Consider the following 234,829-nt stretch of genomic DNA (forward strand, 5'->3'; position numbering starts at 1 on the left):
AAATTAGTCATTTTCAGTTCACTGATGTGTTTGAAAAATCTTCAAGCATGAACTATGGCATCAGATCTGACTTCCTGTTTCTAAAAACTCTGATCTGTGGTGAATGCAGACAAACACGCCTGAGTAAATTTGGGTTGAGGTATGTGGTGTGATTTCCAGCACAGTTTACGGACTCACAAGTTCTTGTAGACGAATCAAAGTCCACGTTTTAATGAACACACAACTCCTCATTTCCAGTAACATACATATTCAGTCAGAGTTGATCTCCTCTGTATCAATAAAGTAGCTCTATTTTTAATTTCCAATTCAGACAACACAACCCCAGAATTAAATTACACAGACAGTGAATTTAAAAATAAGTATAGTACAGAAAAGTAAGAATATCTGTTTAGAATATCTTTTTAATTAACACGTTTGTGTTTTATAGCGTCATCGTCCTCCATTAACGTGTGTGCTGTCATTCTGTCACGGTCTGGCTCTGATCTGTATGTTATCATTGAGAAAATGACATCCAGAAGAGCGTGTCTCTGTGCTACTTCCTCTGTGTGACCTCTTTCGTGATATAGAAACCAAGTTCAGTCAGGGAAGGAAAGGAGAGTCTGTGTCTCCGTCTGCCTCTGATTGCAAGCAGACATCTGTGTGTTGCCTGAAGATCAGAATCACAGGGAAGTTTAATATCTCTGCGTTTAATATTTATGTGCTGCCTGTCATGTAGCATTTTCTAAATCTTCGGACTGATAGTCTTAAATCTTACCATCACATTTTCAAGCTTTCTTCAGACACAGTCAATGTAATAATACATCATTCAGTAGTACAAAATAATCATTGATGTGGCACACGGCTATCCAAAAGAAGAGGATAATTCTCTCGTACCAAATAAAGGAAGGAAAGCAGATTTGTCTGTGATTTTAAACATGAGGGCAAGTATTGCAAAAATGTCACACTTCTGTCTCCCTCTTTTGTCAAGTCTCTTCTCATTTCTGCTCTCCCATTAGATCTGTGTTGTTGCTAGACTGAGGTGGTGGTAAAGTGCAGCCTTTAGCCGGTGGGGAGTGTCCTATCCGGCATGGGCTCGGCCCACCGCCACCTTCGCTGTCTGTATTGGAGGATGAGTGTGGAGGGGGCGGGGCCAGACGAGGCAGAGGGGCAGAGGAGGGAGGGATACGTGTGCAGGACGTTGTGCGGAGACTCTGGATTCGTCGGCACTCCTGACAAATGCGCACGTGAGTGCAGCCCCGCGGCAGAGGCACTGTCACTGCGGGGGGACCCAGGGCCACTGTGGGGGTGCTGTTGGCACCTAATGGGTCCTCCAGGAGTCGCTGGGGGCCGGGGCCCATGTCTGAGGGGCCTCCTCCTGGACCTGAACTTCCTGTCAGGGGTCCGGTACCGCTGTAGAGCTTTCCATTGCTAAGGCGCATCTCTCTGACAAGGCGCAGGGGCCGCGGGGCCCCTAAAGTGATACGGGTGGGGTGTCGAAGGGCCAGAGAGCTGGACAGGGGACGGCGGCGGCGAAGACGAGAACTTTTCTTGCAGGAAACTGCATTACGGAACTCCGTCAACATCTCCTGACACACAGACACCTGAACATTTACAAAAATATATTAAACACTTGAACGAAGGAAGATTAGAATATATTACAGATGTGTATATATATATATATATATATCACAGCTATACACAAACACATATATCACCATTAATATAATTAAGATATATAAAAATCTTAAAGAGGACACATGCAAATCTGAAAAAAAAAATAATAATTACAACATAGCTCTGAAAAACAGGATGTTTCTGCTCGTACCCCAAAAAATGTATAATATGTGGTTATTTTGATCTGATGCTTCACAGAAATATTCTGAGGACACCTGAGACTTAAATTACATGTTGTAAAAAACAGGCATAATAGGTTCCCTTTAAATATAATTTATAATTCCAAACAATTGCATTATTTATCACAGAAGTACATATTACAGATATATACATAAGTAGACATGCACACCATAACACAACCACTGAACTGGACTTGACTACGACACACACTAAGGCGAGGAGTCGGCGGGATGCTTTGTAACCTACTGTAGTGTGACTGTGATATGGGCGGTCGCAGGAGAGAGGTCGTACCTCATCTGTTTCAGCTGATCGGCGTGTGGACCACACAAACTCCATCACAGCCACAAACACAGCAATAATCAGGCCACAGATTAACACCACAAATATACCGCCAATGTTCTCCATCCCAAGACCTGCAACAATGAATTAAACACTTTTAAACAATATGTATCAATGAGGATCTTTCATCAAAGACATAGAATGTAATAAATATACTTTCTCACAGTGGGCATGAAGGGGAAATGTCATAATTGCTAAATGACAGACTTCTCTCAGGTTAAGCATGCCAGACTTTTCCAGTCATATAGTCCACCTAAACCCATGCCCTTTCTTACAAATGATTCAAGCTCACATTCAGATCTGCCTCCATACATTCAACAACTGATAGTTAGAACCAAGTCCCCAATCTACAATGGCTGTGTGAAATCCCTGCTGCGTTTTGGAACACAGTAGTTGGTTTCTAGCTGGTTATGAGTTGGTATGTGCTGATAGATTGTTTCTTGTCATCTTGGATCAGAAACAAACCAACTACCTGCTGGTTTTTGGAACCACCAGCTGTTTTTTGGAACACTGTAGCTGGTTGACCAACTAACATGTTCCTTACAGCTACCGGTTCCGACTGGGTTTTTCCACAGGGATGAGAATGTGAGGAGAATATTGTGTTGAAGTGCAGGAGAGGTTCATGCCTTTGGCACGGTGGTCTTCCTCTTTGGGACACTGCCCTCCCTCCCACCATCTTCTCTTCAGGATCTCCAACCTGTTATTCTCCTGCAACTGCAGAACTGCCAGACTTATCTCATCTCTGAAAGGAGAACCTTTGAGACAGAAATATGCAGCTGTAAGTGTCTGGTGGTTAAACATGAGGAAGTGTCAGTAAGTTGTGAACCGTGAGTCTTGGCACGCTCACTTCTGTAAAAAACAAGCCTGTCTGATGATAGTCAAATGATTTCACAATTACTTGTTTTAATGGTGATTTTCAAAATTTATATATGGACATGTATGTATTGAAAGTGAAAGTGATTTTTTTCATTTTGAAGGGTTATTATGGTTTAAAAACCTTGTGATTCACATTGCTGCCACATTGTTTGTGAGGCTTCAATTTTAAGTGTGTTAATGTGCCTGATTTTTACAAAATAAAATGATGTCCATCTCTCTCACCGAGAGGCATGCCGATTCCATAACCCTTGGTGTCCAGCAGGCCTCCGATCTGCGTGAGGTTGCAGTTGAGGCTGCGGTGGTACTCATTCATGGTGCTCTCAAGAAGGAAGGCGTATTTAGAGTTCAAGACTCGGGCAATGCCCTCCTCTGTGCTCTTCACAAAGACACTGGGCTGCTTAGAATACATGTAGTTCCACATCCGCTGATACGTCTGATAACGAGAGTTCTGAAAGAGGGAAGAAGAGGATGTATTATCCGTGCATACATCATAAATAAACATTTAAACAGCTATTTGACATGCAGCATAACAAATAGAAAAGAAACAGTGACATGCAAACAGATGGTAAAATCATTTGATCAAACAAAACAATGAGAAGAAAATACATAGTCTGTAAGCCAAGAGTACTCTACAAGAAAGAAAATAAACAAGAGATTCAAAACCCATCCAAATGCATATGCAAATAAATGCCTGCTGGCACTTTCCATGAATATGGTACAAAATTAGGCATTTTTAACAGATGTGCAGTGAAAGAAGGTGCTTAAAGCATTAGACCGTTTTTTGTTATGACACTTCTTAGATAAGTTCTATAAACATAAACACTAAAAATTATAATTCAGTTTATTGTACTTAAGATATATATGCACACACACACACACACACAATTGACATATCATCTGGACCCTTTCTACAGTGTGATTATAAAAATAAATTATTTTCTAATTTTCACAAATATTTTATGAATGCCTACATGAAGTTTGTCTTTTATGCAAGTAATTGTACTTTAATCTACAAACCGGGTTCCAAAAAAGTTGGGACACTGTACAAATTGTGAATAAAAACAGAATGTAATGATCTGGAAGTTTCAAATTTTAATATTTTATTCAGAATACAACATAGATGACTTATCAAATGTTTAAACTGAGAAAATGTATAATTTTAAAGGAAAAATAAGTTGATTAAAAATTTCATGGCATCAACACATCTCAAAAAAGTTGGGACAAGGCCATGTTTACCACTGTGTGGCATCCCCTCTTCTTTTTATAACAGCTTGCAAACGTCTGGGGACTGAGGAGACAAGTTGCTCAAGTTTAGGAATAGGAATGATGTCCAATTCTTGTCTAATGCAGGCTTCTAGCACCTGCTTCAACTGTCTTAGGTCTTCTTTGTCGCATCTTCCTCTTGATGATGTGCCAAATGTTTTCTATGGGTGAAAGATCTGGTTTCAGTACCTGGATCCTTCTTCTACGCAGCCATGATGTTGTAATTGATGCAGTATGTGGTCTGGCATTGTCATGTCATCCCTGAAAGAGACGACGTCTGGATGGGAGCATATGTTGTTCTAGAACTTGGAGATATCTTTCAGCATTGACGGAGCCTTTCCAGATGTGTAAGCTGCCCATGTCACACACACTCATGCAACCCCATACCATCAGAGATGCAGGCTTCTAAACTGAGAGCTAATAACAACTTGGGTTGTCCTTGTCCTCTTTAGTCCGGATGACATGGCGTCCCAGTTTCCCGAAAATAACTTCAAATTTAGATTCGTCTGACCACAGAACAGTTTTCTACTTTGCCACAGTCCATTTTAAATGAGCCTTGGCCCAGAGAATTTTTTTGACCTATAGAGTTTTAGCCAGCAACAGCAAATGGCACGGTGTATTGTGTTCACCGACAATGTTTTCTTGAAGTATTCCTGAGCCCATGTTGTGATTTCCATTACAGTATCATTCCTGTATGAGATGCAGTGACGTCTAAGGGCCCGAAGATCACGGGCATCCATGGTTTTCCAGCCTTGACCCTTACGCAGAGATTGTTTCAGATTCTCTGAATCTTTGGATGATATTATGCACTGTAGATGATGATAAATTCTAACTCTTTGCAATTTTTCTCTGAGAAACTCCTTTCTGATATTGCTCCACTATTTTTCGCCGCAGCATTGGAGGAATTGGTGATCCTCTGCCCATCTTGACTTCTAAGAGACACTGCCACTCTGAGAGGCTCTTTTTATACTCAGTCATGTTGCTGATTGACCTAATAAGTTGCAAATTTGTCCTCCAGCTGTTCCTTATATGTAAGCACCTTACTGTATACTTTTCCGGCCTCCTACTGCTACCTGTCCCAACTTTTTTGGAATGTGTAGCTCTCATGAAATCCAAAATGAGCCAATATTTGGCATGACATTTCAAAATGTCTCACTTTCAACATTTGATATGTCATCTATATTCTATTGTGAATAAAATTTAAGTTTATGAGATTTGTAAATTATTCCATTCCTTTTTTACTCACAATTTGTACAGTGTCTTTGTACAATTTGTAGAGTGTAAACCTTTTTGGAATTGGGTTTGTATAACTATAAACTAGCATTTGGTCTTAAATTGATAATGACTTAATTTAGGCAAAAATTGCATGCTTAGAGTCCAATGCATTTTTATTGTTTTCTAACTTTATAATTTTTGTAAAAAAAAAACTAGGGCTGTCAAATGATTAAAATTTTTAATCAAATTAATCAGAATTTTTAGTGGATTAATCAGGATTAATCACTATTTGCATTTACACCTGAATCCGATCCATTTTTTTTTTTCTGAAATGTCTACCAAAAGATAAATAACAGGACACAGATACATAATTTTCATGTATTGATTCATCAGTACACAAGTTCTTTTTTTCTGAATTTCAAAAGTTTAACATTTACTTAGATCAAATTTACCTGAGCACTATATCAAACCATGCCATTTAACTACAGATAGTGTAAGAGTTTTAGGTGAACCAGTGGTTAAATATAGCCCCATATCTATGAAATTTTGCATAGAGAAACTCGAAAGAATTAACTCAGAAACACAAACATGCGCCACCATCACATAAGCAGCACTCTGGGCACTCGTTTTTGGGAGGTGTTCATTTGCTCTGCCACAATACTTTAGGATCGATATTTTCACGTTCTGAAGGCTTCAAGTGCCAGTAAAACCAAGTAAAAATGCATATGCTTTCCCAAACAGCTGTAATTATAGCTGCAATGCATGTAGTTGTTCTGCACATGCGCAGTGTGAAACACAGGATGCTATAACAGGAAAAAGCTCCAGCGTATCAACTACCAAAGTCGTCTCTGTTTATCGAGCTTGACATGAATGTATTTGAGAGTAACTGGGGTAAAACCTTAAGCTTCTTCGGTGTTTTCGTCGCGGCGCTCGCCGCTGTTTTTTACTATCTTGAGAATTCAGAGATCGACGAGACTTTCCTGACCTGAATAATTTGTCACACTGCGCATGCGTGAAATGCATTAAAAAATTTGACGTAATTAACAACAAACAACTAATTAACGTTGTTAACTCGCTATTTTTGACAGCCCTAAAAAAAACTAAACATTTTTTTTAATCAATTACTGTACATGAATAAAGATCGACATGAAATTAAAATTCACCAAATCTATGTTTTACATGGTGGTCACTGATTCTGTTGTGTGTGATTTATCTATATTCATTAATTTGACCTTGTGATTTAATTAGATTTAATGTCATAAAAATGCTTTTACTTGTTCTTCAGGTGAAGTGACTGTCTCTGGTCATTTAGGCTGCTTAAACTCTGCCCTTATTCTTTCAGTCAATTGCAAGCTCAGATCTGTGAGCATCCAATCAACAATCAATGGATAGACCAAGTGTCTGTTTCACTTGCATATACATAACAATATAAATAAATAAAAATGTTGCTACTTCTGTTCCATCACATTTGCAAACATGTGGTTAGTGTTGGTAACAGATTTGAGGCTGCTTAACATTTTCTGAAGTGCAGAGTATTTATGAAAAGTTCTTACTATTGCTCTCAAAACTAACAGCTGCCGACTCACTAACCCTTCCAGACAGATGCTTCATAAGTGAACATTGACATGTGCAAGCCAGCACGTGGTTACTTTTGTGTGAGCTTATTTGCATAAACTTAATATCGTATGATTTGTACCATAAAAAAGGTCATGGTGCTTCCTCCATGAATGGTGCCGTACTGGATATTGGTTTGATCAGCCAGGTCATCGGGTGATTCGATTGGCACTTCCATTCTCTGCACTGTGAGAAACGCAGCCAGATTTGCTGTGTATGAGGAGATTATTATGAGAGTGAATGCCCACCTAAAAGAGAGAGACAGAGAGAGTGAGGACATAAACGATGGAGGCAGAGAGCAAAGAGCCTATAGCTGTGCTCTGTAATGTGTCTATTGACTCTGTTAAAATGACCATCAACACATATTGAGCCCCACTCACCAGACCCCACTGACACAGCGTGTGGAGAGGGCCCGGGGCATGATCTCTGACCCCTGCTGCATGAAGCCCCCCACAGGAAACCACAGGCTGTTTCCTAGTGTGTACTGATTTTCCAGTAGGTCTTTGCGCTCACGCAGACACGGGTGAGGGTTATACCATTCATACGGACTCAACCTGACACAAACACACACACACAGATTTAGAAAAAACCTTGCATTAAATATTTATTTACTCGCTATACCAAGCAAACAATAAATCATTACATTTTGCTTGATTAATGTTTAAAAAAATAAATGATTAAGAAAACTAAACATAACTGATCATTTCATTTACATCTCTGAAATAAAGTATTAATATCTTTTACAGGTTTACTGCACAGATAAATAATTATTTTACAGAGCAAAACAACCAAACGCATTGATTAAGACAATGATTTTTAGTCGTGTTTGAGTATATGTGTATGTGCCGGTGTGTACCTAGCAGAGAGAAAAAGCACACAGCTAACAGCGAGGTAAGCCAGCAGCATGAAGAGCCAAACAGCCGGTGAGAAAGGATCCAGGAAGGAGAAATAACCTGGCTTCCTGCCCTGAGAGAGATGGTGGAAGAGAAAGAGAAGTAAATGAATGCAGCTGAAGGAAGGAAGGTGGTAGAAATAAAAGCCAAAAGGAATTAGGTGCATGATGAATATTCAATCTGATAATTACATTAATGTAGCAATAGGAAATGCATTACATATAATACATATTGAGGCTTTTTTAGACAAACTTTCTGCATTTTACCTATCTATCTATCTATCTATCTATCTATCTATCTATCTATCTATCTATCTATCTATCTATCTATCTATCTATCTATCTATCTATCTATCTATCTATCTACACTGGCTGTTATTCAGGACAGGACAAGCACAGAATATCACACTATTATCAGGGTATTTGCACCAATGTCAGTCATCTCATCCTCTGATTGTTCAACTGTATGTTTTAATCTTGCATGTTTTACTTCAGCCACAAGAGGGCGCTACTGATCAAAACGGCAGACCAGTCACCAAAGAAAGATGGATTTAAGGACTCTTCCATGGAAAGCAGATATTGCAGTTTAGTGTTAAGGTATAGGTATTATTACACTAACCGCTTTTCGGTTTCAGAAAGAGTGGGTCATGTTTTGCTTATAAAACATAGTTAATTACTTTATTAGCCAATTCGTTATTCAAATTGATCATAGTTAATAACATCAATATTTGATGAGAAAACCACAGAAATGAAGATATTTTTTAAAGACATTGTTGTAAAGGAATGAAGCTTTGCATAGGCTTTACAAAAAGCATATTCAAAGATATAGTTCACCCAAAACTTAAAATTGTGTTGTATTGATTATTTTTGTTAAAACAACTGATGTCACATGGACTACTTTAATATGTACTCACTATGTTTCTGGTAGTTCTGCTTTCATCAAAAATATTAAAATCTTGGTTCTGAAGATGAGAGAAGTTCATATGTTTTGGAACGATACAAGGTTGAGTAATGACAGAATCTTAATTTATGTGTGAGCTATCCCTTTAAACCGCATTATATTGTATTTATTGTATGACTGAACACAAGCCTATCGGTCAACAGTAATACTTTTTTTTTATCAAGTTTGTCCATCTGAAGTAAACTTAGGGGTCATTAGGGGACATGTTTTTGTATTCTGTCTGCGTTGTTGATCTATGTAAACATCCAGACTGATGCTGTTGTGTTGATTCTGTGTGTCTGACTTACTATATGGACTCGGTAGAGAATACTGATGCCCAGCGTCATAAAAGGCTTTGAGAAGTCAATGACCTTCTCTCTCTCAGATGTGATGGTAAAAGCTGCAACAGCCAAATCAGCTTTCTTCTCCAGAGAATGAAGGAGAACGAAGGAGAAAGAAAGAAAGAAAACAAAACATTAAAGTAGAAGAACATGAATTCTTGTAAAAGTCATCTAGAAACGAGACACAGAGCTGAACTTAACGCAGCTGTGTGCTTTCCAAAATGAATTCAGCAGAGGATGTGTTGATGAGTATGAGCACATACCCTGTTGATCAGCTCTCCCACCATTCCCGTCCATGAGCCGTTGGGTTCAGGTGCTCCGTACAGCCCATCGTCCACCAGTTTGATACGGTAGGTGAACTTGAGGATATCAGCCAGCTCTCTCAACATGTCCACACAAAAACCCTCATACTGCTCATTCCCCTCAAACTCCTGGTAGTTCACCTTTCTCATCATGTACGGGTTCTCCTGCACACACACACACACACGTGGGTCATTCATGTTGTAGTTTCAGGTCCCTATCACAGTTGTCTTACTATATTAGATAAAATATTAGATTACATTTTTAAAAGCTTATAAGTTAAGAAAGGAGCCGTGAGTTTCTTTTCCAGTATTTTAATGAGTAAAATGAAAGGAAAGCGACATATTTTCTAATTGGAACACCACAGTAAAAACATAAGCACATTTTTAGCAAGGGATTTGATTCACAATTTTGATTCATTTCTTTGAATTCCTTATTTGCTTAAAAATAATTATGTGTATTCCATCATGATAGACATTTTGTTAACTGTGCGTCCATTATGTAAGTTGACTTTTATTTTTTTAAGTGGAAATTATAGAGCTCAAATGATTCTGCATAACAGGTATTTCCAATGTAGATGTGGTAAATATATTGTGTGGCTATATGAGCCTGCTGTAGTGCAGTTGGTCCTCACCAGTATAGTGGTGATGATAAGGCTCTTGTTAGCCACAGTCTCAGACACGTTGATATCCAGACTGGTGGAGTTCATCAGCAGAGTGTTATTAGAGAACCAGATCCCAATCTAACACAGACAAGGATGACAAATGGAACAATCAAGATGTTGGCACTATTCAAAGTGTGCGTGTGTGTGTGTGTGTGTGTGTGTGTGTGTGTGTGTGTGTGTGCGTGAACCTACTTAACAAATCTGTACCCGGAAGAGAGTCAAATCTGACAAAACATTGTATTAGTGATATCCTTTTTTTTAAATGCTAAAGTTTTCCCTTAGGGTTAGGATTAAGTTATATTATTTAAATTAACATATATAGAAGCATTAGACGTCTTTTGATATTCCCATTTAGATAGCTAAGTAAATGTGTATTTGTTTGTGTGTCTTTAACCTCTTTGTGGCCTCCCCTGTGCTTCTCCAGGATGTGGAGGGTGTAATTGGTCCTCTGGCCTTTACTGTTGAACTCAACTCGACCTGTCAAACCATCATACTCCACCTGATCAAAACAAGGCAACACAGAGAGAAAGAGAATAGAAACAGTTATGTTCCCTTAAATAACACAGTGGATGCTCTCTAATGCAGATAACAATGCTGGATGACTTTCAAGTGATTGAATATGTATATTTACACACACACACACACACACACACACAGACTGACCATACGCAGGTAGTTCATGAGGCTGGTCCCGTGTTGCCAGATCTGAGGGGAGGTGCAGCTGAGAGGTTTAATGCCAATCTCCTGACTCCGGTTGAGTTCCTGCACTGCACTCACCACCACATGGACCGCATCAAACAGCAGCGCCGACGACAGCTGGACACACACATACACAGTTTAGTGTGTGTGATACATCAACAGGCTTCTGTATTGTGTTTGTGTGCATCTCACCGCTGGTCCGGGGTATGGGTTAATGTCACAGCCCTCTCTCCAGGACAGGTTAAGGCTCCTGATAAACTCCAGGTAAAATGGGTGGGTGGTGTTAAACATCGAGAAGCCCACAATGTTTGACTGCTCATCCACTATATCATCCAACCACAGCAGCGGGAAGTCCTGCACACACACAGGAATGACATTACACAGCAGAAAACAGAGAACATCAGTCTGTGTAAGAAATATATATTTTTTAAGAATATACAGCTCAAAACAGCATAGTGACTAGTCCTGTGAAACAGTGGTTTTTCAGGAGTTAAGTATGGATTGTGTGTAGACTGAATTGATGTTGAATGGTGCACGCGAGTAATGTGCAGAAGACGAGCGATGTGTTAAATCGGACTAGTTACTAAAGGTGTGTGTGAAAGCATGCAAGGTTTGAGTAACATGTAACTTGTTAGGGTAGACTAGTGATCAGATGGTTTTATAATAGGTAAGTCTGGTGTAAACTGGTTAGCCTAGGGTAAAGTGAAAGTAACACTTTAGATTAGGTTAAAGTAATGCATGAAATGTTTGAGTAGCATGTAACCTGTTATGGTAGACTAAATAATTAAAATAATACTAGTAATAATAATAGACTAGTGTTTCTGTAGCTCAATTGGTAGAGCATTGCGATATCAAGGTTGGGGGTTCGATTCCCCGGGAACACATGATTGGTAAAAATTGATAGCCTGAATTCACTGTAAGTCGCTTTCGATAAAAGCATCTGCTAAATGCATACATTTAATTTTAATTTAATTTAATAATGTGGTTCAATAGTGGGTCATACTTTAGGTCTGTGTAAAGTGGTTAGATTAATGATTATTCGAAGTTTCAGTTCAGTGTCCATAAATGGTTTAAGTATGTTACTTTAGGTAGACTGACCACAGTAGTGTTGATTACAGTAACTATAGTGTTTCATTTGTTTGTGTAAGGTTGGAGTAACGAGTTAAAACAGACTGTATTGTCTCTTAGTTGGTAATGTTTGAGTTAACTTGACTGATCAAATGGTTAACGTATAAGGATTTCAGTATTGTGTACATTATGTGGTAACATGTTAGGATAGAGTAGTGACTGGAGGTATCAGTAGTATATGCAATGTAATGAGTACGTTTAAAATATGGATTAGTAATACTGTATGTGAATAACTGGTTATATTTGTCCGTTTCAAACATTAAGTTTGAGTAATAAGTTAAATTAGAGACTAGAGTATGTGGGATGAAAGTGAGATGTTAGGTTAGACTAGAAGAGTGTAAGTTCTGTAATGTGTTACACTAGACCAGTCACTACATGTTTCAGCAATGCATGCAAGGTTTGAGTAACATGTAACTTGTAAGGTTAAACTAGTAATAATAATATGGTTTGATAGTGGTGTGAGTAAGGTTGACGTAATAAATTAGATTAGGCCATACAGTTCATGAACAAGTAAGGTTTGAGTAAACGGGTAAGATGAAATGTTTAAATGAATGCTTCAACCAGTTGGGATGGACTTGTGACTAGAGGTATCAGTGGTATGTGTGGTTTAAGGGATGAGTTTGTTAAAGTAGGGACTAAATTATGAATAGTCTGTTATATTTACTAGAGGTTTCAGTAGTGTGCATCATGGCACATTAAGCCAACAGTCGGTTGTCGTTATGCGTCTGTCGGCCTCGTTTGTGCAGTCTGTTCTAAACAGTTGGCAGTTGACCCATTTCACCAGAAATCACGTGATGTATTATGGGCACAGACTCCGATTTTTTAGCTTCAGAATGATTCCATTCAGTCAGAAGAGATCAAACATATTTGATATTTTGAGCTGATTTCAGAACACATTGTTTACATCTGTCATGCATCTCCTAGCAACAAGGCACATGTTTCTGCTTAAGCTTGTTCCGTTCGGAATGATTTGAAAGTCTGGTAGTGTTTTTTCAGCAAGTGTGCTTTAAACACAGTGGGCCCTATCTTGCACCCAGCGCAATTGACTTTGTACACCGACGCATGTGTCATTCCTATTTTGCACCTGCGCAAAGCGCGCTTTTCCCTCCACAGAAGCACGTCGCTAAACTAGTGAATGAACTTGCGCTCCCTGGGCGGTTCAGCGCAAAAAAGGAGGCGTGTTCTGGCGCAAACAATCCCTGGTGCTATTTTGCTGTTCCATTAAACAATTGCGCCACTGACCAGAAAAAACCTAGTCTAAAGTCAGTGGCGCGTTGCGCGTTGTTCATTATGCTATTTTAAGGGCGCATGCTTGACCATAATCTATAGCGTGCACAACGCGCATACACTTTGCTCATGTAATCTACACAGATGCAACAGTTATTTTTGCAAATCATAAATTGTTACACAAAAAAAATATTAACACATGAGATGACGGAAATCATTGTGGTGTGCCACGAAGATGTGAAAAAATAGAAATAAATCTAAATTATTCAGGCTAATCGTAGTAATTAAGGATCAGACCTGTTGGCCAAATAGTGGCAAGACATATGTGTATATAATGACATCTGACAAATTGTGGCTATTTCCTCCCACGCCTGTTTAACCGACGCTATTTTGGGTGGGTTTCTCCCATCCCCATACAACACAACTTCTCTGTCTTTCACTGCTCTTACAAGAACATCAGTCTCCTCGGCTGTGAACCGCTCCTGGCATGCGCCTGGTAAATACGCCATAATAATAGCAATCTATAATGGAGCTTGCGCACCTGCTTTTAAAGGGAATGTTGGATGAAGTTCTGATTGGTTTATTTCACGTTACGCCCAAACCACACCTATGAATAATGAAGCTACTTCAGACCAACCCACTTTAGATTTGCGCCGGGCGCAAGAGCCATTTATCCCGACGGGAAAATAGCAACAGCGCCGAGACCCGCCCACAAACTTACTTGCGCTTCGCGCTTTGACACTTGCGTTTCAGATCGTTAAAATAGGGCCCAGTATGTTAGACTAATAACCAGAGGTTTTAATAGTGTGCCTTGTGTTTGTGGGTTGTACAGTAGTATGTATTTAATGCAGTTCAAACTATGAATGGGTTTGGCTTGAGAAGTGTTAGTGGGTTTGTGTAATAAAGATGAATTGTTAATACAGAAGATGGGGCTCCAGGCATGAATATATCTGCAGGAAAATAGGCCAAGAGCTCCTCCTCTATCTTACCATAGTTGTGAGGATGTACTTGTAAAACGCTGATGTCATTCCCAACTCTGACGCCTAAAAAAGCAAGGCAAGAGGAACGAGACAATGAACACATTTCAGTGTGTGTGAACAAGAGCTGCATGGAAAAGCAGAACATTGTATAATACAGTCCTTCAACAGCATTATGATATTTAAAGCATCTATACATTAAAATGCAGATATATTGAACAAAGCTGAATTACAAGGTGACGAGAGAACGAGAGATTGAAGTGGGCGAGGAAAGGAGAATGAATGAATGTGAAATGAGCCAAAGCAACAGCATTTAGATAATGTGACTGTATGCTTACCTTTTTCAGTATAAGGTAAGATATAGATGCATTAGCATCAATAATTATTGTAGCTATTTTGTCATCACGAATCTCCTTCAGTAAAGGCGTAGGGTCAAGGTTGTCATCCAGCATCCTGATTGACAGTGTCTCTCGAGAGATCAGAAACCGCCTTATCAGCTCCTCCAGTCTCAGCAGACCTGTGGGGAACAAAGCGAGCTGTTGGCTGAAAGCATATAGACACTTAAACACCCGAATGGGATTGAAAGGGGCCAAACCAGGTTTGGTGAGGTGTACCTGAGATGGTTTGTGTCTGAGTTGTTTATGAACAGCATGCATCTGTCCGTTTGCAATGCTGCTGTGAAGAAATTGAGTCAGTGGCAACACAAAGCCCAGTGAAAATGTAAATAAGTAGCTGCGCTCTCAAGGGAGCCTGCATGCACAGAAAGAGCCAGTAAAGCCAGTGCCAAACTTTAATTAGCTAGAGGGAGGAGAGAAATCAATGCTCTCCACACTCTCATTCTCGCTCTCAATACCTTCCCCTTTTCTGTCTTTCTTGCACTGATTTCTCTCTGATTTTTAGCCTCTCTGTTCACTTCATTCCACTAAATTTGTCTCTTTCTCGATATTTCACTTTCTTATTCCCACAGCTGTGTTACAGTGTGAACTCAGATCTTCTGTTTCCCACCAGAGACCAGCGCTGTGACACACTGAAACAAACATTATCAGACCCAGACCAGCCTTGTGCTTAATGACTCATGTGTGACAGTGACTAGAGCTCTGTTCCAAAACCTAGTGAGCAGCCAGCATTGTAGGACATCATAGGCACGTTCCAGACACAAAACCAATTTCAAAAGCTAGGCATTTTATTTATGAGATGCCTAAAGTCTAGCGGCATGAAGGTAATCCCAGAAAGCTCTCCACCAAATTTAATTATTTATATTTGCTCCAAGAGGAAAATAAAAATTCACAACAGTCCTTTCATAATATGAAATGAACGAAGAAGAAAGATGATTGCATTGGTCAGAAGAGAGGTCACTCCTTCACCCATTAGAAATGCGACTTGCAACAGTGTTAACTAGTTTTCTGCCATTTTATAGACAAGGTAATATATCAATAAGTATACTGTTACAAAGGTCTAATGATAATTAAAAAAAAATATATAGATTAAATGGTAACTCTTTACTTAAAGCCTTTATGTATGATGCATTATAAAAGTAGTTTTTTAGGGTCAAAAATAATAAAAGACGTCTGCTATCCTGTCCCAAACATATCTTGGTGAAGGCACAGGGGTGTTGATATCGATCAAGGCCTGTAGGACAACATGTGTAGACATCTTGTAAATGTCTTCTTATTGTCACACCTTTTGCACAGTGCTTGAAGATGTAATCTTCTGATTGGTCAGTTTGAACATCTCACATTTAGTTACATGGTCAATGGAGGGATAAAAGAAGATCGTGGCTGTTGCTCTTTTTCTCTTTGCTACCTCTTTTCTGGATCTCTCTTATCTGGGCTCTGTCCTCTCTCCCTCTTTTTCTCCCTCTCTTCACCTCCCCCTCACTCTTTCACTCTCAGGTAATATATTAAATGCATGTTGGGAACAATTAAACTAAATGTTTTACCATCCTTCATCTATTTTTTTACCAATTCAAGTGTAACCATAACAAAATATTGTTATTAAACCATTCAAGTGATAAATTATGCTAGTCTTGATTCAATATTAACCTTAAAGTGCTACCTATTGCAATATAATATAGTCACTTAATAGCAACGCTCTCCCACATATTAAGGTATTCTAACTGAGCTTATTTCCGTCGTTGGTATAAGTGGCAGTGGGTGGTAATAGACTAGAAATGTACAGTTTTATACCATCGTGCTGACACGTTTCTTTAGTCCTTTCAGCAATCCTACAGCCTGAACCACTGTAGGGAAACCGCTCTTACAGTTTTAATGTATAAATTATGCCTTGTAGTGCACCTTATAATGCATTGTACAATCTCGTGAATGATTGTAACCACAGTTCATACATTATAACACTTATCATTTTATGGTTACACTATGCATTTTAAATTCTGTTATTATCATTTACAAGATATAATTTAATACAATGCACATTATGAATCATTATAATACATTATACCCTTTAAAATATAATATTTAAAATAGTTATCAATAAAAACTTGATAAAAGTTGGACAATACAGGTAAATGTGACCGCACAGCAATATGCTAATGTCAAACGCTACAGAAATCAATTGTGTGGCACACTACTTGAGTCGCTGCTGATAATTCTCCAATTCAGTCACTCACTGCTTTTGGTAACTCTTTACTATAGGGACCAATTCTCACTGTTAACTTGTTTCTTAATAGCATGCCTATTATTAAGATATTGGCTGTTTATTAGTACTTATAAAGCACATATTCTCCATGACCATATTCTACATCCCTAGTTCTACCCAGTGTCTATACCTATTACAACTACCTTACTAAATATTAATAAGCAGCAAATTAGTAGTTTATTGAGGCAAAAGTTGTGAATGGATTGCTTTTCTGTTGTTTTTCCACGTTAACATGCTAGATGGTCACGCTAACGTGTGACCATGTGCTCGTGGCTTGCACCTTGCACATTGTTTTAAAATTGTCTTTAGGGTAGTTCAACTTTTTTTTTAAATGCACGTCCATTTTTTTATTTTTTTGCTTCACTGCCCTCCATCTCATGTTTTTAAATGCAAGGACGCAGTCTGTATGAATCACTTCTTTGTATTCATGCAAAATATAGACACAGAGGCAGCTGGTTTCGTTTTGGAAAATATGTCTGCAGACTGCAGTAGATAAAAATCATGGTTCGATTCTGTTTAAAAGATAAGCTTTGTACAAAAAAATGACTTAGAATGTGTTTACGCAGTTGTTTAGATGTTCCTTTCAGTCTGACAGACAAGAGGTCACCAGAAAAAAAAGAAAAAAACAGTTGAAGCTTACACAAAGTGTGTGGCATCAGATGACAGTTCCATAAATGAAAGGCAATGATGTTTACCCCAGAATCACGGCACACAACACACATGAAAACATCCGTGTCCAAACAGGCTTGTGAAATCGCTTTCTCTCTGTTTAACGAGAAGCTGTAGTGCAGCGGCGAACTTCTCTCCGTCTCTTGCCACCATTTTAAATGAGCTTGATGAGTGGCAAGTTGCACCTACTCTGCTGCCATAGCAACCATAGTGCAGCCAACTGGGTCAGAGCTGAGCGTTATGTAGCGATGCCCTCTCTAACACACATGAGCGTCCAAAAGCACAAACACACACACAGCCACACATGCACACACACTGCATACGTGCTGGTGTCTCACACATTAACACGCGCAGCATGGGGGAGATTTATTCTCAGATTACGTGAACGTTATGTTGTCCAGTGACATGCTGTGTAATTGCTCAGCAGTATGTTTTATTGGCACAGCTACCTATTACAACAAAGTAATTGTTAGTGCTTGCAGTAAGAAAGCACTGCAGTGTCATTGTCAGAGTCTGTTCTCCAGAACTTCTGTAATTTCATCTCTCTCTCATCAGCCTTGAATACATATTGTAATGTGAGTGTTTGCTGAGAGAAGATGATTGATTGGGCGGATGGAGTTGAGGAAAAATTACTTTAAACGTTTTTTAGGAAGAGTGGAATTATTGTTGCATCTTTAGAAAGATGCACCTTCTTCTGAAGACTTCAACACTAACTAATAATGATAAGTTTGCTGTCTAAAAAAATGTGTGTTGCCCTCCGTGTGGAATCATTTTACATATTCAAGCTTGAAGGAAGACCAGACCAGCTGATGAGCAGAGCAGAGGTCTGGGACTCACATTCGGCCTTAGCGCAGACCAGACTAGCTGATGGGTAGCTGAAGGAGCGTAGGATGGCTCCGACGGCAAGGCTCAGATCCTCATTGCTAGGATACAGAGTCACAGATGCAAAGCGCAGGTAAGGAAGCCGTGGAGTCTCCTCCGGACCGATTTTCACATGCGGAATCTGATGGAGAGCGGTTTGAAGAACAAAAGGAAACAGATTATGGTAAGGGAATGTACACAAAATGAGTAAATGTGGAATATTTAAATGAACCTCACCTCCTTTTCCCCGCAGATGTGACTGACTATGGAGCCAGAGGCAGGGCTGGAGGCGGGGCCAATCACTGAGACCACGCCCTTCGGTAGAATCTGGCACACTACGACAAAGCAAGTAGAGAATTGAGAATTCCTCATATCCACTGTGTTTGGCTTTATGAGTCACTGTATGCTGTACTGCTTTACTTTAAAGTTTTTTTGTGTTGAGGGATGTGTGTGTGTGTGTGTGTGCACATTTTTAATGTATGACTCACTTGTATCTGTAGTCTCATACTGAGAGTCTTTCTGGAGGTCAAATATGTCGACTTCCACGCGAGCGCGAGCCGGGCCCTCCATCACACTGTTGATGTTCTCGCGTGCTAACGCTAAAGCTAACCGCTCCCCACGCCCACAGACAGAGCTGTCATCCAAAATTGCCGCTAACGGAGGAGAGAATGAGAATGAGAGAGTGGCAGAAGGAGAAATACAGTTACATGTAAAATAAATGTAATATATAAAATGGTTAGTTCCAGTCCTTGATTCTGATTGGTCAGCAGCTTTAGTCATGATAAAGCACAGGTATGACTGCTTTAACCAACGGTTCACTGCGCAACACCTTTAGCAACATAAACAATCAATAATATAGTGTCAAATCTGTTCCATGTATTATGTATTTATATAAACCCTCAAGTCAAGTGAACAATGGTTTCAAATTTTTTATAAGTGAAGAGGAATTACGTGAATTTATGGCTTTTCTAAATTCTAGGTTTAATAATATTTTTATTTTCAGTTAAAATAAAAAGATCCATTCATTTTTAGTTCTATCAATATCTAAAATTAATAAAGTCATATCCACTTTCCTTTAAGCCAAATATATAGACTAAAACGTATAGGAAACGAAAACAATCACAAACAATCTTTAATTTAATTACATTCTCGCTTATACAAAGAATAGTTGTCAAATCAAATCTAATGAGAATAAACCCTGGTTTATTTCCACTTATCACTTATTAAAAGAGCTTTGCGAATGCCCTCCATTATTCACTTATTAAAGATCACAAAACTTGGTGAATATGTGAGTTACAGATCAGATGTTGTCTGAGACGACAGAAGCATACATACAAGGTTGTTTTCCATGTCGATATTGTGCATCATGTTCTTCAGTGTTGCAATGTATTTGTGTCTTTCCACAAAAAATAAATAAATTGTATCACAATAAATCTCACATAACATTCTACTAAAATTTGTATTTATTTACTTCAGTGCTCTTGTCCATTTAAGTATGTTGTAAAGACATCAAGGTCACTAAGAATAAGAGTAAGTGAACAGAAATCAGCTATTCAAAGACATGTTTTACCGATTGTAACCATGATAAAAAAAAAACAACTTAAATGTATAGGCACTTAAGATGTGAAAGTTTCTCGCCTTGGTAAAGATATTGACAAAAAACTTTTTTACAAAGAAAGGCAACCTGGATGTTTTATTTAAAGACAATGTCACCTACAGGTTTGAAATATGATTTTGACCTTTCATGTTTATATATATATATATATATATATATATATATATATATATATATATATATATATATATATATATATATATATATATATATATATATAAAATTATACAATAATTATGAATAGCTTTTTTTGCATGATTTATTAATGTTCCCATTTTTTGGTGTTTAAGTGGAGTCAGTGGATTGATTAATTATAATCACCTGATATATGTCATCTGTTATATAATTGCTCAGATAAAGAACTGTCACTCTGACAAAGGCAGATAACCAAAACATTTGTCTGTTTTATCTCCAGCCTTGATTCTAATAAAAGACTTAATGACTGCAGACCAAACTTTATAATGCTTGTCAACCACATGACAAAAGTTCATTTGTGTGCAACTTACCCATCCGTACGGATGACAGAATTGGTGTCTGGCTCAGGGAAGAAGGCGGCATGGTAACCAAGGTGACTAACAGGAAGCGGAAGTAAATCGACAGCAGGAGCGCTGGCAGTTCCGGCATCTTCTACTGCTCCTCATGGAGATGCCTTCTGCTGCCTATAGCACCCCCTAGATGAACACAGAAACGAGATGAACTTTGTTATACATGAGCACTTACAGATTTCCATCAGTTTCAGTCTAGACTACAAAAACATCTATTGTACATTTCCACCAAAGATCCAGTTCAATGCACACACATTGACCTTTTGTGACAACTTGCCCCGGTTGTAGACAAAACAATTCATCTAGCAACAAAAATATAAAAGGTAAAATAAAATATCAACCATTGTTTTGGGCATGATTTGTTTCGACCTGACATTTATTAAACATTTCCTTGTCCTGAGAACAAAGTTCAACCTTTGCCTGAATATGTATATGCCAGGGTGGTGTTATTGTGTTCAGATGATTAACAACAGACATTTCAAAATGATAATGAAACTGACATTTTACTTTGAAAAATTCACAAATGACATTTATTTAAGGTGGTTTTAAACTAGATACAAGATACTAGAACTAAGATACAAAACTACTGCTAGGCTTACAATAATATTTTTAACAGAACTTCTGACTCCAACACCTAATAAGTCAAAAACCTGTGACAACTTGACAACATATACACTAATGTTCAAAAGTTCTCAATGTTGAAAACAGTGCTTATAAATATTTTTAGATATCAGGCAGAATTTAGAAATGTGATTCTCGGCTGAATATAAAGATCAAAAGAACAACATTTATTTGAAACAAATCTTTTGTTACAAATATCTTGGAAATACTGTCACTTTGTAACCATGCATTCAGTTAAATGCATTCTTGCTGAATAAAAGTATTTATTTACAAAAACACAGTACTTTAAAGTTTGGTGAAAAACACACACCGCTCTATAAGTTTTACTGTAACATTACGCACAGTTTGGTGTTATAATGGAGCAGACAGTGAATTAGGGTCAACATTTATTTGACCACAGGTAAGAAGTGGTGGATGTACTTCTCCTCCGTTTCATTGTTCATTTCTTTCTTTCTTTCTCCCAGTCACTTTGGATGTGTCAGCATGGCACAAAAAAGTGAGAAAAAGAGGAAATGAAAAGACCCAGCATTGTTCATTTCTTTCTTTCTTTCTTTCTTTCTTTCTTTCTTTCTTTCTTTCTTTCTTTCTTTCTTTCTTTCTTTCTTTCTTTCTTTCTTTGGATGTGTCAGCAGGGCACAAAAAGTGAGAAAAAGAGGAAATGAAAAGACCCAGCGTGTGTTTATACAGAACTGAGGAAGCCATTATTGTTCCACTGTAATTATTGCAGACAAATACTAATGACCAGTGTCGCAAATACACATCTAAAGTTCACACCCGCTGTTTTGCACATTCACATGACTGAATGAAGTGATATTTGGCAGCCGGCAAGTAAACTCTAAAATCTCAATTATTTAGGAGAGAGGGTGGGAGAGCAAAAAATATTTTAAAATAGAGGAGATCAGAAATGTGGAGAGGGGGACTAGAGTAAAAAGCAGGGTAACAAAAGGAGAACAAAGAATGAGAGAAAGAAAAAAGAGAATGAAACAGAGTGAAAAGAAGACATTGAGAGAGAATATGCTTGAAGAGGAAGCCCTCATGGAAAGGGAGGGGTAGACAGCAGCCGCTTCATTTGTTTCTTCTTCATCTTTGTAAGTAAGAAGTGAATCTGACAGTTATAATAATAGCAGAGTGATTCATTCTCCTTAATTGATTTGGATTGTGAAATTAGAGTGCTGGATGCAAGCATTGCCAGTTGATACAGACACATTAAGATGTCACCAGGCTTCTGTGAGATGAAGAGGAAGCATCGAGGAAGCTTTTTCCTTTCTTATCTTCGCCTTTTCCACATGTGGAAAGATTCCAGAGCGGAGGCAGGAAAAGACACCCATCATGTGTCCCTCCTGGCACTCAATGGGCCGAGAGCACAAGAGCTTAATAAAACCATCAAAAGCCCTCTTCATCAGGGGTCTGAAATCATCAGCGAATGCAAACACACACTGGCATGCTGAGGGGCAATTCACCGAGAGTGAATTGCACTCAACGACGGCACTCTTTATTTGCACACGCTATCTGCGTGATTCGCTAAAGTAAATACAAAAATCTGTTCAAGCCACAAATGCTCATGCAGGCTTCTTGTGGGTCAGTTCACATTGCTCAGATGTGGAGGATGCAGCAAATTACTGCAATCTGTCACACTTTACTGGAACTGTAAAACTGTTAAGTATACGTTCTTTTCAAACATATGAACCTATGTTTGATCAATTTAGCCTTGTCAAATCATCATGACTTGACTAAAATAAAATCTACAGATATAAAACAGTTCAAGCACGTTTAAAAATGTATCCTAGATAAATGTGCGCTATATTCAATAGTTTGTGCAAAGAGTGCAAGCTAAAGTAAGTAAGGTAAGAGTAATGCATAATTTGTTACTATAAAGGGACTACTTTTATTTGTGTGTGTCACAGTCATGAACTTCTGTTCCTTTGTTTCCAAGTTCCTTGTTTTGTTAATTGACTAATCCCCACCTGTTTCCATTCCCCTGATTACTTTCCTTGTGTTTAAAAACCCTGTTTGTTTAGTTCCTCCTGGACCGCTATTAACATAATGTTTGATGTTATGTTCTAATGTTGGAAGATTTGTGTTGGATTAGCCCTTATTCTCCCGTGATCATTAAAAGAACTCGTTATATATATCTTCTTCCTCGTGCATTTACTTTACACACCCAACGCGTGTTACAGAATAACAGACCGAAAAAGTGAGTTTAGCGGCGTTTTTCTTCGCTTTTTTGTTTTGCTTTCCCCCCTCCTGGGATGGATTTACCAGCTGTCCAGCTCCTATGCCTGGAGCAGTTAGACTGTTCGCTGGAGGACCACACCAGGGACTTTATCGATCTTGCGTGCCTTACTGACTTCCCAGACCACTCGCTCTGTACTTTTTATTACACCGGCCTGAGCAACTAAGCCGATCGTCGCCATGGAGCCTGCGTGTGAGCTGGCAACATCGTCCGCTCCCAAGGAGTTTTGGTGGAGATCGGGGGCTTGGAGGGAAGCCCCGCCCACTCTCCCATCACTGAGGGTGAGCTGCATCTGGTTTCTGAATGTTATTTTTAGGAACTTATAACATCTTCCAGATGGATTTAATTGATTGGTTCAGTGAGGTATTACCCAAGTCCCCTGTGTCTCTGCTGGTTCCTCCCAGCCATGAATCTCCCGTGTCTCCGCTGGTTCCACCCAGCCCAAGTCCATTTGTGTTCCCTCCCAGCCTCCCTCTCCCACCTCCTCTCAAAACAGCCAGTTCCTTAACCCCATCTCCGCTGGTGCCAGTCAGTCCCGCAGCTCACCCTCAGTCAGCGCCATCTAGGCATGATGATTTGCCGTTAGACTTCCAGTCTGCAGCTCTGCCTTGGTGTGAGGATTCCCTGTCTCCACCTCCAACTTCCAAGCCCTGGACTCCACCTCTGTCCTTCAACCCATCGGCTCCGCCTTGGCACCTAGCTTCCTCGTCTCCACTGTGGCCCGTCATCCCACCTGCTCCACCGGGCTCTCTCGTCCCTCTGGCTCCACCTTGGTCAGTCGTCGACCATCCACCGCCTTGGGACTCCACTCCTATGGCTTCGCCTCATCACTCCATCCCTCCGGCTCTGTCAGGCTCCTCCTTCCCTCAGGCTCCACCTCCATCCATTGAAGCTACGACTCTGCAGCAGGCTTCCAGAGCCCCATCTCCACCTCGGTCGCCGGTGCCTTCAGTTCTGCTTTGGACCTCTGAACAGGAGCACTTCACAAAAATGAACCGAAACCCAGTGAGTACAAATATATCTATAGAAAGTTTTAAATTACTACTTAATGAAATAAAACATATCAACAACGAAAACTTTCATTATAATCATATTCTGTAAAGATGCACTTCTCTCTAAAGGGTCTACTGAAGAGGTGGCAAGTCAGGATTGGCAACTTCACCTTTGCGACACCAACTCAGAAAACACTATTTATTAGTAAATAATTCAAATATCTCCTTCCTATTTCCCCCTGACTCATTTATGGTAGTTACTTTTGCTGATGCTTTGCTGCAAGCTTAAGCCTATTGCATGCATTTAAACGCAGAACTCTTCAGCTGCGCTGATGGCACGAACACGCTAACTGCTGCAGTAGCACGCTTTTGTGTTGTTTCCATCAGTGCAGCAATTCTTTCACCACTAATTGATGGATGCCTAAAATATAAAAATAAAGAGAAGCCTTAAATATGCCCAAGGCCCGGCTTGCGCCCGCGTCTGTCCTATGACATGAAAATTAGCCCAAAGCCCGGCCAGGGGGCATAAAAAAGTAAAAAACTTTTAAAACTTTTTTGTCATTCTAACAACAAACATCTTTACTCATTCCTATACTCAGAGTCTTATACTGTCTATCAGCTATGACTATTTTATTCTTTTAAAAGATAAAATGGGTGGAAAAACAGGGTGGATAAGCTAAATACACATAGAAACAGTGAATCCTTGTGGTGCTGAAGACACAGAGGAACATACACAGCATGGTGATATGGAGTGAGACAGAGGAGACCGTTGACAAAGGAATTATTGAATAAAGTCTTTTTTTTTTTCTTCTCTTACAAAAAGTGTTCCTGTCGCTTCATATAACCCAGATTGCAAGTCTGATAGCAGATTCATACCTACTGTGACAGGTGAAGTTCACAGCATCCTATCCACAGCCTCCCCCACAACATGTTTGACATGTTTTGTGATGGTCAAAGATAGCCAGCACTGTAATTTAGCGCAAAAACCAACGCAACCATAATGTTTGCAACAGTTTGTTTCAGCATGGTAATACATCAAAAGGGATAAAAACTATTATCCGTGTATATATTTCTAAACCTATTACTATAGCTTGTTGTCAGACTGCTACAATTAATTGATATTTAGAAAAAAATGGCAATATGTTGAGAATAATTTAGAAAAAAAGTCCTTTGTAGAACAACTGAAAAACATTCTAATTCAATCACTCAGGCATGTCATTAAAAATTAATGTCATCCAATAAATTGATCTTTTAGAAGGGAATGCAAAGGTGCTTAAAACAACTCACAGCTGAATAGTACTTGTAATTGACTGACACACATGAGTTAAGAGCACATTCACTTAAATCAAATGTTTAATCTGTTTATCATATAAAGTGATTATCTTTTTACAAGGCTTGGATTAAACCCCTTGATTCATATGGATTCGTTTTACGATGCCTTTATGACTTTTTTGGATCTTTTAAGTTTTGGTTCCCCGTCATTTCAACAGAAGGGACAGAAACTTATTTTGGGGCATGTCAATGACACACATGAAATCACAACTGAGGAGTTTTCAAATCTCTTTCAAATTGTGTTTTAGAAGACTGGAAAACCTAAGTAAACTTGGGAGATTGGCACTGAGGTATCATTCTGAGGCAGGATGTTTTTACCGCAAAGTAACTTTGGACCCACTTTATATTAAGTGGCCTTAACTACTATGAACTTACATTTGAATTAATAATTTAGTACAATGTACTTATTGTGTAAATACATGTTTTTACAATGTACTTACATTTTAAAAAAAACTACATGTAATTACATCTGTATATAATTTCTGTAATTATATTTATAATTACACTGTTGACCCATACTTTACACCTTAACCGACCCTTAAACTTACCCATACCTCCAACCCTCTCCCTAACCTTACCCCTATCCCACCTTAATAGCAGCAAAAGTGTTTTACAATACAATATGAACACAATAAGTACATTGTACTTATTATTTTATGTAAGTACATAGTAGTTAAGGCCACCTAATATAAAGTGGGACCGTAACTTTTTATACGTGTAATTATCAGAAACATTCACATTTACACCCATTTAATGTAAATATGGTGCAGTACAATTTAAGCAAATTTAGAGCTTGGTTAAACTACACTGGCAGATGGTTAGGAAACAAGATGTGATGCTTTGCACTGAAATCCCACATTCAGACTTCCTGAGTCTTCTCTCAATGGGCAAATCAGTCAGAAACAGCTTGTCTCCCTAATTCTCTCCATCTCTTCTTCTGTCAGTTGATTCAGTGTACTTCTGCTCTCCTCTGACAATCTTTCAGCGCTTTGAGCCTCTTACTTTGTCCTTAACCCACCCTGTAACATACACACCCATGCCCTCTCTCACTTATACAAAGAGAAAATCCACCAGCTTGACAGTCAATCCTTCCTTTTTCTTGCCTCCTTCTGATCTTACATGTCTCTTTGCTTTTCCACCAACCTCTCTCACAGATTCACACACACTTCCATGCTTTTGAAACGGGGGGATGTTTCCACCTAGCTGTCCTCTTTGACAACATGGGTCACTGATGCTGTTCACACGTAACACACAAACACCAGTCCATGTGTGTTTTGACAGATCTGCTCTTTGACATTGACAAGGCCTGCCCTGAGGTGCAACACAAACATCTGTGTCAAATCCAGATTCGTCACAAACACACGTGCACACACAGATGAACAAGTGATCGGCACAGGATGCTGACTTACCTCACAGCAGAAAGCAATTCGCTCTCTGCCCACTCACAGATAAACACCATGCAATTAAGAACCTAACAGTCCTGATCGCGCCAGTAACAGACCAGTGTTTTGGCAGGATCTGAAAGATGCAGGTGTGGTCTGTCGCTGCTGAATATTTGATGGTGTTTTAACACTTTTGGGCTGGTACATTGTAGATACGTGATAAGATATGAAGATGAAAGGCTTATACCGATGTGAAATCTTGTTCTTTGTGTCAGATGAATGATTTAACCAACCCTGCTGTGCCAACAGATTTAAATGAGAGCATTTCAGATGTACGGCTCTTTAGCATTCCCTTTGGCAGAGTAAACAAACATGATGATTCCTCATGCATGACGTCTGCAGATGCTCTCGGGAGCCAGGGCATTTTCAGGCTCCTGAGTTTACATGGGTGTGCAAGGTGCGGACTGCTGTAAACGTGTAAAGCATAGCATAACGATAAAGGACTCGGACGCAAACACAACTGTGCTTCCATGCCTGCAGATTACAAAACTATGGTAGAAAATCTGGTGATGAATATGCACACTTCATTACAAAACAAACACATACTGTAGAATTTAAAGAGCACATTTCCATTTTTGTAGGTAAAAAAAATAATACTTTTTTTTTGTCTAAATTACTGTGGCATAAATCATCCATTCACATGTCTAAATGTGGTCACACTTCATTAGCTTCAAACTGAAAGTGCTGTCATCAGCTACCCACTCTTGTCATTGGAAACTTCTAACTTTCAAACTTTTTCTCATGGAATATAATGATGTGTTTGTGCAACATTCAGACGTAAACAGTGAATGTTTTTTTTTTTTTAATTCAGTTTAAATTTGAATGGTGGTATAGTAAAAAAAAAACAAAAAAAAAACAGATACAGAACTGAAATTCTAATTTAAATTTAAGGAAGTGAACTGAAATTCTAAAATTAACTAAAATTCTAAAAAAAAAATAGGTTGTATACTGGTTAAGTGGATGATTTTAATTCTCTTGCACTCAAGTCAACTCTAAAGGATGGTGTTGTCTTAAAATTTAAAGAACTTTAAAAAGTCTTGAAATCGGAAGTTACAGGCCTTATGAACAAACAAAAACTAACAGAGATTTTATTTTTATTTTTTGGATGGAAGAACACCAGAATGTCACTAATTGTTGAATTAATCTGAACTGTAAATTTCACTTCCTTTAATTCCAATTCAACTTCACTTGGGATGTGGACAATTTCAGTTCCAATTTCTATATTAAAAAAAATGAACCAATTCTTGAATTCTTAATTTTGCTGAGCCACTGACTGTCAAGCGCAGTTGGATTTTTGTATGTTTAAGAAATACTGTTAAGGCTGGATTATAACTTGACTAATTTCTTTGGTTTTGTATTTTCTTGCCTAGGGCACCAAGAGAGCCAGAACTGCCACTGGTGCCACCTCAAATAGATATCAAAAATAGGTGCATGATGTGCCTGTCAGTATGTTAGAGCAGTAACTGTCAGTGTGTTTCAACGGATTACACTCAACCTTTACAATCACCAGTAATATTAATTCATATGAACTCTTTATTAGACATTAGGCTTTAGAGAAAAGGCCACTTATTGCTTGTTGAAGATGAAGTTAAGTCGCAGCTCAACCAACGGTTTCTATGATACATTGTGACATTCATTCTGTCTCTCCTGCTCTCTCTATCACACACACGCTCACACACATATTGACACCAACATTAAATGAGTCAGATGACATTTGCTCTATCTGTCCCTTTCTCTCCGAGCCAGATTATGCTGCCGTGGCAACAGGGTGAGATGGGAAGAAAGAGAGAGAGAATGCATCTGATATTTCAGGAAGTTAATGTTGGTTTTTCATCTTCTCCTTGTCTCTTACCTTTGAAGTTCATCAGTATGGAAATGGAACACAGTGAATTTTGATCTTTTCACTTGGCATAAAACCCAATATGATTACAGGGTTCTTTCCCATTGAGATTATTGTTTGTGCTCCTGACTCGCATTGATATATGATGTTGCCATCTTATTCCATATTGCTCTTCCGGATGTCTCTTAGGAGGCTATGAATTCAATAATGCAGTGAATGTGTACAAGTGTAAAATAAGACAGATGCTGCTTATACTGTGCATAAAAGAAGATGCAATTTACAGTGTCATTCACAAAACATTTGTACGTAGTATATTATTAACATATTCTAATATTATTCACTAATCACCAGTAATCCAGTTAACCAGCCACAAAATTTGACAAAATAGCACTGCAGCTTGTCTATTTAAATTAAATCATTCTTTCAGACCAAACATGGTGCCTTTGCGTAAATTAGGCTTATGATACATTGCGCCCACAAATTGTCTGCTGCAATTAACGCCACGCTATTACTGCCCGAGTGATGTTTGTGTACATTTTTCATTGATCACAGAAGCAGTTATTCATGAAATGATGATCAAATGATGCAGATGAGTATTATAACCTGGCATATATCCAAATATTGCCTTACAAATTGTAATCAGCACCGATTTTGTGGGCGTTTATGCAGTTACCCGATTTGCATAGTTCTTCTAGCGAATCATGCACTTAAACAATGCAGAGTGAATAACACCCCCCTCTCCCAAGAGAAAGTTAAAAATACTTTCATTTTATCATTCAGGCCTTCATAAGCGTTCTCTGGTGAAGTAATTGATTTGAGTACCAACAGATACAATGTGCATGGACAAATTCCTCTAAATAACTTTTGACCTGTGAGAACTTGAATCTCTCTGTGCTGTACTCACAGACTGAGAAGCGCGGGAAACCCTGCGGGGGTCTCGTCTCAATTAGTCAACACCAAGCTCATCACCTCGTGCGCGCAGAGTTTTAAAACAACTTCACTGCTAAAACTGCTGTTTCAGATGGAATCGGGCCTGTAGCGTTCTTGCTAATTTCTTAGTATGCACGGAGTATTCTTAGAGGTTCAGGGGCAGACGCGTGGGACACCTGTAAGCAAACATAGAATCTCATTAAATAAGTGAAAGCTTGTTGAAATCCAGTTATCGAGCTCACTGAGGTCTAATTAAGCTTAACTAAACCAGCTGAATTCCAGGTAGAATTGAAGACGACTTATTAAAGCCTGGATAGAGTTCCACAGATAGCTCTCAAGATATTTACAGCTAAAATGTTTATCAGGCCACCAGCGATGTGTCATTATGGTAATGGTCCATATGCTAAGAGGAAAAACCAAATAAGCGAAAAGACTTGGTATTTATGGAAGCACAAACATTTAATGCGAGATTAGCATGGCCTCGTTTCATAGCTCAGTGAGTCGGGACTAAGGTTTTGAACACATGCATAATGCATGTGTGTATGTGTGGGTGGGTGTGTTGCCTTCCAAAAAAAAGTGTCCACCATTCATAACAGATCAAAGGATGATCGCAGAAACTATTATACATATTTCACAATTTTATCTTCATAGTGTTCAAATGCCACAGCGAGACCCCTGGAATTTTTTTCTTATAATTTTACAAAAATGTAAATGCTTTTTTTTATATACTGATTTTATTTATTTATTTATTTTTTGAGGTTTACAAATAATATTTTTTGGATGTCAGGAACATTATTTTTTAGGGGTTTTATGACCATTTTCACTTTCTATTTGGCCCTAAAAATGAAAAACTCCATGTTTTACGACTGTGGCTTTAAGGAACACCCCCTTCACCTGAGAAACGTGTAACAGCACTGAGTGGTGCTGTGCTCCAGTCCTCACACACTGGCTTGCAGGTTTGCTGTTGTCAAATATAGTTTCTGACTGCCCCATCCATCAATAACAGCCTCTGTGAAAAGCTGTATAACATTGTTAAGTGAACCTTTCACTGTCTAAAATCTACCTGAAATGTGCCAAGCAAAATGTTAAGATCAAACTGAAATGGTCAGGGATCATCCAAGCTGCTCATTTCTAAAGTCTGGTTCCTTTAGAAGGATCTGCAGAGTAGTAGGTGCTACACACAGACAGAACAGATGCTTTTGGAAACCTTTCTCTCATTTTACTCTCATATTGTTAGTCTTCTTATTCCACTTTAATATCATCATGACTAGACACAGAAGACTAATGGCAAATAAAAATGAGGGAATACATGATCATTTTAATTAAAAATGTAAATGTAAACAAGTTGATGACTCCAAAATGGATGGATTAATATAGATATAACAAAGTTTTAAATGTAGTAAAATATAACTAAAAATAAATTATTATATTGACAAATAAATGAACCTATTTAAAACTACTAACTAAAACATTTTAAAATGTAGTTTTATAAAAAATAATAATAAAGTTAAAATAGTATTAAGTTACTACACTGATCATTTATTCCTTAATTTTTTTTAGCACTCTTAATCATCCATATGGGCATTTGTTTAAAAAAAATATTAAATATGTTACAGATGTAAAAAAAAAATGCTTTTAAATATATAAATAAATAACATTCATGGACTGGACTGGAGAGGACATTTCGAGCTCCTAAGCTTACAGTATGATTTCAAAGTGCATCCATCTGTTTTATCTCAGAATATCCAGGGAAATCTGATGACCCCTTTAAAAAGCCCCTGGATATAAAGCTCTGTAGACAGGATCAGATGCAAGACCCTTTTAATCAAACACATACGGTGGCATAAAGGTGATTTATCGTTGACCCCTCTCCTCCCATTCATCGCGTTTAATCACACAGCCTTACAGCCAAGTATACAATCAATACTCATCACCTGACAGCGTATACACACACAATGCAGAGGATTACATACAACCAGAGGAAAATGAGAGCTCACAAAGCTTCGGGAGAGACAGAAAAGAGTAAGCAGGAGGACAAAATGGGTGCTGTGCCACTGGTTAACTGAGTAATTAAGAGACAGGCGGGAATCAGAGAGTGTAAATCACATCCAGGAGGGAGAATGCGAATGAAAGCGGATAGAGATGAACGTGTGTTAGAAAGAGCGAAGAGCGAGTTAGTGTGGAGAGATAGAGAGAGCAGGAGGGTGGAAGAGTGGGTGGAGATGGAGGAGTCTATATATAACTGCAGGGTTATGGAATAAAAGTGAGAGATTATACTGTTGTGTTTGATTACTTAACTCGGACAGCCATGGTAACCAACTAAACTGCACATGAAAAGCACTTTAAATGAGCGCACACATACATGAAACTGTTCCCAACGTGCTAACCAACACACAAGAGGGCTCTTCCGAAGCCTGAGCCAACGTAACACTATAAAAGGAGTAAGAGCAGCATCGTGCAAACATCTCTTTGTTTGCCACGCGTCCAAACCGGCAACAAAAATAACACAGACCTCATAGTGCAGAAAAATCTATCAGCCTTTATCCATCTCAAAAAGCCAAGAACGAACCTTCTTTTTCCCAGCAGACCATTTCAACTCTCGCTCTCCCTCACCGGAGAATATTTATATAAGTATATACAGCCGATTCAACTTACAGGAAGTGTGTGTGTGTGGCGCACTCTAGATGTGTTACGGTGTGTGATTGTGTGTTTACTCATCCTGTGTAAATCAGCTGGAAGCGAATAAAAGCAGGGTAGTGATGCTCTGTGGGAACAGCAGGGAAGGGTCACAGAAAGGATCTGATGCTTCTTTGTTTGTTAGTCTCTGGTGAGAGACGATAAACAATAAACAACCAGAGTCTGAGCGAGCTCCACGCTTCAGGCCCCAGCTGAGGACCACTATCCTGAGCCGCCCGCAGACCCAGGTAGAAGATACTGAGAAGAAAGACGAGAATAAAATACATCCAAATGCAGGTAGTGAATGCTTCCAGGAAACATTATTGAGAGACTGAACGAGGCAATAAAATCTGAAGAACATCGAGTTGGCTCTGTTTCTGTGTTTATACCTCCATCCTACGGGAACTCAAACCCACAGACTCAAGAATGCCAATATAACATTAAAACAAATAGAATATGTACAGTGTATACAGCAGCGCTGTTGACTTAAAAGGATATTTCACCATAAAATGAAAGTTCGTTCATAATTTACTCACCATGAGTAACTATATGACTTATTTATTTGAGAAATATTGAATTCAGTCAAAGTCAGTGTTGATTTGTTGCCCGTGTTCTTTAACAGATGGAGTTATACAAAAGACAAAAAGTCATACAGGTTTAGAACAACATGAGGGTGAGAAAATGATGACAGAATATCCATTTTTTTCCAATCACTTAAAGCGTTTCACTCATCCTCGAAGCATCCTAGGTGTATATGACTTTCTTCTTTCAGACGAATCATATCAGAGTTATATAAAAAATTGTCCTGGCTATTCCAAGGTCAATCATTGCAGTCAGTGGGTGTTTCTGTTCAACTGTCCAAAAGTCGTCAAATAAAGTTTACACATCCATAACAAGACTTGCCCCTCAAGGCTGCGGAGGATGAATAAAGGCCTCCTGTAGCGAATGGGTAAATTTCCATATTTCAAATGTAATAAACAGTTTTCTCTCACTTCCGTTATCTGTCATATGCATAAATTAGTCAGGGATCACTCATTTTCCCACTGACATGGTTGATGGCAGTCTGTATATTTATATTTACTTTATAAGAGTGTAAGCTACTCGCTGCCAGCCATTTTTCAGCGAAAAATGTTAAATTGTGACATCACATTTCTTTCACTGACATGTTTAAGTCAGCACGTCAGCATTAAAATGAAAAAGCCCAAACTAAAACCTTTCTGGTTTTAGGTTTGAAAATGTTGAACATTCATATGAAAGAAAGAAAGAAAGAAAGAAAGAAAGAAAGAAAGAAAGAAAGAAAGAAAGAAAAATATATTAACATTGTATTTTTAAATGTATATTAATGCTTGTATTTCTATCATGACAACTCTCTGAAGATTTTAGGTAATGTATATGACAATGTTAATGTATTTGGTCTTGGCGGAACAGATCTGCTACGCTGCTGCTGCTGAATTGCTGCTACTGTTGGTTATTGCAGTAGTTGTAGATTAATGCTCCTGCTTCTGCAAGCAACTACAGGAACTTGCCACTGCCAATGCATACAGCGATTCGGTGCTGTGCGTATTTAAGACATACTGCTGCTGTACAAATAGCATGTAAAATAACATGTAGCAGATCTATACAGGTGGAGCTGCGGAGGTGGAGGGTTTCAGAGGGACTCTGAGAGCAAGCTGCAAAATGATCAAGTGAATGTGAGCTAGCCATTTAAATGTAAAGCAGCAAGCTCATTGGCTGTTTATGCATCATGAACCAGTCAGTCATTTAACGTTGTGAATATCATCAGTTACATTAACAATCAGCCTGTGCCATCTAGGGTTCATGAAAGAACTAGGCATTTTAATTTAATACTCATTTTTATTTTAAAATATAAAAGCATTATCACACTTCATTCATTATTTTGTTATTTTTTAAATAACCTAATTATATAAAGCACAATTATATTATTTTTACTATTATTAATTTTAGTTTTTAGAGTTATATTTAATGGGTCACACTGTGTGCAGTGTGAGCACCAAACCAAATCTCTTGGTGCTCTCATTAGAAACCAACCGAAAAACTTATGTGCACCCTTGCTTATTATGCTTTTTTGATTTTCCTTCAGTGTGTAAAAACTGTAGCTGTTTGTGCATGTAAATGATCTGCGAAGTTACAAAACACAAAGTACATGCCAAAGCGAGTTAATCTTTCAAGCAGAACACACTCTCTCTCCAAAAGAAACTTGTTTGTAGTTCTTCCATTTTTCTGTAACTTAGCAATGTCACCATGTTACACATTTGCATAATTCCCGCCTGCTGGCTGCTTTGGCCTGCCCTCAAAGAACAGTTGGGTAAGTGATTTCTCTATGTTGAAGAGACCCAGTCCCAATGGGACACACTCTAAGCCAGTGGTTCCCATTCCTGGTTCTGGAGAATCCCCAACACTGCACGCTTTTGGTGTCTCTCTCATCTAACACCAGGGCCGTCGCTATTGGGGTGAAAGGTGGTGACGATTATAGGATCCCACGACTGAGGAGGGGGGCCCCAGCGATCTCTCTTCCTCTTGATGAGGCCAGCCTAAAAGACGATCAGGACAGTTGAAAGGTCACTGCTGCGTATCACCACAAAAGCTTATCATTTTCACATGTTTTTAAGCCTTACCACTCGCCAATTTAAACATTTAAAGAGTTCAAAGTATTCAAACACAAGATGCGGAAAAGCTCAACTGAGTAGCTGGTTAATCGCGAGCTGTGTTTGGTTCCTGCACAGAGAGCCACATCTCATGTGTATTATATATTGGATGCATTCATTGTCTCTTAATATGACCGCACCTAATTTAGCTACTAGCTGATTTAATGTTAATCCAAGAAAATGAAAGAAAGTCACACACTGCTCTTGACTGAATTACTTTGTAATTTTAACAAGAATTAATGCACAGTCAACCCAACAATTATTTAGACACCAGATATAATTTTTATATTATCTTGTACTAGTAGGCGCAGGACATTATAATTCATTTATACAAGTGAGTATAGCAAAATAAAGCGAACTGTGATGTATTATACCCCAAAATGCATCATGCAGAGCACTACTAGTGAAATTGCTAAAAAAAAAAAAAAAATTACATTTCTTCAGACACTTTGACCTCACCATGTTTTGCTTACATTTTTCATTAAGCATTGATTGGTAATTGGTCAAAAAAATATTAATAGTTGTGTAAATATTTTAATACTAACAGCTGTCTGAAGTTTTGGTTGATTGTAATCCATTCCATTCTATCAAAGTTGTCTGACATTATCAAGATGAATTTGTTCTGACAGTTCAACTCTGAGTTCTTGTCATATTTTATTACCATTTTCTAAACTATAGCAAATAAACTGTGATAATGTGAGAAATGTTGAAGGTGTCTGAATATATTTTGGTTTGATTATATATTTCATTTTTATATTGAAGGCTATGCAGTGCTATTTTACATTTAATTATTTGGTGTCTGTACCTGGACACCTACAAAATTGAAAAAACTTGTGTAAATAGCACAAATAAATAAACAGAATAAACATACAAAAACAAACGATTTCAAACAGTGCCCACTGGTACAACCTGCACCAGGCCCTGCAAACCCCATCACTGTAAAAAATTGTGCCGTTAAATAACAGTAATTTACTGGCAGCAGGGGTGCCAGTAAAGTACTGTTAATTTACAGCTTTCAACCATTACTTTACCAATTACATTTTTTTACAGTATTTTACCGTAAATTCTACCATGGAAATTAACTCCTCTCCCACTGCTTCAAACAGTTCGAGTTTAAAAACTAGCATTCCTACGATGTTATTACTATGAACTTCTTTCATTTGAGTCCACTGAGAAGGAATATTTCTTAATATAAAACTGCAAACACTTAATGTGTAATAGTAAAGTAACTAAATGCATGACTTTTACTCAAATCACTGCAGCTCACACGTATGTGCTGAAATACTTAACACAGAGACCACCACTTCATCAGGAGAATCCAAATTTACTGTCTTTATATAAAGCAGCAAATGATAAGAATTTGTGGCTCATCATTGACTGAAGCACAGGCTCTACTCTCCAGCACAATGTATAAAAATATTTATCCTGTAAATGTATTCAAGCAGACCCCAAAAATACAATTAAGAACTTGTAAATTAGATTAATGTTGTCACTTTAAATACATTTTATTTTTACATAAAGGTTTGCACATTCCATCTAATCAATAAAATAATGAATGGGTTAATTAATTCTGGGCAGTTTGATAATATTTGGAACCATTACCATGTACAAAAGCTTCTTTTAAACATGCGTGTGTCAAGCCTATTTGAACATGTGACGGTTTGCACAACTATTCTCATTAAATCCTGTGCAGTGTGCACAAAATGTGAACAGTTCAATACAAGAAAAATATATACACTTTATTTCAGAGTGTTTACTGAACCACATAAGTACATTCTTAAAAATAAATCGTTTTTAGCAAGGGGGTGCTGACAGATTTGTGTATCATCTGCAGAGTTTCTCCTCATCACTGTCACCTAAAGCTGCTCTCTGGGGGCTGTAGGGCAATATATCTGTAAAAATACTTCGGAATAATATTTCTTGTGAATAGTGCCATTCTAATACTCTTCCATCTACCATCTATCTTCAAAACAGTCATATAGTCCACATTCTTAATGAGAAGGTCCTCTGCAGAATATAAAATCTTTCAAAAAAAAAAAAAAAAAGTAAAGAAGAGTGTACTTTGAATACCGCACCACATGACAAGTACCAATGAACATTTTAAGGCAATAAACATACTTATCAAGGACTGACCAACTGCGTTCATGTACCCCACCACCATCACTTACTGCTGAACTCTGCATTCAGAGGGCAGTCACATGGATGATGACAATCAGCAGATGGCATCAAAACTACAGTACAGCATGTAGCTGCATTGTTGGGGTGCAGTTTGACTTAGGGTACGGCTTTAAACTTAAGCTTGAGCTATTATATCAAACAGCAGCCATATCAACCAAGGCTCATTAGAAAAACAAGCTTGAGGCAACAATTTTCAAAAAAGGTATTACGTTGCTTCTTACACATTTCGGTACACTTACAAAATCAAAGGTCTAACGAAAGGCACTAAAAGCACATTTAGCCAAAACAGATTCATGTGATCCTGGCGTATTTTGCTACAATGTTCGTTGCACGTATAGTGGCAGTTCAGAAAGAAAACATCCAGTTTAATCATGACAACTCTCTGAAGATATTAGCATGGTGATGGATATGACAATGTTGGACTTGGCAGAGCATATCTGCTATGCTGCTGCAGTTGGTTATTGCTGTAGTTATCGATTATTGCTGCTGTATGAGTATTTTAGAGATACTGCTGCTGCACAAATAGCCTATAATACAACCTGAAGCTGATCTATACAGGTGGAGCTGGGGAAGGTGGAGGGTTTCAGAGAAACTCTGAAAAGCGTGCTGCAGGAATCTCTAGTAAATGCTAGCCAGCTATATAAATGCAAAACGGTAAGCTCATTGGCTGCACATGCAACATGAACCAATCAGCTTGTGCCAAGTCTTTTAACTTTCTGAATATCATCAGTTAAGTTATCAACCCATCAGCCTGAGCGATCTAGAGTTTCATGACTAAACTATATACTGAGTGCTGCTAAAAGGCTAATGCTCTATCATGTAAATAAAAAAAAATATTGTACCCCAATACACTAAACTCTACCCTAAAACTAACTGATAGCATTAACAAAAACGAAAGTGAGATAAAAAAAAAAAATTGCTGAGGAAACCACACCATTTTAGCTTCTATAAGACTTTGAGGTATTTATCAGGATTCTGCGTCACAATGGCAGTGCTGTATCAGGTGAGCTACCAAGCAAGTTTAGTAAAAGAAATAAGTAAACAAATCATGCACATGTTAAAAGTGCCATAATATTGTGCAAGGAACAGATTTATTAGTTAATAATCTGCCTCTTTAATCATGATTAATTGTTAATTGATAAATTCTTAGGGCCACTAGTGATCATTTTAGCTATAAGGTACTGTATGTTGTTTGAGTTTTGCCTGAAATTTTGATGAGGCACAATCTTCCAATGCCGTTTTACAGTATGTAGGTAATGGACATCTTAATAAGACTCTAACATGAAATTATTAACTGTTAAACTCTCTCCACCAGCTCAGTGGCTTTCTGTTCTTGATCTACATCACTTTCATTTAAAGAAAAACCACATCTCTAAATTACACCATTTATCTCTGACCAAATGAGTTCACTCATGATGATAAAACGTCACATGACCAAGAGTAATGAAGCCTGCAGGTGAAGTGGCCATTTTAATTTCAGGGAAGGAGAGAGAGGGGCGAAGCAATGATGTGCCAGATTAGACTCATTATGAGGAGGAATGTGTTGATGGGCTGCAGAAATGAAGGAATGGAGGGATGAGGATGCAAGAGCCTTAAAAAATTTTGTATGCATTTGGGAGATGCATTCAGTCTATGTTTTACACAATTTGTAAAGTTTTTAGAAGTGTACTTTTTTTTTTATTCATGTTGCTTTCGCATGGCTTTGAAAAACCATTTCAAATGAATGTCATGTTTAACCAATAATTATTCCATATTTTCTTTTTATACTTTGAGAGCACACACACATCATAATCACTATTTTCAAAACCCTTTTCTATTTAATATTTTCCATTAAATATTTTTATGTAAAATATTTTTCCATTTTTTTGACTATTTTTCTAACAAATAATAAAAAAAAATATGACAAACTTTTTAATAAGTATTACTTTTCAAGAATTTATTTCTTTTGGCATATCAGGAAATAAAAAAATATTAATAACTGTATTCAAGTTGTATGTAATATGAAATGCATAAAAAAAGATAATAATAAAAAAAAAAAAAAATGTCACATCACTGACTCTGTCTACTTTTTATATTTAAATAATTTTTGTAGTACTAGTCATAACAATTAACAGACAAAAATTACTGCTAGTTTGTCCGTTGGAATATCTGGATGGCAATTGCAATTGAAAATTAATTTCGAAAACTTCATTCTAAACAACATTTTCTATCCATGATTAATTCACTGTGTACTTTCACATCAGCGCTATTGTTCATGAGCTTATTGGACTGTTTCAGAGCCGGTGGCTATTCAATGGGCATAAATATCCAGTGACTAGATTGCAAACGGATGGGCTGTTTTTCCTCTCAGATCTGCTGTTAACAAGAAGGTTTTCTCACAATGTGGACCAAGTTAGCAATCCATCCTATTATATTCATTTAAATCTGACATGGACCCAAAGTATACTGAATCATAATAGGGATGGATGGAGGCAGCAATGAGTAAATTGAGATAATGAGAGCCAAAGAGACGTCTAGAGTGAAGGCCTTCCTTTTTGTCTTTTAGGCATATGGCTGAAGGGACACTAATGGTTGATCAAATCCAAATACGCCAGATAAAAAAGATCTGTCCTACTTTTTCGCTAATGGATGAAAGAGAAAGAAAGAAAGAAAGAGGGAGATGTCCTGACTCATGCCATGTATGGTAAAGGACTCACTGTATAACTGATGTCCAGCAGAATGTTTCCCTTACAATAAAGCCTCTCTCAACACGAAACTGCTAAAAGCTCTCCAAATCAATCCTACTTGCAGATACTGAGGTGTTATTATTGAAGCGTGTTCGTGTTAAAGTGTGTATATTCACAGAAATGTACATGAACTTGTTGGACTTATCTGATTTCATCTGCATAAATTGGATTTACAATTTGAAACTGAAAGTAACATCAGTCTACAGTACTTGAATGAATTACACAACCAATGATAGGTTTTCATGTCTTCATTGAATACACACATGTAAACCATCACGCTAAGATGTGGCCTTAAACAAAGACATCAAACTAGCCATCAGCAAAAAAAAAAAAAAAAAACATTTCTGTTCAGACTATTTCAATAAATGGTGTAAATGTTTCTGCTCAGTGCATCAGACCCATATTATTCTGTTAAGATCATTCTGGTGTTGATTTACTCCTGTGCTTGTCCTGATACATCACCTTCTGCAGAACTTCCACTTGTGGAATTCCTGCTCGGGAATTCCAAACATTGCAGCTGAGAGAGTGTTGTGCTTCTTACTTACTGTAGCATTTTCATTTTCTCCAAAAAAAACCCCAAACAAACAAAAAAAACTTTGGTTTTATCCATCCCCAGAAACATTAGTAATAGCAATGTTTTATTTTTGGCCAGTGGTGGCTTCCTTTGTGAAGTCTTCCAGTGAAAACCACTCTTTTCTTAGTGCTGAACACATTATAGACACGCCAACAGAGAAGTTCAGGGTTCTTCTTATCACCATTGAGCTTCCTGCACTGTACTCTTGCAGTCATCTTCACAGGGCTCCCACTCCTAGAGAGAGCAGCAACAGTGCTTAACTTTATTTATAGACATCTTATCTTACTGTGGAGTGGCAAAAAATGTGTTTTTATAGGACAGGGAAGTTCTGATCAATCTTGTATAAATTGGACTTTTCACTTCAGTTATAGATTCACAACTTCTGCAGCCTTCATTGGGAAGAATTCAATAAAGACCAAAAATATTTGTTATTCGTTTAAAGGAGCAACTCTAAAAGGTTTCACACAAGAAAATCAATTGGGTTTTCCTGAAGAGTCATCTGAATTGTGCCAAAATGAGCCAATATTTGGCATTTCAAAATGTCTCACTTTCAACATTTGATATGTTATCTATATTCTATTGTGAATAAAAATAAGTTCATGAGATTTGTAAATTATTCCATTCCTTTTTTTACTCACAATTTGTACAGTGACTTTTTTTGGAATCGGGTTTGTATATATACATATACAAACTATTGACATCACAAAACCCAGAAAACAACGCTGTAGTCCAACCGAGCCGTTCGTGGTAGCACTTGAAAAGGGATAAAGAAATGTTTTTAAATCTCCCTTTGAAATGTGGACTTGAGATTTGTAACTTTATAGATCTTTTTTTATTCCCAAACACACACTACACACTGACTAAAATTATAAAAGTGAAAAAGCATAATAGGACCCCTTTAAAATGAAAATGATTTTCAGAATAATATTTTTATCGCTATATTTATAGTTATCATCCTTTGTGTGAAGGCCTTAACTCTAGCTAAATAACTACTGAATGTTCCTTTAGGCAGACTGTATTTGTTTATAGCTGTGACTTACCTGTAAATCAGATCAAATTTCATGCTCAATTTATGCAGAAATTCCGGTAAATCCAACGGGTATTTTTTCCCCCAACTGTATATATCCTGTCATATGATTCATCTGCGCATCCCTGACACAACAGCATTACTGCCTCCCAGCATGAGTTTCTCGTTTTAAAGAATGCTTCATTAATCATGAAAAAAAAAATGGTATTACTACGCCTTCAGACATAGTCTAAAGCACGAATGTGCGATCCTTTTTTATCACTTGCTATGAAATCTGTGTAATTTCCGGTATAAACTAGGTAAAATATGACAGAAAAAGAATAAACGGATGTAGGGAAAGCAGATAAATGGATTTCACTCAGCCCCTAGAAGTGATAACATGTAACAAGGTACACTACAGCTTCTTCATGTGGAAAGAAAGAAAGGGATGGAGAGCGACGAACAGATAACGGAGTCGAGGGGGTCAGAACCATAAGAGCAGAAATAAAACTGCAGTGGGTGCGATCCAGCCCGAGGTGGGGGAACGAGAGAGCGGGAGAGCTGGAGAAAAGCGTATAGGCACGCGCTTGGTTTGAGAAATGCATGCTGACAGAGGAAGAGAGTGCCAGAGAGCCACATGAAAGGCTGGAGTCACCTCTCTGTTTGAATAAGGTATGCTGACACTCCATCAAACCCTCCGACAGAAGTGACAGCGGACTGGAGAGGAACAGAACAAAGAGCAGCATGTATGGATGTGCCTTTATGTGCGTGGGTTTGTAAGAAGAAGCTACAAGCAAGTTTCTGTCCTGTCGCCTTCCATCTTACTACCAACCCTCCTTTTCACATCCTGAAGTGATTATACAGCACTTCCCATTTAATTAATTCTCCAAGAGTACGTGTGGTTACAGTTATGATGGTGGTAAACTAAGTGAAAAAAATAATAAATTACGCAGGTATCTGGCAGCTACCAATTTAACACTTGTACACCATGTGTGTGTGTGTACCAGAGGATTTGCTTAAGTACTGTGTAACTAAATGTTCCAGTAGTGTAGGTTTTTGAATATGTATAATCTCTGAGTCCTCAGAGATAGCTCCGAGTTGTCTACGATTTTTAAAACGCTCATTCATAAACTGCTCAAATATTTACACTGCGGTCCTCTACTTTGGCTGAAGCAAGCAGAAGAAGTGTGAAAAATAGCCTGGAAAGGATTGAAGTTAACATTGTGTGAGTCGGAGGTTAGCGTGTTCTCGAGCTGTGAAAGACGTAATCACATAACAGTTACTCACAACTTTAAAGCCTCCTCCTACAGAGACATCTCACTGCGGCTGCTTCGCTATGAACACCAGAGTTTAACGTAGCTAATACTTCACTTTGAAATGGGCCAGCGGACCAGTGGAGAGTACAAATGCTCTGTGAAATACAGAAATCAGGGTCATGTTTTTAAATATATGACTAAATGAACCAAATGAGATCTGTTTGGTGGGCGAGAGACATCAGGGACTATACGAGTAGCCTATGTGTGTAAGAATGACTGAGAGAAATAGGACAGTTAAGATTAACAATTAACATCAAGGGTTTTTTTTTCAACCGTTCAAACCTTTAGGGTTAGTAAGATTTTGTATTGTTTTTGGAGGAAGTAAAAGCTGCATTTATTTGATAAAAATTACACTTATATTATAAATATTTGTTATTTTACCATTAAAAATAACTATTTAAGTTTGTTTTAAAAGGATTTTTTTTGTCATGGTACAGAAGCTATTACTTCTTGATCCTTCAGAAATCATTCTAATATGCTGATTTGGAGCTCAATATAATTACAATCAATGTTGAAAATGGTTGTCCTGCTCAATAGTTTTTTTTTTTCCAAGATTCTCTGATGAATAGAAAGTTTGAACTAACATTTATGACCCTGGACCACAAAACCAGTTATAAGGGTCTTTTTTATGTATTGAGATTTATACATAACCCGAAAGCTGAATAAATAATCTTTCCATTTGATGTATGATTTATTATAATAGGACAATATTTGGCCAATATCTAACTATTTGAAAATCTGGAATCTGAGGGTGCAAAAAAATCACCTTTAAAGTTGTCCAAATTAAGTTCTTAGCAATGCATATTACTAATAAAAAATTACATTTTTATACATTTATGATAGGAAACTTTCCAAATATCTTCATGGAATATGATCTTTACTTAATATATTAATATTTTTTGGCATAAAAGAAAAATCAAAAATTTTGACCCATACAATGTATTGTTGGATAATGCTACAAATATAAATGTCCTTTGCTGAATAAAATCATTAATTTCATTATTATATATATAAAAAAAAAAGTCTTACTGACCCCAAATAAATAGTGATAAAAAGTAATATATATAAAAGCAGCGTATTTAAGCCTGAGAATTGTGGCATTTAAAAATACAGAAATAAACGTAAAAATGAGACTAGCAGAACTCTTTATTAAATATTTAATCATATGAGTAGACCTAATAATACTCTTTACTGATTAAACTTCAGTCACAACGCTAACAAAAATAAATATATAAATGAATAAACATTTTACCAGTATTGCGTGGTTTTTATGCATTTATACAGTACCTGGTAAAATTAAAGATACAAATCATCTGTTTATTACTTCAGGGTTTGTGTGATGCAGCAAGGCTTATAATACATATAAAATCTTGAATTGGACTTCATTTGGGGTCCAAATCTTCAACAATCATTTCTAAACGTGGCCTTTCATTCATTTTCAGCTCAATTTTAATGAAGCGCTAATCTAAATCAGCTCTTTTCTAGGAGACAGGAACCCGGAAGTGTTGCCACCATCAGTCGTTTTATCAATAAGAGGGAAAGTGTTGTAAAATATTGTTAGTGTGAAGAATAAAATATGAGCGAGAGCGTATGTGGCTTTATGTCGCTCTGTTAGATCTATCTGTGAATCTGAGTGGGCATAGCCTCTGGTATGGCTGTCTTCAGTGAGCTAATTATACAGCAACCTAAATATTTAATGCTCATCAGTCTTTAATTAGCTACAATAACACGTGCAATCAGCGCAAAATAACAGTGATGACTGAGATTCAGGCTGGCACCTGCCATGCAACGTGCCACCCAGAGAGCCCATCAACCACAGCAAAGCAGAGAGAGACAGACCCCCAACCATAGTACAAAGATAGAGAGACAGCATTGTATATTTTACTCTTCCCTCACTTTTCCTCATTTATGTACATTGTTACTGCTGTTGACTGTTTTATCTGTATGCAGCTCAGCTCTAAACACTTTGGCAATGCAAATGTACAAATATTTGTCGTGCCAATAAGTACCTCAAAACTGAATACTGAGAAAACCTCAGCTGAAACACGAGAGAAAGAGAGATAGATTTGTTCATGTTAGGGGGTAGTAGAAGCTCATTAAAAAGAAGAGATCAGTCTCAGTATAGCAGGAGCGAGACGGAGAGCTAGAGAGAGAGAGAGAGAGAGAGAGAGAGTCTTTGCAGGCTATGTAAGTTGTTCTTTTTGTTGGCCGTTGTGCATTGAATAATTTTTTCCTCATTGTTAACGTGTAAATTCCTGTGTCACTGCTGTTGCTGCAGGCCTTCAGTTTTGCTCACCGTTAGAGGACAAGAGAACAAGCCTCATACACACACACACACACAGACACACACACACAGAGATTCAACACTCCTCTCTCTTTCTCACACACACACAAACAAAATGGCAGAGTCAGAGAAGGACACAAGGAACAAGACCGCTGCAACACACTAACACAGTTTTAAAAACATATACACATTTGTTTTCCTGTCATGGTGGGCAACAGTGTCGTGCCCCTTTCTTTTTTCTTTTCTTTTTTTGGTGAGGGGGTCCTGGCTTACTTGGCATCCTAGGCAAGATAAAACATGACTAAAGAAAAGGAAAACACCAAAGTTAGTATTCATATGTTATTCCTCTCGCATCGAGGCATTAATCAAAATCAAAGCTTGAGTATTCACAAAGCAGACATGACATTGATCAACTGTGATAGTAAAGACATTTATAATGTTACAACAGGTTTCCATTTCCAATAAATGCTGTACTTTTTAAATATTCCATCAACAATAAAAAAAAATTATCACGATTTCCACAAAAATATTAAGCAGTAATAATCAACATATTAGGATGATTTCTGAAGGATCGTGTGACATTGAAGGCTGTAAATTCAGCTTTTCCATCACAGGAAAACATTTTAATACATATATAAAAGAAAAGTTATTTTAAATCATAAACTGGCAAACAAGACTTCTTTCAAAAAAATAAATAATAAATAAAGTATAATACAATGCAACACAATAATATTTAAAATACAATTATACTGACCATAACATTTTAATTTTATTTTTTTTTAAATAATAGAATAGAATATAATAGAATATAGTCAAGAGAGTCGAGATATAATATAATATAATACAAATTATTTTAAATATTAAGTCAGACCAAATATAAAATTTTATTTCTACTACAGTGCTTTTGAGAGAGAGCGAAAAAAAAACACAAGTTTTCAATTTTAATTTAATTTGAATATATATATTTTTTACAAAATTATTATTATAATTATTATTATTATTATTATTATTTTACCCTTAACAACATTGAAAATCCACCTGTCTGATATTCCCTCAAACATCTGAGGGGACATGTGCGTATTTGAATTGAGGTTTCTGCTAGACTCCCCAGTGATTTCTACAGTTCCTGAGCTAATATTTCTGAACTCTACTACCAAGCAATACCTCACACAATATTTGTACATTTTCTTTCAGACATTATTTATACTTTATAAAGCTGGTTTCCTCCTGGACACAGTTGGCTGCTCCCCACAATGCAGGTGATTTCCGGTTTTACTATCCTTGTGGGGCATGTGGTCCCACACACACTGACACACACACAGACACTCGAAATCACTCCACCATTCACATTTCTTTGTGTCCCTTTAAACAGCTCATTCATACCCAGGTTTCATCATGCTGCTATCACAGTGCTCTCTACAGTCTCTTTTTAAATCACAATTCCTTTTGTTAAATATTTTACTCCAACTGCTCAGCGCTCTTTCACCCCCATCATCTCCCACTGTCCTCTGCTGAACCCAGGTGAAGGACAGACCAATCAGCAGAGGAGGGCACACCGAATCAAGGGGTTCTGTTTTCCCTTCATCTTGATTTACTGCCTCTCTCTCTGTTACACCACAGTTTGGAGCCATGGGGCAACAACAACCTCCTCAATCTCAATAAATAGGGTCAGGAAAGAGAGAACGATGGGCCCCGTGAGAGAGAGACCGAAATTTGTAAGAAATGTTGTGCAGCAAAAAAAATATTTATTAAGCCTGAGAACATCAAGGGACAAAACAGCATGATACAAAGAGAAAGGATGAGTGGAGCTGGAAATGAGTAAAGGGAAAGTAAAACAGACAGCGAGGACCAGTGTCGCTCCATGGCTGTTGTTACGTATGTGCTGGTGAGGCGTGATGAAGTAATTTACAGGGTTACACTTCACCAAACATGCAAATGGATGTTGAAAAGAGCGAAGGAGAAAAGGGAGGAAAGCGGCAGGTGGGGAAAGGAATAACAAAAGAATGAAAACTGTGGCTTTATTTTACAAAAGCATAAAAAGCTACAGTGTTAATGTGAGCAAAGAATTTATGCTGTAAACTGAAAAAGTCAAATTCACTGAACTTTAAAAGGAAGAAATTGAATTGTAAATATAATGTGAGTTATACATAATCTATAGTTCCAGCTGTTAGCTCTGAAGTTACATAAAAAAAAGGTCTACAAACACATGCATTATAAACATGGCAGAACCTGATCAGAATTGACCAGGTGTGAAATGTTCCTGGACCAACATTGTGATTAGCCAATCAGATTTGAAGACCCAGTTTATAGTTTTTGTGAAGTTTAGGATTAGAATCAGTGTTTGGTGCTTGTAGATCAGTGACATTAATCTATCACTTCCTCTGATTTCAGGGATCACTCATGGTTAAGGTTAGGTTTAGGTGTAGGTCATTTTTGTACAAAATATGTTGAGAAACACATCGAGCTCATTAAAATCAGGACCTGCAGGAAACATGACTAATTTAAACTGTAAAAGACTTCAAAAATTCTAGAGTTATACAGAAAACATTTACAGAATAAATGTAACATCTTTGGAAGTTAAAAAGATATCTTATAATTTACAGTGAAAACTATAAACCAACATTTCAAGAAATGCCTGAGTGACATTGTCATGGTATTTTGTTCAAATATTTGTGTTTCTTAGTTTTTGTTATCATTTATGTAAAGTTATGCTACAACTTATGTCATCAAATTAACATCAATTGCATTTGTTCATGTGTGCTACCTTGAAGGCATTTAGTATTTGTTTGTATGACACTGTGCATCTTTTACATACTAGTATTTAACTTCATTTGTGGAAAGGCTACTATTGATAAGTGATCATCAATTCTACATCAATTCAATTCTTTTTTTATTATACAACGATAACCACCAAATGCAAGTGGTGATGAGAAAGTCATATGATGAACCAAAGCCCATCACAAGCAGCTTTTAAATATTAACAGAAGGTGCACAGTGTCATTCACACAAGCACTAAACACCATCATGGTGAGACTCATTAAACTGAAATACGCAATAAACATTAACTTAACAACATTATATGTAACATACAACCCTAATAAACATAACAAATAAGAAAAAAATAAGAAGAAACCGTTATTTCAAAGAAAAACATTCTGAATTCTGGGAACGTCAGTTTACAGTTTTTCCCGGTTTTACAGTTTTACCGGTAATTTTACAAGAAATTACCGTTAACAGTTTTTTTTTCTTCTTAATTTCTTAGTGTACACAGTAAATGGTGACAATAATTATGTGTTGAACTCCACAAGAATGAACTCCAGAAATCACAAAACAAGTTATCAAATGTGACGACAAAATGTGTGGATGCAAAATGCATGACAGCCAAACAGTACAAAACATTTAGATTTCCCTTAAAACATTCATATTCATGCTTAAACTGAATTAGTTTGTTTAGTTTTCCCTCCTGAATTCAATGTTTTCAGCAGCGAGAAGAGAAAACAGATATGTGTGAGTGTGTGCAGGGATGTTTGAAAAGTGACGGAAAGGAAGACAGATAAAGATAACAATGGTATCTGAGACATGTGATGAGGGGAGATGAATGCGAGGAGAGCGAAAGAGTGCTGGAGGGGAAGAAACAGTAGAGCTGGAGATTTAAATTAGAGCATGTAGAGGTAGTGAGGGAAGAGTTTATAATCAGTGCTTATATTACAGATAGATCTGCATCTTCATAAAGACACACACAAGAAAATCTACAGTGTTTTGGAGTTACTAAATAGTGTCAATACAAAAAAAATATATAGTTTTTTCATTAGTTTAGGCTGTAATTAAAAATACTGCAGTTTTTCCAGTGCAAAGCTACTAACAATTAGCAAAGTAGTATAGCAAAATGCTACCACACTTCAAACTTGTTCTTAGAATTCATGTAAATAGATCGATAAATCTTCATATTCAAGCCAAGATATGACTTTTATTCATTTAAGACTCATCCGTTTTATTTACACATTCAATTCGATGTAGTTACATTTCTTTAGTCAGCGCCACTATGACTTCACAGAAATTTTTGCAGCCCAAAATGACAGAATTCACTTATGTTTTTTTTTTAATTGTGCCGATATTTTGGACTGTTTTTTGTGGTGATTTGCAATAAAAATCCTCTGATCATTATGTTTATGCAATCAGTTTTAATGACATTAAGAGTAGTTACCACCGGCGGCGCCAGGGGGGGTCTTGGGGGGTCTCAAGACCCTGCCAAAAAATGCCTTGACCTCCCATTTGACCCCCCAGCCTCTTCCTGATTAAAAAATATATATATTCGGGATAAAGATCCAAAAATGTTTCTCTTCAAACTACGCAGAACAATAATAAATAATAATTATTTCGACATTTATTCATACACTGAACCGAGAACCGTTTCTGTCAGACGTGTCCGATTCGAGAACCGATGAGCTGATGATAACTGCACATGCGTGATTCAGTGTGAAGCAGACTGACACAGAGCGCATCTGAACCAAACTGTTTATTTTGGTGATTGATTCTGAACTGATTCTGTGCTAATGTTATAAGTGCGGGTAAACCAAAGGTTTGAATGAAGGGCAATCATCGCCAATGACGACATTACATAGAGCGCAAAAGAACCGGTGAACCATTTTTTTTCTCAACTGGTTTATTTGATCGAATTGTCCGAAAGAACCGGTTCACTTGAGCACCTGCTCCTTTGCCCCTTAAGTGCCCTTTTGTCAAACCAAAATTTCCTCGCATTTTTTTTGTAAAAACAAACTTTTGTGAATGCCTGCCCATGCGCAATCATAATATTAGTACAATTTATTAATAATAATTTAGCTGTAAATAAAATGACCAACATGATGACCGTTCACCTGACTACGACCTCATCCAACCGGGAAGATTCCTCATGCTGCACGCGCATTTTTTAATTGCTAGAGGATATTTTCAACATCGTGGCAGCTGGTAAGTGGTGTTTCATTCTCAGCGAAGGGATTTTGATGTTAATTTACTTATTATTATTTTACAAGAACGATGTGATGTGAGAACATGCAGATATGTTGTTTATATTGCTGTGTGTAGCCTGTAGTGTAGAAGTAACACTAGCATGCTGTTTGAGGGAGAAAAGTTTCATAGGCATTGAGGGGTCTGGTGTTTTTTATGTCATTTGAATAAATGTTTATTATATTACAGTACTTATTAATATTTAACACGTGAAAATAATTATCACAACACTGGTAAGGCTTATTCAGATTTTCTCATTCTCTGAATTATCATTATAAAAATAAAAACAATTCAGAAATGAATTAAAATATAATTATAATTTAAATGTGATGCAAATATTTTTTCTACAAAAGCAACAGTGTTTACAACAGCAAGACCACTTTAGCCTGTAAACTCAATAATATCTATCTGGAAATAAATGTAAAAATATCAATGTCAATAAAAATGCATAATATACCTGACATGAAAGTGAAGTGTGAAGCATATGAATAACAAATGTAGCCTGTCATTTGTTTACATTGCAATGGTGTTTTTGTTGTTGAGTAGCAGTAATAAGCAGTTATTAGCCATGTCCACTGTATTTTTGTTGGTTTTCATGAGACCCCCTTTGAAAAGACCAGGACCCCCCATTGCCCCCCCAATCAAAATTGTCTGGAGCCACCACTGGTAGTTACCTGCAATTTTTCTTGTGTTAATCACAAGTGATTTAATCACTAAAATTAATTGTGGTTCGCGAAAAGATCATTTGCGAAAAGATCTCTTTCAAACAGTTTGCAAGTAAATAGGTCAGAAAGATATTAGTAGCAAATTGTGAATGACTTGTAAATTAAATACAACTATTAAATATTACACACTTTTCCCTATATAGAACCTGATGAGTGTTGAAATCACAGTGCTTTGTATGTCTGGCCAATTCCTGCTCATTTTTTTAAAAACGGCATTCACTAAAATACAGCACCAGGACAGTTGAACACTTCGATCGATTTGTTTGCACTCAGAATTCTGATAAGCTGATACTGCTTTTCTCCCATAAGGTAAACATTTTTTTGGCTGAAAAACTGCATGAATAAGACAAAAATCCATGCTGTTACACATAATGTGGCAACTGATTGAACAGCTTTTGAACAGTTTTACTACTTTAAAACATGAGCAGCTTGGCAAGCTGCGGTTTCAAAGTATCCTCCCCAACACCAGATCTAAAATGAAGATGTCTGTCGACATTTTTACCGTCTACACCAGCTTCATACAGACCCATCAAAACCAGCCCCACTACAGCTAAATCTGTCAAAACGCCACATTCTCTTTTTAGGATACATCCAGCCTCACACGGATTCAACTTAAACACATTTGAAATCAAACTTTGATGTGTGTAAAGCGGAGGAATAAGTGACAGAAAATGAATGGAAAGAGGAAAAATGATAGCCTCACTTCCGGTAGCGGTCGCTGACCTCTCTGTGTCATTAAAATGAATCCACCTTGCGTGCTAATGCCTCACAAGGATAAATAATTCAGTGCGGGCACACGCTGATGGGCCAGGCTAATTAAAGAGCAGACCGGCGGTGAGACGTCGCCACCTCACACATTTGCACCACTTAACTCAGATTGTCAAACCTTGTGGTCGTGTCCGTAACGTGGCGTGACAGCTGTCTGGGCCTCACAGGGTGGCAAATGTCAATCGATGACGGAGGTCCCTGTGCGATTGCGACGCGCCCAGCTGTTTGAAATCAAACAACAGCATACCGTGAACGCCACAACCTGCTTATTAACCTGAGGGGAAAACCATCAGAACATGGCGTTCAGGAAGAGTCGACTCAAGCGTTTGTGACAGACGCCCAGACCGTTTAACTGCTTGAGTAATTTGATGGACAACTAGACACACACGCACAATTTTTCTGAAAGCTTATAAACAGTGCTGAAAGACCACTGTACTGCTGTGTACAGTGGAGTGTTGACTGTACTTTAAAGTGAGACAAAGATGATGAAACAACAGTGTGAATGGATTAACAGTACTGTGATCAGACACCGGAAAGAAAACACATGAGCTGATATCATTTCAAGGAGACTTAATCATGAGGACAGAGTGTACCCTGACCTCGCTGTGAGGCCGTAGGCTCTATGAAAGCTGTTAGAATACTGTGACATTTACTCAAGAAAAACCAATGTAGTGCCTCGTATGAAGATGATTCCTCTCGCTCTATGGAGGGATGATATTAACTTGATAGCTAACCCAGAATGATCGTTCTGTCATCATTTACTCACCCTCATGTCAAACATTTGTGACTTTCTTTTGGTGAGCAAGAAAGAATATTCTGGGTGCTGTTCAGTAATTAGGAACTAGAAAGTTTAAATAATGTGCCGATTCTTTTGCATTCAGTTAGAATGATAGTTTTCATAAATTCTAATTCTCTCATCTTTTACTCACCCTCACAACATCCCAGATGTAGGGTTGTCTAAAGTACAGACAGATTTTAAAAGCATTAATTGATGGGTTGACTTTGTGGGGTCCTGTATACTTGCACTGTACACACTCACAGAGTTGGAATATTTTTATTTGTCTGTGTTTCCTTGAAGAGAGAAAGTATCAGACGGCATGAAGGGAGAATTAAAATTTTTGGCAGGAGTATCCCTTCAAGTGAGTGAGTTTAGAATGAGGAAAACATTTAAAGATCTTTCTCCATATAGTGGACTTCAATGGGCGCCAATGGGTTGAAGGTCTACATTTTTTCGATACAGCTTTAAAGGGCTCTACAGCTAAACAATGGGCAATGTTCTAAAAAAAAAATTTAACCGATATACTTTTTAAACACAAATGCTCGTCTTGCAATAGCTCTGCTATACACATCTATGACTTCAAGCATTGAGTAATCTTGTTGGAAAGATCACGTGTGAAAGGTGGAAGTACCGACCCAGTGTATACAATTGCAGAGAAGGAGGACCATTCAAAAGTTGTTGTATTTTGAATTACACATATTTATATGTCTTTGTATCAGCTTATTGTTTAAAATAGCCCATTCCTGTGCGTATCCTCGATGCTTGAAGCTTAACCTAAAATATTTCTTATTCTATGAAAAATTTAACCCTACCAACCAAAAGTATATGAAGCTGCACTGAAACTGCAATTTGGACCTTGAAACCATTGGTCCCCGCTGAAGTCCACTGTATGAAGAAAAATCCTGTAATGTTTTCCTTAAACAAACTTAATTTATTTTCGACTGGAGAAAGAAAGACATGAAAATGGGTGTGAGTACATTTAAATTCTGGAGTGAACTAATCCTTTAAGAACCCGATTTGTAAACAATTCACACAGATTGATCCTGTGAACTGGATCAAATGGTTCATTAAAAAGATCAGACTCAAAATAATGATTTGTTTATTAACTGGCCATCACTGTTCTCTTATACCCTCTCTTGAGACAGATTTAGGACATAGGTCAAGACTTTTGGTGAATAACGTTTTACATTTTGATTGTAGGGCATCAGAAAGCTATAAAACAGCATACAATTTATTTACTTGATACTCTCAAGCTTGACAGTTCTCCTTTAATGTTCTTACACTGAAAATTGCTTTCTACAGAACAAAGAGAGTCATATGGGTTTAGAACAAAATGAGGGCCAGAAAGATTTTGTATTTTAAATTTTTGGGTAAACTACTACTACTACTTTCAAAAACAAATTGCGACCTGTGGACATAATAGCTAATATAATATATTCCGGCAAACACGGGGACAGCAGCAAACACATCAGAGCATGTGCCCATTTCTCCTGCTGCGTTACTTGAAAGCAAACACAGCTTATGTTTATTTATTAGACGCCAGTGCAATGCACTTCAAAGGACTGTCCAGTCAGAAGCTGCCTGAGACTAAGCTCACAGAACCTGCAAATTACTTCTGCCCCTACCAGGCCCAAAATCACCTGCCAAGACAGTTACATTAGCCTTTCACTGTTTACCCTAGAGCATTAAAACAAGTTCAAGGTGAAAATCGTCACATGCCCTGTGCATATCAAGATTAGATACAACTGAGATAGATTGCTAAAATAATTGGCTCCCCTCAGTCTGACACCCCAAATTGTGAACATGTCCAATTTCCAGTGAGGAAAAAGTACAGTGGAGGTTGTGCTGGAGTTTGTTCCATCTTTGAGGTCTCAGGCTTTGCTCTTGATAGTTAATCAATAAGACATATTGCTTTGGGTCAAAAACGGGAGCTAGCTGAGCAACCATAGACACTCTGTCCAGATAAGAAAGTCAGCTTGTGTAATTTATCCATTAGATTCCGATGTTGCACTAGTGAGTTTCCTCATTGCCGACATGGTTTCTGTGATTTTGCCAAGTAAGACATGTTCCTGGATCAACATTACTGTCAAAAAAAATCCTAACCCTACCCATAATTTATTCCTAAAATCAGTGGGAAAGTATAGTTGATTAACATCGGTGTAGTAGCACTTAACCCTGGGTTTAAGCCTAAAATAGGTATTTTCTGAAAAGTATCTCAATTTTGATTAGTTGATTGGAATGTTGTGCCAGGATCAACAAGGATGTAGCTACTTGGTGAAATCAGACTCACCTTGCCTACATAGGCATTTGCCTCCAATGGCAGCATCTTAACTCAAATGGGATAGCCTTTTCCACAAATGACACATGCAATGATGACTTGCACATGCTATATACCAAATGTATAGGGACAAGAAATACACTCCACCACAATAAGAAAGAAAAAAAAAAATCAAAAAATCTAATTTAAAACACATATTGCACGTTCATAGAAATTAGCTTCCATTCTATATTTAATTTGGTTTTAAAGTTTAAATTCTATGACTCTAAAAATGTCATGTGGTGTAACCATGTAAAAAATAACATTAACCTTACGTGTGTGTACCTTAAAGAGCACCCATTATGTCCTTTTTTAAACAAGATGTAATGTAAGTCTGATAATATTACGTCTAATATAAGTTTCTGGGGATTAAAGCACGTGGATTTTTATAATTAAAGGATGGTTGTGTACACATACTGCCAACACACATTTATGTTCAATCAACATGTAAAAGTGAATTTTGCATTATAGATGCCCTTTAAAGCTTTCAATTAGTCTAATTCCTCAAAGCATTACTGTATGATCCCCTTCCCCATGATTCATTTGCTTTTCAAGCCATTTCCTACATCATCTCTCTGAGTGGCTTGTCTTTAGGGTGAGATGGTTGAGGGCTAACTGCAGAGATGTGAGAACCCAAGTTCACCTGCGCTCTGTGTGCTTATGAAAGAGGGTTGCCATTGATTTTGCACTGTGAAGGACTAATAAAGATGGATCTTTTTCAGAGCAGGACTGAAATGAGGGCCTAAAGGTAAGAGCCACAGACAGGCAAAGCTAGTTGTCCTTAATGGAAGATTGATTTTAATTGTGACACCACCTGATTGGCTCAGTTCTAAATGAATGAAAGAGGAAAAAAAGAGATGGAAATGAAAAGCAGAGAGTGACCAATGTATTTTCTCTAAAGCAAAAGCACTTCAAAAGCATTACCATGACTCGGAATGTTTTTTTTCTCTATTCAACATTATGTTTTTCTTGAGGGGGTAAAAGGGTATCATTACTGTCATGAAGAAAGCTTCAAAAAGGTCTGAAATAACACCAGCAATCATTTTCATTTTCCTTTCTAAAAATGCATTCCAGAAAAGGTTGCAGTCCAATTTTTGCTCTCACCTTTATTTAAAAAAATTAATAAATAAAAAATCAACAATTTATTTTCATTCTTATAAAAGGTAGTACACAGAACCAAGTATGCCTCTTTTTTTCTTTTATTTAAAGTACACCCTTGACTTCTGACTGTGGCACACTCAGACTTAAATATTAGAAGCTAAATTATGCTGAGTGTTGGAGGAAATGGCTTGTAATGAAAGCTTTTGCGCACATGGCTCAGTAGAACTTGAGATTTTATTGCACTTTCTGAATCAGATCAGACCGCTCTCAGCAACCAATCACTTGTTGTTAGTTAATAAAAGTCTACCAATGCTTGAGTGCCGGTAGATATGCACACAAACACACACATAGAGATTCTTGGACATTTCACTTATGAAACACAGACCTCCAGAGACAATCAAAAATTTAATTTAAAGAGTTTTACCGAAATACAGGAAAACAATACAAACATTATTTTAGATTTTGAGTCTATTGTTGGTTTGAAACCATGTACTTTATACACTTTTTATTATTCTGTGCATCACCCATCTGCATTATTCCTTTTATATATTTCTAGCGTTCTTCTTGGTATTCTCATCACTCAAACCAAGAATTTGTTTTATGCTTTACTCAGCACACTGCGGCTCGGTACTGCACAACAATGCACTAGAAACTAGTAAATATGCCATTTGCAAGCCATACCGGTCACATTTTGCATCCCCAGTGTCCTCAAAAATCACTGAGCCATGAGTTTTTTCTTCTCTTTCACGCATGGACCCAAACGCTTATGCATAAATACACAAGCTCTTATTTCAGATCAATATAATCGATCCTGCTGCCAGTGGACCAATGCACTGGAACTGATGTCATATTTGTGATGTCGACATTTCGGTGATGTCATTTAATTCTTGCCATTCAGCAGCTGTCGATTCGGGGGGCTCGTGAGCTGCGTACATTTCCAAACAATACATAACTCAAACGAACCTTCAAGGGCTTGAAGAACAAACCACACTAAGCTCCATTCAGTGAAGAACCAGTGATTCTCTCTTCGCTGCTGCCAGAAACAGCTCTGCTAGAGATCTCTCTGACATTACAATAAAGCTGCTTTTTCATCACCACTGTTGAACCCTTCTCATGTCCTCCTGTGCGACAATCACAGTTTTATGTCCGCGCTTGGCCTTTCCAATTTCAGTGAATATTACTTTTCAGGAGGTTTTCCAAACAGGTAGAAATAAATCTGGTTTATATTGAGGGATATTCTCGCAGAATCTTTCTTGGCACAATTATATAGACACATATCAGTCCAGGCAGGGCCTCATATTTGAGACACTGTGAAATCCTACTAGCTTTGCGGTTTATTCCAAGTAGGCTACGATATCAATCCCATTCATCACTTCTGTCAGCACAGAAGCTGATAAGACCGGCATGATCTTCCTGTAGTATCTTATAATGGTGTGAATGTGTGAAGTAATGTAACTTAACTAATAACAACTGGCAGTTTATTACAGGATATTAATGAGGATATTAAGAAGCTGCTTCCTAATGTTAACAAATCTGCAAAGGTTTATTGCTGAACGTTTCATTTTAGTGCCGTGCTAACTCTGGTAATGCTTTTGGACACCTGTGCCTCTCCCAGTATTTGTAGCCCAGACAGAAGTAACAACAGTCACTGCCATGGCAACAGTACATGCTGATGTCAAAGCGGCAGCTGGCGTGTGCATTCAGACTCTGGATTGGTGACAGTAATGTTAATTAAGCATCAAAAACTCCAAAGGCTAGAAAACATGCACATATCTGCACCAGCAACAGAAGATGGACATCAGTTGGATAGGGATAGTCCAAAAGATGTTGTTATTCACACAATACAGCAGGTAGAGAGACAGCAAGACAAAAGGACATGCTATTCTATTAAAGCAGAGACACATCCATTATGTCAGAAAGGATTTGCTAAACCTGTGGAGAGCAGTCACACGCTGAGGAGATTACATAATGCCTCTAGTTTTCAGCTTCAAATGAGACATTAAATGGATTATTCACCCAAAAAAATTAAGTTCTGCCATTATTTACTCACCCTTCATGTGATGCCAAACTTATATGATGTTATATTTTGCAGAGCACACAAAGAAGAACTTTCCAAGAATATTTTGATCACTACATGTGCTTGTCACACTTTTTTCACACGGTTACAGTGAATGTAGACTGAGGCTTTCACGAAATCAAAAATAATGCTTAAGCACCGTAAAAAAACAAACAAAATTTATCTAAACCATAGACTGCAGTGTTCCACCAAACTGTGCAATACAACTACTGATGAGTTCTGCCTCGAGGTCCTTCCTCACTTCCATTTGCCTCTTTCCTTTCTGTTTTTAAAGAAATGTAGGGTTTTATTTAGCAAGACCGTAGTAAATTTAATAGAAGTGAAAGTAAAGCCAGTAAAGAATTGTTATTACAAAATCTATTTCAATAAGATGCTATTCTTTTAAACTTTCTAGTCATCAAAAAAGCATTAAAATGTATCTCAGATTCCAACTGCTTTTAACACTGATCATTAGTAGAAACCAAATGAGCATATTAGAATGATTTCTGAAGGATGACATGACACTGAAAACTGGAGCAATGATGCTGAATATTGAATATAATGATGCAGCTTTGCCATCACAGGAAAAAAGTACATTTGAAAATATATTCAAATAGAAAAAGAGTTTTAAATTGTAATGATATTTCACAATATGAATTTATCTCCTGATCCTGATGAATAAATGCAACCTTGGTGAGCGGTAGAAACTGACTTCAAATATTTTAATCTCAAATTCAAATCTCATACATATTCGGTGCACTCCAATTGACTGACACATCTAACATCAAACTTAGATGTTAGCACATAACACTTCTTTTGGGTTGATCAGTTAGCAACAAAGGAGTTTGGAACAGCACAAGGGTGAGCACTGAGCAAATGACAGACCAGTAATTCAGATTCTGCTAGACTTTTCTCACATTCCAATCTGGATCCTAAATGCGAACGAGAAGCTCCGATAGGTCTATTACATGCCTGCCTACAAAAACCCATAAACGCACTCCATTTACTCAGAAGAGGATATTCAGGCCCGCAGAGCACCATGGGAAGTGCGTGCGGTGGGAGTGTGGTGATGTTATTCATAGTTCACTGAGCTGTTTAAGGGCACATCCCTACTCACTTTCAGGTGATGGAGGGAGTCGGATCGTCCCAGTCCTCATACTATGATGGTTACACAAGAGAAAACAAAACAAATGAGTTGAACTTCATCTAATGGGCAGTGACAGAGTAAGGTGGGCGTCACAGCGATAAAAAAGCTCATATTGTCTGCGAAGCAAAAACACATGTACCATCACTTCAAGCGTACCAGGTTACATGAACAGCAGAACAAACAACAAGCTTAAAGCCTTTTAAGCCTAAACAACTGTTACAGATTCATTCCAAATGCTCACTCATGCACACACACGGACAGGAATAAAAATACTCACAGAATGAAGCGGACCGGGTCAGGGACAGAATGCCATGGATTTCTGTGGTGACAAGTGAACGCAGTCCTCCGGGGAATCGCAACACGTCTGCTAGGATGACAGGTTGAAAGTCACAGAAAGGGAGTGGTGTGGAGAGTCTCAAAAAGGAGAAGGTATTCCAGCTAGAAATTATCCATCTGAGAGCCCTTCACAAGCTGTGATTCTTATAATAATCCACTTTGAGGGGACAAAAGTCGTTTATTCTTATTTTTACAAAGCTCAAGCACTCAGAAAAATAACCCCACCAATGGGCACCAAAAATATAGTGAGAGGAAACCGAAGTGTCACTGTTACTTATTTATTTTTCTCTCTCGTGCACGCACTGTTAATGTTGACCCTCCAGGCTTTAACACAAAAATGGGAGGGAGCTGCAATAACGGCCAATTCTCAGAATTCGGCACTCCAAGAGACAATCACATGCTCCCACATGCACATTCGCACACTTATGCACTCTCCTGCGCACACATAGAGGCTTTGGATATACATTGGCGTCTAGCTGCCTCTTCCTGTCAGCCTTTGGCACAAACCCTCATCCATCGCTGCAAAGGCCTTGCATACACGCACAAAAACACTCAAACCCAGTCAGCACTTTCACCCTGCTTTCCTCTGCCACCTCACTCTACCTTACACGGTATTGCTTTTAGTTTCACAGAGAATTGTTTCTCAGGCCCACCTGCCACATATGATGAAGGGGAGCATTGACTTGAGCAAAGAAACTAGAATAGATTAAAAACATATAGCGGAAGATTTGAAGTCTCAGAGCAAAAGTCCTCCAGAATAAGTGTAGCTCAAGTGTCTGGGAGGATGAACTGATTAAGGAGCCCAGCGCTCAGGTGGAGACGTGGAGAGAGCGGCTCACGCTCTGTTCTCCAGCACCCTCATCAATCCAGCTATCCCTCCAATTCCCACGGCTCCTCCCTTCAGGAGTTCAGGAATGAGTTTTGGCAAGAACACTCCCTCTGTCCTCGGAACGGCACCTCTGGGATGGAGGCGGATCGAGTTATGGCTGCTCCGAGGTCCGTGGAAGCAAACAGAACCGGAGGGGCGTCACATCCGTCGCCGCACTGAGAATTTCCTCATCTGAGTCTCGTGCCCTTGCATTGCTTAAGACCTGAGGAAAAACAGTGAGAAATATGCATGATCAATTATTCATTATGCTGTAGTACAGACGGCAACCTTCAATACTGATATGACTGTCCTACTACGATGGAGTTTTGATATACCATACTGATTTTTCTGAACTAAAACCAAAATGTCATTATAGAACTTCCAGACTCACGTTTCTTATTCACAAGAGTAATTCAGTTACACCATGCGTGTATAACAGCGAGAGTACTGTGTCAATGCAACAGTGTAATGTTATTGAATGGATGTGCTCAAACGTGACAAGATCATTACATTGCAATCAATATCCAATCAAAACACAGCCTCATTATCATACAATAAAAGCACTGAAGTACTCTATCATGACTGAACTGACATTAGCTGCTACTAATAATGCCTAACTATGAATGTCAGGGACAAATACGGTAGTAATGTGTAACACTATTTACTTCCTTAATGGATGTTCCTGCTTCACTGTTGCACGTTGTTACAAATAAAAAAGGTCTTTAATAAGTAATAACTTATAAATCTTTAAAAAAAAAGAGACATCTTTCTTTTGGCCACACAGGCTATTGCATATATTAATCAACAGCCAAACAGGCATTGTTTTAGCAAGTTAGCATTTAAATATGTCCTTATTCTTACATCTATTGTACTTTTTGTGATAAACTGAATTCTCTCCCTATTCTTTTTCTCATTGAATATCATCTTTCATTTAAGAATACATGAATAATAAATAATAAATAAATAGTTTACTGGCTTTTGGTTATATTACATTTGTTATATAAAATGGAAAGTATTGGCATATTTAACCTAGACTTAATATTTAACAAGCAAACACACAATAGTCAAGGGATTTGAAGCAGATTCGTTTGGACCTGGCCAAGGGTTCCCAGACTGACTAATTGTAGATGGTCACGAGAAATAACAGCCTCATCAGAGTGTAAAACTCTCTGGTGAGACGCACTGTTCTATTAATAAGAAAGGAGAAGGTAATTAAAGGTGGATCCTCTGGCGTGGAGCTGTTCTATCCAGATTCTTATTTCCATACAATTCTTCATGTCATGCTTTGATTAGGAGGGTGTCTCCCTCATCAGCAGGACTGATATGAAGGGGAGGAGGAGGAGAGGGGTGAAGGGAGACAAAAAAAAAGGGTGATGAGGGAATGGAGAGGAAGCGTCATGGACGGTGGCAGAGTGAGAATGAGACCTTAAAAAAGGACTGCATTAAAAAGATATGCTCGGTTAGACAAAAAAAAAGAGGACAGGAGAGGTCTCGGAGAGGTGTAGAGACAAAGAAGGATAGACAGACAGAAACAGAAGCTAAGCGAGAGAACAGTAGAGACAGAATGTGAGAATAACTACTGGGAGGTCATTTATGCAAATCTAGAAGCAGAATTCATATTTGAGCAGCACACCCCCAGAAATACATTACAGTGCACAATCAAAGAAAACAAAAATCCTATCTTACCGAACATAAGGGTTTAAATAATAGAATTATTTAATTTAACAGTATGTATCTCCCATGAAAATACCGTAAAACCTTAACATTTACCTCAAAGTCAGTGGTACTGTCAAAGCGTGCTTTTAGATAAAGATGATATGTTACACCAAGTAACTGTACTTGAGTATTTGCAAGGACTCAATTTCTTGGTTTTAAAATAAATAAAAAAGCTCTGTATTCCACATAATTGTGTGATACCTATTAGTAAATTTCAAGGGTAAAAGGTCCCATTGTTTAGTGCCAATAGTGTATTGATGTATAGAGCACAGCTCACACAGAAGTCACTTTCAAACCAAGCAGCTTTCGGCTGGTCAATGTGGCAAGTCCATGAATTTTGTGTGGCTTCCGACTGACTGGATTTAACCCTTGAAAATTCACTGTACAATTGTAAATGTGATCGCACCTTTACGGGTGGGTTATTTTGACCTGGCCAGGAACCAACCACTTAGCAACCATCCAGAACACCCTAGCAACCACACAATAATATGCAAACACCTATTAAAATGATATCAGAAATAAAAAAAATGATGCCCTGGAAACAGTCTAGGCTGTGGTATTGAGTTTGGCATGGGAAAATAATTAATTAAAATACTCATGCAAAAAAGTATTTTTAAATTAACAACTAAAAACTTGAAAATGTATGAAATGAGAGCAGATCACAGTCCTGACACTGGTGTCTCTTTTGCTTATGAGACACGACGCTCTCAAGAGTCTCTTACTCAAGTGTTCCTCTTTTCTTCTCTATTCCATCCCTTCCTCCTATTCAGACAGCTTCCTCTCTTACTCTTTCTTCCAACACAGACAAGTCATTCTTCATGCTCACACAACTATATAAACAGGGCTGAAGGCCCACTGACTCGCAAACCCTGTAAAATGGTTTATAAGGCTAGAAGGTGGGGAGAGGCGGGGGAAGATGGACACTAAAATATATCCAGGCCTGAACTGTGACCTTTTAAAGCATTCTAAAACACTACTGATTAATACACAACCATCAACACACAAAGAAACCAATGGGAGCATTTAGCATGTTAGCAGACTGTCACTTGTGTGAGAGTGAGCAGGTGAGATGTGGTGTGTGCATCAGGTGGGAAGATACAGAGACAAAAGGTCAGATATCTGGATTGATGTTATGTGAGAAATCCACATCGCAAGCAGAAGACAACAGCTGCCATGTTCTCATCACACACACACAAAGTGCAGAAAATGTGAAAAAAGACTGAAGCTACATCTGAGTGAGTGAGCTGGATCTGGCTGTTAACAGTGAGCAACAGTGTCCACCACACAGATATAACACACACACACACACAGCAGCAGTGCCAATGTGTGCAACAGGAAAAAATTCTGCCTTCACCCTGAATATAAACTAACTGTGGAAAATGTGCACAAATCTTCTTAATATGTTGGTCTTGTTTAAGGATCTAAACAGCCTAAAAATAAGATAAATTTACTGAAAAAATATTTTCAGTATTTCAATATTTTTTAAAAAACATTTATTTTTCTTATGGACCCTGTGTTTTATGCATAATCCTCAAACTATGATAGATTTACATTATAATTTGTGTTAAATTAAATTAACTAAATGAAAATAAATAACACACACATTCCAAAAAAATCCTTGTTTTAAGAACAAATGTAACTATTTAAAAAGGTTTATGCTCAAAACAAGGAAAATCGGCTGGAAAATGGAAACTTCAACAAACAAAGATATATACTCAGTCTGTACAAACAAGTCCCTCTTATCTTACAAAATTACTTTTTACATTTTCCAAAATAAAGTGAATCTTGTTTTAAGAATTTTTAGATATTTACTTAAATATACAAGAACAAACATTAAGAAAATAATACACTTATGAGTTATGCTTAAAATATTTTTCTTTTTGGCATTTATTTGATGTTGTTTGAAGTATAAATCTATAACATTTATTGAAATGTATGTTTAAAACAAGAAAAACCAAATGCCAGTGGGGTAAAAAGACCTACTTCAAGAAATGTTCTCTGAAAACAGATTTTGTATTACTTAATAAAAACAACTAAAATATTTAAACATCTTAGTTTGGATCTTTTTCCTAGAAACGCAGGCAAACTACTAATTAAGAAAATGATTATTCCCAGTGTACGAATAAAGAAAGAATCAGTATAGCAGAGGAGAGGAGAGAGGCAACCAATACAAATTTCTTTCAAATGTGCAAGTAGAAGAAGACAGCCAGCTCTCTCTGACTCAGACTAGAGGATGGAGGAAGAATAAAAAATAGGGAGCTCAGGAAACAGGGGAAAAAATCTGAACGGTGCACTGAGATTTAACGAAACAGCAAATGAGAAATTCATCAAGAGTGATGCCAGAGGACATCCTATGACAGAAAGAAGATCTAGAGAAAAACCAGAAAACTGGAGAGAGCGTGAGAGTGTTGGAAACTCACCCCTGTGTGAGAGTGGTCCTCCTCAGGTTAATACAATCCCTGCTCTGTGGAACCATTCTGGGCAGAGCCTGTTTGGAGCACTGCACACTGTCTACAGAATACCAATCACACACCGGCAACACACACACACACACACAGTCAGTCAGTCAGTGAGCGAGCGGCATGGCATTCTCTTTCACTCAGTGTTTCAAAAGCAAGCCACCACAAAACAGTAGTTGTGCTTTATGAGCTGTGAACGAAACGGTCATAATGCAATAAGCTTTGACACAAACGTACACAGAGATAAACACGGTGAGACGCAGTTCCAACGACGACCCCAGTGATGGGAGACAACAGGCCGATCTGCTCAGGAACTGAAGATGAGAGGATCGTGTGAAGCTCCTCCGGTGCACCTCCTCTTTTCCTTCTGTCTTCTCACTCACTCTCTTCAGCGTCGAGCATCAAGAGGCTCTGTAATGTTTCTCTTCTACCAACTGTCCTTTTTTTCCTTTGCTTTCCTTTCTTTTTCAAGTACCTAACAATGTTCATAGCTGTAATTCCAAAGCACAGCAGTGCAAGCTGCATTCACTCGGTCTTCAAACCCCCTCCCTTCCTCATATGCACTCACTCTCTCTCTCTCTCTCTCTCTCTCTCTCTCTCTATCATTGTATCCCCCTACCTCCTCTGCTCTCCCTCCAATCCAATCAGCTCTCACTCCTTCTCTCGCTGCTCCTTCCTGCACCCCTTTTCTCCTTCTCTCTCCTCCTCCTCCTCCTCCTCTTTCAAAAGCAAATATCAGCCAGCATCAGTGAGATCACAAGCTTCTCACACAAGTGTTCAAATAAGTATAGAAAACAGTCACAAAGGTAAAACACTTGACGTGCCTTGACGCAGCAGCACAATGCTAGGTAACAGACGTCACAATGTCAACTCAAACTACAAACTACAACTCAAACTTGTACCGATTATTTGAAGCATTTGAATAAAGTTAACAAACTAACACAGAGATAGAAACCCAACAGGTTATACGTGTACTAAAATGATTGTAAAACTAACACACACACACAATGTTTTTTTTTTACCTATTTGACAAAAGGAAAAAGAGAAAACAACAGACAAAAAAAAAAGGTTTATTCACTGACAGTCAGATTCCACATGCACACTGACATTCCTAATCCTACCAATTAACTTCTAATCATTTGATAAGCATGTGTGTCGTGTCTCTTTAAGGGTTGTCATGTGCACCTGTTGTTAAGCAGGAGTCCCCTTCACTGCAGCCCTGTTTGTCTACACACTGGAGAATCATCCAGCCCTTTCCCTTTCTCTCTTTTCCTGAAATGGCTAAATATGCATTCAACAGCTGTCTCTCCACCTCTGCTCTGCAGCCTCATCAGCACAGAATCCCCTTTTGATGCAACCGAGCAGACTCTCCAATATGACACGAGGCACAAATCTTGCGCTGGGATGACGCCGTTTCAAAGCCTTGTGTTCTATACCTGTAACTGGAGGTAAATCCTTGAATACAACCCTCATTTCCATAAGATTCCCTTGTTATTCTTACAGAGACAAGCAGAAACCCAAGGGTACAAGGCTGAGAGAGAGAGAGAGAGAGGAGGGACTGAATGGGAGGGGAAGGAGGGACACGGACGGAAAATGATGGAGTGAATGGGAAGAGGGATGAGGGAATGGAGGTGGGATAGGGAGAAGGAGGGAATGGGAAAAGGAAAGAGAGAGAGAGAGAATTGACATTCAGCCTGTGCACTGTGCCTCACTGGTGGAATAATGATTAGCTACTCAGTATTCCAGTCACATAGCCTCTACAATAAATGGGGGGGAAAGAGTGGGAGAGAGAGAGAGAGAGAGAGAGAGAGATGGTATAGCAGTGTAATGAGAAGGACCGGCAGACAGAGCGCGCGTGTGAAAGAGAACGGGAGAGAAACGGACCCAACTACACCAGATAAGCATGGCAAACCTTTAAACAGGAGGCTTCGCAAACATGTAGCCATTTCAGAAACACACATGAACATGATATGTTATTTCCCACCAGCGCTGAAGCTGGTGTATGATAGCTAAATCAGCATATCCACACCTCATTCATCACGTTTACCCTCTCTCTTGCTCTCAAACACACAAAGACGAAGGGTCAGCGCAATCCATGAGGGCCAGAGCTTCTTTTCTATATACAAACAAGCTCATGGGTCTCTTTCGTTAATGAATATATATACCGCAGCATCACACATACACGCGCTGCAGTACGGATATAGCACACACACATACACAGAGGGGCAACACACAAGGGGGAACACTTTGTCAAAGTCACAGTAGGTACAGCTACCTCAGCAAAGAGACAGATGCAGAGAAAGAGAGGACTTATATGCACATGCCACAAAAATATGCATCATCGTCCAAATATCTTTATCATTTAAACACAAAACAGATCTCATCACATCAAAGTCGCTCACTGAACAAGTAAAACAGGTGTAGAAGAATCAGGGTCAGACATTTGCGGTCCGTCTATACCTGACACTCGTAGTCTTTACTCACTGGTGTATTGTAAGGTCAGCAGGTTTCAGCTCAGCACTGAATATGCAGCCTCACGGCTTGTACTCGTGGGTAGATATTTATAGAATTTACAAGATTAAACAGTATGAAGGATAAAGGCGAACTAAATGGTTTTATTCTTCAAGGCTTATTGACCGAGGAAATTACACAGCTTTTTGTTTTCCTTTTTTTATAATATTTTATCAGTTCATCTTCACTGTATATGATTCAAATAATTTTCTCAGATAAAACATCATAGAATTTGATACCTGTTTAGCTCAATGAACAGAATCTGTGCCATAATGTTAATGAATAAAAAAATATTATGACTTGCCCTTAATTTTAATAAAAACTCAAGGTTACGGTGAGAAACTTATATGGAAGTGAATGGGGGCCAGTATTTTAAAAAGCAGAAATATGGAGCTATTTTATTTAACCACTTACATAAATTCTTACAATACCACTTACTATACATTTTTAGCTGATAAGTTGTTCATGTTATTTTTATGGTAATTTTAGTCTTTTTCTTTTACATTTAGGTATCATGGCAACAAAGGAGATTTAACTTTACACATAAAAAGTTAATAAGCATTTTTTTTCCTTGAGCTTGACTCACCAGCTGATTTGTCTACAAAACAGCCATTCTGTCTTTGCTAAAATACTAGCAAATGCTAGCAAAAACATCAGAAAATCAGTACTTGGATTTATATTTATTATTTAATGTTATTCAGAATTACAACTGAATAAAAAAAAAAAGAAAATAAAAAAACTTTTACTAGTCGATCATTGTTTATACAATAAAAATATTTCATTGTATTTTTCCAAAAATAGCTGATTTTATTTAAATTCTAAAGGCATAGGCTTTACTCTTTGTTTATCTAATGTTGGTTAACAGATGTTGGTGTTAACAGAAAGTAGATTCAATCAAAAGCATTTTGTATAAATCGATTATCTTATTTATTTGTCCCCTAAAGCAGCTCAATGACAAAAAAATACCGCTGGTGCATCTTAAATTGCCAGATTGCCCATTTACATGAAGGTCACGGAGTTATTGCTAGACAAAGTCTGTAAATTAATGAGCTGGGGAAGATATCTATCAAATGGTTATTTGGGAATTCAGTGCAGGGAAGGGAAATGCTGTTTCGATATCTCTGTCTATCATTTATGGGACTAATCATAATGATGCAGCAGCTGTATGGGGAGGAGTTCAGCGGGTCCTGAGTAAATTGAGGGAGCAAGGAAGCGAGTGCAGGCAAACACTATGAGCTCCAGTAATGGCTCTACTTAGCCTCAATCTCTCAATGAGCTGGGGTAATGGAGCTCAACTCAAACCTCATTCAACTAGTGAAAATTCACGACAAAATTTGCAGTTAAAGAGCCCAAAGTGCTGGTTTCACTGCAGTCATCACTTACATCCAAAACTGCAGGATCATTTACTGTGTTTGTACTCTGGGAGGCTGGTGAAAAAATAGAGAAAAACTGAAATTTAAACCACTTTTTTTCCCGTTATTTCATTTGTGCTTGCACAGAAAGAGAGGCATAATTCTCAGCATAATATTCTGAGGCAAATAGGTTGGACAAATTACTTTTCTGCAAATATCTGGCCATTTTTTCCCGGTGCAGCACACCTGGGACTGCATACATGTTGCTGGGCAACCATAAGTGGCCTATAGTGAGGATGATGAACTATATATTACCTTGCTGAAGAATTGCTTATTCTTTTATTTTCACTATCATATATTATTATTGATGACAGAAATAACTCAAGTCACTTAAAAGCTGTGCATTTTAATTTTTAAGTTGGTTTCTGCTTAATGTTCTGCACCAGTGCACCCCTATAGCAGCTCAATCTATACTACCCCCAGTAATAAACCCCAATTATTACATGCAAGGAATGTTATCCTTTCTAGAACTTCCGCTGATTTATATTTACCTGGAAAGAAGCACAAACAACAACAAAACACAAAAAACGCCATCCATTTTCACGTGTCTCTCAGCTACCTCAAACGTTGAAAAGCTTTAACTTATCAATACTCACTTTAGTCTTGTGGGGGGGGGTGTTTATCTTTTACTTTTGAAGTTGTAGCAGTTTAAACCGTAAGAATTCGCGAACATTCCACAGGTTTCTAACGAAAACCTATTCAAGTTCATCCATCGTCACACGCTACGCTTCCGGTTCCCATATATGGACTGCCAGCTGTGAACTTGCAAAATGATTGACAGACACAAGCTTACAGTAAGTGTCATGTTTCCAGACAATTAAATGCATGTCATTAATATGTATTATAGTTTAAATTTATATTAAATGCATTTAGCCAACTCACTCAAGTATAACTTTGAGCAATTCTTCATTTGTAATGTCATAATTACTTATTCTATCTTCGAAATACGAGTGTGCTGCTTAATGTTTTGATAAACATTTTTGCCGGAATAAAACATGATCTAAAGTAATTTCTATTGAAACGTGTATATCATGTATTTAGATATATATTTTATTTAGTTACGAGTATATATATAAAATATATTCAATTTGAATTAAATAAATAATCAAGTACTTTAATTGTGCTTTAGTGTGTTTGGTCAACAACAAAACATTGTTAAAACAACTATTTAAAATGTACTTTAAAGTAACATTTGTAACTTGACAATGTGTGTCAAACTTTATAAAATACGTTAGAAACAGTCATGAAATTGTACACTTAAGCAGCCTTTTATGCTATGAGAAATTACTGAAGGAAAAATATACTTCTTAGATTTAAAGTACACTACAAGAGCACATTCAGTTCAAGGCTTTTTAACATTGGAATGGCCATTCTGAATTAGGAGTGTTCAGGGTGCAAGAATACTAGAGCAACAATCTTGGTGTAGAAAAAAATGAATTGATTTAAAAAAAAAAAACCTGACATGGCACCTTTAATTCATTCGATATGATAAGCAAAAATAATTTTTCCCTGACTGGCCAAAGCTTCATGTACAGTCATCTGTGAGTTGACAAGAACATTTCTACTTCATCAGCAGCTTCATTCCAGTTTGCTGACGTCAAAATCTCTTTAAATTAAACAGTAACGGACCCCAACAGGCTCAAGCTTTTTATTAAAATTAAACACCACAAATTATGGTTCACTTTTTGTATTAAAGGCAGATAAAACACTCAAACCACAAGATAAGATCAAATCGTAATTACAGCGTTGCCATTCATATGCAAAAACCTTTGTGATTTTATTTTCTCCAGTTTAAAGATGTCAAATTGTTGTATTTCTATATTGCAAAAGCGAAATATGTCCTAATCAATGAGACATCTCTCAGAAAATCCACACAAACTTTTGTTAAGTCCTGACCTATTGTTATACCTATTGCTGTATCTGCCTTTCTTTTTCAAACAAACAAACAAAAATTCTTCACGTTCACCCCGCATTCATCTGATCATATTGTTACACGGTCTCCTCTAAGATAACCTCAATAGTGTGAGGCACATCCTGACCCTCCACTACATTTATGGAGGGAACTGTGATAGTTGGCACAGTGATGGTGGGCATGTTGAGGTTGGAGTGCAGGAAGACCACAGAGGAGCTGCCTTCCTCTGCCACCAGCATGCCCTCCTGGACCACAGGTATGGCAGATGAGGAGGATGGTGAAGATGAAGAAGACTCCTGTACTAAGAGGATGGTCTGCACTGCTGCGTCATCATCTGCGTTCTGTGCGGAAGGATCCACGGGGTCGTTGGCGTGCTGACGCATGTGTTTGTCGAGGTTGGGTCGTGAGCGGAAGGCAGTTGGACACCGAGGGCAGATGTACGGCCGCTCGCCGCTGTGCACACGAGCGTGCTCAGTTAACCTCGCTGCTACGCTGAAGCTTTTACCGCACACCCAGCACGTGAACGGACGCTCGCCGCTATGAATGCGCTCGTGATCCTGCAGGTGCGGAAGCTGCCGGAAACGCTTCCCACAATGAGAGCACTGAAACAGAGAGAGCAGGTGAATGAGTGAAAAATCTTGTTCTCATCATTGCTGATTTGTTAATGAAAGAATTTCTGATTTCGTAAATGATAATGGAAACGAGATGAAAAAATGAATGCCATAATGTTTCTAGTAATAGTTTGAAACATGGAAAATAAATATTTAATTCTTTAAAGCATGAGAAACGCAGAACACAGAGACTTGAAAAAATAGAAAAGTTAAGAAAAGTGGCTAATAAAGATGTATATATTTTATCTACTATTTTAGTAGCTTAGTTTTTTTTATGTTTAATATTGATCATTTTTACTAATTGTTTAAAATTCTTAAATGTTTATACATTACTCTTATACTCTCCAAAGATACATTTTTTGATCACAAATACAGTAAAAACAGCAATATTGTGAAATGTTTTTATAATTTAAAATTAAACTAAAATAAATAGATTATCTATTTTAATATATTTCTAAATGTAATTTCAAAACTTAGCAGCTTCAGTGTCACATGAACCTTCAGAAAGCATTGTATTGAATTAATGTACTGTATTATTGATTTCTTATTGTTGTGCCTGTTGTGTTGCTTAATATCTTTGTAGAAAGTAAATTTAAAAATCCCCAGGATTCTTTAATAATTATAAAAAAGTTTAATATAAAGCATTTATTTCTATTAGAAATACTTTGTAACATTATAAATCTCTACTGTCACTTTTGATCAATCTAACACATCCTTTCTGAATAAAAGTATTAAAAAATCATACTGATGGCACATACTTGAATAACAGTATATTATTATATTTTAGCCAGAGAAAGCTGGCCTAAAACTAATGACGTAAAAATGTTAAAGAAAAATCACAATAAATATGAACACTGGAACCGGCACTTATTTCAGCCATTCAGGATCTCTCTTTCCTGAGAAAAAAAAAGAAACCCCTCCAAATACCTCAAAGGGTCTCTCGTTGGTGTGCGTCCTCATGTGAACAGTGAAAGTGGACGCGTAGGCAAACTCTTTTCCGCAGAAGTCACAGGTGAATCGGCGTGGGGCATTTCTTTTGCCTAATGCTCCACAGCAGTGGGCCAAGAGATGCTCCCCTAGAGCAGTGCTGGAGGCGAAGCGGCGTCTGCAGGGGGTGAGCGGGCACCGCAGGGGCGTCTGGCCCGTGTGGGAGAGGCGATGCAGGTCAAGACCATCCTGAGTCACGCAGCGGTGGCCGCACATATCGCACTCCAGCTGACCTCCCACCTTGCCTCTTCCCTGACCTTTATATCTGCGGCGGCCCTTGTCCTCCCCTGTGCAGCGCTGCAGGTGTGTGTCCAGCACTGTCTGATTCAGGAACTGAGAGCCGCAGTTAGGACACGACTTTGGCTCTTTATCTACAAACAAAGACAGAGAGTTTGAGAGTGGGGTAAGATGTGTCACTCACTATGTAAGTGGCAAACTGAAGTGAACATTTTGAATATTTCTTAACATTAACATTTCTAAATAAAGCACAGATTCCATTCTGTGTGTTCAAGAGGACTAAACTGTTGCTTCCTGGGAAACTGGTGCAAATGATCAATAATAAAATTGTCCAGTCATATGATCTGTTGAGACAAAGTCACATGACTTTATATTCAGGAATTTATTCAGTAAAGGTTTTCTATCACATTTAATATGCCAAATTTCCAAATCATATTAAAAAAAGATCAACCTCAATTGAGCACTTTGTTCATGCACATTTAAAAATGTTTAGCACTTCTTACCATTTCCATACAGCTTTTTTATGATGTCCTAAAACGCATGTAAATATGTGGATGGAAACTACTACTGTGTTCACATGTCCATATTTAAATCACCATACAGCTCTAAACTGAGGGATGAAAAATTATAAAATATTTAGGATTGAAAGATGTTTTTTATAGAAATGTAAACATACATTTTCTAGATGCAGGTCAAATATATTTTATATCGAAGCTAATTTGTCCAAGTCTAAACACATATGTCATACATCTTGATGAATTACCAATACATAAAACTTTATAAACTGTAAACTCAGGAGGCCTTTATTAACCCCCTAGAGGCGTGTGGAGTACTTTTTGCGATGGATGGACACACTTTTTTGTATTTCAAAAACTGCCATTATAAAGCTTGGAAGAGACAGGACATTGTTAAATATAACTAATCTCATTTTCAGATTATATTCATCTGAAAGAAGAAAGTCATATACACTTAGGATGGCTTGAGGTTGAGAAGAATATGGGTTAATTCTCACTGTAATTTACATTATTAAAGCAAATAATTTTATCAGACGGGTAACTATAGGATAACGTGTGATGCTTAATACTAAACCGTGTGCCCAGTTAAAATATTTTTAGATAAAATATTATTAAAATATGAATAAATCATATATATTCTAAAAAGTGACCTTTACCCTGGACATGACAGAGTTTACCCTCATATGATGGGCAAGTTATCCAATAACTTTTTCCCACACGTTCCCTCACACACACGCACACAAAAAATAATCTTCTACTTGTTATAGACTGAGAAAAACAAACATGTTTCGATTGTTCCTCATCTAAAAAGAGGGCCGGAGACGAAGATAGCAACACAAACATGAGCACACAAAAAGCTCCCTCTTATTTACACAGGACCAACCAGAGACAGCTATCTGATAAACAGACATTTCACAGAATGCACAGCGCATACACAGAAATAACAGCACTTTATGGGGGTCACGGGTGATGTGATGTTTAGATGCAGGGCATTCAAACTGTCGGGCTGTGACTCTGCACTCCCGTATTTACACCTGCATAAAAAAATCTATCCTGCTTCGTTCTCTGCTTCTGTTCAGCTCAAGAGGGGAACAGCTGCGGCAGTGAACCGATCCGTGTAAGAGCCTCTGATCAGAGGTGATAGTGATCAGCAGCTGATCTTATCAATATACACAACCCATCCTGATCAATGTGACCTTTGACCCCATCTATTTACTTGGAAGCAATCGATGAAAGCTCATTCATTTGACAGATCTGTCAGAGAGTTTGTGTGTGTGTGTGTGTGTGTGTGTGTGTGTGTGTGTTCAGAAACAAACAAGAACCCACACAGAGCTGTGACTCGAAAGAAGAAACTGATTAGGCCACTTAATAAAGTGAGTTTGTGAGTGTACTTGGGATATCCATATTGATTTACTTACTATAATTATTATTACGATATAATGAACAGTTAATACAAACAGTAGCTTTAGAAGTAGCTTTATTTACTATATATATATATATAGTAGTAAGCTGTAGTTAATAAAAAAAAAGAGCACTCAAATATATATACATACACACACACACACACACACACACACCTAGATGTAGATATTGATATTCAATTTTATGTTTATACGTTTTTTATTTAGAGGGGTCCTATTATGCTCTTATAAAAAGTCTTGATTTTGTTTTGTACTAGAATAGGCTCTCATACTAGGTTGCTCCAAAAACATAATTATTTCTCACATATTTTATATTGTTTCAACACCTCTCTGCCCTGTCTGGCATGAACGGCTCGAATAGTTGGCCCAACTTCTGAAAAACGAAATGTGCTTTGATTGGTCAGCTGGTCCAGTGTGTGTTGTGATTGGCAGCACTCGGTACCTGGTCCGGAAATATCACACCACTTACCCCTGCAGCGAGCTTCAGTGAGTTTGAGATCACAAATCCTGGAAAATTTGCATTGTAGTCCAAATGAGTTGAAGCCCAAATGATATGCGCTCAATTAAATCAATGATCATCTTGTTTAATTAATTTAATTACATTAATCAATTTTTAGGCCTAATCCTAACACTAATCATGTAGAAAATAGCATGTGAATGAGAGCTTGTAAGGACAAAAGGCTGAGTGTGTAAGTGTTTCCTGCAGGCTGACCTTGGTGGATGAGAGAGTGGAGGTCCAGCTCTTTGCGTCGTATAAATGCCTCCCCGCACACATTGCAAGGGAAGGGATGGCTGGTGTGTAGGAGTCTAGAACAGCGAAAAACAGAGAAAGTGAATAAGAAAGGCTGCATCATGCAAACCCTGGAGCCAATCCAGCACCAATCGCTGAGAGAAAATTTACGTTTCGATTCACCCACATATCATAAGACACACAGTCATGTACGTGCATAGAGTTATAATTAACATCACCGGTAAATAATGCAGCTTCAACTTTGTCTTTGAGCTAAAGAAACGTCACTAAACTGAAGCGTGTGGGAGAGTGGCAGACTCTATAAATGTCTTAAAGCCCACTCGCAGGGGATTCAAATCAGCAGGGGCCTTACTAATTATTCCTGAAATCAATAATTACTGCTTATATTTACTTTCCAGTCCTGTGGCAATCTGTCATTTTTAACCAGTGCCCTCAGTAAAATGACTGGTGAAAGAAATATCATCTGATTTATTATTGTTATTATTATTATTATTATTGATGTTTTAATTTAGAATGCAATTTCAGTAATTAACTGACAAATGCTTATTAGTTGTAAACAACCGAACAGTTTATCTGCTTTCTGATCTTATTAGCTGTATCACTGCTCTGGAAAATCAAGAAAGTTTGATGGTACCGAGATAATAACTCTGTTCAATTGCAGCATTAATGTGCTTTACTCCTGTGCCACTGAGCATTATGAGAGAACCAGTAATGAAGGCCCTTGTGAATAGAGTTTCAAATAATTAGACAAGCATTATAATCTCACAATGTATTATAAAGAGGCATTCTCCAAATCTGGTTATTGAACTTCTTTAGAATTCAGCTTGTTTCAGAGTAAGTAACACCACATTCATTTGTAGTCAGTATGCTGATGACACCAAACACAGAGGAAATAACTGCAAACACATAAGGAAAGCAGTCATATCTCACACTACCATCATTAAGGTACTTAGCAGGAAGAAGCATTCACCCTGTTGAATGTTTTTCATTTTCTGCTCCCTAAGTGTTTAACTATGCCAAGCATTTCAATCTGAAAATCCATCATGTTTCGATTTTTTTTTTTTTTGTCTTTACTGGAAACATTCCCTCTTCTTGACACATTCCTACATTGCTACACATATTTCCTTTGTGAAAAACAAAGGGGAAAATGTATGTACAATTAATTATACATTTTCGAGACGTCGTGTCAATGTGTAAATATGTAATATATGAAACGTGTAAAATATAAATGTAGGCAATTCTCTGTGTGTGTCTTATTTACTTACATCAAACTTCATTAGGTTATACACAATTTATTTGTGACACTGCTCAGGTGATTCACTTTCTGAATGGAATTAGTGAAGTAAATCAACTTTTTGATGATATTCTAATTATATGACCGGCACCATTGTAAATGTCCTACCATAAATATATAAAAACTCTGGGGTCGGTAAGATTTCTAAGTGTTAGGCAAAGAAGTCTCTTATGCCCATAAAGGCTGGATTTTTTTTTTTGTTTTTTTGTTTTTTTTGTTTGATAAATGCTGTAAAAATAGTAATCTAAAATATGATTACAAATTAAAATAAATATTTCTTGCTTATTTTTAGATATAAAATGTAATTTATGGCTATGACGCGAAGCTGGATTTTCAGCATCATTACTCCAGTCTTCAGGATCACATGATCCTTCAGAAATCATTCTGATATGATGATCTGGTGCTCAAGTAACGTGACAAAAACTGTTGTGCTGCTTAATATTTATGTGGAAGCTGTTTTTTGATCAGTTTAATGCATCCTTGAAGAATAAAAGTTTTTAATTTTTTTCATATCTTGAGTAAAGCAAAACCACATGGCAGCAAGATGTCTAATGTCTATGGTGACTGTTTAGAGCTCCTGTTTTTATTTCTTCAAGATTCACATTGACTGGAGGCCAAAATAAGGCATTGCTAATCAGACGTATTCCTGCTGTTGTACAGTTTGACAGGGCAAGTGTTTTCGGTACAGAAAAACCTGTAGGGACGTTGACTATAACATGTAAGGGCCCAAATAGAGCTTGTTAACCAAAAAGAACAATCTATGATTAGCCCGGTGTCATCTCAAGTCAAGTTCCCGTTTAAATGAATCTGGCATCAGGCCCTTTTGCTCAGACAGGCAGCAAAAATCAAACGTTTTCGTATATCTGACTCAATCCCGTCACACAAAAAAATACACGTAAAGCTTTCTATGTTTACAGCTGTAAAGATCATTTTCACTCACTCTTTTGGTATACATAAAAAACTCATCTGTTCTCTCACACACCTCGTAGTTCAGCACCGCAGCGAGATGTCATGATAGACAGGAGAAGAGGCAGTTTTCCGTCCTCTCTTCCCACACTGACAGCTATGTGGAGTTGTTGTTGTTTGAGAAAGTCTGGCATCATGCTGACGCTCACATCATTACTACAACAACCCATGTTGATGCACCGGATACTGACTGCACTGTCTGAGCAAACGGATCAGATTTCATCACTTGCTAAATGGCAGTGCAGACAGTAGCTCCTAAAGATCAGATTTGATAACCAGCGTGAGATTATTTACGTTTTTGTCGCCAGCTACTTATACCTTTCAATTTCACAGATGAAATAAAGATCATCTCTGAAAACAAGCTAAAAATGAGGATGAACACATGTCATTCCAAACCTATGTGTCTTTCTTACTTCTATGGAACACAAAAGAAGAGATATACAGTGGTGGCCAAAATTATTAGAAGTAAATTAGAACTTAAATGGTTTCATGTCAGTTATTTCCATGTTCTGCTGTAGTGTGTCATTAGAAAATATAATTTGGAAATCATTCATTTTGCCATTAACTGTAATAATCCAGTGAGATTTTCACAAGGAGTCTGGCAACAGCCAGTGCTTCACACAGAGATCTGATTGTGTCAAAATGTGATGATATTTACACAATACATTTACGCTGGTCAGTGCACCTTGGAATTCTTTTCTTTCTACTTTTGTCAATTAAATAACAGTTAAAGGGAATGAACAAATCACAGATTCTTGATTTTGCTGCATTTCACAAAATGACCCAACTTCTCTGGAATTGATATATTAATATATTAATATAGTTACTGAAAGTGATGATGAATTGAGATTATTGGATGAAACACACAGACCTGTGACTCTTCAGCTGGGACTCAAACTTGAAGCTGGCTGGGCACTCTGGGCAGATGTGCAGACCCCCATCGCTCGACTGTCCCTTGCCTTTTCTTCTGCCTCTGATCTTGCGTTCCTGGCTTTCATCCCCCTGGTGAATCAGCATGTGGCGTTTGAGTGACGTCGGCTGGAAGAAGCGCTTGTCACAGAGGGGACAGTTGAATATGCGGGATCCTCCATGGGTCAGGTTGTGACGTAGCAGGTTGGACGGAGACGGGAAGCTCTTTTTGCAAATTTTGCAGTTGAAGAGTTTCTCACCTGTGTGCTGGAACACATGCTCGCGCAGACGGCTGCGGCGCGTAAAGCCCTGCCCACAATGTGGGCACTCGTGGGGCAGGGCAGTGCGTGACCAGTCGCGGCACAGCTTGGCGGGAGCCTCAATGGTGCCGTCTGCTGCTGCCGACAGAAACACTTTTTTAACAGGAAATCTAAACAAAGGAGACTGTCAACACGTAATAGTGAATTCATTTGATACATTTCAGGCTTAAACTTTAAGAACTTTGTGAGATGCCGTGTTCCTGTGGCTCAGTGGTAGAGCATTGTGTTAGCAGCGCAAAAGGTCATGGGTTCGATGGTAAAATGTAAAGCCTGAATGCACTGTAAGTCACTTTGGATAAAAGTGTCTGCTAAATGCATAAATGTAAATGCTGATTAAATAATGAACCATATCACAACCTTTAACAGAGACTTGTTACATGCAGGTTTTCACAAATCAATAAAATGCATCTACCTGTACATATGTGACCCTGGAACACAAAACCAGTCTTAAGCCACTGGTTTATTTTAGCAATAACCAAAATGAGAAATTGACCCTTATGACTGGTTTTGTGGTCCATGGTCACATATGATCTTGTGAATCAATAATTGATAAGTCAGATAATACCGCAAAAAATCTTTATTTATTTATTTATTTATTTTATTTTTTACTTTAAACAAACTTTACTTAACTAGTTTTTTTCTACTATTAAAATACTATATGTACCATATAATTAAATATTTATGATTATTATAATGGTTTCTGATCTGATGCTCTGATGTCTTTATAAAGCAGAATTTTTTTTTTTCTTCTTCTTTTTTTTTTTTTTTTTACAAAAACGTTTTACTTTTTTCTCGAAAATATTCCGTTGAACCCTTGTGGACTCCAGATCCCATTTTTGAAATGTTCTGATTTTAAGTAATTCATCTGGTACTTTCAGTACTTGAAAATAATTAATCAGCAACTTCACAATTTTGACTTTATGGGATAGTTATAAATAAATTACTTTTTTTACACTCTGTGAAACATAAAATGTGACAAACTAAGTGTTTTTTTTGTTTTTGTTGGACCAACCTTATGAAAATGAACTATGGTTTTATTACAAATAAATTCAAAAGAACATGGTTACTATAGTTAAACCATGGTATCCACAAATTAACCATGTTTGTGCTACACTAACCAAAGTTTAACCATGGTATTTGTATCAAAACTGTGGATACACATATGGCAATCAGAACCATGGTTACTACACGTTAACTACAATAAAACCATGGTTAATTTTCGTAAGGACATACAAGTCAATAGCAACTAAAACTGTTTGGTTAACTTATCAACATTCTTTAAAATCTCTTTTCCACAGAATAAAGAAAGTCACACAAGTTTGGAATGAGATGTCAGTGAGTAAATGAACTATTCTTTTATGTATTGTTCAACTTGAGTTGAGTTGAGTTGAGTTTTCTCAGGTCTGTTTGTGTACCAGAATCATAGTTACATTGTCAGTTAGTAAAATGCCAGTATGGATTTCCTACTTAGTAAGATCTCTTTGGAATGGTGTTGTGTTGCAAGCACTCAGTCTGACCTGGTTGTCCAAGGTTCACGTTGTCTCCGTGTTTCCCATCAGTAGGGTACAGCCTGCCTTTCACTTCTCCAGCAGGTGGATCTCCCGCAGCTGCGTTCTTATGCTCTCGCCGATGGTACAGGAACTGTGTGGTGCTCATGAAGTCAGCCCCACACTCTGTGCAGGTGTGCAACGCCGCCTCCAAGCCGTGCTCGGTTCTGCGGTGCTCTGCCAACTCCTGGTCACTGGTGAAAACAGATCCGCACTGATGGCAGAGGAAATTCAGTCCTTCTTTGCTCAAAGAGAGAGCTTTTTCAGGTTCCTTGTCTGCGCTGCTTTCCACCTCTCCTTGGATCTCCTCAACAACAGCGCTCTTTTCTATCTCCTCATCTTCTTGCATCTTATCAACGACCACCTCCATACCTTCTTCCTGGTTTGCTTCATTCCTCTCCTCCACCATCTCCACGATCTTCTCCACCAAAACCTCTGTGCCTTCCGTGGCAGGTTCCTGCTCATTCTGGAGAGCCTCGGATCCTCTCATCCCATCATTGTCCAGCTCAACCTCCACGTGTGCTACAGGGGTCTCAGTTATGGTTTGTTCCAGAGTGGTCACCTCCATTAGGCTCTGGCCTTCTCCGGCTGTGGCTAAAAGCAAGAGACCCTCACCTGGGGCCTCTAGGATGGCTGTGGAGAGCTGAGGAATGGCAGGTTGAGCCTGCTTGGGCTTGTCCTCCACCTCGGAGCGGTGCTGCTTTCGGTGATAGAGGAAAAGAGTGGTGTTGAGGAAGCCCTCTCCACAAACCGTGCAGCGGTGTATGGCATCCTTTAAGCCGTGCTGATTCTTACGGTGAGTCACAAGCTCTGGAACCAGGCTGAAGCTTTGCCCACACTCCACGCAGAGCAGGCTGGAGGGGGGCTTGGCCTTTTTTTGCCCTCTGCGCCTTGTGGCGGGACTGTTTTCTTCAGCTGAGGACTCCACAGACACAGTTTCCTGAGGATCTATGGGGACACTGTTTCTCTGTACGGCCTTAGGCACCGCTACTCTTCCAGAAACCTCTCCAACTGCCACAAATACCTGCCTAGTGCTCTCCATCTTTAGTTGAGCCTGCCTTCCCTCTTCTTTCACCTCCATCTGTTCGTGTGAATTCTGTGACTGCTCAACGTCCTGATATTCTGTCTGGGTAGGAAGCGTTTGGGCTGCTGTTGCAGCACTTTCAACACTCTGCTCTCCTCCAGGTCCAGGTCCAGGTCCAGGTCCCGGTCCCGGTCCCGTCTTAAGGCAACAACCCATTTTGCGGTGCTGCTGCCACAGTGACAGAGCATCAAAGAGAACCTCACAGTCAGCGCACTGGTACAGAACACGTGGAGCATCCACCTGAAGAGTTTTCTTCTGTTCTAGCAGAGATGACAGATCAACAGCTGTCTGAGTCTGGATCTGGTTAACTGACACATCCTGCATCGCCACCTAGTGAGATGAAAGAAAACATACATCAAGTACTCATGACAAACGATGACAAGTGCAGAGCAAAATAAAAGTTTGGAATAGCACTTTGGGTCAATGATATGTCACTCTTTTAAAAAAAAAAAAAAAAAAAAAAAAATATATATATATATATATATATATATATATATATATACATATAATTATTTATTTTTTACTGGCACAGCCTGCATCACCACCTAGTGAGATGAAAGAAAGCATAGACTTCACGGAAACAAAAGGTCTCTTCAAAATAAATAATATTTATCTCTCTTTTTTGGCATAAACCTTTTATTATTTAATATAATTATTTCTTAGAAAAATATTTTAACTGCTTCTCTGCAATGTCAATACATCTCTTAAAATATCAGATAATCTGGCATTTTTTGTAACGAGGCAAAGTTGGTTCTCATCGTCATGTCATGTGATGCAAACTCCTCCAAAACTCAATATTGATGAATTAATAATTAATATTTGTAAGAAATAAATTATGTATTTAAAAACATATTTGAACAATGTTATAACATTTAAACCTTTCTTCAATTAATTTCGAAAGTTATATGAATTTAAAGAAAAAATATATTTACTTCTCTTTATCACTCAAATTCTTATTTGTCATTGACCCATTTTCATAAATTATACTTCACAGAAGCCATTTGTAAAAATTCTATTCTACATTTTTCAAATTTATTTCAGATTTTCATCATTATTTTAAACATTTATGGAGCCCTGCATGTCATGCAAGAAAAAATGTATAAATCGTGTGTATGATTTACTAATTCCTTCCCTCAATGTACTTAATTAAACGTGCGCACGATTTACAAATTTGTTCCCTCGATTTGCTAAATCTTCCGCACAATTTAGTAATTTGTTCTCTCGATTTATAAATCGTGTACACGATTTAGCAGATCGAGGGAATTAATTTGTAAATTGTGTGGACAATTTATAAATCGAGGGATTAAAAAGTAAATCGTGCGCACGTTTAAGCCTACTTTTTTCCTGTATGTCATGTGCGGGGCTCCGTAAATATTTCATCTTAACTGCTTAAATTGTAAATTTGTGTTGGAAAGAAACATACATTTTAAAATGTCTCAGTGTAAAGCATGCATAAACATCTGAATCTGTACAAAGCAGTTGCAATGCCAATAATGTGTTTATTTGATTTTTTATATTTATGTAACACTTGATTGTCTGGGTTTTCAGTACAGTGTTTTTTGTATTGTATAAGGACTTTAATATTTTATATACACTGAAAAAGAACAAACAAGTTTGAACTTCTTCCCGAACACAGTGACCGAGAGGAAACACCCCGGTGCTGATTGCTCTCACAGAGTGTAAAAACCAACTCGAGGAGTTAGCTCATGTCACACTCAATTCAAGCTAACATTCACACTGTTATCAAGGGCACAGCGTGGGGGTCCGTGTTACCATCATCTGACGCAACCGGCTGCGACATCCCATTGAACTGACATGGCACAAACTGTTTGTGTTTGCCATGCTATCTTTTTTTAATAGTTTAAGCACCCATTTAAGCCATCTTGATGAGAGGGTATTAAGAGTAGAGGATGACTCAGAGAGACAGGGAGGTTTGGCTGAGGACATCCGTAAACCGGATGTTTCGAATGAGATAAGAGCAGATGGAGATCTAAAAACAAAGTCAAAGAGACGATGCCACTGCGAAACGGACATAACAGGCTGCAGCCTTGTCTCGTTCACCAGCTGAAATGGAGCAGCGTTATCATCACATACTGAAAATGAGGTGAAAAATATTGATATAAAAACGTTTTCATGTTTTTTTATTTATTTTGTACTGCCCTCTGAGATCCACTTATGATGTTATCAACATTTGTACATCAAAAAACATAATTTAGAAAGTAATAATTAACACTACATGGGCAAATCGGTGGGCGGGGCTAACTTCTTCTGAGGAGGCGGTGCTTATCCACACTATTACATCAGAGTTTTACATTCCACAAGCTTTTGTTGTAGCAGACTGCCTTCAATATAAGATGTTTTTAGACTAACAAATAAGTTTTGAGGATGTTTTTATAGTACAGTGACCTATTTGTTAAAAGATTTTGGTTTCTCAGTTCATGAACCCTTTAAAATAATTAAAACCCAACTTAAAACAAACTTGTGGCATGTCTGTCAATACTCTGTCACCTGCCTCTGTTTAAAAGAAAGCTGTAAGTTAATTGTTCACCACTTTAAAGTGTACTTTGTATATTCATTTTCAAAATCACGTTTCACAACGTAATGACATTTCTAGTTTTTATGTGAGCTTTGATCCTTGCAATTAAACCTCTGTATTGCTAGTATTCATACTTAAGTCTGCGCTTATTTAATGCATTTAAAAGCCTGTTTAAGAAAATGAATGAAAAAAATTGAAATATAGGCCTATATATAAAGCCCATTACATGAAAACGGAACAGCAACATATCCATTTCTAATTAAAACCTTTATATGGAGAAATAGTTGAATATTTCTGTTGGAGGCTTTGTCTATGACAATGCAAAAATGAAAAGGCACATTTTCTCATTTGATTCCCCTTTTTCCTGAGTGGTGATTTGCTACTTGTTTCAAATGCAGAAAGAAAGAAAATGTCTTTTTCAGCTGTGACTAATAACTAACTTGAAGAGAGCTACTCCAATCATTATAAAAACAGTCAAGCATTAATTCAAACTTGACTGTTTTTATAACAACTAGAGTAAAAGTGCATCAACATCAGAGCGTAAAAGACAGAATCTCAAGTGCCTCATTTCCCCCCTGTAGTGAAGAGGCAAATTAGCAGTTGCGTAAAAAACCCATCCGCTTACAAAATTATCCTTTTACATTTCAGCTCACCATTCAGGATTACTGGAAGCTGCTCTTCAAATTTTCTAGTCTATTTTGGATAATTATAGTTACGAGTTCAAGGGGTATTAAGGGGATAAAATAGATTACATTTTTCACAGGCTTTCAGAAGCTACATGTTAATGCACCCCATTTAAAGATAATGCTGAGTAACACCATAAAGAAAAATTGGCTTGTTTTTAATGAAAAGGAACTTGACAAATCCATCTCATGTGACTCTTAGGAAGAAGATGATTTCCTGGGAGTTTTATCAGAAAGATAAAGTAGTGAAGTAGTTTAGGGGTGAACAGTGCATGCTGGGAGATATGTGTCTATACCTGTGGCAGACCGGCGGCGGTGGCTGCAGCCTCGATGGGCGTCTCATTGGGCAACAGTTGTGGATTCTCCGCAGTGCAGGTCATCTGATGTGCGAGCACTTCCTCCAGTGTGGGAAACTCCCGATAACAGGGAAAGCACATGTACACTGAAGAGGACTCCATGGCTGCTCAAAACACACAAGAATATAAGTAAAACAATAATACAAGTTTGATTGAAGGGTATAAAGGTTTGACTCCAATAACAATGCCATCTTTTGTACAACTAAAAATAAACTGCAGCAATCCTACTTGCACTCCAACTGGACCATTTAAAAAAAAGTGACAAATTAAAAAAATAAAGTATCTAGCACTTAACATTAATTTAACAAAAAGAGGTATTGGGGACAGTTTAATGCATACCTATATATATATATTATATATATATATATATATATATATATATATATATATATATATATATATATATATATATATATATATATATATATATATATATATAAAGTGGGGCTTGAAAGTTTGGGCACCCCTTGCAGAATTTGTGAAAATGGGAATAATTTTCAAAACATAAGACAGATCATACTAAATGCATGTTATTTTTTTATTTAGTACTGTCCCTAGTAAAATATTGTACATAAAAGATGTTAACATTTAGTCCACAAGACAAAAAAATAGCTGAAATTATTAAAATAACCCCACTCAAAAGTTTGGGAACCCTTGGTTCTTAATATTGTGTGCTGTTACCTGATGATCCCCGACTGTCTTTCTGTTTTTTGATGGTTGTGCATGAGTCCCTTGTTTGTTCTGAACAGTTAAACTGAGCAACGTTCTTCACGAAAATCTTTAAGGTCCTGAAGATTCTTCAGTTTTCCAGCATCTTTGCATATTTGAACCCTTTCCAGCAGTGACTGTATGATTTTGAGATCCATCTTTTCACACTCAGGACAATGGAGGCACTCAAACACAACTATTAAAAAGATTCAAACATTCACTGATGCTCCAGAAGGAAACAAGATGCATAAAGAGCTGGGGGGTGAAAACTTTTGGAATTTTAAGATCAAGGTAAGTTGTACTTAATTTGTGTACCGGGAAACATAAAAGTATTTTCTGTTGCTTACGAAGGGCATAACTAAATGGAAAAAAATCATATTTCAACAAAATAAGACAAATTTGGACATCTTCATCGTGTTCAAAAGTTTTCACCCCCTGGCTCTTTATGCATCTTGTTTCCTTCTGGAGCATCAGTGAACGTCTGAACCTTTTTTAATAGTGGTTTCTGAGTGCCTTATTTGTCCTTAGTGTGAAAAGATGTATCTCAAAATCATACAGTCACTGCTGGAAAGGGTTCAAATATGCAAAGTTGCTGGAAAACTAAAGAATCTTCAGGACCTTAAAGATTTTCGTGAAGAACGCTGCTCAGTTTAACTGTTCAGAACAAACAAGGGACTCATGCACAACCATCACAAAACAGAAATACAGTCGAGGATCATCAGGTAACAGCACACAGTATTAAGAACCAAGGGTTCCCAAACTTTTGAGTGGGGTTATTTTAATAATTTCAGCATTTTTTTTGTCTTGTGGACTAAATGTTAACTTCTTTTATGTATAATATCTTACTCAGGACTGTACTAAATAAAATATAACATTCATTTAGTATGATCTGTCTTATGTTTTGAAAATTACTCACATTTTCACAGATTCTTCAAGGGGTGCCCAAACTTTCGAGCCCCACTGTATAAGCAGATGGGTCTATATATATATATATATATATATATATATATATATATATATTTATTTTTTTACATAGTCTTCAATTGTTTAAATTTTATTTATTTATTTTACAAGGATTAGGGTTTTTTGACCTATACTTAAAAAGCTTATGGCATTTTTTATTTATTATTTTAAGTAGTTTTATTTTTTTACATAATCCTTTTAATTAGCAATTAATAAAATGTATCGAAAACGGCAGGAAAAAAAATAAATGTACACAGTTACAAAACATTTCTATTTCAGAACTTTTTTTCCGAACTTCCTATTTTTAGGAAAATATACATATCATGGTAATAAGAGTAAATGTTTCTTGAATATTAGAATGATATCTGAAGGATCATGTTACTGTTAAGACTGGAGAAATTACAGCAGAGGAATAAACTATTTAAAATATATTTAAAAAGACAAGAGTTATTAGAGTTACTGTATGCAATAAGAGCATAAGAGACTTAAAAAATAAAATAAAATAAAAATCTCACTGACCCTAAACCTTTACAGGAATGTAGCTCAAAACTGAAAAAGAAAAGAAAAAGACAACTATGCCAAAAAAGTCTTTAATGACAAACATTTAGATCTACGAAACTGAAGCATTGATAAGAGTTTTGGGCTGATTCAGGCTGCATCCTACACCTCCATGAAGTGACAGACAGGAAGAGGATGGATGGAAATGTTTTAAGGAAGACAGGAGGATGAGTGTGAAATAACAGATATTCCATGGCAGATGGCAAGTGAAATGTCCTTACAGCATGTTATCAGTGTTAACATGAGGGGGCTGAGTGCTACATGGCGTGCAAACTGTGGCAAAACAAAGCCACACTCATTAGTTTCACTCCACATAATTTATAAAGACGGCACAAAAGACCAAATAATTAAAGCTGAAATGTCACAAAACAAGCTTAAATATGACTCGGTCATTCTAATTTTTCCTTATAAGAAGCTACTGGTTCTTCAATATCAGGTCAACGATATTTAAAAACAAAATGCATCGGGTAGGTCACTAAACAGATCACATGTAAATAAAGTTTTAAAAGTTAATTATATGTAATAATAACTGTTTTATATACAGCTTAAATTTGAACAGAAATGCATTTAAGTTAAATATTTTTACTGTTGTTCTACATATTGCATATTACATTTTGTCACCAATATTCACACATTTTTACTTAAGTATTTGTGACCCTGGACCACAAAACCAGTCTTAAGTCGCTGGGGTATATTTTTAGCAATAGCCAAAAAAGCATTGTATGGGTAAAAAATTTATATTTCTTTTATGCCTAAAATCATTAGGATATTAAGTAAAGATCATGTTCCATGAAGAGATTTTGTAAATTTCCTACTGTAAATATATCAAAATTTAATTTTTGGTTAGTAATATGCATTTCTACGAATTCATTTGGACAACTTCAAAGGCTATTTTCTCAGTATTTAGATTTTTTTTTTGCACCCAGATTTTCAAATAGTTGTATCTTGGCCAAATATTGTCTGATCCTAATAAACCTTACATCATTGGAAAACGAATTTATTCAGCTTTCAGATTATCTATAAATATAAATTTTGAAAAATTTACACTTAAGACTTGTTTTGTGGTCCAGGGTCACATATGTCAGTTCCTCATCATTGCCATGATTGTCAAAAAATATATATATATATAAATGCCATAAAACCAGAAGAGTATCACAAAACAATGGCAATATGTTAACCGGAAACCACAGTATTCATTAAGTTGCTTCTGAATAAATAAATAATAATAAAAATTGTGCTATAATTATTCTTATGTATTTATATAACTTTCTACATTACTAAAAATATTAGATGATTTTTTTGTTTTTTATCATGCATAATGAGTTTTTATAGTTTTGCCCAAAAAATTAATTAATTAATGACTTCTAGACTTTAATGTCAAAACACAGACATAAAATGATTAACAACGGTTTCACATATCGGTCATAAGACACTATACCGATATTGATAAACATTTAGATTTTCAGATATAATGGCCATCTACTAATAACTATGTCTGCAGCTAACCCCTAAATCTGTTAATAAGCTATATGTGTTTCTCTGTTGCACAGGAAATGTGATAGTTGCAGGATCTGGAGGGACAGCAGAATCAAGAAGCTGCGCCGACAGGCTAATGAGCTAACACCAGTTAGCCAGCAGCCTCAACTAGCGGGCTCTGCTGGCCTGCTAGCATTTAGATGCACCAACTTCCTTTTACTGAAAGATGGTTAATATATGAGAAATGCATTTACAGAGCCACAGTCATTGGTTTATTGATATTTATCTGTTCAAAGTGCAGCCGCTATGGGTGCTTGGTCGCGCTCAAACAACTGAATGCCGAGCGCGAGCGAGAGAGAAGCGCCGAAGAAGGGCAGCGCGCGCTTCTTCGGTGGTAGTTTGGCGGAATCCGCCCGTTAGCGAAGGGCGAATGTCTCCCCCAGTCGAGTCTCCGAGACGACAGCTACTGTTGAATTACAGAAACTGTGAATAACCTTGATTAAGTCGCAAAAAAGTATTGCTCCGGTAGAATAAAATATACAACTCACCGATTATGGCCTTCCCCTTTCGTAACTGTCAGAAATGTTATTTGGAACGTCTCAACAAAACACGATCTCATTGGTCCGCTGCACTTTTCAAGTCCGCCAATAGAATTCCCCTGAAGTCAAGCGTACTTGCCAAAAATACGTCATCTAGGGCTCTGCAGGTTCAACATCAGCGAAGACGGTAAAGTTAATCTATGACTATTTTAATTGGATTTTGAAATTTACGAAATAAAATAAATTTTATTAACTGAATAAGAATAAAGTATATTAATTGAACTGAACATGTCATGTTGGGACGATGTAAGTCCAGGCTGTCCACCGTCACATGTGGTGTTCCGCAGGGGTCAGTTCTTGGTCCCATCCTTTTTGCCATCTATATGTTACCTCTCGAGTATGTCATCAGCAGACATTGGTTTTTCTTCCATTGTTATGCTGATGTCACGCAGCTCTATATCAAAACTGCCCCAAATAGGCTAGTGACAAATGGTCAAAAAGTGCTTTAGTTTTCGAGATACCCCTACCGGAGGTAGAACTAAACCCAACAATGTTTTTCTTCATCTCTAAGGTCTCCCATATATGAAATGGATTCTTGGCTAAAAATATTTTACTGCTAAGATTGTTAAATTAACAGATATTGTTATACACCACAAAACCAATAAAGGACTAAAATATAGCCTGTCCGTATGGGAGTTAAGGCATATAAACTAATGCAGATCAATCACACAAGCTCTGAGAGCTTTGAAACTTGACATGTTTGTAGTCAGGAAGTTGATTTAACTACTAGAAAAGACTGGATGTGAATATCTTGATGTATGGAATAAATAGACACATGTAAACACATATCTAAAATAAGCGGACATGCACAAATTTAATATCTATGCAGAATGTTTTCATTTACTTTGTGCTTGCTTTGCCTGGCATTATCATAGAAACACATATGATGGCTTGTTGGAAAGGTGGGGTTGTGCTGAATCCAGCAATACCAAATATGTAAATATATGATAAAAGAGAAGTGTTCTGTCACTCAATGTATGATGTGTCCAAAATGAATGAAAATGGAACACTGACATAATTGAGTCCAAACCCATTCATTATCAGTGGTGAGAAGAATGTTGAGAAATTCAAATATAAGAGACATCAAAAAATATTTAATATGGCACCTTGTACTATATGGAAATCGAAAGATAACACCTTACCATAGCACAAACAGGAGACCAGGAGTTTGAACTTTTTAATAAAACTATAACTTAACTTCACACAACACAACTTAAATTATTAATATGTAAATATATAATAAAAGAGAAGTGTTCTGTCACTCAATGTATGAGGTGGCCAAAATGAAAGAACACTGGACAAAATAGCCTCAAGTCCAAATCACATTATCAGTGGTGAGAAGAATGTTGACAAATTCATGGTTACTGCAAAGTAACTTACATTAGGTAAGTGCTGATCTATATTTATGATACATTTACTAATAATACATTTCATAAGGCACAGTATACTATACAATTCATATGAACCACAGATCCAATTGAATCAGGTTAACATTGGAATGGAACACCTTTATTAAAATATCGTCCCTGACAGGCAGAATCCTCGCATGTCCAAATTTTGTCTATTTCATATTTTTTCACAATTCAATGCTATTGGTCAAACCCCACGTGGTAAACAATCTAAAGTGTTGAAAATAGATTGAGAGCAAATCTCTTAACTCCATTGGACACTTCAACTGTCTGAGAATCCTCGTAACGCCACCTCTTCTTCACTCCACGGCAGGAGGTTCCACGGCATTTTGTGTCCTCAGGATTTAAAGTCGCAACGATTGAGAAATCCTCATCGAGCAACACATAAAGCAAGCCTTAACTCAGATTTTATCTATTTTAAACTATGATATCAGTTATTGATGTATTTTAAATGTCTACTTATTACTAGGCAAGGCAAGTTTATTTATATAGCACATTTCATACACAATGGTAATTCAAAGTGCTTTACATAAAATAAAGTAAAATAATCATGAAGAAAAATAATAAAAATAAAGACAAGCAATTTTAAAACTTTTAAAATTATGAAAAAAACTACTTAACTAAAATGAATTTAAAAACAGTTAGAAAATGATTTTACATAAAAAAAAAGTGAAAATATAGTGCAATCAGTTCGGACATTGCACAGTGCTCATTTAATAAATGCACAGCTAAACAGATGAGTTTTGAGTCTGGATTTAAATGTGACTAGTGTTTTAGCACATCTGATCTCTTCTGGAAGCTGATTCCAACTGCAGGCAGCATAGTAACTAAAGGAGGACTCCCCTTGTTTTGTGTGAACCCTTGGTATTTCTAACTGACTTGATCCTAGTGATCTGAGTGCTCTGTTAGGTTTATATTCAGTGAACATATCTGCAATATATTTCAGTCCTAGGCCATTTAGTGACTTATATACGAGTAAAAGTACTTTAAAATCAATCCTATATTTAACTGGAAGCCAGTGTAAGGACCTGAGGACTGGTGTGATATGCTCAGATTTTCTGGTTCTAGTCAGAATCCTGGCAGCAGCGTTCTCGATGAGCTGCAGCTGTCTAATGGTCTTTTTGGGAAGGCCAGTGAGGAGCCCATTACAATAGTCCACCCTGCTGGTGATAAAGGCATGAACAAGTTTCTGCATGTCTTGGCTGGAAACAAAACCTCTAATTCTTGCAATGTTTTTGAGATGATAGTATGCTGATTTAGCTACTGCTTTGACATGACTACTGAAACTCAGACCGGTCTCCAGAATCACACCAAGATTCCTGACATGATTTTTAGTTGTTTGACCCCTAGAGTCAAGGTATGCATTCACCTTGAACACTTCATGTTTGTTTCCAAATGCAATGACTTCAGTTTTTTCCTTGTTTAGCTGAAGAAAGCTCTGGCACATCCAACTATTAATTTTATCAATGCATTGGCAGAGGGAGTCAATAGGCGGATCTTTTGTGACGTCATTGTTTATGTTTGTCGCGTTGCATCATGGGAATCATGTGGCAGGAAACACCGCTAGATACCTGTAATTTGATTGTTTTGCACGTTTGGAGGAGGATTTAGAGAAGAGGATGGTTCACTCTTGCTGTGTGGTCGATTGTACGGTTAGTTGGGGGCCTGATAAAAAGTTTTTTCGAATTCCCTCCGAAAAGGATAGCGAAAAATGAAAGAAATGGTTGCGTGCAATTAGGCGATTGAACCTGGACGTCCCGAAGAAAGCCTGCAGCTTCTGAACGAGTTTGTGAGGCACATTTTGTTCATGGTAAGTCTTAGTGACTATGTGTTTATAGAAGATTGAATAAAAATAAATAAAACTGAGTCAAATCAACCGAGTCATATGTTTTCGCTTTCTGATTCAGGTGTCCCAAACCGCAATCCACAGCACCCAGACTATGTTCCTCACATCATTATGTAGCTGTGCTTTGCTGCAAGCCTCACTAGTACATGCAGCATTTGTAAGTCCTATCCTGACAGCTGCTTCTACTTTAAACATTAAAGCTGCTACACGACTGCATGTTTCTCCAAGACTGGATTTGAAAGAAGGAGAAATGTGTAAGCTGTGATATACAATTTTTCACCATTAGTACAGACGCCATTGAAAGTCTCACACTGAAAACAATTGAATTGGTACAACAGTCACTACATTTTCAGTAAATAAATAAGTAAATAAGAACACTGATCAATGAAGACTTACCCGGATTTGCAGTCGCAGTGAGCAGTGATTATTTCGCCGTTCTCTTTGTCGAACACCCACGGGAGATGCAAATCATGCTGTGACTCTGCTTGGCCAGGTCTAACCTCTGCTTTTAGCACGATCACTGCTTTCTGCTTGGCAGAAAAGACTGGCCCAACTGTTCAAGAAACAAAATAATCATAGGCCTTCAGACTTTTGAAAGCTTTTAATCTCTCATGAGTAAAGGGTCCAGGGGTTTCTATTAAATAAGAATAAATGTCTCCCCAGCAGATTCGTGGCCAAGACACGGGCGAGTCGGACCAACGTTTTTTGTCATCCCAGATCTCATATGGGCTTTGAATAGCTTCGATTTTGTCACCAATACAAATTTTGAGCTTCTCTCCAAACCTCCTCCGGTCTTCAGATGTTAAAGTGCTTATATATTGAGGATTTTGCCCGCTAAAGGCCCGTTCACACCAAGCACGATAACTATAAAGATAACGATAAAGATATAGTTCTAAAAATCGTTCTCAATATTAAAGAATAGCAGAGTCCACACCATAACTATAACGATAAAGAAACGATATCGTTGGAATCACTTTCAGAACGATTTTTCCACCTGATGAACGATAAAACATTGCCAACCAATCAGAATCAATCCTGCTGTAATGAGCTCGAGAATTTAAAGCAGCAGACGTGCCGCGTCCGCTTCAAATACACAGACAATATCGTTCGCTGGTGTGGACGCTAATATCGTTATCTTTATAGTTATCTTTATAGTTATCGTGCTTGGTGTGAACGGGCCTTAACTCACTTGAAAGTGCTCGTTGCGTCTTTACAGCCTGCCATACTGTTTGTTTTGTTGCCACACAACCACTCGCGTATGCGTACAAAGATGTCATCAAAGATCCTCCTATTGGGCTGTAGTAATTTGGAGATATGGCTAGGTAAATCTGGGTATCATCAGCATATCTGTGATAGGCAATTTGGTTCTTTCTCATTATTTGACTTAGTGGAAGTATACACAGGCTAAACAAGAGCGGTGCAAGAATTGACCCTTGTGGCACTCCACATGTCATGGACGTCCACTTAGACTTATGCTCTAATAGACTCACATAATAGCCTCTCCCTTCTAAGTATGACCTGAACCATTTGAGTACCATCCCAGAAAGCCCAACCCAGTTTTCCAGTCTCTGTAGAAGTATGTTATGATCGATAGTACTAGGGTTATTATTACTAGGCTTATTATACATGTGCATTGAAGTTTTAAAATGTATCTAATTTCTAATTCTACTTGTATTGAATTAAATGTTTTGGATACCAGCATTAAATTATTGTTTTTATTATTATTTTACTGACTCAAAGTTGGCACTGTGCATGTAAAATGCCCCAAGTAGGCTAACAGGTTTTATTTATGGGAGAAAAAAGGTCTGTCTACTGGCGCCAAGTAAGCCTATCTTTGCATAACTCTTTTTCATTTCTTACAATAACGAATGAAAATCGTTAGGTTAGATACATTTGAGTAGGCTTGTTTTGTTAAAAATCCATAGCTGTAATGCTTCGGTAATGCTCCACACAGCTGTAATGCTCCACACAGCTCACGCTGAAAAGCGACGCAGTGCCTTACTCGGAGACTGGCCCATTCTCTCTTGCACGGCTGCTTCGCTAGCATCATCGGATGCCTATCAGAATCCGGGAGTTAAGACCGCAGTTTGAGCCAGTGGCTTGAATTGATATGGCTCAGGCCCTGGCCCTGTGTCCTCAGACACCTCGACATCCTCCACTTCAGGTGAAGGTGGGGGAGAAAAGTCCTCTACTTCAAATGAACGCTCTGTAGCAAAACTACTTGCGTCACTAGAGTCACTCTCCATTTTAGCGACTCTAACAGCAGCTGTCAATTAATCTGTCACTGAGGGTCTCAGTTTCACGCCCCACCGGCTCAGCCTTGCCCTTGGTTTGTCCCCTCTATCTCCGCTGTGCTCTGCCCACTTTTCAGCATTTTTCAAATATTGTATTATATTATAAAAATCTCGTATCTCAGATTAAACATGATTTTGTCCCACCCTCTTTGTTTTTTGATGATGGAAGCATAAAGAAGACAACAGCAGCTGCCAAGTGTAAAAGAACCATCAGCATATATCATTGATGGCATGGATATTCTTCAAATGCTCAATGATTCAGCCTTTCAAACGTTCAATGACCTGGGTGAGTGTGTCTGGAAAAAGATCGCAATTTTAATGGGAAAGGAAGGTCACAGCTGTGTCGTTATAGTTTTTGATAGATATTACCACCAACACTCAATCAAAGATCTTGAAAGACAAAGAAGAGGCACCAAGATGGGCATCCTAGCACCAACCTGGATGAGCTGAGGTGTCAGCAGCAAATCTACCCCCAACAGAAGATGGCTTCCAGCAACATGTGCTGAGAGCCGTGTACCAAACAGTAGTGTGGCGTCACAGCCACCTGGCCAAACCTCTTCTCTGGAACCCAGTTGGTAGAGGATGGAGGCTCAGAGAAGGTGGCTGCATTTAATCTGTGATGTTCCAGAAGGCACCAGCACCTAAAGGAGTTAGAGACCTCACCCACCTCTACTGTAAAGATGGAAACTGCACCAATGCCACCAAATGCCAGTGTCTTTCTGTGGGCTTGACCTGCACAGGGTTTTGCTCTTGCCCTGACTGTCCAAATATGACCCACTTTGTCACTGGTGACAATGTGGATGAGTGGTGTGTTGCAGTTGTAACATCATGGGGGGTTGACCCCAAAATGTTTCAAGAGGGTCTGGCTGCAGGCTTTCACTTGCACTCTCAGACTTGCACACTCAGACATTTGTACTTCCGCTAGTGACATCACTTGCAGTCTTTATTTTTTATTTTGTTTATTTTTTTTATTACTTTTCGTTTGAATTTCCCAACATTTTATAAAGCCAGGTTGTGAAGACAAGAAAAAATAAACTAAATTACAATGTCACTTGCAATTGCTACTTGAACTCTCCGCTACCTGTGACATCACTTGCAATCAACACAAATCGTGCATGTTGCCAATGGAGACAAGACGCTGTGGTGGTGATTAAATTATTAAAACTAATTTAGTACTATAACGTACAGGGTCCTGCAAGAAAAAGACAAGATCGGCAAATCCATGGCCAGAACACCAGAATATGAACATTTGCATAAAGTCTCTAGCTAAGCATAGAAAAAAAAAACACTTAACATGGCTTAATATATTAAGATGCTATTAAAATATCAAATTAAATGTACAGTTCATTAATATAAGGAATATGTATATAGTATTTTCCTCACATACCGCAAAATGTGGCATAATGGACAAAGATGAGAAAGGCCAAACTCATGCTTCTCTACTTTATTAAAATACATAACTAATATGTACAGGCAAGCATGTGAGCCCAGAATAAACGAAACACGTAAAGTTTCACATTAAGCATTTTTCCATATAGAATAAACTGTCTACAACTTGTTTATATCACTGTCTTTGTCCATTAACCTACATTATGTGTTTTATTTATAATGATTTTCTATAGGAGGAAAACGTTTAATGTACAATTTAACGCACTGCGTTCTGTACTCGTCTGCTTGCCTGTACGGAGTTGATCCTTTAAAATCACTTAATGCATAATGCCCGTTCATATTTGCTGGTCTGTATATACTTAGAGTCAACAACAAGACATATAGGCTAGCCTAGGACCCTGTACGTTATAGTACTAAATTAGTTTTAATCGTTTAATCACAACCACAGCGTCTCGTCTCCATTGGCAACATGCACGATTTGTGTTGATTGCAAGTGAAGTCACAGGTAGGGGAGAGTGCAAGTAGCGATTGCAATTGACATTGTAATTTAGTTTATTTTTTCTTGTCTTTGCCACATGGCAACTGTTATAAAATGTTGGGAAATTCAAACAAAAAGTTATCAATAAATAGAACAAAATAAAAAATAAAGACTTCAAGTGGCCTTGCTAGCAGAAGCAGTGTCTGAGAGTGCAAGTGCAAGTCTGCAGCCAGACCCTTCTCCAACGGTTCCCAAAAGCAGTTGATGTTCCAAATGGTTGCTGCTAGAAAATAAACTAAACAGCCTGAGAAGACAGGGCTCATTTCCCCAAAGAGTGTTTGTTTCTTTAGTTAGATTGCCATTTGTTTTATTTAAGACAGTAATTTAAGTTGTATTGTGTGAAGTTAAGTTATAGTTTTATTAAAAAGTTCATTAAGTTAAAACTCCTGGTCTCCTGTTTGTGCTATGGTAAGGTGTTATCTTTCGATTTCAATCTTTGTTTCCATATAGTACAAGGTGCCATATTAAATATTTTTTGATGTCTCTTATATTTGAATTTCTCAACATTCTTCTCACCACTGATAATGAATGATAATGAATGGGTTTGGACTCAATTATGTCAGTGTTCCATTTTCATTCATTTTGGACACATCATACATTGAGTGACAGAACACTTCTCTTTTATCATATATTTACATATTTGGTATTGCTGGATACAGCACAACCCCACCTTTCCAACAAGCTATCATATGTGTTTCTATGATAATGCCAGGCAAAGCAAGCACAAAGTAAATGAAAACATTCTGCATAGATATTAAATTTGTGCATGTCCGCTTATTTTAGATATGTGTTTACATGTGTCTATTTATTCCATACATCAAGATATTCACATCCAGTCTTTTCTAGTAGTTAAATCAACTTCCTGACTACAAACATGTCAAGTTTCAAAGCTCTCAGAGCTTGTGTGATTGATCTGCATTAGTTTATATGCCTTAACTCCCATACGGACAGGCTATATTTTAGTCCTTTATTGGTTTTGTGGTGTATAACAATATCTGTTAATTTAACAATCTTAGCAGTAAAATATTTTTAGCCAAGAATCCATTTCATATATGGGAGACCTTAGAGATGAGGAAAAACATTGTTGGGTTTAGTTCTACCTCCGGTAGGGGTATCTCGAAAATTCAGGGGCATTGTCACTAACCTAAAACCCCTCAGAAGCCATCTTGCACATCACTGCATGCTTTGAGGAGATAAAGGCATTGATGAACAGCAATTTTCTACAGTTAAATAGTAGTAAAACCGAGGGACTCCTTGTTGGTATCCCCGTCAGATCTGTTCCTTTCCTATAGCTCAGTTCACTTTTGATGGCAAGGACGTTATTCTCTCCTCCTCAGTCACCAACATGGGGGTTAGGTTTGATTCACAGCTGACCCTCAGCGACCATAAAACATCTGTGTAAGACATCATTTCATAATCTACGAAAAATGTCCAAACTCCGCCCCCTGTTTACCCTCCCAGATGCAGAGAAACTTATCCATGCCTTTAACTCCTCAAGGCTGGACTACTGCAATGGACTTTTTGTTGGGATTCCTGCTAAGGACATACAAAAGTTACAATACATCCAAAACAGTGCTACTAGAATCCTAATGAAAGTAAGGAAATTTGAACATATCGCTCTCATCCTTAAATCACTCCATTGACTCCCTGTTCTTCCCGGATCTAATACAAAATCCTCCTGTTAATCCATAAATGTGTTTTTGGCCAGGCACCTTTGTATCTTCAAGATTTGACTAGCTTACAACCCTCAAATCATGGCCTCAGATAATCAGGTAGCATGCTCCTTCAAGTTCCCTCCACCAAGCTTCGTACTATGGGGGGACGAGCCCCACAGCTTTGGAACCATCTTCCTGTCCAGCTGCGAGTCACACAGAGACTGGACTCTTTTACAGCAAACCTGAATACTTTTTTATTTAGGAAAGCATACAATTGCTGAAATATTATGTTTAGTGATTGCGATATTTTAGATTCTGTGGTTGTTTTTAGATTTTGTTATTCTATTGTAGCACTTTGAGATTCTGTGAATGAAAAGTGCATTACAAATAAAATCTATTATTATTATTATTAATTGAACAGAAATTAATTCTTATAGGCTATACATTTTGTAGCCTACATCTGTTTTTCCAGAATGTTTCGGACATTTCTAATTCTGTATGCAACCATTATTATTTAAAAAACAAAATAAAATACAAACCGAGTTGCATGATTCAGTACATCATAACATTGATTACAATGGTATTATTTGCTTTATCATACAGTTCATAAACAAGATTCAACAATATAGACCTGCCGTGAATGTCATTAGAAACTAAAAAATAAATACAAAATAAGAAGACCTGTCATTTTACTATTGGACTTATTTTATTCATTTGGCATTTTTTGACATGAGATTAAAATAATGTAAAAATCAGTAATGAAACAAATTCTGATTAAAATTAAATGAAAATAATTTCATAATCACATGCAACCCTTTTACATTCACAAGCTTCAAAGTTTATAGCCACTTACAGAGATCTTGTAAAAGAAAAGCTGTTGCTATGACGTTAAAGAAATTAAACTTGATCATTAATGATATTCACATATCTATAGGCCTATATTAGATCATGGAAAAGGTTTAAAGTCCTTTAGCCAAATATCAATTGACAATCAAGTCAATTTCTCATTAATATGTCATATATTAGGAATAAAAAAAATCCATTTAGCTTACATTCAGCAGTTCAGAATCTTATAATAAATAATTGTTTTCATCACATGTAAGAATTGCTAGGGTGCTTTGCAATTCTTTGCTCAGACAAAATCATTTTGAGGTAATTAGTGATGAGACTGCAGAAATTATAAACTTGCTTGAAGTTGAAGTAAGAAAGGTGACCGCATATCTCCGGCCATCTGAAACAAACACTCCATTAGTATTCAGTGTATGACGACTCAGTGCCTTACAGAGTAATCAAGCGTATGCCAAAGGACTTGAGCTGAGGTCTCCGTCTCCTCTAATGAAAAAGTAAGGTTATATTACTTCTACAGTCAATAAAGAAGTGGCCATAAAAGTTAGGCCTATTTATTTAACATTTGTATTTGTTGACTTGAAGAAAAATGAATGCAGGGAGATGAGACTAAAAATGATTATAAGGTCAAATCAACAGAAGCGTTACATTTTTCTATTCATGATTTAATTTCTTATTGCCACCCTCTAACCTGTACTAATCTTCAAATGTTAACACCTAATCAGAGTGTGAACAGAGGACAACAGAGACTTCCAGAAGCTCCTGATTGGCTTTTGTTGTCAGGGGTTTTTCAGTGCACTGTGATCAGTCTAAACACAGTGGTGCTGAACTGAAAGTCTACTCAGAATTGAACATCTGGTGCCATTATCCTTTAAATGTCAGGCAATGCAAATGTCCTACAATCATACAAACACAATAAGGCATTTCAAATTCTCACCCTCAACTGAAAAGCAACTGCATTTTGAAGGTTGTTCAGATTCTGAATCCATGAGGACCCCCACTGGTGACCAAAAACACTGGTGTCTCCACAAACACCTAGTAACTTTTATTGACTTTTTTTTAAACCTAATTTTCAGAAGCTACATTTATCTGTGTGTTTTAAGACAACAATGTTGAAAACAGGAGTATTAATGCCAATTATTAAAATAATTTTGATTAAAGAATATGGTTAGAATACAGAAATATTGAAATTGCATTCTTGCTGAAAAAATTAAATTTTCAAACCTACTTTAATAAATGGTGTTTTCAGACGACAAAAAAAAAAAAAGTATTTATACTTTTTAAATAGTTTTATCAATTTTTTATACCATTTTAAATATTAAAACCTTTGTATGTCCTTTACTGTTCAAAAATGTATCAACAATTGAATAATCCATGGTAAATAAACAATTTAACTCACAGAGGCATTTTATACCTTTATTAATGAGTTTATTATTTATACCAACAAACAAAAACATCGTTTCTCTCTCCCTCTCTCTCCCTTTAACCGTTCATCTTTTGACTGATGGGCCGAGCAGCCTGTGTGTGGTAGTGTGCACCTGCCCTTTCCAGAACATACCATCAGACGATATTCCAGTTTGAGATATGAACGTTACGCCAAATGACATCACACACACAAACCCCTCCCCCATCAGATTGTTAAAACCAGAATCAGACAGCAATACAATAAATAAAAGGATCAGAATTAACACTGATGAGGAGGGGGAAGGGCACGCAGGCGGGCGGGCGAGGAGAGAGAGTCAGAGAAAGAGACTGAGAGATCAGGTAAAAACAAAATTTTGATCAGTTTTGTCTTTCTCCCCAGATGCAGGGAGAGCCTGGATGAAATGTTATATACAGTTGTATGATGAAGGGATAGGAGGAAAGAGGGAGGGAGGGCGGGCGAGAGAGAGAGAGAGAGAGAGAGAGACACCAAGAAAGGCTGGTTTCTGCTCATACCAGCACTGCTCCACTAGAAGAAAAATCTAATCACAAGGACAACAGAATAACAATAACAAAAATAACAAAATAAAAGGTACATGGCATTTACATATTAGCAATGAGAGAGGAGGAGAAGATAGGAAGGATGGAAGAAGGGAAAGACAAACAGCTCCAGTCTTATTTGCTCAGTGTTCATGGTGTGTGTGTGTGTGTCTTTTAGATGAACATCAGCTAAATCCACACTTGATGGGCATGCCGATGTATAGAAACACACACGTGGCATAGACTCCATAATGCACAACAGAACAGCTAACACAGCTAGTGATGGGACTGACCTACCAGCTGTGTGAAAAAAAAAAACTGAGCGAAAGCACGTTTTACAATGAAACTGACCATAAACCCAGATAAACCTTGTCTCGACTTCTCCACATACTCTCCTTAAAAGAAATTAAAACAAAAAATGTGCAATGATTACTTAAAATTGACATTTCGCACAAAGACACCCATTTTCATCTCTGCAAAGAGAAACAGCACATCCTGACACGCAAACTCTGACATCTCACGCTCGCTGCTTCATAAAACCCATCGTAGTCCTTGCTTTGCGCAAGAACTCCTAAAGAAAGTTAAAACGTATCACTTTAAGAGCAAAATTAAATTTAAAGGAGCTCCACATATTGTTAAAAAGTCAAAAGGATGGTAGCAGAGGCAGAGAGCAGTAACTGTGCGGTGCTCTTCATGCCACTAGGGGGCACATGTGCCCTAAGAGACCCTTCCCAGTCTTTAAACCGAAACATGACAATCATCACACTAAATTTAAATCGACCTCATTATCTCCTCCTGTGATGATTGACGACATTAATCTGCGCATCACACACTTCTTTCATCGTGACGACGCGTAACACGAGGTGACGAGTGTGCGTACTTGTGTGTTTGAGAGAGAGAGAGCGTGTGGGAGAGAGACTGATTGGAGCTGCTTTTGGGAAGGAGAGAGGAATGAGAAAGAAGGGATGAGGAGAGAGGGGTGATAATGTCGCATTAATGCCAAGGGAACAATTAGGTGTTGTTGCTCAGGGGTCCCGGTGCTGAGCTAGACTGGGCTGGACCGTCTGAACCGCTGCCCTCTGTGAAGACACACAGGACATGTGGATTCACAAATGCATACAGGAAGGGGAAATCAAAGGCATTTGGTGTGTATGTGTGATCAGTACCGTGTGAGGCAGGTGTCGTCTGCGAGCGAGCATGGGGAGGAATGAGAATGGAGTTCAACTGTGGTTGGATAGACAGCTCTGCAGGTGGGGAGAAACACAAAGAATTAGCCATTGATATCAAGACACGTCAAAACCTTCAATAGCTTTTTACTTGCGTCATAGGATGTGAAAGCATTACAATGATTCCCTTCTAAGTGTCCTAAAAGGCCAAATTTGATGCATAGGTTGTGACAAGCTCAAGAAAAAAGGTGGTGATTAACAAAATGTACCATTTTACCCACTATTTGCAGAGCTCCAGACCAAAAAATGGATTAGGGAAGCACTGGCTCTTAAAAGGAAACCTTTTTTAGCTGGCAGTTTACAGAATCACTCAATACAGATGGCGCTGACATTTTTGCTCAAGCTCACTTTTCCAGATTCACTGCGAGGATCTATCTATGCAGTGGGGGAAGATTCAAATGGCAATGCATCAAATCATCATTTGTAAAGCTCTGCTATCAGTCTAAGTGTGCAGTACATTGTTCCTATACATACTACAAGTATAAATACATCAAGTGCACTTCAGCTCCCTGAGTGGCCAGGTTAGGGTTTCCTGCTTTTTAACAAACAGACATGACCACGGGCTGTGTTTAAGGGACACATCTCAAAAGCCTCTGCACACTATTACTTTAGTGAAATACATGTAAAGTTAAATTATTTCATGTAAAACAATACAATTTTTAAGTTATATGTACTTGAGCTGTATACACTGCCATTCAAAATTTGGGGTCAGCAAGGTGTTTTGGAAAACAAGGCTCTCTTACAAAGACACGATTTAAGCAATACAGTAAAACCAATAGTATTGGGAGATGTTTGATGTATTCCTGTGATTTTTCAGCATCATTGCTCCAGTCTTCAGTGTCACATGATACTTCAGAAATCATTTTAATATGCCGATTTGGTGCTCAAGAAACATTTATTATTATTAATGATGAAAAAAAGTTTTGCTTTATATTTTTGTGTAATTTTTTCTTTGATAAAAAAGAAAGTTCGGGTTGTTTCTGTTGCTGTGCAAGAGTGAAAACTGCAAGCTATAGCTATGTTCAAATCGTGTATTAATTACTTACGAACAGGTTAAAATTATGCTCACGCTTCAATCTAACACTTATTCACAGAGCAGACATTTCTGATGAACCAAAAACCATTAGTCTACTGTTTACTAATAGGTTCATTGGACTTAAATCAGTCTAATTACTGACTGGTTGTTCATTTGACAATGTGTAGTTACCGTAAGTTAAAGACACGCTCACGTCACATTAATATAAAACCAAGCTGCAAGGCTAAAATAAGCACCTTTTTTTTCTTTAAAGAACATCGATAGTGCCAGCATCAATTTGGAACTACATCCTTTTTTTTGGATGCACCACTGTATTCACATTCTGATTGGGTTGCTATTTTTTAGCTTACTCGAATGTTCACTTCTTAATTGTTATTGTGCTGAGTTTTGAAAATGCTTTTTACATTGTTTTGTTTTAAGAAAACCTCAGATCATCAGACACTCACCGAAACACACTAGACAAAATTAGCTCTTTAGATACAAGTAACACACTAAACCGTAGAGTTTTTCTACTGTGTGCAAAATAAAAACCACGACAATAAAGAAAGAGAGCATGGGCCTCTGATTAATCCCAACATGGCAAAATCTGAATAGAACAAGCAGTTCTTTCAGTTCAACTCACCCACAGGGCTGAAGTTGAAGAGTTGGGGAAGTTCTCGGCCATTAGGCAGACGGGCATTCGGCTGGCGCAGCTCGTCAAAGAAGGCATGTGCACAGGCCTCGAGCGGAGAGAGCCGCGTCACCGGTGTGTACTCCAACAGACGAGAACACAATGAGATGGCTTCAGGAGGGGTCCTCGGCTTAAACACCTAGCATAAATGCACAGAATCACAGAGAAATGTTGCATCTGACAAGCTTAAAAATGAAAGACTTCATCAGTTGAAACAGTTTTAGAGGGCCAAAGCCATTGACCACAACTGTGGGGTTAATCTAGCGCTGATCAGATGGCATGTTTTGACTGTGTCAGCATCTGTTTCACAGCAACAGGTGCTTCACCTTCGTCCAAGGGTGAGCTTTGATCTGTGGGAATTTAAACTCTGTGTAGTTGGGGTTCATCTCTCGGATCTGCTCTCTTGTCGGGGTCCCCAAAACCTGCAGAAGTTGGACAGAGTGAGAGTTAAAACTTGTGTCTATGCTTACTCTTCAAAATACAGCAATGTAGATCTTCCACTTACCTTGATGATCTCCACTAGCTGGTCCACTCCACTGTCACCGGGGAATATGGGCTGTCCCAGAAGCAGCTCTGCTAATACACAGCCAGCTGACCAGATATCAATGTTGGATGTGTAATCCGTGGCTCCAAATATTAGCTCGGGAGCGCGGTAATACCGCGAACAGATGTATGACACATTGGGCTCCCCACGAACTAGCTGTTTTGCACTGTGGAGGGTTAGACACAGAGGGTTAGAAAAATCGTATAAAAAATACACACATGTAACGATGTAGTGGGCTGCATATGAAGGCGTAAAATTGGCAATCTTTTCACTTCATTTCTGAAAAACAGAGTTGATTTAAGAATCATTTTGGAATCAGATCAAGGTTCTCAAATCTAAATCAAATTTCAAGACTCCCACCACAGGACACAAATGCACACAAGTTTGAAACACTGGCACTGAATGAAAACAGAAAATGCTGTTCTGTGTCAGATGCATACTCTCCAAAATGGTGCTAGGGTGATGCGAAGGAGACAAAATTGTTAAAGCAGTTATTTCCGTTTTCTTTGCGTACAAAAAGTAATCTCGTAGCTTCGTAAAATAAGGGTTAAACCCCTGATGTCACATGGATTATTTGACCAATTACCTTACAACGATTCTGGACGTCGATTGTGTTAATTACATCACTATCTATGAGAGGGTCAGAGCGCTCTTGGATTTCAACAAAAATATCTTAATTTGGGTTTTGAAGGTAAACTAAGGTCTTACGGGTTTAGCACACCATTAGGGTGAGTAATTAATGACAGAATTTTCATTTTGGGGTGAACAATCCTTTTAAGGTCAAAAGTTTACAATACATACACCTTGCAGAATCTGCAAAATGTTAATTATTTTACCAAAATAAGAGGGAACATTCAAAATGCATGTTATTTTTTCTTTAGTACTGTTCTGAATAAAATATTTAACAAAAGACATTTACATATAGTCCACAAGTTTACATGCACTTGATTCTTTGGGGAAGTCGTGGTCTAGTGGTTAGACAGTTTGACTCCTAACCCTTGAGCAAGGCTCCGAACCCCCAACTGCTCCCCGGGCAGATGTATTTGAACCCTTTCCAACAATGAATCTATGATTTTGAGATCCATCTTGATCCAACACCGAGGACAACTGAGGGACTCAACTATTACAGAAGGCTCAAACGCTCACTGATGCTCCAGAAGGAAACATGATGCATAAAGATGGTGGGGGTGAAAACTTTTTGAATTTGCATATCAGATATAATTTAACTTCTTTTTGTCTTTTGGTAAACATGTTTCTTCTGTAGCTTCTGAAGGGCAGTACTGAATGAAAAAAAATCATAATTATAATAAAAATTATATTCAGGCAAAATAAGGAAAATGGATTCTGTTCAAAGGTTTTCACCCCCGGCTCTTAATGCATGGTTTTTCCTTTAGAAGCGAGTGTTTGTTGTCCTCAGTGTGAAAAGATGGATCTCAAAATCATACAGTCACTGTTGGAAAGGGTTCAAATACACACAAATACTGGAAAACCAAAGAATTTGTGGGACCTGAAGGATTTTTCTGAAGAACAGCAGGAAGTTTAACTGTTCAGGACAAACAAGGGACTCATGAACAACTATCACTAAACAAGAAAAACACACCTGTAGATCTTTCCGGCAATAACAGCATTAATAATCAAGTGTATGTAAACTTTTGAACAGGGTCATTTTTACAAATGTATTTGTAAATGTAAACTTTTATAAATATATCATTTTCTCCATTGGACTATATGTAAACGTCTTTTATGTGAAATATCTTATTCAGGTCCGTACTAAAAAAAAAAATAAAAAAAAATAATAATCTCTCTTACTTTGGTAAAATAATTAACATTTTGCAGATTCTGCAAGGTGTATGTAAACTTTTGACTTCAACTGTTCATGGGTGTGTTTCAAATACATGACACACAGAGACACATCAGAACACACACCTGCCGAAGTCACACAGCTTGAGTACAGCTGTGTCTGGGTCCACCAGGAGATTCTGTGGCTTTATGTCTCTATGGCAGACGCCTTGGGAATGAATATATGCCAGACTGCGAAATAACTGATACATATACACCTGAGAAAGAGAGACAGGAAAGAGATGTTATTGTTTATTATACATGTACATTTGAATGGGCACAGTAGCAGCAGTCATGATTACACACAGACTTACTTTGACATAGATAATGGGGATGGTGGTCTTGGACTTGTTGAAGTGGCGTGCCACCCTGTACACGGTTTCTGGTACAAAATCAAGGACCAGATTTAGATACACTTCATCTTTCTGAGGAGAAAAAGAGAGAAGATTGTTCAACAGAGATTACATTCTTCAAAGCTATATTATTCACCATGACAAATTAACATCACTGGGAATATAAAATATCAAAGGTTGGACAGAAAAATAACCTTTTCTCCACTGGAGTAGAAAAAGTAGCGTAGCCTGACAATATTACAATGGTCCAACTTCCTCATTATCTGTAGCTCACGGTTCTGTGGAGAAAGAAAGGATGTGTAAAGGACGTTAAGTCAAGGCATTAAAATCAAACATTCATCATATTTAATGCATTCATCTGTGGAAGTGTTTCTCTGACTTTGCAGCCTATGTAAAACTAGTGCTGCATACATTACATATTTCATTAAATATATAGCTTGCATGCAATGCTCACTTCGAGGTGGAAGGCCGTGCCTTATCCTGTCTGAGAGACGCTACACATGCTCATAATTCAGTGTTTTCACACTGCTTCGATTTACATTAGCATGTTCTTCGGGGGCAGAGATGGGACATATTGCCTTTTAAATCCTTACAGGTTTGTGGGGTGTTTTAATAACATGCATTGCGAATGCGAAGTATTCCAGGCTCACATGTGAGTAATTTCAAGCATTTTTGGCTGCTACAAATTATTATGCGAGAATGAATACAGAATGAGGAGATTAAAAAAATACTGTACACTACATATAGAAATACACAAATCATGACAGAAATATATTACACTAACACTACATTACTAATTGTATATTCTAAAACAGTCCTAAAATCGAATAATAATAAATATTACATTGCAATTATAGAAAAACAGTGACTGAGAAGTGGACTGATACCCTATTAAAACTAAAGTGGATCAAAAAGTGATCAGAGTCAACCATAACATTAATGCAATAGTTTTTGTAGTGCCTGTTCACTTTTGAGTCAGTTTGAAAGAGCTTCAGGTCTTCTGAAAATGTGTAGAGCAACATTTCCTCAAGACAGTAGAGCCTGGACAAAACAACTGGAGCACACCGATGAACTTAAAAGGGGGTGTTTTCAATGTGATCATAAGGCTTTTTGTACTTTTAGCTTTGAAATCGAAGCAGAAGCAACAGATATTAAATGTTTATCACTGGACAAATCGCAATGACAAAGAGAAAACTCCAACGTGACTGTAGCAGCCATATTTAAAGGGCCTGTAGCACTACAAGTAAAAACATTTCATGTTCCAAGGCATTTTCCAGGTTTTTTATTATGATAATGACATCCTCTCATCTTACCTTAAACCTCTTATCCTGAAGCACCTTCTTTATGGCCACCATCTCCTGGCTGTCGATGAGTCGAGCCTGGTACACCACTCCAAACGATCCATTCCCGATCACCTTGATGTCTGTGTACGAGACCTCCTGAGGACGGTCCGGACCCTGCCCTGGTGTGGCTACTACCGTTGTTACTTTCCCACTATCCCCTGAACACACAACAAAACAAGGGTTTTTTTTTTTACACAACAGGCCTTTGACCGAAAGATCTGACTGCTCAAAAGAATGAAGATTTCAACCACAGGAGGCGTTATTCCCCCATGACCTGAACGAAAGCGGTCACATATTAAACACTACTTTTGTACTCAATGTGATAAAATTACAAAGACAACAACCTCAAAGATAGTGACACATCTGATGATTTACCTTTATAGTCATTGCTTAATTCATGTTTAAGAGGGTTTGTTCAGCCCAAAAATGAAAGTTCAGCTTCAGTGTCAGCATTTACTCACGTCGCTCATGCTGCGTTCCCCTCATGTCGCTTCAAACCCATAAGAAATACGATCATCTTTGGAACACAAATTAAGATATTTTTAAATCTAAGAGATTTCTGTGCCTTCTGCTATTTAATCCAAGTCTGCTGATACCTGATTGCCTTGTATAATGAACAGATATATTTTAGACTTTTAGTCACATATAAACATTAACCAGCTAACAGCAATATATGGTTATGGATCTCAAGGAGGCTTGCTTGAGGCGCAAGGACCAATGAAATGAAGTCAAGTATGGTTGAGCCATTTATGTTCCCTGAACCATGTCTATACGTATATAAAAGCCTAAATTAAATCTGTTCATCATATAAAGCAATCATGTCTCTTCGGAAGACTTGGATTAAACTGCTGAATTCATATGGAATTGGTTTTTGATCTCTTTACAAATGTTTTATAGGGTGAAGAGAAAAATAACAATTTTCATTTTGGGATGCACCAACCCTGTAAGTAAGAGACTGAAAAATCGACTGGACTTACTATTTTATTATAATACTTCAGTTTTTCTACTAAACTGTTTTTGTAATATCAGGTGAATTACTGCATTTAAATTGGAATTTTATTTGGTTGGTCTCTAAATATTAGCTTATATAACAAAAGCAGAATCCTACCATTGAGTGAACTAACAAAACTAGTATTTTCTGTGTATTTTTATTTCTGCCGTAGCTTCTGTCAGGAGCACTGGACCAATGCATGACACTGACTAAAAGAGGGTTACTTTTATCTTTGTCGCCTACACTCATTATTAGTGTCAAACGTAGCCTTTCTGAGGTTAGTGATACTCAAGTGCGTTGAGATTTGTCCATCCAAAACAAAAAAGTAACCCTGTAAAATAAGATAATATCTGTGTGATAACACACAGCATTTTGAATAAGTTGTCAGAAGCAGAGCGCTGCTGTATGATCTACATGTATTGATGTTATGCTGCAGGATTGGTGGTGGACACGTTCCTAAATTATGTGCTGACTGCTGACAGTGTTAATTATGAATCTACCGTGCAATTTCAGCTGAGAAAACATGAGTAATAGCTGTAATAAGCTGGTGAGTGTGGTGATTTGAAAAGACGAGTCACATGCAACATTTATGGTTATTTTGTGGTGCCTTTTGAAGCATGAAATCACAGTTCCTCCCTTCATTGAAATTGGTGAGCGGCACATTCCTTAAAACTTCTCCTTTCACACTCTATGGACGCAAGTCAATCAGGTTTAGATTGACATGACATTCCTCAAAACTACTCCCGAATGCCTGAGAGATCTTTATATTCAAAAGAGATGAAAACATTAAAGCAAAAAGTCCAGACCCAGCATGAAATCTTTATGTACTCATCTGTGCCCTCTTATCCAGCACGCTATGTCTGTTAGCCACTCCGTCTGACAGGTGTTAATAGTAATCCAACACCTGTGTTTAGATGCGTGACCAAACACAACAGAACAACGGGTAGAGCTTATCACAAGGAATAGCAGAACCACCCTTAAGACTGTTTGAACACGGGTGGAGTCTACTAAAGTCTGACCACATTTCCACCTGTGGCCAAGAGCACGCCGCAATAATGGGGATGCCTGGAGACAAGCAGAGCCCTAGGGTGATGTTTTTTTCCATCAGTGGCTGTCAGTTTAGATTTAGACGAGGAATGACAGGTTCACCAAAACAAAAGCTTTATTACACGGCAAAACTATTATTTAGCGGATCAAAGCAGAGCAGACAGCTGTTGTCATGCATGACATAGACAGTTGCTGCTATTGAGAATTTTTCATCAGAATAATGCTTCGGGTGGGATGAGAAACACTCTGGATTAGTGGCTTATTTAAAATCACCACCACATAAAATGACATTTTGACTGCCAATTTTTTGATGTTGCATTAAAAAAAAATTTACATTTGCAACAATCATACATTTGAGATGGATATATTTTTATTTAGGAAGGCAAGCTAATTAACTGAGGAAAAGATTATTACATAAATGTCTTGCGGCTTTTTCACAACCACTCACGTAACTGAATAATTCTCTCAGAGTAAAAAAGGAAATCGTTATATAGAATCTAAAATGATGCGGTCATGAATCTGAAAAGCCAGAGCCTGCCATTAAAAGACGGTCTAGTATGGTGCTCTAGGATGAGAGAGATGGATTCAGTCCAGTTAATGGCCAGTCACTTTGCCCTGTGCTCACTGATCATGTTTATGCCATTTAGTGGCTTTCAGTGATGAACTGAATTACAGTTTTATCATTGCTTCCAGTAGAAATGTGTGTATGAGTATAAAAATCATGTATTTGCAAATAAAAATGTAAAGACATTTTACACATTATGCAAACTATACATAAATGACACACAAATGTATCATATCTTTAGGTGAGAACAAGCAGAGTAAGTAGAAATGGTTACTATGCTGAAAAATAGGACAAAAACAGCAATGATTTGTGTGTTGTAACTATTGGTTGAAGGTTTCTCGTGGGTTACAGTCAAACATCCACCCACTCCATCTCCTGTCATTCCTAGTAATAACACCCATCACCATTCTTATGGAAATCCAGCAGTCAGCACCAGTGTAGATAAACGCTGCTGCCAGCACTGCAGTCACTGAGAATCATTTCTGGAGCAACAAATTAAGAGGTTTATGCCTCTAGGGAAACCACTAGTTTTCACAGGAGTAGCCAAACCACAAATTTACATTGGGTCATTTTTTCTTCATAGGACAGTGTTTGTACTCGAAGCTTTGTGATGATCTGTTAGATTGCGAGCAGGAAGGCTGGGTCGTTTAACATTACATTCAAATAATAATAATAATGTTATAAATATTGATCATTATATTTCTCCTTTAAATATGTGGACAGGCAAACGCTAATTCGGCCCTCTTTAGGCAGGTTGAACTTAAAACAAAGATTATCATTAAAGACATTTCTTATGCGACTAAATGCATCCATGATGAAATTATTAAAATCAAACGCAAAACTGAAGATACAGTCTGTTAGATGTCGCCGGCAGGCTAACTGAGCTTTGTTACCAAACGAGTACATCCTCAATAACGCGACGTCTTTACATCTAATAAAACAAGTATTATATTTTAAAGAAGGGTTCAGGGTTGTAAAAATGTGATGCATTGGTATCGATCTTAAGAGAAGCTTGTAGCCAGTGCTCTTATTGAGGATTGTCGAGCTAATTTAGAGCAATCAAAGCCCTTGATCCGTCTACAAAAACAATCTCACGTTAGCTTAGCCAGTTAGCCGCCTAAAGTAGGTTAACGCGATCGTGGCAAAATAATCAGACAAATAAATGAACAGCACACTACACTGTTCAGCACTTGGGCTTTTACTAGTCTACCAATATCACATTAATTTTGATTGTCGTGTGATGTCATTAAATGATACTCACTGCCCAACTTTAGGTTTCCGAAACCAGACGAACTCCCGCCTGAGGCCTGCGCGCCCCCCGTCTTTCCTGAAGAGCTTCCGCCCGCGACGGCTGATCCGGCAGCGGCTGCAGCGGCTCCCGGGACCCCTGGAGGCTCAGCAAACGAGCTAGTCCTGGGCCGCCCGCTGCCGCTCATTTCGGGTTGCAGGTGTGCCAGAGCAGGGGTAAACTGTGCCTGTAGACTGGCCCAGGCGCTTAGTGAATATGTCAATTTAAACTATAATAATCGTTAAAAAAAATATAAGATTGCTGAACTATTCTATCAATAGCAAACTGTGCACCTCCTCTTTCTTTCTCTGTGGCTGGCTGGGCAACTAGAGCTGACGCACAGCGACGCTCTACGCGCATTGTTTTCTGGGTAATGAAGTTCAACAACGCTCTCACGTATTATTGTTCATTTTTATGTTGTTGATTTATATTTTTTGTATACTTTTTGTGAACTGTGAGCTGCAATAAAAAAAAAAAAAAAAAAAAAAAAAAAAAAAAAAAAAAAACAACGCTCTCACGTGCATAGATCGTGACCCTGCAGCATTACCGGCCTAAAAGAATGGCCGGCTTTTCGTTCTTTTTTCATGCCAAGGAAAAAACAAAAATGTTTTGTCTTACCAATAAAAAAAAAAAAAACCTTTGAGCGTAAATGGAATAACATTCTCGAAACTAACATAATTTCAAATTACATAACCTGATGGCACAACACACTATAATACAGTAACAACTCAATATATAAATATCCAACTGTTCACATTTATTGTTGATTAAAATCTTTAGTTTTACAAAAACGTTTACATTGACAAATTCTCCGTTTACACAGAAGTCAAACTGTTTTTCCCTTGAGTTCAGGAAGGTCTGACATGTTTTATTAGCATTGTCTATTATTTGAGGGACTTATACATTTCATGAAATGAACAACGAATAATAAATACGTAACAATACATTTTTATTTTATTTTTATAAAGTTTTATTAGTTTTATTATTTATGAATTTACTGATGATTTAGGACCTTTCTATCAGCAGATGTGCTTTTACAAGCTCTAACATCCAGAAATGCTTCAATCATTAGATTGTCCATCACAAGAGCTGGAGTTAGACAGACAGTCTTTTTATCCAATCAGCGCCTTGCCCACGCCACAGGCGACCCTCCATGGGGCGGGGCAGCATGCACAGAGCAAGGAACAGAGGCCAGACAAACGGTACATTTCCACATCCACGATCGTCTTTACGTCAAAATATTTAACAAACATTGCGTAGCACTGATTAATATTGGTTCGTTGCGGTGAGAAACGCATTGTGAACACGGGAACGCTTCCGCGGGGCCGACGAGCGCTGCACGAGGGATCACCCAGCTGCAGCGCGCGAGGCGAGGCTCGGAAAAGACTGGGGAAAGAAGGCCTCCCTTCAGCGCTCTTAGACCTGCGGGGAAAAGTGAAGAGCGCCGCCTGACGACCGCCGTACAGCGGGGTGACTCGCTCAGGAGACAGCGGTGCGCTCCAGAAGCTCTGGCAAAATCTGAAGAGCGCCACCAACTGCTCGCCACAAGGTAAACCACTCGCCTGAAACCCGCTAAAGCTGTTGTTTGTTAGTACCGATTGCGCCAAGAGTAACGTTAGTGGCAGAAGTTTTGCATTATTTTCAGGTTTATTATAAAACAGTTTGCTTTTAACACACGCATCTGTTTTCTGATTTATTGATGAAGAGAAGTTATCGAATTGTCTACTCGTATGTTGTGCACCGATTTCATATTAAAATGTTGTGCATAAATATATTTAATGCATAGGCCTAATGACATGTGACCTGATTTAATAAATATTCTCATAAACAGCTGATAGTTTACAAAAAGTAGGGACACAGTCTTGAGATCTTAAGTAATAGAAATATCCATATATATATATATATATATATATGTGTGTGTGTGTGTGTGTGTGTGTGGAGAGAGTGAGAAACATTTTTGACTCCAAGGCCCCCTTTGTAGAAGAGAGAATTTAGACCCAACTATAATTTATAATAATCTATGTGTATTAATCTCAAAATTATTTTAAACTATTTAAGTGTGTCTTTCTACAATATTTAGTAGTATCTTATAAGTGGCGACTGTCAGTTTATGTGCATATGACAGGATTTTTCAGAAAAATTTATACAAGATGTAGTCAGGCAGACGAAGAACATTACTAACTGCAGTTTTTGATGCAATCACAAATATTTGTTAGTTCTGTTTGTTGATTCAGGGTTAGCATCATCTGAGGTCCTCTGAGAGGTCAGCATCATCTCTTCTCAGGTGTTCTGGATCCAGACTGGAGCTTGTGTAAATCCTAGTTACTAAAAGAGAAAAAACAGAGAAACAAATAGAGACATAATCAACGTAGCTGCTGTTCCAAAAAAGTAAAATTAATTAGTTTAACCAAAGATAAAGAAAAAAATGTGCATTTGATCAGATGCAACTGCAGTCACAATTTATGAGATGCATTATTCGAATGCTTGGCGAAAGAGATGCATTTTTAATCTAGATTTAAATAGAGAGAGTGTGTCTAAACATTATCAGGAAGGCTATTCTAGAGTTTGGGAGCCAAATGTGGAAAAGCTCTACCTCCTTTAGTGGACTTTGCTATCCTAGGAACTACCAAAAGTCCAGTGTTTTGTGACCTTAGGGAGCGTGATGGATTGTAACATGGTATAAGGCTAGTTAGGTATTCAGGAGCTAAACCATTTAGGGCCTTATAGGTAAGTAATGATAATTTGTAACTGATACAGAACTTAATAGGTATCCAGTGCAGAGACCGTAGAATTGGGGTAATATGATCATATTTTCTTGACCTGGTAAGGAATCTAGCTGTTATATTTTGGACTACCTGTAGCTTGTTTAGTTTAGTTAGGATTATGTTAAAATGACTAACTAAATAACATTTACTGAGGCCCTGTGATTGAGAACCACTGATCTAACTGGTCTGAGGTGGTTTTATGGGTATTTCAAATTAAAATGAAAGAGAAAATCTGTGAATTTGTGTAGTGATAATCTCAAAGTTTTAATATTTTAGAAATTAGATGAAGGGTGAAAAATTGTGGGACATACTTTATCCCAAGCCTCAATGATCATATAAATCATGTTTATTATATCTTTATAATTAGTGACCCATGGGAATCTAATCCTGAATGATAGGTTATGAAATGTAATACGAAAGTGCAAGGCCAGACGATGAGAGTCTCCTGGCATATCTGTATTGCTTACGTTTTTTAGGATTCATATTGAGCATTACAGCACTGCATCAGCTCTTCATCACACCGATAGTTTTTGCATCTTAACAGGTTTAGCACTGTGCAGTTACCATGAGTGATCAGGAATATGTGGAGCATCAGTACATGTGCAGTGAGTGCCAGCAGCTCTTTAATACACTGGAGGAGGTGCTGGTGCACCAACAGATCCACACTGGAGCAGATGGGGGCGAGGTCGAGGTCCTGCCGAGCCTTGAGGACTGTGACTCTGGGGAGAGCCATTATCAGTGCCTGGAGTGTGGAGCCATCCTGAGGAACCCAGATGAACTGCTGCTGCATCAAGAGCTGCACATGAGAGAGGCAGGCCAGGGTGAGTGCAGTGTTTAATGTGTGTTCTGCTGTACTGTATGTTTAGTTGGAGGGTTTTTTGAAAGTGCATGTAATCAGCACATAAATGCTTTATTTTACAGAGTTATGTGAGGTCACAGAGGTGGATGCTGTCGATGCCGAAATGCCAATCCAGTATCAGTGTTTGGAATGTCTGGCTCTTTTTGACACACCTGAGATGTGGTTTGCTCACAGAGAGACACACAACAGAAGCAGCACCCACAGCAGCTTGGGCAATGACACAGTGAGTACACACACACACACACACACTCTCTAATAAATGAGGCCGGGTATCCATGATGATTTTGATTTGCTCTCCATTTGTTTTGATTAGATTCCCCAACTCATTTGAGAGTGGCAGAATTCATTTATGTAGGAAAGAAAATCTTTTTCAGCTAATGAGCCTTCTGACTTGGTATATTGTAAAAATGTTTATTTTAAATTTTTTATTGTTATTTATATGTAAAACTACTTTTATAACAATATATACATGTGCTGGTCATATAATTAGAATATCATCAAAAAGTTGATTTCACTAATTCCATTCAAAAAATGAAACTTGTATATTATATTCATTCATTACACACAGACTGATATATTTCAAATGTTTATTTCTTTTAATTTTGATGATTATAACTGACAACTAAGGAATATCCCAAATTCAGTATCGCAGAAAATTAGAATATTGTGAAAAGGTTCAATATTGAAGACACCTGGTGCAACTCTAATTAGCTAATTAACTCAAAAAGGCCTTTAAATGGTCTCTCAGTCTAGTTCCGTAGGCTACACAATCATGGGGAAGACTACTGAATTGAGAGTTGTCCAAAAGATGACCATTGACACCTTGCACAAGGAGGGCAAGACACAAAATGTCATTGCAAAAGAGGCTGGCTGTTCACAGAGCTCTGTGTCCAAACAGATTAATAGAGAGGCGAAGGGAAGGAAAATATGTGGTAGAAGAAAGTGTACAAGCAATAGGGATAACCGTAACCCTGGAGAGGATTATGAAACAAAACCCATTAAAAAATGTGGGGGAGATTCACAAAGAGTGGACTGCAGCTGGAGTCAGTGCTTCAAGAACCACTACATACAGACATATGCAAGACATGGGTTTCAGCTGTTGCATTCCTTGTGTCAAGCCACTCTTGAACAACAGATAGCAGCAGAAGCGTCTCACTTCAAATAGGACTGGACTGCTGCTGAGTGGTCCAAAGTTATGTTCTCTGATGAAAGTAAAAATCAGGGTCCCAGAGTCTGGAGGAAGAGAGGAGAGGCACACAATCCACGTTGCTTGAGGTCCATTGAAAAGTTTCCACAGTCAGTGATAGTTTGGAGTACCATGTCATCTGCTGGTGTTGGTCCACTGTGTTTTCTGAGGTCCAAGGTCAACACAGCCGTATACCAGGAAGTTTTAGAGCACTTTATGCTTCCTGCTGCTGACCAACTTGATGGAGATTCAAAATTCATTTTCAGGAACAGAACCAGAAACAAACAAAATTAAATTTTATAGTTCTGAACAGAATCGAAAATTTGTCATGGCCTTTAACCGGTTAATAACGTTATTTTATCGTTCCAATTAATATTTGAAATTTGCTGTCAAACAATCAAGAATTCCAGTAGTACGTCCTTTGCAAATGTGATGCTGAAGCCAACCTCTCAGCTGTGAACTCATCAAAGGCAAGTCTCAATGGCAATGCACCGCCCTAGAGTTTATCTGAGGATAGTGTGAGATGAATTCAACAGATCACACCCACCTACAGCACTTCTGTGAATGGAGAAAACAAAAAAACTATAGGATTACATATAAAGGAATATAGGCATATACACTAAATATATTTTGCTTAAATCATATTGACAGATTAACGAAGTGAAAGAAAAAAATTGCTAAATTACGGTTCATTGTGCCACGTTCCAAAGTTTTCGGAAAAGAAAACGAAACAGCAGAGTGGGCCCCTGTTCATTATCAAAATAAAATACAGTTAAAGAAACATACATTGTTTGAAAAAAAACATTGTTAAAAAAAACTTTATTAAATATCTTAGAAATACTTTAATTTCTTTAAATTGTTGTCAGATTCTTTAGTAGCCTGTATAAATTTGGCCAAAATCTAGAAAATAATAAGTTGGCTGTGATTTAACTCAGCAGGTTATTGGCTAACATTACCAGATCTCTCTTTTTTTTTTCTTTTTGAGTAAAGAAAATGCTGTACTTTATTATTATTATTAGGCAAATTATAGACAAAAAAAAATTGTTATTAACCGGTATTTCTTCCACCCGAACCGGTTTAGAAATGGTAATAATATCCGGGGAACGCAGTAACAGAAACGTTAAAATATTGATTCTCCTCTGAGTGAACCGATTGTTTTATTTTATTTATTTTTTTCTTTCGTTTTTTCAAGCCCTGGTTTTTATTTTTTTAGGTAATGTTGCATTTAAAAAGGTTAATTACTGACAAGCAAATTAGGTATTTAACCAAATAAAGAAGTTAAAATTATTTTCATAAAACATAAAAATACAAACAACAGAGTTATGTCTCAACTCTGATACAGTGATATGCAATAGGATATACATATGAAAGATGTTGCATTATTTGTCTACCATTCCTGAATGACAAGATAAATCTAGTGTCTTAAAATCCTGTCAAAGCAAAGGATGTTCAGTGAAAATAGTTTGCAGTGTTTCACAAATAGCTGATACAAAAAAAAATTATTTATTTCGACCAATAAAATGTCTTCATTAACACTAAAGCCCTGCCCTCAGCTCTGCTCTCTCATATCTGCATATACAAGTGTAAAAGTCAAAGCACTAGAATTTGAACTTGTACTGCCAGATCTGAAAGGTTGCAAGTGCCACAAAATTGAAGTTAAGTGCAAAAGTAAATATGTCGTACAAATTTGATTATTGTCTGTATGTGCCTTTCAGATTCACCTTTTCACATCAGAGAAGTGAGTGTAAATTTCAGCTTAGAAATACAAATATTAATATGACAAACTTATGGGTCTGTCACGTGGTAAAGGAATGACTCAAACCCAAAAGACTGAGATGAACTAATCAATTCTCTTTCTGGCTCAGACTCTATTGACTGAAACAGGTGAACTACTAGACTAATTCCAGTATAGAACCTATAGAATTTTGCGCATCTACGACTGAACGAATCACTTTTCGAGACGACTCGTTCTTTCCGAGTCACATTCAAGATTTGTTCAAAATGAATGAATCATTCAAGAACGACCCATCATTACTCTCTTCCTGTTTCAGTTGAAATTACATCACCACATAGAATTATGCTTCATGTTTCAAGGCACTTCAGGGGAACTTTAAGGTGCTCAATAAACAACTTGCACATACTGTGGAGTAAAATATTAATCTTGTAATCTTTTTAGCAACTTCTAATTGAATTTTGTGTTCCGTTTCAGGAATATGTTCTTCAGGCAGATGGTTCAGTCACTCCGCTTCAGTTGCTCAATGTTCAAAATCTAGTTCTGGATGAACAGAAGGCAGGCCAGATCCTGAACTTAGCCCAGGTCTGTTAGCATACATACAGCTATACACACAATACAAATACATTTTTAAAGGGGGTTTGTTTTACACCATGATCTTATTAGGAGTGACGCGATAAAATGTATTTTTGATTTCTCTTTCTGTCACAGTGGGTAGTCCTGCCCACTCATTGGTCTAAAATCTTCTGAAAAGTGTTGTTGGCAATGCATCTAGTTAAATCTAGCCTATTTCCATATTGTTTGAGGATGTCACACGACCCAAATTCCCGAACTCACTTCCATTGCCTTTATTTTTCAGGCTCTTCGAGAGCAAGAAACCCCATCTAAAACTTCAGCCCCTCCCAGAACTATGCTAGTACCAGCCAACGCTTCCCTGCCTGGCTCCACCTCTGCTATGCTCCGCCTACAGTTCTGCTCCGCCCAAGCGATCGCTGATGGTTCTGCTTCAGCTACTCTCCGCAAAGCTAAACTCCTCGCACCTCTCTTACCCGCCGATCCTATCCGGTTGGACAACGTGACCACTTTTAACCTCCTCCCTTCCTCTGGTCAGGTCAACACTTTAAAGAAGGAAAATGAGGAGATTTTAATTATCCATCCTTATGAGTGTTCTGAGTGCAATCTGCTGTTTAGCACACCAGAGGATTTCCTTCAACACCAGGGGGAGCACTTCTTAGGCCAGGACAAAGAGAGTGGGGACACTGGGCTGATGGTGGGGTATGAAGACAGTTCTGGGGCTAAGGAAGATGAAGGAAGAAGCGATGGATCCGAAGAGGGCAGCAAAGTTGGCAAAAGTATTGCTGGGAGGCGAACATACACTGCCCGGTCAGCTGGTTTGGGATTGACGCCGCCACCCAGCAATCTTCAGTGTGAGGACTGCAAAAGAACATTTACCTCTGCCAATCGGCTTGTGGCGCACCTTCGAGTGCATGAACAAGGAACACACGAGTGTCCAGAGTGTGATAAAGTGTTTAAGAAGTTGGTGTCCCTTCAGACTCACATGCGCACACACTCTGGTGAGGCACGTTTTCTGTGTGTGGACTGTGGACATGGTTTTACAACAGAAATGACTCTAATGATACACAGGTAATAAATACAAACTGTATAGTCAAACATTAAAACTTGCTCGTGATTTGGGTTCTCTGTCATCAAAACTCATTTTTCTTTCACTTTTCCCGCTTCAGGAAATCCCATACATCTGAGCCACTGCACAAATGCCCATTTTGTGCTAAAACTTTCACCAACATGACGAAGTTCTTGTACCATCGTCGCACTCACCGAGTAGTACGTGAGCCAACCGCACCAGTCTCTCAGGTAATAGTTGACTTAATAAAGGAAATTAGCTTATCAGCTGGTTTTATAAAAACATTTATTAAATATTTTCGCATTGCTCAATATTGGATATATGTTTGCTGTTATTTGTTTATGTTAATTTCCCGTATAATGACATTTAGATGCCTTTGCCCTAATCAAAATGAAATTTGGAGTTTCATGTTTTGGCTGAAAATCTGTAAATGCCTCATATTAAAATTTTTACACTATATTGTATACAACGTAAATAAAAATAAAACCTTAAATGATGCAAGGGAATTTAAGCAAGGGAATTTAAATAAATATTCAGTATTGTGATGCATATAGAATATTTCAAATGTATAAATAAACAATTTTTTTAAGTAAAATGAATACATAAAAAAAAATCTGTAATATTTGCCAATAACCAATAATGTACCGATATATTGTTCATTTGAAAAAAAAAACACCAATAACTTAACAGAACTGAATTATTATAATTGTATTCTAACATATGCACTGACGTCAGTCTTCTCATTTCCCATGCAATTTGAAAAATATCACATTCAAGAAAAATGCATACTGTTAATGCTATTGTAAAGAAATTTCACACACCTCAGAACCTATTAATTACACAGTGGCCTATTATATACTTTTTCCTCAAAAAGGGAATTGAATGTGACCGTTTTAACTAAGAAAAAGATTAATTGTGAGATTAATTCAACCATTTCCGCTTTGCAGTTTGTACTGGCCCAGCAGTCACCTCTCTCTATCATCCAAAGAGCAAGAGAACGAGAGGCTGCTTGGAGGAAAGAAAGACATGTTGTGACAGTTCCTCCGGTGAAAGATGACAGAAAAGAATCCAGTGACACAGGTCCTGTGCTCGTTGAAGGTATTTCAGTGGTTTCCCAGTCTTCAGAGCCAACAGAAAACGGGCTTCACGCTGAACCCTCAAATACAGAACAAACCCAAAATGGAGTGAAAATACTGACAGTTGAACACAACCATTCAACTACTGCCAGTGTGGACGGAGGAGGAGAGGAACCAAGTAAACATGGGACTGCTGCTGAGGAAGAACCAGAGTTCCCTTGCTCTATCTGTAAAAAAAGATTCCCCTCACAGGTCAGTCTGTTGCGTCATCGCCGAACGACTCATACCACCGAAAGGCGCTTTAAATGCAACATCTGCGGGAAACCCTTCAAGAAGCAGATCCATCTGCGCAACCACCTGCGCACGCACACCGGCGAGCGGCCGTTCCAGTGCAGCATGTGTGGAAAGACCTTTTCCTCTCTTGCAAATCTTTCCCGTCATGGACTCACCCACACAGGAGTCCGTCCGTACCGGTGTGACATTTGCCACAAAGCCTTCAGTCAATCGTCAAATCTTCGTCAACACCGTCAGCATCTTCACGGCAATGTGACGCCCTCGCCCTGTCCAGACTGCTCCGCTACTTTTATCCGTCCTGCTAAACTTGTAGCTCATCGTTTTCTTCACCACCCAGGGTCACCAGCACCTTACCCCTGCCCGCACTGTTGCGAGGGGTTCTTGCGCAAGCGTCAACGAGACATTCATTGCCTGGAGGAGCATCCCAACTTGACTCAGCCACACAGTATCTCTCAGGATTCGCAGTTTAGCAGTCAGCAGGGCTCTATGGATAATACAGAGCAACTAAGCGCTCCTTCAATGGTGAAACCTAATCTAGATTGCACTATTTGTGGCAAGCGGTTAAACTCTCCTGCAAATCTCCGCCTGCACCAGCTAAGTCATGGACTTGGGCCCGGCCGGCCTCGAGGCTCAAGCTCCGCCACTGGCAAGTATCACCCCTGTCCGGTCTGTGGAAAACTCTTTGGTTCAGCCTCCAGTGTTACACTACACCAGAGGGTACATACCGGTGAGCGTCCGTATCCTTGCGCGATCTGCGGAAAACGGTTTCGCCAGAATACGCACCTGCGGGAACACCTTCGCACGCATTCGGGTGAGCGTCCGTTCCGGTGCGAGTTCTGCGATAAGGGCTTCGTGCAGAGCATGCATCTGGCAGAACATCGGCGTACACACACGGGTGAGCGGCCGCATGCTTGCGGTGAATGTGGAAAGACCTTCAAGACGGTTTCGAACCTTAGGAACCATCGGAAGACCCACAATCGTACCCAAAAGCAACAAGAATCAGAACATAGCGCAGAAGCAGTGACTGCAGATTCTGAAACCGCAACTGTTGCTGTTGTGGAAGCTTCTGAGATGGACCTGGTACCAGCCTTCTGCCAACAAGAAGTGCAGCTTGGACAACCCCAAGTCATTCAAATACAAACATCCAACCTGACACAGGTAGGAAACTGTTACTTTTGTGTTAGAACTGGGAATCGATTTAAAAAACATGTTTGGAATTAAAAATCTATTGCAAAGGCTGGAAAAATGCAAACTGGCATCTTTGCTAGTCTTGCATAGTTAATTTTTTGTGCACACAATAATGGTTTAAATTTTCTCAATGTTTCAGACACAGGGAACCCCCACTATCATGTATAATGAGCTTGGAGAGACTATAGCCATCATTGAGACGAGCGGAGACCTGGCAGAGGCTATCGAGCTGTACCACACAGCACTGGAGAGTGGCATCAACATGGAGGCCATCACTGTGGACAACCTGCAGTTAATGTGAGAGAAGTGAAAAACAGTGCAGCACTCCAGTGGCCATCATCTTGGTGATTTGAAGACTGCGATTAAAAGAAAAGCACAAGGGGATCAGAAAAAGTGCAGAGAGAAAAAAAACAGGGAAAGCAGAGATTGAGAAAGTTTTCCATATTCAAAACATTTTAGTCATTTCCATTGAATGTGTGAACAAGTGTACCTCAAATAGCCACTCTTGTCCATCCTTTCAGATATTTTGCAGCTTTATTTTTTCCATTTTAAAAGACTTTTTGCAAAATAATTTCAGCTAACAATCTTAAAAGAGGGCTGGTTTTAAAGATGAAATCTGTAATAGGATGGCTCTTGTTTTGGGACAAGAAATGGACGGTCTGTTTTACTGATGAAACTGCATGACACTCTCATTCTGACATTTGGACAAAGCCAGATGGAGGGTATGAAGGCACAGATTTCAGAAGTAAAGAATTACATTAGTAGAGCAGGTTGATAACACAGGGTGCTGTGTAATGATTCCCAGTTAAAGTTCTGACCTGCAGTTCTTGGGAAGTGGGAGTTTAAGGACAAAACAAGTGCTCATCATGGACAGATATTATGCACCATCGCTGCAGTGACAATGAATTCCCATGTATTCCCATCTCTTGGTCTGTGCACTGAATGTTTGTAGCATTTTTTATGTTATGATGCTGATTTGGAAAAGTGTTGAAAATAAACTTAAAACAGTTTGTCTCCCTTCCTTGTAATTTCTTTGAGGAAGTGGGGTTACAACAGCAATACCCAGCAATCATGACGTCACCAAGAGATAGGTCATTAAAAAACAAATCTTTCTTCTGCTGAACTAAGAGAATATATTTTGAATGTTTCAGTGTTCTTAGTAGATGCAATCCATGTCAAAGAGGGCCAAAGCAACACTGGTCCCCAATGACTTTCATTGAATGGACAAAACCACACAGACATTTTTGAAAATAATTTTTTTGTGATTCAGAAGTCACAGGTTTGAAACTATATAAGTAAATGATCATAGAGCATTCTTCTTGATTGAAAGCGAATCTTTAAATTTGTTCTGATGTTACATGGAATTAATTCGTTTGGCCATAATTCAATTGGCTAGAATGTAGAAATGTGATTAAAAAACTAACCACAATATAATGTTACTAATACTTGCATATGGAAACACCCAATCATTCCATTATTCTTAATGGTCACATCTTATAACGTTTATGTACCATTCAGGCATACTCCAACTCAAAACACAAAAATATATCTTAAGTTTTAAATGGTTGTTGCACACTGAAAAATCTATGACGTCACCCAATCAATGTCCAATGAAGACTTGTTTCCTCAATCTTTTTACTTATAACGAAGAGTCTGCTTTATTGAACATCTGTTTATTTTTTAATGAGAGATACAGTTAAAATGTAAAGCTTCTCAGTGTAAAGTCTTTCTTAGGTACGTAAATCAGCAAAACAAGGTAACTCAAAAAGAACAGTTTATAACCATATTTCTTTATTTCCCCTTTTGTTTTACAATTTCTTCGTTACTGGCTTTGTTTCTTCCAACAATGATTTTGTTGATGCTCTTTATTGTGATCCTTGAGTTTATGGACTTCTACTGTTTTGATGTACAACAAAGACCACTGCTGCAAGAGAAGATGATCCGTGGCCTCCCAGTCCCACCAAAGCCTTAAAGTGATTGAGGAAAAAACGATAAAGTGACAGGAGGAGGAATGAGAAAGGGGAGGAATGTAAGTGGCAAATCGAAATAATAAAAAACATGTACAACTACCAGAAAGATGTTTGGAGTGTTTTACAATAAAGGCTTACATAATTGCTTCCTGGTAAGAAATAAAACATATTGTGAATATCAAGATAAAGAGTTAAAGAGAAAATGTTTAAAAAAGGTAGTGGAAGTGCATCTGGGAGCAAGGGAAGAGGGCAAACTCATCCCTCCATTTCTGCTAGAGAAAGAGTATTAATAAGAATACAGTATATATATATATATATATATATATATATATATATATATATATATATATATATATATATATATATATAGGTTACAAGGATCAGATCCACAAGAACATCAAAGCATTAATAAGAACAGTATAATGAGATTTGATAACATAATGACCTGTATTATTACATGTTGAAAAATCAAGTTTCTCCTCTAAAAAGTTAATAAAATTCTTATAGTAAATTCTTAAGAATATATTCCCAAACATTTTCTTTTGCTCCTTGCTTCACCAGCTCATGAAAAGTTTAATAAAAAATGCAGGGGAAAGAAATGCTTAAATATGTTATTTCTTAATATATGGAAAAACATAAATCAATGGCAATAATGTGCCTGTTGACTTCCCTTCCATTACCTTTTTCCTTCATGGCTAGTCAATTAGAGGCTTTGGAATGACCCCAGTTTGATTGACAGCCACTAAAGCCAATCATAGGATGAAAGGTTTACGAATGGCAGCGCAGAGTCTCTCGCCAAAGGTTTTCAGTGCCTTAACAAAGCTCTCTGTGAAAATTCTTCTAAAATTAAAACACCACAGAAGAAAAAAAATCAAAGTCCAACAAGTCTTCATTATCACTTAAACTCAGCCAGTGGAGGCCCGCCTCACAATGACTGGCAGAAACCCACAAACCAATAAAAGAAAAAACACTTGTGGCCAAGCTACTGGCAATCAGGCCATAAGAACACAACTCAGTCCGAAAAGGGGTAGGAGTGCCCTCGCACATTCCACCTTTCTAGAGGTATCAGCAATACTGTTACTTCACTGGCGTACAGGACAGGCCCACAGTCCTGTAGTTTCAAAGTCCAAAGGAAGCCTACTGACTGATGATGTATAGTTAAGAGTGTCTGTTTGTATGTAGGCAAGTGTCTGAATGTGAAGTTTTCATAAATCAACATCACGTAAAATACTGAGAAGTTTCAAAACCCCAAAGTGTTTTGAGGCATCTCCCCTCATCTGCTCCATTTACATACAAATTTTGCTCTTGCTTTTTCTCTCTAAGTCCTTTGGAGGCGGTCATAGCAGAGACAAGATAACAAATGAAGATCATGCAGATGTTGAGGGGAAATGTGGTCTTCAAGCCATCCATTTTCCCGTCAACCTCATCTGCTGGTGTCCTGTGAATCGACAGCGCTTCTGGGCTCCCCCGAGCTGTTTTGCTCACCCTCCCGCTCGTCCTCTTTCTCCTCAGGCTCTGCCCCCATAGCTGCGTCACTGGCAGTCGCCGCCCCAGAAGGTCCTGGTAATGAGGAAATATCCAAAATGCCAGCCGATTCAGATGGAGCTGCCGTTTGCATGATCTTTTGCCGGACCTCACGGATCTTGAGCTGTAAACACACCTTAGTGGGGAAGATATCAGCGTATCGCGCCTGGAATGCAGCAGTAGCTTGAGCTATTGATCGAGAGAAGGGAGAAAGGGGGAGAGAAAAAGAGCATTAGATTAAAGAAAACTCTGAAAGTGTTTTTATCTAATGCAGGGGTTTTCGGCCTTCATAATCTCAGATGCTCCTCTCAGCAAATTTAAAGGGATAGTTCACCCAAAAACGAAAATTCTGTCTTTAATTACTCACCCTCAAGCAGTTCCAAACCCGTAATGGTGCGTTCACACAAGACGCGAATGAAGTGTTAAGCGTGAGTGACTTACATGTTAAGTCAATGCAAAGACGTGAATAGACATCCAGCGGTGCGCTTCGTATGAATGAGGCGGCGCGAAAGGAGCGATTTGCACGATACATGCGCGAATTGAGCGTTTCAGGCGTTTTGATGCACGAAACGCTCGAGTTGAACAATCTGAACTTTGTCGAAATTTCGCGTCACAGGAGCTTGCTCTAGTAGTGACGTGATTACGACGTAGCAAGCGGAGGGAAAATGCGAAACAACAATGGAGGACAGAGTCACCGTCGCTGTATGTGGATACCCGGAGCTGTACTTCATACTTTTACAGAAACAGGAATAAAAAGGATTAACCTGTTAGATTTAACCAAAACTAATTATATTTTAAGTTGAACCACTAAAGAGACATCAGAGCCAGCAGCACATATCAGAAGGTCTAGCTGAGGTGAGGCTGGTCTAGGTGGACATATGAGCTCTGAGCTCCTGCTGATCGCACTGAGCTCACATCTCCGACATCGGTGAAACACATTTTTAAATAGGTTCTGTTTTTATAAATAAACTGCATATTTGAGTTTAAAACAACTACATTCTCGGCTGAAATACCTTTAAAACTACATTTCATGACACAATAACAGTAATATTTTGAAAATTATCAGAATAAATGATGGTTGAAATCACAATGCTGCATGAACTCAACTGGCAGAAGCCCCTCCCATGTTTTGAAGTTAATTTCACGAGCGAATGAAGCGAATGAACTCAAAATGTTCAACCGCCCAACTATGCACGAATAGCCAGATTTATTTGTGCAAGTTATGTCTGGTGTGAACGCACAGTGATCATGTATCCGCCTAGAGCACTCTCAACTCGGCTAGTCCTTCTGACATTTGCCGCTGGCTCTGATGTATCTTTAGTGGTTCATAAAAGGAGATCATTAAAATAATCCATGTGACATCAGGGGTTCAACCGTTATTTTCCGAAGCTATGAGAATGCTTTTTGTGTGCAAAGAAAATTAAAATTTTACAAAAAAAAATTACATAATTTACAGTTTGATATGAATGTAAACAATGTATCCACATATATATACATTGCACACATTGTTTGCGTATGTGCTAATAATAATTATAATAATTAATTACATTTATATAGTTTTCTGGGCACTCAAAGTGCTTTTACATAGAAGGGGGAATCTCCTCAACCACCACCAGTGTGCAGCATCCACGGTCCACCAGAATGCCCACCACACACCAGCTTATTGGGGGAGAGGAGACAGAGTGATGAAGTCAATCAGCAAATATGGGGATGGTTAGGAGGCCATGATGGTCAGAGTCCAATTGACAAATTTGGCTAGGATGCCGGGTTAAGGCCCCGATATACTTCAAACGAAATCAAAGAACGAACTGAAATGACGTCATTGCGAACAAAATCAGGCAACAAAGATCAAAGTTCTTTGTTTTGTCTCCTAAACACCTTTGAGTTACCACTGGTCCATGGCGGTTACGCAGTAGGTGAGTGTGTTCTAGAACTCTGCCTTCTTAGACGTGCGATTTTTTTCTCCCCCAGTTCATTTCTCATTCCACGGAGGTCAGACAGGAGAACACATCTCTGTGACTATCTTGTGGGCTGTGCGCAGTCCAATCTTGAATGCTTAAGACACATTAGCCCCTTTCACACTGCACGTCGGACCCGCAATATTCCCGTAACATTGCCTGGTCGCCTGGTTCTGTGTGAAAGCAACCACGTCCCGGAATTGATTACCGAATTGAACCCGGGTCAGGGACCTAGTAACATTGCGCTAATCGATCCGGAACGAGCGCTGTGTGAACAAAAGCCAGATCTAATTCTGTATGGAAGTGATGATGCGCGTTATCGCGCGACTCTTTTACCGGCTGTTTTGAAGGAAGATCAACATTCGCGACGAAAACATATGTGCAAACTGTAATGAAGCAGAGATCAGTTAGTTCCTCACTTTCCGCGCTGACGCCGAGATCGTTTGCTTGATTCAGTTAAAGTATAACGTGCCAAGCGTTGTCGACTCATACATTACACGTCACGCGCTGATGTCACGTGTCGTTACGGGATCTTCAAGGGTTGTGTGTGAAAGCACGCACATATACCGGGTCATCACTGGCAGTGTGAAAGTGCCAAATCTAGCGACCAGGGAACAATTACAGGAACACTTTACCCCTGTATTTGCCGGAATGGCAGTGTGAAAGGGGCTATTGTGTTGCTTGGCCCCACAAGCTAGTACTCGGAGTGTTGAGGCTTAGTCTCTCCGTAGTGGAACTCACATACCATCTACGCCCCTTGTTCTTGTTCTTTTTCTTTTCTTGCCACAGAATAGATCAATGCTACTGCAAGATGTTTACGAAACTGATTTTCTCTCACAGCCACAATTGTTGTTGTGTTTAGGGGGTACACACGGGCAGCGTAACACGTTTACAACCCAGCCTCCAGCAGCGCAGGCGGTCAGAATGTTTGAAAATAGAATACTGTCGCTTAACCTTTATGAACTTCTTTCTTGCCCTCAAATGAAGAATGAAAAAGAACTTTGTTTGAAGTATATCTGGGCCTTTACACCCCTACTCAACAGGGGTGTACCCCTACTGATACTCTCCAAAATGATGCCAGGGTGACATGGAGGAGATGAATTGTTGAATAAAGTCGTTTTTTTTTTTTTTTTTTTTTCTTTGCACACAAAAAGCATTCTTGTAGCATCCTAAAATTACAGTTGAACCACTGATGTCACATGGATAATTTTAACGATCTCCTTGCTACATTTCTGAGCCTTGATCGTTTAAGGATTCTTTCTGTCTATGGGAGGGTCAGAAACCTCTCAGAATGCATCCAAAATATCTTTAATTGATTTTTGTCAGAAGAAGAATGAAGGTCTTACAGGTTTGGAATGACATGAGGGTGAATAATTAATGGAAATATTATGGATTTATTTTATATTTATATTTTCTTGTTGAAATCCATGGGTCGAATGAATAGTCTTATGTCAGTAGCATCCATTTTGGTTAAGATTTGTGCTGTGATTGGTTTGTTCTTTACTTTACTTCTGTGCTATCTGTAAGCTGTGTGGGTGGGTACAGTATTGTATAAAAGTGTGTGTGCGTTACCTGAGGGGAAGAAGCCATGCTCCTGGAATAGCTGCATGACAAGAGCTCTCCTCTGATCAAGAGTTCTCCTGAGAGAGGAGTAGGGCACCTTTTCAAACTCCAGCTCCCCCAGAACATCCTCTCCATCTGTACCAGATAGAGAGAAAATTATAATGTAGTTGAATCAGTATAGAATCAATATAGGCTGCAGAATGATGATGGTTTTGTGGGTGGTGAAGTATTACCTGGCCTATCAAAGGTGAAAATGTCCCCCTCACACTTTGCAGCACTTTTAGGTGTGTTTGGCTCTGAACTGCAGCTAGATCTGCGGCGGCTTTTCCTTTTTGGTGAGATGGGATCTTCTGTGGATGAGTCCAGGTCTGTTGAAAGGGGGATTGAGGGCTAGTTGATTTGTGATTTGATAGCCATGAACAAATTAACTGAGGCAGCTATAGTTAGATTTCCCACTGAGCTGTTAGAGAGGTCTGAATGCTACTCTCACCGGTGGAGTTTTTTCTCTTCCTGCGGTAGCTGCCCAGTATGGCTCGTGGGGAGGTGGCCAGACTCTGCAGGGTTGGAGAGGGCAGAACCTCTTCTGGACGGAATTCTGGCAGCTCTGCAAAGCGCTCCTCAAAGTACACTTCTGACAGGACCCTGCACACATCACCAATCACAAGATTTTGACTACTCTATACATCGAGTGGGGTCCAAAATCTGAAAACACGTACATTTTTTCCTCCATTTTAACCTGTAAAATAAACAGCAGTTGGTAACACTTTAACTAGTTGCTTATTAGCATGCATGTTACTTGCATGATGGCATATTGGTTTATTAGTACTTAAAAAGCACATATTAATGCCTTATTCTGCATGACCATATTTTAGAACCCTTAATCGGACCCAGTGCTTTAACTTAAGAACTACCTTACTAACTATTAATAAGCACCAAATTAAGAGTGTGAGGCAAACATCATAGTTGTTAAACATAATTAATGTTAAAATATTTACGATTCTGCACCAGGTCACAAATCAAATGAACACTTTGAGACACTTATCAGAGGAAATTCATTATTTCTAAATACAATTATTCACTACAACTGTTATAATAATAATAACATAATTTATAATGCCAAAAATGCAATGCCAAATAATTTTCCCTGTTGATCTATTGTCACATTTACATTTATTGAAAATGTACCTGAAATCCAGTCTTTTCAAAAGAAAAGACTAGTCAAACGATTCATCGCAATTCCAGATTTTCTTTAATATATATATTAAATATATTTATCTATAATATAAATATGAATATAAATAAAGAGATGTAAACACATGTAAATATTTTCACAATATATACTGTATGTGTGTGTATTTATATATACATAATAAATATACACAGAACACACACATATACTATGCAAACAAAAACTTTTGGATGCAATTAATCTACCCAGGAATCCATATAATTAGTAATTTGATGTGAGGGTGCATTTTGTTCTAGATAGTCAAATTAATTTGCTGCATTGATCAGCTGTACGGTTTGAAAGTGACCTTACTTGAAAATTGGACCTTTGCCAGAAAAATTTTACCTGGCCTTTTGAAAAAGTTATTACTAGCGGTTGGCCAGTATTGTTTTTTTGACAGCTGATGCCAATATTACGGAGCCCTGCACATGACATGCAGAAAAAAATATTAGGCTAAATCGTGTGCACGATTTACTAATTTGTTCCCTCAATGTACTAAAACGTGCACACGATTACTATTTCGTTCACTTGATTTATAAATGGTGCGCACGATTTACTAATTTGTTCCCTCGATTTGCTAAATTGTGCACACGATTTATATTTAAAAAAATACAATATAAAGCTTATATATGTAACAATTTGTAATTATAATTTTTATTTATTGTAATTAGTATTTAAGAAATTTTAAATAATCTAAAAATTATTTAAATGACTTGATTCTCTAATCCTATTACAGTATTTTTCACAAATTAAAAAAAATAAATTATATATACATACATATATATATATATATATATATATATATATATATATAGTTTTTGTGCATTGAGAATCTTTTTTTAAATAAAGTGCTATAAAATGTTATATTTTACACTAATTTTATATACAGCACACAGTAAAAATGACATGAATATGACAGTGGGCAAATGGAGAAAGTGCTGCATAATTTAAAATGACGAGTTTAAAGTTTGTTGATTGTGCATCTCCTGTGAAGCTGAACTCTCGTTCTGTCCACATTCAACTCAGACAGACCGACCGTCACACAGAGAACACGCAATCATGCAGGATACAAATACACTCACAAAATCTCACTGCTGGATTCAACCAAGTCGGCAAAGTTTGTGAAATTAAATGTTTTTTTGTTTTTTTTGTCATTTGTTTAAATGAAGAATACGTATTTGCTGAATGCCGATGGTAAAAGGAAAAGTATTATAATGTTTGTTTTTCTTTTACTAAAAATATAAAAGCAATCGTTATAATACTTTTTGTATACCTTTTAATTCCTTTGTTTTACAGTTCTATCTGAATAGACAGACTTCTATCCATATCTGAAAGAACTGTTTAACAGCGACAGCAAACAATGAAGAGAGAGAATGTGAGCACTGTGTGCTCAGGCGCCGCCTATCTCAGAGCCGTCCAAATAAGTCTCGAATGCACTGGCCAAACAGAAAAACTTATCGCATGATGCAGATGTTGGAAATATAGCAAATATTTTGATATATCGGCAAACCAAAAGTAATTACTACCAACATATGATTAACATGAATCTGGAAATAAGTCATAGTACAAATGATGCCATATTCCATGAAACATACTTGTCAACAGAATCAAATGGTCGTTTGAGTGGTGGGGGCCGGGCCTTGATTCTTTTAGGTGGTGCATCTTTATCACCATGAGACTGAGGCAGAGCAGGATCTGATCCAGAGGGTGAAGGTAATGGAGAAGAAGGGTGGGATTCCTTCCATTCAGTCTGGGTAGAGCAAGAAAATGAGTGAGTGAGCGGAGTATGTTTTTTTCTTCTTTTTTTTTTGGCCTACTACACATTCAATTGATGTAGTATTACTTTTCATACACTGCTTCGATTAATAAAGTCTGAATTTTAAAACATAATATATTTGACAACTAACACACTGATATAAAAAAAATCTAAATTTAAATCTAACTGGCAGCCAGGATAATGACACTAACCTCCTTAGCATTTGCTTCTTTGCCCCGGCAACTAGGCGTAGCACTCTCTGCTAAAGAGTGGGTGGGGGCTTCTGCAGACCCCTCCTCTGGTGGGAAGGTTGCAGGCGAGCTCGTCTCAGCTGCCTTGTCTACCTCAAATGAGAACCGACTGCCGCTCTCTTTGTCCTTCTCTCGCTCTCTCTCTTTCTCTCTGTCCCTCTCCTTTTCTCGTTCTTTGCCTCTCCCTCCTCCATCATAACTGCCCACTGGGATGTTGGCCACTGTGGCTTTCACTTTCTGAGGAGGCCTTGGTGTCATCAGTTTGGGTGTCCCTGGAGCACTTCCTGTTGAAAGAGAAAAGAGTGACTGTGTTTAGTCCTAAAGAAATCACCACTGGGCAGCATCATGAAAAATTCTAAATTCTATGGTACCAGAATGGGAGATTTGAGCAAGGCTTCCAGGCTGCAGTGGCACTGAGGTGCCCAGTGGGGGCGCAACTGAACTGCTGCTGCTTTTACTTGGGACCTGGAACTGTTTTTCTTGCTGTAATAGCGAAACCTTCTCGGCCTGTCTCTCAGAGGACTGTGTGTAGACCTGACTGTCCATGTGCTGTCTGTCCAGTGTTCGTTCCTGGTGCAACTGTTGCTCATAGTGTGTGGATATGTTCCTCTGCCTGTCCGAGGTCACAGAGGTCATAGAGGTTGTTGTGGTGTGTTTAGGAAGGATGTGTGCAGAGAGGCTAGAGGAACTGGACACTGTGTACACCACACTGGGTGACACCGTTGCCCTAGATACCACACCAGTTGGCAAAGTCACATTTGCAGGGGTGTAGATGGCGGTGATGGCAGGAGCGTGAGGGGCGCTGGGAGACTGGGCAGGGGCCAACAGCGATGGCTGACCTGGTGAAACAGAAAATAACAGCAATGCAACACACTTTACAAACACCCAAAATGCAAACTAACACAAAAATTTGCTAAATTTATTTGTTTCATGGTAATGTAGGGCTGCACGATAAATCTAAATGAAATCGCAATAAGGCAAAAGCTGCTATAGTCATGCACAACTACAGAAGATTTAACTGCTTTCATTGATTCAGCACGACTAATAAACACAGGACTACAACAATATATGATTTCTCTGAGTTCTTATTATAATTTTCATTATAATAAAGTATATAATAATGCTAAGTTAATCGACGTAGACTATATCACTGCTTAGAATACTATGAAATATTCTGCGTGCCTTATTCTTATCATTTCAGAAGGATTTATTTCAAACACTTGAATGTCGTTGTGAAGTGAGTTCGGAGTAAAAACATCTCAAATGTGGTATTTTCACGTGCTTTCAGATGGAGCAATGTTTATCACACAGAGCCTTAGTTCACTGAGGAGCTACGCAAACTGTATAAATGCTGCACTATCTGAAAGCATATGATGGCGATTTATTACTGATCACAGAACCAGCTTTACCGATAAGATGCACATGACTATTGCAATCGATTAATCATGCAGCGCTATGGTAACAATATATATATCACATTTTATTTTTTTTGTTATTCTTGCTTTAAATAAATTTATGATAGCAACATTTTTGATACCACAGAAATGTAATAGTTTTTCATCACCAGTGTCAATATCACAGAAAAGCTAATACTAGCCTAAACTGCAAAAAAAAAAAAAAAAAACTCCTGAGAAGTAAACAGTCAGCAATTGAATATGAAAAGAAAAGTACTTACAAGCAATAAGACAAAACTACAGTATAACAAATAAGAAATGCTACATACATTGTACAAAGTAATCAAATAGAAGATCATTGTTGTCTCTCTCCAGGACATTTATGGAACCCGTCTCACCCATAAAGCACTCTGGATTGCAGGTGATCCCACCCACCCGTCACACAGCTTCTGAAGGACAGCTTCATTCATCAGGCTGTCAGGAAGATGAACTCGCTCCCGAACTTGCCCTCCTTCCCTCTTCTGCCCCACTATGACCCCCCCCCCCCCCCCCCCCCCCAGATCCCACAACTTACATCACTCTACTAACTCTTCAGTCAGTTTAAATAAAAGAACTGCTCTTTGAGCCCTTTGTCACTTTAGTCAGACTGAATATAAAAAGTCTCTCAGACAGCATGCTGATTGCATTTCAACAACTTAAAATCTCTTGTTATTAAACCACAATGCTTAAAAACACGTGCAAATGTTAAGTTTTCATGACGACGTAGCAAAGCAATGTCAAGTGAGCCTGTAACCACTATAGAGATGATAGTTCAAAATCTCTACCGGTTGGAAATTTCTACTGCTTCAGCATGTATATTGCCCAACCCTAATTTGTTTTTATTTTTTTAATCACAAAAGAATATATAAACAAAATATAATACATTTTTTAAATCAACCGACTGCCCTGAAATGTTTAAACATGTATTAAGTTATTTAAACTATGAATCCACTAACCTGCAATCAGTGGCTGCACCAAAGTCTGTCCTGGATGAGCGATCGCTGCAAAGGTGGCCAAGGGTGATGGAACATAAGCAGATCCAGGTGTTGCTGAAGCTGTCTGAGAGGAGGAGCCTGTTGTCATGGGAACTAATGGCAAAGGAGAAGGAACCCCAGGAGTGGACTGTACATAAGTGATTCTGAGGGAGAAAAGTGATATTTACGGAACCAGATTAGACAGCTTTTACAAAGAGTGAGAGCAGCCATGCAAGGTTATTCTCTATTGCTGCAGCACTTCAGGAGTGTGGGAGTTGTTAAAATAAGAGTGGGGGAGATGTTTGTGCCTGTGCGGCTAGGTGAGTATAAGTAGGCCTGTGAAAGAGTGCGTTATACCTTGTAGGTGGGGGCGGTAGCAGCACGGTCTGAGACGGGGTAGAGCCTGGGGCGACCACAGTAGCTGTTCCCATAGTAACAGAAAACGGGCTCCCAGGTTGCACTGGTCCCGTCGAGGGAAGCTGCGACTGGACGACAGGCATCGGAGCAATCTGAATAATCTAGAAAGAAAACAGGAAGACATGCTAATCAAAAAAGATAATAAATTATGATTATCTCTAACAAATGACCCAATTGGTTATTCAGTATTTTTATTAAAGCATTTACCATTCGAGATCTCACCTTGCTTCCTGCTTGTCCTCCATTCTGAACAGGAAGAGGAGGGGCTACCAAGGGAAACTGCTGAGAGGGGGCAGTAGCAGATCGCACTGTTGCCATGGGAACCAGCATCTTGCCCTGCAAGACTGGTGACTGTGTTTGCACTGCAGGAGAAAAAAAAAGAAAGAACAAAGTGTTTAAAATAACTGGGTCTTGCACAGATCATCTTATCTGGCACAGGACAAAACTATGGAGAACAGCACCTGAACATGATGATGGCTGTGAGCCACAGTACAATGAAAAAGACACTTGGCACTTTCGCACATACAGGTTTTTGTGGAAATTAACAGCATTTATCTGTTTGGAGATCATGTGTTAGAGCCTTTTCAATTTCCTGGTACCAGTAAAGTTTCAGTTTGGTGCTATGTGTGAACAAAGTGGTCTGCTGTCAAAAATCCTGTCTAGACCTGATAAAAGTGGTGCATTAGAATTAAACCACAAGGATGATGATTCATATGTATATAAAGTGCATAAAGCTGTCTACACTGCAAGTGTGAACTGTGGTTTGCCCATTTTGTTGCGATATACCTATGTGATATGGCGTTTCTATTTCTGACACATTGCAGTGGTACTCCAGCCACTTAAAACTCTCCATCCATCTTAAATAAAATGATTTTAGCTGTCAAATTAAGCCCGAAGTATACTGCGTTTTTTACGCATGTTAGGTTAAGCAGCAGATTAAATTACATTTTAAAATAGTCGTAATCATAATTCTCACAATTTCCAATTGAAATTCTTCCAAACTCTTCTAAAATACCACACATACATACATACATACACACATACATACATATATATATACACAAACACCTTAGAAAGTCTTTCAGTTTTGTAAACATTCACAAAAAGACCAGTCATCCGTCCCATTGCTAAACAGCATTTGAACACTTCATTTACAAAAATCCTTTTCAGGTTTAATTCAACTCAATTAATTCAAACACGTTAAAAGACCCAAATACAGTTTATTTCTTATTTACATGTAATACATTCCCAAACTAATATATTTACTTGAAGTACCCGTGAGCTAAAATAAAAAATTTTCATTAAATACCACATTTGCATGTTTATGGTTCTCTGATGTTGTTTAATAGTCACATGAAATCAAATAAATAAATAAAATGTTTTTTTTTTATATTTTATTTTGATTGATGTTATTTTAAAAGTATTTATAATAATAAAAAAAAATGTATGCTTTAATTAATTAATAGCTTTCCATTAAACTCATGAACTGCCTGAATAAATTCATTGGCTTTTTCATGCTGATGTAATCTGGCAATTTTATTGCAATGTAACAGATTTTGTATGAAAATGGTTACCGTTTTTTTTTTTATTAATATGATGACACATATTGCAACAAGTTTATTATTCTCTAATATCTCTTAGTATGTTATTAAACTGTATATATCTCCTCACCTCTGGTTCCTGGGCTAACTACACCCACAGCAGGACTGGAGACGTATCCCGACTGCTTCCCGTTGGCCAACGAGGCGTGAGTGGGCAGAGCTGTAGGTAGGGTGAAGATACTGGTTGGCTGACTGGCCTGCTGAGGGGAGGGGCTCTTGGGATTGTTGGTAGAGAGGGTAGGGAGAATGTACTGGACCTGTGTTATGGGTTTTTGACCTGATAAAGGCGTTATTGAGGCAGAGGGGAGAATGTGCGACTGCAGAACGGGCAAAGGAATTGGACCGTTACTATGAGTAAGTGGGGCTGATGCTGGGGAGGCTGAAGGAGGTGGTGTGACAAGCTGTACGGCGGGTGGGCCTTGGAATGTGCCTCCCAAAACTATATTGGTCACTAGTCCCCCTTGAGCTCCTGATGCACTAACAGGATTGGGCGATGATGAGGAATAGTACCCACCCCCTCCAGCTGAAGCTGTTGCTGGGTTTCCTGTGGTTCCAGGTCCAATGAAAAGCTGCGTTTGTGGTGGAGCGAGTTTCCGGTCATGTGGGGACTTGCTGGCGATCGGCACCGGTGTGCTGACCACAGGTCGCACCACATTGGTGACAACAGTGGACGCCACTCTCACCGCTCCTAGCACTGACGACACTCCCCCGGCTGAACTGACCAGGATGGACTGACCCCCAGTGGGCTGGGACACTGCTCCTTCACATTCCCTTCTTTCTCCATCACCTCCCTCCACTGCTCGCTTTCTTTTTGATGAAGCATCGCTAAAATGTCTAGAGGTGGGGTAGGAGGAGAGAGACACGCTCCGACCGTGACCAGGGCCATAAGATGAGGAGCAAATCACAGGAGCAAAAACTCTCTGATGCCACGCAAGTGATAAAGCAGCAGAGAAAAGAGGAGAACATCAATTAGCCAAAGACAGAGAGCATATGTAAAGACATTTATCCTTTACCAGTTAATAAAAATACTGTGCAATAGACTTCTGTAAACTTCATTAATAATTAAACTAGTTAAATGCTTTAGGACCACAAGCTATTTTCTAGTTCCACAGGGAGAAATTTGTTCTACACTTCACCGTTTTTTGGGACTAAATTGACATCATTTACTCACCCCAATGTCATTAAAGATGCCTGTTCACACCCTGATGAATGTTTGGTGTAAAAAAAGCAATGCGATAAACATTTACATTTTAATAAATGGTTCTTATTGCGCCCGTTCAGACCAACATGGACAATGGTATTCAGCTTAACTTTTATTTAATTGACAAAAGTACAAAGTAAATATTTCCAAAGTTTTCACTGATCAACATAAATGTATTTTGTAAATATGAACAAATTTTGATTTTGAACACACTCCAAAAACGTTGGGAAAAAGGCATGTTTAATGCTGAGTCACATCAACCATCCTTTTAATTACAACGTTTAATTGTTTTGGAATTGAGAATACTATACTATACAAATTTTTTTTCCAGTCTTGCTTAATACAAGACTTCAGAAGCTCAGCAGTCTATGATCGTCATTGTCTAATTCTCCTTTTTATGACTGGTAATACATTTTCAATAGGAAGTAGGTCAGTCTAACACATTCACTCTGTCTCTACAAAACCACGCTGTTGTAGCACATGCAGAATGAGAACTGGCATTGTGTTGATCTAATAACCATGGACTTCCCATAAAAGACATCATCTTGATAGCAGTATATGTCTCCGTACAATCCCAACATATGTCTCCATGTCAACAGCACATATCGCTAATGTAAGTCTGAATGGTCTCTTTGGTCTTTGGGGCTGAGAACCCAAAATCTTTCCCGGGTAAAAAAGTTAAAATGTGGAAATCAGTCTTTTTGACTATCTGAAATGAGCTCTGGCCCAGGGATTCGGCAGAAAGTGATGAGCAATGATCCGGCTTTGCTTGCAAAGACTGAGATGCTCCTTTTATACCCAAACATGACACCTTGACCTATTACCAATTCACCTGTTTACTTTGAACTGTTTCAAAACAGTTTAATGTAGATATTCTTTAAGTTTTTCACTTTTATTTTGCCTCTGTCCCAACTTTTTTGGAATGTGCTGCAGCCGTCAAAAACAAAATGTAATATTTACAAAATAAATTTACATTGGTCAGTGAAAACTTTGGAAATCTTTTCTTTGTACTGTTGTCAATTAAATAAAAGTTCAAGAGAATTACCATATCACAAATTCTTGATTTTACTGCATTTTACAAAACGTCCCAACTTCTCTGGAATTGGGGTTGTAAAAACCTACTGTCAGAGAGTGAATTTGCATTTTCATTTAGCCCCATCTGCCAATTTATACACATTTACACACTGGACTGAACAGACAAATAATGTGAAAATCTGACTCATCTTTGTTGGTGTGATCAGGCCTTTAGTAGGAATACTTCTCATTTCCATACACACTCATGGATAGCGATGTAAATTTGGAGCAGCTGTGGCCTAATGGTTAAAGACTTGGACTAGTTATCCGAAGGTCACCGGTTCGAGTGTCGTGCTGGCAGAAGTTTTTAGTGGGGGGAGTGAATGAACAGTGCTCTTTTCCACCCTCAATACCCAAGGCTGAAGTGCCAGTTGCTCCCCGGGCACTGGATATAGCTGCTCACTGCTCCGGGGGTGTGTTCACGGTGTGTTCACTTCTCACTACTGTGTGTGTGCGCAATTGGATGTTACCATACTTTGCAAATGTCATGACGAATTTTCATTCATTCAGTTTCATTCATTTTCATTTCATTTTCATTTCATATTTTCAAACTACAAAAAGGAAAATACGTAGGCTATACGAACTGTTCTTTATACTCTTATATAGTTTATACTTTATAAGTCTTTCGTAGCCATGCAATAGATTTGAACAGACTGGAATATCAGTCATTGTTCACTGATAATGAACCCTGACAGCCACAGCTCCGAAAATCCTAAATGTCATTTTTAGAATGTTCAAATACAGCAATCAAGTTATTTTCTTATCACTTATTTTCATTTAAAATGCAAGAACTAATGGCATTTGGCACCAATGACGTCAAACCTGGTGTGACACGTCCAAAGGTGCCATTTTTTAATTGATCTCGAGCGAGAATGAAATTTTATAGAGCTTCATCAGAATGAGCGTCTATCAGTAAATAACATCCTACATTATGGCCTTATCCTCACATTAAGTAAATGTAGGCTTAAATGTAGAACAAATGTCATCCTCCACTTTCACTGTATGGTGAAGCAGAATTTCTCTAATATTTAGTCTTTTGTGGTTCTCGGAGCAACATAAGGCTTAGTAAATGATGACAAAATGTTCATTTTCGAGTGAGTTATTCCTTTAAACATTATATTTTTGTACAGATCAACACAGACAGGCTAACAGATGTGAAATATGCGAGATGATACCTTGCGTTCTCCTTCATCTCCAGATCCATTTTCACTATCACTGTCTGTCACCCTCTCCTTACACTTTAGGTCAATGGAGCTGCCTGGATATGAGTCATCTGAATAAGACATTACACACAATAATGACTAACACAATTGCTAATAAATACAAACTCTTGACGACAGAAATGACATCAGCACTTACTTAATTTGTTTTGGAAAACTCTTGGCAATACATATAGTAGTCTTAAATCATGAAGTCTGACTCACCAATGACATCATCATCCCCCTCTTCTTCACAGATGACCATACGCTCTTCGTCACTTGTCATGTCCTCACTTACCCCCCTCTGTGTCTGAGAGAGAGCACCCCGCCCAGCAACCTGACCACCATCACCACACATCTAACAATACAGAAAGAGTAAGTTGAGCATGAATCTCTGAAAATGTCTCACTTGCACAAGTGTGCATGTAATACCTGTGTGAGCTCAGCGAGTGCCTGTGGATTGCCTCTCTCGCTCCTCTCCAGATTGTGCATGGCGCTCTGAGAGAAGGCACGAGGACGAGGCAATTGACTATGTCCCTCACCTCCAACTCGCTCTGACACGCTCACCATCCCAGGCCCCACACCTTTGAGCTCCATTCCCATTGACACAGATGGAGGTTCTGAATTACATATGAACAATTTGATGTCATTTTTTTGTGCATTCACAATGGAAATTTTTATGATTACTAAATCATGATCATTGACTTTTTTTTTTTTTTACATTTCATCGGAAAAATTCAACTAACATGGTTTGTCACAGACTTAGTCACAGCAAACAGCGCAAACAACTGCGTGAAAAGACTGTATTACTTTTTTATTTTTGAGCAGAATATTTCAATAGAGATCACTAAACTCCAGCTTAAATGTATGCAAGTGTTTTCAGCTTATCAGCAATTTTTTCGTAATGCAGAGAGAGTGTGTGCCCATGGTTTCCAGGTTGGGAAGAACTACTGTGCATAAAAGGATTTCTGAAAAAAAGCTCTGACTGGGGGATTTAAACCCTTGAAATCTGGCAACCATAAACATAAAAGCTTGTGGAGGCTTGTTACCAATTCAAGATAATGCAAATGCCAAATTAAAATGAAAGATCAATAACCAAAGAGAAGCAGAAATTGTGATCAAGATTAAAATATGATTCACTAGGTCACACTAAGAACAAATCTGGGCCGTATTCACAAAACTTCTTAAGGCTAGCTAATAAATCGCAGATTCAGGAGAAAATCTTTAAAAAATAACGGCGTGTTATTTAAAAAAATAAAGAGTGTTTCATAAAGCATTTTGTCAATAAAACTAGCTCCTAAATCTGTGAAATGTTAGGAGTGGTGAAGAAGACCCCAAGTCACTAAGACCGAACCACAAAGTAACTATCCTAAAATGGCTGTTGCCGGCAATCTGCCTTAGAATGTAAACATTTAAGATACATTTGATGACAATGGGCTTTTAAAAAGGTGTTTCGCCTTTATCACGGGGGTATTATTACCGTTGTAGAACTTGTAGGGGCAATTTTCTTTTGATTAACCTAAATCCTTGTTTTCATTAATCAGTTCAGCAAGAAGTAACAGCTCTTCTTGTGTCCAGTTTGGCTTTATTTTACATTTGCATGGCTTACTATCAGCCTTGATTATTTATTTTTTTATTTTTGATGAAATCTGAGAGCTTTTTGACCCTCCATAAATAGCAACGCAACTGACACGTTGAAGCTCCAGAAAGGTAGTAAGGACATAGCGGTTTAACCTTAATTTTATGAAGCTACGGGAATACATTTTTTTCGCAAGAAAAACAAAATAACAACTTTATTCAACAATTTCTTCTCTTCTGTGTCTTTGATGCATATTCACAAGAGTACCACGACACATGCGTGTGAAGCTGCTTACGCTGGAGTCAGCATTCTGACGTAGAACCTGGATGGGCTGCACCTTATTTACAAGCAGATTTCACTCTACTTCACTGCATTTTTGAATGAGTATCTGTACTCTTTAGTCCACAACATTTGTGGCAAATGTATATTATTTTTTGCATTGCACCTTAGCTTTTTCTGCAGCAGTTTATTTCTGCTACAAAAGTGAAATTGCCAACTACAGGGCACTTAAAGTACTCATTTTGCTTGCCCTACTCACCCAAACTTGTAAACATGGCTACTTTACTTGAATGCGAGTTCATTAGCAAGTAGTTGTGGATCACAGGTTAAATGAGTTGAGGACAAGACTGCAGCCGGCAATGGGGCCAAAACCAGCACATCCAGAGCAAGAAGGTTTTGTCTTTTTAATTTTACCTGAGAGTTTTATTTTTTCATTATACTAAATAGATCTTTTTGAAGGAAAATGTTGTTGTTGTTGTTTTTTGCAGTTTTGAGGTGTTCAGTTTTAGTTTGGTTTTAAATAATGAACATTATTGTTCTCTTCACAAATCAACTCTTTCTTGTTTTTGTTACATGTTCTCTGTGCTTCGTCTTGGATTTTTGTCACTTCCTGTCTCCCGTGGGTTTTGTAGTCAGTTTGTAGTTCGTTTGTTCATTGGTTCCCCTTGATTAGTTTCCCCAGGTGTGTCTTTTTATCTTGTTAACCCCGTGTATATATAGCCCTAGTGTTACTCTAGTTTCTTGTGAGTTATTGAATGTCATAGTTGTCTGTTTGCCTGGCATTCTTTGTTCCCTGTGTTTTTTGATTTTTGTTCTAGGTTTTAAATTAAATACCTTCACATAGATCCTTGTTTCTGCTTCTTTTCCCCAGCTTCACCACAACATTACAGATTTTCACTTGTATCTCTTTGACTAGCGCTTCTTTGAGCCTATATTTAGTATAAGTAAAATATTTAAGTATTGTTACACTGCTTGTAACTTGCAGTGGAGTAATTTTCACTGTAAGGTATCTGTACTTTTACTCAAGTATGGTTCTCAAATACTCTTTATATCTCTGCGTGGTACTTTTGTGAATGTACACTGACAGCTGACACAAGAAAGAAGAAATTGTTGAATAAAGTCTGATCTTTGTTTTCTTTGTGCAAAAAAAGTATTAGCTCTTAGCTTCACAAAATTAAGATTTAACCACTGATATCCATTTCCACCCCACAAACTTTCTCCAGGGACTCTGTGTGTTTCCACAGCATAAACCGAGATCTAAATAAAGTTCTGGGTAAAAATTTGCCCCCCAGAAAGTCCCTGCTCGTGAGGTAGTACTTTTTCAAAGGTCTGGAACTTTCAGGGGCGGGACTTTGGCGCTGAACATGCTGATTGGTTGAGTTCGCTCAGCATTGTATTTCTTTACATGAAATGTAGTTTTCAAAGTATTTCAGGTGAGAATGTATTTCTTTAAAAATCAAATATGCTGTTTATTTGTAAAGACAGCACCTATTTGAAAATGTGCTTCGCCGATCTCGGAGACGTGACCTCCACGCGATCCCTACGAGAGCAGTTTTTCTGACATTTGCCGCTGGCTCTGATGTCTCTGTAGTGGTTAAACATAAGTTATAATTTGTTTTGGGTAAATCTTATAGATAATCTTTGGTCTTTATTCTATTAATCTATTAATATGTTAAAATTTAAATGAAAAAGATGCAATACTGTTTGATATAATATTTTGTTTCACTGTAATGTATGTACGTTCCCTAAACTACATTTCTACATTCAGGTTTAAATGAAAACGAAAAGAGGCAATGGTATTTCAGATTACATTTCGTCTCAATTCAATTCAATTCAATTCGTCTAATTGTACATACAGTGAGGAAAATTGCAGTAGCCAAGGGGAGCTGACTGAAGTTATCAATTACGCTGATGTTCCATTTGCAGAATTACCAGACTTGCGTTGTCCCAACCTCAGGAGATCAGATTGCGAAGTGCGAACTACCGAGGATGCAAGTTCGAAATTCGCATACTTAAAATTGAGAAACGCGCACAGACCTATCCCACCAAACTATTTGCCAAATCTTTTTAGTACTTTAGACTGTAATGGAAACGCAGACAGCAACAGGTCTGGAGGAAAAAAAGTTCCTGGGACAAATTTTTCCAGGTAATTTCGATGGAAAGGTGGCTATGGACTATTCTAATGATGTCCTTACTACCTTTCTGAGCCTTGAATGTAGTATAAAAGGTCAAAAAACTCCTGGACTTGGCCAAAAATAACTATAATTAACAACAGAATTTACATTTTTGGGTTAACTCACCCTTTAAGAGTGCCAGAAAAAAGGAGTTGTCTTGATTCAGTATCTATTGTCAGATAAGATGTTGTCGGGTTATAAGTCTCTCTCACCTCAGAAAAATGAACTTTCTCCTGTCAGGTGTTACACTGTGCTTGTTGCACGCATTCTTCAATTGCTATAAACTAAATGCGGTGGCACACGTTGTATATCACTACATTATAAATACAGCTCAAAAGAAAATATGAGTGTGCAACATGTAGTTATGTTGGTAAATTATGAAATAAACAATACCAATAAATCACATGACTTGAAAATGTTTAACATATTTAAGGAATTGGGTCAAGAGAAGACAAGATCTGATCTTCAAAAATCTTGAAAAAGTGGATTGTCTTATAACCAGGTTCATCTTATATTCAGAAAAATACAGTAGTAGTTATCTTCATAAAGAAAAACCTTACTGATGCAAAAAAATCACCAGCTGAAAAAAAAAAAAACCTTGTTGTTGAACTCTGGAGCAAAATCCTTTCAGATATTAAGAAGACTGATAAACTATTGAACTAATAATTACTTTAAAAAACGTGTAACTATAATCCATACACATAACACCATATAATCCATCCATAACACTGCCCACAGTGACAATCTTCACTTCTTGTCCTGTTCCACACCTGTGGTTTCTGACATGCTCCTCTCGCGGATGTCTTTGCCCCCTGGAACACCACGTCCCTCGCTGCTGGATTTCTTTCTGTCCTTATTACACCATTTCCAGTCAGGATGTGCCTTAAAGTGTGCCTCCTTCACCTGTAAATGAGTGAGAAAAACATTTACGGGGGCTGGAAAGACTTAATGGGGTTAATCGGTGTCTAACCATTCATATCTGCAAGACGTTTCCAGTAACCTGAAATGCGAGGTCGTGGTATTTCTGCTTCTCTTTGGGTCCCAAAGCATACCACCACTCTCCAAGTATCTTGCTGACAGTGCGGTTGTCCTGGTTTGGGTGTCTCTGATGAACCAGTGCACGATGCCGCTTGCTGAAGATCATAAATGCATTCATGGGCCTCCGGATGTGGTCTTTCTCCCTCTGTAAAGTGAAAGGATAATAAGGAATGAGTAAATGAGTCTGTGTGAAAGAATAAGGCTTTCACACAAGGATACACTACCATTCAAAAATTCAGGTCAGTATGATTTTTTCAAAAAAGAAATGAACACATTTACTCAGCAAGGACACATTAAATTGATTAAAAGTGGCAGTAAGGACTTATTTAACAAACATCCTGTCTATTGATCATCTTGAAAAAAAGGTATCTATAATAGCATTAGGAGCCCATTTTCAACATTAATAATAACAAATATTAATCATAAATTAAAAAAATAGCACAATCTTATTAAAAATGCACATGTGTAAACGTTTACCTTTCCAGGACTGGTTTTGTCATCTTTGGGCAGTGCACTGAGGGACTGAGATCTACGTTTTCCAGGAGACGCAGAAATTGGCGGATCAGGAAGAACACCTGGGAAAAACCTGCACACACAAATGGCAGTTAATACAAAATAATATGAGAAGATCCAGCAGCATACATTGATTATGCCGGTCTATCGCTAATAAACGCACAACGATCTTTCTTTCTAGCTTACAACAAGGAACATTGTTTCTCACACTTCAAACTTCAATACAAAGGAAGCATTTGATCACAGCTGCCTATTTTTAACAAGCGCGAGGACAACACGCCATCCTCATCTGAGTTATCTTATTAAGTGCGGAGACATTAAGATGATGTATTACTACTTGCATGCACATAAGTTTGAAGATGGATTTTTCTATTATACATGCTCTTTGGTATTTAACTAATAATTATTACACAGTCACGACCGTATAGCTACTGAGGCCCAAAAGATCCACCAATTTCACTCTTGCAACACTCAGGGCTCTTCACTGTGCCGTGAAACATACAGCAGAATGCACCGAGCCAATTACTGAAAACTGCAATGCACTGTGTCCATGAGCTACTGCTTTGCAGCCCACCACCAAAACAGAAAGCACAGAGCTTCAACACTTCTATAATATCCAGAGTACAATATTAAAGGGATGGATGCTTTGCGAATGTCAATAACACCTTAATGCGAAGAGAATACAATAAGCTTAATGGATAAAGCACATTTAGCAGGAACTGTACTACATGACTTAATGATTATAAAGCAAGCAGAATTTTATATGTGATTCATAAAGGAGTGGGAAAAACAAGTGAGAGAAGTGTATTGAGATGACAGCTCATTAATGTAAACTGCCTCTGGTTTTCTGCTGTCATTCATATACAGATACAGGAGAAAGAGGAATGCTTTTGTTCTCTCTTTCTTTGTGGTGCCATTATGCAGCTCTTTCCACACACAGGAACACCAGGAACAAAACACATTCAAACAGAATGTGACGCATCTCACACACACACACACACACACACACTAGACCACTCACGGATCATCAACGTCACTTTCTGTTTCACTGTCAGGTCTCTCTCGCTCCGCATCTTTCTCTCTCTCCGGGAGCAGTTCATCGGCGGAGGGAGTGGGGCGTGAGGAAGGGTTAGGTGCTCCCTCTATAATCTCCTTCAGCACTGACCCGCTCTGAGCCTCTGAAAGTGAAAGACGGGTTATTCATTACAGCATCTTTAATGAATCCCTCCAATCTGGCAACCTCTGAGGTCAATCGTTGCACTGGGTAATGGCTAAATTACAGCAGCTAGAGTTACAGAGAGTCACTGCAGATGTGACAGGAGAGGCCAGATACATAACAGCATCCGGATTATCCCAGGAAACATGCTCCTGAATTTTTTTTATATCTACCATAATTATGTTTTTATAATCTCTTGACAAACACATTTTAGCTCATTTTGGAATCAGACAATGGCTGTATGAACTAAATTACCTTTCTTCAGAGAAGATGTCTGCGGATGACTGACAGTTTGTTGGCCCTCACCAGGCTGAGCCGATGGATCTGATTGGGTGGGTGCCAGGAAAGGGACCAATGAATGCCAAGGAAACACTGGAACCGATCTGGGCTCAACATTAGTCCACACTACAGGAGAAAATAAAAGAGCATTCGGTCTAGCCAGTATTAACAGCAAGCAATAAACCATATCAACACCCAAATCACAGCCTGATGAGCCACATGAATACACGCTTATGCACATAATAATGTTATATCATTGGAAGGACAACTGTAACATACAATTATTTCTTGATTTTGATGCTATTTACAAATCTCAGTTTCACTCTCTATGATAACAAAATAAATACTTAATGTACAAACAACATCAAAATAGACAAAATGATGGAGGGAGATCAAGGATAACAGACCAAAACATATAAAACCATTAACAGTAACAAAAAAGCTATCTGTTACTAAATTAAGCTGTCATAAATATTTGAATATTATAAGAGAAAACTCGTGTAGTTGTAGCATAATTTTGTTTCACACTACAAAAACAGATTAAAGAAGACAGACTGTCATGAATACAGTAAGTGCATAAACATATTGTTCGCGACAGATATTAAGCAGGCTGTATTTGGCGCCAAACAATCACTTCCAAAATAATGATTCAGGAACAGGCTGTTCATGAAATTATTTTCTGCTGCAGTTAAATCGACACAGTGACGATTTACCAATACTGTATTTCAGCAGTGAAAGAAAAACAATCAGACAAGTTGAGTAATAATGACTGACCGAACATGCTGAGTCCCTGGCGAAGATACTGCGGGCTTTCCGATGAAAACATGGTCGAGTAAAAAGCTTGAAATGCTTTTTTTTTTTACGGAAAAAACTTCACAAACATGTAATATTACATAGAGGTACTTGTTCACACGTTAGTCTAATATAGTGTAAAACAAGTATTTGCGATTAAAAATTAAATATCCACATGACGTTTTTCCCAGACAGGTGATGTTGAGTCAAGCGATGAAGATAAGCGGCCATAAACGATGCAGCCAGCATCCGTCTACTGGAGTTTCTTCATGTTGGTACCAAATGTTCTTTGTAATGACCTGCCGTCGTTCAGTCACAATGATCTTTAGTTTTTGATCACGTCCTTCTGTATTCTTTGATTTATTGGCTCAGACACCGGATCTATTGTAGTAAAATGATGACATCGTGCTATCAGGTACCGCACAGAAGAGTAAAGCGACGTTCCACCTTCAGGAACGCGCAGATTACAACAAATGGCGATCTTGGCATTAAAACACTGTCGTGAACACAGTTACGAGTAAACACACTATTGAGGTTCGAAATGCAGAAACGGGTTTGGTTTTATTTGGATGATGTTGTTTATTTTTGGTCCTGTTTGCCCCCCAGTTTGAGCTTGTTTACATTGACGGATAGCTGCGGGGATGAAGGGGTTAAGTAGGCCTCTCAGTCATCCTCGGGCTCGAGTAGTGCAACAGTCCTCGACCTGAGCTCACCTCAGCACAGTGGGATTTACATGTACAATATCACGATTAATAACTAGTTGGGCGATAAATAGTATTAAATACGGTTACAAAAAAATAAAAGAGCACTGCATGCATCAACTAACCACTGTCTAAAACGTGGAAACGGTTGTCTCAGTAAATCGTCGTGAAAATAGGAAGCCCAAATCTGCCAGATTAGCAGGTTAGCACGATCATGGTGCTACTACACCCGCAGTACGAGTGTAATTTATTCTTTGGGTTGCGACTCTCAACGGAAGCGATCTTCTATTTAAAATACTAACCAAATGCAATATCCATCCGACAGGGAAATTATACGAATCAAATGCTTAATAATAAAAGGCCACATGTAATACACATCTGTCTTTTCACGTGGTCACTATTATTCTCTCTGCTTGTCAGTGCAGATCCACATCCTGTTTTCATATCTGACCTATATTCATCAGTTTGGCCTCAATCTCTGATTGACAAACGCATAAGTACACCCTGCCCAGTACACAAGTAGTAACCAGACTCATTCTGTACTGCCACTTTGGTCTAGGGGCTGCATTTGGGAGAACCGGAGCTGGTTTCAGCAGCACAGCTCCAGATGAGTCCGTCCCCTCGGGAACGCCCCTGGACTCGCATCCGCACCGCCGGCCGCCACAACAAAACCTGTCCTCATGTCACTACACGGAAAACACCCAAGTTAGGACTTAAAAAGGGGAAGAGACGGGTGCCTGAAAGAGAGAAACCAACAAAACCAGTGAGTGGTCTCGAGTAAAAAGACAGAAGACAACTGGATTCAATAGAGAAACAACACCTGTGCAGTGCTCCAGAGCAACAATCATTACTCACACTGTAACAGTTAGTAGCGCTGGAGTTGTTCGCTGTAATTACGCAAGTAATCGTGTCATTAAAATGCTCTATATTTTGCTATAAATACTACTTCACCACACGCAACTCTAAGCAGCATTCTCATATTATGTCAAAGAAAATGAAGCCCCTGTAGATTGTACCACCGCACGCTGATCCTCTAACGTTATCCCTAAACGCAGAAAGCATCGTTTTGTCTTGCTCGCCTTTTATCGCCTTGCCTTTGTGGAAACGTTTGTTTTGATCTCGCTCGGGCTTACAAACGACGCACGTTTCGCTTAAACTGGACTCTAGTTGCACGACTTCGTTTTAAATGCCTGCTCCGAGACCCCCTCCCTCGCACACACACCCCAGCCCCAAAAAGTCTCAACTAAAAAGCTAATCGAGCAGTTAACTCCTCGCCTTCGGCTCTGACACAATCGCCAAACTAGTAAGAAATCCACTAAGAAATAACGGTCAGACTCCGCCGTGTCCTAACCGACTGCGTGCAACGGCGGGGAAATACAAAACAGAAAAGAAAGGCTGGACCGAGATGATCCGGTGCAGTGCTGTTGTGATGAAATAACGGCTCTGAGGTGTAATAACAGCCCCTAAAGTCCAGTGCAGTTCTCCTGCTGCGGGTCACTGTCCGATCCGCTGCGGATGATCACGCGCTTCTCTCCGCTCGCTCTGTGGGGGTTCGTAGTAAATAAGTCGTTGTCTCATAACATCATTCAACTGGCCACGACTCTTCCCTCGATTTCGCTCTCCTCTCTCGCTTTGCAAACCCGTTCTTTCTTTCTCTTTCCCTCCCTCTTCCTCTTGTTGTATAGTAGGCTGTCCTCTTTCGCTCTTTCAGCGTGTCAGCCTCGCCCAGCCCGTGACCCGCCTTTTACTCTTCGAATGCTTTCTCTGATTGGTCATCCACGCAACCTATCGTAAGACAATCCGGCGCGGTGATTGGTCGGAGTGTGCGTTGGAATGTCAGTCATATGCAAATTCGGCTTTGGCTTTCTGCGTCTCACTGGCCGCGGCTAAAAAACGAGCTCATAAATATATAACGCGCCACAGAATCTGTGGCATGACTTTACGCGGGCTCTCGTGATAGTTGCTCCCACTGTGACGTTGAAGCAGCCGCGTAACTCTAATGGGAAAAAGCCCAGCTTGACATAACTACTGTACAGGTATTATATTCATTGTATTGTGTATAACATTGACGAATGCGTTATTTTGAGGACAGATTGATAAGACTCGAAGGCATGTGACAAATCTTTACATCAGCTGGACAAATCCTCTCCTTTCAAAACTGTAGTTAACAAATACAAACTGATCTCATTACCATTGCAATAAACTCTACTGTAGCAATACACTAAACACAGTTTAAAACACTGTAGTAAGCATTATACAACAGTTAGTTTCAGTTCTCGAATCCGATTGGCTGAGCTACGTTTCAAGAGTGATGTTTTGTGTAACAGTTTGTTTCTTTCTACTGGTTTCTGTTCACTGGGTTCAAGACCAGAGAGAGTGATACAGACATGGTGTTTGGTGATGCACAAAGCTTGATGCTCTGGCTTCTTTCATATAAAGGAACTAAACTGACATATTTTGTCTGAAATGTAGGTTGTTTGATATTAATTTATTGTTCTTAGTACTTGCAGCTGATTAATCTCTATGCTGATATTTAGCACTACATTGCTCTTTTTTGTATAAACTGAACACCTATAAAACTTCTCTGGAGTGGTAAGTAAAGGTAAGAATAGTATGCTTTTGATTTTAATGCCTAGTGTCAAAAAAAAAATTGTCACATTACAGTTATAATCAAAAGCAAATGGAAAAAAAGAAGAAAGGTTGAGAAATATTCTTTACATTGCCCCATTTTTTACTATTTGTTTAATGTTTTTTAACCTTGTTTTGATTGAGTGCAGTAATATAGGTCAGAGATTAAACTTTGTGACCACTGTTACTGCCATCGGGACATTGACCAGTGAATCGGCTGATAGTGATTCTGTCACAGACAAAGGTGACTGTCCAAAACACTATTATCAGTATACCACTCTCAGGCGGCATGACACGGGCATGCTCACGGTGCCTATGAATGTCAGCGTGCTTGTGTGTAGGTTGTGTGTATGCTGAGTTCAGTGACTGGTTTGTTTGTTTGGGGCAGAGGGGTATTGGCCTTGTGCCCAGTATCAGCCAGTCCCTTCACAAACAGTCACGCTACAATAAGAAAGATTTGTGTGAGAGAGAAAAACTGCAGGGAAACTGTAACCGTAAGTGCAGTAACATTTTCCACTCAAACACAGAGGCCAAATAATATTACAACATGATACTATCTGAGAAATACATTCCACGCTACGTTTATGCCTGAAGACTATCCTACACATTTTATATATATATATCAGTACCAAAAAGAAAGACACTCAAGAGTGGGTGAAAAAAAAAGAGTGGCTGTGGAATGTTTGAGAAAAGAGAGGGAAAATGGGTGGGAAGGGGAAACTGTGCAAGTCAGGCGAATAAAAATAGAACAAGAGTCATTTCATGGAGAGGAGGGGAGGAGGGAGTTGTGAAAGTTGTGTAAACGTCCTCGTTCGCTGAATGTGGGAAGATGGTAATCGAACGACAGGAAAGGAGAAATAGAATAAGAACTGATGATAGGAAACTTGATTATGCAGGAACACATATTTACACACTCAACTGATGTACTAAAATCCACACAAATCAAACTGAGGTAAGAATGGGTTATCAGAGACATTGCTCCTCATATAACACAATGTCAGAGTAGTGGGAGGCGCTAATCACTCTCTCAGCCACTGAGCTTGGACTGAGCTCCTGGCAACAGCCAATGAGGTGAGCCCGAGAGCCTCCAGCTCAGACTATGATCATAGTAAACAACTTCTTAACTCTTTCCTGACTGATTCCACTGAGAATGACACATGGGCAAAATACAACATCGCTCACTACTTTTAAATGTAGTAATATGAATACAGGAATATGCCAGTAAAATATCTCAAATCAGAAATTAGTTGGTCATGAGCGACCCTTCCCACATGTAGAGATTGGTACAGCACTGTATGTTTGAGGGTTAATAGTCTAAGAGCCCCATGCTCCAAAACCTTTCTGTTCCTCCTATCCAATCATTGTTTTTACGTGATTAAAACACAACCTCAAAAAAACCCACTCCCTGTTTCCATAGCAACAGGTTTATGGGTATTGTTACTCATGCCACTTTTGGTGACCACTGACCATGGCACTATCTCCCCACGAACACACTGCCCTTTTGTAAGATATTTATATCACTGCTGCCATCTGCCAGTGCAAGCATTCCAGCTATTTTCCAAAGGACATATGGAGGGGGCAAAGACAAGAAAAAAGCTGGCTAACCAAAAATCCATCATGTTGGATTAATGTCCTTTGATCCACGTCGATACACTCACTTATAACATTTTTACCACTGTTAGGAAAGTCTAATAGACTAGGTGCAGGTCCATGAAATACACCACAAATTTAAAAAAGGTAGTTATGAAACTACGCAGGTGTCTCTTTAAATCCTGCAATGGTACACTCTTCTCACAAGGAGGCAGCACTGCCCTGTGGAAAAAACACAGGCGATCACAGCTCTGGCAGACACAGGATTGAGTGAAGGAGAGATCACAGCTAGAGACGGGGGCTTTTATGTGAATGTATGTGCAAGAGTCTTACGAGACTTCATTTTTAGATCCTGTGATCTCCCTTGAGATATAACATAGAAAGCAAACATTCGGCGGATACTAGTGTGAACTAAAACGTAGAATACAAGGAAAGATGGCACACAATATAGCAATGAAAGAGTATTATATAAAATGCTGTCTATCTATGATGTGGTTTATATAAATGTTCAATATACATGTTTGTGTTCATGCAGAAACCTTCTACAAAAAGGGAATGGATGGCATTCCCGGGGAATACTCTACGGTCAGAGAAACAGAGAGACTTCTGCACTGCACCAGAGAGAGAGAGAGAGACAGAGAACAATAAATAGGTGAGGGAAAAACAGTAAAAAAGTCTGACACAAATAAGTGGGTGAATGGAAAAAAATGAAGATAATTAAATTGATATTATGAGTACAGAAATGATGAAAAGGGAGACACCGTGCTACCATACAAGTGCTAAACATTGCAGAGTTAGACTATACGACAGATGGCGACTCAGAACTCGGCACATAAATGGAAGAGATCATGTCCTATGTGCTATTGAGGCAGAGAACCATCAGAAACGCTGTATCAAAAAACGGACAAAATTATACTATAGCCCAAAATAAAAACAGCCTGCAATACATGTAATTAAAGTGATGCGTTGAAGTTTGAGGAAGGTGCTATATATGTTCAGCAGAGAAATAAGCAGACACAAACAGTCTATTTTATCAGTTTAAAATTGCAGCAAAAAATTGAATGTTTAACTTCTTTTCGATTCAGTGTTGTAGTACAGTTATTCAGTTTTTAGAAGAGAAAAAAAAACAGCAACAGAAGAAGACATGCATATTGTTAGTATTTGTGTTGGCTCTAGTGATTAGTGCATCTGTGTTTGCTGAGGGTGTGGATTAAATGATGCCGAGAATGTTTGGAATCATTGCCATAGTAAATGACAGATGAAATTCTGCTGTTTAGTGATTCAGATACTTTGATACAAAGATATTTTCTCTCTGATATCTAAATAGTATTTTTAGTAAATAGTAAATTTATACAACTTTTTCACTTGAGACTCACGATATATAGGAAATGTATTTCCTCTCTCTTAAGTTTTTTTTTTTTAGTTTTCAATATTAGCTTATATCAAATACTATAGAATACTTTGGTTATATACATCATACTCATAATCACTGTATTCAAATGTGATCCCTGAGTGCCCTCAAACCAATCATCTAAATTTATTTATAGATGTCCTTTAAGATAATTTACAATAACAAAAATAGCTGAAAAATATGACCTGTTTTTTTTAGGATGCTTTGACGGGTTTGTAAGCTGCAATATTTCAGTATTTTATCTAAAACAAGTTGAAAATCATTATTTCAGTTTTGAAATAAATTAGCAAAACAGTTTTGCACTTATGCAATATATAACACATATATTACTGAGTAAGACAACATATATGGACCAATCATAGATGTAATCCTAAACATCAACCTTCACTCAATAAACACATCTGAAATAAGACCATAAACTTGCACACACACACACACACACACATTTCAGTAAATCTATCTAAACGGAAACATTCTATTGATTTCTGTTGTTTTTACATATGATAGTTGTATATACTACAACCTAAACCTAACCCAAATTTAAAAAAAAAATGTAGAAACCCCAAAAGAAGCTTAGATTTAGCTCACATCAAATTTGCCTCAAAACATAGTTAACTAGGTACACACACACACAGTTTTTATACTGTACAAACATTATTTTCTATTTTCCTTATCCTAACCCTACCACACAAAAACTGATACGATTTATAAGCTGTTTTCCTCATGGGGACTAAAAAAATATCTCTACAAGGTCAAAACTGACTGGTTTTACTATCCTTGTGGGGACATTAGAACTTAGAAAATACCAGGAACACACACACACACACACACACACACACACACACAAGCACACATTGAATTGTCTGTTTACTTCAAATTGTCTTAAAACTATCAAATTACTGTCTTTATCAAATTAATCTGAATAATAAAACTTGTTTTATATATGAAAGATTACAAATTATTATAAACATGGGCAGCATTGTGAAATGTCCATTTATATGTGCTGGTTTAGTATATTTTAGTATATATGAAAGTATTTATAAAAGTTCAGTATATAAAAAAAAAATCTGTGTGTGTTGAAGTCACATCAGTCATCACAATACAATAACATGCTTTAAGATATTAATAATTTAAAAGAGATCAATATTAACAATATACTTTTCAATAATTACATTTCAGAGTATTAGTCTCCTATAATGCTTATAATTCTCTGGGCTAACCGTACAGGTTAACTATCAAAACTGAGCAGCAATACAAAATTACATTACAACAACAAAAGCAAATCAAATTTTTTTTACATTTTAGCAGGTCTGCAATTTTGTTATACAGACTGTGTGTGTTAGCGTCTTTCTCACAGGCTTGCTTGTTAAGGCAGGCCTACGAGATCAGGCCTAAATTTTTACAAAGGCCCTCTTGTTATTTCACAACACACATCCCTTTCCCTCTCACACCATACACACTCTTGATGACAGCTAAATCACAAATACCACACATATTTATATATATGCATGAATACACTATGAAGACTTTTTTATATTACACTAGCACACAAGCATACACTAAATGCCTCCCTAAATGACACCCTGTTATGACTGTATGAATGAGTAAAGATTCTCTCGTTCTTTACTGCATGCATCATGCAGAATGAACACGTTACTAATTCAGTTCAGTCTTTGGCTCTTTCAGATCAGTCTTTTTACTTTGCTTCACTTTCAGTTTATCAGTGTACATGTTGTAATGACCATGTTTTGAATATTTTGCTAGGATCAGCACTGCAAGTGCTACGACCAGCGCAACATTTCATCGAACCAACTATTAAAGCATGCTGATGATTACAACCACACTGCAAAATCCGATAATTACCAGAATACCGCTGCTTTTAATGCCAAAGCATTTATTCCTGATATGAAATAGAGACCTTAGTTTTGAGCTTAATTTTAATATGTAATTATTAACTATATTAATCTGGATATACAACATTTATAAAGCATAACTTTTTATTTTATTCAATTATAAATTCACTGAAATATGAAGAAATGCAGATCTCCATTTATCAACTCTGAAACACTGAAACTGAGAAACTGTACTTCTGATGTGCTATTAAATTTAGAATATATATTTGGTCTTTGTTTTACACATGTGTTCACAAAAACACCTGCCCTAATAAGGTCAAAATTGCCTTAGTCCTTACATGTGAATCACTGAAAAAATAAAAAATAAAACTGGGGATTCATGCAATTTGAGAATCTTAAATTCAACTTTGAAAATAAAGACTAGAGAGCACGAGTCAGAGCTAAAATAAAAAAAATGCATTATTAAGAAAAGGGGTAAATACAATTTCCCAATGTGTACTGTTGGTTAAATTAGGAAGTTACATCAACTATCCAAAAACTGTTTAGAAAAGTGCCTCCAAATTCTTAGCGCACACATCTGAGAAAAGCCAGAAAGACTAACAATTACTTTTAAACTTACTACAGTACACTAATGGGATTCAAATCTGTATGTAAAAGATATATGCCAAGTACTATGTGTGAAAAGATTTTGTGGTGAAATGAAACCAAGACAGAGCTTTAAAGACTTTTTTTGCCCAGAATTAAAATGACACCATATGAGGAATGGTGATGAGAAGAGCATGTTTTGGGACTGCTTTTCATCAGCGGAAACTGAGAGTCATGTTAAAATGTGGTTGGTGAAAAATAATGTAAACATATTTGAAAAACTGAAGGAATATACTCTTTTTAACAATGTAAAACATTTATGCAAACAGCTTATTTCAAGGATATTTTTCTTTTCTTTTTTAAATAAAATGATAATAAAACCAAATACATTTTTTGAGTTTTGAAATCTAATTATCTCAAAGAAAAAACAAAGAAAGATTTTGATGTTACATATGTAAATTCAGTAAAAGGGAAAAAGTATAGTCATTGAAGATCAATATCAAGCATTCAACAACACTGTGGTATGAGATTAATGCAATTTTGTAAATGACAAAAAATATTACTTTGAGCACTGAAAACACATTGACAATCTATACTTCTAACATTCTAAAATTATAGTCAGTAAATATGGCTGTCTGAAATACTTTTGGATTTTGAGTGGTTACTGATCACATTTTGCAAAACAGTTTGTGTGATGACCAAACTGTATAACTGATTGTTGTCTTCTGCAGCTGATTTCCTACATAACTGTGCTAGTTTCTTATTTCTTTCTTCAAACTTTTCCTTACACGTACATAAAAATAGTTTCTTTATTTCTGAAAGCTCTATTTTTTTTTTTGTGACGATCGGCTAACTGTACTTTATTCCTTACATAACATTTATTTATGTTTGATTTGTGTTTGAATATTGATTTTTCATTGATTCAACACTACAAAAAAAGTATTCATGCATTTTTTTAATACAGGTTTGGAACAACATGAGGCTGAGAAAATGATGAAGAAAATTACATTTTTAAGTGAACTATTCCTTTATTTTACTTTAATAAAAAACTTAATATGTAAAATTGTTTTGTTACTTAAGTTACATAATTTAAAGAAGAGCAACTAAAAAAAGTAAACGAATAAAAATTATATTCAATCTGTTTTGACATTTTGTGTGCATACACAAAATTGACAAATAAAAGTGCATCCTTATTCTTTAAATTGTTTCATTTTTTAATTTCCATTTACTTAGTCTAACATGGCATCTTTCTTTTATTATTATGTAACGTCTCCAGGAAATCACAATTTAAACACTGGTGTTAGCACTGAATATAAATATAGAATTCTCTTACCAGTTCCAGGTCGCCCCATGATGATGTCTTTGCATGGCACAGGATGCAAGGTCTCTGTGGGAAGTATGAGCGGCAGCAGGGCAGTAGGAGCAGGGTGACAAGGGACAGGCTGCTGCAGTGTCACTTGGCCACTCTTATCTCCCCCTCCATCACCCGCACCAATGAGACCTGGCCCTGGGACAGGGCTAGACACTGATATGCAGGCTAATGTGGTGCTGGATTGCGTAGGTAGACCTGCAGGGGTTGGGTTTGGAATGGAAGAGGTAGTAGATACTAGAACAAGAGTTGAGGTGGGATTCTGCAGTAAGACAGATCCATTAGTGGAAGCAGCGTTAATTGGAACAGGAACCTGTAGCCCTGTCTCTGAATGCACACCAGTTTGGCTGTTTTCTGTGGAACTGGTCCTGTCCACCTCTGCAACTCTGGCCAGTGGTAGTTCTGTAAACTTTATTAAAGGAACCTCAGGATTTCTCACTATTACTGGAGAGTCTCTCAAAGGCTGCTGGGAGACTGTACATTGTGAACCTGATTCTAAGCTTAGGGGAGAAGTGGGTGGAGAAGAGGCAGTGGTTGAAGGCAGTCTTTGGGGGTGCGTGACAATAGTGGTCTGAGGAGAGATAATGCAGAGATTTGTTACAATAGAAGGGTCACGACAGCTTTGTTCCTGATTGTGTTTGTCATATTCCTGCAACAGTGGAGCCGGGGGAGGTGGCGCATCCGTCCTGCGTTTGCCTGGGCTCATAGGTACAGTGAAGGTTAGATTGGTGTGCAAGGATGACACAATACCAGACAAGTGTCTGTCTTTCTCCCTCTCTGTGCCTCCTGTTCCATGTTTTGGGACACCACTGTTGGTACCACTGGGGTGTTTGTGGCGGCGAGGAGGCAAGACCGGAGAGGCAGTAATAGGACTGAAATTTGCAGGGTGAAAGCCAAAAAGTGGCGAAGCTGATGGGGAAGGTGTAGGTGAGAATGGGGACTGATTTGAAATCGGTGAGAATGAGGGCGTTACAGACCTTGAGCCCAGGGATACCAGCATTGTTGCAGCCTCACATTCGTCAAAGTCAAAACGAGAGAAGTCTTGAGGAAGCAGTGATGGCAAGCCAAGACGTGGACGAGAGTCAGTACCTCGGCTGCTTGTCTCACTACTGTCGCGAGAAGTCTCATCCCAGTCAAATTCACTGCTAGCACGACCCCGCAGATCTGAAGGGGTCACGGTCCCCGAGCTACTCTCTCCACCTCCTCCGCTCCCTCTCTCTCCCACCGCTCCCTCCATTTCTTTGGTACGCATGGAGAGGTGACGAGAACAATAGCCACGACGCTGGGACTCTTTCATACAACCTTCTCGTGAGCACAAGCGGCGCCATTGCTTCCCATTGAACTTCTTACGTATCCCATTGGGTGTACAAACCACATCGCCTTTCTTGTATTTCTGTTGGGCAGCTGACAATGGTGTCCTTGATCTTGAGGAAGAAGCAGAAGAAGAGGCAGAACTCCCTGGAATTGGGGTGAAGGTCTGTGAAGGAGTCTTTTCCAGAGGTGTCAAAGAACCTCTGGAGCCGGGGGAAGGAGGCACAGAGGGTGGCATAGGGTGAGAGATACCTCCGTCAGACCCTGAAACTGTAGGTGAAGAGGTGGGCTGTGGACTTCCTAAAGAGGTCCTGGTGATGCCTCGCACCACTGTAATGGGACTTGGATAACCAGGAGGTTTGGAAAGAATTTGTCTGTGCTGATTAGGCACACCTGCTTTTGGTCCCCCTGAGAATATGGGTCCTCCACCATCTCTGTGTGGTGCCATGTTAAGCCGCAAAACCTCCATGTCCACCTCTGGAGTCTGCAGTTGCTTTCGCTCGTGTTCTCTTTCTCTAACTCTTTCCCTATTCTGAGTTCCATCAGCCTCTCTCCTAGTTCCTAAACTATACATATTGTTTGCTACCATAACAATTGCTGGTGAAGTGGAAGATGAAATATGTGTGCTTCCAAAGTGATGAACCCCTGTGTCTGGAGAAGGGAATCTGCAGTTCTCCCTGGGAGGGCCTGCACTTACCAGATCTATTCCCTCACTTAACTGACATAGCTCTCTCTCCACTTCTATCTCCTCTCTGTCTTCTCTCTCCTCCCGTTCTTTCTCTCTCATAACCCCATCCCATGGTGGAACAAGGAGGCGCAAGTTCTGACGGTTAACCCATACAGTCTTTGTACTTGATGTCTGTTGCATATCCTCATTGTTGCACCTCTCTTTCTCCTGCTCCTGCAAAAGCACCATGTAGGGGCAAGCTGAATGAGAGTCTACCTGAGCAACCACACCTTCTTTGTACCACTCTTCACCTTTATCTCCTTCGTAAGGCACACAAACATGCGTCCCAACCTCCACAAGTTCATTTCCTGGGGGTGGGGAGTCTAAAATGAGGTCGATGGGTTGGTGTGGGCGACTTACTAATGTATGAAATGGATATGATAGCAGTGTCCCCTCCCCATTAATCTGCAACTCTACATTCAGCTGCTCTCTACTGGACCCACGTACCACACCACAGATAAATACATATTCTTTGATCACCTTCTCATCTTCATTTAAATTAGTTCTTGGTCGTCTACGTGCTAGCACCCTTTGGTTTTTCAGTCCTTTAGCTAGTGCTTCTGCTATTGTTACAGACCCTCCATGTTCAATTTGTGTGTGTTTTGGGGACAAGAGAACAGACAGGTTTGAGTTGTTGGAGAGGTTGAATCTTCTTGACGTTCTTACATGTTTCCCTGAATTTTTCTGCACACAAGAGGGCTCAGGGACCTCCAGGTCCACAGAGTGTTCACTGGCTGTGTCTGTGGAAGATGAGCGGACAGAATTTGGGGCTTGCTCCCCATATCCATCTACTTCCACCTTTTGGACCACCTTTTCTCCTTCGGAAGGTACCTCACTTTTCAACATATCACCCTTAGATCTATCTTCTTTTGGAGTTTCTGTGCTTGCTATTTTTCCCATTACTCTCCTATCATTCCCACTATTGTTCAGATCAGAAATATCTGATTTAGCTAAATCATTTCTGACCATAAGAGTAGTGCTTTGAGAAAGAGAGTTCTGTGGAGAACTTCGATGATTGCTATGAATAGTGAGTTGGGCTACAGGGGTAGACCTGATGGGAGAGGTACTGAAAGCTTGATGTTCATACATGTATTTCTTCTTGGGCACCCTGGCTTTGAAAGTGGCTGTTTTTCGACTGGAGTGTGTGGTAGAAGTGTGGTTGGCACTCAAAGAGTTATTTTTATTTAAACTGTTGGCTGTAGTATTTGTGTTTTGTGTATTGCTAGCAATGCTGTTTGCATGTTGGTTGCTACCTTTACTGTTTGTGCTAGTAAAGTTTTGTGTGTTTGTGTTACAGATGTCTGTGCTATTACTATGTGAATTTTCATGTGCGTTGCTGGCTATCTTGATTGAGTCCGTATTATCTGTTAAACTCTTAGTGTTAACCTTCCTGGGGCTTTTTGCCTTACTCACTATTACTGCATTCTCTTCAGATTTTGATGTTTCCATTGTTCTTTCTCTAATTTGCTCTTTTAACCCTTCACTGTTAAGAATGTTGCTACACTTGATATGCTTGTCCTGAGAGCTATCTTCTTTGGATGGAGTGTATTTCTGGTCTGAAGGTCCAGGCGGTGTTGTCTGTGAATGTCCTTCAAGTTTGCCCCCTCGTTTTCTTGCTCCTTTTGCTCTTGTTGATAAAGGAGAGCGTCCTCTCTGTTTCTTTGGTGTCCTCATCTTTTGTAGTGCGGCAACTACTTCTTTCTCTTATTTTTTCTTCTTTCTTTTCTCCTGTTTAATTGGCTTTCGAGGTTTCTTTTACTTCTCCTTACAACAACCTATAACAAGAAGGAAAAAAGTGAGAGAGAAACAAATAAATAGAAATTTCCTTTATGTCAATATAGAACAAATCGGAAGATATTACTCCATCTTTGTTAATGTGTTCAAACAGAAACAGTAGTGCTTTGTGCACAAAAAGGTGTATTAAAAAAAGTCATTTAATGTTTATATTTACACAGATGTTTAGATATCAACATTATTTAAATAGCATACAAGTCTACTGAAAACCAGCAGACCTTGAGTGTGCTTATGAATAGCGCAAACAAGTTGCAACAACAAATTTAAAAAAGAATATTTACAATGAGGAAATCTTCAGCAAAGGACACACTCTCTCCAGTACACCAAGTACTTTTCTGAAAACAAGGCTGGTTAATCAAAATTCATGTACAGTTAAAGGTCCTGTTCTTCGTGATCCCATAAACTTTAGTTAGTGTGTAATGTTGTTGTTAGAGTATAAATAATATCTGTAAAATTCTAAAGCTCAAAGTTCAATGCCAAGCGAGATATTTTATTTAACAGAATTCACCTACAAAAAATGACCCCTTTGTATGGAATGATATTGCGGACATTATTCAAAAGGAATCGCAAATTTTATTTGCAATTGCGTTTTCAATTTGTTGACGCATAAAATGTGACATAATCCAAACGCAAATGCAAATCGCGCATTACCTTTGCATTTTCATTTAAGCGAACGCACAGTGTCTGCCAAATTTAAAATGGAAATGCAAAGTCCATTTGCAATTGTGTTTCCAATATCTTACGAGCTATGAGCCTGTCACATTTAAATAGCAATATTAATTACACATTTGCCTTTTCACTCTCTCTGCACTGTGCATGTAAACTGCCAAAACTCAAATGGAATCGCAATTCCTTTTGCATTTGAATTTCCAACGTCTACACGGAAACCTGTCAATTAAGTGACAGGGGTGGGGCCATTTTATTGGGCGTGTTTGCATTGAGAAGTGACGTCACTCACAGTCGACGGTAATAAATAATTATTTAATAATCATAGTGTGGACTTTGTCATCTAAATACTTAATAACCAATAAGGTTAAGGATATGTCTTAAAAATTACTTCATCTTTTCTATCATGTGAAGCTTTACTTAAAAAAGATGTTTCCTGATATTGACACTTTATGTTCTTTTTGTGGTGCTGAACACGAATCCATTTCTCATCTCTTCTGGGAATGCACATATACAAGTCTGTTCTGGAAGAATTTTTGTATCTTCGATCATACTAAAATGTACCATGTTTTACTATGGTAAATATGAGTTATCGATAGTGTTTATAATTAAACCACAGTAGTCGATCTGGAGCTGATTCTGTGTAGACCGGTAGCTCGGTGGTTAGTGACTTTTGTCTTGTGGCGAGACGTGCTGTCTTTTAGCGCGTGTTCGAAACCCGCGCCAACATTTTTTTACTTACTTCAGCCGCGAAAGAGCGATCATACTAATAGTTTGTAATATTTACAAGAATATCTGAATCATGCAATGAGCAAGTTTATTTTCTCCTGGAGGTGTGAGCTGCGCGTGTGCAGCTCATTAATACAGAACGATAATTAAAGGCTCTAATGCACACCAGCATATGTGTGTGCTAGACGATGAATAATGGCGTGTGACGTCATGGTAGTGGTGTCCCAATCCTTAGGGAAATATTTTCTCCCCTACCCCTTGACACTGTGTTTCAAGGGACAAGGGGAAGGGGTAGGCTGAGGGGTAGGGGAAGGGGTATAAAATAGAATTGGGATTGGGCCTAAGTCTTTCTAAGTATTTTTTTTCCTAGGCTTGAACCTGTGCTATAATTTTCAGTGCCATATGGGAAAACATTTAAAAAAGTACATAACATTTTATTTTTTGTGAAATTTGTAGGAGAAGGTCAATGTTATAGAATTTGTAAGTCAAGGTTATAACATTCTATTGAAGGAAAAAAATATTTGGGTCTATTAAAATATAATTTTTATATTACTGAATAAAAAAATAAAATAAAAGATTCATCAGTTTTCCATCAAACCAAGAGAAGGTGGTATGTGGTAGATAGGTGGCATAAATGACATTGTCAGAGAGAAAGTCACAAGGCCCCATAAGAAAATATATCCACCTAAGTAAAAAATTTAAATATTTGTCCAATCGGTTTAATTTTGGTACATTATACTTTTTTAGAGTGACATGAATTAGCGGACACAGAACTTCACAGTTTTCCAAAAAAGAAGAAAGTTTTAAATAAACATTAGACATTTTAAATAAAGTCAACAAATCATAAGTACAAAAAAACTATGTATTTTATTTGAAAATAAAAAAAATTAATTATATACAACACATTGTACTTAGTATAAAAAATAATTAAATTATTTATCCATAGTTGGCACCCATTAATTAAACATTGTACCATTAAAAACGAGTTAATCCAAGAGTGTAAAGTTGCTTTTACATCCATATCCACATTCAAAAGAATGTGACCCTCTCAAAAAAAAAAAAAAATCTAGACTAAAATAAATCCACGATAAAAAAATCCTGAATTTTATCCCCACATTCCAAAATCAAGATAACTGGATTTGATAGCATATTTAAGCCTTGTATTTTGTTGCATTAGTCAAGACATGTGGTTACTTTAATTCATGTTAGCTGCCATATTTTGCATATTTGCCTGTTCTTAAGTGTCTTAAAAAAAAAAAAACTGTAATATGTCCTACAAAGTAGATATGCCAAATCAACAATCAATGTGTGCACAATTCACTGACTCATGATTATGAATTTTCTGTGAATACATATCTCACAATAAAAAGTCTGAGTATCAAAATGATGTTAGGGGGATATATAGCACCCATGTGCATGTAACGGATTGGGATTCTGTGGGTGCCTCTTTTCCCATACCCACATTGCAATATCACACAAACAAAACAGACATTTTAGCATCTGCTGTCATGCTGCAATGCACAAACATGTGGAAATTCAGGCTGAGAATTCAGCAAGAGAAAAACACAAACATTCACTCCTCTACACATAAAATGCATTTTAAGCCAGCCCCCCTTTACCAGCCTGTCCTTATTCATTCGTACACAGAAACACGTGTGTGAAATCACACTCCTCTTCACTCTTCTCTCTACTATTCAACACTCCCACCTACTCACAAATAACCTGCAAACAGACACTCCCACACAAACTACACACACAAAGGATTTTCCTGTGAGAGATGGCTTTAAAAGGAGAATTAGGGAATTCTTTGACTCATTCCAGGAGACACCCCACCCACCGTTCCTACTGACCTTAAACTGTTTATTTGCAATGGAGAGAGATTTCCTTCCTGGTTACTACATGGAATATTATACAGAAAACATTGTTAGTACGCTTAATTCAAAATTCAGGATCTTTGCATCGCTATGCACACTGTTTCTGATATTTCTGAAAATATGTTTGTGAGAAGGCTTCTGAGATAGTGTGACAGCATGTCATTTTAGTAATTGCTAAATAATTTGAATTACTTGGATGCACTTATCAGAACACAATGTATGAGTCAGCAATCAAGCCAACATTCAGAGTCAATTCCACTATTATCAGCTATTTTCTGACCTCAGCATAGGTTGGTAATTTAATAACATGTTTTCCCTTGTATTCCCCCTGATGAGGAGTCAGAAAGTCTCGCGAATTTGAAACCATAAAGTGTGAGTGTCTTTTTTGACACGGAGGTCAAAAAGAAATAATTGTAAGTAAATAAGGATCCACACACTAAGAACGCTTAAAATAAAGAAATTAGACCAATCTCATACTACATGATCGATCTTCAAAAAAAGAAATATGATGCCACAAATGTTTGCTGTGCTCACTGGCAATTTCTCCTCAATACACTGTTTTACTACTTATTTCAGTAAATGCACAAAAACAATATTCACAATAAATTATATAACATACAAATTATGGTGTGAATCTCCAACCACAGCTGGTTGTGTAATTTGCTAACATTATTCTAGAGGTTTATATTCAGTTAGAGTCACCAAGCATACCAATTAAATTTAATGAAACAAACACACAATAAAGTCTGTAAAAAAAAAATTAGGGGATACATAGCATTCATGTTAATAAATATTGTTCTTAAAAGCATAACTGCAATATCCTAAGCAATTAGCTATAATTTGATTGTAAGTGTATTATAATCTTTTAACCAATAAATCCTGAATATGGCTATGTCTTCCTTGTCCTTGGTCTATTTTTAATATATGATAAGCAAAGTTGTTGCTTAACTGATGTAGAGAAACATAACCCTCAAGTGAGTATATATTTTAGTATACTGCAAACGATTTTCCAACTTGTTGTTTATGGTTGACAGAATTCGACAAATTATGCCATGCCCATGATCTGAAAATGTATCATATATAATCTTCTCAGCGGTGAAGCTTAAGTGTGTTTTTAAAAAGTGTTCCTACGTTTGCATACATTCAGAGATCCCTGCAGCTTCTAGAAATTCCTGCTCAGGAAACTGAAAACCCCATGGATGATGTCAAACTGCACAACCTACAATCTAGAAAACATGTGGCCCTTTTACTTTTACTTGATCACTATTCAGCCAAACTTTTACTTCTCATGAATTTGAACCAGTAAATTTAATTTGATCATCAAAATCACAATCATCTAAGGCATTTCACACAGAATTTAGCTTTTCATGCTGCTTTTCAAATCTGCATGAACTAGATTAAATGAACGCACTTGACAACTTGCCAAGTTGTAAGTGATAATAGAACTAGTACACCACAAGTTGGCTTGTCTAAAAGTTGCATGCATCAAGTTTATAGTTGCAATATATTTCATTGCTTTAATACTTCAGCATTCAACAGTAAATTCCTATCTAATGATGTGTGTGTGTGTGTGTGTGTGTGAAAAATGCAGTCTAGTGGACTAGTGGAGGAGTAGTTATTAAGTACCTTAAAAAAAACATTTTGGTAACACTTTAGAATAGGTAACACTTGTTAAATATTACCTACAACATTTCTCTCAATAAATTCTTAATTTGCTGCTTATTAATAGTTAGTAAGGTAGTTGTTAGGTTTAGGTATTGGTTAAGATTAGGGATGTAGAATAAGGTCAAGTAAAAAGGCATTCATATGTTCTTAATTAGCACTAATACATGGCTAATATTGTAGTAATATGCATACTAATAAGCAACTAATAGGTATTACCTATTCTAAAGTGTTACCACATTTTTGTTCTTATATATTATATAATTCTAGTCTAAATAATACTGGCATCACAAAAATCAAACATGAGACCACAGCAATCTGTGACATGCATCTATGTGTTAAATTATAAGTAAACAGATTAGCAAATTTGGAAATTAATAATGAATTACAACTGATAAACTATATAACATCCATACATTCAGATATGTCTTTTGTGCCACAACAGTCGTGCAAAACTACACGCACATTCAGCTAATCCTAGGTCCACTTCCCGTGACTGTGACAGCTCTGACTCCTTATGTATGTGTCTACAGCTGGTCAAACGAAGCCTCTGCATTTTAGATATCAGCATGATACCTGTATTTAAGGTCTAACTAAAGCAAGAAAAACTCTGATGCCAGCCAAATGACAGAGGTCCAATCCAAGCACACGCTCTGAGCGGAGGGTTTTCAGCTGAACACCTTGCTGTGTTATACAAGTCTACGTGAACATCGATGTAAAACCTGCCATCCTCATCCTCAGGCCAACAACTGCTGTTCAGTACAACCTTAATCCACTTCAAAACTATACTTGACTTCAGTTGATAAATGGACTAGATACGTTCAGCTGTCACTGAACAACTACTTTGATCCTTAAAGGTCAAATGATTTCAGAATTAATAATAAATATTTCCTGTTTATAAGGCTCAACGAATCCATTTGTTTTTTTTTTCCTTTTCACTTATAGTCATTATGCACACAGGCTATGCATTTATTAAGGTGAATCAAATGAGCCAGAACATATTTCAGTTTCCAGATTAAAAGGTGATATTATAAATTGAATACTAAGCGTTAAGCCACCATGATTAAGAGAGCAATATTGCACAATGATCTATTTTTAAAAATATATAAAGCCTAAAACACACGATGCGTCACACACCAGTACCGAGCACAAACATGCAAGATCTCACACACACACACACACACACACACACTGCTGACTGTGAACCAGTTGTCAGTGGAGCAACTGTTTGTGCCAAAGACTATATGCTCAAACCAAAACACAACCATACATCTATACACCGTTTCCCCTCAGGGGTCAATAAAGTACCTATCTTATATATTCAGACTGATGTGCGACAGAAAAGGGGGACACAGACTCACACGCAGTTGTGATGCCAGTATGCCATCCTGTCACACTATTTGGATTTAATTGGAGAATAAGTCTTACAGTGCATCGCTCCACCACAGTGTTACGGAGCAAAATAAACATGCAAAAAATGTGGATTACCAAATAAACATAACAATAAATCCAATCCACGATAGTGCCATACACCACAATGTTTATGATTTTCAAGTCAACGATCTGCCCACTCTACACAACACATCGCGTATCGACGCTGATTTTGTGCTCATTCACAGATTATTCTGCAAATGTGCATTCTGGGGCATACAGAAGGATGCAGGGCTGCAGCAGTGCAGTGTCGTGCAGCTCAGGGGCATGCATGGGTGCTTTGACTTCCTTCCTCCCCAAGCCCGACCACTTCCAAATATATTACCTGCTTTACTTGGATTTTAAAGTGGGTCACCAAGGGGGTGTTACAGTCACACACATGAAACAGCAAAAACATGGAGAAACTCAAGAGACGAGCGCACAACAAAGGGGCATCAGGGACACATGCCTCACACTTTGAAAAATCAGCAGCCGTGCAGAAATTCCCTGCAAAAGAGTTCAAACAATTTGAAATCAGTAGCTAAACACTACCGATAAAGAATGTGCCAGACGAGCTGTATGAATGCTGAAGCAGTACATGTAGTGAGTGACGTAGACTCAAGGCTGCCCAAAACAACATCCTATCAACACCCCACCACGGAAGAATATCACTCATTTATCCAACATGACCCAAAAGAGCAAAAGTCCTCAGTGGAAAACATCTACCAATACTAAAAGCATGCAAAGTGGCACACAAGACCTGATGAAAAATGATTTGACTGATGGTGTTAATGCAGGAAAACTGAGCCATTATTATGCAGACACTCTTTAACAGCAGAGTGCATCATATTTACGTGCATCTCTGAAGCTAAAGACAAAATCTCAGGAGTGTGTGACATGAAAAACCCACTTGTGTCAACACGGCTCTATTCAAGAAGGCCCGTTAGGACTGAATGATACTTTTAAAAATATCAATTGCAATATGCACTGATTATAAAACTGCAGTCTGGATGAAAGGCTCTTTTAAAATTCCATAAGGACGTATTACGACATGTATTGGACTATGAGGTGAGCCTTTGAAATAATGCACAACAATAAAAAGCGTATCGTCAGAATGCGCACGAAAGCCGCCGCTGGTAGTAGTAGTACTCGCAGCGCTTCGCAATGTCACGGGAGTAGTACTATGCCAAGGACTCGCAACAGCTAAATTAGACAAGCAAATACCTTGTAAGAGAGTAAAAGAAAGCTTTAAAACGTGTTCGAACACACTCGCACTGAAGCGCAAAAACACTACGCAAAGGCTGTACATGTCAATAAGGACATACATGCAGCAAAACTTGCAAATTATCCACCTTTATGAGCCGTCCTAGCAGAGAGTTGATGACAGCGCGTGCAGTAAGTCCGGGTAATAGCGTTGGTTATGAAGAAAAGTATTAATTTGTTTGTTTTTACATTGGCGCCGTGACGTTGTTCCTCGCTTACTGAAGGCAGAGCAGTCCTCCTCGAGCGTGATCCTGCAAGTGCGTAACGCGCTGCACGAGCGCCAGTCTGCTCTGTTCAAGTTGCTCAAACTCATGCCATTCACTCCAAACAATCATGAAAGGGTGAACTTAATAAATTACTCAAAAGCTTGGTTTGAACACTGTCTTTAAACATTTGACAAAGTTTAACTGCATCCCCACCCCCTTCCTTCTTCTTGCTCTAGGTCCTTCCTTTATATTATAGCGAGCTGGTTTGTTTTCCATTTGTCTTTTGCATACAACACTCGTGTCTAAAATACGGGTTGTCACTAATATACGCGATAGATTCGTTTTAGCAATAACTACTTACCAAAACAGCAGAAATACTTAGGAGGTAAGAGATGAATTTACGGGGCAAATTGTAGATGGGCTCTGTCGTGTCGTCTGAAGTGGCGAGCAACCATGTCTTCTGTCTGTCGCGAATTTTACTTTATATCAGTCCTCCGTAAAACATCTTTTCCCCCTCCCAACAGCAACTCAGACAGGGATTAAAAACTATATGAATCCCTTTTCCACTACAGTCACAAAATGGTGAATGAACCACTAACAGCTGGCCCGCTTGGCCAATCAGAGCGCACTGACAGATACAGAGACCTATGGATGTGACAGCACAAACTTAAAAGGCGTTTCTCAGTGGTTTATTCCATTTGATTGCCAGGAGCTTTAGGCCAATCGGAATGAAGCTAGATACCAAGCCGGCGTTCACTCCAAAAGTTACAGTATCCAATGAGAGCGCTGGGAACCTTAGGAACAGGGTGTGGGCGGGCTCTAGGGAAGTGTTCAAGAAGCGCTGGCCAATAACGCGATACGAGTTTTCGCTCCCTAAATAAAGGTGCGTGTTTACCGCAAACGACAGCGCTACACAATCCTAAAATCACTGTTTTTTTCACATGCCCTGAAGGCAAGGAATGTTTCTAAACTATATATATATATATACATATATATGAAAAAACGCACGTTTCAGTTTTAATACTGTTTGCTATATTAAACAAATTTAGGTTCTGATAATGAAAAGGTAAAATCTCTAAACTTGATTCGTTTAATCACGATAAAGCCCTCCTTGTACGGATTCCTGACTAACCATTTCACTTTCACACTACTATGCTTGTGAATACGGGATGGACTGTTGTCGCTCTTGTACTCATTTTTTTTTCTACTCTGCCTCGGTTTTCTCTCAGCAACAGCCCCTCACCTCGTGTGCGAGAGCCAATCGTTGCGCCGCGTTCCGCTGTCTCTAACGTATGAGCCGTTGTGCCCCGCCCCATCTACACAACCCTTGCAGGATTTTGGAGGTGACGTCATCGTTCCGCTGTGTGATTGGCCAGATGCGCCGCGTCGATGAGCCAATGATCAAACTCAGCGATGAAGTCATCAAGCATGTTGCCACCAGCTGGATGGAAGGGGCGTGGCCTGACGTACTCGCCTAACCCCATGCTTGATGCGTAGTAGGACAACATACTAGTGACTGATGAAAGCGATATATGACCGTTTTGAAAACACGCTGGAAAAATAAATAGCATCATTTTAATATCATTTTCAACTACATAAAGAAGTTTTTTTATTTTCAAACGTAGCCAATTTACGCATAGAAAGTCATATTCAGACATGCTGACGCATTGAAGCGAATGAATGTTCGTAGTGAAAGTCTTTTGAGAGGCAAAGAAGTCGTTACATAATCGCTGCTGTTGACAGAATCAAGTGAAATACTCCTCAAATGTATAAGCAATGTACAGCGACCTCTGTCGGTTTTAATCTTGATAAGCACAAAACTGTAAACATAGTGCACGCGCCACTGTGTGGTGGCTTAGGGTTATTCAGAACACTGAGAACAAGGTGAAGTTCTTTAGCGCACTTTTCATTGTAGATTAAAATAGATAATTTTAAATAAATCACTTTTTGTAGTACTCAAGTGTCATACCCCTTTATTAGCACTCCTTCTCCCCAGAGCCCTGCCCTTTGACCTGACCCCCTCCATGATGTCAATCCCTTTCTTTTGGCTCTGATGCTGTCGTGTCAATCAGCTGTCATACATCTATCCCTCTACCCTACACTCCCACCGTGCCACAGCGAGCTGCATTCCCTCCTCTAGTTCTCTGAAATGTAGAAGACAACTGAAGTGATAAAAGAAGTAAAAGGGAGACAACAGACAGAGAATGTGACCAAACAAAACCTAACATGGGTGATGAGATGAACCAGAATGAGACATATAATCACAGGCTTTATTTGAATCCCACAACCGGTCTACTGAAAGTTTTTCATTCAGTCAGTGCTCATAGAGAAAATTTATTTGAATGAGTAGACAGACCTGAAACTTACTGATTAAGTTAAATCAGTAGTACATACAAAAAGTTACTATAGGAAGAGTGAATTAAGATAATCAGACAATGTCAAGTTCAAAATTCACATAAAATGGTCCATTTTAAACTGTTCTAGCACTAAGTTAAAAGAGTTACATCTCTGTGTACATTTTCTCTTTCTGCTACTTTCACATTCACAGACACTTAAGCAGATATGGCCTAATGGTTAGAGAGTTGGACTTGTAACCTGGAGATTGCAGGTTCAAGTCTTGGTGCTGGCAGAAGTTGTGGGGCAGGGGTGAATGAACAGTGCTTTCTTCCTCCCTCAATACCCATGGCTGAAGTTCCCTTGAGCAAGGCTATGGCTCTGTGGGGTTCAGGTCTGGTGAGTTTGCTGGCCAGTCAAGAACACCGTGGTCATTTAACCAACTTTTGGTGCTATTGGCAGTGTGGGCAGGTCCCAAATCCTGCTGGAAAATTAAATCAGCATCTTCAAAAAGCTGGTCAGCACAAGTGACTTTGGTTTCCAAAAAAACACCAAAAATGGACCAACACCAGCAGATCTTACTGCACCCCAAATCATCACAGACTGTGGAAACTGAACTTCAACCACTGGGCAACAGACCAGTTCTTCTCCATAGCCCAGGTAAGACGCCTCAGGAGTGGCTTAGCAAAAGGAATATGAAAACTGTATCCAAATTCCTTGACACATCTGTGTGTGGTGGTTCTTGATGCCTTGACCCCAGCCTCAGTCCAGTCCTTGTGAAGTTCACTCAAATTCTTGAATCGATTTCGCTTGACAATTGCAATTGTCAATTGCTCTTTGTTAGTTGTGCATCTTTTTTCTCCCCACACTTTTCCTTCCACTCAACTTTCTGTTAACATGCTTGGATACAGCACTCTGTGAACAGCCAACTTCTTTGGCAATGAATGTTTGTGGCTTACCCTCCTCGTGAAGGGTGTCAATGATTGTCTTCTGCACAACTGTCAGATCAGCAGTCTTGCCCATGATTGTATAGCCTAGTGAACCAAACTGAGAGACCACTTTGAAGGCTCAGAAAACCTTTGCAAGTGTTTTGAATTGATTAGTTGATTGGCATGTCACCGTATTCTAATTTGTTGAGATCGTAAATTGGTGGGTTCTTGTTAAATGTGAGCCAAATCATCACAATCACAAAACAAAGACTTATTAAACTACTTCAGTCTGTGTGCATTGAATCTATTTAATATCAGAGTTTCACAATTTGAGTTGAATTACTGAAACAAAATGAACTTTTTCACGACATTCTAATTCATTGAGAAGCACCTATATGTAGCCTCCATAACACAGTCATAATAGAAGTAACAAAAACACTTATTTTAAAATGCTTAGTTGTTTATCATCAGTGTCATTCCTATTCCTCATACAATTAAATAGCAATATTTTATTTAGTAATATTATTTACATTTAAATGTTTATAATACATGTATCATTTGTATGAGCAAAAAGATGAGGGATGTTTTCAAAAAACAATGGTGATGATTTTAGATGGTTGATAAGGCTTGTACTTCAGCTTTCCAGACAGCAGAGGTCAGTCTTAAAGAGTCTGTTATTCATCATATCAATAGGCTGGATACACAACATGAATTTAGAAAAAAAATTCTCAACAGCTAATAGTCATTTAAAGTATATTGATTTGCATGGAATTATACTTTTATTATTTATTCATGTATTCACTAATTGACTAATTTTTGTCATTTTTTGTTTGTAGCCTCCTCTAAGATGCCAATTGCTGCAATTTTAACAGAAAATACACACTAAACACAAGTAGGAGCTTCTACAAAACTCTGGAAAGGAGATTCTACTTGCATGACTAAAATGGACGCATTTGTGTTGTGAAAAAAAAAAAAGTTGCAGAAACCAGATGGCTTTAAACCAGTTTAATTGACCCTGATTACATTTTAATTACAATTCTGAAAAAGAACACAAAAATGAATAAAGGAGGAATTAAAGTGTTACATCATGGTATTAAAACCTGTTATTATGAATTATGGAACCACAGAAATCAATTTTGAGAAGGAAAGTGAGAGCGATAGAGACTTTTACACAATAAAACAATACACAATATATCTTTTAAAATCATACAATCCCCCGATGAAAAAAATTTACAAGAGCAAGAAATCAGTAACACTACAAAATAACAATTACATGACAAGTTCAAATCATAAGCCCGATCCTCCCTTGAATGCCCTTCCTCCATCCAATATCTCTCCACAATAACCACCTATATTAAAAGTTACAGTTTCACGTTAATTTACAGAATTTTAAATGTTACACTAAACACGCTGTCGGGTCGCTCGTGGGAAGGCAGGGCTGGGGGAAACATTCTTAAAAAGGATCTCTTACAGTATTGTATACAATGTTATCATGACTACAACACAAGGAGAAAATGTAAAGAAAATAATGATAATAACTAATAATAATTAGGATGTACAGCAACATTGACATCAGAAAGCAGATAAACATGAGCAGTTCGGGTGAAAAACAAAACAAAACGTCATTCGACTTGAAAAAGTGACATCCTGGGATAACACCAACTAGAGCAGCCTAAGAGAAAACAAATAACTCGCCTCCTGAAAAGAAACAATGTTTCTCACTTTGTGCCCAAACTAAAGTTTACAGACCGCACTGGTCAATACTGCTCACTCCATCTCCATTTTTTTTCAATTTCGAGGTATGAAGGGCGCAAAACAAGTTCACCCTAGTTAAAGACTTGACTCGTCGAATAAGAAAGAGATCTTAAACATAATCAAATCTGATTAAAGTGGGAATAAGGCAGCTAGAAAGAGTCCAAAACTTTGAGGAGGTGACACTGTTGCCAGTTCAATTTTGTCTTCTGCATTATCTTAGGTATTAGAGACCCCTCAGCCATGATACAACTCCTTCCCGTCACTGGAAACCATTATATAATGGCTAGTGTCCAACTGGATGTCTCAAGTCCTGTGCTCAACTTCCACAGGGCTTTAGTGCACACAGGTTTATGAGGTTCATGATGCAAGATTTCAAAAGAATTACAGCCTTGGGTGTGGTGTGACATACATGCACAGAGACCTGCAGCCTCTGTCAAACACAGACACACACACACACACACACACACATCAGTTGTAGCAGTAGGAACAGGATGTTGAGGAGGTGCGTGCTGGTTAAAGAACCGAATGTGCCACATCATCTGTGGTGCAAAGCTCTCGTGCTCACTTTGTTAGAGTCTTGTGTACAATTTCATTTTTCACTCCTCTAACCCACCTTTTATTAACGTGATAAGAAAAGCAACATTTTCCTCCCTTGCCCAAATAGCAATGTTATCCCTGAGGAGAAGAGTCAACCTTCCCCTCAAAACAAAATCAGTTACAAAACCCCTTGAAACTGATACATCTGTTAATGCTATGCTTTCCATTTATAATATGTGTAACGCATAATATATAAAGGTACATTAAGTGTATACTGTTCTATCTTTTTTAAGATTTTTGTATTTCCTTTTCAGACATGCTATTAAAATAAGGCGTAAGAGGCAGTGTGTGTGTGTTTGTGTGTGTGTGAGAGAGAGTGTGCGACTTCTGGCAACATGCCTTCTATACTCAAGTTAGTATTTAAATGTCGGGATTACGGATTGAAACTGCTGTTCCACCTCCCCCTCATAGGAGTCAGCGGCTGTTTTATATGGCTGAAGGACATTTAATCAGGACAAAGAATCAGCACTTGGTTCTAGGGGTACATCATCAAGTGCCAAAATAGTTCGAAATGGAGTCCCTGTTGGTCTAGTATCACTGTACAAGCTTGAGTGTGGGATGCTGGTTTTTAGTTTAAGCTAAAGGACTGGCTATACAAGGAAAGCTTGTTATAAGCTACCTCCAAACTGTCATTTCGAAGACTAACCAACTAAGGAACTAGCCGTTTAAGAGATTTAGTCTCTGAACCACGATACGCCCGAGTCATTTCGTCCCCAACGGAATGAAAGTGATTCAGGAATGGTCCCAGAGGAGATAAAAAAAAAAAGAGTGAGTGTTTTATGGTGAGCTGGTATGGATAGAAAAGAAAAGGAGATTTCCGAAACACACACACACACACACACACACAATCAAACTCGAATCAGACACATGTTTCATACATGGAATAAGAACGGGATCATGGCTGAGTGTGTGTGTGCGCTGAGGGATTTTGTCCCTGAGGGTTCGGACTTCTGACCAGGCTGGTTTTAGAACAGTGTCTGTTTGTGACTTTCTGTGCATCTGTACCCCATCACATCACATCGAGACTGATCACAGTCTCTCGCTGAGGAAAATAATGCTGGGCTGCTGGAGGAGATCAAGATCAAGCCCCTCGAACCAGATCATTCTGAGGCCCGTCTCTAGTTCTCTTTGAGGGGTTTTGAGGGACAGCTCACAGGCACTTTGCAAAATAAAATTCTCTTCTAAAAATATAAAATATACTCTAGTGCCAAAGGTCAAAGTTCATGACTCCTGAGGGTCGCTGGGGCACGTGGGTGAACTCATTCCTCATAACGGTCACGATGAGATGTACTGGAACGTGTGCTGGCGGGGGAACAGGGGAAGCCTGGGGAACGGGATTCGATTAAGCAGGGGTCAGTTAGTCTAAGTGTGCAGTGTATGTGTCAGTATTACTGTTGTCAGTATCAGCAGTCATTGATCTAAAAAGAGTCACGTGTGAGTGTGGATCCATCAGCAGTTGTATATCAGCAGTCGTCTAGGTGTGTCGATGCATATCAGCACTCCTTGTTCTCCAGTGACAGCTGTGCCGTGGCTCGGTGGAGCTCGGCGCTAACTCTGTGATGAGCGAGAGGAGGTGGGCTCTCTGCCTCTCCGCTCCCGCTTCCACTGCCATTCTCCTCCGCCATCCCGTTCCTCTCTCTCCCCCTCACTTCTCCTCTCACTTTCTTGTCCTCTGCCTCTTCCATGTGCTGGTCCTGGTCCCAGCGGCGTTTGAAGCGGAGCTTCAGTGGGATACACTGAGAGTTGGGTTGTGGCAGGCCGCCGGAGGCCAGCTGCATGTCTGCAGGCTCCACAGGTTCACTCTTCACAATGGTGGTCCCGCGCCGGCTATCACCTGAGGAAGAGGTGGGAGGGAGGAAGAAGGGTGGAGGGGCAGGGGCTTTGAACACCTCCTCCTCCAAGTCCTCATCCGGGTGGAGAGCAGCATCTGTGCCGTTGGGCTGTGGGTGCTTTTGGCTGTGAGGATAATGATTATGGTGATGATGATGATGACGGTATTTATGGTAGTGAGAGGGGAAAACATCAAACTCTTCATCTCTTTCATCAGCGTCTTCATCACTGATGTCAGTCACTTCGACTTCCTCTTCTGATTCAATGTCAGATATGGGCTCGACCTATAGAGAGAGAGAGTGCATGTAGTGTCAAAACAGAGTTGGGTGTTAAAGACTCATTTCCATGAATATTCTAGTTGTTTTTTCACTTAATATCATGCTCCAGGCAAAGAAATTGTTTATAACAGAGCATAAGTAGAATTAGTTCTCCAGGCCTGAAAACAACACTTTTGAAACTGGTTTTCTAGGACTGTGGGAACTCTTGACTTTAGTCTGTTATAATTCAGCATCACACAAGTAAAACTTCAAACCAGTCTGGTCCGGGATTTTTTTTTTGTCATTCCTTTGTAATGATTAATGGATTGTTAGCCATTGTTTCAATATTTATATATTTTCTGATTTTCTGAACATTTGAAGTCAGTGTGAACAACCATCAGTACATTTCTTAACATGCGTTAAACTTTAAAAGTTTTGTGTTGCACTGTAAACACTTTTAATGCGGGAATACACTTCAGGACTTCTGCTCACATATTTAGAAAACATTTGTTTTAATTTATAATGTGTCTTCTAGCAACTAGGCTTAAAGAGTTTCTCTTTGAGTTTGGAATGACTGATCCTCAGTCGTTTGGTGCAGTGCCCCCCACTCTGCACATTTTATATTCATCTCTTACCACTACAGATGTTTGTTCTATTCAACCTTACTTGCCATATGAAATGGACTAAACAGGATATTGATTCCAAATTCCAGTTTGAAGGGAGCATATATGTTCCATTCAAAGGGCATTCAACTGTGCGAGACGTGAATTTAAATGTAATTTATTCACAGAGGTACATTATGTCACACTTCACACTTCTCCAGTAAGTTTCATCTGTGTGTGAAGACACTGCAGGCCATGGTGCAAATCTGTGTATGAATGTCCGGAAGTAAAGTGAACTTCAGATGATTTCCAGTGCTCAGGGAGTAGGGAGCAATGAACACTGTGCAGGGACCCAGTCAGTCAGAACACAGTTCATGCATAGAGCACTCTTCTAAACAGCTGGTTATCTGAATCAGGTGTCTTTAATAATAGAGAGACATGCAAAATATGCAGAGCAGAGGGTCATGAGGATGGATTTGAGAACCACTGGTTTGGTGTATGATGGCCAATTTTTCTTTGTAATTATTTACAAAGTTTTAAGTATTAATTTTTATAAGCTGCATGCTGCATTCCAGGCCTTAAGGTCTTTGCACACCGAGTCCGAAATTACTGTAAAAAAATTTTTGTTAAACAATAAATACAACCTCATGTTGTGTCAATTACGTTATTAAAACAATTGGACCAGGTTAGATTTTCTGCATTTTCACATCCATAGCAAGAATTTTGAGAGGAAAGGATGGCAAATATGAAAAGAAAAAAAATTGATTACCTTAATCTTGGGCAACCCAGCACTGTTTAGCGAGCCAGTTGAGGAGGAGTTGGACACCAGTCCTGATCCGCTGGCTGAACTGAGATCACTCCCAAAGGACAATGAGGAGCCCAGACCGGATGTAGATGAGGAGGACAGCGAGCCCTGTCTACCCTGACTGTCACGCTGTTTTCGGCCCAATGGGGGAGGCTGGAGCTTGAACTTGAATGGAGAATGGTGCTGCTCCTCCCCCAGGTGATGGTGAATGGGGTGAGCGTGAGGTGGCGGGAGGCTGGAGTGATGGCTGTTGAGCACCGAGGGCCTCTCGGCAGGGCCACGATCACAGCCCTGGGGTCCGGGCATGCCTTTGTCGGGGCGCTGAGGCTGAGGAACGATGATGTTTGGGTAATGAAAAAAGGCACGAGGGCTCAGGTGGTAATTGTTGACGCTCTGGGTGTGAGCCTGCAGGTAGCGCTGCATGTCCTTTGGGTTGAAGGAGAAGATGGAGCCAGGCATGGGCGACAGGGTAGGGGAGGGTGTGTAGGCCAGGTGAGAGCCTGGGGTCATGGAGAACGCCGGCGAGAGAGGCGGCGCCAACAGGCCTGGGCCACCAGGACCAGGCAGAGGTGATACAGTGTACGGCGAGAGAGGCTCGGGATGAACCCTGTGTCCGCCAACCTCTGACACTCGATGACATCTGTGACCTCCCGGTCCACCGTACATCCTGAACATCGCCTCGTGAGACAGACGAGGGTGAACGGCACCTCGGAAACCACCTCCACCTCCTCCTCTCTCAGCCACTCTTTCAGTCACTCTCTCCTCGGCCGCACCTCCGTTCCCATCTTCGATCTCAGAGTTGACAGAAGTTCCATCGCTGCAGTCAGAGACAGACCCACGGGCGATTCGGCGGCCACTGAACATCCCCGGACTGCGCAGTTCCTCGCTGCTGGGGGACCGCAGCCCCTCAGACACCTGCATGTCTGATGGAGTGGATGGAGGGAAACGGAAATGGGCACCTGTAGGCACTGGTGGAGCACTTTGAGGAACAGCCGCTCCTGTGGAGAGACAAACCGGGATGGAGGTCTTAGCTGTTTTTTGCATTTTATTGCGTAAATAAATGTATGTGAATTGAGTGTCCTAATTTTGTACCTGCAGACCCCATGTCAATGAAAGGGTAGTTGACCAGGACCAGCTTGTTGAAATTGAACTTGTAGGTGAAGCGTTTTCCTTTAGTTTTATGTAGAATTCTCTTGTTGTAATAATACCTGCACAAGGACAAGCAGAACACATATTAGCCCAAATTTAAACCTGAAATGAGGTTTTACGTTATTAAAAGTTTAAAACAAAGAAATGTTAAGATAAAAAAAATTCAAATTCTGTAATAATAAAATAAGTAAATGTATGACACTGATGATGTGTAAACTTTGTACAGTCATATGTATACGTATCTGCTGGGACATTTTCTCCGAAGAGGCAAGGGAGGCAGTGTCTCTAAAGAAACATTGTCCAACAGTGAAACCAGCAGTTAAAAGTGCCTCCCCTGAGCTCATTGAGTTTTAACAGACCCCCTAAAGAGTGCAGTTTGGTGGGGGGATATTGAGAATGAATGAGGGAAAGTCACGTAAGAGGAGGCAATGCTTTCAATGCAATGAGATTGGATATTACTGGTTATGAATGGCTATGATTGGTTCATGCGATAAATCCCGCCTCTTGTGTTTGTGTGTTTCATGTTCACAAATCAGTTTGAATGAACAATAATGGCATTAATGGGAATTTAAAAAAGTAAGTAAACAACTCACACTGAGAAATAAGACTTAAATTGACGTGAAAACATGATCTGTGGAAGTTTTTAGTCAGTAATCTAAAAACTTGGTGAAATTTAAAAGTAAATCTCTGTTGATCCGAAATATTCAAAAATAGTTCAAGTTAACTATTAAAAAAGAACAGCTGAACATATGTTCACAAATAAAAGATATTGTTTGAATTGTTACTGCCTCGAGTTATTATTTTGAAATAAATATAAAATGCTTAAAACATTAACTTGATGAGATTCATACATGGCTTTAGCAAACAGAATATTGATTACATTGTTAATGTAAAAATATAAAATATATTTTTTTTCTGATAGTGAATTTAAATTTGATAAAAAAAAATAAACAGAATAATTTTTTTGATTGTTTGTTTTTTAGTAATAAATAAATATTATATATTAAATAATAAATTAAATATAGAGCCAACAGTGCAGTGTACATTTTAAATGAATCCACTTCATCAAGAAACAAATAAATATTCAAATATATTTTTGTATGTATTGTTAATATATTTTTTATATGTTCATTTATGTGATGGGGGGTATTGTCAGGACAGCTCTGGTCACTCTAGTGCCTGTTTATATAACACCATAACCCACTGATAAATTCTCCTTTCTTAATCCCCTTATATAATCCCATTCTCTCTCTTTTCCTATCTATATATTAACCTTTGTCCTTCCCCAGCTCTTTACATAACATCTCTCTATTCCTCACAAACCTCCATCCATTTATGTAACTCCAATAACATTGCATCTTTCTTACAGACCTGCACCAGTTAGTGTGTGTTTGTGTGTGTGCAAATCCCTGTGACAGCGATTCATCTTGTACTTAATAACCTTCGAGCCACAGTTCTCTGTGAATGACATGTTTCAGGGAAGATGCTGACACTGAGCTTTTTGAATGCATAGAGGATATATTTACTCACCCTGCATGTGTGTGTTTGTGTGAGAGAGAGAGAGAGTGAGTGAGTTCAGACAGGCATGTCTGTAAAGATTAAGCTGAGACAGACAGACAGAGTCTTGTGGTCAGACGAAGATGTGAGCGTGTGTAAATGTTTTAGTTGTGGTCAAAATGATTTGAGTTCTTTTTTTCAAGTTCAGACAAGCATCATTTATTTTTAACAAAGTACGGGCTACCAGAAGGGGGGAAAAATGTGTGACTATGGGCACCATACACTGAACGCACCTCCAATACAAGCATTAACAAAGACACAGATGTAAGCAGGTTATGAGTATTTATGTGACCCATGGTAACACTCTTGAGCCACACACTGCGATATAAATATACTTGAGACAGCTGTGGATTAGCATGTCTCCCAAATACACCAGCAGCAGCAGTGTTTGCATGGTTAGATATCCAGCTCACACAATCTACTTCCTGTACTTCTGCACTGTCTGGCTGGAGGTGGTAACCTGAGCTTATATGACGGATGACAGATGAGAAGGCAGAGGTGAGATGAAGGGATGCTCTAATGATGACGTCCTGACTGTGATGTTCCAATCAACAGTCCAGGAGAAGTAACACTTATTTCTGTGGCTGTCAGGTATGACTGGTTCTCACTCAATGCCGTCGCTTCATATGTTTTCTATGTAGCAAGCAGGATTTCAAAGGCAGAGGTTAAACGTTCTTGAACTATAGTAAATTGTGCTTTCTGATGTGAAAACCAGTGATTAATAATAATAATTCCTTACAATTATATAGTGTTTTTTCTGGGCACTCAAAGCCCTAGAAGGGGGTAATCTCATCAACCACTACCAGTGTTAATAATTAATAATGAATAATTATAATGGGATATAACAGTTGGAGTTTTTCTTGTATCGTCATATTCTGCATTTTTCTCAATGAATTGATGCTCAGATGTGATGTTCAGGTTTTACTCAAATCTATTTATTCTTTTCAAAAATGCATTAATAATGCAATTCATAACCTTTCCAATACTTAAATTGAATTGAAAAAAAGCCTCATTCAATCAAGAAGGACTTAATTGTTCTGGTTAATTATTCATAGAAAACAATAAGCAGTGACACTGTTAAAATATAATAATAGAATAAAAGAATAGATAAAAAATTCAAATAAATAGACACTGATTAAAGAAAAAAAATATTATGGCTTTATTTCAAGGTCAATAAATCTTCTAAAAATTAGACTTTTTGATAAGGAAAGTCGTAAAATGCTAAATAGTACGACCCCCCCCCCCACACACACACACACAAAATGTAATATTTATGAATAATTAAGTCATGATATTAGTTTAAAAAAAAATTCATATTTTTTTTACCTAAATACACTCAAAAATGTTTTGCTTTTGTTTTTTGTAAATTATGATTAAGATGTTTACACTCAATTCAAGGTGTTGGAAAAAATGTATTATAAGTTTTTATAAGTTTTATGTATTTTGTGCTTTATGGTTACACCACATGACATTTTCATCATTAAATTGTTTTATAAAAACTTAGTTGACATTGGCATATACATTTTTTAAAACAATGTCAAACTAACATGAAAACAAAGGATTCATCCAGAAACTTGACGTTTTAAGCTAGATTTAAAAAAAAATTGTTTCCCTTTTTTATATATGTATTTTTTAAAATAAAACCTGCAATAATAAAAATCACAAAAGGTTTCTTAATCAATATGTGTATTGTGTTTTTGATTTAAACAAGATAAGCAAAACTGCACAAGATAACGTAAAGTTGTTTATAAAGGATATATCTTAAAGTCATAGCCTATATGACACAGAACAGTGTGTGAAAGAAGTGCCACGCACCCCACACACATGGTGCATGTGCACCCACTCTCTCAAACACACTTTAAAGAGCATTTGAACTGACTTCAAAGCAGAAGAAAGGATTCTTTGAGCATCTGCATCTAGTGGCAACAACCCTCCTTCTGTCACACTCACTTACACACCTGTGAACCCACTCGCCGGTGGCTGGTCTAACAGAAACACTGAACGCTGACTGACATTTTCAAGGGATAGGACATAAAATGACCAAATTTTAACAGATGCAGCCAGACACATATATACTCTGGTAACTAAATGACTTTAGGTGGTACAGTCGAGCAGGTTTCCAGGAAACGATCAGATTTTACTGGGTTAGGACTTGGATTAAACAGCAGATTATTAAAAGCTCTCAGAGTCAATATTCTGTGACTGACGGGAATATAGCAATTCCTGGTATTTGCAAATCAGGGCCTGAACAACACACTTTATAAAAGGGGCAGAATAAAGAAAAGACAGAGAGGATGAGGATTATCAGATAAAGAGGTACATATTGTGCTGCTTTTTTTCCTGTATTATGTGGACTTGTTGTGCTATATTTGTGAGGACCAAATATTAGGGGAAAAATCCCCACAAACCAGAATATTTGTCCTTGTAAATTTCTAACAATATCCTTGCAAAAAGATAGATAAAGCTTTTAAAAGATAGACACATATGTCTGAGTATATACCGACAATATAAGATTTTTAATTTACACTTTTTTTAAACATACTGTATCATTTGACATTCACTTACAAACTTAAGAAATAAACTCATAAATCTCTGAAAACAAATTCCTGAAAAATCCTCAAAATATTTTTTTAACTTAATACTCAGACATATATGACTTTATAAAATATACAAACTTTAAAAAATACATCCTCACCAACGTAGATAACCTCACAAATCTGAAATGATCCTTAAAAACTTCTGAAAAAAATATTTTGATGTAAAATATTGATTGACAGATTGAAAAAAGTTCACAAACATGACACAAAACACGAAAAATTACACACAAAGCCAAATGTCTAAAAAGTCTAAAATATCCTTAGATATCCTGGAAAATGTACAAAAGGTTTTACAAAAAACTAAAATCTTCAGAAATCTCAAATGTCATCACAAGCTTCTAAAATGTCCTCAAAAATCTGAAACCATTCTTAAAAACTTTTGAAAAATATCATCATAAAAGTTACAAAAAAATCTTTACAAATGTCTCAAATGAAAAATGTCCTCGCATAGTTTCTCACAAATTTCTGAAAATCAACAGAACTTAATGGAAAGCTCTCGGAAATTTTAAGGTTTATGTATTAGCTCTAATTTTGGTCAAATTTGCCCCCCACACCAAAAAAAAACACCTCTCTATGAGAACATTTACATTTTCAAATCAATTCATAAAAACATTTTAAGATCCTAAAGAGTTTTCTATTAAAGACAGGGTTGGTGTGGTTTAGGTCTACAGTTGTTTCAATTAGCTTTTTATAAACAACAGAAGCCCTCATTTATATGGTAAATGTGTGTGCGTTTCTGAAACGAGTGGAGAAAAAGTGAAATGATGGGGTGGGGTTCGAGTGGGCCTGTGTGGCTCTAGGGCGGATGGTAAACGGACAGTGAGATCCACTCCATCCATAAGCTCTATTGAGAAGCCAGAGATAAACATCATGTTTTGTATGCTGCGTGTGTTAGCGCGTGTCACTGTTGCACTAGCGTGTGTATGCGTGCATCTCTACCCACTGAGCTAATAAAGAGCTCATTCTGTCCCTGACAATAAGACCCAAAACTGCCCTCAAATACACACGCACACACACGCGCGCATGTCGTCATCCTCCTCCAAACAAAGAGAGCTGTTGTAGGACAAAGCCTCTGACCCACTCTTTCCACAAGTACACACACACAGTCAATCTTAATCAAATCTCCAAAGAGTGAAGAAGAAATCATGGCTGGCCACTTTAATCAACACTACATCGGTTCTGATGCTGATGATTGCATTGAGAAGATCGACAAACATCATAGGCATGTTTCATTTGAAAAAAGACTTTGTCAAAGGGTTTTAATTCCCTGTAGGGAAAAAGCCCCAGAAAGATCTAGAAAAGTTTTGAGAAAGCAAAAATGTGCATTTAATATTGTTTGACTTTGAAGTTATTCAAAGGATGTTCTTTCGAGAATATCATATCGTGTGACATTTATAGCCATACTGAAAACAACAACAGATAGTTTACCTCAGATCTTGAAAATAAATTTAAGCAAACTTGTACGTTAAAGCTGCAAACTCAATGCGAACCAACAAGTATGTTCTATAACAAAGATGGTATCTGTCACTAAGTGTGTACTTTTACCAAGTGTTAAAAAGGTTTATTACACGGCTCTGTGGAATACCTGATTCTGATTGGTCAGTCACAACATTCCGAGGTATGCTATCCCTCGATAACAACCGGTAAAAGCTGATAACACAGGCTCATCCGGGTAACGGAACAGTTTTTTCTTGGTGAAGCTTTGCGTTTGTTTAGCTAATAAAATATTAACTTGCTGCTTGCTCGCAAATGATGTCTTCACGGAAGCTTTGCATTCAAATATTTCAACTCAAATCATTATTTCTTGTCTAATTATTTACTTATGAGGCAAGTAACCGTGTAATAAGTGGGATAATGTACATCTAGCCGGTTGTTATCGCATATTGATAACAACTGGCTGGATGTACATTATCCCTTACTTAATATTTATGAATTTGATTATAAACGTATCCATTTCGTGGTGAGTGAAGTGTGCTTCAAGAGAGAGCCTACCAACACACACTTTTGATTGGCTGTTTGGTATTTGATTGATTCTGTCGCGTGGGTCTTGACTCATCTTGATGCATCTGGTGTGGACAGTCAAATTGTTTATGGCTGGAATCTTGTTGTGTCATGTGTAATTAGGACACAGTGATATGGTTATGGAACTACATGAAGGTTTGTGATAGAATAGAATAAACTACAGCTTCGGTGGATTCAAATTGTCACATAACTTGAACTGGCACTTTGATGGCTTTGTAAAGTAAAAATTCTTAGCAAGAAGCTACTGTGAGTTTAAATAAACAAGCTCTGATGAGTTCTTTTGGGTCAGTTTTGACAAAAAAGGGATGAAATCTAATAAGGAAGGGACTGAGTATTTGGGCGTCCGTCGTGCTTGGGTGCCAGACAGGAAATGTCCTGATGTTCAGTGGAATATCAACAGCAGGACAATAGAATTCCATTTTTGCGGAGTTTCCACACGCGTGTGGTGGGAGGGTGATCAGTCGAGTCCCAGCGGGCCGTCTGCAGGAGAACATAATTGAAACAACACCCTGAATCCATCAACATCAAGTCAAATACCAGACGGATTAGAGCATTAGCCCAGACTTTAACACATGCCATAGAGTGGCCAAGAAATGTCTGAAAATGAGCGTTTGTCCTGGAATAAAAGGGATGTCACAAGTTGCAGGGTTGAATGTGAAAGCCCTGTTGTGAGTTTGAGAAGTGTCAGATTGAAGGTATGAATCAGATGGAGGAGTAGAGTGTGGGATTGTGGGATAGGGACGCGCTGTAGATGTGGAGGAAAGGCAGTGAGTCATTGACATCATGAAAGAAGAAAAGAATGGAGAGGAAATAAGACAAAGGGAAAAAAGAAAAGAGGAACAAGACCATTCGGTCTTACAAGAAAGTTCAAACTATTTCCAGAAAATAATTACAAGTCAGCCCTCGGTTTATTAAAACATTTATTAATCTAGGTTAATGTTAATTTAAGACATTAGCTTGAACAAGTAGAAATTAACATTAATGTTGTCTCAAATGCTTTTTCAATCATCTGTTACAATCAGATAAAAAGGTCTGATGTGACTTTAATGTTAATGAAGTGAATTGAAACGATGGAAGTCTCTGTGGCATTGTATTTGGATAAACATTACAATACTCAAGGTTTCAAAAGTGAGAATAAAAATCACTAATTTGTGCAAAGTTACAGTGAGTATTGCTTGTAATGTAGACCCTGTAACCTTTTCATGATACGTGGGAGATAACTTTATGGCCCAAAAAACACATTTTTTGTACCAAAGAATTAATGCGAGCACTTAAACAAAAACACAACCTACACATTTCTGCTTTTAATTCCGTCCCCTCCGCATTCACAGTAATGCGCTGTTTACTCTGACTAAGGTCTACAGAGAGAGGAAAGAGAACAGAGGAGTCAAATGAGAAGTTATGTGCGGGTGCTTGACCTTCTGACGAGGGCGATGCAAATATCCCCTGCCCAGAACACAGAGAGGAACTCATGCTGAGAATGATCAAAGCACACGGTCTCTATCTGACAGCAAATGAAGGTCCACCAGTCCAACAATTACCAGGTTCAGATTTCAAAACGCACTTTGTGCTACTCTTTGTGCAGTGTTGCCAGATTGAGCAGTTTGAAGTCACTGAATTTAGCTGGTTTTGATTGAGCTGTCCTTGGGCAGACAGACGAAAAACATTTTGTGATGATTTGGGTGCATTTTAAAAGAAAATTAAAATGAAGAAATTAAAAAACAAAAAAGATGTTCGGTGCTGTCCATAAGCCAAATTCTGAAAGTTCTACACAGCTTACTTATAAACAAGTGACAAGTTTCTGAGCAAAGTGAGAAGAAATGTAAGAAAGCCCCCTTAAAAATATGTATTTCAATATACCTGAAAGTCATATTCTGATGGCCAAATGAGACTCTTAATAAAACCAGTGTTTCCAGATGTAGCACTTTTGATGATCAGAACACTTATCCCTCGATGCACATGCTTATACAGAATGAATGGTTATCAGTTGTGTTCCAAATTCTAAAAACCTTTTTTTTTCTGATTCTATGAGAAAATGGACTCGTGTAACTGAAGGTTCTAAGGTTTGGACTAACAATCTGGCAACCGTATCTGTGTCGCTGTGTGTTTGTCTAAGTCTCACAGGGACAGTCTGAGAGAAATCACTTATAATTACAGCAACAAGTAGCTTGGCTTCATAGTATACTTTCTTTCAAACACTAAAGTCAAAATACACATTTGTGTGAACAGAGCTCACATTCACAGAACAGAGAAGAGGAAGGGTGACATCATAGTTTAGCAACGCTGTCAGCTTGTAAACAGTTTACACTTCACTCTCATTATACTTTCTGTTTTGTAAAGGAATACATTTAAGCTCAAAATCTGATCTGGGAAAAACAAACAATAGGCTAAAAATAGAGAAGAAGAGAACTAAAGTAGAACTTGGGTTATCAAACATAAGTGGTAGAGCTTTTAAGACAGTGTTTATGTCTTTTGGATAGATGATGGAAAAACACACCAACACACACCAGCACACACACATACACACACACAAGCATTAATCCTGCACTACGCTGTTAACATGGCATCTTGATCTCTCTTCCTACAACAGCTCCAACTGTCTCCTAGCTGACATATAATCTGTATTGTACACCGGGTCATGGTGGTGAACTGCATCATTAAAAACCTCACACTGGGAACTGACCCACAAGATTAGGCACAGACAGCACATTCCAAAAAAGATTCCTTTAAGCATTCACAATAAAACCTTTCATAGTTTCAGGTTTCTTTCAGAAAAACAGATTTGTGTAGTTTATGATGTTTTAAACACTCTTTCTGAGTCTTAGAATTAAACAGGGAACACTGTCTTTGAAATGTAGTTAGAGTGTATTGCTAAATGTATTGACAAGCATTTATGCTAAACTAAAATAGATTAAATGTCATTTCTATTTAAACTTTTTGTGTTGTGTATTTCAGTAAATTTGTATTGATAGTTACAAATTTAGTACATTTTAAATATATACATTGTTTTCAAATTGTAATTGTAAGTACTTTACTTGTACCTAGTAGGCTAGTTATTTATTTCATTGACATGTCAACATCGAAGGCTTTTTTCATGGCAAATATGGAGTCAGAATAAATCTACAAACACAGGATAAAACCAAATAAGCACAAAAGTACAGCAGATAAAATTCTACAAGATTTTTAAAATTAACATATGATAAAAAAAATCTAAAGATTTAAAGTCTTCATGTAAAATCTTACTCAACACATAAAAAGGTACTATAAAGCATGACAAAAAATATTAAAATATTTAGTTAAGAATGTTAAGTAAAACTTTAAAATGTTTAATTTGACATTATTATGAATTGTACCTAAGTATGTTGATAAGAACATTTGCTCTTTTGAAGGACTATTATGTGGTATTTTATTAATCAATATTATATAATCTGCAAGTTCAGTTGTTGTGTATGTATGTATATTAACTTATAAGATTTGAGGTAAACTACATTATCTCTATTCAATGAAAGTCAATAGGTTCTGTATCAATAGTGCTCCCAGGTTAGGAACAAATAAAACTTGTTTAAAAGTTGTAAATAAAAAAACTTAACAGACAACTTAACAAAACTTAAACAAAATGTAAAAATGTACAAAATAGTTTCTACACCATTTTGTAATGGTGAAATAGCAAAATAACTATCCCTTTAACAAATGCCACATCCACAGTAGTGGTTTAACTGCGCTGGATCATACACTGATGGCAATCAATAGAGTGTTTGATTGATTACGTCCAGCACTGAAGCCTCATGTGGCGTAACTCAGCCCTAGCGTATGAGGTCTGTCCTGAGAAGCCTTCAAAATAAAGGCAGAAAGTGGATCACTCTCCATCCGCTTTGAGGATCAGCACTGATCTGCTAAAGCAGGTGAGTCATGAACCAAAATAAAAGCACAAATAAGCAAATGCAGATCAGGTCAGAAAATAGAGTGAAGGCTAAAACTGTGGGCTGCTCAGAATACATTGACCTGTCTGTACTGTAATGAGATCAGCTCCTGCACCGGTAAATGGACCGGGATTACTGAGAGATCAGACTCCATACAGTTATAACTCTCCAGCGGAAGGGTCAATCCCATAACGCAACACAAGAGTCGGACGAATTAGCTTCCTCCTCTAACATTAGACTGAGCAGAAATAGGCCTCAGTCTTCATTGGTCAAACTAAACCAGTCAAGGATTTGACTTTTAATAGTAAATACTTGAAGATGGACCATGTTTTGTAATAACCAGCATATTTTGGTTGGTCCAAAGATAACATAAGGAGGAAAAGACAGACCAAATTATAAAAGGGACAAATCATAACCCTCAAAATATTTTTTGCAGAAATTAACTCTGTTAAAAGAGAATTAAAGAACCGCTCTTATCTGGCCTGGTAACAGAAAGGTACCCATTAAACCACAAGGGGATTGTGTCTGAAATTGTGTACTGTAAACTTGATTGTAAACAGGAATAAGGGCAAAGACAAAAGACTCACCTGAGAGCTCTGCTGAGTTTGTCGTAGTTCATCTGAGGTTTGCACTTGCGCGCGCCCCACAGCCTGGCCACCTCATCAGGGTCTTTGATCACAAACTCCCCGTAATCTCCCTGCCAGGCAATCACATCATGATACTCCTCCTTCCTCAGCAGCTCTAGGATAAAGTGCCACAGCTGGATCTGTCTGGAGCCAGGACTGGACTCGGGCTTATAGGCCCAGTCTGGGAACGTAAACCCTGCAGAGATGGAGAGAGCAGAAAGGAGAGATCAGATTGTGGTTGATATGTACAGATACAAAGAAAGATGACTGCTGTGTTATTCGGTGTTATTCACCGACTAACAAGGCCTGCTGTCATCATCATATTCAGTAAACATGTACATATGTATATCATATCAAAGTCTGACCTTGGCCATGGACAGATCCTATTCCCCTACTTTTCCATTTAATAAAATTCTTAATAACTTTTTCTTAATGAATAGAAAATAAAACCGCATAAATTACAATTGCTGTGAATTATAGCATCATCACAACATTATAATATAAGCATGAAAAATTGATATATTAACTTCCTAAAGATTACAGTTAACAGTGCTATCAAACTTTTTTTTTTTTTTAAATGAACTTAAAAATAGTTACGTTTCCAGTGCTGACCAATATATATCCCTATTTGTTTTCATGCATTAATTTATAATTAACCTTTTTTTTTTTAAAGAACAATGTTGGAGGTTACTGTAAATTGTAATTTATTATTAGGTCAATTATCTGTGTCTGGTTCCAAAAGCACTAGTTAACCATCTTTTTTTACTTTAAATGAAAAATTATTTAACAAGCAGGTAACAGAGAATTAACTGCATCAAATGCATATCTTTTATGCAATTCAAGTCGCTTTAGAAAAAAAGCTTCTAGCGAATGTATAAATGTAAATCTTCAAAAAGCTCTTTATCGTCAGATCTCTTATCATCAATCACCTTGAGGTCTGATTTGAGAGTCACCAGCAACCTCAGTCTCAATCTAACACACAATCTGATGTGATTGGCATATTCTAGAATCAAGAACTGATTTGAAAGGGCTGCAGAGAGGATGGAGGGTGTCCAGTCACTGGGGGTGAGGACGGGTGAGGACGGGTGAGCTGGGGTCAGGCAGGGTCAGGTTAGTCTCAGGCTGGTAAATGTCGGATAGGGTAACGGCTAACAGTGGTTCCTCAACAACTGATCCTCTTAACACTCAGTTTCACACACAGAGGCCCGCCCTCTCTCTCACACACACACACACACACACACACACACACACAATTACTTGGCTATGTAAATTTTATAGACTTCTAGTTAAATACTATGACTTAACCCTAATTTATAGCCAAAGAGGAAACTTTCTGCATCTTTTTATTCCACATTTTATACCACTTTTACAGATGAAGACATCTCCAACAGGAGGTTACATATGGTCACAAATATGTCCCCAAAATAATACGTTTTTCTTTACAAGACAGCTTTACTCTATAATTTAACCATTATTCAAACTGTCTAAACGTCTCCAATGGAGCTACCTTGAGCTACCCGAGTTGAACTGCATTTAAACCTTTCCTGCAGAATAAAATGTCTTTTCTATGCAAAACCATTCTCATTTATACCTTTATTAGGCATTTGTGATACTTTTTTATCCATTTAGATCAGACTATGTAGAGTTTAGAATCAACCTTGAAACAGTATGGCTTTTATTATAAATGATCCAAACACTCCTCTCAACAACTTCCGACAATTTAATGATTCGTAGAATCAGACAAATCACTTCCTCCTGATGACTCAACACATCTAAATACACACTCATGCGGTTGTTTTTCCGGTTTCTACCTGCCAACAACAACCTGAACAACATTTTTTTCTTTCTTAAAGACAGGAACCCAGTGAAAAACCGTGCCTTTTCTGTACATTTGGAAAGGCAGTTGATAAATAAATGGCAATGTGTTTTTACACTCGGACTGACGTTTATCAGCCTTTTACCTTCAGCAAATGAACAGAAGTACATTTACTGAACACTGAGCACATCCTATAACCTCTACTTGCTCTCAAAACATGACACGCACACACACACACACACACACACACACAAACTCTTAGAGGGCACATCTGATTGCTCCTTTAAGAGGTCAAATGTACCATGCACCAGAGAGTGAAGTCTGACTTCAGGAACTGCAGACGGGGATCTGGTTTCACAGCTCACATTCTCTCTCTCTCTAACATGCGCACACACACACAAACGTGCACACACATGAAAAAGATCCTTGCTAAGAAGTTTGAGCTAAATTCAATATGTCTGTCAAACTCCCTGATGAACAATGAAGAGGAGACACTATGAGTCACACACACACACACACACACACACACACACACACACCAGCAGGCACAGATACAGTTACTGCTATGTCGTAACACACAAACATCAGTGTTGGTTCACATTCAGATCTATAATCACTCATAAAATTCAACTCATCCAGCGCTTTGATTCAGCTGTGATCTGAATGATTGTGCTGTGCCGTCGAATGATCTTTATAATCGTCTCAGGATGAACGGCTGTGAACAAACTCTAACAGTGAGCTCATGTTTTAGGATGAAACCTCTTCAGGCACTGTGTGTGTGTGTGTGTGGTATTAAGGTGATTTCAGAGTACCCCAGCATAAATGCTTTGAAATGACCCACGCAATCCTTCAGAAAACATTTCATTATGCTGCTTTGGTGCTTAAAAAACATTTCATATTATTATTAGTTGAAAACAGCTGCTTAAGGAAGTGTGAAAAGTGTGAAAGCATGTTCTTTAATGAACAGAAAGTTCTTTACAGAAAGTAAAGTGGTTATTTTAAATAGAAATATTGGTCACACTTTATTTTAAGGTCAAATTCTCTGTATTAACAAACCAGTAACTATGACTTTTGCCTCAATAAACTACTAATATGCTGCTTAAGTACTAATGAAATGCCAATATGTTAATAATATGCATGCTAATAAGCAACTAGTTAATAGTAAGAATTGGTCCCTATACCAAAATATTACTGAAATATTTAATTATGGTAATTTATCAATTTAGTGCATCCTTGCTGAAAAAAGGTATATATTTTTTGGCCTTCAAATATGGAATGGATGACACATCCACAGTTTTACATCACAAAAAGTAGCGTTTTTCAGTGCAAACAAAAATACGCATGAATACTTCATGTAAGCCAAGGTCGAAATAGCTGAATTTATCTTTTATTTTGCAACATTTTAATAAAAGTGACCAATCATCATCACCAATGTTCACGCAACTGTTTTGAACGAGCTGACCTTTTTTAACAACCCAAAAATGTCTGTTTCGTTGTCTGTTGAGGAAGTACAGACATTACTCTCATTGACAGCAGAGGAATGGATCCAGCGAGAGCTTGATAGAGCGACGTGCAATGAAAACGTTTTTCACAAGGAGCGGCAGTAGAGGCGGCGCAACAATAACGATGTGAATAATCTCACCTACTCTAAGGCCCCGTCCACACGGAGACGGAGCTTACCCCAATCCGATCTTTTTTTTCCTCGTCTCAAGAAATATCTGCGTCCACACGAAACCACATAATGATGTAGTATACATGCCAGACCAATATGTGGCGCTGTAATTCAGCCACAGAGATACACTAAAAACAGAAAAGAAGACTTGGACTATGCTCATAAACCTTACGCGTGGTACACAAACGAACATGGAACAATACATTTATTAATCAGTGTTAATGTTAGTTAATAAAAAGACAACGTTCAGTGTTTGTTCATGTTTTTGTTGCTGTTACGTGACGTAGAGGTGTCTGACTAGGGGGGAGACGTGGGCTGATGACGTCATCGTTTCAGAAAATACACGGATTAGCCGTCCAGACGAAAACGCAAAGACGGCGTTTTCAAATTGATCCACTCCGGGACCCGGTTTCAAAAAATAGCGGTTTCACGACGATTAGCGGTTAGACGAAACGCCTATCCGATAAAATTTTTTTGCGTATTCACAGAAACGCGTCTCCGTGTGGATGGGGCCTAAAGCGGTACTAAACTGCAGTAGAATCGCAAACCGAGCTGAGTTGAGCCGTGTCAAACCACACAATGGAAAAGTGCCATAAGTCTTCACAAATTTCTTCTTTGTGCACATCCACAGAAAATAAAACAATGACAAGGCTAAACGTTTTCCCAGACAAACACCTTTTATATTAGGTTTTCATTCCCCTTTTATTCTAATTTTATTGGTGGATTAGGAGATCATACATAATTTAATACACCTTTAAATTTGGGATTTTTACACAAACCTGTCCCCCCCAAAAAAAATTAATTAGAGTTTTGGAACTGTAATGATTCAAATCGGATTGTGTCGAAAGATTCCGACCCCTAATATAGGGTTGTATGATTTACGCAATTCAGAAATTTGGGGAAAATTAAACAGATTTCATAAAACTAAAATAACTAAACCAAAACTAAACTAAAATCAAACCCTAATGTAAAAATCAAACAAGCCGTGAAAACTGTACATAACTGAAAATTTATTGTTTTTGAAAGTAAAAAAACATGAAGTCCATGTGTGAGATGATGAGTTGTGTGTCTTTATAGCATGCTGGGTTTTGTGAGAGTGTATGACCTCACCCCCCCACCCTACTTAACCTTTGTGACCTTCGTCTCCCCCCCCCCCATACGCCGCCTTCTCTTTCTCTTTGCCCCGCTCCCCCCCAGGGGGACACACTAGATCCCCATTACAGAGGAGAGAAGACAGACCCACAAACACACACACTGCATCAATAATGCAACAACCTGACTGCCTGAGTGTGTGTTGTTGGGAGATATTCTCTCTGTCCTGGGGCGCCCGAGTGTTTGAGAGTTAAAAAGAGAGCAGAAAACTTAGAAGAACGTGGAAAACTGAGTGAGATGACAGAGAGAAGTGAAAAGACAAGAAACAGAAGAGAAAAGAGATGAGAGAACAAGAAGGAAAAGGGGGGCCTGAGGAGGGAGTGGGAGAGAGGGAAACAATAGAGAGAGGGAAAGGGGGATGGGGTGAGAGAGAGAGGGATGAGATCATAGCTCTTCTAGTAGTCTGTTGTCACTCAGGTCAAATTGCCCCCCCCCCCCTTCTGAGGCATCGATTGCACTCAAGAATGTAAATCTCGCAGGCACTCCTGCGCTTTAGTCTTACATAGGAGGTATTTAAAGAATTCAGAGTATCTGAGGAAACTACCGCTCTGCTGTGCGCTGTTATTTTAACCCTTTTGATTTTGAGTGTGTTGACTTGCGTTAACTCTGTTCATTACTTGGTAACTCAAAAAACTTGTTTTGGCTTGTAGAACTAGTTTCATTTACACCAACCACCCAAATTTTGTATGAACATTTAATTCATTTAAAAGGACTGCTGACCCAAAAATTACAATTTTGTCATTAATTATCCATAAGACATTTGTTAATCTTCAGAAAAACAAATTAAGGTATTTTGATGAAATCTGAGAGCTTTCTGACTCTCCATATACAGCAAGGGTACTACCATGTTCAAGGTCCAGAAAGTAGTAAGGACATTATAAAAATAGTCCATGTGACATCAGTGGTTCAACTTTGATGTTATGAAGCTACCAGAATACTTATTTTGTGCAATTGTTTTTTCAGTTAAGGGTGCATTAAATTGAAAACTTTTGTAACTTTATAATCTTGTGTGCGTTGATGCTTTAATAAAACGATATGCAAAACCACTATGTCTATAAAGTACTTTGAAATTGAAATTGAGAAAGTGAGCAGACAAGAGAGAGAGACTCAAAATAACTTCTCAAAAACTTCTTAAGGAGTTTCTGTCAGGCAGCACAGAGGAGGGATTCAGCTGTTGGCTGGAAAAAACTCCTGAAAAAAAAGAAGCAAAACAAAGACAGTTCTTCCTCTGTCTCCACTTTTCTCAGATGGTGGCTTCCAACAAAGAGTTTGGAAAAAGAGGATGGATAGATAAATCAAATTCATTACGATACAGAAGGATATCATTCTACATCGCTCTCCGAAAGTACTGCAACATTTTCTTCTGTTTCCAACAGGACTAAACAGTATGGGCATAATTTCATTTCCTGTAATTTCAGTGGCACTAGATCTTTATGTAACGTACACTGGACATGTGAGTGTTCCCTGGTCATTTTCACACCTCTGCTGAGACTGTGAGCAAGTATGTGTGTGTGTGTGTGTGTGTGTATGTAAACCGATAGAAAATAACTCTGTGTGAAGAGAAAAGAGACAGATCATCTGTGGCTTAACACTAACAGGTGAGTGTGAGGGCTGAATATAGCACAAAGTCAGCATTCAAAGTGTGTCTTGAGGCCACAAGTGAATTTGTGAGTGTGTGTGGATGAGCATGTTGAGACTGATCTCTTTTTGACAACATACTGTGTGTCTTAAGTCCTTTTCTTAAAACTGTGCCACGTTACCAGAAAAACATAACCTTCTCACAAAAGCCAATGTTTGTTTATATATTTATTTCTGTTTTAAAATTCAGTGTAATTTAATTTAGTCATGTGATATTACAAGCTGCTTTGATGTTACATTTTTTTGAAATGGGTTAATATCATACATTTTCCAATTATTCAATAAATTTTGCTTCTGAAGGTACAAAAGTTTACTGTGCCACAAAAATAAAGTTTACTTTGATTGCAAAAACTGAAACGCCACTTCACATTTGAAATTAGCCGTTCTTCAGTTCTCACACACCGGCTTGAGAGCTTGCTGTAAATGAAGTTTTTAACTCCAGTATGCTTCTGCGTTACATTATTATTACATTGTTATTATTGCAAATTCTGCATTACATTGCGATAGGATCACAAAAGTCAATCCATTATAAAATGAACAGTTACGTTCAGGCTGAAATTATCTGGACACATGTTAGTAGAACAGTGGTTTTACTGGCTAAATACAATGAACTAATGTCATGAATTTAGTGAAACCATACTGCTGTTTAAGATTATTTATACAGAAAAGAGAGAGAGAATGCATTACAACAGATGAATGAGTGTGAACCTGTGTATGAACAGGGTTTTAACTGTCAACAGTAAACACTCACACGCAAACAAGAGTTGTTTCATGATGTGCCTTGAAGAACTTAGAAATAAGAGCAGGGGGTTAGTGGTGGCCTTGAAGCTCCAAAAATAGACACAAACACACTGGGGTTATTGTTTTAATTAAAAAAAAAGAAAATCAAGTGAAAGGATGAAACACAAAGTCAAGGGGTTTCACACTTTTTTGCTGTAACTTTCTTTTTTTTCACACTCCAGTACTTCTCCAACAAGTTACCGCTCTTTCCAGGAACCGAGAGAGAGAGAGAGAGAGAGAAAAAAAAAGGGTGGAGAGGTGCGCAATGAAAAATTCTCTTTTTGAATTCCTGACACAAAAGACAAGCACTTAGTGTGTGTAAAGAAAACAATTCCTTCCTCATAAAGATCTTAACAAAAACACACTGTAGCAAATCATAGTTGACCTAAAAAAAAAAATCTGTCATCATTTACTCATCCTTATGTCATTCCAAACCTGTATACCTACTTTCTCTCATGGAACACAAACGAAAAGGTGGAAGAATCTCAAAACCACTTTTTTCCATATAATGAAAACATACTGTGATAAGGCACTGCTCAAAAGAACTAAATAAAAAAATGACAAAGTTACAAATATCATTATTGCAAATTGTTAGTGGACCCAGAATCTACCCATGCTGAACCCCCTTCCGCAAGGCCACATCTTCTTCGAAATATACCTTTTTTCTACTGAATAAAGTAATATGGGTTTGGAACAACATGAGGGTAAGTAAAAGACAGAACTTTTTGGGTGGAATAGCGAAGCATGTCTTTCTTCACACACAGCTCATTACGCATTGTGAGTATTGAGTATGTGCAAAATGTCAGTACACAGAGGAGAGGTGGAGCATCCCGTGTCCCAGAGCTCGGAGTATATTTGTCTTCTCATCCTCCGCTCATTACACTTCTATCTCTCCTTTCCATCTCTCTCTGTTAACATCACTTATTCACTCAATCCCTAGACAAGAGCCACTCATCCCCTATCACTCTCTCTCTTATTTAAATTACCATCTCAAACTTCTCACACTATTGCAGTCAAACACTTTATTCTATTTCCACTCTCTCTTTTACACAGGCACACACACAAAACCTATAACTATATTAAGAGAAGATCCTGCACAGACTTTACCAAGATAATGACATTTGCTTAATCCTACCCAGTACCCATATACCCAAACTTAAAGGGATAGTTCAGACATATATGTTGTTTGGAACTTTTACTTTTGTGAGAATTACCTCTTATTATTAGATGTAAATCTAAGCATGATTTGTGAATATTTCAAATAGTAAAGGACACTTAAAATCCATTATATGTCATTTCTCAGCATGTTTCACTACATTTGCAAGGACAAAATTTGACCCACACAAGTATAGTCACACACATACACAGCCTCTCTCCAGTTAGTGTTAATGTTCCAACAGGTAGGTGCGAAAATGAGAGTTCAGCCCACTCACCTTAACACATAACTGATCAGAGCGTGTGAGTCTTTGTGTAAGATTGTTATCAGCCCCAGTACCCGCCCCTGGTGAACCCCTTTTCTCAAGGTACCACAATTGTGTCAAACAGCACAAAAATTTCAGGTAAGATATATCAGCCAAGTGACGCAACCGTCTGACGTATCATTGATAGGCTATAAAGCTGACAGGTTATATCACCCCTATGTCATGGAGTATTTTAGTGCTGTGGTTAAACGCCTGTACAGCAGGAGCAGTAGGGTTAAACTCACTAGAGAGTTACAGTAAAGTGTGTTTGCGTATGCGTACATGTGTGCATATATGTATGTGTGACTGGGTGTTTCCTGGAATGTGTCACCACTGCGGTACAGGAAGTTAGCAACTGTTCTGCACCACAACAACATCTCTGCTTCCTGTATATGTGCGTGCATGCATATGTGTGTGTGTGTGTGAGGGACAGATTTTGACTCAAAGCATCCGTACCATTAAATTTGTCACTTTTCTCTTATTTGTATCAGATCTGATGGGAGTCGCAAACTTTAAACGAGAGTCAAGCCAACCGACACACACAAACATTTTGCAGCATGGAGTGATAAAGATAATAAAGAAAAACAAGCAACAGGCACAGTGCGTGTGTGTGTGTGTGAGCGTGCGTCAGCGCTGACTCAGTGCGTGAGCGTGTTTGTAATTCAGCCTTCACAACGCAAACAATCTCTCTCCTCCATTCCCTTGCTTTCTCCATCCTCTCCCTCCCTCTCTCTCTTGGACACCGTCTCCTAGCAACCAGACACTTCAGGCCTAAAAATAAACCCCTAGAAATGAAGAGAACAAGAAATAAAACATAAACGACAATTAATCCTTTCACCAGAGCGTGAGTCTCAAATAGAAAAGGTAGGAGCGAGAACCGAACTCAACAGAAAGAAGTGAGGCCCAAAAGAAGAGAAGAAAGAAACCGAGAGAGAGCCAGCAACAGGTATTTGTTAGTTTTCTCGAGCACTCCACCACTTCTAGTTTGCTGGGAAGTGAGCAGACTTTTTTAGAATCTACACACACACACAATATTACTGAGAAACTCTTATAACCGCAATGGTTTTCACACCAAAGCAGTTATATTTACTCTTCTTCTGAACCTCACCTCCAAAAACAAGTCTGCATCATTAGATTACATTTCAATTGGTCTGATTTGTGAGTGGAGAACACTTAAAACGTTCTCACAAGCTTGATATGATTCCCTATAATATAAATAATAAAAAAAAAGTTAAAGTTAAATATAAAGTTAGAGTTCTTGCTCAAGTAGCAGGCGGGTCAAAGGGAAACCCTGCTCTCTTTAATTGTCCTAAATTTAACCAGATAAACAAACTCTTATGCATTCTTAACTGGATTGTAATACTGAGAGAGCACACACACACACACATACTTTATTAGCACACCTAATCTAAATTGTGTGGTTCTACCACAAACTTCCTCTTTGCTTGTATGGAGGAAGGAGAGGAAATGAAATATAAATCAAATATATAAAGCAGCAATAATAAAGTCAGTTTAACAAGAGGAAACGTATTTCTCTCTGTCAGACTTTTAATGCACATCAATTGCAAAGCACTGTGCTTGGCAACTGGAACTGAGGGCAAACACATAAAAAATATATACAATTTCTAACATGAAGTCACAGTCTAACAGATGCAACAGATTTTTTTCTTCTGTATTGTGGAGTGCAGCAGATCATTGGGTGAAAAATGTAGGGTGATTATAGGGAGCCTGCAGTTGACTGTAAGAAAGGGGCAGGGTTTAAGTGGGCTAAATGATTAGAAAAGTACAGCAATTTGTCACCAGAGAAATAACTGTCATTTCATGGGAAAGATCAAAAAAGATAAAACTGAAACGTATTCATGGATCATTCCTAATAAGTTTAGTAATAATGCATTTAGAAAGGATAGCGCCAACTTACATTTCATCCAAGCTTTAATGTTTTTAATCAAAAATGTTTTGTTTTTATTAAAAGTTTTATTTACTTTCATGGACCTTAAGGACAAAGTGTGCTTCATTCAGAAACATATCAATGCAAGCAGAGATAACTTGCATTTCAGTAACTGAGTCATATGTTGATTCAGTAACCGCTTTGAACGATTCAGTAAGTTCATTCAGTGCATGATTTGTCAGACTGATTCAAACCAATAGTCTTTCTAATGATTCGAGTTAAAGTATTTTAAGTGAATTGGACATTTGTTTTCTCTAATAAAATATACATTAGTAGAGTACAGTCTGGCTGCATAAACAGTGGCCCAAAAGGGTATTTGGACATTCAGAAACAGTTTTCAATGATTGGCTAAAAGCAAACATATCATTCAATTGTAATAAACACACTTGGTGTCCTGTTAAATTGGTCGTTGAAATGGTTAAGAGTGACATCGTCAACACCTCTGTACGAGTGTACACACAAACAGCGACCCCCTCCCGTCAGAGCACAGCGCTTTTATCACCTTCCTCATCTTTGTTTGTGTACGGCAGTCTGACTTGCGTCTGTGTGACGTGTAACCGGCCAAAAATACTCCCTCTTCTTTATCTCCATCACCCCATTCCTCACCCCTCCTTCCTTCACCTCCATCAGTCCTGCTCTCCCACTCTTCCTGCTATTCTTCTACCTCTCTAATTTTAGATAGTGGGGGGAAAAGACCGCCGCACATCTGTGAACAATCTGAGAGAGAGAAAGGGCGAGAGAGGGATACGAGTGTTTCTATCCCAGTAACACAGTTGTAACACTTGGAGTTGGTGGGAATCTTTTGTGAGAGGTATGGAAGTGTGTGTGTGTTATGCGTTTGTCCAGGGTCCAAAATGTCCTTGTTGTTGTTTCATCTGTTAATAGCGGGTAAACTGAGAAAGTTTAATGGCAATTAGGATTAGAATTTTCTTTCTTTTTTTAATCACTACAAAATGTAAATGTATATCAATAAATATGTGATTTATAAATACAAATGTATTTAATTTTTAATGTTTTATATTAATGTTTTAATTAAAGGTTAATTAATATACACCATATACTGTATTTTTTTTGGTTTGTTTATAACATATATTCTTAGTGTATACACTAAAAATAATCTATCTCATTTTTAGAATCTATTATATGTATAAAATAATTTCACATTACTTGCATTTCTTTAAAACTGGTAGTTCCTCACAACTGGCAAGTAACTTTATTTACAAACCCAAGCCAATTTTTACTCACATTTGGCACTTCCAAGTGTTCAGTTTGGACCCTGTGTGTGTTTGTGGGAGAGAGGGGACAGAGGACAGGACACAGCGTGTGTGTGTGTGTGTGTGTGTGTGTGTGTGTGTGTGTCCAACGGTAAACATGTACAAGGCTGGGAGACATGCAGAGATGCCGCCTGTCACCATCACACACACACACACACACACACGGGCAGACGGTCTCTATGTGATGGTGGTGGTAAGCAGCAGGACGGCTGTGCTCTGTATCTGAGAGATGCTTAAATGGATCTGCTCAAGCTGATTAAAGTCCTGCTGCTCGTCATTACATAACACTCACCTCACTCACACCACAGGAGACGTGGATTACAGTCGCCACCGTGTGTGTGTGTGTGTCTGAACACACTGTATTAGTGCAGTGTCTCTTCAGCCTGTCTAGATATTCAGGGTTTATCTTCAGCTGTGTGTGTGTGTGTGTGTGTATGGATCAGTGTTGTCCATGGATGGAGAAACACACACACACACACACATATATGCACGCAGCAGGGGAATGATTGAATTATCAGGGCAGAGTGTTTCGGGTCCAGACCTCACTACAGCCATCCATCTTCCTCTCATCCTGTTGTTTGTCTTTCGCTCATGATCACTATCCATCTCTCTATCTCTAATCAGCTACCTCTGTGTCACTCTCTCTATCACCTTCCTTCAGTCTCAGTCCCCCGTCTCTCACTGTCCCACATCTCTCTTTCTCCACACTAGTTGACCCATTACTCAAATTCAAAGTACTTCATTGGTGTGATTGAGCAACATGATTGATATTGCATCAATACACACAACAAAAGCAGTGACACAAAACGCTAATAATCAAAATTACTATTATTATTATTAAAATGAGGTGCCGGCAATAATTTTATTAAATGTAATTATTTAAATAATACATAATATAATAAAGGCAAACAAATCACATTACAATAATTTTAAATAATTAGAAAAAAAATGAAAAGAAACAAAGATAAACAGCAAACCAAAACATCAAAACAAAAATATAATTAAACAAAAACAAATGGAACAACAAACCCAAGCAAAACTAATAAACAAAACAAAATGAAGAAATACGAAACTAAACATATCAAAACTAACAAACAAAAACAATGTGTCTTTATCTGGTCCCCCATTTCTCCCTTGGTTTTTGTCTGTATCTGTGTCCGAGTCCCCCCGTCTCTCACCCTGTCTCTCTGCCTCCAGGGACAGATTACCCTCCTCAGATAGAGCTATAAAGGCCGCTGCATTATGCAAGACACTGATGATGTAACCACGCTCACTCACTCACTCACTCACTCCTCTAAAACACACTGTGTCTCACCACAGCAACAAGCAGCAGCTACTGGGATGTTAAGAATCAAAACAACAACCACCATCATCATCAACACATGGACTCGTATAGCAACAGATTCAGCTCTGTTAAACAGGATTCCACTTGAAACACACGTAACACTCACCTCTGACAAAGTCAACGACCCTCAATCAACCAGTGTTTGCTTTTAAAGCAAACCAGCTGCAACATGAATTGATTTGTGGTTCTTAACACTACTGCTCTGTCTGTAATGTTTCAGTTCCTAAAACAGTGAGGTTAAAGGTTAGCTCACAGAAACGAGATTACATTAATGCAACTTTCAAACAGAGTTTGTCGGGAAGACATAGATACGGGTGTCTCATTATTATCAAATCAGCTAAATCACAGTGCTAACCTCCTGACCAGGTTATCACTACAACAAGGGAGAGCCCGAGACTGGTCAGTTTTCTAACTTCTTGATTATTGCTGGTGTGTTATGTAATGGGGAAATGAGCATACACACACACACACACACACACACACACACTTCCACAGTGTAGCTCATTGGACAGAGATAAGAAGTTAAATTGTCTAATCAAAGCACTTTATTGTCACTAAAATATATATGTGAGTGAATACACAATACACATATGATATTACACAATGGTTGTATAAATATGTGTAAGTATTTGAACGTCTACACTCATGCCACTCACACACACAATATGAGATGGAAAATAGTAGGACCGTACTCCACCCAGGGGAATCCCATCCAAAAACACATCTACCCTAACAGTGCTTCATCCATGCGCACACACACACACACACACACACACACTCTGAGGCAGCTGGCATTGAGTTACAGTACCAGTGGGCAGAAACAATGGAAGTGCACGTTTCTCAGAACACACACCTTGCTGAGTCATCCAAACACATGCACACACACACACACACACAAGTACACATCTTCCACGAAGTGCTACAAAGGGCTCTACAATCTTTCTATGAATTGTTACACACACACGCATTCAGCAACAGAAATACAAGGTTGCAAACTGAAGCCGTGAGATAACACAGAAATAAGACACAGTCTCGGAGCAGCAGGACAGGGTAAACCTAATAACTCTCATCACACATCAGCACAAAATGGCCGCTCAGTCGAGCTGGTTTCAGGTGGTCTGTGGCACACAACTTTTTTCAGATCTTCTTCGTTAGTTTAGTGTATAATGCCGGGATTTCCTTCTTTCATAATTCCCTACAAGTGATCGATCAAGTACTTATCAGGTCTTATCTTAAATGCCAAAGGTGGAAACCTGTTGTACGTTTAAAGGTGAAGTGTAATTTCTTTAATTGCAAATGTTTACATTTCAGTCGTAATATGTGTGCACGATTAACACAATACGTTCAGTGTTTTATTCTTATAGACTACCTTTCAGTTGTTGGTAGTCTCACAAAGACATTTATTTGATCCAAAATACAGTGAAACAGCAACATTGAGAAATATGAATTGAGTTGTTGTTGTTTTAGCTGAATTTTCAGCCGTCATTACTCCAGTCTTCAGTGTCACATGATCCTTCAGAAAGAAGTTTTCTTCTAACTATCAGCACTGGAAACAGCTGCTGCCTAATATTTCTGACACATTTTTAGGATTTTGTGATTAATATAAAGTTCAAAAGAACAGCATTTAATTTGAGGAAACAAACAAACAAACAAAAACAAATGTAACGTCTTTACTTTCACTTTTGATCTTTGCTGAGGGGAAAAAAACTTACTTAAACTGTTGAACAGTAGTGTATTATAAACCTGTCTATACATTCTGCATATGACATGATACTCTTTTTTATTTTGTCTAAATGTACTTCAGCACAATATAAATGCAATTCATACTTTGGCATAGTATTTCATTATTATTTCTTAGAAAAGCAGTGAAGCCATTTTGATAAAATGTTGATAATATTTGAAAAATATTCAGAAGACCTTTGCAGACCCTCATGGTTGTGTATAAAGTCAGATTTCTTTTTTTTTATTTTTTATGAAAAGGTAAAGTTAGTACAGAGGGTAAAATGACAAGTGATGCAACTCCCACCTCATATGTTTTTTTAATCTAAAACTATATTTTTAGATTTATAAAATTAATAATTCTTAACCTTTTTTAATTATGACTGCGATGTGTTTATCTTAAGGTCTTTTCACAAACCCTTCTGTCCCAAACTTTCACTTATACTTTAAATTTGACTCATAATTGTCTCTGTGTATTACATTTGGGCAGAAGAAACTACTATATATCAGAAATGCCACTTTAATCTACAAAGCCCTCATCTGAGAAAGTGTAAGACAGGGCAAGCATTCCTCTGACTTGCTGTGACTGCTGTACCGAGGGCCTCTCGTCTCTGTCCCCATCCATTATAAACCCTAATCCCCTAAAACAACAATCCCACACTGTTATGCAGGCAAGCCCTGAGCTGCCCTGCGCTGCCTTACACCGCTTTAGAGAGAGAATAATCGAGCGCGTCCCTTAAAATCTGGCCCACATGCGCGTGTGAGCATTTGTGAGCATTGCATAATCAGCCAAACCATGTCTGAGGCTAAATATGGTACAGTTAAAACAATTATGAGGAAAGCACTTTGGCCAGAGATCACACACACAAGCAGCTTATAGCTGATGTCATCTACAGCCCAGAATATCAACATCACCCAAAGCCACAGAAGTAAGCGTGTGAAAACAAAGAGAAGATGGGCTGTTTTACAAGAATGGCCACAGACACCAAGAGAATATAATAATGAATGAAAAGACTAATAACAGAGCTAACGGACGGCTGACTTTCTAGTGAAGACACCATTAACATTTGCAACTCTCACACCAGGCGGTTATGCGTTATTCAGTACCACTAGACATAACGCAGCCATACGTCAAAAGACAGAGCAGAACAGCGTTAAGAGCTTGAATGGTTTGTGTTCCTGCGTACAGTGATGACACAGCAAGTCCACTAGGCCTTAAAAGTCACTCAGATACTCACAAGCTTGTGCAACCCACACCCAGCCTAAATATGAGAAAGGGATGAAGGAAAAGACGGAGAAAGAGAGAGTGATGGAAGATGAGATGCCACTGGGGTATTCCAGCATGGATTAGTGACAGAGAGGTTATGTGTGTGTGTGTAAGAGGAGTGGAGGGATGGAGGTGTAATCGATGGTTTAAAAGGTTTTCAGTCACACCAACACACACACACACACACATCCTCCCTATGAAATACAAAACTCGTCTGAACACACACACAAGTATAGAGTACATGTCAAGCACCAATATCATCTCGTCTGACTGTGGAAGTGTCAGAGGTGTGTGATAAAACTCCAATGGCACTTTAGATCTGAAGAGTGTCATTTTTCGATATTAAAATACTCAAAGTACTTCCTTGAAATGGCTGCGAATGTGCCGTTTTTTTTTTTGTTTTTGTTTTTTTACATCCAATCCAGCACAACACAACAAAAATGGCTCGACCAATAGCATGAAGCCAGGGGCGGGAATTTTATATAAATATATAAACACTGAACTGTTGCAGTGCTTCAGATTCAAATTGAAAGACTACTTAACTTTTCAACTGAAGGACAACTTTATGTATTCATTTTAGATACACTTGATGCTTAAATATTTAGGCCTAAATGAAAAACTATTAATATTCTTTTTTCCACTATTCATTATCTGGTTTAGTTGACGTTTGGTGTAGCTGAGATACCTACTGAACCTTGTTTCACATTCAGACCTGGCAACTTGTATCTGCACAGTTATGTTATTTAATATAGTCTTACTGAAGGCGAGTTGGGTTAAAATCCAGTCGGCCTTCTTTGAACTTGTGACAAAATATCACAACTCAAACAAAGTGTCTACACAACAAGCAGGCGGCACGTGAGGGAAGGATGTCCTCTCCCCGCAGCTCTGAAAACATTTTCCACCTGTCTTCCATCGTGGCCTTTATATGATTAACAGTACTTAGTGCACAGGTGCACATGCACACACTCGCCTGCTTATATCCAATACATTACACACACACACACACACACACACACACACACACAGACCTTCCTTTCACTAAACGCACACACACCCTAACTGATGAATTAGAAAGTGAGTGCCGTAAATGCTGATGACAAACTGGTTCAAAGTTCAGAACAAACTCCAGCAAGCTCTTGAACAGGTTTCAGCGCATGAAGAGAAGGACAGAGGGAAAACGAGAGAGAGAGAGAGAGAGAGTGAACATGATCTTGCATTCCTCAGAAGAGAAGGAAAGGGAACGGGGTACGGAGGAGAAGGGGTGGGGTGGGGTGGGGTGTTAAAGTGGCGCCAGACAGCATTTGAATTCCCGGCAGTTGACCACACAAACACACACACACTCACACACACACACACACACACACAGGTTTAATCCGTGTACATAATGAATAAAAGTGTGTGCGCACTGACTTTCATTATTATTTGAATAGCATTATCACAAACTCAAACACATACACAGACATGTTTACCTAGCTAAATGAGGACATAACACAGACATCTATTGTTTTTTATATTATTGCTGACATTTTTAAACTAGTCATAATGCTATTGTTAAAATAAAACAATTCTATAACTTGGTTACAATTCTTTCCTTTCCTTGTTCTACATTTGTTCTCACAGTGAAGACTTTCTACTGACATCTATTCATTTGTCTATTTTACTTATTTTTTATTAGTTAAATTTTATGAAATATAAAAAACATGAAAAAACTGATATTTAAACATTTCATGAATAAACCTTTAAAATATGATCTATTTTAAATATTAAATACAGAAATATTTTTATAAATAAATACAATATCATAAAAACATTCTAAACATTAAAGTATTATTATCTTTAAGTCTATAATATAAATATATTATCTTTTGTATATCTTCCCTATTACATTACTAAACCTAGTGCTTTTTATTTATTTTTTACATTTTCATTAATACATTGTTTATATTTGTATATGCATTGTATATTTAATGGGACATGTGGACCACACAATATAGGCAAACCCTGACCTACGCACACGCACGCACACACACACGCACACACACACGCACACACACCTTATAGCAGCATCACAACACATGAAAACACCTCCAACATGCTTTAACATCCAGGGATTCATGGGGAGTAAGTCAAAGGTGGATGACAGAGAAAAAGGAAACAGTCTCACAAAGTGTGAGCAAAATGCTCCTTATCTGAAGTGCTTATGACCAGCACTTAACATCCGTTAACGTCTCAACGTCGCTGGATGTTGCACTCAAAAAACACACACACACAGACACACAATCCAGGTGTTGCACTGAGTCACGCTCATGACAATGCAGCCTCTGTAAAGTACCTGTATTACATTTCTCTCTCCCAACACACAAACAGAGAGCAATGTTCTTTCACAGCAGGGCACGCTGCATTTCATCAGGTTCGAGCACAGAAGCTCCTGATGACAGTCTGGACCCAGAACACACATCTAACAGCAGCTGAGCTCTAATGAGCAGCTGGATCAGCACAAAAAGTGTCAGGAAAACAGCTAAGTACAGCGTGACAGAGAGAAGCACAGCCACAAACATAGTGCAAGCTCTAATCGCACTGAGAAAAAGATATGAAGTCATGCTAAGACACATAACCTAAACGTTCAACGTTTTTGTTCGTTCAGCATCTGTGGAATGCTATCTATGTCCATGTCTGAAGCATCCGTGTTCAAGAAAGCCCCAAAAAAAGCAAGCTTTTCCAAGAATGTGATTCGATGTGTGAGAGTTAGTGCTTGAGTAAATGAGTGTGTGTGTGTGTGTGTTTGGCAGAATGCTTTTCCTGGAATGAGTAATGCCACACAGGCTGCAGTGATTTAAGCTTTGAGCAGGAATGTGGGAGGTCCACGTTTTTTTTTTCTGCAAAACAAACCAGTGTGAGAGCATGTGTGTCAGCGTTAACAGAGTGAGTGTTTGCTGAACCATGAGAAGATCGCCCTATTATCGGATGTCAATGGCACGTCCGTCAATATCAACACTTTGTCCATTATTCAAAATCAATAAACGTGGCTCGATATATATATAGTGTGTAGGACTGCGGCTCTTCTGCATCGTCCTAAATGAGTGAAAGCAGATGTCCGGACTCTCTTTGCGCAGTGCAATTATGTGCAAGTCTAATAAAAGGCTAATGGAGGTTTCTCTGAAAGTGTAATGGAAAGCTACAGTATGAAGTGTAAACAGTGGTTGGAAAGAGATGTTTAAAATCAGCAGAAAAGGTCACTTAACCTTTAGCGTCTAATTAAAAAAACATTAACATTCACAGACACAGAATTTAATAAAAATGATCAATTAAAAAACTACTTAAGAGTTTGTGAATGAATGGTACTTCTCTGCCTAGCTATTATGCTGTGCAATGCAGTCTGGGACATTAGTTTTTCATAGGTACAGTCAAAGTAGCAATTGATAGTGAGCATTTAAATATCAATGTAGATTATTTGGAGTACTTCTAAAAACTGAATATAGGAAGGTAATGTAACAGGATTAACCAAGTCCTGATATGCTGTTTTGTAAGCTTGTGAACCAGGGTTTTGCTAAATATATCAATAAAGCCATATGTTTTAATGCCCTCGCAAGTATTTGGTTGGCATGACATGCCTTCTTAGATATCAAAGATGGCATACATATTTGAAAGCGCAGCCTTTAGGAGCAGATGGCATAAGGATATTAGAAGATAAGAGATTTTACTTTTGACTTCCATAAAATGACTTTTTTCATGGTTTCATCAGTTCAATAAAATGCTGAACATATTTATTTATTTAATAAATCATATTTGTTTCTAAAGGGATCAGGTGCAGATTGAAATAATAACAACTGAGAAGTAGTATTTATATTCCCTAGACAGACCTATAATAAAAGTCAGGAAAAAATTGTTGCAAAGATATGTAAATTTTTATCTGCCATTTTTGTTTTATCTAACTCTGCTATTATTATCATCAACAAAACAATGAGTTGTACGAGATTAGATGAACAATGCCACCATCAGTCAAAAAACTATATTTTTTGGTTTGCCACAAATATAAAGAAAAGAAAAATAAAGAAGAAAAAAACATACAAAAAATATATACTTTATCAAAGGTTTTTTATTTAAATATATTTGAAAAGGGTATTTTTTTTATAGAATATGTTATCAGACATTGTGACTGTTTAGACAAGGAAGTTGTTTTAAGTGCATGTGAAACCAATTATCTTACACATTTCTGTTTAAAGAATCTGCAATAATACTATAATATTACGTTTATTTTTAAGTATTTCTAAATAACAGTGTAATTTTTTTTTGCTGTTTTATGGCACTTAAAAAGGTGATTCGCCGCTGTGGACACCAAGATGGCTTGTGGCATTCCCCTTTGCCAAAATGGTTGTGAAACTTAATCCATAATGCACTTGGCTCAATACGACTGACTGTGAGTGAGAATATAAAAATGCTAAAGTACAGTAATTTTCACAAAAGCCCTGGACCTGTCAAAAATCCACCAGATGACGTGTTTAAGCTGACAATTACACCAGGAGAAAGAATACACACTTTTCATTTACATATGCTACCGACAAATTACCAATACGAATCTGGTTGAAAATCCCCAAACTTATGTAATCAGAAAAATCAAAGCTCAGTTGTTCTGTGCTTAAATGGAAACCCAAAAACTGGCACCCTGACACATCTTTACATGCTTTCATAAAGGCCTCTAAGTTCATCTTCAGTGGTTTATCATGTTAATGAACATCCTACTGAAGGCTCTTCGGAAATGTGAGGTATGCTATTGTGAAAGACATGCAAATATCCATCAAACCACATAATAGAGCATCGGTTAAACTATTCTTTCCACACAACATTTCAATCATCAACGTGTTCTTGTGCGCTACAACTTTGTTTAACGCACAAAACATTTGCGTTGAATGTTTAACATTCTCCTGACGCTTGAAGAGGAAGAACAGAAGGGAAGGAAAGTGAGAGCTAGATGACATCTGACCTTAATCAAATATTGTAAATCTGTAGTGCTTCTGATGTGAAGAAATGGGGAATTACACTGAAGAATTTAGGAAATTAGATCAGGAAATGAAACCAAGCTGACGTGGTTCATAGAGTATCATATGTGGTTGAGGAGATGGCATCGGGCCCTTGTCCCATTGGCTACGAGGCATGTGACCGGAGGGGACAGGGGCGTGTGCTGGAATGCAGGGTTAGGGGTGCAGCTATGGAAGGTCACGAGGTCAGGGTCATACACACACATGTTGCCCCCCTCCCCCCGATCATACACAAGGGCCTCTGTGCTTCTGTCAGTCCATAAATGACTCCAACACATGGACGCTCTCGCTCGTATTCTGCGCTGCCCCCGTAACCCACTGACATGGCAAACACACACAAACCACTGTGCTCCCCCGACGGTGGACACATCATTATTGTTCTCCAGGGGTAAAAACAAACAAAATACTATTCAACCCCAAAGGACCTCATTCATCCCTAGAAATACACCATCCGTACACTTCCAGTGAAACATTTATTCCCGACGCTCCCCAATCGAGGTACAAGTGCTCCCAAGGTGAGCGGTGTAGGAATAAAATTACAGACTTTACTACTCCAGCGTTTAATACGGTCTCACACTTCAATGTCAGTGAAATATCCTGCCTATGTGTGTGACATTTACAGGCGTTCACAGAAATAGCATGATGGCAGAATTGTTTGATGGGCCTGATGGGAAACTAGGCAGTTCGGAAAATACAAAACACGTTCGCTCGGTGGCTGTCTCGCACAAACACACGCACATGCTGCCGAACAGGATACTTAAGCATGTAAACAGAGAGAGGTGCCTGTTGATGTTGAACTGGTTCCAGAGAGACCTGAACAACTGAGGCGGCTGCATAACACTGACTAAAATGGAGCACACGGTCTCCTGTGTGACAATGTGAACGAGTGATAAAAGGCTGCTAGTTATTCCAAATGAACCATCTATTACACCTACATGGAAACAAGCTTAGTGAGCATGACAAGGACAAACTCACAAACACACAGACAAACATGTAGAATATATGTGACCCTGGACCACAAAACCAGTCCTAAGTGTCCATTTTTTCAAAATATGAAAATAGCTTTCCATTGATGTATGGTTTGTTAGGAAAGGAGATTATTTGGCTGAGATACAACTATTTGAAAAGCTGGAATCTGCGGGTGCAAAAAAATCTGAATACTGGGGAAAAACTCCAAGTTGTCAAAATGAAGTTCTTAGTAATGCATATTCTTATCAAAAATGTAGTTTTTACAAATTTATGGTAGGAAATGTATAAATTATCTTCATGGAAAATAATCTTAACTTAATATCCTAATGATTTTTGGCAATTGTTTTGGGCTATTGCTAAAAATATACCCCAGTGACTTTAAACTTGTTTTGTGGTCCAGGGTCACAAATAGAGTAAGCAACATGAAAACCGTGCCAGGGTTCGAAAATTATCTGGGACTGTGTGGGATATAGTTTCTATTATTAACGTTTATTTATGCAACAATTTGAATTTGACTGGCTGTGGAATTCTTTATAAGGGAATCATTGAATTATTCACTTAAGTGATTCAAATAACACCAATGATTCACTCAAGAACAAAACAAGGGACTAATTGAGGGAGTCATTGAATCATTCACTCAATTTGTTTAAAACACTAAAACACTAACACTAACCTTAAACAAACAAAAATAATAAGGTAGCTGGCTGTATTCTCTAAAATGTAAGTTACTCAATATTCATTTCTTGTTTATTTAACTATTGTCTAAAAGCAATATCACACTAGCAACTGTGCTGAATCTCTGTAAGCATTTTAATTTATTTTAATAAATAGCAGCAGGTGTAATTACACCCACGGAGAATTTATTTTAATGATTGCTTAAACTTAATTTATAAGCTATCTGACAAGGCTGATACAATATGACTGAAAAAGGTGACCCCATTAAGTAAAAAATATAACATAATTTTTGTGTGAATTTGTCCATTTAAAGGTACGAAGCCCTGCACATGGCATGCAGGAAAAAAAGTAGGCTAAATCGTGTGCGCGATTTACTATTTAGTTTCCTTGATTTATAAATTGTCCGCACAATTTACTCATTCGTTCCCTCGATTTGCTAAATCGTGTACTCGATTTATAAATCAAGAGAATGAATTACTAAATTGTGCGCATGATTTAGCAAATCGAGGGGAACTAAATAGTAATCGTGTGCATGTTTTAGCACAATCTAGTTATTTTTTTTTTTAATGTCATGTGTGGTGCTCCGTATAAACGCAATACTTCAGAGAAAACTTAATATTTGCACGCGGTAGGCATGCTTTGGTTGAGCGCATGCACAAATCTTCCCACTGCATGCGCGAGCTCAAATCCTGTGGCTCTTAAATGTTTAAACTGGCAAGGCTTGAATGAGTTTAACTTAAACACAGAGATCAACATGTGCTGTTCAGGTCTCGCGCACATGCGCGCATTATCAGCACCCGGGTGATAATGGAATAAATTCTCATATTCCAGCATACCATTCACTCGCATTGAACAAGAGTGAATGATTAGTCCAGGTTTTTATATATATATATATATATATATAGCTGTTGTTGTAATGTACTGAGAACCCTGAAAGCACATCTATCAACAAACACATATATTAGCCGAACCCTGTTTGTTTTATGCTTTATTTATAGCAAACCATATTACAGCGTTGTCAGATTTAAGTTGAACCGTGGTCTGAGCGCTTACCGAACCCTACCTGGAAACAGTTCGATTTTTTTCCCGCGAACCGTTCCATCTTACTGAATATTGAATACATTTTGACACTGATGGCCAACACCAATCTCTTTTAAAAATAACAAACTAATATTACAAATTAAAGCTGGAATCTTAACCACTGACTCTTCACGACCATCTCATGAGGCAGCACACAAATTACAGGGTTAGCCATTCAGGATACTGCTGTACTAAATACACACTGAGGCCTGATGAGTAGACCATAGTTGAACCACAGACACTTTCAGATGTTACAGAGGAAACGAGATCAGCCAGGGTCAACCGAAGCCTATGTGTGCAGACACACAGCACCCGGAAAAGAAGGAAGCCTGAAGAGGTGCGCATCATTCTCTGAATTCATGCAAAGTGGCAGTCAGAGAGTGAGGAACTGATAAGAGCAGAGTTTCTTATCTAATTCGATTCATGTGGCGAGAGCTTTTTGATGAAGTCGATAATGTCAGTTTTACAAAGACTGACTGACACACACAACTTTTATCAGGATGCACACCATACTAACGTTGTTGTCACCTCCTGTTCTCATAACAAACCACGGCTTTCAGAGAAAATGCTCTCTCACCGAAATGCCCTACGTATTTATACCGCTGCGGGTGTTTGCAGGTAAGAACACAGACTGAAGAGATACTAAAATCTGATAAAGAGTGAAGCACTTGGAAACCACATCCTATACTCGGTACTGTATCTTCTTCTCACTCTCTTGCTCGCTCATTCGCTTGCATACTCAGCGGCTGAGTTCACCTTGTAACTATCGAGGTCAGAATGTGGCCTGCACAGCCGTAGAATGATAAAACCACAAGGTACTTGTAGTAGTTATTGCCACCTGACTTAAAACAACATTTCATCCCGTCTATGCACCTCATAGCTGATGTTCAGATCCACAAAGTCAACATACAGAAAAATGCCAACGTCTGTGGACTGAAGATGAGAGATGTGTGATACGAAACTTTTATCATGCAAAACGGGAAAACCAATGCTACTAACGCAAGTACGTATTTTTGAACAGGTCAAGAGGTCAACCACAAAACCTTTATCAAATTTCAATTTTACGCACCTGCTTAGTTAAAATCCACTCCATGTAGAGAAAAGTTTGGATAATGTTGTCTAAGCAAATCACAGCTGAAAGTCAAATGTGGTTTTTGAATGGGCTGATATTGGTATCACAGCATACATAATGAACTTATGACCTAATGAGTTTCACTGACGACTCACAAATGCAGACAGTCTCTGGGATATAGAAATATTTTTTATTAATAATATTAAAGAAAATAACTTTAGCTAACCAAGGCTTTCAAACTCACAATCAGAAAAGGCAAGAAGGGCTAGGGTTTTTTTTAATTTTTTTTTAGATATAATCATTTTCACTTGATGTCTATGGTATTCTTGAAATAAAACGATGATAAACAAATGTACTTGCAATTTAACACACTACATACTATAAAAATGAAGAGTTAAGCTAAATACAACAAGCTTTACTAGTGAGGAAGAGAAAGACAGGGTTTTTAAAGTGAAAGTGACCATGAAGTGGTAAGACTTCACGCAGAGCCGGACTTCATTAAGGCCAGTCAATAGCGCGAGACAAAACTAAACGCATCGCGCGCGTAGACACTCGGTAAGATAATGACGTGGCGTGCTCAAAGCGTTGATGAAAATAATTGTTAAAAGTCCCTGAAACTTCGAGCTGTGTGGGTGGCGGGGTACGACCGCTGAGAAAATCGTGATGTAAGAGAACTGACTGTGATTGAGGGAGTGAAAGCGAGAGAGTCTCAACATGGTTTCCCAAACATGCCACAAAAGGCCTCCTGAACACGGCTACTGAAACTCCCTGTAGTTGGCGGGACAGCAGCAACTTCACAAGTGCACACTGGATAAGTAGATACATGTTAGCAAATGAATACTTGGGGCAAGTATGCTAACAGTGATTAAAGTGAATTCAAACGACTGGAAAGAATTAATCATAAAAGTAGGAAACCCTTTCACCAAACGGGACATTAGTGCGCAGCTCTGTGTTATTAGGCTTCACTGCCCTTTATGAGCTTAAAGGTCTATTTTTAAAACCCTAGAAACTGGAGCGAGTGTAAATTGGTCCATTTGTAAACAAAGTAACATGATAATTAAATACTCCGGTGAGAAAGCGGGGCTTCCATTTTGAGTGTGCCGTGCTACTGCTACAGGCGCAAAGTGCGAGGAGGAACATGTTTTTGGGGAAAAAATGGTATTTAACATTTTGCTGGGAATTCACAGCATTGATTTCGACATACTTCCAAGATCGAGAAAGAAGTACAAGCTGCTGTTTTAAAGTTGTAGCCATTCAACAGGTTCAAGCGGAAAGGACTGGAAGAAAGTAAATGAAGCGGTTTGAATTTAACTAATTAAAGTAAAACCGCAAACTTGAGAAATGGTTAATATTAGGAGTACTAGAATGAACCGACTGAGTTGGACTACACCTCTAGTGACAATTGGGGTTATTAAAATGAATGGACAACTGACCGCATTATTTATTAGTTTTAATATTTGAAACCTGCCCATTCAAGATCACGAGATAAACACATCTGTGATTTACTATGTAATGCAAACCAAACAAACAAGCAAAAAAATGCCGAGGTGTTACTCAGTTGAAATGTCAGAGTAATACATCGTCAAAAAAAAGTTAACTTTTCTAAAAGTAAGTTAAAGGTCCGTTGTGAATCTAGTAACGTTTCATCCAGTTTGACACTGCTGACTGCTCAATAAAGCTGATGTTTGGTAAAGTCCTGACTCGATACTCTGACTCAACAAGCTCACAGGTCACAGAAGTTGTGGCAGCACTTGATAATGAATGCTGGGTAACTCACCCGTGTCCCCGGGGGTCTTCATGGTGAGAGTTATCTGCCCCTCTCACAGCGAGCTGGGGTAAGTGTCAGTTCAGCAGCGCGAGACTCGGCCTCTCCCGCACCCCCGTCTCCAAAAGGCCAAACTTTTGTCCAATGATCAGCGCTCTTGTTGATCCCGCAGAACGAGCTCTGGTCTCTTTTCGCGATCCCTCCAAAGCCCCGACCGACAGCGCTGAATTTGGGAAAGCGGCTCGGTACTTCCAATGGCGAGGCGGGATGGGACGGGACGGGGTGCAGCGGAGTTCCGAAACAGCGCTTTCCCGTCTGTCCCGGGAGCGATCGATACAATTCCCAACACCGCAGGAAAGCAGCGCTCCGCGTCTCTCTGTTAAAAACTCGCGCTCTTGATCCCTGATGATGATTTTCGCAACATTTTATCCTTGTGTTAGTTTGTCATCTACTCTCCCGAGGCTCGCCATGCGCAGTATATCAGTCCGTTTCCCATTCTCTCTTTCACACCGACTTTTTTTTCCTTCCTCCGCTCTCCCTAGTCTGAAACTACTCGCTGTCTCCTCCCCCATCTCTCTCTCTCTCTCTCTCTCTCTCTCTCTCTCTCTCTCTCTCTCGGGTGTCGTGTTTCGCTCGCGCCCACACGCGCGGGGGGAGGAGGAGGGGAATGGGGCATCGGCTGAGTCACGCCCCCTCAGCGCCGGGGCTGGCGTCACTGCAGCACGAGGCGTCGTTATGGAGACCGCCATAGCCACTGTCCGTGGTGACATCACATCCGCGTCCTAGAGAACTTGAGATTCAGCGTCATCGCGCCTGTTAACGTCAGCAACAAGTGTGTTTCGAGCTAATTATCCCTCGTTCTCTTTCATTTAATGATAATTATCTACCCCCATCCAGAGGTAGACTAATAACTAGTGTATCGAATTATGATTTCCGGAATGTACCCCGCAAGATCAGAGACTCAACTCTAAGGGCACTTTTGGCCACTCAAATATTTTCTATCAAAACAAAATGTAAAATATTCTGAGGCTCATGTATCATATAATACATCATTCAGTTGTATAATGGATTTATTTATTTATTTATTGTTAGGGGCAGTGACAAATAAGCCTACAATATATTTCCCAAGGTAACAATTTTTTATTAGCTACCAGTTTCATAAATATCATACTTTTTACATCAAGACATTTTATATAATACATCAAGATACTTTTATATAGTATACTACACTTGACCTGAAAGAAAAAAAAAACTTTTCAAAAATGATATTTAAAAATAAGTTAACACTTTATGATAAGGTTCCATTTTTAAACATTCGTTAACTACATTTGTAAACATAAACTAATAATGAAAATTACTTCAAAAGCATTTAATGTTGATTCCAACATTTGGTAATTGCTCCTGTTCTTTTAGAAAAAAATCAATCCAACATTATTTCTGAAAGAACTAAATGGCACACAAAAAAATGACAATCAATTTCAGAAGCTAAAAACATGAGAACTGTATTCAAGTAATATAAAGTATTCAATCCCCTTAATTTTTTCATTCACGTTTTGTTAAGTTGCAGCCTTGTGTTAAACTGCTGGGCCTTTGGCTGGGCCACTCAAGGACATTCACAGAGTTTGTAAGCCACTCTTGCTGTGTTTAGGGTCATTGTCTTATTGTGAGGTTAACCTTCTGCCCAATCTGAGCTTCTGAATGCTCTGGATTGGGTTTTCATTAGGGCTATCTCTATATTGTGGTGAGCTTTTCTTCTACTCTGATGAGTCCCTCAGTCCCTGCTGTTAAAAAACAGCCCCACAGTATGAGACTGCTACTAGCACACTTTACTTTTGGGATGATACTCTGCAGGTGATGAGCAGAGCTGGTGTCCTTCAAACATGATGCTTGGAATTGAGGTTCATCATAACAGATAAATGTGTTTCTCACAGTCTGAGAGTCCTTTAGGGGCTTTTTTGCAATATTCCAAAAGTGTGTTTTCATGTGTCTTCACTGAGGAGAGGATTGAGTTTGGCCACACTGCTATAAAGCCCAGATCAGTGGAGTGTTGCAGTGATGTTTGTCCTTCTGTAGGTTTCTCCCATCTCCACATATGATCATGAAGCTCAACTATAGTTACCATCAGGTTCTTGATCACCAGTCTAAACAAAGCCCTTCTCCATCAGTTGCTCAGTTTGGCCAGGAGTTCAGCTCTAGGAAGAGTGCTGGTTGTTCCAAACGTCTTCCATTATGGATAATGTAGGCTACATGCTTCTGTGAGCCTTCAGTGAAGCAGAAATAATTTTCTGAACTCTTCCCAAAGATGTGAGTGTTTGATGAAATCCTGTGTCTGAGCTCTACGGGCAGTCCTTTTGACCTCAGGGCTTGGTCTTTGCTCTAAAATGCATTTTTAGCTGATTTTAAAAACCTGTTTATATATATATATATATATATATATATATATATATATATATATATATATATATATGTATATATGTATATATATATGTATATATACGTATGTGTATATATATATATATATATATATATATATATATATATATATATATATATATATATATATATATATATATATATATATATATCATTATGGAGTGTAGATTGATGTGGGGGAAAATTAATTTAAAGCAGTTTAACATAAGGCTGCAAAATAACAAATCGTGAAAAAAAACTTTCGCAAGACACTGTATACACACACGCATACACACACATACATTTATAAAAACATAGTCTATATAAATTCATTTTACCACCCATTATATTATTCATTAAAGGTGAGATGAGAAGTAAGATTCAGAAACATATAACATGACCTCCCTCAAGTCTCATGATTACATGAAGATTGCCAGTAAAACAGAATGGTGTGACCAAATGACCACAATCCCACTGAATTCTGTTGGCACGTGCATGAGAGAGAATGAGAAGTGTGCAGTGTGAGAAAGCATGTATGTTCATTTCCTGTATGATTTGAATGTGATCCATCTGCTCAAGCACATACATCCTGTTTTAAAGCCGAGCACCTGAATCTTAAAAGGACCCTCCTCCATCCCTCACCGGAGAACAGTTTTTGAGTAAATGTGATGTTTCTCATGAGCAGTGTAGCATGTCTCCTGTTCTGGTTTAGAACATCCTACTGCTAGAAAACAGGGGACAACATATCTTTAAATGTGCACTGAGTAATTGAATTTTTTAATTTTCCCTAATAACATAATCCAACCATCATCAGACACTTTTTCAGTAAAAACATTAATAATGTTGCAAACAATTGTTTTATAATTCTGCATTCATTCCACTAGGTGTCAGTATAAATCAAAGATGGCTGACATATCTATAGAAGCCTGTTTCCGCCACGAAAAAAAATGTAACGGCGACTTGTTCCTCACAATAATTAATTTATTCTCAGACTCTGTTCTCAGAACTGAGACTCTAGAATTACAAATTATGAATTCAAAATTGTGAGACATAAAAATTGCAACTGAGGGGGAAAAAACTCAGCATTGTGAGATACACACTCGCAATTCTGAGAAGAAAAGTCTAAACTTGCAACTGCCAGAACAAAGACAGAAATGTGAAATAAAAAGTCAGAATGAAACTTTGTAATTTAGTTTTTTCCATGGTGGAAACAAAGAAGCAGAATTGTGTTGGGGCAGATTTAAAAGATGTAAACTCAGAATTGTGAGTAAAAACGTCTGAATTCTGAGTTTATATTTCACAATCCTGTTTATTTGTTTTCAATAAATTGAATATATTTCCTCACAATTCTGCCCTTTTTCTTGCACTTGCGAGTTTACATCTCACAATTTTGACTTTTCTTAGAATTTCTAGAAACAAAAGCTGAGATAAAGTCACAATTACCTTTTTTAATTCTGTGTGAATACAGTCTTCCACATACTTTACATATAAACGGAACATCAGTTAGAATCACACTGCTTTAAGGATCAACATTTCATGTGGTTTAGAATGAAATGTTTAGTAATTCATCAAATTTTCTTAAATCTATGCGATGGGAACATTAAGGCAAGACTGACAAGATGGTCTATGCTTTCATGAGCTTTAACCTGATCAACTGTCCCTTTATTTGAGAGGAAACAGTTGTCATTGTGCTGTGAGCTGTTATGTGTGTTTGTAGTGGTTCTCAGGATTGTGCTTCTTGTTGTTATTTGTGCTAGTCAAGCTGTAGAGTGTCAGCAGTCATTTCTGGTCACAGGAAACAGACGTACCTCAGATAAGCATCTCAGCCCCATAATGCTGCTGCGGCAGTCCGTGTGAACGTGTGTGTGTGTGTGTGTTTTGGAAATATCCATTGCTGTCACATCTGTTCGAGACACCCTCGGTTTTCTTTCCCCAGGAAAGAAAACAAGAGCTGTTATTGGGATGGGCAATTTCCTTTGACCGTAATGGACAATAAATACAGTCTACTATTGTATTTACACACAATTTTCCATTTCCTCTCTCTCACACTTGCATCTTCTATTTTCTACTTCTTTCTCTCTTGTGTCTCTGTTTCCCAGTGTGCTGAAATGTCTTCAACTTAAAAGAAAAATCGTTCTCTGCTAACTTCTAAATCACTATTCTACACTCTCTGTCTCTCTTCTGCTGTCCGATTCATCCTATTCATCCTTGAGCAGTTTCCTTCACTTTTGTATTATTCATCCACACCATTATTTAGCCCCATCAACCTTCTCTTCCTCCACATCCTCCGCTCTCCTGATTCTCTTCCACTCCTGGACTTTATGTCAGGTCTTTTAGCACAGTAAACTCAAGGTTGTCCGTTTCTAAGAAAAGTTCCTCACTGTTCTGGCTCTCACATGCAGTGTATTTATGCATTGACACACCACTCGCCTTCTCCTCCGCACTTTGTTTATGTTTAGGTAAAACCAACAGCATTCTCTCAGTCTACTGGCTTCACACAAACACAGAAAAGTGCGGGAGTGACTGGAGAAACACTAGTCAGAGTTTGGAAAGGTACTTTAGGAAGCTGTTTCCACTTTAACACTGACTGTGTATCACTTTTCAATAAGGTTCCATTTGTTAACATTAGTTAACATGAACTAACAATGAACCAGATTATGAGATAAAGTTCATATGGTCATATGGTGTGATATTAAGACACAGTTGTGTTAAACAAAGTCACACTGAAAGATACAAAGCCACAGTAAGTTGTGACTTTACATCTTGCAATAAAAAAACACCATTTCCTTCACTCTCTGGTGAAATTCATGCATTACAAATACTTTTTGTTTTGTAAATAAACCAATACAGATACGCCATATACATAATTTTAAAGTATTTAAGCAAAAGTCTTTGTTTTAAAAGATCATTTACAAAAAAACATTCTTCTCATTTCATCATACAGCCTTCATTGTTTGATGTAATTCCGTGATTTCTCTCAGTTGGAGCATTATGGGAGAAACCCCCCTCTTCTGTTCCCCTGCCCCGTCAGCTTAATATCCCTGTTCCTCTTTATGAGATGATCAGCATTTAAAATTGGGGTGACAGACAGATGCTGGGGTGATTCAGTGCTTGCAGCCTCTCCTCCCTCCGTTTTGCTGTTAATCAAAGTACATGGTCTCAATATAAAGAAGTGTTCCTGTGTGGCACTGATTTTTCTCAGAAATTAGAGTCCTGAGCACAAATATATGTGCTAGCAAGCATTGCATTTTTTCACCCATGAGTGTTGCTGTACTCTCAAGTTCGATGGTAAAGAGAGAGTACTCTGTTTAAGAGGGCCTCATTATCTCTTTATCTGTTGGCCTCCTAGTGGAGTGAAGCACACAAAAGTGACGGATCTGTTAGATGGAGCAAGAGAGTAAACAGAACGAGGAACCATGACATCCTCATGCATCATGCTCCACACTTTCAAATGTAGATTGGTAGTAATTATTGGTTTAATAATTGTTATTATAAAATTCACAATGTTTAATTATGATTTTTTTTTTATTAAAAGCGAATTATTCAGATAACACAGTAGGTCTGCTTTGTTTTCTGGCGGAGGAACAAATATGAAATGCTATACTGGGCGTCGAATTTTATACTATGATATTTTTATTTATGTTGCACAGCTAAAGCATTGTGTCTACTGCATATAAAATCTTGAACAGAAAGGTTAATCGACTCTGCTGACGTGTTATCTTTGTTATTGGGCGCACCAGAAAACACGTCAGCAGCATCGTACGTCAACAGTCACAGCAGTCGCACTCACAAAAGACACGGAAGAGAAGACAATGCTGAATAAAGTCGTCATTTTCGGACCTAAATGTATTTTCGATGCTTCAACAAATTTTAACTGACCCTCTGATGTCACATGGACTACTTTGATGATGTTTTTCTTACCTTTCTGGACATGGACAGTATAATGTACACACAGTTTCAATGGAGGGACTGAGAGCTCTCGGACTAAATCTAAAATATCTTAAACTGTGTTCAGAAGATGAACGGAGGTCTTACGGTTTGGAACGACATGAGAGTGAGTTATTAATGACATAATTTTCATTTTTCGGTGAACTAACCCTTTAAGATGAACTGCCTGTTGCAAATCACTTTGGATAAATAAACTTAACTTTATGTGAACAGATGAATACAGCAAAAAAATTACCATTTACAAGAAAAACAGTTTATCCACTTGTGTTTTTCTATCTGTGTGTGTCCTTGTGAGAGTGGAAAGATGAGAGAGCATGTCAATGGGCTCTTTGTCATCAAAGAACATGTTTATTTTCAAGTTTGGCGCTCCAGCTGTCAGGAGTCCCATCATTTCCCTTTCGTGCCCCTCCTCTCTCGTCCCTGTAACAGTCCCTCAGTCTTTAGGGTCATGTTCCATAGCTTAAAGTGCTTTCTGTCTGCTCTCTACTATGACAGAGACCTGACAATCCCTCTCTCTCCGTCTCCCTCTCTTTCTCTCAGCTGGTTTTCACACAAGAGTAATAGGATTACCACACACTGCTCTGCCAAGGACAGAGAGCGGAGGGGGAGACAGGAGGGCAGGTTAAAGATGGCAAGAGGGAAATAAAGAGAACAAGTTAAAGAAGAGAATGCCATGCTGCTGCACACCCAATCTGAAGTCCTTAGGAGTAACAGGCCTGTGATATTTGAGGAGCAACAGAGAGGTATGTCTCGCTCTATGTCAGTTGCTATATTAAGCACATAAGTGTGTTGATGGTGTCTCCAGTATCTTGCTTAGGATCAAACTCTTCCTATTGGCACAGTTCACTGTTTCCACTACTGAATATACTGCCATACCTTCATTCCAGCGCAATGGATCTGTATCCAGTACAGCTGTCATTTCAGAGGCGTGGAGCTAATCAGAGGTCTGATTTAGCAGCATGACGGGCCTAAAGCGGGGTCACCACAGGGCTGCTACTCATTGCTGCTGAAAGTACACCAGCTGCTGAACTTCATGTAATTCAAGCACCGTCTCAAATCACTACATGACATTTCACAGATAGAGAGATGCACAAAAATGGCCTTCTGTTTTACAGAATATTCATATTAAAAAAATTTACTTACGCTGTAAACTGGTTTTAAGATATTACGCATAAAATGTTCCTATACATTGGGTTCAAGAATTGCAGTGGCAAACAGAATTGCAATTTAATGTCAGGAAGTTGTATTGAAATGAACTAGAATTCAAAAATAATTTTAAGTCATAAACTGCCATTTTACACATAGCCACTTTAAACTTTGCCAACTATAGACAACTGTGTTTAGCTATTTATTTCATCATATTTAATAAATCAATTTTATGGACATCAGAGGAAAAACACTTCATTTCCCAGAATGCATTACCTTGAAATTTATTTTAATTTACATACAAAAACTTTAAAGGGATCATGGACTTCCTTTGTTTTAACCCCTCTCATCAGAACGCTCTGTCTGAACAAGCGTGGTGGACTGCAGACTCAGAAGTAAACGCAGTGCTGTGATTGGCTAATAGTTGTGTATGTTTGACAGTGTACATTCCTCATAGATAGATGCTGCTGTGATTTAAGTCAAAAACGCATTAATAACTGTTAACATTAATGCAAATCGGTGGGTGGGGCTAAACAGACAGTGATGTCGAAGCAGGCATTGAACTTCTACTGTGGAGGCGGTGCTTAGCCACACTATTACATCATAAAGTATAGAACATTCTTAAAGCTGTCATTCTGGCCGACTGGCTTCAATATGAGCTGTTTGTAGAATAATGAAAAGTTCTAAGTTCTGAAACTTACAGGATGTTTTTATAGTACAATCACCTCATACATTTCAAAAGATCAAGGCAATTTTGGTTTCTCAGTTCATGACCCCTTTCATCTACACTTATAGCACTATACTTTGTGTTGTACTACCTTGGCATTAAATGAAGAAAAAAAATAAAAATAAAAACTGGTTAACACTGCTGTAAGTGTTTATAATACAATGGCTGAGAGAGTGACAACACATATGAAATTTTTCTAACAATTATCAATCTATCAAATTTTTTTCCCCTCTTTTAAAGTCATATAGGGGAATATATGTTTAGATTTTCCCTTCACCACTATAGAAATTTTCCCAATTATGATGACTTCCGCTTCTGAGAATCCCGAAAATGTGGAAAGGATCCCTTGACAACCAGAATCATCTTCCTGTAAAAAAAAAAAAAAAAAAGCACTTTCTGAAGAAAAATTATTTTTGGGTCCAAATGATGTAGTCACAACATCTAACAGCAGGGGGCTAAATGTGCAATAGCAATCAGCCAAATTTTGACCCTAAGCCAAAAAAAGAAAAAAAAAAGTATTATTTAAAGTAGTTAAATAGCAAAATCTGTGTATTAAATTTCTACTTAAATGTTCTTGTTGCACCTAAAACAAAACTCCATGCTGGAATGGAACAACATGAAAACCTTTTTATAAGAACAATTTGAGCAATCTGTTTCCAGAGCTGCAAGAGCCATGCTGTTCAGACAGTTCAGACAGTTCATTGCTAAATACATTTTCTGATAATTCAAAATCCATTCAGCATTCACCACCTCAAGTTACATCTCAGGACTGTAAAGCTGTTTGATTCTGCTATGGTTTGTAAAGCTGAAGAGCCCTCTGTTGTAACATGCTATGACAGATGTATGTTATTCTGTGTGTGTGTGTGTGGGCTAATCACAAATATAGGAAATCTGTGTAGGTACCAAATTCATACTGTGGGCACTAGATGTTCCTAATGACTCACCAAGTCCATGTGTAATGTGGGACACCCCCATATCTTCTCAGTTTTGTGTATTTGTCTCATGCTCGTAGGATCTGTATTAACTGACAAGATGTGGTGGTGTGTTCCAGATAGATGGCGGTAACCCAAAGCTCCTCGTTTCAAACTCTGAAAGGGAATAAAGTATCAGCGACGTGCTCTTGAGTCCTGCAAGTTTTTTTTCGGTTTTGCAGGTTAGCATCACTCATCATCACATCTCAATATTGTCACAAGGGTTTAGGTCTATGTTCTCAGCATTACCGTAACATAATTGTTTCTACATTTACCAAGTGATTAGTCACATGATATTTACATTGCAGATAACTGACTCAAAAATGGATTTCTGTGGCCTCTGACATGGAAACCAAGTGTTAGCAATTTGTCAATCATTAAAAACATCCATGCATTTTCCAAACAACTTGTCCTTTATAAGGTCAAGGGTTTAGAAAAACCGTACATCAATACCACACACATTCATTTTTTCCTTACCTGTCATTTTAAACAATTTGGTGCAACTTGGGCATCACTACTCAGGATTTTCTCTGTCATCAAATATTTTTATCTGGTGTATTCCATACTGTTGTTTATGCTCTTTTGTTTTTTTGTTTTTTTTGGTATTTCCTGAGTTACTTTTTACTGAGTTGCTTAGGACCAGCAAAGAACCAGCTTAAACTAGCAGCCATGCTTCAAAACATACCTAACCAGCATGTGCTGTTTCTTCAACGGGGTCATCAGCCTTTCTTCCAGTCAGTCTGGCTGTCTTCTTTTTCTTCTTCTTCAGCTGTACAGGTACTGATTCTCTATTGGTAAAACTTGATAATTAGTGTCTATATGATAATAAGTGTCTACAGCATTGTCTAATTTTCATTCTTCGCACTAGTGTACCTACAAAGGCAGCAGCCAACGAGTGATTTTCTTCAGTGTTTAGTGAAACACCACAGATCATATCGTTTAAACAGACAAAATACATTGAAGGGGGCAACCCACACCATAGACAATTAAGGTACTTTTTTTTAGAAAACTATTATGATTACATCTTCATCTCATGTGAGTGTACTTGAATCATCCACTCCTCCACTGACTCTCCACATAAACATACTTCTTAATGTGTAAAACTTTTTAAAGTTGTACACATTAAGAAATGTGTAAAAAAAAGTATTCCACTATGCACAAACCAGATGAAAAGATGCGTCTGAAGACAACAAGATGCTGTGCAGTGCCAAGATGTGGAAAACAGAGTTTGCATTGCCTTCATTCTGATCCCAACATTAGGAAATTTTGGATTCATTTTATTTTTAACGAAGATCCAGACCGTGTCAGTAAGAACTTGGTCCTTTGTTCACTTCATTTTACCACAGATTTACAATCTCTGATTCACCGCAAATCCGCTGTAAAGCAAGAAGAAGAAGAAGAAGATGTGACACGCGCCGGCTGTTGAGCATGCGCTCAGGACTGTTTGGACATTCCGGTGAATCAGAGGTAAAAAAAAACAAAACTATATAAATACTGTGCAAGTTTCTTGTGTCTTTACACATCAATGTATCATTACGAGCAGCAGTGTTTAATTTGGTTTTGTTTGTGTATGTTTTTTTGACTCAAAGCCATGATTCCCATTCACTTCCATTATATGACTTATATGAGTTAAAAATATTAATTTGTATTATACTGAAGAAACAAAGTCACCTATATCTCGGATGCCCTGGGGGTAAGCAGATAAACATCAAACTTTCATTTTTGGTTGAACTATCCCTTTAATGAAGATACACCATATACACCTAATGATTTGAGGTTGAGTAAATCAGTAAAATTTTAGGGTGAACTAACCCTTTAACAGTTGTGACAACAGTTAATTGACATACATAGAATTCATAAAATGATGTTGTATGATTTCTAGGCACTGAATAGTTCAGCTATGGGATCACGCAACAGTTGCACAGAGGAACTACCGTAACTAGACAAAATTGTTACCTATTAAATACTGTACTATAAGCAGTAGATGCTGTATGTTTCTGCTAAATGGAACCATGTCATCTGTCATTTGGGAGGCTTTGAATGCCTGTAAAATGTGTAAATCACAAGCACACATTACTCACAAAGGTTACAAGTGTGACTTATAGAGCTGATCACTGACCATTTGTGTGTTTAGACTGAATGTCAATAGCTGTTTAAGAGTGTTGTCATATGTCGAATAGTTCTGACACTGTGTGTGCTCTGCAGGTGCGGCAGCTCAGGGAAGGGTGTGAAAACATTCAGGCAGAGGAAGGGAATTTGATTGTTTGTGTGAGAATGTCCTCTGAAACACTAAATGTCAGATGATTTCCTCAAGCCCACACTGCATTTGTTTAGCTTGTAATCATTGTTGCAGGATTCCATGACAAAGATAGAGTGTTATGGTTGATAATAACATAAACAAAAGAGCATATGCTCCAGCCCCATGTTTGTGGAATTTACTGTGCTCTTGTTACACACCTGAAATGCCACCGTCATCTGTTCCGTCTTGGAGTGCTGTTACACACTCACACAAACACACACCTGTGCCACTGAAGCGACAGATTGACCACCTGTCTCTGTGGGTGGGCGGGTACAGTCTGACTGAGGCAGATTGTGAGTGGGAGAGGAGATGACTGACGCATCCTGTGACCAATCTGAAAACATCTCACAGCTCCTGCAGACTGAAATTAAATTTACTTATGCACAGGTCTTAGGTGGTAAATGATACCTGGACGAGCTTTAGTGATAGCATCCTCAGTGGAAATTCACAGTTGAAATGCAGCCAAACCTGAGAAGTATATGTCATGTGACTAATCAACGGTTAATTAAAGGTTTATACATTTTCATTAAAAATCAACTCCCCTTTGGAGAAATTTAAGGGGATTTTTTTGCTTCCAGAACCTGACTGTTGGACTCTGTTTCATGCATTTAAGTGCCTCCAAATAATACCAGTATTTACAAGCTGGTAAGAAACATGCAGCTTGTGCTGGACTTAATATAATGTAAGTAGGAAAGGACCATCAGTGTCTTTAACTAGGGCTAACAAAATCCTCCATGTAGGTAATGTCAGTGGCATTGTGAACACAACAGGCATATTTTTGCTTTTAACCTCCCCACAACTTTGTAACGACCTGACAATCCAACCCACTCAACCCAGGACAAATTTCGGAAATGTTTCTGTGACGCTGACATGTTGTATCCCTCCTCGCAATCAGTGATGCACAGTTTCCACAGCCCAACTCATCTGCTTGTGGACAAAACAAGTGTGAAATAACAAAAGACACAAAACTTAAATACTCTGACATTATGAACTCATTAAAATATTCATTTTGATTTGTCATATAGGCTACTTGTATATTGCTTAATTTAACTTTTTACTAACATACTACGTTTTAATGTGGAAAGGATCGGATCAGCTCAACTTTAGGTCTTTAGGTTCCTAACTAAAGTTAAACTTTGGCTGATGTTGTTGTTTTTTCAGTAGCAGATGTAAAGACATATAATCTTAAATTTGAATCGTCTAAATTGGAGAGGAGTAGAAAATGAGTAAAGGACGAGCTGTCTGGCAAAGACCAGATGTCCTATATGAGTCAGATGTGCAAACGAGAGCTGTGAAAAGTGGAAAAAAAGAGGGAGAAAAGAGCGAAACGGATAGATCTAGAGAGAGTGAAGGAAGCAAGGGGAAGAGAAGGTGACTAAGTTGATGCACCATGTGGAGGCAGAAGCTCTTCGCGGATGATTCATCCATATGAAGAACAGCGAGTGGCTGGTGCTGCCACCCAGCGGCCAAACGAGGACTGACAGCGTCACACACCTCAAGGAAAAGACATTTTCATGCACAGTTCTTTTTCTCTACCGTTTTTATTCAGATGAGTGAAACACTTTCAGTTACAAAAATGACTTTAAATGAACAACACTGTACAATGAACAAGCGAGTTATTTGTCAACTATTTTTTGGTTTCAGAGATAATTACACCAAAAGGCTAACCTGACACCATAGGGAGAAAAAGAGAGACACAGAGGACAGAAGAGAAGAAAAAGGAACTGCTCAACTCAAGTGAGAAAAAAAGAACGATGGAAAGGGGAAAACATGACAACGTAGCCTACATCAACAAGCAAAACAGACACACACATTCACGCACATATGCCAAAATAACCGCATATCTGTCCGATTTAAGAGTGTAAAATACGCTCACATGAACATATGCACGCACAGACAATGACGCACGCACGCGCTTTCATTTACGCACTGAGTGAGCAGCGAACATGAAATCAGGGAGAAGATGCAGGGGACAGATTAACACCGCTAACCTCCAAAAACGGAAACAAAATTAATCACAGACATACCAAGTCTTGACTTTAAAATCATCATCGTCACCATGAAGATTATTCCCCAAATAATGAATATTTAAAAATATACATTTCATCATTATTTTCATCGTATGTTACTTTGGATAGTTGAAGTGATACCTTCAGAAACTGGGTTGCTAGGTGACCAAGAGAAGAGACAAAAGAAAACAGCTGAGGATGTGTTAGTGGAGCTCTTTGGTTTAACTAGACCTGTTTAAGTTATTTGCTATTTAAAAAAATCTTTTTAAACACCTTTGGACTGAAGCTGTTATTTTTTTCTTTTTCTTTTTTATGTATAATATATATAGAGAGAGAGCAGGTAAAACAACAACTATAGAATAAAACGAGAACAGAAAAACTAATTTGCAGTTCTCTTAGGCGATTTGAAATTATCAGATTTTTTTTCTTTCCTCTGGAATTTTCACCCATATCCGATTGTTAAAAGGGTCATATGATGTGATTTCAAGTTTTCCTTTCTAAAGTTGCAAAGACTAAAGTCTCAAACCCAAAGAGATATTCTTTATAAAAGTTAAGACTCATCCACGTCCCCTAAAGCACCTCGTTTAAACACGCCCCAACATGTCTGCATCACTGTGTGGGAAGATTTGCATAAAGCCACCGAACTGTTCACGGAAAGAAACAAGGCATAACTTTGATTCTGGCTGTAGTATTGTTGATGCCGCCGCCGTGTTGTTGAAATGCTGTGTGTTTTATTGCAAAAGTGAAACTACTTTGTTTGGCCTTCCAAAAGAGGACGATAGAAATCAGTGGTTAAGTTGTAACATATGTGTCCTTTTCCAGAACAGTTCAACCCAAATTTTCAGATACACAAGTTTGGATCAGTGTAGAGTAGCGCTTGTTGTTGTTTCTCCAATCACGAATGCCGACATAATTTTATGTTTATGTGGCGCGATGCAATGCAACACGAAGACTATAAGTCATTTTAAACAGTAATTATGTCCCCAATAGATGCAACAAATGCCTCTTTTAGAAATGCCTCGCCACAACGCAGAGGATAGCTGGCCAATCAGAGCACACCTCGCTTTTCAGAACGATGAGCTTTGTAAATATCAATGGTTTCAAAAACAATAATGTACAGTATGTGGAAAATGTTTTTTTTTTTTCATTAAACCACAAATACATTTCGTTACACCAAATACAAAAAATAATGTTCTTTTTTAGCAACGTCATATGACCCCTTTAAATTGAAAAACGCTGCGAATCAAACTCAAGGATTGTGTACAGATCTTAGGGAGCGTGTGTGTTGTGTTCGGTCTCAGAATGACGTGTTGCTTTGGTATCATTCTCTGGAGATTCACGCCACTGAGAGACGCACACTTTGAACACGCTCCCTTAAGCTGCAGCTATTAGCCTACTTGCATATAAACACCGAGAAGTTTTTAAGACGCCCGGAACTGCGCCTGACTGTAACGGTAAGAAGGAAAGCTAGAGAAAAGATAACGCAAGATTGAAAGGGTTCCCCTTATATTCCTCTTCAACATCTCTTGCGTTTTACGACATAACATTTGTCACCTAGCAACAACAGTCGCCGCCCGCTCTTCAGTCACCTTTCAGACTTACATACATACACATGCACAATAAGTGTGTACATCTATGAAAAGGTGTGTGTATGTGTCCTGCCCTGTGTTTGGTGACTGGAAAAGTGGTCCCAGGGGCCAAGGGAGTGAACCTGTCAGAGCATTAGTGAGGTTCTTTGAGTGTTTTTATCTTCATAATGTTCCCTGGCCTATCAAAACACTTCTCCTCGGCCCCTGCTTCTTTGTTTTAAAGCATTCATCTATTTGGCTTGTTGTTAAGAGAGTGAGGTATATGAGGAACTATCTCTCTTCTACACCCCCTAACCAGGAGACAGAACAACAGACACGCTACAAAATAAATACAAAAACAAAGCAGGAATAGAAATAGGACAAAGAGGAGGAGGAGTGAGGCAGAGAGCAAAAAGAGAGGAAGATGGAGCACTGATACATTTCTGCTATCATACAATACATACATTCCACTGTATTTTCTATCAAGGAACCCCAAATCCCTCCGTCTTTCCTCTCCTAAAGTTTTTGGTTTTGTAGCTGTTTAAAGCTTTCAGGTCAAGGCTCATGGCAGCACTGCGCTCGACGCCGTCACAAGAGGTAGCCTTCGCCACAGTAACCATAGCAACACCATCCCTAACATCAGCAGTGGCAAGACAGGTACGCACATATCATATAGGACCTTATCCCTTCTAAGCCATGGCAGTGTATGCTTTTACTCTGGAAGGTTACTTCAGCGCTGAATGAATGCTACCGAAACATTTGAGCAGAAGAAACACAGTGCTGCTTTTTCCCCTGATAGGTTTCCCTCCCACAGGCTCTGTCCAGTAAGGAACAGCTAAGAGGTCGAGAAGACAAGTGTCCGCCCCTACGCTGTCGATTAGCGGCCGGCACTTTAGGACCGACGGTTGCATTTGTCGATGGATTTGGTTCGAAAGGTCGCCTTGGCAAAGGAAGTTTACATTTGAATACAATCTGGTGCCTCAAACACACCCACTACAAAACAGCATCTTGAATATATTAAATAAATAATAATATTAATCATAATTACAAAAAAAAATTTTGTTAAGAAATTCACAAACGAGCAAGAGGAGAATAAAAAAAGAAACACACACACAAAAAAAATCTAAATAATAAAATGGGGGAGGAAAAAAAACACAAAAACCCAAAAGAAAGAATTGTGAATTTTTGGTCTAAGTAAATATCAACATTTTTTTTTTATCTTTTCACAATGTTTTTCTTCCATACATTAGCAATTAGTAAGCATTATAACATAGATAATTTACTACAAAATCTAAAGAAGCACTAACTGACCCATTCGGACTATACGGTAACGTAGAGAACTCAGTTCATGTAGCCGTCCCTCGTTGAACCTGCAGCACTCACCGACTACAGATTTCAGCACGATATAAATACAACGGTACGGTGGATGAGAGCATGTAAATTGTTGTGTATGTGATATTTGGTTCTCTTTAAAGCTTGTTTATACTCGACTTTGGTTCTTTGGATGTACTTGAGCATGTTTATCCTGGTTTCTTATCTGTTGAACTGAATTTTCACAGTATTGTTTCAACCACCTGATTAGAGTCTCTAACACAACTAGATAGGAACAAGTAAGGAACA

General features: G+C 38.2%; 6 protein-coding genes and 1 long non-coding RNA gene across 11 annotated transcripts; 1 reads left to right on the forward strand and 6 right to left on the reverse strand.

Moving 5' to 3' along the window:
* Positions 1-207: 207 nt before the first annotated feature.
* Positions 208-65,325, reverse strand: LOC113116403 (glutamate receptor ionotropic, kainate 5). Of its 2 annotated transcripts, none has more exons than XM_026284548.1 (22): positions 64,982-65,325; positions 64,706-64,796; positions 59,643-60,792; positions 20,615-20,779; positions 18,982-19,146; positions 18,731-18,828; positions 18,470-18,635; positions 14,647-14,825; positions 14,321-14,374; positions 11,169-11,330; positions 10,941-11,093; positions 10,672-10,776; positions 10,248-10,355; positions 9,577-9,780; positions 9,281-9,394; positions 7,997-8,106; positions 7,521-7,694; positions 7,223-7,388; positions 3,271-3,496; positions 2,799-2,927; positions 2,125-2,246; positions 208-1,580 (listed from the first exon to the last, which is right to left on the reverse strand). In XM_026284548.1, exons 4-22 carry the CDS (start codon positions 20,730-20,732, stop codon positions 975-977), a joined length of 3,159 nt encoding a protein of 1,052 aa, XP_026140333.1. In that variant the 5' UTR covers positions 20,733-20,779; positions 59,643-60,792; positions 64,706-64,796; positions 64,982-65,325; the 3' UTR covers positions 208-974. The 2 variants fall into 2 exon arrangements, with proteins under 2 accessions (XP_026140333.1, XP_026140332.1); XM_026284547.1 differs by having other exon boundaries at positions 2,080-2,246.
* A 4,975-nt stretch (positions 65,326-70,300) lies between these two features.
* LOC113116404 (zinc finger protein 26-like) lies at positions 70,301-89,128 on the reverse strand. 3 transcript variants are annotated; one of them, XM_026284552.1, is made up of 7 exons: positions 89,050-89,128; positions 84,737-84,900; positions 80,108-81,551; positions 78,233-78,665; positions 75,063-75,157; positions 72,118-72,548; positions 70,301-71,181 (listed from the first exon to the last, which is right to left on the reverse strand). In XM_026284552.1, exons 2-7 carry the CDS (start codon positions 84,896-84,898, stop codon positions 70,657-70,659), a joined length of 3,090 nt encoding a protein of 1,029 aa, XP_026140337.1. In that variant the 5' UTR covers positions 84,899-84,900; positions 89,050-89,128; the 3' UTR covers positions 70,301-70,656. The 3 variants fall into 3 exon arrangements, with proteins under 3 accessions (XP_026140337.1, XP_026140335.1, XP_026140336.1); XM_026284550.1 differs by having other exon boundaries at positions 78,233-78,668; XM_026284551.1 differs by lacking the exon at positions 89,050-89,128 and adding an exon at positions 86,987-87,774 and having other exon boundaries at positions 78,233-78,668.
* Positions 89,129-100,479: 11,351 nt separating this feature from the next.
* On the reverse strand, positions 100,480-112,304 carry LOC113116405 (glycogen synthase kinase-3 beta-like). Its single transcript, XM_026284553.1, has 10 exons — positions 111,915-112,304; positions 108,021-108,208; positions 106,902-106,985; positions 106,669-106,779; positions 106,442-106,572; positions 104,477-104,681; positions 104,298-104,393; positions 103,924-104,110; positions 102,206-102,283; positions 100,480-102,118 (listed from the first exon to the last, which is right to left on the reverse strand). Exons 1-10 carry the CDS (start codon positions 112,087-112,089, stop codon positions 102,051-102,053), a joined length of 1,323 nt encoding a protein of 440 aa, XP_026140338.1. The 5' UTR covers positions 112,090-112,304; the 3' UTR covers positions 100,480-102,050.
* A 474-nt stretch (positions 112,305-112,778) lies between these two features.
* LOC113116407 (zinc finger protein 574-like) lies at positions 112,779-123,697 on the forward strand. The gene is made up of 8 exons (XM_026284556.1): positions 112,779-113,490; positions 115,251-115,527; positions 115,628-115,788; positions 118,961-119,068; positions 119,343-120,127; positions 120,226-120,355; positions 121,073-122,653; positions 122,823-123,697. The coding sequence occupies exons 2-8, from the start codon at positions 115,272-115,274 to the stop codon at positions 122,982-122,984; spliced, it is 3,183 nt and encodes a 1,060-aa protein (XP_026140341.1). The 5' UTR covers positions 112,779-113,490; positions 115,251-115,271; the 3' UTR covers positions 122,985-123,697.
* A 1,555-nt stretch (positions 123,698-125,252) lies between these two features.
* Positions 125,253-171,105, reverse strand: LOC113116406 (protein capicua homolog). Of its 2 annotated transcripts, none has more exons than XM_026284554.1 (21): positions 170,843-171,105; positions 158,804-162,652; positions 147,887-148,036; positions 147,437-147,593; positions 146,380-146,488; positions 145,865-146,047; positions 145,635-145,767; positions 141,265-141,452; positions 141,058-141,190; positions 140,809-140,906; positions 137,429-138,278; positions 135,980-136,119; positions 135,698-135,858; positions 135,323-135,504; positions 133,305-133,772; positions 132,895-133,217; positions 132,522-132,676; positions 130,189-130,340; positions 129,932-130,066; positions 129,708-129,833; positions 125,253-126,366 (listed from the first exon to the last, which is right to left on the reverse strand). In XM_026284554.1, the coding sequence occupies exons 2-21, from the start codon at positions 162,549-162,551 to the stop codon at positions 126,077-126,079; spliced, it is 7,881 nt and encodes a 2,626-aa protein (XP_026140339.1). In that variant the 5' UTR covers positions 162,552-162,652; positions 170,843-171,105; the 3' UTR covers positions 125,253-126,076. The 2 variants fall into 2 exon arrangements, with proteins under 2 accessions (XP_026140339.1, XP_026140340.1); XM_026284555.1 differs by lacking the exon at positions 170,843-171,105 and adding an exon at positions 170,365-170,533.
* On the reverse strand, positions 141,555-145,627 carry LOC113116408 (uncharacterized). The gene is made up of 2 exons (XR_003294010.1): positions 142,498-145,627; positions 141,555-142,135 (listed from the first exon to the last, which is right to left on the reverse strand). It is a non-coding gene; the product is annotated as an uncharacterized LOC113116408 (long non-coding RNA).
* Positions 171,106-174,734: 3,629 nt separating the features above from the next.
* Positions 174,735-218,710, reverse strand: LOC113116409 (ETS domain-containing transcription factor ERF-like). The gene is made up of 5 exons (XM_026284558.1): positions 218,142-218,710; positions 191,423-191,657; positions 180,683-180,798; positions 179,555-180,588; positions 174,735-178,210 (listed from the first exon to the last, which is right to left on the reverse strand). The coding sequence occupies exons 1-5, from the start codon at positions 218,161-218,163 to the stop codon at positions 177,590-177,592; spliced, it is 2,028 nt and encodes a 675-aa protein (XP_026140343.1). The 5' UTR covers positions 218,164-218,710; the 3' UTR covers positions 174,735-177,589.
* Positions 218,711-234,829: the final 16,119 nt, after the last annotated feature.

Source organism: Carassius auratus, chromosome 16, assembly GCF_003368295.1.
Source record: "Carassius auratus strain Wakin chromosome 16, ASM336829v1, whole genome shotgun sequence".
Lineage (NCBI taxonomy): Eukaryota > Metazoa > Chordata > Actinopteri > Cypriniformes > Cyprinidae > Carassius > Carassius auratus.

Bases quoted from the DNA above. Each gene is read 5' to 3' on its own strand.
- LOC113116404 (XM_026284550.1), bottom strand. From the start codon at position 84,898: ATGGAGTCCTCTTCAGTGTACATGTGCTTTCCCTGTTATCGGGAGTTT. The intron at 78,669-80,107 runs GTCAGACTGAGT...TTCTGTCGGCAG, and splicing joins CGTGAACCTTGGACAACCAG to CAGCAGACGGCACCATTGAG. The intron at 72,549-75,062 runs GTCAGCCTGCAG...CTTTGTTTGTAG, and splicing joins CCACTCTCTCATCCACCAAG to ATAAAGAGCCAAAGTCGTGT.
- LOC113116409 (XM_026284558.1), bottom strand. From the start codon at position 218,163: ATGAAGACCCCCGGGGACACGG. The intron at 180,799-191,422 runs GTGAGTCTTTTG...GTCCTTGTGCAG, and splicing joins AAACTCAGCAGAGCTCTCAG to GTATTATTACAACAAGAGAA. The intron at 178,211-179,554 runs GTAATCAATTTT...CTCTCTCTATAG, and splicing joins CTGGGTTGCCCAAGATTAAG to GTCGAGCCCATATCTGACAT.
- LOC113116405 (XM_026284553.1), bottom strand. From the start codon at position 112,089: ATGAGCGGCAGCGGGCGGCCCAGGACTAGCTCGTTTGCTGAGCCTCCA. The intron at 106,780-106,901 runs GTTATTTTTCTG...TTTTCTCCTCAG, and splicing joins TCTACTCCAGTGGAGAAAAG to AAAGATGAAGTGTATCTAAA. The intron at 102,284-103,923 runs GTGAGTTGAACT...CCCCACCTGCAG, and splicing joins CTTCAACTTCAGCCCTGTGG to AGCTGTCTATCCAACCACAG.
- LOC113116406 (XM_026284554.1), bottom strand. From the start codon at position 162,551: ATGAGGACACCAAAGAAACAGAGAGGACGCTCTCCTTTATCAACAAGA. The intron at 133,773-135,322 runs GTTAGTGGATTC...CTGTTTCACCAG, and splicing joins GGTGCAGCCACTGATTGCAG to GTCAGCCATCGCTGTTGGCC. The intron at 129,834-129,931 runs GTAATACTTCAC...TATCTGGTACAG, and splicing joins TTTCACCTTTGATAGGCCAG to ATGGAGAGGATGTTCTGGGG.
- LOC113116403 (XM_026284547.1), bottom strand. From the start codon at position 20,732: ATGCCGGAACTGCCAGCGCTCCTGCTGTCGATTTACTTCCGCTTCCTG. The intron at 10,356-10,671 runs GTTAAAGACACA...TGTCTGTGTTAG, and splicing joins ACAGGGGAGGCCACAAAGAG to ATTGGGATCTGGTTCTCTAA. The intron at 7,389-7,520 runs GTGAGTGGGGCT...TCTCTCTTTTAG, and splicing joins CGCTGTGTCAGTGGGGTCTG to GTGGGCATTCACTCTCATAA.
- LOC113116407 (XM_026284556.1), top strand. From the start codon at position 115,272: ATGAGTGATCAGGAATATGTGGAGCATCAGTACATGTGCAGTGAGTGC. The intron at 115,789-118,960 runs GTGAGTACACAC...GTTCCGTTTCAG, and splicing joins GCAGCTTGGGCAATGACACA to GAATATGTTCTTCAGGCAGA. The intron at 119,069-119,342 runs GTCTGTTAGCAT...TTTATTTTTCAG, and splicing joins AGATCCTGAACTTAGCCCAG to GCTCTTCGAGAGCAAGAAAC.